Source organism: Microcaecilia unicolor, chromosome 10 (assembly GCF_901765095.1).
Source record: "Microcaecilia unicolor chromosome 10, aMicUni1.1, whole genome shotgun sequence".
In the NCBI taxonomy this organism is placed as follows: Eukaryota; Metazoa; Chordata; class Amphibia; order Gymnophiona; family Siphonopidae; genus Microcaecilia; species Microcaecilia unicolor.
The window spans coordinates 220,155,674-220,444,031 of NC_044040.1; the positions used below are offsets into that span (position 1 = coordinate 220,155,674).

Genomic DNA, 288,358 nt, shown 5'->3' on the forward strand with positions numbered 1-288,358 from the left:
TTGTCCCCATCACCCAGCCTGTCTTTTCCTTACAGCTCCTCTGTGCCTTTTCCATACCTCTATTTCTCTTTTTTTTTATTACCTTAACTGATAAATGTATTACTTTAACAAAACATATAAAACTGGCATCTAATCACAAGTTTGAATAAAACTTTATTGAACTGAAAAAAATTGTCATGCCAATAAAGGCTTCTTTCCTTTTCTCAGTGTCTATCTGTTTCTCTTTCCCTCCCCATTAGCAGCTATAGACAGGAAGGGCTGCTATCTTAGGCTCCTCCTTCCTCCTGTAGCCCATTGGTCAGATTCAGGGTTGCCAGGTGGAAAAATTTTTTCCCACCCAATCGAGCCCAAATCCAGCCCAAAACCCGCCCAAAGTCAAACCCCGCCCCTGACACCCCCACCCCCGCGTCATCATCCCCGCCCCTGCCGTCATCAACCCCGCCCCCGCCGTCATCAACCCCGCCCATGCCGTCATCGGCCCCGCCCAAAATGTCACTAACCCCGCCCCCCGCGGCCGAAAAAAAACGCTTTTAAAACCGGCCAAACGACCCAAAAGGAGCCCAAAAAACCGCAACCCGCCGCGGGCAAAAATTTCCCGCGGCGGGTCGCGGAAAACCGCCCAATTGGGCGGTAAAACCGCCCACCTGGCAACACTGGTCAGATTCAACCAGCCTTCCCCTGCTGCTCTGTAGCATTCAGCTTGCTGATCCAAATTTAATAAAATATAGAATATTGAGGGTGTCCTGCACCCACAGTACCCACAGAGCTGGCACCTATGAATTATGAAGGTAACTCATCTGGTTAGTTACCTGCATACCAGTGCTGGATAATGGTGGCAGGTCAGTAGAATAATGGATATTCTATGCTTATATCCTAATAGCACAAGGGGAAAAAGCTGGACAGTGGTGATACTCAATGCCAGTATCCACATAAGTATGCAGGTAACTATACCGGTGCTGGATGATGGTGGCTGTCAGCAGAATGATGGATATTCTGTGCTGATCTTTGGGCAGCAGCCAGCACTGAATTCCAGGTATACGTTGAAACAGCATAGCCAGTGTTTAAAAGAAATGTCCCTCTACGAGTTTAAATATTGACTAGCATGATCTATTTCTTTAGTTTCCAAATACTTTATGCCAGTATGAGGTTGGAAAAATATTCAGTTTCTCTTTTCCTTTTGGTCTTTTCTAGATTCAACACCACAGCTGCAGCCGGGGAATTATCTGAAGGATTTTCTGCACAGCCGTCTCTGTCAGATCAGTGTGGGACACAGCTCCTGCGAGCCTGAAACTAACTCCCCAGCAACGCTCTGCTCGAGTCTCTGCAGTCTGGAGGACCAGTTACTTCTTAAGGAACTCAGTTCTCCAGCCGACCTGGCAGCCAAGCTCCTGGGCTCCATGAGTGGTGGTCAAGAGGCTCTTCTCTCCAAGCTGCCCCCACCTGAAGAAGAGGTTTACAGGAGCTTGGGCCAGCTGGAGTGTGAGGACTCCACCTATTCCATGTCGTTCACCGAGTCCTGCCTTTCTCCCACAGAGGAAGAGCTGCTTTCCTGCAAGGACTATCATACAGTCTGTGGCTCATACAAGGACAGTTTCCAGGTCAGGCGCAAAGTCTCTGATGTAGCATCTTCAGGGGTCGTATCACTGCTGGATGAGGAAGAAGAGGAGGAGGAGGCTAAAGAACAGTGAACTCTCCTGATTTCCTGTCCCTTTTTCACTATGATCCCTATAACGTATCATTTTTCATCCAGAACAGGCTAGGAATGCTCCTTCAATCTGAGGCTGAATCACCAGTTTTTACAAGTACAGTTCACCTGAGGTTCCTGCTATAGGCATTGTTGGTTGTCTGAGGGTCTCTCCCTGCATGCCCCTGGCCTGCCTCCACCATTGCTTATCATCTCGGGGTCTCTCCCCCTGCATGGTCTGCCATCTCATCCCAGCCATTGCTCATCATTTGAGGGTCTCTCCCCTGCATAGTTCTGAGACCTCATCCCAGCCATTGTTTTGTAATTGGAAGGTCTCTCCCCTGCATAGTCCTGAGATCTCAGCCCAGTCATTGCTCTGTATCTGAGGGTCTCTCCCCTATATGGTCCTGAGGTCTCAGCCCAGTCATTGCTCTATATCTGAGGATCTGCTGCCTGCATAGTCCTGAGATCTCGGCCCAGTCATTGCTCTATATCTGAGGGTCTCTCCCCTATATGGTCCTGAGGTCTCAGCCCAGTCATTGCTCTATATCTGAGGGTCTCTCCCCTGCATAGTTCTGAGATCTCAGCCCAGTCATTGCTCTATATCTGAGGGTCTCTCCCCTATATGGTCCTGAGGTCTCAGCCCAGTCATTGCTCTATAGCTGAGGGTCTCTATATTTGAGGATCTCTCCCCTGCATAGTCCTGAGATCTCAGCCCAGTCATCGCTCTTTATCTGAGGGTCTCTCCCCGGTCATCGCTCTATCTGAGGGTCTCTCCCCTGCATAGTCCTGAGATCTCAGACCAGTGATTGCTCTATATCTGAGGGGTCTCTCTCTTGTATGACCCTGAGATCTCACCTCAGCCAGTGCTCTATAGCTGAGAGTGTCTCCCCTGCATAGTTCTTCTACCTAAATTGTTCCCTCACTGTAGGTTTTCTACTGGATGACCTTCCCACACTGTGATAATTCTGATTAGTTGTTTCACCTCTGAATTTTCATCAAAGTTTCTCCCTACTATGGTGTGTTCTGAGATTATACCCCAGAGTGGGCATTTCCTCATTAGCACCCTCCCAGGTTGTGGCTTTTCCTTCCATAGTCCCAGCATTTTGTGACTTTTCCTTCCATAGTCCCAGCATTTTGTGACTTTTCCACTAGCTCCTCTATTCTTATTATGGATTATTTCTTCTGGTCCTTCTGCCACCTGCCATTTCCTCCCATGGTTCCACCTACATAGGATGTTCCTTTGGATTTCTTTGTGTCCCTGCTTATTTTGCATGATCACATTTGGCTGTGGAATGGTGGAGAACAGGTGTGTGCATGATTTGTGTACCACCCCCTTGGAAGAGAAGTTTGGTAGCACTGGCTTTTTGGCACATGGTTCCCAGTTCTGGCTAGGAGGCAAGTGGCACCCAGGAGGTGCAATGTTGTCCACACACTAGCCTGCTGGGATGTGGTTTTCTAGATATTGGCTGAGTTGTATGCTGCTGCCAAGGTGCATTGGCTGGGAGGTATGTGCCATCCAGGCATTGATGGGGTAGCACCTGGTTGTCCATACATTGGCCAGGAGGTGTGTGGCTGTCAGTTGGCATGGCTTCGTGGTTTTGTGCTGTTATTGATGAAAATTATATGTCCTTCATGAAAACAAACCTAAATCTAATTACAAAAGCCCTGGACTCAGTGAATGCTGGAATGTGATGACATGAACTTAAAGCCTTCTTTAGCTCTTTTGGTACAACAAACTCCTGTGCTTCTGACCTGTGGTGACTTTCGTTGTGGTGGATCCTCATTCTGGGGATCCTGAAAATGTGATGAAAAGGAGGGAAGCAAACAAGGAAGATGGAAAAAGAACTGAGTGGAAGACTGTCTGAAAGTGCAGAGAGGCGAGCTTCTCCTTACTGTCTCTGTCCCCCTCCTACACTCTTCCTGGTTTTCTCCTCTCTCATCCCATCTTCTTCCCTTCTTCTTTGTCTGTTTTTCTCCCTTTCTCTCTCTCTTTAGTCTTTCCCCTTCATTTGATGGTCTCCAGGTGGCATGTGAGGAGAAGCTGCCTAGTTGGCCATGTAGAGCATTCTATGTGCGCAAGAGATGTTTCCTCTATTTTTGTATCTGTCTATTTGTTTGCTGTTTCTACAGGCTGCACGAAGCGTTGGTGCTGTGGATGTGAGAATAATTTATAGACCGTTCTTCCTTCTTTCTTTGTTTCTTTTTCTTGGAGATGCTCTGGTTCCCAGAGTTTGTGTCTACTGCTATGAGTAAGGGAGATTCTGGAATCAAAAGCTTTCTTGGGTCATACTTCAGGCTCTCAACCTCAAGTATCACAAACTCAGGGCCAACACAACCTCTCAATATCCCCAGGACACAGAATAAATATCACAAACTCAGGTGTAACACAGCCTCTCAACCTTCTGAGTACATAGTAAAAACCCATGGACTCAGGATTTCCATGAGGGGTATAATCGAAAGGGGCACCCAAGTTTTCCTGAGGACGTTCTCACAAGACATCCTGGCGAAGGGGCGGGGAAACCCGTATTATCGAAACAAGATGGGTGTCCATCTTTCATTTCGATAATACGGTCAGGGACGCCTAAATCTTGACATTTAGGTTGTCCCTAGAGATGCTTGTCCTTAGACTTGGTCGTTTCTGATAGTCATCTGGTTAATGGATGCATTTATCCAGAGAGTTGACTAGCCAGATAAAGTTAGTCCATTAACCAGATAACTCTCCGGATAAATTCAGTCTGCTCGTCCATTACACAGGGAACAATCCGGATAAATTCATCCACTAACCAGATGACTAGCTGGATAAAGTTAGTCCTGCCTTTATTTGCTTAGCTGTCCAGATAATGGGCTCAGTATGCCCGATAGACAGGTAGCCCTGGCGGTCACTGGTGAATCTGGATATTCAATTTGGCCACTAACTGGAGACCAGTGCTGGATATCTGATTTTATTCAACCACAGTGACGGGCATTTAAAAAAAAAAACCCTGAGTGTCCTGGCTGAATATTGAATATGTACAATTACACATTATAGAGCTTGCAAATGAATACAATGGGACCCTGATATAACAGTATGATTGGATCCATAAAATTTTATTGCATGAAATGCAGGGTCGTGCTATAGCGGGGTCAATGAACACAATTGAACCAAAAATTGATCAGTTGCAAAAGGAGCTGTTTTGTAACAAAAAAAAGGGGGAGCCAAGTGATGATCACTTTATATGTGGATTCATATTATTTCAGGGCACATTATATCGGGGTTCCCCTGTATATATGCAACCTCTACTGTCTCTTATTTCTGCAGGCTAAGAGACCAGGGTCACATCTTAGCAGGGAACACTGTCTTTATTCAAGTTTACCTCGTTGGGGTCCTGGGTCTTGGGATGGGAACAGTGCATTCAGGATAACTAGAACACCTAGGATCAATTCTTCTTTCTCCACTCACAAACACGTCCACAGATTTAAGTCCAGGCATGGGTGTGTTCTGAACCACTACTTTACTAAACATTAAGTTAAGGAGCAGATTAAAAACAAAATGTTCAGAAATCAGTAGATTACAAAAGATACATATACACTCACTTTCCCTTGAGAGCCTCTTGTTCTCTTTACCCAAAATCACCTTCAGGAGCTGGAGTCTGGACTCGGATGTGATCACAGGTACTGTACAACTGGGCTCTCCTTGTCTCATCTCCACCCTACCTCTCTCTTCTGTTTCTAGAAAATATTGGCGTATAATAAGTCTATCAAACATATACTGGATTCACAGATCAACACATTGAAAACATTCAGAATGATTTGATTGTGGGGCAGTTAAGCTTTTATAAATGAGGCAGCAGCAGTTTCAATGTGATGATCTGAGCTTGATGGACCTTTGGTCTTTCCCAGTATGTCAATACTTATGTACTTATGATCTGTGAATCCAGTATCTGTTTGATAGACTTATTATATGCTGATATTTTCTGACATTGTTGTCCAACACATCCAATAGAGGCTCCTGAGGCAGGTCTTTGGCCGAAACACAGACCTATGTCGAGTCAGTGGATGGAATGAAGATTTGGACTTTACAGTGTCGTCTGTCAATTAATTTGGCACCTTCAGTGTGTGGACGAGTAGCCTTGTGGTTAGTGCAGTGGACTTTGATCCTGGGGAACTGAGTTTGATTCCCACTGCAGCTCCTTGTGACTCTGGGCAAGTCACTTAACCCTCCATTGCCCCAGGTACAAATAAGGACCTGTATATACTATGTAAACCACTTTGATATGTAACCACAGAAAGGCAGTATATCAAGTCCCATTTCCCTTTCCCTTATGACATCACAATTTCAGGAGTGAGCCAAGTATCGGGCAATCAAGCCATTGTGACATCACTGATGAGGTTGGCTCTTATTGGTGGAATGAGTGGAGGAGCAGCCTAGTGGTTAGTGCAGTGGACGTTGATCCTGGGGAACTGGGTTCCATTCCCACTGCAGCTCCTTGTGACTGTGGGCAACTCACTTAACACTCCATTGCCCCTGGTACAAAATAAGTACCTGAATATATGTAAACCGCTTTGAATGTAGTTGCAAAAACCTCAGAAAGGCAGTATATCAAGTCCCATTTCCCTATCCCTTTTTGCACATGATCTAACTCATCCCATATCCCAGAGACTTTTACCCCTTTCTCTGATAAATGTTCATCTCTGTTCTTGTTTAGATTTGTAGAGTTGCAAGGAATCATGGGATTATATGATATATCACACAGCTTGTGAGCAGGAAGTTATCTCAGGGACAGTGCGGCATCATAGAAAGAATGAAAGAATGAATAGCAGTGACAGATAGGAAATCCTGGTGAAACTGTGACATTGTAGAGCTTGTGAGTGACAGAAAATCCTGAGGAAACTGTGACATCATAGAGCTTATGAGTCACAGGAAAGCTGAGGGAAATTGAGACATCATAGAACATGTGAGTAACAAAGAATCCTAGAAATATTATGACCTCAAGGACTGGAAATAAATCTCAGGTGGCTTCAAGGTAGCCAGTCAATTTAATAAATCAAGTGGGAAAAGTGACTTTAGGCCAGGTGCATAAGATCTCTCAGCAGCAGCAGGAAAATGGATTAGAAAATTATAAGAAAAGTAAGTGATTAACAAGACTGGGAGACCTGGGCATCCAAATTGCAGATGATGTTTAATGTGAGCAAGTGTAAAGTGATGCATGTGGGAAAGAGGAACCCGAACTATAGTTACGTGATGCAAGGTTCCACATTAGGAGTCACCAACCAGGGAAAGGATCTAGGTATCATTGTTGATGATATGTTGAAACCTTCTGCTTAGTGTGTGGCAACTAAGAAAACAAATAGAATGTTAGATATTATTAGGAAAGGAATGGAAAACAAAAATGAGGACATTATAATGCCTTTGTACCACTCCATGGTGCAACCACACCTAGAATATTGTGTGCAATTCTGGTCACCACATCTCAAAAAAGACATAGTGGAATTAGAAAAGCTATAGAGAAGGGCGATGAAAATGATAAAGGGAATGGGACAACCTCCCCATGAGGAAAGGCTAAAGTGGCTAGGGCTCTTCAGCTTGGAGAAGAGATGACTGAGGGGAGAGATGATAGAGGTCTATAAAATAATGAGTGGAGTGGAACAGGTAGACGTGAAGTGTCTGTTTACTCTTTCCAAAAATACTAGGACTAGGGGGCAAGCAATGAAGCACAAAGTAGTAAATTTAAAACAAACTGGAATAAATTTAAAACAAACTCAAATGTGTAATTAAACTCTAGAATTCATTGCCAGAGAATGTGGTAAAAGCAATTATCTTAATAGGGTTTAACAACTGTTTGAATAATTTCCTAAAAGTAAAGTCCATAAACCATTATCAATATGCACTTAGAAAAATCTACTGCTTATTTTTAGGATAAGTACCATAAAACCTGTTTTACTGTTTTGAGATCTTGCCACGTACTTGTGACCTGGATTGGCCACCATTGGATACAGGATACTGGGCTTGATGGACCTTTAGTCTGTCCCAGTATGGCAATGCTTATGTAACATAAAATAAAGAGAAGACAGGAACACCAGTAATAATAGGAGAGGGCTCAATCGTCAGACCAATGGTCCATCTAGCCCAGTATCCTGCTTCCAACAGTGGCCAACCCAGGTCACAAGTACCTGGCAGAAACTCAATTGGTAGCAACATTCCTGCTACCGATCCCAGGGCAAATAGTGGGTTTCCCATGTCTGTCTCTATAGCAAACTATAGACTTTTCCTCCAGAAACTTGTCCAGACCTTTTTTAAACCCAGATACGCTAACCACTGTTACTATATCCTCTGGCAACGAGTTCCAGAGCTTAACTATTCTTTGAGTGAAAAACTATTTCCTCCTATTTGTTTTAAAAGTATTTCCATGTAATTTCGTTGAGTGTCCCCTAGTCTTTGTACTTTTTGAAAGAGTGAAAAATCAATTCACTTTACCTGTTCTACACCACTCAAGATTTTATAGACCTTCATTCCATTGCATTCCAGCATTTGCATCCTACTACTACTACTATTTAGCATTTCTATAGCGCTACAAGGCGTACGCAGCGCTGCACAAACATAGGCAGGATTGTAAGCTCTTTGAGCAGGGCCTGTCTTTCTTCTATTTGTACTAGAGAATCAAAGTGGGTTACAAAAATTACATCCCTAAAAACACATATAAAATACTTATTAAGAAACAAATCACATTTCTATACCAAAATACAAATAGGTCTTCAATAATTTTCAAAATAACAGACAGTTAAACATTGTACATAAGTACATAAGTACATAAGTAGTGCCATACTGGGAAAGACCAAAGGTTCATCTAGCCCAGCATCCTGTCACCGACAGTGGCCAATCCAGGTCAAGGGCACCTGGCACGCTCCCCAAACGTAAAAACATTCCAGACAAGTTATACCTAAAAATGCGGAATTTTTCCAAGTCCATTTAATAGCGGTCTATGGACTTGTCCTTTAGGAATCTATCTAACCCCTTTTTAAACTCCGTCAAGCTAACCGCCCGTACCATGTTCTCCGGCAACGAATTCCAGAGTCTAATTACACGTTGGGTGAAGAAAAATTTTCTCCGATTCGTTTTAAATTTACCACACTGTAGCTTCAACTCATGCCCTCTAGTCCTAGTATTTTTGGATAGCGTGAACAGTCGCTTCACATCCACCCGATCCATTCCACTCATTATTTTATACACTTCTATCATATCTCCCCTCAGCCGTCTCTTCTCCAAGCTGAAAAGCCCTAGCCTTCTCAGCCTCTCTTCATAGGAAAGTCGTCCCATCCCCACTATCATTTTCGTCGCCCTTCGCTGTACCTTTTCCAATTCTACTATATCTTTTTTGAGATACGGAGACCAGTACTGAACACAATACTCCAGGTGCGGTCGCACCATGGAGCGATACAACGGCATTATAACATCCGCACACCTGGACTCCATACCCTTCCTAATAACACCCAACATTCTATTCGCTTTCCTAGCCGCAGCAGCACACTGAGCAGAAGGTTTCAGCGTATCGTCGACGACGACACCCAGATCCCTTTCTTGATCCGTAACTCCTAACGTTATACTGATGCTGAAATCAAATTCCATATCCTACCGGAAAGACAACTAAATGAACTATCATGAAAGAACTTGAGTAAAATATACTCAACAGTAGGAAAACCTAAGTTCAATGTGGTACAAAAATGAGATGAAGACCTAAAAAAGGGAATAGATAATGAGTATGGGAGCTTGAGCATAAACCATGGATGGTCTTTAAAACTATGTATGCCACCTTAAACTCTATTCGAGCGCCAACTGGTAGCTAGTGTAAATCTTTCTACAATGGTGTAGCTTGATCAAATTTTTTGGCCTTGTAAATAACTTTTTACTGCTGTGTTCTGCATCGATTGCAGTCTGTTTAGCAATTTTGAAAATGAATTCCTGCATATAGAAATCTGAAATAATCTGAGATTAAATTATCATTTGAACCAAGACATGGAAATGTTCAGTACCTCAATCATATCCCCCTCAGCTGTTTCTTTTCCAAGCTGAAAAGCCCTAACCTCTTCAGCCTTTCCTCATATGAGAGTTCATCCCCTTTATCATTTTGGTTGCTCTTCTTTGAAACTTTTCTAATTCTGCTATATCTTTTTATAAATATGGCGACCAGAACCGAATGCAATACTCAAGTTGAGGTCACACCATGGAACGATACAGAGGCATTATAGCATTCTCAGTCTTATTTACCATCCCTTTCCTAATAATTCGTAGCATCTTGTTTGCTTTTTTGGCTGCTGCTGCACACTGGGTAGAAGATTTCAGCGTGTTGTCTACAAAGACACCTAGATCTTTTTCTTGAGTACTAAATCCTAAGGTGGACCCTAACATCAGGTAACTATGATTCATATTGTTCTTCCCAATGTGCATCACTTTTCATTTGTCCACATTAAATTTCATCTGCCATTTGGATGCTCAGTCTTCCAGTTTCCTAAGGTAGTAAATTGCAGGTTTCTGCAGGAGTAGAGGAGTTACCTAGTGCAAAGGCCCGAGTAGCTGGGGAACTAAACTGATTTCCCACTGCAGCTCCTTGTGACTCTGGGAAAGTCACGTAACCTTCCACCACCCCAGCTACAAAATAAGTAGCTGTATATAATATTTAAACTGATTTGATCATAATCACAGAAAGGCAGTATATCAACTCCCATCTCCTTTCTTGTCCTCTTGGAAATTAAACGCTACTTTCTAGCAGAGTTGATGTTTTTCTTTTGAGGAATTCTCTCCCTAGTTACACTTTTATCATACATGTATTTGTATCCCGCCTATATCTGCAGAAGAATCAAAGTGGGTTTCAACAAATTAATAAGACAAGTCTAAAACATATCAGAAATCAGTCAAATGTTTGTTAAATAAGTAAATCTTCAATGATTTTCGGAACAGCAAATAGTTAGTCATTGTCCGTATATGTAATTCTGTAAAAACAACTCTACTTGTGTAGGAGTGAAAATGAACCCTATAGCGAAGATTATTCCTCTTCAAACAATGGTCCGTAGCATTGAGGCAGGTGCTATAGGCGCTGAAACGCAGCACTGCATCAAGTCCATTTCATTGAAATTATTTTAATAGACCCACTGATTGGATATACATTTGGGCTGCCTCCTACTTTTTCTTGTGGGTACACTTTGTTGTGGTTTGTTGTTAAGGGGACACTTCTGCTTGTTATGTTTGTTAACTACCAACTGTCAGCAGCCCTGAACTGGACATTGTCGCTAAGTATCAGCAGTATCCAGCCCTGTACTGTCCAGTTGGTGCTGGGGAAGTCCGAAGGATGTACTTAACCAGTTAGCAGCAATATTCAGGTTGCTAACCAGTTACATAAGCAAGTAAAGTTAGAACAGCAAAAAGGCTGTTCGAACTTCAGCCGCCAAGCAAACTAGGCACTGGTCTGAATTGTGGCCCGTCCCTATTTAACTTCCAGGTTACAATATTGGGATATTCCTTCCCCCACCCCAAGTCCTTATTCCCCCTCTCCACCTGTAGACAATGAGAACCCAGGTTGCTTAAAGGGAGTAATATTCAGACTGTGGGAGTTAGACCGGCTGAGCCTGGATATTTAATGCCAGGCTGTTTCCAGTAACCAGCATTGATTATCCAGTTTATTTTTGACCAGTTTAAAGATAACTGGCTAAGTCAATATCCAGATGTAGCCAGTTGTCTTTAAACCGGCCAAAGATATCCTAAGTTTTCACTCGGGCAAATATGGCCACTAAACCAGTTTTAGAAATCAATGGCTAGCCGGTTATATCGGGATATTATAACTGGCTCTCTGCTAGCCACTAACCAGGGATACTCAGTGGGTGATAGCCAGTTATCCCCTGCTGAATATCAGCTGGTTAAGCACCATTTAACTGATCAGTGGCCTTGTTGGCTGGTTAAATAGTGCTGAGGAAGACTTTCACACATCGACCTGGTTACAAACTCACAAAAAAGGGCTTTTGTAAAATGAGACTGGTACAGGGGGGGGGAAGTGTGAAGTGTCATGAAGTTGCCTATTTTCCTCACTTGGATCCACTTTCCATTGCTGAAAGATGCCCTTAGGATTGAATTGCTTATTTGATTTTAAAGTATAGACACACTTCAAGTCCCTCAAATCTTTATACATTGCTAAATATACTTTTCATTTAATAAAAATTCTTTTTGTTAAATTAATATAAAAATCCTTTGCTATTTACATGGTGGCAGTATGACATTAGCAACACAATCACATTAGCCAAGAGACATGTTGAAACAGCAAGGGTTGGAGTTTTGGGCTCTGTCCCACTTGCGAGAGGGTGTGGGGGTGCAGGGGGTGTTGTGCATAGGGGCAAGAACTGAGGCTCCTGAGGAAAGCTTGGGGAAGTGTAGGAAGAGAAGCCTTCTCCTTAAAACAATTCCTGCTATTCATCCTTGACAAATTGGCAAGAAATACAAGATGTCTACATTATCCTTTAGGGTACTTTGGGGGTTTAAAAAAAAATGTTTTAAGCAGTGTTCTAATTGCAGAAATTGGTGCTTGCAAAACTGCCTGGGGTATGCATGTATTAATGTTTGCACCTCCATGTACACATGTATCCATGCAAACATAGGTAGAAAAGTTAGTCCTCTCTGAAACAGGTGGGAAAATAAATTTCATAAAGGTACTTAGGTGTTGTCCCGTATATGGCAAAAGACAGTTTAGGATGTGCTGGAGAGGGCTTTGACAACTCCAGTAGTTGGAATGGGAGGATGCCGGGCTGACTTCTACAGTCTATGTCCCAGAAATGCCAAAGAAAGACCAAGTATTTATGCCACATTCATTATTGGTTTAACCATGAGTTGATATGACTATTGGGCAGATTTCAGGTCTTTAGCTGTTGTCATTTACAATGTTAGGTATATATGCCTGTATATCTTTCCTTCTGTTATAAAGTTACACTGTTAATATTACACATTTAGGGATAAAGTTTCAAAGCTTTAGGAACTACAACCCTCCACCCAATCACTCTCCCTAGTTATCCTGCCTTTCACCCATCAACCCCATCATTGTCCCCATTGGTCTCCTGCTCAACCCCATATCACCCTTCTTCCTACCATTTTCCTTCCCAACCTTACAACACAGTCAGCCTTCCCTCCTCCCCACCCTCAACCAGCAAGCCACAGTCAGCAGTAGCCGGTTTGAACTAGCCACCCTTCCCCTGACCATGCTGGCTGCTGCGGGCTTGTGATTATTCATCCACTGATAGCCACTGTACTGAACAGCAGCTTTTGGTAGGCACACAGCACTTTGTGAGGATCAACTTTCATGGCATCTAAATTCTTGCAATAGTGTCAAAATGAAAGTAACACCAGAAACAGCTCAGCTTGTCCTCCATGACCTGGAGGTATCTGGTAAACCCTACATGAGAACCATATGTGAATTCAGGCACCTCGCGTCTCACACTCAACCAAGTGTTGGGTGAGTACAGAGAACAGCTGCAAGGAGGCAGTAGTGCCGCACAGAAGTTCAAAGTAGGCAGATCCTGGGATCCATGACCAGTGGCCTGGCATCTTGACATTTGTTGAGGATTGGTCTACGTGTACCCACATTCCTTTACAACGTTGCTTCACAAGGTAACTGCATAGAAACAAAAAAATGGTCTATCCAGTCTGCCTGTCCATGCCATCTACTCTCCCTATCTCTACCTTAGAGATCTTTGCACTTCTCCCAAGTTCTCTTGAATTCAGATACTGTTTTCATCTCCACCACTTCCACCGAGAGGCCGTTCCATGAATTCACCACCCTTTCCATGAAGAAGTATTTCCTCAGGTTACTTCTGAGCCTATCCCTGTTCACCTTCATTCTCTGCCCCCTCGTTCCAGAGCTTCCTTTCAATTGAAAGAGACTTACCTCCTGTGCATTTGTCACTTAGGTACTTAAAGATCCCAATATGTATATCTTGGAAGAAAGGTGAGAGAGGGGAGATATGATAGAGGTATTAAGTCTGTCCCTATACAATTTATGATGAAGACCAGTGACCATTTTAGTAGCTGCCCTCTAGCCCAACTCCATCCTGTTTATATCTTTTTGAAGGTGCGGTCTCAAGAATTGTACACAGTATTCTAAATGAGGTCTCACCAGAGTCTTATACAAGGGCATAATCACCTCCTTTTTTCTACTGTCTATTCCTCTCCCTATGCACCCAAGCATTATTCTAGCTTTCACGGTCGCCTTTTCTACCTGTTTGGCTGCCTTAAGATCATCACATACGATCACATTCAAGTCCCGCACCTCTTCACCCCCTAAACTGTACTGTTCCCTTGGATTTTTGCAACCCAAATGCATGATCCTGCATTTTTAGTGTTAAATCTTAGCAAAGCTAGATGAATGGTCTGGAATTTGGTGGCTAAGTCTTTCTTCATGTTATCCATTCCACCAGGGGTGTCTATCCTATTGCAGATTTTGGTATCATCTGCATAGAGGCAAATCTTACCAGACAGCTCTTCAGCAATATTGCTTACAGAAATGTTAAAAAGAACCGGCCCAAGAACCATACCTTGTGGCACTCACTGGTAACATTTTATTCCTCGGAACAAGCTCCATTCACCACTACCCTCTGTCGCCTTCCACTCAACCAGTTCTTAACCCAGTCATCACTTTAGAACCCATATCAAAGGCTTTGCTAAAATCTAAACCACATCTAGCGCTGTTGATCGATCCAACTCTTCATTCACCCAATCAAAGAAATTAATCAGAATGAAGCCTTCGGAGGAAGAAGAGGACCTCCTCGGCTGGTGGGGATTGGGGTCCCCTGCCAGCAAAGGTAGCCCACGGCGATGGTGGGGCAGGGTTGGCGGCGGGAGGGGGATTGAGAAGGTCATCGGCAGGGGGTCGTCAAAGTTGGCGGTGGCGGGGGGGGGGGGGGGGGGGTCGGCGGTGCTAAAATGTGCCCCCTCACCTTAGGCTCTGGTCCCCCCTCCCGCTGAAGTCTGGCTATGCCCCTGGGCTAAAGTAGCTGCATTCTTGTTTTGTATAAGGTCTAAGCCTCAGAAGTGCAGGGACTTCAAATGAGGTTATTTAGGTCATGTCTCCTTAAAAAATGGAGGTAAAAAAGAAATCCTAGAGCAAGCAAGCAAAGAAGCTCCTTAAAGAGAAATTTAAACTACGTCCTCTCTGCTAAGAAAAAATAATAATAATAATAAAGCAACAGTTTTCCAAGCAATACAAAATTAGAATTTAAATAAACCCTTTCCTAAAATAAATAAATCAGGCACATCCCTTGTTGCAAAAAAAAGCCAAAAAAAAAAAAAGGAAATCTACTTCAATCTACAACATCTTCGTCCTCATTGACTAGAGATAATATAAATCAAAGATCAACTTATGGGGTGGGTGGGAGATGGGGTGAGAGGGAGGTATATTGTTAACTCTGCTTCCACACTACACACCCAGGAGTACCTAGAAAGCATGGAAAACTAGGCACACACTTCCATACATATGTTATAAAAGCCCTTTACACATGAACATCTAAATCTACCCCTTTCAAAATCCGAATGTCTACTTTTGGAGTCTATGTTCTGTGAATGATTAAAAGGCAGAGACAGTGCTGTTGTTCAACACACTAAGTATTTAACTTTATGGAGGGGGTCATTTTAGAAGCGGTGTGTGAACAGCAGTGTTACCTACCGACGACATGTAGCTATTGCAGAAAAGCCAATGCTTACAGTAATGTCATTTTGATGGACCTGACTACCATCCATATATTTCTGATTCTAGAATGGCAATAGCTGCATATGTTAAAAATAATCTGAACAACAGCATTTCCACCAGCTCCGAGGTAGGCATAAGTGTAATTTAACTGCTCGTTTGGCCATAGGGTTTGCAGGAATAAATGAGGGGGCTCCATGCTTAGCACTTCAAAAAGAACCAAAACAAAAGTTAAGAGTTTTAACTTTTGCTCCCTAATTGCTCCCCCTGGATGTTCAGTTTTATGAAACTGGTGCTGACATGTGGTTTGAACATCGCTGCTGGACTGGATATTGGTACCCAGAAAGCAGTGTTGAATATCCATAGCCAGCAACTATGAAACAATGCTGACTTTAGAGGCTGAATATTGACCTGTCAGTTCCTAAAATTCAGCTAAAAATGAACTAATTTGGGCACTTAAAAGTTGGCTCCTCAAAGTGCCAGTTATTTATACTGCTGACACTTTTCCCCTTAATAAGCGAGGGATTAGGTAGATTCCCTTTAGACATAGGCCGACCGATATCCAATGCAAGTTAACCGGCCAGGAATGGCTGCCAACTGGTTAATTCACTTGTCGGTGGATATCTGGTAATTTTCAGCAGCACTTAACCTGGTTATTTTCACTGAAAATAGCTGGTTAGCACCAAACTACAAGCCGGCTATGTTGGAGGGCGTTCCAGAGGTGGAGTCCAGTTAGCTCCACATTTTCAGAGCTATCCGGCCAGTGTTAGCTCATAAATAGTTGTCCTATCTTTACCTCTATATATCAAGTTAACCAGACATGCACCAGCCAGATTTAAAAAACCCGGATCTTCAATGCCAATGGCCGTATATGGTCCAGAATTGAATATCCACGTTTAACACCAACGAAGACATCAACAGTGTTGCCCACCACTGGCTGAATATTGGGGAGAAAGGGTATTTAATGAGTGCTAGAGGGGGGAGAGGTGTAGAAGGTATTCTTGTAGATATTACATTTAATGAGTTTGAGATGGGGGGGAAGGTGTTCCTGAAGCAATTATATTTAATGTGTCAGGGTTGTGTGTGTGTGGGGGGGGGAGGTGTTCCCACAGATATTACACATAATGAGTTTGAGATGGTGGGGGGAGGTGTTCCTGTAGACATTATATTTAATAGGTGTGGGTTGTGAGTGTGTGGGGTGGGGGTGGAAGGTGTTCCCATAGATATTAAACTTAATGAGTGTGGGATGGTGTGGGGGTTACTCCTTCAGCTGTGCCTCCACTCAATGAAAAGTATCTACATCTAGCTAAGGAATCCAATACCAACTTTGAAAAATAGCCCTAGGGTGAGCTTTCTCTCCTTTCCAAAGCAATAGAGACCCATGTAAGGGCCACTTCTTCTTGCTCAAGAAGGGTATGGATTACACATGCACAGAGAGCTATGTTCTGTCCGTGTCACCAAACCCCACTGTGAATGTGTGTGAAAGAGAAAGGAGTTGTCCTGCGTCTTCTACTGATGAGGACCTGGTTAGGGTCTTCTTACAGAAAGAGCCTCAACACTAATGAATATTCTCAAACCATACACAGAAACAGCAAGACTTTCTGAGGGGCTCCGGAGAACCCTCGTTCCAAAATGTCCCTGGTGGAAGAGCCTGACTCTAATATGCTCTTGGTCTCTCTCTCGTATTAGCTGTTCATTTTAGTGCAAAAAAGTTACTCAGTGCAGAGGATCGGGGTTGTCCTCTCTCTCTTCCTTCTCACAGTGTTCTGGCTTCTGTCTTCTCCTGTCTATCTTCACTGGCACTTGATGGTATCTGATGGACTGGACTCCCGTGGCAGAGAGAGTCGCTCTCGTCGATCCCATAGTCTATGCATTTCTGTTGTCTCTGTCTCACTACTGCTGGTGGCGCTGTCTCGGAAACTCGCCAGTGGAGGCCGTACTTTCACACCTTTCACCGTAACTGAGCCTTCTATTGCTTTCCTCAGCTGTTTAAAACATAACAGGTTACAATGGAGAACAAATTCTTTCCATATACTCTATGTCTATGGTGAAAACCAGTTCAGTTTTCATTATCCATTCTGACCCACTATACCGGTAACAAAGCATGATGTTAAGGGCCACTCCTTCCTCAAATCCAGTACCACCCTGGGATTCTACAACTGTCTAAAGGTAAATTCCTCCTCCTCACCCAGTTTCTCAACATGACAGGGACATGCATCCAGAGTCCTAGGCATGGTGTTAAGGGAAGCGCCTCCCCTCTGGCCCAGTGTCTCAGCCTAATGATAGGGGATGCTCCTCCCTCTGACCCAGTATGGTGTTAAGGGATGCTCCTACCCTCTCTCCCAGTGACCCAGCACAGTGTTGTGGAAAACTCTTCCAACTGACCCCATACTTCAGCATGTCCCAGTGTCTCAGCCTGGTGATAGGGGATGCTCCTCCCTCTGACCCAGTATAGTGTTAAGGGATGCTCCTACCCTCTCTCCCAGTGACCCAGCACAGTTTTGTGGAAAACTCTTCCAACTGACCCCATACTTCAGCATGCTATTAAGGGACACTTCTCCCCTCTGTCCCAGTGTCTCAGCCTGGTGATAGGGGATGCTCCTCCCTCTGACCCAGTGTCCCAGCATGGTAGACGAGGACACTCCTCCCTTCTGACTCAGTTTGGTATTAAAGGACATTATGCTACTGGTTATATCTGAAGACAACTGTAACAATTCCACATGTAATAGCAATATTTATGTGCATAGATTTGCGTAAATTTCTGCATGCTGCTATTTTCATGTAGAATTGTTGTGGGGGACACACAGATTCAAAAGGGGGGGGGGGATATTCTGGGCACTGCAAACCCCCCCCCCCAAAAAAAAAAAAAACGTGTATTTCCAAAGAGGAACGTGTATATTTTCCACCATTTCCTCATCAGCACGTTCACACTGTATGTGTGAAAAGTAGATGAACTGTTCTACAGCACAAATACTTCCACCTGTCGTTCTCATTGTGATGGGTTCAGAAAATAATGCATTTAGATTGTATGTGCAGGTCTGTGCCTGCCATTTTCAAAGAAAAATCTACCCCCACAAAAAAAAAGGGTCAAGAGACTGTGGGTTTCCTGTTCCCAGCTCAATTTTCAAAGGGAAAACACAACATATTCCCATTGAAAATTAGGTGCCAGATTTGCGGATTCAAAGTGCGAGTGGACTTTGTACCAAGACAGGGAGTTTGAAATTAGCCCTGAAACTCTCCTCCTCCAATACTCCAGAGGGCCTCATAAGGGCCCTGATGTGTCCTCTTCCCACTAACGGAATTTATCATCTTACCTCTTTGAGAGACACCATTCCGATTAGACGCCCAATGCTTGTAACATACACGTGATCAACGCCAAGAAGAGAGAAGATTGTGTGAGCCTGGGAAAAAGGGGGAAGGAAAGAAGAATAAGAAACAGGAAAGGAGCAAGACAAGTGCTGAAAACATCAGTAAACATAAGCAAATTCCAAAGTAACCCAACTAAAGACCCTTTTACTATATAGAGTTAATGCCAAAATTACTGTGCTTAAGTGCAAATAAGCAAATTCCAAAGTAACCCAACTAAAGACCCTTTTACTATATAGAGTTAATGCCAAAATTGCTGTGCTTAAGTGCAAATGCTGTGTGGTAAATGCAAGGGGGGGGGGGCATGTCCTGCATCTGTCCTGCTTTTTCCACATGGGGCAAACAGTTAGTGTAGGGGCACCTTATACAGAAACACGACCCTTAGCAGTAGTCATGTAGGGGGGCCATTTTGAGAGATAGTGACTGGTAGTTGTTCCTGCCTGGCCGGGGGAACCCCTAGACCACCAGAGATGTAAGGTGGGGGTGGGAACTATTGATTGTGGTGGGGCCATTGATCAGAAAGGACCGAATTGGGGGGGGGGGGGTGAAGAGGGGTGTCCTAGCCTAGAAGCCATAGCTCAGAGCATTGGTTGGTGGCTTCGAAGCCTGATGCTACCGGCCGCTAGACTAAATGCTTCTGGCTCATAGTCAGAGTTATTCATTTACCAAAATAGTCAGAAACCGGTTATAATGCAGGCTGCTGCCTCCTGTGGTAAATCAAGGTGTATTAAAAACTTGCCTTTTGCCGCACCTTGTTATCTTCCCCATAAATCCTTTTACACAAGTCTAATACATTTTATGTAAGTTCATACTAAAATTGGTTTAATAAAAATTATGTGGTAACAGCTCATAAGTAGTTCTGCAGTTGGATTTAGGGTTCATCAGTTTACATATGTAAATGCCCCTAATCATTTAAGCAGAAATTTGAGAAAACTGCTACTTACTACGGATGTCCATTTATTTGAAACAACATGGGAAAGTCAATGACCTTTCCCATACCAATTTTAAAACGGCGTGACAGACCCCCCCCCCCCCCAACCAAAATTTTAACTTTCTTGTGTGTTAATGTTAACTTTATGTCAAATTTTAACTTTCTTGTGTCTTACAACAGTCAGCAATATTTTGAAGTAATGCCCATTTCTGTGCGACAGGGTTTTACCAATGCAAAACATTGCATATGATTGACAACACTGTCCCAAAATGGAAAAATGAATGACAAAAGGAAAATCCCCCCAAAGATGGGAATCTAAATAAAATGAAATGTTTTGCCCTGAAAGTGGGTAAACAGTGTACACCCAGTTATCGAATTGCCTTTTTGGGATCCTAGTTAAAGCACCATTTAAGGCTCAAAGGCATCTATTTGTCAGTATTAAACATGCTGACACTAATCTCTCTCAAGTATGTATATAAATTACTATGTTTTAGAATCTGTGATCATACTTATGCACTCTTGAAGGTCTCTTTTCTTACCCAGGTGACCTACATATGCGTTCTATGTTTCAAATCACAAAACCCCTGTTAGAAATGTCCAAAACCATAACTTGAAAACGCAGACTCTCAGATTTCTTCCCCAGTTATGCCCATATTACTCTATTAGGTTACTCAACCTTGAAAGACTTATCCCTGCCAACCCAATCAAAGCCATGTTTTTAATCTTCAGGAGTGAAAAAACTACACAAATTCCAATCAACTAACTCTGTCCCCAGTCCCAACCCCATGAATACTAAATCCTGATGAAGGGAGATGCCAAACTCACCCCCTAGCCCAACCATAAGGGTATACTAAAGCAAGTACATAAGTACGTAAGCATTGCCATACTGGTATAGACTGAAGGTCCATCAAGCCCAGTATCCTGTTTCCAACAGTAGTCAATCCAGGTCACAAGTATCAAAAGCACAGAACAGATTTTATGCTGCAGATCCCAGGAATAAGCAGTCGATTTTCCCAAGTTCATCTTCATAATGGTTTATGTACTTTTCTTGTAGGAACTTGTACAAACCTTTTTTAAACCCTGGTAACCTAACTGCTTTTACCACATTCTCTGGCAACAAATTCCAGAGCTCAATTACACATAGACCCAACTCCTCCCTCATCTAATCACAAAAGTGAAGCCTTACAACTCAGTCTAAAGCTATCCTCTATCACTTATCTTCAACAAAACCACATCCAACTCAATGGCCAAACCATAAAACCTGTTCCTCTCAACCCACGTATTCAGCCCTCTCCCAATCATATTCCATCCAAATACTGACAAAACCAAGCAAAGTGCCTGCATATAATATGTATCATAACATAACTCATTCTTATATTCCGCAAATATCTCTACAAAGTTAACTGAGGATTACAATCAAGAAACTGGATAGTCTACCAAGAGGTACAATAATTAAAATATTAAGCAGAGCCTATCTATCAGTACAGATTTCTGGAATAAAAGTTTTTTCAAATCTCTTCTAAAACGAGTATGTTGAGAAATACATCGAATGTAAGAAGGCAATCTCTTCCAATGTGTTGCAGCTTGATAGGATAATCAAGAATTAAAAAGTGTTTTTGATCTTATCCCTTTAGGATCAGAAAAAGCAAAAGTCAAAGCATTGCATAAAGAATACAAATTATTAGATCTTGAGTAGACTATCGTAACATACATATATAATGGAGCCATACCATGTCGAATCTTAAAAAGCATACAGTAAAATTTAAACAAACCACTTTGGTTGTACCACAGAAAGGTGGTATATCAAGAATATCATATAATAGAAGAAAAGAAAAACCCAATCCTCTCTCTACAAGAATTGAAAGCCCCTCACTACTCGTCCAAATTCCACCCAAATGCTGAACAAGTTATAGAACCCAACCCCTCTCAACACTTCAGAATTGAAACTCCTAATCCAACCCTCCCCCAACACATTCAAATCTTAAACTCCAATTCCAACCCTCCCCCAACACATTCAAAACTGAAACTCCAATTCAAAACCTTCCCCAACAGATTAAAATCTGAAACTCCAATTCCAACCCTCCCAACACATTCAACTCTGAAACTCCTATTCCAACCCCTCAAATACATTCAAAACTGAGACTCCTATTCCAACCCCCCCCCCCACACATTCAAATCTGAAACTCCTATTCCAACCCCAACACATTCAAATACTCAAATCTTTTTCAAATTCAGAATAAGACCCAAAACCCAAGTCTTTCTAACTAAATCGAAAACATAAATCCAACTCTGTCCCCACAAAACAAATCTTCACCAAACAAATTCTATCCATTTTGTGAAGTCCTGTCCTATACCAGCCTGGGACTGGCAATTCCTGTACCTTGTGAAGTGAGGTGCGTTCCACCAGCTGGAAAGGAGCAGGATCAATTTTACAATTGTTGAAATTCACCTGTTCATCCAACTGCTGCTCTTCCCATTCAATGACCTGTGGGTGGGAGAGATTAATAAGTATATTTGCTAGATGACAAAGTAGAACTGGGAGGGTAAGAAAACAAGAAAAAAATAAGAAAATAAGCACTGCCATACTGGAACAGACCAGTGGCACATCCCGGTCAAAAGTACCTGGAAAGATCCCAGAACAGTAAAACAGATTCTATGCTACTTATCCTAGAATTAAGCAGTAGATTTTCCGAAATCCATCTTAATAATGACTTATGGACTTTTCTTTTCGGAAATTATCCAAACCTTTTTTACGCCCTGCTAATCTAACTTTTTACTAAGTTCTCTGGCAACGAATTCCAGATTTTAATTACACATTGAGTGAAGATATATTTTCTCCAATTCATTTTAAATTTACTACTTAGTAGCTTCATTGTGTGCCCCCTAGTCCTAGTATTTTTGGAAAGAGTAAATAAGTGATTCATGTCTACCCATTCCACTCCACTCATTATTTTATAGACCTCTATCATATCTCCCCTCAGCCATCTTTACTCCAAGCTGAAGAGCCCCAGAAGCTTTAGCCTTTCCTAATAGGGAAGTCATCCCACCCCCTTTATGTTTAATTTCCTTAACTGAAGGATAATATAATAAGAATGATCTACATTGATGGGTGGAATCATTTATTGATTTATTTTACAGCATTTATACCCCACAATGTCCCACCGCTGTCAGGCTCAATGTGGCTTACAACAGTTAAATAACAAATAGGCGAGTACATTAAATTGAGAGGGATTAGTGGGGTGGGGAGGTAAAGATAAGAAATGGGTTAGTTTGTAAGAGCACTAGAGGGGTCAGTGAGATATTTAAGGGTGCAAAATCTATAAAATCAACCAAGTATCCTGGAACAAATTGAAATAACTTCTAAAAATAGACATACATCATTTAGAAATATCTCTGGTTTCTGTAGGCAGCCTGTGTAATCTAGTCAGGGGTAGTGAGACACATTATTGTACAGCAGTAGAGTTATTGGGATAAAACATTAATAATAGCTGCATCCTTTTAAGTTTTTACTGGCAAAGTATTATATTAGGCAATAACTTTTACTTAAGTACATTTTTAACTGTGTTCATCACTATACTTTTTACTTTTACATAAGTATGAAAATATACATTGGTTTTTACTTTTACTAAAGTACTTTGACCTACAACACTGTTTATCATTTTGGTTGTTCTTCTTTGAACCTTTTTCTAATTAAGCTATATCTTTTTTGAGATTCAGCAACCAGAACTGAATGCAATACTCAAGATGAGGTCACATCATGGAGAAATACAGAGGCATTATAATATTTATGGTCTTATTCTGCATCCTTTTCCTAATAATTCCTAGCATACCGTTTGCTTCTTTGGCTACCACTGGGCAGAAGATTTCAATGTATTGTCTTCAATGACATCTACTACTACTACTACTACTACTATTTAGCATTTCTATAGCGCTACAAGGCATACGCAGCGCTGCACAAACATAGAAGAAAGACCGTCCCTGCTCAAAGAGCTTACAATCTAATAGACAAAAAATAAATAAAGTAAGCAAATCAAATCAGTTAATGTGAACGGGAAGGAAGAGAGGAGGGTAGGTGGAGGCGAGTGGTTACAAGTGGTTATGAGTCAAAAGCAATGTTAAAGAGGTGGGCTTTCAGTCTAGATTTAAAGGTGGCCAAGGATGGGGCAAGACGTAGGGGCTCAGGAAGTTTATTCCAGGCGTAGGGTGCAGCGAGACAGAAGGCGCAAAGTCTGGAGTTGGCAGTAGTGGAGAAGGGAACAGATAAGAAGGATTTATCCATGGAGCGGAGTGCACGGGAAGGGGTGTAGGGAAGGACGAGTGTGGAGAGATACTGGGGAGCAGCAGAGTGAATACATTTATAGGTTAGTAGAAGAAGTTTGAACAGGATGCGAAAACGGATAGGGAGCCAGTGAAGGGTCTTGAGGAGAGGGGTAGTATGAGTAAAGCGACCCTGGCGGAAGATGAGACGGGCAGCAGAGTTTTGAACCGACTGGAGAGGGGAGAGGTGACTAAGTGGGAGGCCAGACTGCTGACTGCTAAGTTGGAACCCAGCATCAAGTAACTACAATTCGGATTATTCTTCTCAATGTGCATCACTTTGCATTTGTCCACATTAAATTTCCTTTGCCATTTGGATACCCAGTCTTTCAGTTTCCCACAGTCTTCCTGCTATTTTTCACAAACCACATGTATTTTGACAACTTTGTTTTGTGTCATGCCAGGGGCGTAGCCAGACACCCGATTTTGGGTGGGCCTGGGCCCAAGATGGGTGGGTAGAAGTACTGCGCAAGTGATTTGGTCTCTCCCTCTCTGACCTGCATGCCATATGGTCTCTCACCCTGCCCCCCCCCCCTCCAGCATACCTTTTAAATAGCCGATTTTCACTGGTAGCGAGCAGCAACTAATACACACTGCTCATGTTGGCCCTACACCCTTCCCTCTGATGCAACTTCCTGTTTCCGCATAGGCGAGAATACATCAGAGAAAAGGCTGTGGGGCCGGTGTGAACAGTATGTATCAGTCGCTGCTCATTGCATGCGATGATCTGCTATTTACAAGGTATGCAGGAGAGACAGTTGTTGGGAGTTTTCGGCTGCTAGGGCTTGGGGAATCCCTGCCGGCCACATCATAGATGTGCTGCTACTGGGTGAGCCTGAGCCCAAAATGGGTGGGCCTGGGCCCACCTGAGCCCACTCTTGGCTACACCACTGGTGTCATCTGCAAATTTAATCACCTCACTCGTTGTTCCAATTTCCAGATGATTTATAAATATGTTAAATAGCACCAGTCCCAGTACAGATCCCTGCGGCACTCCACTATTCACCCTCCTCCTTTGAGAAAAATGGCCATTTAACGCTATTCTCTGTTTTCTGTCCCATAACCAATTCTTAATCCACAGCAGAACATTACCTCCTATCTCATGACTCTTTATTGTTTTCAGGAGTGTCACATGAGGAACTTTGTTAAAAGCTTTCTGAAAATCTGATACACTACATCAACCAACTCAACTTTATCCACATATTTTATTCATGCCTTCAAAGAAATGAAGCAAACTGGTGAGGAAAGACTTCCCTTGGCTAAACCCATGCTGACTCTGTCCCATTAAACCATGTTTGTCTATGTGTTACATAATTTTATTCTTCATAATAGGTTTCCACTATTTTCTCCAGCACTGAAGTCAGGCTTACCGGTCTGTAATTCCCCGGATCACCACTGGAACCCTTTTTAAAAATCAGATTGGCCACCTTCCAATCTTCAGATACTATGGATGATTTTAACGACAGGTTACAGATCACTAACAGCAGATCAACAATTTCATGTTTGATTTCTTTCATTACCCTGGGGTGTATATCATCCGGCCTCATCCCCTCTCCACAGAAGGCAATGGCAACCACAGACCCAGAAAAATCAAAATACCTACCTGCAAAGGGGTCATATCTTCATCAAACTCACGTTCATCCTGAAAAACAGAGTCAGAGAAAGAGATTCCTGAATGAAGGCTTCAGATTACTTCAGAGCTGGGAGGGAGGGGGTCACCATGGGTTAACCCGCAGCCACCTAGAGGGTCTATCTCCAGCACAGCCCAGGTCCATCTGTACCTGCTGCTTGTGATCTACACTAGCACCCTCCTCCCACCGACTGGGTCCCAACTGCCTCTGGGTGAGTCTCCCATTCTCAAATTATCCCCAGTGATTTCTAGGTTACTGAGGCCACAGTCCCAGTGGTCCCAAAGATCCCAGAAAGCACTCACAGACCCAACACACAAACCACCAGGATTCTTTATCAGTCCAGACAAAGAGGCAAAAATCTTTGTCTTACAAATTGAACAATGAACAAAAAATGTGCAATCAGCAAACAATAACAAGTAACTGAAATATGGATCAATTATAAAACTAAATATATATATTTACTTTCTAAAAAGCACCTGGGGAGATCAGGACATATAGCTGTTCACCACTTATCAAATATAACTATTTTACAGTGCTTCAGCAAAGAGCTCTCACTCTCTTCTCCTGGGCTGAAACTGGGGCAAAAGCCAGTACAATCCAAATGAAATGAGCTCCTGGGCCAATCAGAGTCCAGAACAAGGTTCAAAAATAGCTGGTTACATTACTATAGTCATTTCCTTTATCTGTGTGCTAAATAAAAGAAGGAACGGTCATTCCTCTGTAACAATTTTAAACATATACATGCACCACCTGCTGGCCAAACTAGAGAAATACACATCAAGAAATATTTAATGAAATTTACAGGCGTAAAAACACGCTGTTCTGTCACAACGTCCAAATCACCAATGCAGGGATATTGCAAGGGAGTGTGGTCTGGGTGTATTATTTCTGCTCTCCCCATTTCAGAAGGGGAACGGCATCACCACCACTGGGATTTACACCTTCTACTGGGGACGTCTAGGTTATACAAGTTATTTTGTTCAGCGCTCCACTGGAAGAATTAACTAGTGCCTCCGACCCCCCCCCCCCCCCTCCTGAAATCAATCCTGACAAATGTGACCCCTCAGGGAGCCAGACGTTTAGCATTTTAAAATGGCAGACAAACATGCATGTTCTAAACACCTACATACATGTTTATGCTGCTGTGTTGACCCTGTTGATATTTCAGATGCTCATGTCTGTAACATGGATGTACAATAGTCCAGTTCTGTACAGTACAAGCATCTATTCCTGAACAGGATCCACGTTGCCAGATCTTGTTCTATAAAATACTAGAACATAGCACGTCTCGACCTGGAAATCTCATCTGTAATTTGGATGTTTTATCTAAAATGTGCCTCTGTGTGTAAAAGAAATATACATACACATACATACCAGAATGGAAATATGGACCCGCTTCGACTTTCGCTTTTCTGGTGCTTCAGAGTTGTCAGCCATCTTTTTTCATTTAAAGCACAAAAAGAAAGAAATAGACCAGAGCAAAATCTATTAATGTCTAGATGCTGCATGTTGGGACAGTATGTCTCATCATATCTGCCTCTCCCCAATAAAGACAGACATCCGGAGAAAGGGCTGTCAATGAAGTGTCAGCCAGAGTTATTAAATAACTGAGCCATACTGACAGCACAGAGCATAGAGGGGAGAAATACACAAATAAAATCTCAGGGCATACGGAGTTACTAACACATCAGGCCTGGAGGCCCAGCAGCTTGCCTCTCACTCACCTCCATTTTTAGCAACTGAGAGAAATAGAGAGAGAGCCTCCCTCTATGTGTGTGTGTGGGGGGGGGGGGGGGGGCGTAGAGGATGCTGAAGGGGGGTATGTTGAGCATAAAGGGTGAGCCAGTGAGGAACGAACTCTGTGCACCTTACTTAAGGGCTTCAAAAGCTTGTGTCTCCAGCTCACCCTTCCCTTCCACTGCTGTGCTGCTTAGCTTCCTATTCAGCGGCAGATTTGAAATGCCAGACGAGGCTCTTCGTGTTTCATAGGAACATAAAAGCAGCCATATTGGGTCAGACCAATTGCCCATCTAGCCCAGTGTCCTGCTTCCAACAGTGGCCAATCCAGGTCACAAGTACCTGGCAGAAACTCAAATTGTGGCGACATTCCATGCTATGCTACCAATCCTGGGGCAAGCAGTGGCTTTCCCATGTCTGTCTCAATAACAGATTATGGACTTGTCCTCCAGGTACATGTACAAACCTTTTTTAAACCCAGATACGTTAACCGCTGTTACCAAATCCTCCGGCAACAGTCCCAGAGCTTAACTATTCGTTGAGTAAAAAAATATTTCCTCCTATTTGTTTTAAAAGTATTTCCATGTAACTTCCTCGAGTGTCCTCTAGTCTTTGTACTTTTGGAACGAGTAAAAAATGGATTTACTTCTACTCGTTCTACACCACTAAGGATTTTGTAGATCTCAATCATATCTCCCCTCAGCCGTCTCTTTTCCAAGCTGAAGAGCCCTAATTTCTTTAGCCTTTCCTTGTACGAGAGGAATTCCATCCTCTTTACCATTTTGGTCGCTCTTCTTTGACCCTTTTCTAATTCCGCTATATGTTTTTTGAGATACAGCGACCAGAACTGAACGCAGCACTCAAGGTCAGGTCACATCATGGAGCAATATAGAGGCATTATAATATTTTCAGTCTTGTTCACCATCCCTTTCCTAATAATTCCTAGCATCCTGTTTGCTTTCTCGGTTGCCACTGCACACTAAGCAGAAAATTTCAGCGTATTATCTACAAGACTCCTAGATCTTTTTCCTGGTTGCTGACCCCCCCAAGGTGGACTCTAGCATCAGGTAACTATGACTCAGATTATTCTGTCCAATGTGCTACCCTGGAGGATCTGGACTTCAGCTTTCTACCTAAGAACCTAAATTTGGCTTCCAGAACCTCCCTCCCACATTTTCCTATGTCATTGGCATTCAAATGTACCAAGGCAGCCAGGAATGCTAAAAAATCATCCCGCACATTCCTCAATCTTCACTTCCCCAACTGTAAAGGTCTAAAATACAAACTAACGCATGCGTCAACCTTTTCCTACCTGAGAACACAATTCTGGAACGCGCTGCCGTGCAATTTAAAAACGCTCTATGAACTAACCAACTTCCGCAAACTACTGAAGACCCATCTCTTTGACAGGGCATACCACAAAGATCAACAAATGTGAACTCCTATACAAATATCCAGAATTGCCTTATAATATTTGCTTGTTAAACTACTAATATGTTTTACCATTATCGTATAACCCATGTTCCTTCTGTAATGCTAAATGTATACTTTCTTATATGTTTCCACTATTCATGACGTATTGTAAGCCACATTGAGCCTGCAAAGAGGTGGGAAAATGTGGGATACAAGTGCAACAAATAAATAAATAAATCCTCACATCCACCAGCAGCCACTTCACTTCTCGACTGCGATTAACTTGCAGCTTTAATAGGAAGGGAAGCAGAGATGGGGTAGGAGATTTGGTCTTGCATCATGAGTGGGAAGAGATTACACAGATCCTCTGTTTCTTATTTGCTGTCATTTTCTATCTTTCTTTGTTACTAAGGTTTAGTTTCCTTGCTCTGAGGGGCCAATGTTCAAGTTGTGAGGAACTGCAGGAGAAAGCTAACGCTGTGCTTCTTACCTCCAAGGTGTCAATGACCGGACGGGCACAGAAAAGGTTCTTCAAAGCTATTCCTGACTGATCCCCTGTTTCTCAGAAAAATAAAAAAAATAAAAAAATTTTAAAAGCCAATATAAAAATACATAATAAAAACATTTTATTGATTGATTTGTTTTACAACATTTCATCACAAATTAACATAATAGTAGATTCCATTGTATAAAGTGGGCCCTGCACTAAAATATGATAAGTTGGTGCTAAAATAACACATCTTAATAGTAGTCCACGTTGATAGCTGGACTCGATTTGAAAATAAGCACCTTAAAATGTGCCTCCGTTCCCATAAATAGTTTAAAAGGGTTCATCACTGCTTATAAACCTTTGTTTTATGCACATAAATGTTTTTTAAAATGAGCCCTATGAATGATTCTGCCAACTATTTTGAACCAAGTAACATAAATCACCTCTACTGCTCACCACGTTCCCAGCCCGATATTCAAACACACAAAAAAAGATCTATATTAAAAGGGTTTGCCCAGCTAACTTTTTGAGTTACCCCTTCCTCCCCCCTCACTCACTCAGCCCCTTATACTACAGCAAGTCACCTACAGTTAGGCAGCAATTGTGCACATGAGTTAGAGAAAACCACCACTCGTGCGACTGACTGTTACAGTTACGTGTGTAAATGCTGGCCATGGTACTGAATACAGCACTCGTGCACCTGATTGTTACAGCTATGTGTGTTAGTCACAGAATGGTGTAATTTGCATTTGAAAGTGCCGCATTTACTTCTGCCATGCACATGGCATAAGAAGGTGCTGCTAGATGTTGGCATGTTAATGCTAACTTGTACTGGAATTCTGTAATGGAATCTGGGTGTTCAGATAAGGGGACAATTCAATTAGGGGCACTAAATGTTATCGGGGTAACTACTGCAGTCAGGCACCCAGTGAAAAGCTGATCTTTACACAGCTAAGGCTGGTGCTATGGAGGAAACAAAATCACCTCTGGGACTCTCCAGATGAGTGCTAGAAGGTTGTTTGAGGGATGATTTCAGAGGCTTCTCTGCTTCCCCTCTGGTGGGATAAAATGTTGCTTCGCTCATGCTGATCTGTGAATCACAAGAAGAGAGATGTGAGGGAGGGAGTGAGGGCAGGAAGGCAGTGTGTATATATTTTGTGTGTACGTACATTTCTATATTAAAGAGTATTGGACACATGGTGAGCAGCATTCAGGTCTGCTAAGTTCTTTCTTTAATGAGCTTAGAGTCGAAAGGGTAAGTTAGAAGCCAACAGAGGATAAATAATACATGCATGCGTTTCCCTATGTAGTTAATAGAAATGCATAGCACACAATTTTGCTCAGGGAATTTACAGACATAGATTTAGATCTCCTCTTTCACAAGCACAAATTCCCCAGATTAATTGAAACATTTATGTGTGACCTATATAAAGTATAGAACTATAAATCCCTTCCCAACCCCAGTCAACAAAAATGTATTTATTTTTATTTAAATTCATTACTGAACACAAATATAACGATCAGCAAAAGCAGGAAAACTAAAAATAGAATCACAACAAAACAATGCAACTCCATATCATATGCGATACATAATCGGCTGAAGGGATAAAAAAGTGGACAACCCCAACGTGTAGAAGGAAAATTGTGACTCATCAAATTCTTGCACTATTTATTTATTTATTTATTTATTGCATTTGTATCCCACATTTTCCCACCTATTTGTGGGTTCAGTGTGGCTTACAATACATTGTAAATCATGGAAATGCAGTTTGTTACAATCAGTTATGGATTCCATTGTGAGAAGTTAGGCGAGACAAAGTCTCCCAGATAGGAACTTCTCTAACTAAACAAGATCCATAAAAACACAAGGGAGATATTAAACTTGCAGTGCTCAATGTTTTGCCTGCAAATTCAATGCCAGGCAATGAATGGGCTCAAGCACTGAATTTCTGGGTTTTCCAGAGCCGGCTACCGGCATAAAGACAGGAAAAGTTAGTCCTACTTATGCGGTGACTTTGGCCGAGTACTGGCCCCAAAATATCCGCTTGAAACTTGAGAAAGAAGCTGGCTCCCAGAGCCGATACCTGAGGCCCTAGATCTAAAACGTATGTAAGTACTGCCATTCTGGGACAGACCAAAGCTCCATCAAGCCCAGCATCCTGTTTCCAACAGTGGCCAATCTAGATCACAAGTACCTGGCAAGATCCCAAAACAGTACAATATTTTATGCTGCTTATCCTAGAAATAAGCAGTGGAGTTTCCCCAAGTCTATCTTAACAATGGCTTATAGACTTTTATTTTAGAAAGCTTTTTTTAAACCCCGCTAAGCTAACAGCTTTTACTATAATCTCTGACTACAAATTCCAGAGTTCATTTACACGTTGAGTGAAGAAACATTTTCTCCGATTTGTTTTAAATTTACTACTTTATAGCTTGATTGCGTGCCCCCTAGTCCTAGTTGAATATCATCAACAAACAGACGACAACAAAATCCATAGTTCTCTGTAACAGAGACTGTGAGGCCTACATGCAAGTTAAAAAACAGTGGAGATGAAATTGAATCCAATGGGAGATGAGACTGAGCGTTGACCACTGCAAATCACCTACTGGGACCTATCAAATAAAAAGAAAAAAAAAACCCAATTCAAGATTACCCCCTGAAACCCTAGTTCAGATCATTTTTCTAACAACAAGCAATAAAAGTCCTTGTGTCTATATTAACTGCTCTGTTTACTAAGCTGTGTTTTTAGCATGTGCTATGCGTGTAATATTGCTATGGGTGTCTACACGGTTAGTGTGTGCTAAAAACGCTAGTGTACCTTACTAAACAGGGCCCTTGATGTGATATAATTTACCAAGGAAACCAGAACCATTTCTGTACATGATTGTTGAGTACTCAAAGCCCCTGAGAGCGCTGCATAATCCATAGTTATTGATAAACAAATTTTCAATACATTTATTAATAAATGGCAATTGAGAGACTGGACGAGAGGAGGATAAGGACCCTTTATTTACATTTCCTCCCTTGAGGATGGGGTGGATAATAGCATGTTTGAGAGCCTTAGGTAAAATAAGGAAGTATTAACCAAACAAGTCAGTAGCGGCTATGCACTGCTTCCATTCCGTTAAAAAAAAAACAGCAGGGAATTAGATCAGACTGGCACGATATAGCTTTGATTTCAGTTAACATATCCTCTAGGACCCTGCTGTACCTGACCTAAAATGGTCCACCTGTCCTATCTTCTCAACTAATTCCATTCCATCGTTAATCGCTATCACCGCAGACTGCAAGGAAACAGCCCATCCAGTTTAGCCTTGACTGAACCTCAGTTGCTTTTGCTGCTCACTGGCTTTATGTTCTCAGCATGTAATAGAGGAGCTGAAGTGTAACTTTTCTCTGTTTACTAAAGCCACAAGTTTGCAGGCAGTGTGGGCAGCTTGGTTATCTACTCCATAGTGTATTACTCAAAGTCACAGGACCAGTTGCCATGCCAGTCTATGCTGGAGTGTCGCCTACCTGGGAACAATTTGTTGACCAGTGGTTTCCTCCTATCCCCAGCACCGAGGGCTGTCTTGGGCTGTGATGCCTCCTCTTATTCTTGGGACTGACATTAATGATTAGTGCAATGAAAGTTTACCTGGAAACGGACCCCTGGGGCTGGGTGTTTCTGACTGTCCTCTGGCTCACTCGGTTCTGGCATTGATTTCTTCTCAGAAAGGTTCTTCTCTTTCACATACTGCAAACGCCGGGAGGCGCTCAGCTGGAATCGTAATAGGGAAGTCAGCTGGGATCTCTCCACGGAGCCCAAAAGAATCATAGAATCTGGTTTCAGAGAGAGGAAACAGGAGAGAGGTGTGATACCAACAAGGCAGGAATAAACCCAGTGAGCTGCAAAGGCAAAAGACTAATTTTAAAGCGACTCTTTAGTTGAACTTTCAGTCAAGCCCAAACTGGATAGGTTTTTATTTTATGACTGACTGATTAGGATTTATTTTAACTACCTTTAATAAGAGATTTACCTAAATCTATTCAGGCAAATATTAGTTGATCTGATTGTAGGCCTGCTTTTGTGCTGCTCTGCTAAGGGTAATTCTTTAACTGTGCACTTTTGTATAGTAAATATTCTGGAGTAACTGGGAATACGTTAACGTGTTCACTTAGACGTGAGCACTTACTTCAAGCATAGGGCTGGCGTGAATGCGTGGAATTGCCGGTGATCCAATGACACTTCTAGTGTTCTATGCTCTGCCCAGACTCCACCTGCGAATGCCCAACATAAAATACGCACTTTGTACGATATGTGCACATGTACAGTATAATGCGGAGGTGCTTATCCAATATATGTGTGCTTATACATGTATATATGCTAGATTTCTGAGCATTACATGTATAACTTGGAAACAAAGTTAACACCTACTTTATAAAATTCTCTCCGCAATGACTTAATGCTGAATATGACTCCTGACCCCAGATTAGCCACAGACTAACCTGTGCCAACATGCATTACCACATACTAACATGCATGCTTTACCACACGTAACATGTGCTGATGTACATTACCACACACTAACATGCACTGACGTGCATTACTACCACATGTATTATGCGCCAACATGCATTACCACATGCTAACCTGCGCCGACATGCATTACCACCCGTTAACATGTGCAGACGTGCAATATTACCACACACTAACCTGCACTGACATACAATATTACAGCACGCTAACATGCACTGATGTGCATTACCACATGCTAACATGCACTAATGTGCATTACGATATGCTAACATGCACCGACGTGTATTACCACAGCTAACATGCACCGATGTGCATTACCAAACCCTAGCATGTGCTGATGTGCATGATTACCACATGCTGACGTGCATTATTACACCGTAACCTGTGCTCATGTGCATTACTACACACTAACCTGCACTGACGTACAATATTACCACATGCTAATATGCGCTGACGTGCATTACCACACAGTAACATGCGCTGACGTGCATTACTACACACTAGCATACACTGATGTGCATTACCACATGCTAACATGCACTGACATGCATTATTACCACACAGCAACCTGTGCCGATGTGCATTACCACAGACTAACCTGCACCGATGTAAATATTACCACACGCAAACCTGCGCTGATGTGCATTATTACCACATGCTAACATGCGCTGATGAGCACTATTACCACACACTGACCTGCACAGATGTGCATTATTATCATATGCTAACATATGCTGATGTGCATTATTACCACTCTAACATGCGCTGATTTGCATTATTATCACATGCCTACATGCATTATTACCACATGGTCACCTGCGCCAATGTGCATTACCACATGCTAAATGCACTGATATGCATCATTACCACATACTAATATGTGCTGACATGCAATATTACCACACACAAACCTGTGCTGACATATATTATCACATGCTAACATGCCCTGATATGCATTACCACACGCTAACATGCACTGACGTGCATTATTTCCACATGCTAACATGGGCTGATGTACATTATTACCACATGCTAACATGGGCTGATGTGCATTACAGCATACTAAAATGCACTGATCTGCATTATTTTCACATACTCACCTGAGCCGACGTGCGTTATTACCACATGTAACATGTGCTGATGTGCATTACCACATGCCATTGTGCGGCAATGTGCATTATTACTACATGCTAACGTGCTGATGTGATTTACCACACACTAACATGTGCTGACGTGCTTTATTACCACATGGCAACCTCTGCTGGTATGCATTACTACACAATAACCTGCACTGACGTCCATTATTACCACATGCTAACATGCACTGACGTCCATTATTACATGTTAAAATGTGCTGATGTGCATTAACACAAAATAACATACGCAGACATACATTATTACCACAAGCCAATGCGCATTATTACCACATGGTAACCTGTGCCAATGTGCACTATTACCAAACACTTACCTGCACTGACGTGCAATATTATCACATGCTAACATGCACTGATGTGCACTATTACCACATGCTAACAGCACCAACGTGCATTACCACATGCTAACCTGCACTGACATGCATTAGTAGTACACACTGACGTGCATTATTACCACATACTAACATGCACCAATGTGCATTATTAGCACACGCTAACATGCACTAATGCGCATTAACACATGCTAACCTGCTTTGATGTGCATCATTATCACACACTTACCTGTACTATGAAATATTACCACACGCTAATGTGCACTGATGTGCATTATTACATGTGCCAATGTGCATTATTACCACATGCTAACATGTGCTGACATGCATTATTACAACATGCTAACATGCACTGCCATGCAATATTACCACACACTAACATGCTCTGATGTGCATTACCACATGACATATGCTGACATGCATTATTACTACATGCTAACATGTGCTGACATGCATTATGTTTCAATGCTTTTATTGATGACAATTCAAAGTAAACACAATCAATATTTAGGTATACACAGGGAATCAAATATCAGAACGCAGATAGTAAAGACAGAATGATATAATGTGCCATGAATCCTTTAACAATTTTAACCTCCCCCCCCCAACTCCTACCAAAAACCTATCCTCTGTTTTATATTTCAACAATTTTTAGAGGTGACTTACCAGCTTATTTTCGAAAGAGATCACCGGCCATCTTCCGACACAAATTGGGAGATGGCCAGCCATCTCCTGAACCCGGCCAAATCAGTATAATCGAAAGCCGATTTTGGCCGGCTTCAACTGCATTCTGTCGCGGAGCCGGCCAAACTTCAAGGGGGCGTTTCAGCAGGGTAGTGAAGGCGGGACGGGGGCAGGATGGGGCGTGGTTTCAAGATGGCCGGCTTCGCCTGATAATGGAAAAAAGATGGCCGGCTCTGACGAGCATTTCGCCGGCTTCACTTGGTCCATTTATTTTCAGGACCAAGTCTCAAAAAAGTGCCCCAATTGACCAGATGACCACCGGAGGGAATCGGGGATCATCTCCTCTTACTCCCCCAGTTGTCACCAATCCCCTCCCACCCCCCCACCCCCCAAAAAAACAAAAAAAAAAACCCTTTTTTGCCAGCCTCTATGCCAGCCTGAAATGTCATATTCAGCTCCTGGACAGCAGTATGCAAGTTCCTGAAGCAGTTTTTAGTGGGTGCAGTGCACTTCAGGCAGGAGGACCCAGGCCCATCCCCCTCTACCTGTTACACTTGTGGTGGTAAATGGGAGCCCTCCAACCCCCCCCCCCAAACCCACTGTACCCACATCTAGGTGCCCCCTTCACCCATAAGGGCTATGGTAATGGTGTAGAGTTGTGGGGAGTGGATTTTGGGGGGCTCAGAACCCAAGGTAAAGGAGCTATGCACCTGGGAGCTATTTTAATTTAATTTTTTTTATTTTTAGAAGTGCCCCCTAGCGTGCCCGGTTGGTGTCCTGGCATGTGAGGGGGACCAGTGCACTACAAATGCTGGCTCCTCCCACGATGAAATGCCTTGGATTTGGCGGGGTTTGAGATCGCCGGCATTAGTTTCCATTATGGACGAAAACCGAGGCCGGCCATCTCAAAACCGACCATCTTTGACATTTGGCCGGCCCCAACCGTATTATTGAAATGAAAGATGGCCGGCCACCTTTTTCGATAATACGGTTCGGGACCGCTTTTTGCGGCGGCGGCCATCTAGATGGGTGGCGCTGTTCGATTATGCCCCTCTTAGTGAGGTAAATAGCACCCAATAATCTGCACTTTCCAAAAATCAAAGCATACAACAAACAAAGGTGAATCCAGAGGTGACACTCCGTTATCAAATGAAGAGAAAGACAATCCTCAACCCATCAGAAACCCAACTCCATCTCCCTCAAGTTACACAACATCTTATCCAGTGGTGGATGGTAGGAAGCTAAAGCCATTTGCAAACAGCAAAGTATAGAACAGTATAAACCACTAAACTGGAAACATCCTCAGGAAGAGAAGTACTGTACAAAAAGGGGAGCATCCCACAGAAACCAATCCCACCTACCTCCCCAACCCAGAAAGATTACTTCCACATTTCACCCTATAACAAAACCCCAACCCCACCGTAATAAAGTCCGAGAGACTGAGTCTTCCACGCTCAGGGGACCACAAACCAAGTATCCCTGTCCTTGACCCATGCCCCCCCCAGGACACCTTAACCCAGGCCACTAAGCCCCCATCCTCTGACCACTCGTGAATGTAATTTAACAAAGAACTACGTCCTGAGGGTGATAAAATAAAGGTATGAATCCCAAATGAGCAAAAATCTCTGCATGCGCTTATGGGAGGAAGAGGAATCTCAAGCCACCCAAAGAGCCAAAGCATGCACCTGGTTCCTCCACCCCCCAAAAGAAGGGGCATCCACAGAAACACAAACTTGTAACAAACATTTAAGAGCTACCAGTCTCAACTTTCGAAATAAATGAAACTTCCCTTTCCCACCCATGGTCCCAGCAGTTATGGCTCCCAATAAACAGGCCCGCGGGGTCAGAGGAACTGACAGGTGCATGGCAGAAGCTAAAAAAAATGGTTAATTCCCTCCAAAAGGCCTGAAACTTCCAACAGCTCCAAAAAGAATGAAAAAGTGAAATTTTCTGTGAGGAAAATGTAAGGCACTGTGCATTGGGTACAAGCATGCAGTTACAAGTACCAACGTGCATTATGACCCCTAACATGTGCTGACATGCATTACCACACACTAACATGAACTGACATGCATCATCATCATATGCTAACATGTACTGATGTGCATTACCAGACAGTTACAAGTACCAACGTGCATTATGACCCCTAACATGCGCTGACATGCATTATCACAGGCTAACATGAACCGACGTGCATTATCACAGGCTAACATGAACCGACGTGCATTATCATCATACGCTAACACGTACTGATGTGCATTACCACACACTAACATGAACTGACATGCATTATCACATGCTAACATGTACTGATGTGCATTACCAGACAGTTGCAAGTACCAACATGCATTATGACCCCTAACATGCGCTGACATGCATTACCACACACTAACATGAACTGACATGCATTATCACACGCTAACATGTACTGATGTGCATTACCAGACAGTTACAAGTACCAACGTGCATTATGACCCCTAACATGCGCTGACATGCATTACCACACACTAACATGAACTGACATGCATTATCACACACTAACATGAACTGACATGCATCATCATCATATGCTAACATGTACTGATGTGCATTACCAGACAGTTACAAGTACCAACGTGCATTATGACCCCTAACATGCGCTGACATGCATTATCACAGGCTAACATGAACCGACGTGCATTATCACAGGCTAACATGAACCGACGTGCATTATCATCATACGCTAACACGTACTGATGTGCATTACCACACACTAACATGAACTGACATGCATTATCACATGCTAACATGTACTGATGTGCATTACCAGACAGTTGCAAGTACCAACATGCATTATGACCCCTAACATGCGCTGACATGCATTACCACACACTAACATGAACTGACATGCATTATCACACGCTAACATGTACTGATGTGCATTACCAGACAGTTACAAGTACCAACGTGCATTATGACCCCTAACATGCGCTGACATGCATTACCACACACTAACATGAACTGACATGCATTATCACACACTAACATGAACTGACATGCATCATCATCATATGCTAACATGTACTGATGTGCATTACCAGACAGTTACAAGTACCAACGTGCATTATGACCCCTAACATGCGCTGACATGCATTATCACAGGCTAACATGAACCGACGTGCATTATCACAGGCTAACATGAACCGACGTGCATTATCATCATACGCTAACACGTACTGATGTGCATTACCACACACTAACATGAACTGACATGCATTATCACATGCTAACATGTACTGATGTGCATTACCAGACAGTTACAAGTACCAACATGCATTATGACCCCTAACATGCGCTGACATGCATTACCACACACTAACATGAACTGACATGCATTATCACACGCTAACATGTACTGAGGTGCATTACCAGACAGTCACAAGTACCAACGTGCATTATGACCCCTAACATGCGCTGACATGCATTACCACACACTAACATGAACTGACATGCATTATCACACGCTAACATGTACTGATGTGCATTACCAGACAGTTACAAGTACCAACGTGCATTATGACCCCTAACATGCGCTGACATGCATTACCACATACTAACATGAACTGACATGCATTATCACACGCTAACATGAACCGATGTGCATTATCACAGGCTAACATGAACCGACGTGCATTATCATCATACGCTAACACGTACTGATGTGCATTACCACACACTAACATGAACTGACATGCATTATCACATGCTAACATGCGCCGACGTGCATTACTACTACATGCTAACATGAACTGACATGCATTATCACATGCTAACATGTACTGATGTGTATTACCAGACAGTTACAAGTACCAATGTGCATTATGACCCCTAACATGCGCTGACATGCATTACCACACACTAACATGAACTGACATGCATTATCACACGCTAACATGAACCGATGTGCATTATCACAGGCTAACATGAACCGACGTGCATTATCACAGGCTAACATGAACCGACGTGCATTATCATCATACGCTAACACGTACTGATGTGCATTACCACACACTAACATGAACTGACATGCATTATCACATGCTAACATGCGCTGACGTGCATTACTACTACATGCTAACATGTACTGACATGCATTATGTGTGTACTGAGGTGCAGTAATATCACTCACTAACATGCACAGATGTGCACTACCACACAGTAAGGCAGCAAACCAAGAAGTAGGGTGCAAAAGTAGCCACTTCCAAAAACCACTAGGGCAATGTATCTGTTCAATGAAGTGATGTTTATTGAAGGTACAAAAAGACTCGACACAGCAGCTGTGATCCTTCAGTTTTAAAAAGGAAACAGTTTTTGCAACTGTGTCAGCGCCTCAAGGATTTAGGATCCCGCTATGGACTTCAATATCCAGCTAAAACGAAAGTGAATTTCAATAGCAACATGATGTCTTTTGAGTCAAACGTTCCTCAATGTGCTTCAAATGGAATGGCTGGTTGACCTCTCCAGTACTAGTCTTCTAGGACACCTCAGTGGAGTTAACTCACGACAGGATTGTGAAAAATTACAGAAGGACCTTACGAGACTGGGCGGCTAAATGGCAGATGACGTTTAATGTGAGCAAGTGCAAGGTGATGCATGTGGGAAAAAAAGAACCCGAATTATAGCTACGTCATGCAAGGTTCCACGTTAGGAGTTACGGACCAAGAAAAGGATCTGGGTGTCGTCGTCGATAATACATTGAAACCTTCTGCTCAGTGTGCTGCTGCGGCTAGGAAAGCGAATAGAATGTTGCATATTATTAGGAAAGGTATGGAAAACAGGTGTGAGGATGTTATAATGCCATTGTATCACTCCATGGTGCGACCGCACCTTGAGTATTGTGTTCAGTTCTGGTCGCCGCATCTCAAGAAAGATATAGTAGAACTGGAAAAGGTGCAGCGAAGGGCAACTAAAATGATAGCGGGGATGGGACGACTTCCCTATGAAGAAAGACTAAGGAGGCTAGGGTTTTTCAGCTTGGAGAAGAGACGGCTGAGGGGAGACATGATAGAGGTATATAAAATAATGAGTGGAGTGGAACAGGTGGATGTGAAGCGTCTGTTCACGCTTTCCAAAAATACTAGGACTAGGGGGCATGCGATGAAACTACAGTGTAGTAAATTTAAAACAAATCGGAGAAAATGTTTCTTCACCCAACGCGTAATTAAACTCTGGAATTCGTTGCCAGACAATGTGGTGAAGGCGGTTAGCTTAGCAGAGTTTAAAAAGGGGTTAGATGGTTTCCTAAAGAACAAGTCCATAAACCACTACTAAATGGACTTGGGGAAAAGTCCACAATTCCAGGAATAACATGTATAGAATGTTTGTACGTTTGGGAAGCTTGCCAGGTGCCCTTGGCTGGATTGGCCGCTGTCGTGGACAGGATGCTGGGCTCGATGGACCCTTGGTCTTTTCCCAGTGTGGCATTACTTATGTACGTTTTTTTTTGTTCCCTACAGGTCGTCTTACTGCTTGCATCATTTTTCAGACTTTGCTGCAACCATCATTTAAAACTGGTTTCCACATGCAGCCTTTTTCAAAATAGTCTGCTTGCTGTTCATGAATGATTAATATTCCATTACTATAAGTGTTTTCTCCAGGGCTTTTTTTGAGGGGGTACTTGGGGGTACTGAGTACCGGCACCTTTTCCATTGTCTGCAAAAATTGACCCATGGACCCCAAGTAGAGCTCAGGCTCTACTCAACAATTCTGCCTTGTCATAGATTTTGTGACTGGTTGCAGGGGGCTTGGCTATTGTGGGATGAGTCCCTCAGTGATCACCCCACCCCTGAAGGGTAGCCTAGCATTTGAGTACCGGCACCTTTTTTGCTAGGAAAAACGCACTGGTTTTCTCTTACAATTTAAAGCTGTTTAATTAAAAGTTCTAATAAGGTTGCATACTATAAATCCATACACATGTTATGCTTACAGCTCATTTTATGATATTTTTCCATAAGATGATTTAGGTTTGTCAGCATCCTCGTACAACTGTTACATTTTAATCCAGATTAGTGCAAACTGTTGGGCTGACAGGTTCTCTCTGTTAATGCAATTTTTCCTTGCTCTTTTTCTAAGGATTTGAGTTTTTATCACTTCACCTTTCCTGGAGGTGTTCAGTTCTTTCATCTTTTTCAATTTTCCCAGGCTGAGCTAGTTTATTCTTTTTTGCTCTCTTTGCCGTCTTTTTAAAAAAATTAATTGATGTTTATCTTACACTCAGAATTTTTGTTTTTCATCAAGTTTCATATACAACAATCAGAGTTTTGCTTACGTCAATATCTGTGGTTTGTCTGTGTCATGTATCCCCATGGTATATATTTCTATTGTGTGTTATTTCATCTATTAATGGCTCGTATATCAACAGTTGATACTAAACTTGTCTCATGGAATGTTAATGGCAGGTACTTGTGATCTGGATTTGCTACTGTTGAAAGCAGAATACTCGGCTAGATGGACCTTTGGTCTGACCCAGTATGGCAAATTCTTAAGTTCTTATGACCCCCCTAAAGTGCATCCCTAAAGTGCATCCCCCCCTCCTGACTCCCACCCCGGCAGACACACCCCTTCTGAAGGCTCGCACCCACCCCAAAGAGCATCCACCCTCTCTTCAAGACTGTCTACCTCCATGTAAGCCCCTCTTGGGCCTAACTAAAGGACGCTCTGCTGGTCTAGGTAGAGTGGGCAGCAGTGATCTCCAGTCACTGTTGCCTGTGTCAGTTCCAGGTTCAAAATGGTGCCTGTGACCTCTATCAATAGTCTGTGAGTGTGAGAATAGGGATGCGTGTTACTTCTCGACTCCTTCATTGCCTGTGGTGGCTTCCGAGTTGGGGGGGGGGGCAGGTGTGCATCACAACTTCTTACCTCACCATAGCCACCAGTCAGTCTTGGAGAGTGGGGAAGAAGGGGCTTGTTCCCAGCTAATGATTTCAATCAAACCTCTGGAGGCCTGTGGAACAGGAGGGGCAGAGAGGAAAGTAGTTTGGGATGGATCTTACCTGCTGATTCGACCAGGGCCAGAGCTTTAAGTTGAGTGTTCTGGAGAATCTTCTGTAGGCCACGATATTGACAGCTCAGAGTAATGTAGGGGACATCCCTCAGCATTATGTCTTCCACACGGATGTTATACTTCCTGCAGGAAAGCAAAGAGAATCCACTATAGGCCTGGCGAGAAAGGGAAATGGGACTTGATATACCGCCTTTCTGAGGTTTTTGCAACTACATTCAAAGCGGTTTACATATATTCAGGTACTTATTTTGTACCAGGGGCAATGGAGGGTTAAGTGACTTGCCCAGAGTCACAAGGAGCTGCAGTGGGAATCGAACCCAGTTCCCCAGGATCAAAGTCCACAGCACTAACCACTAGGCTACTCCTCCACTCATTCCACCAATAACAGCCAACCTCATCAGTGATGTCACAATGGCTTGATTGCCTGATATTTGGCTCACTTCTGATATTGTGATGTCATAAGGGAAAGGGGGAAAGGGAAATGGAACTTTCTGAGGTTACATATCAATGTGGTTTACATGTTATACACAGGTCCTTATTTGTACCTGGGGCAATGGAGGGTTAAGTGACTTGCCCAGAGTCACAAGGAGCTGCAGTGGGAATCGAACTCAGCTCCCCAGGATCAAAGTCCACTGCACTAACCACTAGGCTACTCCTAGTGACGAAGAGGAGGAGAAAGAGGAAAAGGAAAGGAGGCACAGCTAGAAAGAAGAGGCAGGGTAGGAGGCAGCCAGATAGGTTTTGGCAACATGTACTGTAATGTTTTGTGTGCTAGTACTGTTCATACTTTGCTGAAAAGGCTCCATTTCTCATGTAACATGGCAACTCGCTTTCCCTGTCATGCGAGAAGTATGGCCACATCACTCCATAATTTATCAAACTTCATTGGCTTCCTGTACCATTTAGGATCCAGTTTAAGATTCTCTCCTAACACATAAGGCTCGTTCTACATGGATTCCTCCTTACTTATCTGTATTGAGCACTTCTTATTTTCCTGGGCGAGCCTTGATCTCTCAATGGCCTCCGATTGGTCCTTCCTGCCCCTCACTGTGCCACTTTCCAATTAACATGGCATTCAGCATGCTTTTTTCTTTGGCCTCTAAATTATGGAATGATTTACTCTTACATCTGTGTGCTGAATATTCCTTTATCAAATTTAATACTGGATTAAAAACCTACTATTTTCAGCAGGTGTTTGGTGTCCACTGTGCACAATCTGAGTTCTGTTGCTGTTATTATTCTTTTTTTTTTTCTTTTCAGTGGATTATTTAGGATTTTATTCACTTTAAGGTTGGTTTCAGTCCTATCTGTATTTCGGCATTCCTTTCTATCCTTTGAATGTTAGAATTATAAACTGCTCAGGCTGCTTCTCAGACAGAGTGCAATAGAAAATCTGAAACAAATATGTTCAAATTATTATGCCAATAAAATTCATTTTAGTCTGAATACTGCATTTGGCTTTCTTAAGCATCCAGTACATGTGATCTCATGGCTTCAGCACGAAGTCTGCATCTGGATTATCCACTCTAGGGAAAAGAAGGGGAGATGCTGCACAGGGGGGCTGGGGTGGGAGAGGAGATATTAAAAAGGAGAGAAAAGACCAACGTACATGTTGTAAAATCAATAAATGAGTCACAAGCAAACACCAAATGTTGATCTCAAGAAACCTAAGTGATTAACCAAATATCACTGACAACCATTACCCACTTTTTAAACATTTGGTACAGATTCCCTGTGTCACTTTTGACCCTAGTCTTACATTCAAACCTCACATTAATCACATACTGTGAGTTTCCTTCTTTGCCCGTCACAGAGTTCATGCCATTCATTACTTACTCCCGCTGAGCTGTATTCGATCTCGGATTATCTTTCTGTTTATTCCTCATCTTGATTATTGTAACCCACTGCTCTCTGGCTTACTTTTGCACTCTCTTAAGTATCTTCAATTGATACAATCTATGATCTTGAAACTAATTCATAACACACATCAGTTCGACTATGTCATTTAGCTTTTACAAATTAAACATATCGGCTTCCTGTCTCAAAGATCCAATTCAAAATTCTGCTTCTGGTCTTCAAAGGCCATCTGCCTATTGTTCCAAATTACAATAACCACCTACTCATTCCCTGTGTCCCAAACCACACCCTTCATTCCTCCAACAGCTCACACCTGTGTCTTCCAATTCCCTCATCAATGTGCCTTCAAATCTCCAGTGAAACCGCCTTAAGTTATATAGGTCCCAAACAATGAACTCCCTTCTACCTCACCTCAGAATGGAAATATACTCAAACTTTTCCTGGGTGGCGACCTCTAATCTGGACCCTTACATTATGTAGCTATAGTTTGGGTTCCTTTTTTCCACATGCATCACTTTGCACTTGCTCACATTAAATGTCATCTGCCATTTGGATCCGAGTCTCCCAATCCCTTAAGGTCCTCTTGCAATTTAACAACTTTAAATAACTTTGTGTCATCAGCAAATGTAATTACCTCACTAGTTATTCCCATCTCTAGATCATTTATAAATATGTTAAAAAGCAGCGGTCCCAGCACAGACCCCTATGGTACCCCACTATCTACCCTTCTTCGTTAAGAATACTGATCATTTAATCTTACTCTGGGTTTTTTTTTATCTTTTAACCCGTTCTTAATCCACAATAGGACATTACCTCCTTTCCCATGATACTCTAATTTCTTCAGGAGTCTTTCATGAGGTACTTTGTCAAACGCCTTTTGAAAATCTAGATACACAATATCAACGGGCTCACCTTTATCCACATGTTCATTCACCCCTTCAAAGTAATGTAATAGATTGGTGAGGCAAGAATTCCCTTCACTAAATCCATGTTGGCTTTGTCTCCTTAACCCATGCTTATGTAGGAGAAGAGATTCTACCAGGTACTTGTGACCTGAATTAGTTACTGTTGGAAGCAGGATACTGGGCTAGATAGACCATTGGTCTAATTCAGTATGTTCTTGAGTCAAGCATATGCATATTACTTACTTTATTGTGTGTAAGGGGATCACTAGCTGTGATCAAAGTGTACAAATAAAATGAATATAAACACTAAAATTTAAATTGATTGGAGTCATTTAAAGAAAGACACAAATGGTGCAGGCACAGTAGAGGTGTTTTTGACGGTCAAGCAAATGCTTCATCCTGATGCTGTGCTGAAATCACTGCTTTTTGAGTCACTGCCCAGGAAAGGGATGTAGGTGTCATTATTGATGATATGTTTAAACCCTCTGCTCAGTGTGTGGCGGCGGCTAAGAAAGCAAATAGAATGTTAGGTATTATTAGGAAAGGAATGGAAATAAAAAATGAGGACATTATAATGCCTTTATATTGCTCAATGGTGCGACCGCACCTCAAATATTGTGTTCAAATCTGGTCACCGCATCTCAAAAAGATATAGTGGATTTAGAAAAGGTACAGAGAAGGGTGACGAAAATGATAAAGGGGATGGGACGACTTCCCTATGAGGAAAGGCTAATGCGGCTAGGGCTCTTCAAATTGGAGAAAAGGTGGCTGAGGGGAGATATGATAGAGGTCTATAAAATAATGAGTGGAGTGGAACAGGTAGACGTGAATCTCTTGTTTAATCTTTCCAAAAATACTAGGACTAGGGGGCAAGCGATGAAGCTACAAAGTAGTAAATTTAATACGAATCGGAGAAAATGTTTCTTCACTCAATGTGTAATTAAACTCTGGAATTCACTGCCAGAGAATGTGGCAAAAGCAGTTAGCTTAGTAGGGTTTAAAAAAAGGTTTGGATAATTTCCTAATTGAAAAGTCTATAAGCAATTATTAAGATGGATTTGGGAAAATCCACTGCTTATTTCCAGGATAAACAGAATAAATTTTGGTTTTACTGTACTGGGATCTTGCCAGGTACTTGTGACCTGGATTGGCCACTGTTGGAAACAGGATACTGGGCTTGATGGACCTTCAGTCCGTCCCAGTATGGCAACGCTTATATTCTTATGCTTAGGTGGAAACTTAGGGTGGCCTAGGAGAGCTGGCTGAGTTCTGTGATGGGATATGGGAGTTGAAAATCAGGAGTGTAAATTGTGGATTGGAATAGATTACAATTACATTTCACATTAAGCTTGTATTCTACAAAACCTTTGCAGTTCAGTGCGGATAACAAAAAGACTAAAAACCAAGATAAATTGGGAAATTATAAATAAGGTACAAAACATTTTTAAAAAGCCTCACATATTTTTTTAATATCATTTTATTAACATTTTTATTATCTGAAAGTCAAGTAATACTTTGATGATCTAATTATAATAGGAAGAGAATTCTAGATCAAAGCAGTCCTATACAATAAACATGAAGTCAACTGTCTCTTAAGTTTAACTAAAACCAAAAAGAGAATTTCAAAATAGTCTGTCCAAAATTATCTAAAAAAGAAAACGAGTCAGGCAAATATAATGGAAGATCCACATATAGCAGATTCAAATATAGCAGTCTGGCCACGGCTAGGATAAACCGTTTCCTGAAAGGCTGCACTTGCAGAGTTTAGCCTCCAGAGAACTGGGATTCTAAAGGGGGGAAATATGTCGGGAAGTATTTTTCATGGAGAGAGTAGTGGATGCTTGGAATGCCCTCCCGCGGGAGGTGGTGGAGAGGAAAACGGTAACGGAATTCAAACATGTGTGGGATAAACATAAAGGAATCCTGTTCCGAGGGAATGGATCCTCAGAAGCTTAGCTGAGATTAGGTGGCAGAGGCGGTGGTGGGAGGCGGGGCTGGTGGTTGGGAGGCGTGGATATTGCTGGGCAGACTTATACGGTCTGTGCCAGAGCCGGTGGTGGGAGGCGGGGCTGGTGTTTGGGAGGCGGGGATAGTGCTGGGCAGACTTCTACGGTCTGTGCCCTGAAAATGACAGGTACAAATCAAGGTAAGGTATACACAAAAAGTAGCACATATGAGTTTATCTTGTTGGGCAGACTGGATGGACCGTGCAGGTCTTTTTCTGCCGTCATCTACTATGTTACTATATTACTATAGTGAAATAGGGTTTTCTTTCAGTGCTGGGGTAATGAAAGTTGCAGGACTTGGCCACTAGACGGTTGGGTGATATCTGTGCTTTGTGGAATTTGTGTATCCTGTAAGAGAAATACAGGTCACAGCTCAGAGGGTTATAGTAAATACAGAGTGGTTTCTGTGCTTTATGGAATTTGTGAAACCTGTCAGAGTAATACAGATCACAGAGGACTGGAAAATCTTGAGAGAGTTAAATTCACTGAAGTTTTTGTTGTAGTTTTCCTGAGGAAAAGGGAGGGAAAATCTTACCCACTATTGCCCTTTTACCTTAGGTGGAGGCACCAGGTGCCATATATAGACAGATAGATATAAAGGGACCCATGGAGCTGGCGCCCCAAAACCCAGGGATACTCCTGAGGGGGCGTTACAATAACAGGATATTGCTTCCTATCCTAATGAGTCTCTCATAAGGAACTTTGTGAAAATCTTTCTGAAAATCTAGATGTACTACATCAGCCAGCTCGTCTTTATCCACGTTTTATTTCTGCCTTCAAAACAATGTAGCAAATTGGAAAGGCAAGGCTTCGTTTGGCTGAATCCATATTGATTCTGTCCCATTAAGCCAAGTTTGTCTACGTGTTCAGTAGTTTTGTTCTTTATAATAGTTTCTACCATTTTGCCTATCACTGGCGTCAGGCTCATCAGTGTATAAGTTCCTTGATGACCTGAGAACCTTTTTTAAAAATGGATGTTACACTGGTCACTTTCTAACTTTCAGGAATCATGGATAATTTTAACAATAGGTTAGAGAATAGGCCACGTGTCACCAAAACCTGTACTGGGCAATACCACCTCCTTTCTATGGACCCCATCATCACTCTGGCTCTTGCCACTGCATTGTTGCATCAGAAATGTTCAACCCCAAATTCTGCCAACTCGTTGGTATTCATCACAACTTCACAGCCAACTGTGAGCTGGTTCTCTCATTCCAACCAGCGTCTGTCTTCACATTGCCCTGTATATTCAAAATGCAATGCACCCTCCTTCCCTCTCTCCACTATCGGATAAGTACTCACTCTTGGTGTCCCCAGCCCAGCTCCGGCAAATATGGCAGTTTCTTAATGCGAATGATGCTGTCATAGAGCGAGGGCTGAAGGCTTTGAGCTACAGCGTTTGCTAGAATCACAGCAATCATGACAGGTAGGATGTGCGAGATCTGGCCTGTCAGCTCAAAGACGATCACGGCTGTAGAGACAGTGTGAGTCACGGCACCAGAAAGGGCTGCAGCACCTGAAAAATCAACATTGTGCTCAGAAACACTTCCAGCTCTGTATAAGCAACAGAAAGTCCCTTAGGACAGGCCTCAACACATTTTATGAAATCTAGGAGCTAGCCCAAAAACCTAGGAACCAGTGCTCGAGACCTCTCTCGCTTCTCCTTCCCCACCACTCCAATACTGTCTGCAGTGATGTTTCTTTTGTGGTGGTGGGGGGGGGGGGGGGGGGGGAGGCGAAGAAAGGAGGAGGAGGAATCCCCTTCCAGATCAGCAATAGCTCTTTTAGAAGTGATTTACTAGAGTTCTTTTTCCTATTCTATGTCTGAGGGCAAAAAAGCTTCAGTAAATCAGTCCCAGAAGTCAGCTGTCTTTCTTCCCAAAATATGCTGTCAGCTCTGTGACAGCACCACCTTGATGGATGAAGCAAAGAGGCAATTGAGGGGCATTTTCAATATGACATCTAAATCAGACTTTGGATGTTCTGTGCTAAACGTCTCAAATTCGAATAGCAAATGTAACCATTTTTGAAAAAGCAAAGCGTCTTCCCCCCCCCCCCCCCCCCCCCCCCCCCCCCGAAAATACAGTTTGTAACAAGGCTTTGTGCTCTCTGCGTTTATCTTTTCAGGCCATTTTCGGAAAAAAAAAAAAAAAAACCCCACAAAGTGAAAAACGTTAAAAAAAAATCAAGCTATTGGGATATAGGAGGGGCCAACATTTTTTAGCAGTCTGGTTCCCCAGCCATCATAGGAGAGCAATGGGGCACCCTAGGGGGCACTGCTATGGACTTCATATAAATACTCCCAAGTGCACATCTCACCCTTGCTCTTATTTTGTCTGCTGAGCTCTCCAAAGCCCACCCAAGACCCACTACCCCCAACTGTACACTACTACAATAGCCCTTATGGGTGAAGGGGACACAATGGGTTTCTGGTGAGTTTTGGAGGGTGCACAGTTTTCACCACAAGCTAACATGTTATAGTCATTATCGGTGGTGTAGGCCGGCTCTTAACATCTTTGTGAGTGATACTCTATAAGGGTCGTCTTGTCTTTTTGCAGATGATACTAAAAACTCTGTAATAGGGTGGACAACCCGGATGATTGCACGGGGAAGGCTCTAGCGAAGCCTGGTCCAATAATTGGCAACTAAGATTGGACAACCCGGAGGATTGCATGAGGAAGGCTCTAGCGAAGCCTGGTCCAATAATTGGCAACTAAGATTTAATGCTAAGAAATGCAGGGCCATGCACTTGGGCTACAAAAATCCAAGGGAACGGTACAGTATAGGGGGTGAAGTGTTTCTGTGTACGAAAGAAGAGTGGGACTTCGGGGTGATTGTGTCCGATAACCTTAAGGTTTCCAAACAGAGAGAAAAAGTCAAAGCCAGAAGGATGCTTGGATGCATAAGGAGAGGGATGACCAGCAGGAAAGAAGAGGTGATAGTGCCCTTGTATAAGTTTCTGGTGAGGCCCCATTTAGAGTACTATGTGCAATTCTGGAGACCTCACCTATGGAAAGATATAAACAGGATGGAGTCAGTCCAGAGGGCAGCTGCAAAATTGGTAAGCGGTCTTGGACATAAAACATATAAGAACAGGCTTATGAACCTCAACATGTATGCGCTGGAAGAGAGGAGGGAAAGAGGAGACATGATAGAAACACTTAAATATCTCATGGGCATTAATGCACAGGAAGAGTGCCTTTTTCAGATGAAGGAAAACTCTGTAATGAGGGGGCATACGATAAAGTTAAGAGGAAATAGGCTTAGGAGGAAATTAAGAAAATACTCTTTCACGGAAAGGGTGGTGGAGGTTGTGGAGACGAAGACTGTGTCAGAATTTAAGAAAACGTGGGACAGGCATGTGGAATCCTTTTAGGAAAAGGAGGTGGTTACTGAGGATGGGCAGACTGGATGGGCCATTTGGTCCTTATCTGCCATCATGTTTCTATTGGGAACGATATTAGAACAAGCCAAACTGAAGTGCTTTATAGATGCTGACAATATCTCAGCTATTTGTCCTGTTTCAGACGATTGGACTGAGACCAATGTGAGAATCCTAAATTGCTTTCATTTAATTGATAATTGGATTAACTATCATAGACTCAAACTTAATAAAGAAAAGACCAAATTTAGTATACATAGGAAATCAAATAAGTTAGCGTTTAACTTCAAAAAAGGAGACTATGATAAAATGAGAAGAACGGTGAAAAAAAAAAACTTAGAGGAGCGACTGCGAGGGTCAAAATTTACATCAGGCCCAGCCCAAATATATTCCGTGTATTAAAAAAGGAGGATGGAAGACCAAACGACAGCCGGCGTGGTTAAAAAGTGAGGTGAAGGAAGCTATTAGAGCTAAAAGAAAATCCTTCAGAAAATGGAAGGAACTGACTGAAAATAATAAGAAACAACATAAGGAATGTCAAGTCAAATGCAAAACGCTGATAAGGAAAGCTAAGAGGGACTTAAAAAAAAAAAGATTGCGTTGGAGGCAAAAACACATAGTAAATTTTTTTTTTAGGTATATTAAAAGCAGGAAGCCAGCAAAAGAATCGGTTGGACCGCTAGATGACCGAGGAGTAAAAGGGGCGATTGAGGAAGGCAAAGCCGTAGTGGAGAGATTAAATGAATTCTTTGCTTGGTCTTCACTGAGGAAGATTTGGGTGGGATATCGGTGCTGGAAATGGTATTCGAAGCTGACGAGTTGGAGAAACTTAATGAATTCTCTGTAAACCTGGAGGATGTAATGGGGCAGTTCTACATACTGAAGAGTAGTAAATCTCCTGCACCGGATGGTATCCCCTCAAGATCAGTCTTAGTCCTCTGTGTCTCTACCCTCTCTCTGTCCAGCAGTGACCTTCTATGTCCCTGTCCCTATGATCCTCCATACTCTCCATCTCCCTTCTGTGTTCCCTCCCCATGTCCAGCTTCTTCTTTCTCTCTACCCTCCCTGCCTAACATGGCCTAGCATCTTTTCTATTCTTCCCACATGGTCCACTATCTGTCTCTCTTCTCTACACCCTCCACCCAGCATCTCTCTCTCCTCCATTCTCTCCCCCCCCCAATACATCATGTGTTCCTTCATCTGTGAGTTCATCATTTCTCCCCCCTCTCTTCCCTCCATCTCCCACAGACCACACTCCCACATCTCTCACTCTCTCCCCTCATAGTTCAGCATCTCTCCCTTCGCTCTCTGTCTCCTCTGGGTAGTTTGGCATCTCCCCCTCTCTGCCCACTTGTACCCTGGTACTTCATGACCTTCCCCTCTCCCTACAGGTCCAGATTTTCTTTTTTTCCACCTCTGTCCTGATCCACCCCCATGAGTCCAGCAGCTCTCCCTCTCCCTCCCCAGTTCCGTGACGCTTTAAACCTGTCTCCTTATTGCAGCAGCGATCAACACATGATGTCTACGGCTGGCCTTGGAACCTTTCCTCTGCCACATATGGCCTTGCGTAAACAGGAAATTGCATGGGGGGGGGGGGGGGCAGGTGCGGGACGTGCAGAGGAAAGGTTCTAGGGCTGGCTGCAGACAGTGTATGTTGACCGCTACTGCAGAAAGGACACAGGTTTGAAGCACTGTGAGGCATGGGAAGAAGTGGGAGAGGTCTGCAAAGGGGTCTGCAAGGGGGGGGGGTTGTCATCAGAGCTGCTGACTCATACTGGGGAAGGAGGCAGGGAAAAATGCTGCAGCATAAGGGGAGAAAAGAAAAAAAGAAGCGGGTGCAAATCAGTGACTTAATTACACAAGGTACATCAGTGGTGTACGCATCCTGTCAGACGTGGGCCCCCTGCCCCCACCTTAAAATCCTCTTGCTGCAGTCAACAAGGCAATGGCAGAGGAACTCATAGGCTGCCCTCAGCCTGCACCAGGACTTCCTGGGTGGAAAGGCTCAGGGAGAAAGCCCCAGTGCAGGCTGCGGGCTGCCTGGATGAACACTGCAGCGTTAAGGTACTGGAAAGGGGGGGGGGTGGGAGAAGGGGGCAGCAGTGGTGTGTGGAGGGCAGGGGGTGGAGATGTACCTCCTGTAAAAATTTCCTGGCTATGCTACTGCTGCAAACTATTAAAAAAAAAACCCAAATCAGGCAGGGTCACAGCCTGCAAAGCCTTAGGTACCAAGTCTGAATTTCTAGTCACCATGGCAACAGTGCCTGGGGTTTGTCAAGCCCTGCCGTAGGAGGTTGCAGCTCATCACAAAGCTCTTTGGATATGGTTTTCAGGAAAGGCTTAAAGAGCTATCCGAGTGACACTTAGGAGGAAAGGTGTGTAAAATGCTTTGAGGTATTTTTACTTCACACACAGAAGAACTTGAGAACACAATGAGGGAAAAGAAATAGACAAGGACGATAGTTTAAAGACTTGTGCACACTCACCCACCACTGCATAGCCACCAGGTACGATACGGTATATGCTGCCGTCTGCATGGATACCATCTGGAAACCAGGCTGCCATACTCTCACCAACCAGCCGTCCAAATGCAGCACCTACAGGAAGAGAGGGGGAGCGGGTCAATGTGTGAAGCTGGGACGAAGACAGAGGGAAAAGATACTGGGACACAAGTGAGAATGAGAACACCCTTCGGCAAAAACTTCCCCCAGCAAAGAGTGAAGGAGACAGACAGTTAGAAAAACAAGAGAGGCCTAGGGACAATCATTATCAAAAAAAGGCTGAAGAGGAAGCTGAGGGAGTCCTTGGTTAGATCTTCAGCAGGAGAAGGGGCCACAGTAAGAAGATGACCTTGAAAAGACCCAATGAAGAGGACAGACTAATCTGGGCAAAGAAAGATGTCAGCAGTAGCCAGGGAAAAGACCTCAGAGTAAGAAGATATCAGACACTCGACCAGATCCTCACTTATTTTTTTGACTTGGAATTCCATCAGCTGAGGATGGGCAGATTGAATGGACCATTTGGCCCTTATCTGCTTCTACATTTCTAGGTTTCTATGATCGAGGTCTATAAAACCCGAGTACAATGGAAGAGGTAGATGTGAATCACTTGTTTTCTCTTTCCTAAGCACAAGGACTAGGAAGGACACAATGAAATCACATAGTAACACATTTAAAACAAAATCTGAGAACATATTTTTTCACTCAAGGTATAGCTAAGCTCTGGAAGTCACTGCTGGAGCAAGTGGTAAAGCACTCAATGTAGCTGGGTTTAAAAAAGGTTTGGACAAATTCCTGGAGGAAAAGTCCATAAACCATAATTTAGGTAGACCTGAGGAAAGCCAGAGCTTATTCCTGGAGTTAAGTAGCAGCGAATTGTGACACTTGTTGGAATTCTGCCACTGCTGGAAACAGGATACTGGGCTAGATGGACTTTTCATCTGACCCATCAGGGCAACGTTTGCTTTCATGAGAGACCAATGAAGTGGCTACCCAAATGACAGAGACAGAAAGTAGAACCATCCAGTGATACCAAAACCTTGTCATCTCTTCATATTATCAGGACACAGGGAGAGAAAGGAGCAGTCACTGTTCAGCCTCAGGACATAGAAAGAGTGAAGAGGCAGAGAGGGAGCAGTCACCGTGTGGAGCCTGAAGCAGGGGGAGGGAAACTGTGACACTGGGCTTTGGACAGAGAGCTAGGCCAAGGCGGGGCTGGTACCAATGGGCCCTGGTTCAAGACTGTCGCTGGCTGATCATGTTCTTTGCTAGAAGAGCGCTTCTTGATAGACCATGAGAAATAATCACTTACCAAGCACAAACACAGGCATGAATGCTCCGCAGGGTACAGGGATTGTAGTCACCAGGGCAGTCATCCAAAACTAGGAGGAAAACACCCCCCCAACCCAGTATATTAATAACACCTTCATCAGACATAGCAGTCAAAACCTCTCTTTGCTCTGGAATCAGTCGCCCTGGAGAGTCACTGAGGCCTAGATGTCTCCTCACCCAGGGATCATATTCATATTGCAACCAGTAACATTCTCCCCTTCCCCCCATATCCCAGGGTCACTCTCAGACCAAGGACAAGGCCCTTCTTTTTCACCAGTGTTACACCCTCCCTTTTACCACAATAGACTACAGCCAGGATCCTCCCCTCCCCCAGCTTCTACTAGAGTGAGCTACTCTTCCTCCCACAAAAGTGGTTCTGACCTTCATTATGATGAAGGTCACCAGAGTGACAAAGACATTGGATCGAGGATCCTTCCAGGCTTCAGAGATTCCAATATATTCAAACTCCTCTGCTACACCTTGCTTTGCCCAGGTGCGATTATCAAACAGGGTGACAAGGATCTCTTTCTGAGTTAGCTACGGAGAGAGAAAGAAACAGACAGGCTATGAAATAAATACTATTTCATATATCTTCCTTTTCATAGAGAACTGGCAAATTATGTCCCTGTTCTCACTCAGGTACAACAGGCACCTATGTCCACTTGGATCCCCAATTGCCCTTTTCCACACACACTTTGCTGTCTTCTCCTCTGGCCTCCTCTGCTTCCTGACATATACCAGCTCCTGAAATGACTTCTCCCCACAGGTGCTCAAACTGCTCTTCAACATCTGCCTTCCCTCAAGAATGCCACCCCTCCCTTCCATGCTGTACCTACTGCTACTTGCCCTCCTGTCAAAGTACCAGCCCCATCAATCAATACCTCATGTGCCACCCCCTCCCCTCTCATGCCAATAGCCTCTGGTTTTATTACCCCCTCCTGTTCTTTCTCAGTTGCTCAATCTCAACTCTCTCATGTGCCTTCTGAGCCAGGCTGCCCACACCCCACCCTCCATATATACACCCCCTACTCATTCTCTTCATGTATCCCCCATATCATTCATGTCCTCTCTCTTGTGTATCATGTCCCCAACATCTCATTGGCTTGTTTACTCACCCTCCTTCAGATGGACCATCTCAAATTCTCCAGTACTCTGAGATGCTGCACATCCCCCTCCCACCACCCTTCTCCCTGAGGTGTGCCACCCTTCCCTTCTCATATGTCATTGTACCCTCCCCCAAAAGCTATGTAATCCTACATCTAAATTCCTATTAGGAAATAAAAGGTCAACATAGGAAAATAGAGATGGAAGAAGCATTCTTTGATCCAAATTACCTGACCAGCCATGAATTGTCCAAAGCCGGGAGGGAAGGTCAAGGTAGCAATGAGAAGAGTGACCAATGCTGGAAACAGCAGTCGCCTAAACAGCATCAGAGGGAGAGAGATCCATGAAGTCAGACTCAAAAGATTGTTGCATGAGTTCTGTTCATACACAAAAGGCCTTTTAGAAAATTGTGTGTCTGTATAAATGCATACAAATACACAACCATGTGTTCTTATAGGTAGACCAGACATAGATGCTCCTGGGGGCACAGTTTTGGTAAAGCTGTGATGTTGATAATAGTAGTAGTAGTAATAATACGTTTTACAGACTGCCCCTACCAAAAACCCACAGCGGTACATAAAACAACAAACAAAACTGACATAATCAAGAAAAGTAGTTTATGAATAGCAAAGTCTAACATTTTTCTCACTTTCTAACCTAACCTCCAAAGGAAAAGCGTTGCACAGTCTAGGAGCAACTGAATGGTGATCGCCATTGCGGCAAAATGTAAGCCACATTGAGCCTGCAAATAGGTGGGGAAATGTGGGATACAAATGCAGCAAATAAATAAATAAAGAGAGGGGGAGCTGGATCTTATTAAGCAGAACAGGCCCGGAGAAAGAAAGTCTCGACCGAGAATGTAAATACGTTGGAAAATAACTTGGACTAAAGCATAAAGGATCTTAAATCAAGTACAAAGCAACTGGAGTTGTTTTCCTGCAGTAACCAGAAGCCAATGAAGTGATTTTGACAAGGGAGTTAACCCTCACCTTCACCTTTATACACAAGTATTGTGGCTGCGGATGGCGGCGCTAACGGCTGTGTGAGCCCTGGATTCCGCGGTTCCAGCGAACGTAAAAGCTGACAGAAGTTCTCTTTCCAATTTTAAAAATGGGAACGAGAAAGGGGAAAACGCAGGCCCCTACCTCCATGGTGCCAACGTCGACTCCAATCTTGAGGCAACTGACGTTGGAGAGCTTCAGAGTCAGGACCCCGGGTGAAAGAATGCCTACTTCGACGGGTTCGACTCCTTCGGGAACCGAGCGCAGCGCTGAGGGAGTGACGTTGAGTCCTCCCGATTCCACCCCCCCCCTCCACAACCCGGAAGTGTGATGGCGCCGGCAGGACCGCAGCAGCTGGGGAACGCAGCCTTGCTGTTTGTGGAAGGAGGATCTTTCGGTGCACAGACTCCTGTGAAGGAAACAACGAGTCGGGGACAGACACTGGTCGCTGCCCCTGGAATCCAGGATCTACCTTCCGAGGATATTGGAGGTATGGAGAGACCAATGAGGGTGACAATGGAGACATTGTGGGAAGCAATCCAGGGGGTGAACAAGACATTACTGCAGATGAATGTCTCTCTTACTGGCGAAATTAAGGACTTAAAACAATCTTGCCAAACACTGACTAAAGATGTTCAAGAACATAGAGGGCAAATTGAGGTGATTGAAAATGAAGTCAAACAATTAAAGAATTTAACAACTACTTTGATTAAAGATAAAGAAACCCAAGAGAGAAAAATAGAATATTTGGAGAATAATGGGAGGAGAAACAACCTGCGGTTTTTGAATTTTCCCAAGTCACCTTTAATTTCAGCAGTGGATATGCTCAAGAAGTATTTCAGTGAAATATTGGGGATTCCTATGGAGGGATATCCCCCTATAACGAGGACCCAATATATCTCAGGGATAGTGAAACAATTGAATGAACAACCACAGGTAACCCCAAGTTTAAATTTGACTGAGTTTCTTGAAAACTCTCTGGAGCTTGTAACAGAGAGAACCACCCTGATTGCATCATTTGCTCTTGAACTTGATAGAAACAATATTTTAAGACTCTACTTTCGCCATTTAAATGAAATGTTTTGGGGACAAAAAGTTCAAATTTTTCCTGATATGGCAAGAAGTACACAGGAGGAAAGAATTTCTCTCTTATAGATCTAGAGTTGTTAAACTGGTGCTACTTTCTTGTTAAAGTTTCCCTGTAAATGCTTTGTAACTTTTGAAATTAATAATTACATATTTTTTCCCCCTTTGAAATTGTTAGAATTTATCTCATCCAAAGAAAATGTTAAGTCGCCAACTGTTTTGCCTCCCTAATTACAGTGCTGTAACATCGGCTGTAGATATCCGTAGCCCCTCCCGTTTTAATTTTTGATTTACTATATAGATTTAAATTTCCTAGTGTCTTGATCCACTTATTGGGGACAAATGTAAATTCTTTTTTCCTTTATAATTTAACTTGTTTAGGTTATAGTAATTTGATTGCCTTTATTTGATTGCTGATATTTCATGTTTATATTATTGGATGTAAACAAAAATTTATAAATAAAGAAATTAAAAAAAGTATTGTGGCTGCAATGTTTTGTGGTCTCCACTTAAACGTTAGGTTTGAGAGTTGCTACTTCAAATTTAGAAAATGATTGAAAGTTTGTTTGCTTAAAACGTTTGTAATCTCATTGTTTCTTCTTTGGGTTAAATTAATTGTAGTTATACCTATGTTCTACATAATTCTCTAGATCTAGATAGTTATTATCTAATGTTATGTGCGTTGAACCTATTGGTTTGCAGTGGAATATAAGTGTCAGTGGCGTAGCCAAGGATGGGCCCGGGTGGGCCTGAGCCCACCCATTTTGGGCTTAGGCCCACCCTGTAGCAGCAAACCTATGGTGTGGCTGGCAGGGATCCCAAAGCCCCACCAGCTGAAAACTCCCAACAACTGTCCCTCCTGCATACCTTGTAAATAGCATATCTTCACCTGCAGCGAGCAGCGACTGATACATACTGCTCGCATGGCCCCACAACCTTCCTTCCCACCTATTCCCACCTATTGCAGAAACAGGAAGTTGCATCAGTGGGAAGGCTGTAGGGACAACATGAGCAGTGTGTATTAGTTGCTGCTTGCTGCCAGTGAAAATCTGCTGATTAAAAGGTATGCGGGGGTTGGAGGGGGGGGGGGGAATGTTTGAGAGACCATATGGCATGCAGGTGAGAGAGGGAGAGACCAAATCACTTGTGGAACAAGGCGGCGTTCTTCTGCCCACCCATCTTGGGCCCAGGCCCACCCAAAATTGGATGTCTGGCTACACCCCTGATGAGTGTTACGTTGGATTGTATTATCCTGTAATAATTGCAGTCTGGTAATAATCTCTTTTGGGAGTCCCAAATAAAGGATGTCACAATAGTCTAAATGGGAAGATAATGAAAAGCGGTCACCAATCTGTCATGGCTTCCGTAGATGGAATAACGTGGTTTTCATCACAAGTCAGACCTGGGATTCCATCTTGAGCAGAATCTCCAGGCTCCAAATAGTCATATTTAACACAAAAGTCTTCATGTGTATAGTATAAAGGACAGAAACACATGCATAGAGCAGAAATCCATTTTAGGGTGGGCCAAAAAGTGGACCTGGGGGGGGCAGGGATGCCAACCCCTCTTTCACGAGTCCTGCCTGTGCTGCCACAGCAACGCTCAAGTCAGCAGCAGACTTCAGATGCCAACGTTGGCAACTCCTGCATGAACTGAGCGTGCATGAGAGAGCTGGCATCAGAGTCGAAGCATGTGAAAAGCACAAGCGGGACTCACAAAGGAGACCCACCAGCCATTAAAGCAGAGGGGGGATTTCTGACTTTGGTTTAGGATGGCAGGGGTCTTAAGAGCCCAGACCCGAGACTCATCCCTTAATAGGATAACTGAAACTGTCACATTACTTGTTTTGGGGGGACTTTGTTGGGGGCGGGGGGTGATGTAGGGTAAAGTTGGGGGTTGTATAGTTCACCAAATCTGATATGAACTTTATGACCTACTATTTATTATTGTTATCCGTTTTGTGATTTTTCAATAAAAGGATGTTAAATAAAGCAAAGGGGGCCCAGGCCCCGAGGCCCCCACATGGCTACGCCACTGGCATAGAGAACACCTAGCATCTATAAAACAGGGGCCCGAAATTCAGAGGGAGATATTTGGGGATACTGAGCATCAGCTGTCAGACAGTATCGGGCTGGAGCCAGGGCACAACTGCCAGTTATTCAGTTAGCGACAATATTCAGACCATTAAACTGATAACTACCTAGATAAAGTTAGCACCTGGAACCAGTCCTGGGAGCATAACGATGCCGTCACTGAGACAGGTGTAACATTTGTGCGAGAACTCTATGCACATAGTCGTGTATTTTGTACACCGTGTGTAGATGTCAGAACTCCACCCCAGCTCTGTCGATAATGTGCCCCCAGGAATCCTCCTCACAGAACACGTACAGGTACTGGAAGGAAAGAACTGTTACGTTTTCCAAAGCAGGAACTCGGATCATGAGCCCTTGGGCCACTGCCGAGGAGCAGCACTGGCAGGCAAAACCACCCCACACAGGACTAAGACAGAACTCTGACAGGGATGGCTAGACTTCACCTGCACTTAGTCGCCCTTCCCCAGGAGTTGAGCCCCTGGGTGCAGGTGGCCGGCAGGACTTGCCGGACAGGGCCGGAACTGGACCCCAGCAGGATACACACAGGGAGGCTAGGCAGAATACTAGACTAGGACTCTTGGACAGACAAGGGACTGAACTGAAAGTTGCAAGCAGCCACTGAAACAGGGAACAACCACTGATAGATAAGGGATAGGACTAAAAGCTGCCAGGCAGCCACTGAACAAACACAGGCAACCAAGAACTATACAAAGACATACAAACAAGAAACAAGACTGGGAAACAAACAATACAGAAAACAAGCAATACAGAACACAAAGCTACACAAAGACTAAACTAGAATCAGGCAAGAATTACAGACTATAACTGGACTAGGCAGAAGTGCACCAGCACCCTAACATACCAGGGCCTTAGGTGATGCAAAGGCAAAGCAGAGAGTTTCCAAATGGCTAATAAGCCCAGCAGCAGCTGAGAATCAACTGCAGCAATCACCAGGCAGTTACGGGTGCTGTGCTGGCTCAAACAAGCCAAGCAAGTCTGGCAGGCCGGAAGATCCGGACTGGACTGGGCTGAAGTCTGGAACGGGCAACAGCACACAGACAATCCAATGCAGCCAGCACACAGAGACAGAACTAACACAGGAAGAACAGACAGAAGCCAGCTCAGAAGCTGACCGCCAGGAAAAAGGTCAGTCAGAGGGGTCATGACCACAGCCATGACAAGAACGTACATTACGTTGCTGACATGCCTGGGAACAACCAGATTGGTCACACTTATTTAAAATGAAGAGGCCGAAATTCAAACTCTGTGATCAGTGTTTCATTTATACACTAGCTGCAGGGTTTGAAGGTCAAATATTCAGTGACCAGCTGCTATCCGCATATCAGCAGTGAATATCTGGGTATAAAGGGCAGAGACGAGATTAGTCGGGTGACAGTGATATTCAGCACTGAAAATAGGACAATCACCCGGATAACTGAGGATAGATTTAGGACAGTAAACGTTTTCTATTATTTACATGAATTATCAGTGCTGTTTTTACTGTTGATTTATTACAGAGCAGTTTTGGCTTTTGCTGGCTCACAACTGTGTTCTGGACATTGAGGAGATTTTTCCGAGTGTCTGACAAGATCAGTCGCATGGGGAAGCCACTCACTTCTTCATCAGGAATCTGTTGATTGTTTTTTGCTTTCTCATGAACTGCACAATCTTTCTGTTTAAGTACACAAACAGTGCACCACCAAAGCCACTGGCAATCCTAAAAGACAGCAAGAGAGACAAAACAGGGGTCACTAGGAATCGTGAGAGACACAAGAGAGTGAACAGTAACATTAACATACAGAGCTCAGTCCTGTCCATAATAACAAATATTAAAGTCTTCCCTGCACTGAGGTCCGATTACTGGATTCCTGCCAAGCACCCTTTACGTTACATGTAAAAAGATCCCTCTGTACGTCTGATTACTTTTACACTTAAATCACTGCAAAACCTGTGACAAAATTAAATGCATACATTCGACTATCGGCTGTACAGCACATCAGGCTGCGGTCATGAGTAAGACAGGGATGTAGCCTGGGTCCCCCCCCCCCCCCCCCCCATCTGCTGGAGACTTCCTCAGCCCATGGACTAATCGCAGCCTGCTGTACAACCTGCTCATTTTGGGGGTTATTTTCAAATCTGCCTGCACAGATGTTAACTCCAGAAATATTGTTATGTGTGGGCTGTGTACCAGCGTTCAAAAGGAAGTAAGAGCAGAAATTTCCTTTTAAAATTGCATCACAAGCAGGGCTTATGGTAAAGTTAACCAAATATTTTATCTCCAGTTAACTTTACTCAGATACAACCAGGTAAAAGCATCCAATTCACTTAAGAACATCCCATCACAGTGACCACAAGAGCTGGACACTGCAGAAAGCTAACTCTTACTTTGCCCAGACATATCTCAAACTCCTCTGCAAAAAAAGGAGAAATGTTACGCGACCAAATTCACTGGTCAAAACGATGTAGTCAACTGAGGGCAAGAGGGATTTTCAAATAGGCTGATTTGTCTGGGTGACTTCCACAGTTTTGAATATGGCCCTCACAGAGATTTGCACGTGACTTTTTCTATGGACGCTGTATCCAGAAAATAAAGAGCACAGATAGGAAAATCCAGCTGGTGAATGAAGCTGTGTATTTTCATTCACCATAAGGACAGTATCTGGCTGGAAATATGACAAACTGCCCTGATAGTAGAGAGGATGGCACTGAAAAATAATTCCGATAATGCTGCTTTCCAGATGTTTGTGCCCTGCTGATCGGTGGTGGTGGCAGTCAATATATAACCTATATATTCAGCAATGCCAGGGCTGGTGTTTCCTCTGCTGCTGTGAATTACTACATGTGTTAATGCTTCTCCACAAGCTACACCTGTCCCCGGACCCACCTCCTCCTCAGTTCTCTGAAAATAGCTATATTCTTTTCCCTGACACAGGGTTTAGCTGGCTAAATGGCTGCTGGAAACTGCCCTGTTTATCTCCTTTCCAAAACTATCATACCTTACACTATGAGTTACCTTGCTGGACAGACTAGATGGACCATGTAGGTCTTTATGTGCCGTCATCTACTAATTCAACACAAATTCAACTACTTTCCTAAAGAAACAGAAACGGAACACAAGCTAGGATATGTTCGTCAGAAAAGCCTGAATTTCTAAATTAAGAAACCTATTTTCAACCAAATGTAGGTGTCTGCATGAAGCTTCTCACCTGTTCTTTGTCTGTTTTGACTCGATTGTATCTTTTAAAAGCCAGGCACCGTCTTCTCTGTGTGTCTGAGAAGGGTTGTGAATGTCAGTTAGCACTAATCAATGATACCAATGAATCAGAGTAATATTCAGCAAGGTGCTGATCCATTAAGTTGTGCAGATAAATTATCCGCTGTTGCTGTGTGTTAGGAACTGTACAACTCATTTGCTGAGCACACGGCAGATAATTAATCTACCCCATCACTTTATGTGGCATTTCAGTCAGACAGCTGTGACCAGCGAAAACGTCAGCATAACTTTATCTGAATAACACATACATTTGTTCACAGTTGAACGCATACGTTACCAGTATAAGCAGTCGCTCTACCCCAAACCCCCTTCTGGTTTTACATAAATAACTTTGGCTGTTCATCAACTTATTCAACTATAAGTTAAACAGCAGATTTTAGAATCAAAGAATCATCTGCTTAGCCCCTCTGCCAGTTCACCCCATGTGCCCCAACCCTGTGACTTAGGAATTGCACCTCAACTACCAGAGGAAAAACCTAGCTGGGAGCAGTTCTGAACCCGTGGTGCCATTCCCTAGCATTCCCTAGCATTTAACATCCTGCCAGTCTAAAATCATTGAAGAAACTTTCAAACCAGAAATTGTAAGAAAATGCTGCCCAGTTCCTAAAATTAGTTCTAATGCTGAACCCCACTAACACATTATGCCTTTGTCAGCTGTACCCTTGTGCACTCTAGAATCTATCTGGTTTGGCTCCTTGATTGCACAAGTGTGAAATAAATGATATGAGGACAGAAAAGTAGGTGAATATAACTGAATTTTCAATTCTCTGACCATTGGTTTTTCCCCCAAACCCCAAGAATGCAAAAACAAACTATAAATATGAAACTGCTTTGGATGAATCACAGAAAGGCTGTATATCAAATCCATACGGCTTGTATACATCTATAGCAAAATTGCAAAGTGCTACATCTGAAGTAGTCGGCCATTTTTTCTCATAAGCAGCGCAGTGACGTTCATTTTCATACACGCAGGCTCCTCAGAGTGCAATGGGGAGGAGCTGAGAGGCTCCTTTCCTAGTGTGGTATGGGGAAGAACTGTGAGGCTGGAAATAGCCATCTCTCGGGTAAAAAAACAGAGCTCTGAAGAGGTTCAAGGATACCAGAGCTCTGAAGAGGTTCAAGGATACCACAAAGATGGGTTAAGTGCTCACACAATCACAGCAAAGGCGGATCTGGAGGACTCACCTAATCATGGCAAAAGCAGATCTGGAGAACTCATTCAATCACAGCAAAGGCAAATCTGGAAGATTCACCCAATCACAGCAAAAGCAGATTTGGGGGACTCAACCAATCACGGCAAAGGCAGATTTGGAGGACTGAACCAATCATGGCAAATACAGATCTGGAGGACCCACCCAATCACGGCAAAAGCAGATCTGGAGGACTCACCCAAATCACCACAAAGGCAGGTCTGGAGGACTCACCCAATCACAGCAAAGGCGGATCTAGGGGATTCACCCAATCACAGCAAAGGCGGATCTAGGGGATTCACCCAATCACAGCAAAGGCGGATCGAGGACCCACCCAATCATAGAAAAGGCGGATCTGGAGGACTCACCCAATCACGGCAAAAGCAGGCAGCTCCTGAAGATCAAATGGAAAGTCCAAACGGAAACGGGTTTTGAAGAGCGCTGTGATGGTCTCTGGAAGACAGAAGTGAGACACAGGAATTGTTAAGGTTTCTATGGGTTAGGCTGGCAGAGTTGGTGGCATAGAGAGGTCTAAATAAGTTGCATGACTTACAGAAATCTTAAAAACAGATAAAGGTGAGCAGCAGTGCACCAAGCAATCCTAATGGGTACTAACCACCAAACTACAATGGAAAAGGTACCACATCCACAGCAAAAGACTATTCTGCAGCATCACAGCTTATCTGGCGCTGGCTCTTTAAGCAAGGCGCTACCCTTGTATGGATGGATATCTGTAGCACCTGCATAAGTGGAGCTGAGAATTACAGTAAAGGTACCAAAGACACCTCTGGCACCTTTTGACTGCATGGCTGTGGTCAGCTTTAAGTGTTTCTGCTCCATAATGTATTGGTTCAAGGTTCACTTTACTTGAGATCTAACCATTTTACATTCATTAAAATAAAATAAAATTGAAGGAAGGAAGAGAAAGGGAAGGATACAATAATGGGCCTAAGTTACAAAATTAGAATAACAAGATGAAAAAAAAGTAAGGGTGGCAACCATTCAGTAAGACACAGAGAGAGGGGAAGGGGCGTAGCGTAACACAGAGGGGGAGAAAGGGGGTAAAATGGCATATAAGGGGGGGAAGGGGTGTACTGTGACACAGAAAGGGGAGAAGGGGGTAATATGACACAGAAGGGGAGGAAGAGGTGTAGCATGACACAGAAGCATGGGGAGGGGAGGGGGGGGGGGTGTAGCGTGACACCAAAACTTGATGGCTGGTGACAGGAGGCAGATTGATGTAACTTAGTTTGGAGTAAAGGCGAGGTCCATGAATGTAGTCATCTACTTAATGGGACTTTCTTCCAAAGTATTGAGGTTTATGAATCTGTTCCCACATGCTTTATGGTGACGACCACTGACCATTTTAGTAGCCGACCTCTGAACCAACTCCACCCTGTTTCTTTCTTTTTGAAGGTGCACCTCCAGAATTATATACAGTTCTCCAAATGAGGTCTCAGAGACTTATACAGGGCATCATCACCTCCTTTCTCCTGCTGGCCATTCCTCTCCCTATGCATCCAAGCATCCTCCTAGCCCAATTTATTTAATGACATATATTTCTGCGTTAGGTTTTTGTGAAAAGTGAGCTTTAAAAATATTGTGACAGATGCAGAACCAGTGATCTCTGTCTGATGGGAGGTTGAGGGGTCTATGACCCTTATTGCCTGGGGTCCCAGATCACTCTCACCCTGCTCCTGCACGCTAGTCTTATTTTGCCGTCTGTTACTATGTTACCAGCCCTTTCAGTGGCAGTCTGGATACCTGTGGTGGTGTCCTTTCAGATGAATTCATGGACATCTATTGAACAGATCCTTTCAGTGGCTCTGCCCCACTACATGTACTATGACACTGTCCCTTTAAGAGAGCAGTTTTCAGAACCATTTATCCGAATGTCTACAATCTCAGCCTATTACACTTTCACTATCCATGGCACTGGCACTGCCCCTTTGTGACACACTGTGGCCACCTGTGGCACTTTTACTGTTTGTTTCACCACTCCTTTGAGTAACACTGTGGCGATCCGTGGCCACTGCCCCTTTGTAAGGCTTAAGAACATAAGAATAGCCATACTGGATCAGACCAATGGTCCATCTGGCCCAGTAACCTGCCTCCAACAGTGGCCAATCCAGGTGACAAGAACCTGGCAGAAACCCAATTAGCAACAACATTCCAGTCTACCAATCCAAGGGCAAGCAGTAGCTTCCCCCATGCCCATCTTAATAACAGACTACGGACATTTCCTCCAGGAACATGTCCAAACCTTTTTAAAACACAGATACACTAACCGCTCTTACCACATTCTCTGGCAAAGAGTTCCAGAGCTTAACTATTCTTTGAGTAAAATAAATATTTCCTCCTATTTGGAGTTCTCATTCCGTGAGTTCTGATTGTTTTCTTGGAGTTTTCTTTTTGTTTCATTATCCCTTGGATTAGCACTATGGCCCTTTGTGGCACTATCCCTATGTCACAGCTGTGACCGTGCCCCCACATCCAGACTCTCCTTTTCTTCCAGTGGTCGGGTTCCCCCCTAGCACTGCTTCCCTCCTGCACTGATGCTTCCACTGCCTGTTTACCTGTTGGACTATGCTCCAAGCCTCATTCCGGAGATAACCCAAGCCTCACTCTGATGTTCCAGTAGTCTAGACTCATTCTGGTGCTCCTACTGCCTCTTTCAGTGTGTTTCAAGCTTCATTCTGGGGCACCAGAGAGTGTGACATCATTAGTGAAGGCCCTTATAAGGAACTATGGGACCCCCCAGGCTTTGCCTTTGCAACACAGATCTCCTAATGGCGTCTAGTGTCTGTGCTGCATTCCAGCACTGCCTCAGTTGTTCCTGACTTGTCTGCAGCCCCATCTCTGTTTGTTGCTGTTGGCTCCAACCCTACCTCAGCTCATTCTTGCCTTGTCTCCAGTCCCACTCCTGCCCTGCTTCCTACCTTGCCTTCAAATTCCAGTCCTGTCTTCCAGTTCCAGCCCTGCCTTGTCTTCTGTTTCTGTTAGTCTAGACTCTGGTTCCCTACTGTGACTCTTGTCCAGTGCCTTGCCTGGGTGACTTGTCTGCCACCAGTCGGGGTCCGGCTAACCTTCGGGTTGACCGGGTAGCGCCAACTTGGTTGATGCCCAAGGGCCTCACCTTTCCTGAACTGTGACACCCTCTAACTTTATACGCATAGAAACAGCCCCTTTTACCTTCATCCTTGTTCCATACAGCGAGGACACGGAAGATAAAGGCACTGAAGGTGGCAGCAAAGAAGCCTCGCCAATAATTTCTGACTGCAAAAAATGTAGATGTGACTTCAATGCTGAAGAGAACACCTGGAAAACGGAGAAAGACATTTTAAAACTCCGCAGAATCTGTTCTGAGAGAAAGCAGTAGAGGAGTGAGGCAGGGGAAGAGCTGATACCGTGCAGACACATAATTTGAAAGAAACGGGTTCTCTTTCATTCTATTTCTGTCCGAGTTTCTTTTAGCACACAGTACAACAAAATAGTGCAGAAGGTGGGCCATTTAAAATACATTTACACCATCCTCCTAGCCCAATTTATTTAATGACATATATTTTCTACATTAGGTTTTTGTGAAACTTTAAAAATATTGTGACAGTTCAGAACCAGTGGGAGGTTGGGGGGGGGGGGGGGCGGGGGGGTGTCCTATGACCAGTATGTTATGACTAGGGGTAGGCTTGCATAAAAACTGCCCTCCTGATACTATATTCCACTTTTCACATTTATTTAACATACTACAAATAGAAATCATCTACGCGGTTTACAGCAATAAAGTGGGGAAGGAATGTATATTGGGAAGAGCAGCCAGGAAGCCTTAGTTAAATGTTAACAAATATAAAATACGGAATTACAACAGGATTTCTTAACTGCCGAGGAGATGCAACTTATAAATGAGGAATGGCTATCAAAAATAATCTCCAAGATCTTGGTCGTAGTCTTAAGGGGGATCAGTACACCTTGAAGAATGGATGAAAGGATCAAATTACATAGTAACATAGTAGATGACGGCAGAAAAAGACCTTCACGGTCCATCCAGTCTGCCCAACAAGATAAACTCATATGTGCTACTTTTTGTGTATATCTAGAGGAGCCAATTACCAGAAAAAAAAAGGGACTTAGAAGGATTTAGTTTCAGTTTATTAGATGCAGTCCAATTAGCGATTTCTTGCAATGTATATGAGACTCAATGGGAAATAGTAGCTGTAGATTTATTTATTTTATTTATTTGTTACACAAAGACCTGCAGCAGGAATTGAACCCACTTCCCAGGTTCTCAGCCCACTGCCTTATTCCTCCGCTCTCACAGTCCTTTCATTTCCCATTAGTTCTTCCTAAGGTCTGACCTACCTCCAATAGGAGCAGCAAAGCAGCAGCCGACTCCCACTGCGCAGGCTGCAGCGAGCATCTCTGTGTTTCGGGATTCATTCTGCAAAGCAAAGGAACATGTGGAAGTGAAAGGTTGAGGCAAGACCTGCCTGGGTGTGGCCTGTCTCCTGGGGACGGAATCTGTTTGCTTCTGTTCTCTCTCAGGGTGCTCTCCTGGGTGGGTCCACTCTCTATTTAGGGGGCGTCATCTCTCAAGAGGGGAGGGTCCATTCCTGGGTGTGTTCTGACTCTCTGCCGGGGAGGGGTCCGTTTCTTTTATTGACTTGATATACCGCTTATCATATTTGCATCTAAGGGGTTTACACTATATGTAAATAAAACAGGAAAACAGCAAAAGAAAATAAAAACAAACCTAACAACTAACAACTCCCCAACTCCAAAGAACTGTGTCCTGACCCTCAGAGGTTGGGCAAGAAGACTGCGGGCCTCTCCTGAGTCTCAGGTTGGGTGAGAAGACTGCGGGCCTGTCCTGACCCTCGGGTTGGGCGAGAGGACTGCGGGCCTGTCCTGACCCTCGGGTTGGGCGAGAGGACTGCGGGCTTCTCCTGACCCTTGGGTTGGGCGAGAGGACTGCGGGCCTGTCCTGACCCTTGGGTTGGGCGAGAGGACTGCGGGCTTCTCCTGACCCTTGGGTTGGGCGAGAGGACTGCGGGCTTCTCCTGACCCTTGGGTTGGGCGAGAGGACTGCGGGCTTCTCCTGACCCTTGGGTTGGGCGAGAGGACTGCGGGCCTGTCCTGACCCTCGGGTTGGGCGAGAGGACTGCGGGCCTGTCCTGACCCTCGGGTTGGGCGAGAGGACTGCGGGCCTCTCCTGACCCTCAGGTTAGAGAGATTGGGAGTGTGTCTTATCCCTCAGATTAGGGCAAGGTATTGTGGGTGTGTCCTGTCTCAGATTGAGGGAGGGTGTTGTGTTTGTCTCCTTTGGGCGTGTCCTCTGTCTCACATTGGAGTACTGTGAGTGTGCTCTATCTCTTATTTCGGTGGGACTGTGGGTGTGTCCTCTCTCTCTGGTGGGAGGGGGGAGTATGATGAGCTATTCCATGCCTCTGGATGGGGAATTATAGGTATGTCCTGACTACATTTTTTTTTTGGGGGGGGGGGGGGTTATATCATTTCTTTCAGATTGGGGGATGCTGTGTTTATGTCATTGTCTCTCATGTGTGGGGTGTGAGTGTATCCTATCCATTACACTGGGGGGGGGGGGGGGTGTATTGATATTCCTATTTTTCTGTTTGGGGGGGGGGGGTATTGTGGACACGTCCTGTCTCTCTGGATGATGGGACTGTGGTCATGTCCTGTCACCTAGTTGGGGAGGGATTTGATTTATGGCCAACTTCCTAGGTGGACAGTGTCTTTGTGGATATGTCCTGCCTATGAAGTGGAGGCCTTTCCTGTTAGGAACTGGGGGGGGGGGCTTCCATTGATCTGTCCTGCTTGTTTTCTTTACCCCACCTGTCTTTCCCTCCAGGATCTTCCTCCCCACTACAAACTTCCTATTTTATTAACTACATTTACTTGTAGCACCAGCTTCTTCCTACCTCATAAATGCCCCCAAACAGCGACAGCAGCTTACAGAGCAGCGAGGCGCAGAGACTGGCGATGTGTACGAAGGGGCCCTGCAAAGAGACATAAACAGAGTACAGAGGGGGCAGGCGGAGATACCACAGTTTGCAATACAGGGGAAAAGGAAGATGTGTGGCACAGGCTGTCACATTGGGACACACGAGTGTGTGTGTGTGTTAACACAAAGACCAACACACTGAGATAAATAAGGTGCTGGGGGGGGGGACGGACGGACGGACAGAGGACACGCAGTCTTTCACAACTGCAGCATATAAGATGGGAGGGCTGTCTCACATGCGTGACCCAGCGCCCATAGAAAGATCCTCACCTCTTTCCCCAGGGGCATTCCACTGCCCAGGGCACAAGTCAAGCCAATGACCTTCGCTACAAAAGTCTTCAAAGTGAGGTATTCCTTTAGGACCACACCTCGTAAAATGGTCTTCATCTCAGGGATTCCAGAGCCTACAGAGAGAGGAACACAGCTAAGGAAGGTGGAGGTACAGATAAGGCAGGCGGAGGCACAGGTAAGATAGGGGGAGGCACAGATAAGGAAGGAAGGAAGTACAGCTAAGGCAGGCGGAGGCACAGCTAAGGCAGGCGGAGGAACAGCTAAGATGGGGGAGACACAGGTAAGGAAGGTAGAAGTACAGGTAAGATAGGCCCAGGTTCTGCTTTTAAGCGATACAAAGCATGTGCTAATGAACAATACTGTAAAGGACATTAGGACTGGCAAATTTCATGTAAAACATCAGTAAGGCAGATCAAGAAATGATTTGAGGAGAAACGTCCCAAAGACCCAAAAGCTAAAACCTTTTTCAAGTGCACCGTGAGGCAGGAACCAAATTTCCAAGTCATTGATGCAAGTAGAATCCCTGATAAATCTGGTTATTTTGACCTGGATATTTAAAGAGATGTCAGGGGTTATTCCTAGATAACTCACCTGGCCATCTGTGAATTGTGCTAGTTCACTGGACAGAGCTGAGTATCTGCACGTCTCTCACCCCTCCTCCTTTTAACTGGACATTGAGCTGTCACTTAGATGGCCCGACATGTTAATTCTGACAATTTATCTTATTAACTCTTCCCATGAACTGAATAAACCATTTTGAATAATTGACAGCAGCCTCGTTTTTACAGTCTGACTGCTGCTCAGCAATGCTGGTCTCTTACCTGCATTATAAGGTAAGGTTTCAGGGCCCTGCTTAGGGCTGGGGGGGAGGGGGAGGAGGGATATGTAATGGAAGAAGATTTGCATTTTCAAATCTATTCACATTGAGGCCAATATTTAAAAGCTGCAGCATTGATCACATGAGGACGTTAAACCAAGGGACCCTGGTTCAATTCCCACTTTTCAAGATATACATATGTAATATCACATCATATCTTATGAGTTTATCTTTTTGGGCAGACTGGATGGGGCTTCCACTATGTTATTATGATTATTTTCTATATCTACGCCACATGAATGAATATCTTTGGCCATTTAAATTGCTAAATAGAGAGGGGTATAACCAGCAGAAGAAAGGAGGTGTTGATGTTCCTGTACAAGTCATTGGTGAGGTCTCGTGGAGTATTGTGTTCAGTTTTGGAGGTCGTATCTCGCTAAGGACATAAAGATTTGAAGCAGTTAAGAGAAAAGCAACAAAAATGATACGGAATCTGGGCCAAAAGACCTATGAGAATAACAACACACAGTCTTATATGCCGCTGTAAGCTCACGGTTCTAAGCGGCTAACGACACAACCCAGGATAATATCCACAATAAAACAGACTAACTTAATCACAAAATGTTACTTAATACAAATTTCCTGAATAACCAGGAAAATTCAGGTAAGAATGGAGCTACAAAATAAAAGCAGGATATCTTTTCACAATTTTGCAAACTGAAACACCCAGGAACATGCTAAGAATCTCAATCTTTTTTTCCCCTTAACCAATGGAAAACAAAATTAGACTGGAATTATGAAATCTAAGGATTCTAGCTGAAGTACAAAAACCACAAGTTGAAATAAATAGTTAAGGACCAGGCCCTGCAATATTTTATAGTAACATAAAGTAACATAGTACATGATGGCAGATAAAGACCTCTATGGTTCATCCAGTCTGCCCAACAAGATACTTTATATGTATACATGAGTTTGATTTGTCCTTGCCTTTCTTAAGACATAGACCGTAGAAGTCTGCCCAGCACTGTTCTTGTACTAAGTTCTGAAGGTAACGTCAAAGCCCTTAAAATTTACACACCAGCTCATCCCTATCTATTCAGTCATGATCAGGGCATAGACTGTAGAAGTCTGCCCAGCTCCCATTTTGTTTCCCAATTACCAGCGTCGCCACCCAATCTCCGCGGAACCATTCCTTCTAAACAAGATTCCTTTGTGTTTATCCCACACGTTTGAATTCCATTACCGCTTTCATCTCGACCACCTCTGTGAAAAAATACTTCCTGACAGTTGTCCTGAGTCTGCCCTCCCTTCAACCTCAATTCATGTCCTCTAGTTCTACCGCCTTCCCGTCTCTGAAAAAGGTTTGTTTGTGGATTAATACCTTTCAAATATTTGAATGTCTGTATCATGTCACCCGTTTCTCCTTTCCTCCAAGGTATACATGTTCAGGTCAGCAAGTCTCTCCTCGTACGGTTTGCAACGCAAATCCCATACCATTTTTGTAGCTTTTCTTTGCACCACTTCCAGTCTTTTTACATCTTTAGCAAGATACGGCCTCTAAAACTGAACACAATACTCCAAGTGTGGCCTCACCAACGACTTGTAGAGGGGCATCAAAACCTCCTTTCTTCTGCTGGTTATGCCCCTCTCTACACAGCCTAGCATCCTTCTGGCCACGGCCGTCGCCTTGTCGCATTGTTTCTTCACCTTCAGATCCTCAGACACCAACACCCCAAGGTCTCTCTCCTGAGTTGAGCTTACTACTACTACCACTTATCATTCCTATAGCGCTACTAGATGTACGCAGCGCTGTAAATTTGAACATGAAGAGACAGTCCCTGCTCGACAGAGCTTACAATCTAATTAGGACAGACAAACAGGACAAACAAGAGATAAGGGAATATTAAAGTGAGGATGATAAAATAAGGGTTCTGAACACGTGAATAAGGGTTAGGAGTTAAAAGCAGCATCAAAAAGGTGGGCTTTTAGCTTAGATTTGAAGATGGCCAGAGATGGAGCTTGACGTACCGGCTCAGGAAGTCTATTCCAGGCATATGGTGCAGCAAGATAAAAGGAACGGAGTCTGGAGATAGCAGTGGAAGAGAAGGGTGCAGATAAGAGAGATTTACCCAGTGAATGGGTAAATGCAAGGATTATAAATACCCTAATCTGGAAGGATACGTGAAGAATCTAGACCCTGGACATTTACACCTGCTCCAGGCCTACAAGGTAGACAATTTCTGGTACTTTCACTAGTATTTTATAGAAATATAAGCAACTACTTCTCTTTATAAAAGTAGCTTCCCAGCAGGCGTCTACTTTACCTTCTTAAACCAGGTCCCTGTTATAGTGAAGGCCATGTCATGGCAGATCACATGGAGCGAGAATCTGGTAGAAGCACATTGAAACACAGGACATGAAAGAGCGAGAGAGGCAGCCCTCCTTCCCCTCATCTCTGACCACATACCTACAGCCTGAGGGGACAGAATCTGTGTGAATCCTGCAGAGAAGGTGATGAGCACCACAGGGTAGGTGACCCAGGCCAGATATTGGAGAAAGACATTCATACCCAGGCCACCGTACATCCACTTCTGAGCTGAGGAGAGAAGAGAAAGTATAGAATCTTTTATTATTATGCAAATATCACATTGTCAAAAATGACCCCCTCCCCAATACCAGGAAGAAAGCTGAATGTACAGGGTGTGACTCGCTGATTCAAACGCATTACACAGTCAGCCGCTTATCTGCTTTTATTTAAAACACAAAATCCCGGCATTTGAATTAATTTGCCCTGTACTAGTTGCTAAACAGGGCAAAATTTGGTGTGGGCTGAGAATAGTGGTAATATTGCACCAAGCATTCATATAACCAGTGCAATCAACAGAAACAGCAGGCGTAACTTTACACAAGTAAGTAATCCATGTGAAGTCTTGACATCTTTTCAGCATTTGCGACTGAGCACACTGCTCAGCTGAAAATCCACAGATAAATATTCGGCCACCTGCTGAATTTATCACAAAAAGCTTTGTGTGTAAGAACATAAGCATTGCCGTACTGGGACAGACTGACAGTCCATCAAGCCCACTAGCCTATTTCCAGCAGTGGCCAATCCAGTTCACACACTCACTCCTACACACAACCACACACACAGTCTCACACACCAAACCACATCTAGCATGTACACAGCACATTCATAGTCATACGCATTACTAGACACACACATGAGGTACGTTTTCAAGGTCTATGGTCCTGTTCCCTCCACTAAACCTTCCCTCACATAATCCGGTATTTCCAGCCCTCCCCTTTGTAAACTCAGGTGTTTAAAACCAGACCCAGAGGGTTTCACCCGGTACTAGCTCCGAACCCGGACAACAAGTCTCACTTCTTCAAATTCCACAGTCTCCGCTCACTCTCAGGCCACTCGTACCCCACGCTTCTTTCCAGTCCACATACAGTCGAGCTGGGGCGGGAAATGGTCCGGAATAGCGATCCGGGGGTTTGGGAGACACTTTTCCAGTTTGGGGTTCCACACGCTCCCCAGTCCAGGAACCACGTGACACTCCAGAAGGTTTAATAACAAACTTCAACTTTTTATTGTAACTTTTCTTGACTCAGAGATCCTTAATGCAGTCAATGATATGAATTTCTTCTATAACACGACGTCAAATTATTGTCATTCCGTGGGGGACACGTCTACCACTGCACTGCTCAGGAGTATTTACAGGGAACATTTCTCTCCAGGGCTATTTGCATATTTACAGTTTCTCCGCTTATGCCTATGTTGCAGCCAGATGTCACCCCAGGATTGTTTTCTCCTCCTCCAGATAATCTCCGTTACTACAGATCCCTTATGGCTGTCCTTCTTCTGCGGTGTACCTCACAGGGTTGCACCCTGGCTTTGGGCAATCTTCTTCCTGCCCTAAATCCCTCTTACGGGCCGGACTCCCCAATCCACCAGAAGCTCTGACCCCTTCACCAGTTGTTGTACATTGGACAACGGTCCCAGTCACTTCCTCCAGTGACTCTCCACGAGGGCTCAACACTTCAGTAATCCCAACCTAACAAATGCACCGACACACATAACTAGACAGCTCCCATATGCAGCACTGACTCACTCTTGCATATACACAGGGCTTTTTTTGAGGGGGTACTTGGGGCTACTGAGTACCGGTGAGGCAGTGGGCCAAGATTAATTCTGAGAAATCATATGAAGGGTTAATTCTGTTTAAAGGTGCTCAAATACTATTTTAAATTCTCAGTTCTGCAACTAAAGTGAAGGAATGCCAGATGGTTCATATTATTTCAATGTCTAGCTTGCCGAGCAAAAGGTTAGAAAGGTCAGTGAGAAATGAAACTCTGTCCCTTGTGAATAATGAAAGCTAGCTCAACATTTGTATGCTATTAGGCATGCTGAGCAGCCTTTGTAAGCAGGCATGAGCCAGACATATGACACATTGTAGTTAAAGATTAGGCAGAAATACTGTTTAGAGAGAGGCAATAGATTAGAATTTAGAAGTTCTTGATATTTAGAATATGTTTTATAAGGATGCTTACTTTAGAATATGCTGTATTCTGTGTAAATTAATAATTCTGTGTGGAATGTTTGTTCAACTCTCTGTCTGACGTTCTGAGTAGGGCTGCAGTGAAGAGATCAACATGTGGTTTGACTTAGCCATAGTTCTGGCTGGTTCAATGTATAAGCTGATAGGTGAAAGAGGTCAGGACTAGTCAGCTCTCTTCTCCTTGATTAATTATAGGTAAAATGTAGAAATGGTCTTGAAAGTAATAACCTGATATGTATGCTATTAAGTAAGATTGGCCCTTGACCCCTTTAATGAATGCCAGAGTTTAGTTAGCAGTTAGTACTAGGAATATGAGAATAATAAATGTAAGAATATCCATTATCCTCTAAGTGAACCCAGGTTAAGCTATAGATGAGAAATCAATCATAATAACATGCAGGAGTTCTGGAGCCCAAATGTCTAGCTTGAGGGGCCCCCAGGTCACAGGTCAGTTTAGGATGTCTGGAACCTATGTAACTGATATTTGTATGGAGCTGATTGGTTGAGGCAAGGTAATCAATCTATTCCTTAACCAATTGGAGAGTAAGGGGGCTAGGCTAGGCTAGATAGAACTGTATTTAAGTGGGAGAAGAAGCAGGTTACGTCAGAAGGAGCTCAGAAGAAAGAGAAGGACAGAAGGAACAGACAGAAGAAGGAGAAGACAGCATAAGAAGAGAAGCAGCTGAGACAGAAGCCACAAAGACACAGAGAGCTGAGAGAAAGACACAGAGAGCTGAGAGAGAGACAAAGAGAGCTGAGAAAGAGAAGAAGAGACTTAATGCTGATGTTCTACTTTGTTTGCTGGCAAATAAAGAAGATTACTCTCTCATTCTGGTGTGTGCTGTCTGACTCCTGAAGTATCATAAATTCATGCATCAATTCCTGCAACACCGGTACTTTTTCTATTGTCTGCTAAAATTGACCCATGGACCCCAAGTTTTAATGAAAGAGCTCAGGCTCTACACACCAATTCTGCCTTGTCATAAATTCTGTAACTGGTTGCAGGGGGCCTGGCCATTGTGGGGTGGATCCCTCAGTGATCACCTCACTCCTGAAGGGTGGCCTAGCATTTGAGTACCGGCACCTTTTTTGCTAGTAAAAACGTACTGTATATACATCTCTCCCTTGTGCTCTCCTACCACATTCCACACAGCACCTCCAACTGCCTGGGATAGATATCTGTCTTTTCCTATCCCTGTGTGACCCCAACCCCATTCCCTGCTGTTATCTCATGCTCCTGAAACAGGTCTCTCCCTCTCTCTCGCTGTTCCAATATATCTCTTCTCCCTGCAGTGCCTCCTGCTGGCTGGATAGAGCTCCTTTTCCTATTTAACTCCCTTCTCCCTGCAGCGCCTCCTGCTGGCTGGGATAGATCTCCCTCGTCTTCTCTCTCATGCTATTTAACTCCTTCCTTCCTTCAGCACTCCTTGCTGGCAGGGACAGAGACTGATCTCTGTTTTCTTCTTTCACTTCACTATGAGACCTGAAGGGGGTTCTAGAGAGTCAAGTTATGAAGACAGCCGCTGTTGTTTCTTACCTTGTAAGCAAGTGGCGATTGTGTAATCCATGGCCCAGCTCACCAGGGCCATCAAGAGGCCGAGCAGGATCAGGAATATCCAGTCCTCACCCACTCGCGAGACCAAGAACTTTTGGCACTGAATGGTGCAAACTGGAGGAGAGGACAAAATGTTTAACTGTGGCAAAAGAACATTGAGGACACAGTACTGACCCCCCCAACCCACACTGGGGACACAGCGCGTTCAGCCCCCCTCCTAACCAACATCAGAGACACAGTACTGACCCCCCCCCCTCCACACACAAATAATCCACATCATGGACACAGCAGGGGCATAGCCAGACACCCAGTTTTGGGTGGGCCTGGGCCCAAGATGGGTGGGCAGAAGAACTCCACCTTGTCCCACAAGTGATATGGTCTCGCCCTCTCTCGCCTGCATGCCTTCCCCCGCATACCTCACAGTCTTCCCTCTGATGCAACTTCCTGTTTCCGCATAGGTGGGAGAATACATCAGAGGGAAGGCTGTGGGTCCGGAGCGAGCAGTATGTATCAGTCGCTGCTCACTGGAGGCGAAGATCTGCTATTTACAAGGTACGCAAGAGGGACAGTTGTTGGGAGTTTTCGGATGGTGGGGCTTGGGGATCCCTGCCAGCCACATCATAGGTTTGCTGCTACTTGGTGGGCCTGAGCCCAAAGTGGGAGGGCCTGGGCCCATCCCAGCCCACCCTTGGCTACGCCACTGGGACACAGTACGAAAAAAGCAAACAGACTTCTAGGAATTATTAGGAAAGGGATAGAAAATAAGACAAAGAATACTATAATGCCTCTGTATCATTCCATGGTGCGACTTCACCTTGAGTATTGTCTGCAATTCTGGTCGCTGTATCTTAAAGATAACAATGAAAAAAAAGGGCCAGAGGAAAAGATAAAGCAGAAATTAAAAAGGTTCAATGAGCAACCAAAATGATAAAGGGGATGGAACTCCTCTCGTATGAGGAAAGGAAAAAGAGGTTAGGGCTCTTTTGCATGGAAAAGAGATGGATGAGGGGAGATATGATTGAGGTCTACAAAATCCTGAGTGGCGTAGGACGAGTAGAAGTAAATCGATTTTTTACTCGTTCCAAAAGTACATAGACTAAGGGACACTCAAGGAAGTTCATGGAAATACTTTTAAAACAAATAGGAGGAAACATTTTTTTCACTCAACGAATAGTTAAGCTCTGGAACTCTTTGCCGGAGGAGGTGGTAACAGCAGTCAGCGTATCTGGGTTTAAAAAAAGGATTGGACAAATTCCTGGAGGAAAATCCATAGTCTGCTATTGAGACTTGCCCTGGGATTGGTAGCAAGGAATGTTGCTACTTTTTGGGTTTACCAGGTACTTCTGACCTGGATTGGCCACTGTTGGAAACAGGATACTGGGCTAGATGGACCATTGGTCTGACCCAGTATGGCTTTTCTTACGTTCTTATGTACTGACCCCCACATAACCTGCATCGAGGGCATAGCACTGACCCCCCCCCCTCCCCATCAACCTGCATCAGAGACACAGCACTGACCCCCCCTTAACCAACATCCCATATCAGTCTCCCTCAAGAACCTAGCACTGACCCCTCTCAACACTGACTCCCCCCCCCCCCATCACCCAACATCAGGGACAAGGTACTGAGCTGCCACCAACCCACCCTGAAGACATAGTATTGAACCCCACCAACCTGCATCAGGGATACAGCAATGATCCCTAGAAAATCCTTTCTTGCTCAGAAGGCTTCTTCCTTGTTTATCGGGGGGGTGTCAGAAATAATGACTTATCCTGACGGATTATGAATCCTATATTGACGGCTGCAGTTTGTGGTAGTAAGGGTTTCTGGGTGAGCAGGAAGAAGGGCAGATGCTGTATCTGGGACGTGAGGATAGAGATGATTAACAACATTAGAGTTGCCATACTGGGTCAGACCAAGAGGTTTCAAGACAAGATTAATGCATAGGCTCTCTCTTCCTATTTAACCCCCTTCTCTCTGCAGTGCCTCCTGCTGACTAGGATAGATCTCCCTCTCTCTTTTCCTATTTAACTCCCTTCTCCCTGCAAGTGTTTAAGAGAGGCCTCTCCAATGTGCTATTTCACTGGCTCCCAAGATGGATTTTTGTCCTGATAGACAAGAAGAAGATTTGAGTAGTGGGTGGGGAGGTGGGAACAAAACCACCATACATGTCAGTGCAGAGCTGTCTTAAGAATAGGGATGTTGGCCTGTCTAGCCAAGAGGATGGGGCTCAAGCAGAGAGCAGGAAGTTAAAAGCCCTCTGGCAGAACAGAATGGGGAGGGCCCAGGTGAGGATCCTCCTCGGGTGTTCTGGCTTGACTGCAGTATGAGATGGGAATTTCAGGGAAGAGGAGTGGGCCTAGCTTAGACATTTGCACCCTAGGTTGTAAGAAGCATCAAGTCTATGCCACCAGGGATTGTATGAGATATAACTGAAAACAGCTAAGGTAGGCCAATTATCCATTGATTGTTGAAACTGTGACTGTCTTTGAAAAGACTACTAGAAGTACCAAGCCTGTGAGGAAACAGGGTTGGCTATTTTCCTTTGTGTTCATTTATAAAGTGGTTTGACTCTTACCTGCAACCTGTGTCTGCTGCAGCTTATGAGGCCTTGCGGCTAAGCTGCTAATCCATACTACCACATATGGTTCAGCGGTGGGATCAGTGCTTCTCAGTATAAGAAGACAAATTCATAAACCTCCAGGAGTTTAGGGCCTCAGTGCAGAACAGTGTAAGGACATATACACAGGATAAATGGACTAGCCCTGCTCGAGAAAGGGAACTCAAGAAGTTTAGTCAGGGCTGGATTCCTTTTCTCTTTGGGATTTGCAGTGCTGGACATGCTGGGAGAACAACAGAGAAAATTCGGCCTGGAGTGGTCAGAAGAATCCAGTAGAGTGTGTACACTTTGGGAACCGGTATAAACCACAAGCAAGCAGAGGAGCTGGCAAATTTAAAAGTAAAAAAACAAAACAATTAAACTCTGGAAGCTTTTCCTTAAAGTGCTGTGGTTTCAGGGTAAGCTACAGGCATCCAGAGAGGCTGGCAAGCTTAAAAGTATAACTGAGCACAGAGGGGGAAATGCTAAGTATGATGCCGAATGTTAGGTGCTACTTCTATGCTCAATTCTTGACACAAAAAAGTGTTCTAATGGATGCAAGATGCTGCAACAAGGTATCTTATGTACCTCTTTATAGAATAGTACTACTACTACTATTTATCATTTGTATAGCGCTACAAGGCATACGCAGCACTGTACACCATACATAAAAGACAGTCCCTGCTCAAAGAGCTTACAATCTAGATAAGACAGGTAGACAGACAGAACAATTAAGGGTAAGGGAATAAAGAGGTGAGGATAAATGACAGGGCAAGTGAGTTAGGAGTCAAAAGCAGTGGTAAAGAGGTGGGCTTTGAGTTTGGACTTGAAAACGGTCTAAGATGGGGCTAGACGTACAGGCTTGGGAAGTCTATTCCAGGCGTGGGGGTGCAGCAAGACAAAAGGAACGGAGTCTAGAATTAGCAGTAGAGGAGAAGGGGACGGATAAGAGAGAATTATCTACAGAGTACTCGAGGGGGTATAAGAATAGTACAGAAGTTGTGTTTCTGCATGGATCTGCAAACGGGGTGTGGCTATAGAAGGGGCATGGTGAGCCAGGGACTTTCCCTTAAAATGCACACAGTGTCATAGAATTTGGGGGATCCATGTCCAACCTGCATGCTGGGATTTACACCTGGTTTCAGTTGGAGTTAACTCTTCATGCCCAAAGTTAAGTGCAAATCCCGGTGCTATGTACTATTCTATAAAAGGTGCTGATCCCACAACGCCCATTATAGAATACATTCTGCGCCAATATTTTACTGCGTTGAATTTTGAGTGCTATTTATAGAATTTCCTCAGAAAGTGGACCTTAATCAAAGCATTCCGAGTGTATTCACCCTCCCCTCTATTCCCACACCTCCTGTTCTGCGTATATTCACCCTCCCTTCCACTCCCACACCTCCTGTTCCGAGTATATTCACCCTCCCTTCCACTCCCACACCTCCTGTTCCGAGTATATTCACCCTCCCCTCCACACCTCCCATTCTGAGTTTATTCACCCTCCCTTCCACTCCCACACCTCCCGTTCAGTGTATTCACCCTCCCCTCCACTCCCGTACCTCCCATTCTGAGTGTACTCACCATCCTCTCCTTTCCACTCGCACAACTCCCATTCAGAGTATATTCACCTTCCCCTCCACTCCCACACCTCCCATTCTGAATGTACTCACCCTCTTCTCCACTCCCCCATCTCCCATTCAAAGTATATTCCCCCTCCTATCCACTCCCACACCTCCCATTCTGAATGTACTCACCCTCCTCTCCCACATCTCCCATTCTGAGTGTACTCGCCCTCCTGTCCACTCCCACACCTCCCGTTCATATATTCACCCTCCCCTCCACACTTCCCATTCAGAGTTTATTCACCCTCCCCTCCACCTCCTATTCTGAGTGTACTTGCCCTCCTCTCCACTACCACATCTCCCATTCTGACTGTACTCACCCTCTTCTCCACTCCCACACCTCCTGTTCATATATTCACTCTCCCCTCCACTCCCACACTTCCCATTCTGAATGTACTCACCCTCCTCTCCAGTCCCCCATCTCCGAGTGTGCTCACCCTCCTCTCCAGATCTCCCATTCTTAGTGTACTCACCCACCTCTTCTCTCCAATCCCCATCTCCCACTCTGAGATAACTCACCTTCCTATTCCCTCCCACATCTCCCATTCTGAGTGTACTCACCCTCCTCTCCACTCCCACATGTCCCATTCTGAGTGTACTCACCCTCCTCTCCAGTCCCCCATCTCCCATTCTTAGTGTACTCACCCTCCTCTCCTCTTCTCTCCATTCCCCATCTCCCACTCTGAGATAATTCACCTTCCTATTCCCTCCCACATCTCCCATTCTGAGTGTACTCACCCTCCTCTCCACTCCCACATGTCCCATTCTGAGTGTACTCACCCTCCTCTCCAGTCCCCCATCTCCCATTCTTAGTGTACTCACCCTCCTCTCCTCTTCTCTCCATTCCCCATCTCCCACTCTGAGATAATTCACCTTCCTATTCCCTCCCACATCTCCCATTCTGAGTGTACTCACCCTCCTCTCCACTCCCACATGTCCCATTCTGAGTGTACTCACCCTCCTCTCCAGTCCCCCATCTCCCATTCTTAGTGTACTCACCCTCCTCTCCTCTTCTCTCCATTCCCCATCTCCCACTCTGAGATAATTCACCTTCCTATTCCCTCCCACATGTCCCATTCTGAGTGTACTCACCCTCCTCTCCACTCCCACATGTCCCATTCTGAGTGTACTCACCCTCCTCTCCACTCCCACTCCCTCATCCCCGACTCTCTGAAACCACTGCAGTTAATTAAAAATGTTATTGGCCATTCTACAGTATGTTCCCCTATGAAGAGAGTGTCTCGTTTTCTACCTTTACACTTGGCGCATCGCCCCCCGTCATACTCAATGAATTCTGGGACTCTGGCAAGCTCCCTCCCAAAAGGCCTTCGCTCTTCTGTTTGCCGGATTCGAGCTGCTTCTTCCTTGGCAAAAACCCCGAGCTCCTGAGTGTATCTACCATACATCTGTCAGGAAGGAAACGGTAGGAAGGAAGGCATGAATCAAAAAGACATAGACTAATCAAAACAAATGTTAGAATCTAAGAGCAAAGAGTGGCTAATCCAAACAGGAACTCTCCACTCATCAAAATGACTGCTCGTAGGCCCAGAGATCGTAACCCCCCAAGGGAATAAGATCTACAGCAAAGGATAACACTGTTCTACCTCTTCTGGACAGCCACAGCAGGAGGGTGGGCAAAGGTCTTCAACTAGAATTTCAGAGTGGGGACCACTGTTTTGTCCCTACCTTCCCATATATCCATAGTAGGCCTTTTTCGTAGAAATATAAATAAAGGCTATACACATCCATTTGACCATCCACATCGACTGCTAAGCTCTACAATCCATCTCTCCTTCAGAGATTCTCCATGCTTGTCTCATGATTTCTTGGAGAGTAATTTTATGAAAGTCACCTGTGGACCGACTCAGTTTGGCTTATATTTTCTATATTTTCTTATATTTTCTAAGCTTCAGTAGGAATGGATCCTCAGAAGCTTAGCCAAAAATTGGGTGGCGGAGCAGGTGGGGGAAGAGAGGTTGGTAGTTGGGAGGCGAGGATAGTGGAGGGCAGACTTATACGGTCTGTGCCCTGAAAAAGGCAGGTACAAATCAAGGTAAGGTATACACATATGAGTTTATCTTGTTGGGCAGACTGGATGGACCATGCAGGTCTTTTTCTGCCGTCGTCTACTATGTTACTATATTACTATCCTGCTTATAATCGAACGAGAATAACGCCCAAGTTCCGACCTAAATCGGGAGATGGGCGTTCCTCTCACAAAAACAAATAAAGCGGCATAATCGAAAGCCGAACTTTGGACGCTTTCAACTGCACTCCGTCGCGGATGCGGACAAAGTTGACGGGGGAGTGTCGGAGGCGTGGTGAAGGCGGAACTGGGGCGTGGTTATCACCCGAACAGAGATGGGCGCCCTTCGCCGATAATGGATGCGTTTGTAGCTAGAATTTAGGGCACTTTTCCTGGACCCTGTTTTTTGACGAATAAGGCCCCAAAAAGTGCCCTAAATGACCAGATGACCCCCAGAGGGAGTCGGGGATGACCTCCCCTGACTCCCCCAGTGGTCACTAACCCCTCCCACCACAACAAATGATGTTTCACAACTTTTTACTTTCACCCTCAAATGTCATACCCTCCTCCCAAGCAGCAGTATGCAGGTCCCTGGAACAGTTGTTAGGGGGTGCAGTGGACGTCAGGCAGGTGGACCCAGGCCCATCCCCCCCCTACCTGTTACAATTGTGCTGCTTAATGCTACTAGTCGTCCAACCCCCCCCAAACCCCCTGTACCCACATGTAGGTGCCCCCCTTCACCGCTTAGGGCTATAGTACTGGTGTAGACTTGTGGGCAGTGGGTTTTGAGGGGGATTTGGGGGGCTCAACACCCAAGGGAAGGGTGCTATGCACCTGGGAGCTCTTTTACCTTTTTTTTTGTTTTTGTAAAAGTGCCCCCTAGGGTGCCCGGTTGGTGTCCTGGCATGTGAGGGGGACCAGTGCACTATGAATCCTGGCCCCTCCCACGAACAAATGCCTTGCATTTATTCGTTTTTGAGCTGGGCGATTTCATTTTCCATTATCGGTGAAAAGCAAAAACGCCCAGCTCACACCTTGGCGAATAAAGCATGGGCGTCTATTTTTTTTAAAAAATACGGTTCACTCCGCCCCTTCACGGACCCGTTCTCGGAGATTAACGCCCATGGAGATAGGCGTTTCTGGTCGATTATGCCCCTCTATGTGTGGTCTCTAGAAGTATACACAGTCCTCCAATTGCCTTCTCACTGTTGACTTATACCGAGGCACGAGCACCTCCTTTTCCCTACTGGCTATTCCTCTCGTTATGCATGAAGCATCCTTCTGGCTTTTGTCATTGCTCTTTCAACATGTTTGACCATTTTAAATTAATCAGATACAAATCACCCCCAAATCCCACTCTTCTTTCATGCACAGAATTTCTTCAGCCCCTATACTGTACCACTCCCTCAGGTTTTAGCAGCCCAAATACACAGCCCTGCATTTTTTTTTTTAGCAATAAATCCTAGCTGTCAAATTCTAGGCCATTCTTTAAGCTTTTCTAGAGCCCTCCTTGTGTTATCCACACCTTTCAGGGTATCTACCCTGGGTTGTCTGTACGTTACCAACCGGTTTTCAGAAAGGCAATAGAGAAATTATGTTATCATCAAATTGAAGATTGATTGGAACAAACTGGGGAATTATGCTGGTTATCAATCAAGATTTAGAACAGGACATGGCACAAAAACAGTAAGGGTAAAGGTTACTTATACCGTTAGAGTATGGGTTGACAATTTTTTTATATACCTAGAACATCCGAGGGCAGGTATTAGGGGTGAATTTTATGTGCCCTGCAAGACCATGGGAAGTAGATACAGAAAACACCATTAACCAGAGTTTTGGCACTTTTAAATACTGTATTTCACAAATATTTTCAGAATAGCCACTCTAGCGATTTGTTTCCAGCATTTTTTTGTTAAATTTTTACTTATTTATCACAGAGGGTCTATGGAGCTCTGTACATTTCCAGTTCCAACATTGCGTAATGTTGTGACCTGCTAGGAGTAGTTCTAACATTCATGCAACCCTCTCTGTACAAAGGTTGCCCACCACGACATAGGCAATTTTACTAACATTGAAGGTGACCAATTTTCAAACCCACTATTACTATGGTAAACTGCAGTTTTAGCCATGCAAATGGCTTTGACAATTGCCCCTCCCTCTGTATAAAAGTTTTTGGGTCAATAGAGATTCCTGAATCTGAGAGGGGGGGAGGAGGAGTGTGGCGTAAGACTGAATGGTGAAAGGGAGATAAAACAGAAGGATGTAGAAAGATAATTTCTCAAGAACTGAAGATGAAAATATTTGATTATAGATAGTCCTGCCATGACTCACTGCTCCAGAAACAGACCTCAAATTCTACATGCAACAGATGACAGCAGAGAACATTTAGGGGTTAAAAACAGAAAAATGCCTGGAGAGTATCTGGCAGAAAATCAGGTCAGCCTTAGATGGCTCAGGACGTGAGCAAACTGTCAATGCTGTAGAGCAGGAGGGCTGAAGGACACTGGGATCAAATCCTGCCACCTTTCCACCATAATCTGGTGAGGCAGCAAGGGAGGGGGGAGCCTGCATTCAGTACCAAAATATTCCAGCAGTATTGTCACCTCAGTGACAGCAACACACACTTCCTGCACAATCAGGCTTTTTGTGAAATAATACAAAACCCTGCACTCAGTGCTTATGCATCAAACATATCACACTAGAGCACTGGGGGGGGGGGGGGGAGCTCAACATAGGCTACTATTCAGACATAATTTTACGATTAACCCCAATTATGTTTATGCCTATTAAAAACTTGTTATACCACAAAATACCAATTTAAAAAGGGTTCTAATCCAACCTAATCCACATCACTAATATTACCTATACCTCAATCCTTCCCCCCACATCTCTTCCTCTTGTCCTACTCTATACATCCACACCATAATTCTACTATCCTACAACTGTGTTATCTCTATGATACTCTGTAACCCATACTATGTAAGCCGCACTGAACCTGCTATCGAGTGGGAAAGAGCGGGGTATAAATGCAATAAATAAATAAATTGGTACATAAAATCAGAAAGGAATGCCAATTTCAGATAGGACAGAAAAAACAAACATTTACAGAAGAACAGTCATACAAAAAAACAAACTGCTACACACCAGAATTTTGACCAGCAGTCACATTCCATAAAATAAGACCTGTGCTAAAATAGCACGAGTTAGAAGTAAAATAACATGTCTTAACGGCAGCCCACATTGATATTTTCCCCCTTTAAAGAAAAAAAAAAGAAATGTCTCTAGAAATCAAAATCACTGCTGTATGTAGTAAGAGTGTGCCATTGTGACATCACTGATGAGGTTGGTTCTTATTGGTGGAATGACATCACACTATCAGAACTGAGCCAAGTATAGGACAGTCAAGCCATTGTGACATCACTGATGAGGTTGGCTCTTATTGGTGGAATGAAGCATTATGACATCACAATATCAGCTCTGGTTACCAGACACTGAAACTCTTCACACTATGACACTTTGAGCACCTAAATGTTTGGCATGTGAATTCCTGGTTACCAGTGGCGTAGCCACAGGTGGGCCTGGGCCCACCCACTTTGGACTCAGGCCCATCCAAAATTGTGACACTCTTGCTGTGGCTGGTTGGGATCCCCAAACCTTGCCAGCTGAAGATTTTCTCTTCTTGGGCAGCCAGCAGCACTTTCCTTGAGCTGACGCTGAGACCAGCCCTTCTGCACATCCTCAGTTTTCACACATGTAAAAGCACTGAGCATGCACAGCCTATCGGCAGCAGCATCAGTCTGAGGCAAGTGCTGCCGGCTGCCGTTTGGAAGAGTGCTGGCTGCTCAAGGAGGAGGAAATATTCAGCTGGCAGGGTTTGGGTATCCCCGCCAGCTCAAGTATTTAATAATTGGGGTTTGTGGGCAAGGGGGGATGGGGAGAGGAGCAAACCAGAGGGGGGCCGGGGGGGGGGGGGGAATTCCATGCCCATCCACCTTAGGCTCAGGCCCACCCAAAATTGCCCATCTGGCTACGCCCCTGCTGGTTACACAGGGACTCTATACAGGAAATTTAGTGCATCCAAATGGAGGCAGGTCAGTTACACAACTTCACCCTAAAGGGGCCAGTGTATAAACGATTTTTCACACATATATACTAATAACCGTGTGTAAAGTGCGTGCTATGAAAAGTAGACGCCTGTGTGTACTCAACCTGGATGTAGGGGTGTTCAAGGAGGAGTCACAAAGTACACATCCATGTGCATAACAGCCACACAAATTATCCACTCTGGAGAGAAACCTTTTATATGTTCTGAGTGTAAGAAAAGCTTTACTCAGCTTTCACATCTAAAAAGGCACCAAATGAACCACACAGGAGAGAAACCATTTATGGAGGAGGAGTGGTCTAATGGTGGAGTGACCTAGTGGTTAGAGCCACAGTCTTCATGTCCAGAAGTGCCCAGTTCAAATCCCACTGCTGTTCTTGTGATCTTGGCAAGTCACTTGACCCTCCATTGCCTCAGGTACAAAATTAGATTGTAAGCCCCCCAGGGCTCACCTTGAGCTACTACTGAAAAAGGTGTGAGCAAAATCCAAATAAATAAACTTACACTAGTGTGTGAGGTGGGAAGGTTTTGGGGTGTAGGTCACAGGGATTGTGAGGTGGGAAAGTTTTGGGGTGTAGGTCATAGTGCTGGTTGGCAGTGTGTGAGGTGGGAAGATTTTGTGGGGTAGGTCACAGGAAGTGTTGGGTGGCAGTGTGTGAGGTGTGAAGAGTTTGGGGTGTAGGTCACAAAGAGTGCTGGGTGGCAGTGTGGAGGTGGGAAGCTTTTGGGGGATAGGTCACAGGGAGTGTTTGGTAACAGTATGTGAGGTGGAAGGTTTTGGGGTGTAGGTCACAGGGAGTTCTGGTTGGCAGTGTGAGGTTGGAAGGTTTTGGGGTATAGGTCACAGGGTTTGTTGGGTGGCAGTGTGTGAGGTGGAAAGGTTTTGGGGTGTAGGTCACAGGGAGTAACTGATGGTGGTGTGAGGGATGAGAATGTTTCTGCCATGTAGGTCAGAGATGGAGAGGGGCTTGTAGTGCAGTAAAAGACTTGTTGGTATGTAAACAGCTCTTGGCCAGCCAAGATTGCCCAGTTGCTCTCATGGTTATTAAGTTGGTAATTTAAAAACTGTGCTTGGATAAAAATACAAGTGTTGCTCCCTGTGGAATTTGCCACGTTTTCATAGAAAAAGAATTCACAAAGTTTTACTTTGGAATTTGCCCCAGAAATGCACTGCTTTTACACTTATATCTGCTCCTGGGAATGCACAATTTTCAAAAAGTTCATTTACATACATATGCTTGAATTTTTAAACGCTTGTATATAAGTGAAAATTCTGACCCCGTGAACACCTCCACTTCTATACAGGCTATAACTTCTATGCTGTCCTTTTACTCCCATATCACGCAGGAAGTGGTGTAAAATTCTATTTCTGCACAAAAAGCATTTTTTCACCAATGGAGATGGATTTGAAAATGACTGTCACTAGAGATTCTATTCAGAGTTTACTCATCTGCCTCTCGTTTCTTCCATCCTAATGTGGAACCTTGCATTACGTAGCTATAGCTCGGGTTCCTCTTTCCCACATGCATCACTTTACACTTGCTCACATTAAATGTCATCTGCCATCAGTCTCCCAGTCTCATAAGGTCCCCTTACAATTTTCCACAATCCCCTTGCGATTTAACAGCTTTGAATAACTTTGTGTCATCAGCAAATTTATTCCCACCCCCAGAACATTTATAAATATGTTTAAAAAAGCAGTAGACCTAGTACAAACCACTGGGGAACCCCACTGTCTACCCTTCTCCATTGAGAATAATGACCACTTAACCCTACTCTCTGTTTTCTATCTTTTAACCAGTTTTTAATCCACAATCAGACACTACCTCCTATCCCATGACTTTCCAAATGCCTTCTGAAAATCCAGATACACAATATCAACCGGCTCACCTTTATCCACGTTTGTTCACCCCTTCAAAGGAATGTAGTAGATTGGTGAGGCAAGATTTCCCTTTACTAAACCCAAGTTGCATGTCTCATTAATCCATGCTTTTGAATATACTCTGTCATTTTGTTCTTTGAGGCGGTCTTTTACTAAAGTGCGCTAGCGTTTTTAGCACGTGCTAAAAATAGGAACGCACTAAATGCTAGAGACACCCATAGGAATACATTGGCGTTTCTAGCATTTAGCGCGCATCTATTTTTAGTGCACGCTAAATGCCCTTGTGCGCCTTAGTAAAACACCCCCCAGTATCCTGCTTCCAACAGTGGCCAATCCAGGTCAGATTGGCCACTGTTACAAAAAATAATTGACATATTTTTTGCAATATGGTGTTATGTAAAAAATGAGAGAGACAATTGAGGCAAATGATTCATGCAAGCTTGAGAGCTGGGATCTGGAATAGCTGTGAGGTATAGGAGGTCCTATAGCTCATTTTACTGGTAACATCTGATGCCTGTCTGTCTTGCCAAGACATTTTTTAATAGTGACCTTTACAATAATAAACATAGTGTTTAGTGAATTCAGTGATAATGTTGCCACGTGATTTCCGCTCCTATAGCTGTTTTTGCCATGGAAACCCAAATAGTAGCAAGATTCTTGCTACCAATCCCAGGGCAAGTAGTGGCTTCCCCCATGTCCATCTCAATTATAGACTATGGACGTTTCCTCCAGGAACTTGTCCAAACCTTTTTTAAAACCAGAAACACTAACCGCTGTTACCACATCCTCCGAAGAGTTCCAGAGCTTAACTATTCTTTGAGTGAAAAATATTTCTTCCTATTTGTTTTTAAAATATTACCATGTAATTTAATTGATTGAGTGTCCCCTGGTCTTTGTACGTTTTGAAAGAGTAAAAAATCAATTTACTTCTACTCGTTTTACACCACTCAGGAATTTGTAGACCCCAATCATATCCCCCTCATCCGTCTCTTTTCCAAGCTGAAGAGCCCTAAACTCTTTAGCCTTTCCTCATATGAGAGGAATTCATTCCCTTTATCATTCTTTGAATCTTTTCTAATTGTTCTTCTAATGTGTTCAACATTAGCTCAGGCACATACAAGGAAAATAGAAAAAGGCTTCTGTCCAATGTACAGCATAGCAGTACGTTAGTGAGGTGGTGTGTGCAGTTTCTCTCAGTGCACAATTCTGCAGTAATTTGTATAAAGTCATTAACCTGTGGTTTCCACTATTGTAAGTATTGGGTTTATGTGTTGACAGCAAGACCATTAAATAACCCTTGATGCAGGCAACTTGCCGAAACATGGGCCCTGTCAGGTTCACAATAAACACTGTCTCCATATACACTTCTTGTGGCTGACTGTGTAGTTCTGGCCCAGTAATTAGCCATTAGACAGTACTTTTTTCAGCACATGCTGAACCTCCATGCACTGCTTACATCAGCGTCTCAGTTACACCACCTTCAGCTCTAGACCTTATCAGTAAAGAGGCAAAGGCCAAGGAACAAACTGGATATTTTTGTTCAGTTCTACTTTTCACTTTCATTGTTTTCTTAATATTTGAATGGATAAGGGACTGATAAGAGACACAAGGGATTTATTTGTAGAGGGTGTGTCCAGGGCTTGTGTAAGTGAGCAAAATGCCAGTGTGTGGATAAACTGCACTGGGTAACACTCCCGCTTCACTCCATTCCTTATCCACCATATCTTAAGATGCAAAGATAAGCAGAACAGAGCAGGACGATGCAAATCCTGTGTCTGAGTTTCAAGGATCAGAAAATCCATCTAGGGATTAAATTGGACGATGCTTTGACTGTGGAAGACCATGTGATGTCAGTGGTTAAAAAAATGTTTTCATAAGAGCAAGCTAAGGCATGTTTACTATTTATTTGGATTTTGCTCATACATGTTTCAGTAGTAGCTCAAGGTGAGTTACATTCAGGTACTCTGGATATTTCTCTGTCCCAGGAGGGCTCACAATCTAAATTTGTACCTGAGGCAATGGAGGGTTAAGTGACTTGCCCAAGATCACAAGGAGCAGCAGCGGGATTTGACCCAGCCACCTCTGGATATCAAGACTGGTGCTCTAACCACTAGGCCACTCCTCCACTCCTCACAAGTTGCTGACCCAATGAAGAGGCTGGTGAGCCATGAGTGAGAGGCTCCTGTGAAACGAGTCAATGCTGAGGTGTCAGCGCTTTTGGTTAAATGTTTGTTTGCTGTTGGGTGTGTTTGGTTTTGTAGTGTTAAAAGTTGGCATTTCTACCTCAGACAATTCAATCATTCAAAGTTTGTATTCAGAAGAGAGCTTTGATATAATTCTGTGATCAGAAGCTTCAGACACCACTCTCTATGTCCATTCTGGAGTTTCTGCTTCTAACTTAGACCTGACTTGCGTTATGAGGCAATGGAGGCAGGACTTGCCTGCCAGTCACTGGGCATAAAGAGACCCCTTTCTGATTTGGATGGAACTAAAAGGGGCCTTGCATGGGGAGGTCCAGGTCTTCCTTCCAGGAATGAGGCAGAGGGAGGAGAAGAGAAAGTCTGAACCCACAGCTGGGGCTCAGCACAACCACTTCAACAAAGATGGTAGTTCACATGGACGCTGGCTAATCTACCCCACTGGACCACCAGGGAGCTTAAAACAGGCCTGGCTAGGGTGGGGGAGGGCCCACAGGAGCTTGGGTGAGAGAAGGATTCTGGGGCAGTGACAGAAGGGGGGTCTGCTATTGGGGTTTTTCAGGAAGGGGGTCTGTTCTAGAAGCCAACCAAAATTTGTTTTTTGGCTTTGGTGCCAAAACCGGCCCAAAATTTTAATTCAGCCATATTTTGTTTTGACTGAAACCAAAACTCCCCCCCCCCCCCCTCAAGAACAAAAACACTGATGATCTCCCAGGGCCTATCTGAGACACTTTGGTGGTCTAGTGGCCTAACCAGGGCAGGAGTGATTCACAGTTGCTCCTGCCCCTGCTGTGTCTGCTGCCAAAACTGCCACTGAAGGTCTGAACTGACATTTTGGCAACAGAGACAGCAAGGGAAGGAGCAACTGTGACTTGGTTCTATACTGGTTAGGCCACTAGACCACAAGGTAGGCTCAGGGGAGGCTATGTGCAGTGGTAGTGTGGTGGTGGTGGTGGGGGGGGGGGTGAGGGAATGAAGGATATGTGCAGCGGTGGTGGCGGTGGCGAAGGGGGGGGAAGGGAGGCTGTGTGTGGTGGTGGTGGGAGACTGCATGCTGTTTTGGGGTCAGGGCCAGGCTGCTTTTGCCTTTGACTTCGGTTTCAGCCAAAACCAAAGAACGGATTTCAGCAGAAACCGAAAACCTCAGAATCAGGAGGAAGGGGTTGTGGGGTGTGTGTGGAGAATTACTGGACCCCCCCTTTTTTTTTTGTTACATTTGTACCCCACGCTTTCCCACTCATGGCAGGCTCAATGTGGCTTATATGGGGCAATGGAGGGTTAAGTGACTTGCGCAGAGTCACAAGGAGCTGCCTGTGCCTGAAGTGGGAATCAAACTCAGTTCCTCAGTTCCCCAGGACCAAAGTCCACCACCCTAACCACTAGGCCACTCCTCCACTGTTGCTACTATTTGAGATTCTACATGGAATGTTGCTATTCTACTAGCAACATTCCATGTAGAAGTCGGCCCTTGCAGATCACCAATGTGGCCGCGAAGGCTTCTACATGGAATGTTGCTAGTGGAAGAGCAACATTCCATGTAGAATCTCCAATAGCAGCAACATTCCATGTAGAATCTCCAATAGTAGCAACATTCCATGTAGAATCTCCAATAGTAGCAACATTCCATGTAGAATCTCCAATAGTAGCAACATTCCATGTAGAATCTCCAATAGTATCTATTTTATTTTTGTTACATTTGTACCCTGCGCTTTCCCACTCATGGCAGGCTCAATGCGGCTTACATGGGGCAATGGAGGGTTAAGTGACTTGCCCAGAGTCACAAGGAGCTGCCTGTGCCTGAAGTGGGAATCGAACTCAGTTCCTCAGTTCCCTGTTGAATATTGACCGAGACTCGCATAAGTTCCAGCAGCCAGCACATGTTCAGCAAGGCATGTCTGAGCAATAACATTAACAACAAAAAATTATATTCCACCATATACCTTAGGGTTCAATGCAGATCACATTACAAAAGATACCTATGACAAAGGAAAATGTGGGAGGGAAGTTCTGGAAGCCAAATTTAGGCTCTTAGGTAGAAAAATGAAGTCCAGATCCTCCAGGGTAGCATTTTCAGAAACCGGGATGGAACCAGGCTGCCGGCACTAACTTTTAAAAGGAGAAAGAGCGGCTTTTAAACTAGAATGGCATGGGAGAGGGGGGGGGGGGGGGGGGGGAAGCCGACAGTCACCCAGAAGCGCATGGTTCAGTGTGGAGTATTCTTGAAGGGAATCCCAGCAGAGAGATTTCAAGACTGCTGAAAATAAGCCAGGTGTGCTTAATGAGAGAGCAGGATAAAGGATGCACATTATCCCCTTAAACTTCTAAGCAGCTTGTAGATGCAAGGAAAAAACACAATTTGAAGTGCCTGCATACAAATGCTAGAAGCCTAAAAAATAAGATGGGAGAGTTAGAATATATAGCACTAAATGATGAGGTAGATATAATAGGCATCTCAGAGACTTGGTGGAAAGAGGACAATCAATGAGACACTGTGTTAACAGGGTACAAATTGTATTGCAATGATAGAAAGGATCAAAGGGGGGGGTGCTATATGTTAAAGAGGGAATTGAGTCAAATAAAATAAACATTCCACATGAAACAGATGGAATCATTATGGATAGAAGGAGTATTCTTGTAGGGCTGTACTACCGTCTGCCAGGACAGAACAAACAGACAGATGAATAAATGTTTACATAAATTAAGAAAGCTGGCAAATTGGGTAAAATTATAATAATGGGTATTTCAACTACCCCATAACTGAATGGATAAATGTTACATCAGGGAGTGCCAGGGAGATAAAATTTCCAGATGTAATAAACGACTGCTTCTTGGAGCAACTGGTCCAGGAACCGACAAGAGGGGGAGCCATTTTCGATCTGGTCCTTGGTGGCAGGTGCAAGAGGTGGCAGTTCTGGGTCTCCTGGGAAACAGTGATCATAACATGATCAAGTCTGAGCTACTATCTAGGATGAGCCCATACAGGAAGCCTATTGTATCTGCATTTAATTTTCAAACGGGCGACTATAATAAAATGAGGAAAATGGTTAAAAAGAAGTTAAAAGGTTCAACTGAAAAGGTTAGGACACAATATCAGGCATGGAAGTTGTTTAAAAATACCTTCCTGGAAGCCCAGACCAGATGCATTCCACGTATTTGCAAAGTTGAAAAGAAGAGAAAATGACAGCCTGCATGGTTAAAAGGTGAAGTGAAAGAGGCTTTTACAGCCAAAAGACTGTCCTTCAAAGAATGGAAAAAGGACCCAAATGAAAAAAATAAGAAGCAACATAAGTGCTGGCAAGTCAGATGTAAAGCATTAATAAAGAAGGCGAAAAGAGAATATGAAGAGAAACTTACCGCAGAGGCTAAAACTCACAGTAACAACTTTTTCAGGTACATCAGAAGCAGAAAGCCTGTGAGGGAATCCATGAAACCGTTAGATCACGAAGGAGCAAAACAGGCACTCAGGGAGGGCAAGGCCATAGTGGGGAATGAATGAATTCTTTGCTTCAGTCTTTCTGGAAGAATTTGTAAGAGATCTGCCTGTACCGGAAATGGTTTTCAATGGTGATGATGTGGAGGAACTGAAAGAAATCTTGGTGAACCTAGAAGATGTACTGAGCCAAATCGACAAATTAAAGAGTAGTAAATCACCTGGACTGGACAGCATACATCCAAGGATACTCAAAGAACTCAAGCATGAAATTGTTGTTCTTGTGTTTAGAAATCTTTTGATAAAGTTCCTCAGGAGAGGCTCCTGAGAAAATTAAAAGACAGTCGTGGATAGGAGGCAAGGTTCTGGTGTGGATTAGGAATTGGATATTGGACAGAAAACAGAGGGTAGAGTTAAATGGCCATTACGTTCAATGGAGGAAGGTGGAGTGCCACAGGGATCAGTACTGGGACCAGTGCTATTTAACATATCTATAAATGATATAGAAATCGGAATGACGAGTGAGGTGATTAAATTTGCAGATGACATAAAACTATTCAATGCTGTTAAAACACATGCGGATTATGAAATATTGCAGGAAGACCTTAGGAAATTGGAAGACTGGGCATCCAAATGGCAGATGAAGTTTAATGTGGACAAATGCAAGGTGATGTACAGTGGAAAGAATAATCTGAATCATAGTTACCTGATGCTAGGGCTCACAAAAAGATCTAGGTATCATTGTAGATAATACACTGAAATCTTCTGCTCAAAGTGCGGCAGCGGCGGCCAAAAAGGCAAACAGGATGCTAGGAATTATTAGGAAAGGGATGGTGAATAAGACCAAAAATTTATAATGCCTTTGTATCGCTCCATGAATCGACCTCACTTTGAGTACTGCGATTAGTTCTGGTCACCATATCTAAAAAAAGACATAGCAGAATTAGAAAAAGTTGGTGTTCAAAATGATAAAGAGGATGGAACTCCTTCCATATGAGGAAAGGTTAAGGAGGTTAGGGCTCTTCAGCTTGGAAAAGAGATAGATGAGGGGAGATATGATTGAGGTCTACAAAATCCTGTGTGGTGTAGAAGAAGTAGAAGTAAATCGATTTTTAACTCATTCCAAAAGTACAAAGACTAGGGGACACTGAAGGAAGTTACATGGAAATACTTTTAAAACAAATAGGAGGAAATATTTCTTCAGTCAACAAATAGTTAAGCTCTGGAACTCTTTGCCAGAGGACGTAGTAACAGTGGTTAGAATATCTGGGTTTAAAAAAGGTTTAGATAAGTTCCTGGAGGAAAAGTCCATAGTCTACTATTGAGACAGTCATGGGGAAGCAACTGCTTGTCCTGGGATTTGTAGCATGGAATGTTGTGACAATTTGGGTTTCTGTCAGATACTTGTGACCTGGTTAGGCCACTATTGGAAACGGGATACTGGGCTAGATGGACCATTGGTCTGACCCAGTATGGCTACTCTTACGTTCTTATGAATATTGATGGAACTGTCTCCATTGGGAACACTAGATCCAGTGATGCTCCTTCCGTTGTGGATTCCATCACTCTTTCCTGAGTAGAGCACTCTTTCCTGAGTAGAGATTCTTGAAAGGTACCCATGTTCTCTCTGCTGTTTCTGATTCTGCAGATGGGATACTCCAGTCCACATCTGGTAGACTGAAATCACCTGACAACAACATTTCCTTTTCATTCCCAACTTTTGGATATCTGTGACCAGAACTCTGTCTAGTTGATATGGGGCCTGCACCATAAGACATATGAGAAGCTGAAAGCCTCTGGAGGAAATCTCGCACCCATACAGATTTCATTCATTACAAATTCATGCTATCCTCCTTCCAGTCCTCCCTATTCCTCGCCAAACAGGACTATTACACCCAACTGACTAATTCCCTCAGCTCTAACCCTCGTCGTCTCTTCGCCACCCTTAACTCCCTCCTCAAAGTGCCCTCCGCCCCCACCCCCCCTCACTCTCTCCTCAATCACTGGCTGACTACTTCCGCGACAAAGTGCAGAAGATCAACCTCGAATTCACTACCAAACCATCTCCTCCTCTTCACCCTATAACCCACTCCCTCAACCAACCAACTCAGGCCTCCTTCTCCTCGTTTCATAGTAACATAGTAACATAGTAGGTGACGGCAGAAAGACCTGCATGGTCCATCCAGTCTGTCCAACAAGACAACTCATGTGTGCTACTTTTTGTGTATACCCTACTTTGATTTGTACCTGTGCTCTTCAGGGCACAGACCGCATAAGTCTGCCCAGCACTATCCCCGCATCCCAACCAACAGTCCCGCCTCCCCAACCACCGGCTCTGGCACAGACCATATAAGTCTGCCCATAGGGCATATTTGTGCTTCACCAGGGCATATAGAATGGGTTGTATTTTGTACCCCTGGACATTTTAACAGGGTGAATTATGATTTCTTGGGGTAGTAGAAATCAGATATTGTTGGGGTTGGAAGGGTAGAGGGTGGTGGTGGGAAGGAGGGTTATTATAGCTACTCGTTATTATTGTTTTCTATTTGTAATTTATACACAATAGTTGCACAGCATATTGTCCCTTTTTATACCTTAATAAAAGATTTAAATATAAAATTTTCATAATTGTTGGAGGTTTCTACAAACCAGGCCAGAACCTGCGGGGGGGGGGGGGGGGGGCAAACTTTGTCCCCGTGTCACTGTCTAACGAGTCCCATCCCTACTCCGCTCCCAGACTCACAGGGCACTCGCTGGATCACATACAGATTGATCAGCACCTCAGCCAGGCACAGGACGGCGGCCACCAGCGGGGTGTAGCGGGGATCCAGCAGCACCAGCCGCCTGTCATGCCAGGCCCGGCGCAGGCTCTGCATCAGGAGGGAGCGGCCTCCAGGGCCCCCGCTCGCAGCAGCGGCCACTCTCTTTCGCAGCCGACCCGCCATTTCGCTTCCGGGACCGTTTCCTGATATCACCGAAGAGGAAACCGCCCATCTTCTTTCCTCCTCGAAATGCACCACCTGTTCCTCTGACCCCATCCCCACCAACTTACTTAACAACATCTCTCCTACTGTTACCCGCCCCCCCATCTGTCATATCCTCAACCTCTCTCTCTCCACTGCAACTGTCCCCTACACCTTCAAGCATGCGGTAGTCACACCTCTCCTCAAAAAACCATCACTTGATCCTACCTGTCCCTCCAACTACCGCCCCATTTCCCTCCTACCCTTCCTCTCCAAAATACTTGAACGCGCCATTCACAGCCGTTGCCTTGATTTTCTCTCCTCTCATGCCATCCTCGATCCGCTTCAATCTGGCTTTCGCCCACTACACTCGACAGAAACGACACTGTCTAAAGTCTACAATGACCTTGCCAAATCCAAAGGTCACTACTCCATCCTCATCCTCCTCGACCTATACGCCGCTTTCGACACTGTCAATCACAACTTACTTCTTGCTACACTGTCATCATTTGGGTTCCAGGGCTCTGTCCTCTCCTGGTTCTCCTCTTATCTCTCCCACCATACCCTTCAGAGTACATTCTCATGGTTCTTCCTCCACCCCCATCCCGCTCTCTGTTGGAGTTCCTCAGGGATCTGTCCTTGGACCCCTTCTTTTTTCAATCTACACCTCTTCCCTGGGCTCCCTGATCTCATCTCATGGCTTCCAATACCATCTTTATGCTGACGACACCCAGCTTTATCTCTCCACACCAGACATCACTGCGGAAACCCAGGCCAAAGTATCGGCCTGCTTATCCGACATTGCTGGCTGGATTTCCAACCGCCACCTGAAACTGAACATGGCCAAGACCGAGCTTATTGTCTTCCCACCCAAACCCACTTTCCCTCTCCCTCCACTCTCTATCTCAGTTGATAACACCCTCATTGTCCCCGTCTCATCTGCCCGCAACCTCGGAGTCATCTTCGACTCCTCCCTCTCCTTCTCTGTGCATATCCAGCAGATAGCCAAGACCTGTCGCTTCTTCCTCTATAACATTAGCAAAATTCGCCCTTTCCTCTCTGAGCACACCACCCGAACTCTCATCCACTCTCTCATTACCGCTCGCCTTGACTACTGCAACCTACTCCTCACTAGCCTCCCACTTAGCCATCTATCCCCCCTTCAGTCCGTTCAGAACTCTGCTGCACGTCTTATCTTCCGCCTGGACCGATATACTCATATCACCCCTCTCCTCAAGTCACTTCACTGGCTTCCGATCAGGTACTGCATACAGTTCAAGCTTCTCCTACTAACCTACAAATGCACTTGATCTGCAGCCCCGCCTTACCTCTCTACCCTCATCTCCCCTTACGTTCCTACCCATAACCTCCGCTCGCAAGACAAATCCCTCCTTTCAGTACCCTTCTCCACCACCGCCAACTCCAGGCTCCGCCCTTTCTGCCTCGCCTCACCCCATGCTTGGAACAAACTCCCTGAGCCCATACGCCAGGCCCCCTCCCTGCCCATCTTCAAATCCTTGCTCAAAGCCCACCTCTTCAATGTCGCCTTTGCCTCCTAACCACTATACTTCTATTCAGGAAATCTAGACTGCCCCAACTTGACATTTCGTCCTTTAGATTGTATGCTCCTTTGAGCAGGGACTGTCCTTCGTTGTTAAACTGTACAGCGCTGCATAACCCTAGTAGCGCTCTAGAAATGTTATGTAGTAGTAGTAGTAGAAGCGACTGGAAGACCTGAATATGTTATAGCCTAGAGGGAAGAAGGGACAGGGGAGATATGATACCTTTCAAGTATTTAAACGTTTGCATTAATATAGAAACAAATCTCTTCCAGAGAAGGGGAAATGGTAAAAGTAGAGGGCACGAGTTGAGGTTGTGGGGTGGTAGGAGTAATGTCAGGAAATTCTTTTTCATGCAGAGGGTGGTCGATGCCTGGAGTGCCTTCCTGAGGGAGGTGGTAGACAAAAACAGTGACAGAATTCAAAAATATGTGGGATGAACATAGAGGAACTCTATTCAGAAAATAGATGGTAGAAAGCAAAAATAAATTAAAAAAACAAAAACAAACCCTTAAATGGATGCAGGGGGTGGATGCGTGAGTGACGCTTTGACGGCTGCTCTGGCTGTGAAGAACTAAGGCCGGTACCAGGCAGACTTTGTAGGTCTGTGTCTGTATATGGCAGTCCGATTTAGGATATGCTGGAAAGGGCTTCATTGGCAACTTCAGTAGCTGGAACAGAGAACAGTGTTGGGCAGACTTTTACGGTCTGGGTCCCGCAAATGACAAGACGGATTTGGATAGGCTGGAGTGGGCTTTGATGGCAACTCCAGCAGGTGGAACATAAGGATAGAGCTGGGCGGACTTCTACGGTCTATGTCCCAAATACACCATATTTCTGCCTGGGTAGCAGTAAGTGCCCCCTCCATAAAGGCCATTTCATTTTTGATTATTGTCAACCATTGTGGTAAAAGGGGCCCTGGTGCACGGCAAAAACAATTGTGCTAGCAAAAGGATCCCTAAAAGGCTTGTAGCTAATAGTCTGTCTGAAGCAATGGAGGGTGAATGGTTCTGGCGCCCCCAGGTGGACACATAATGTTCATGGCTGTAGTACCCCACAGTGCATACATCCAGTGTGCACTCAGAATTATTTAACTGAGGTTTATGGAAACTTTCTCCTCCATGGAACTCAAGTCAGAATAGCAACATGCCTGTCAGCTGTGGATGCAGAGTTTACAGCAAGGCTCTCTGCTCCCACCCTCCATTTTTTAGTGTCTTGTGTAGCTAGAAGCCAGGAACACCAAGAAAGGTGCCTTTAGAACAGAAACCATGAGGGCACATGGAGAGCAAAGCTTTAGAAATCAGCAGCACAAGCAGGGCTTCCCTGGCACCGATTCATGCAGCCAGGCACTGTTCTCCCTGGCACCGATTCAGGCTCCTACCCAGAGGAATGTCTGCCAGCCGCTGCTCAACTTCTGCAGTATGAAGTGAATCGGAAGAAGTGGCAAGGGGATGGTCCAGGGATGCAGTATTAGGTACCCCAGAGTGTGGGAGGAGTGGACATCACTTTAGCATTGCCATGTAATATTAGGGCTGTGTATCAGCAGTGGCCACACAATTCTCAGCAGGCGATTAGGAGTCACTTTTGTGAAAAGAGGGAACACACATCTGCCTTTCAGCAGTCACAAGCACAGCCTTGTCTCTCTGTCAGCCTCCATTCTGTGTATGTCCAACTCCCCCCCCCCCCTTTTCAGAGCCCAGGCTATAATCTCTCACACTTGCTGTGGAAACAAGGGACAGCCTATGATGCCAAAAGCAGGCACCATATTAATCTTGCAGAGCTGGGAAGAAATAATCCACATTAAGCTGGGGGCCTGGAGGAAGGAAAAACATAGGGGGCTGACAGAGGAAGGAAGCTTAGATATACGCACAGGGCATTTAGGTGGGGGGAGGTATAGGGCAGAAGCAGATGTGTGCCCAGTACTGGTGCATTTGTGATGGGATGGCACAGTGATTGCTGCACATGTGTTATGGGGGTGGGGGAAGAGCAGAGACCCCTGTGGTGCACATGTTGTGGGGAGGAGGCAGTGCCCACACTGCACATATGAGAAGGGCAGTGAGCAACATAATCCCCTTGTCTGATGCCTTCACCATGTTACAGACTACAGAGGAAGCATCCAAAGATCATAAAATTTCCCTAATTACCTCATGGTAAATTGTTATGTTATCTTATGCCAGTGCTTCTATTCTGCCTGTACCTATTCAGTCAAGACTGGGTCCAGTCTATCCATAAAGTGAGGCAGGAAAGGGGGCAGAGGAAGCAGGACAGGAGGTTTAGAGAAGTGAAATTACCCATCCTACCTATGGGCCCAAACGGGGGATCCTATAACTGCTGCTTCCAATTAGGTTCCCGGAGGGTGCGTCATAGGACCCTAAATGATAACAGAAAGCAGGTACCTAATTTCCTTTCGACAATACTAGAACTAGATATATGTAGCCATAACATTTAGGCACCACACGTATGATCACAGATGGGTACTGGCCACGAGACACTTTTACCCCCATGCTTTTCATTCTACCAATCCCAACAGTTGATTCTTTTCAATATCTTGGGATGTTGATTGACTCAAAACTCTCCTTTGATAAGCAGGTGTCCCAGGTTCTCTTTGCCAACTTTGTTCAATTTCCAGATCGTTCCACTTCCCACTTCTTCATACCTTGGCACCTTTGTAATTTCTAGACTGGATTACTGCAATACTATTTAAATGGGTGTTGCCTCTCAGCAAATGTGCCAGCTGCAAACCTTACAAAATACAGCTGCTCGTTTTTTGACCAAGGCTAAATAGAATTGACTCAGTTTTCCCACTGCTGCTTAAACTGCACTGTCTCTCTGTTAATTTTTGTATCTGGTTTAAAATCATTTGCCTTGCTCACAAATCGTTATGCTCTGGATCCCCTCCCATCTTTCCTCTGCCATAATTCCATGCACATCGATTAGTTCTTCCTTCCCCTAGGCAGGCCCACTACAAGTCCACTAGCCATTCAGCATTTTCATTCATTGCCCCCAGACTATGGAATGACCTCCCTCTGCCTATTGGATCAGAATTATTGTTTCCAAAGTTCAAAGCCTAATTAGAATTTCCTTTCGAGCAGTTGGCAGTGACTCAGCCTGACGCATAGAAACTATGAATAATGATGTGTGTGTGACCCTATTATTCTTAGAATGTGTGTCTTTCCTGTTTTAATTGACGCTCATAAGAACGTAAGAGTAGCCATACTAGGTCAGACCAATGGTCCAATCTAGCCCAGTATCCTGTTTCCAACAGTGGCCAAGCCAGGTCACAAGTGCCTGGCAGAAACCCAAATAGTGGCAACATTCTAGAACCCCAAAGAGTAACAAGATTCCTGAATCCCAAAGTGTAGCAACATTCCATGCTACCAATCCCGAGGCAAGCAATCCATTATATGCAAATCTCTTTCATTCATATTCATTGTGGATATCCTGAAAACCTGACTGGCAAGGGAATACTCCAGGACCAACATGGGAAACACTGCCCTAGTCTTTGTAACTTTTGGAACAAGTAAAAAATTGATTCTCTTCTACTCATTCTACACCACTCAGGATTTTGTAGACCTCAATCCTGTCTCCCCTCAGCCGTCTCTTTTCCAAGCTGAAGAGCCTTAACCTCTTTAGCCTTTCTTCATACAAGAGGAGTTCCATCCCCTTTATCACTTTGGTTGCTCTTCTTTTAACCTTTTCTAATTCTGCTATATCTTTTTTGAGATACGACGACCCGAATTGAATGCAATACTCAAGGTGTCACACCATGGAACAATACAGAGGCATTATAATATCCTTGGTCTTATTTTGCATCCCTTTCCTAATAATTCTTAGCATCCTGTTTGCTTTTGTGGCTGCTGCCGCACACCGAGCAGAAGATTTCAGCGTATTATCTACGACACCTAGATCTTTTTCTTGGGTGCTGACCCCCAAGGTGGACCCTAGCATCAGGTAACTAAGATTTGGATTATTCTTTCCAATGTGCATCACCTTGTATTTGTCCACATTAAATTTCATCCTCCATTTGGATGCCCAGTCTTCCAATTTCCTAAGGTCTTCCTGCAATTTTTCACAGTCCACATGTTTTAACCACCTTAAATAGTTTTGTGTCATCTGCAAATTTAATCACCTCAATCGTCAATCCAATTTTCAGATCATTTATAAGTATGTTAAATAGCACCAGTCCCAGTACTGATCCCTGCGGCACTCCACTATTCACCCTCCTCCATTGAGAAAAATGACCATCCCCCTCTGTTTTCTGTCCAATAACCAATTCCTAATGCACAGAAGGACATTGCCTCCTATCCCATGACTTTTTAATTTTCTCAGGAGTCTCATGAGAAACTTTGTCAAAAGCTTTCTGATAATCCAGATACACTACATCACCCGGCTCACCTTTATCAATATGTTTATTCACGTCGTCAAAGAAATTAAGCAAATTGGTGAGGCAAGACTTCCCTTGGCTGAACCCATGCTGACTGTGTCCGATTAAATCATGTTTATTTATGTGTTCCATAATTTTATTCTTTATAACAGTTTCCATTATTTTACCCGGCACTGAAGTCAGGCTAACTGGTCTAATTTCACGGATCACCCCGGAACCCTTTTTAAAAATTGGCATTGGCCACCCTCCAGGTACTACGGAGAAGTTTAATGACAGGTTACATATTACTAACGGCATATTTTTGTTTATTTGTTGTAAACTGCTGTGACCTGTGATTCAGAAAAAGTGGTATATCAACATCTAAATAAACAAACACCAGGGATTATATTATTTTAGGGGGGGAAGGGGAATAGCTAAACACCTCATTAGAATTCATGCGCATTGAAACCCTTTTGGCATTGCTACCCCATGATAAACACTTGACTGTGGGGGAAGCTTTCTGCATTGGCTCCTCTGCGTCTCCGGGCGTGATTTTCAGTGTAGTCCGCGCACTGCCTCGATGGCTCTCCTTTGAGCTGCCTCTACCGGATCACTCCTTCTGCAGATGAGGTCTCCAGAACTGAACACAATACTTGTGGTTAGGTAACTATTTCACCGACTCTACCAGGGTTACCTCTCTTTATGAAACTTATCTTTCCTAATTGCTTTGGCACACTGACATGACCTTGAGGTCATGAGAGATAAAGAATAAAGCATTTCTTTCCTGTTTGCCCACTGCCATTTCTTCACCTCTGAAAAAGGTACCTGGCCTCTGACTTTCTAATCCCCAATTCATGGTTTGCATTTACTCAGATTGAAGTATAGTCTTTAAAATTCTAGTTACCCCCATAGTGTCATCCGGTCCCTTCCCATAGACATAGAAAGGTATTGTGTACATGGTGTCTTTCCCCAGTCATAAAGCCATTACCCTCCTTAACTTGTGCTAAAGGGCAACCTTTAAACTTCAAAACAAGGTGTGAAGTTAGATAAGAAATATATCACACCTAGAGTCCTGTTCCAAGGCTGGAGTGGGACTGAACACCGCCTAGGACATGAGGAATCAATAAATGAACCAGCTACCTTCAAAAGTCCAGATTAGAAACGGACCTTCAGAGCTGCCCGAGGAGCAAAACAGAATTTTCATTTTCTCGTTCGATTTCTCTTTCCGCTTCTGTTCAGCTTATTTTTGAATTGAGTAGGAAAGGGTTAAGAGCTGTGCCTTGGCTGTATTGAGTCTGCCTCTGGAGAGCAGGGAAGGGGAAGACAGTTGAGGGGGGGGGGGGCAGGGATGTGAACCAGGGGTTCCTGGCACTGAGAAGGGTGAACATGTGGCTCAAACCTACAAAGTGGGAAGGGGACCAGGCTAGACAGAGCTTGCAAGGGGTGGATAGGAGGCTGAAATATAGGAAATCCAAAAGTGAGAAAGCGAGGGGACTGCCATAGCTGGGGCGGGGGGGGGGGGGGGGGGGAGCTTTTGTACCATGCTAATTTTCTGAGAAAATACCCAAGTAATATCCTTTTAAAAATTAGTTAGTGGAAAGTGCTCTCATCTACAATTGTGTGGGTAGCAAAGGGATGGGGGAAATTTAAAATTGCACACATGCATTCAAAAATTCCCCCTCTATGTACATCATGGTCACCCTATGAAGTCAGCACATTCCCAGCGACACCTCTGTGTTACAGGAAGGTTTTCAGAGGGTACATACATGGAAAAATGGATTTGAAAATTCACCTCCTCAAATACTTTAAAGCACAGTATTTACTTCTGACCTTCAGAGTCATAAAAGAAAGGTAAAGAGAGTGGAGGAGTGGCCTAGTGGTTAGGGTGGTGGACTTTGGTCCTGGGGAACTGAGGAACTGAGTTCGATTCCCACTTCAGGCACAGGCAGCTCCTTGTGACTCTGGGCAAGTCACTTTACCCTCCATTGCTCCATGTAAGCCGCATTGAGCCTGCCATGAGTGGGAAAGCGCGGGGTACAAATGGAACAAAAAAAAAAAAAATAAAATAAAGTGAAAAGAAGGTTTCTCTCAGGTAACCACCCCAATGCTGGCAAATACACTATTTTGCCAACAGAACGAAGGTGGTGCACAGACAGCAGCACAGGTTCAGGACATAAAAATCACAAGAAATTAACCCAATTCATTTTAGGAGGTTGCCACATTGATACAGGCATGACAGGCACAGAAAGCAGCTGAATGCTGGAATGCCAACATAACATCCCTGAAAATGTGAACCAGGGCTGAAGCTGGAAGCCACTGTGTGACTGCAGTTACCACTTGCATGTAAGGGATGACCTTTCACAGATGGGAGGAGAAGTGGGATCCTAAACCTGAGCCTGGACACAAGGTCAGACAGGGGTTATCAGGACTTGACAAAATAATACGCAAAAGGATGTGTAATACATGAAGACAAATTTCAAAGCCATTTCCAGAAGTAAAAGTGTCTTACTTAGATAACATTTTAGACAGAGCTGGGCAGGAGCTGACTGCAGTGGCAAAGCTAGTACTGAATGGACCCCATAACACCATCCAGGGACCAGAAGAGGGCAACCTTCAGAGCTCCAGTAACCAAACAATGCAAAACATCCATTACAGACCTATATAGAAAACCCATCCTTATAAAGCAGCACTAACATCCGAGACTCAAACAGCAACAACCTACCTATAAAAGACATCACAGAATAGCAATATACTTCCTGCTGGAAAAAAACAGAACAAGTCAGACTGCTGCAGATCAGTGGCGTAGCTAGGGGTGGTGCCAGGGGAGCGGCCGCTCCCCCAAACGGCACTTTCGCTCCCCCAGCGCCATCAACCTGGCTCTGCTTCTGCTACAGATCCCTGGTCATTTCTCTCAATGGAGGAGGGTGAACAGTGGAGCGCCGCAGGGATCATTACTGGGACCAGTGCTATTACTCCTGCAGAATAGAGACAGAACCTTAAATACAGCATAAGCAACCACAAACTAGAAGCAGGAAACCCGAGAAGTCCAAGATCATTACCTTGAAAACAAGCAATGGGATTTTGTAAGTGGAACAATGGGTGAGAAGTAGCCAATGGACATTTTTAAGATATGAGGTAATGTGGTCATATTTCCTTATGCTAGCTATTAGTCAAATTGCAGTGTTCTGGATGGTCTGAAGACATTTTAGTTCTTTAACCCTAAGCCCTTGATATAGCGAGTTGCAATAACCTAACTGTGAAATGACTAATGAATGATCCAAGATGTTGAGAGATTATGGGAAAATAAGTGGAACAGATCAAACGGAGACTGTAGAAACAGCCACGTATTACTTGAGAAACCTGAGGCCAGAAAGAGAGATTCGAGTAAAGAAACCCAAAATACGAACAGAGTCAGTCTGGGTTACTGGAATATTGGAATGCCAGATGGGGTAGAGGTAAGATTGTATGTGCTGTGTTAGTAAAATGAACACGTTTGGATTTTGGGAGACTGAGGATAAGATTATGTTCCTGAAGCCAGTTAGTAATTGAGGAAAGTTTGAGGTTTAGCTTGGTGATCTCAGTAGGTGTGCAAATATCTAGTGTACATAGTATTTGGATGTCATCCGCATAAAACGAACATCATTAGTCTAAGAGACTGGGCTAGTGTAAGGAGGAGGGCCAAAAAGATATTAAAAAGGGCAGGTCAGAGAATGGACCCCTGAGGGACACCCTTACCAGGACTGAAGGGATGAAGCAGTAGAGCCATTGAAGATTACAGTGTAGGTACGGTTGGTAAGACGATCTAGTACAACCCTAGTAATTCCAATAGATTGGAGATGGTGAAGTAAAAGCAAGTGGTTAACCAGGTCAAAAGCAGCAGAAAGATCTAGAGAGAAAAGAACTGAGAGCTTGGTATAGGAGTCATAATCCCTAGTAATGCAATTTCTGTACTATGATGTTTCCGGAAAGCCGTTTGATTAGGATGTCGCATGTGAGTTTTAGAAATGAAATCAGTATGCTGGGTATGGACTATGGATTCAACTATCTTGGCTGTATAAGGGAGGTTGGCGACTGGGCGATAGTTGTTTGCATCATTGTGTGCACCACAGGCACTTTTGGTTTTAGGACGAATGGTAGCCAGTTTCCAAAAGTCAGGGACTAGTCCTGAGGATAGACTAAGGGCAGTCATGGCATGAATGAAAGAGATGAGGGAATCAAGAGAATGCTTGATCAAATTGGATGGAATGGAGTCAGTTGGAGCTGTGGTCATTTTCCAATGAAACCCTTACACACCCTATCCTTTCTCAACACTACTATCTATTGTCTCTAGACTGCAACATACAAAAATACTAGGTGTCATCCTTGATTAATCACTTTCCATTCATTTTCAGATCTCTAACATGATTAAAAGCTGTTTCTATAGACTCAGACAAATCCGCTCTATTCGCTCACCCACCGGCATTAAACATTCTCATACATTCTTTTGTAATAAGTAAACTGGATTACTGCAACTCGTTATACTTAGGCCTAAAATCTGCCGATATCAGATGACTGCAAGTAGTTCAAAACACTGCCATCAAATTAATCACCAAGAAAAACAAATTTGACCACGTTACTCCACTCTTGAAAGCAGCCCATTGGTTTCCTTTGCCTCACCACATCTTTTATAAGATACTATTATTACTTTACAAACCTCACTTATCTGGCAAACCATCTTATCTTTCACGTTTATTGATCCCCCTCCCCTTCGGTCCTCTTTTCAAAATCTACTGGTTATTCCATCTTTTCGGGAGATTAGACATGAACATACTAGGAAAGTGATCTTTTCAGTTCAAGGCCCTGAACATTGGAATAAACTGCCACAATCCCTTCGTAAACTCTACTCTGCATTTAAAGTAGAACTTAAGACCTTCCTTTTCACAGATGAATACTCTTAACTTCTCTGTCTTATCCCACGGTGGCTGAACTAGATGGATGCACAGTACTGAAGCACTTCCTACCCTTTCTATCTACATTGTAGTTCTACCCTTCTTCCCTTTTGGTCATGTCCTGTCATTGTCTACTTTTATGTTATACTATATTTAATTTTTGTTTAATTTCTATGTACTTTTAGTATATAAGCCACCCAGACTTCTTTTTGATGGGCGGGATAGAAAATTTTTAATAAACTTGAAACGTCATTCCTTTGATGGTTCTGCATAACTCAGTGGGGGAGGGTACGTTGAACTGACTAAAGATACACATGGCACAGCTGCATCAGCTGTTGGGGACAAACTCGAAGAAGAGAAGTTATTTTGAAGAGTGGAGACTTTATTCAAAAAATGGGTTGCTAAAGTTGAAGGTGAGTTCTCCTAAGACACTGGAGTTGATTTAGAACTGGTAAGGGTTCGCAAGGTTTTGTAATGGGTAGAGGTATTTGGTGCTTTGGTAATTGTGTCTTTTTGGCTGTTAAGATAGCAAGTTTATAAGAGTGGGATGTACTTCTGTAAATGGAGAGAGTAATGGGTGAGAGGAGGAGGCACCATTTTTGTTCCACCTGCCTTAGTTGTTGTTTATGTTGCTGAAGGTTATGAGTGAACCATGGGTTATGTGGTCTCAGGTGAGGCGACAACTTGGTGCGTAGGGGAGTGACAACCTCAAGTGCACGAGACAAGTTCAGCATTCCATGTTTGGATTTGCTCTGAAAGAGAAGAGTTAACAAAGGAATCTAAGTGTAACTGAGAGTTGGACAACAGAGAAGTAGGAGTAAAGGTTTTGAGATCTCATTGTAGAATGTTCAGTTAAAGATGATGTAATGTTTGGACGTGATAGACATCTGAAAAGCACCAAAGAATGATCAGACCATGGCAATACAAGTATGGAAGAGATACATAGAGAGACTGATCTGATGGACCAAAGAGGGATAGAATTGAAATAAGTTTCAAAGGGAAAAGTACATGTGGACTTTTGTCATTTCTAACTGATGTAACACGTACCAGTGGACCAATTTGAACGTCAGGCAATTAATTTTTTTTATTTATTTCCACTTGATATATAATACCATTTGGCCTAGGTTAGGCTTCAATGCAGTTTACAGAATTAAAAGAAGGAGAGGAAATGATGGAAAACAGAAAAGGAGGAAAGAGTAGGACAAAAAAACAGAGGAATTAGATAGTAGTTGAGCCAAAAGATTGAGTTAAAAGGTGCGATTTGAGTAATTTCTTGAAATCAGAAAAGAAGAGGAGCGGTCGGTTCCTGATTCAACTCTGGAACTTGTTGCCAGAAAATGTGGTAAAGGTGGTTAGCTTAGCAGAGTTTTAAAAAGGTTTGGACGGCTTCCTAAAACAAAAGTCCATAGCCCATTATTAAATTGGACTTGGGGAAAATATTTCTGGGATAAGCAGCAAAAAATGTTTTGTACTTTTTTGGAATCTTGCCAGGTATTTGTGACCTGGATTGCCCACTGTTGGAAACAGGATGCTGGGCTTGATGGACCTTTGGTCTTTCCCAGTATGGCAATACTTATGTACTTATGTACTGATGTGGGGTGGGAGCTCATTCCATATGGGACCAAGCTTTTCACTCAACTATAATTTAGAAACAGCTAAAATGCACATAGGCAGGCTTAGGTAAAAAGGTTGGCAGGTACATTAGACTTTCAAATCTGTACAGGGAAAGGAGGTGCGGATCTTTGTTGCACAGAGAAAGGGTTGAAGTACACGGAGAACGTGTCACTCTGTGGAGGTAACTCTATAAAGGAGCTGAGATGTAGCGTGGAGAACGTGTCACTCTGTGGAGGTAACTCTATAAAGGAGCTGAAATGTAGCGTGGAGAACGTGTCACTCTGTGGAGGTAACTCTTTAAAGGAGCTGAGATGTAGCGTGGAGAGCATTTATTCTGAAGCAGCCGAGGCTCCTGCATGGCTCAGACCATAGTACTCTCTCCTTTTCAAGGGCAAACTATGATCATAACTTTAAAAGGAAATTTCAAAAGTGGCCAAGAACAGAGATATAAAGAAAGAAGAACTTTGAACTCTGTGTCTTATGTTGAAACCAAAGTGAGTAAACAATTCGTAGTGAGTCTATAATGATTTGAGGCTCATTTCAGTAAGTCACTCGGCATTCAGCTTTTAATCAGCTAAGTCCAAGCAATTTACCTCCAGAACCTAAAACCAGATGCAATTAAATATATGGCACAGGGGCTACTGGGTAACCTACTGGGCTAGTACTGACATTTCAGCACCAGTCTTTTCCTGTACCCAGTGCAACTCCCAAAAAGTGGATTTTATGAGCACCTACAGATAAGATCTCAGTAAAACTGGCTTTGTTCAGCACAAGCCCGTTACTCGAACCCGCGTCCTTGCATCTATCTGTGCTATTAGCTGCCTTGGTCACTTGGAACATTTCCCCTCCAAAGCTCAGCCCAGAAGTCTGAACAGAAATTGTTTGTTGACCCTTATTCTTGTGTATCTATGTAGCAACCAGACCCCAGTGCCAAGTTACTCAATTCCAGTAAGGACATTTTAAGCCAGTCCTGGATTAAAACTTACATCCCAAAGCAGTGGGGTGTTTGCAGTCCCTAGTTTCCACTCGCGGGTCACGAAATGCATCAGAATCGGACTCTGAGACATCCAGGACTGGCCCAGAATCTCCCTCCTAGAGCTGGGTAATTTGGCAGCTCTGCCAAATAACTTTATTTAACTTCCAGACACAACAAAGCCCCTGTAAAGTCAGTAAAATAAGGTTTATCTGTTGACTTTCTACATTTCCTTTCAAAGAAATGCTTAGGATGCCCTACAGGTGTGGCGGGACGCTCTGCTGTGGGTCAGTTCACTAAATAAAGGAACAGATGCCAATATTTTCAAGATGGCAGTGCCAGGGAGGGGATTTTGCAGAGGGTAGGGGTATCTGGGCTCCACTGGGCCACCATGGAGGTCTGCCAAAAAGTGTCATCTGAGATGAAGGGCTGCCCTCACTTATTCCGCCCAACATCTAATCTCCCAGTATTAGGGAAGATAATCCAAAGGGTGTCTTGCTTCAATTTAAGGATTTTTGGGGAAGAATTTCACCCAGGCCACAGCACAGGAATGTTACTGACATCTATGCTTAAGTTCCTGTGACCAGAGCTTGAAGGCAGAAGTAGGCCATGATATCTTAGTACAGCACCTAGCAGCTCAAGAGTCCTCAAGTGGCTTGACACGGGGGGGGGGGGGGGGGGGGGGGGGGGGAAGCCATGGGCCTGCTTCTGTGGGTGGCATCTGCCTTATAAAAGTGGAGTCCCCTGATTTCTTTCCTGCAGGTAATTTTGACTCTAGTCTGCCATAAGGAGGGCCGTTTTGGGTAAGTCTGTACTTGTCTTTATAAACCATGAGGGTATATGGCAGAGACGCACCTTCAGTGTGGGCACAATCCCCCCAGTCAGGCCTGCTGGAGAGCTGGTGTAAACGAAGGCCGATATCGACATACAGATGTGCTCACCTGCACACATTGTCTCTCTGTGTTATAAGAGGCCATTTATGCACTGGAATAACTTCAGAAAATGACTTAAGAAATGGAAAATACCTTCTCCCATTGGATGGTTTTAGGACACTGCTTCTCCGAAGTCTGGACTACCCTAATTCTGCATGTTTTGCTCCCTCTGGCCATACCGCTGAGCCATGTGTTATACAGTTACCAGAAAATGCATTTACCAGACTGTTGCTGCTTTTCACGCTCATATTGGCTCCCCCCCCCCCCCATACCGCAAATTGAGTAAAAGATACTTATTCTGATCTGTAATGGCTCTCTTAAGAATTTACTGACCCCCAGGCAATAAGTACCCTCTCTTCCTTCCTGCAACACCCTTGCCCGTGTGGCTGTCACCTGTTTTCTCAGGTAACATTATGAAACTGTCCTGTTCGGTCTGGAAAGAACTATTTGAGCTTCCAGAAGAAAGTCAAATCCTCTTTCTTTACTGTGGCTTTTTCGATTTTACATCCTATGAACTTTTGCATTGTCTGTTTGTCAGTTTATACTGACTTTGTAATCCACCCTGAGCTGCATTGACAAACAGATAAAAAAAAGAGAGACTGGTGTCTCTATAGGAGGGTCTTAGTTACTGTCTTTCAGTGTCAGTGACCGTCTCTCAGGGTCTGTGTCTGACAATCACAGCAGTATTGTCTCTTGTGGTTTTATATGAGACTCTCACTGTCTCAGAGACTGTCTCACTCTCCTTATACGAGTCTCTCTTGAGGTCTGTCCATGAGAGTTTCAGTTTGTCTTACTGTCTCTTGGGTTCTATATACGAGTCCATTGGCCTTCTCAGTGTCTTTCACTGTCTCTTGGAGTCTGTATAAGTCTCATTGACTATCTGGGTGTGTGCGTCTCTCAGTTCTGTAGATGACAGTCTCAATATCTCTGATTCTCTCTCAGGTTCTCTATTTGAGACCCTCAGTGACTCTTGTCTGTCTGTCTTAAGGTATGTGAGTCTCGTTGGCTGTCTTGGTGTGTCTGTCTCTCAGGTCTATATATGATTCTCAGTGTCTCTCTCTCTCTCTCTCTCTGGAGTGTATACATTCGTCACACTGGCTGTCTCAATGTCTCTGTTTCTCACTCTAAACATGGGAGTCTCAGTGTCTCTGACTGTCTCTCTCAAGGTCTGTATATGATGCTGACTGTCTCAGTGACTCTGTCAGGGTCTGGATAGGAGTTTCATCCACTGTCTCAGCTCTGTACATGAGAGTCTTAGTGTATCTGACTCTCGCAGGATCTGTATTTGAGACTCATTGGCTGCCTTAGTGTCTCTGGCTGACTTAGCTTTTCAGTGCTTCTCTAGAGTCAGGAGTGATCCCGGAGAACTGGAGAAGAGAAGATGCTGTCCCTGTCCACAAAAGCGGAAGTAAGGAAGAGATTTGGAACTACAGGCTAGTAAGTCTGACTTCTATGGTAACTAAGCTTTTAAAACAGAGAATAGTAATGTTTTTGGAATCCATTGGATTACGGGACCCGAGGCAACACGGTTTCACTAGAGGCAGGACTTGTCACATAAATCTGATTAATTTCTTTGACTGGGTAACCAGAGAATTGGATCAAGGGAGAGCGCTAGATGTGGTGTATTTTGATTTTTGCAAAGCCTTTGACACACTTCCGCATAGGCAACTCGGTATGGGCCCTAAAGTGACTGACTGGGTTTGGAAGTGGTTGAATGGAAGGAGATAGAGGGTAGAGGTAAATGGAGCACATTCTGAGGAAAAGGATGTTACCAGTGGTGTGCCACAAGGATCGGTTCTTGGGTTGGTTCTTTTTAACATTTTTGCAAGTGATATTGCTAAAGGGCTGTCTGGTAAGGTTTGCCTCTTTGTCGATGATACTAAAATCTGCAATAGAATAGACAGTCCTGATGGTGTGGATGACATGAAGAAGGATCTAGCAAAGCTAGAGGAATGGTCTGAAATTTGGCAGCTAAGATTTAATGCTAAAAAATGCAGGGTCATGCATTTGGGCTGCAAAAACCGGAGGTTTAGGGGATGAAGAACTTCTTAGCATGAAAGAGAAGCAGGACTTGGGTGTGATCATATGTAATAATCTTAAGGTGGCCAAACAGGTAGAAAAGGCAATGGTAAAAGCTAGAAGGATGCTTTGGTGCGTAGGGAGAGGAATGGCCAGTAGGAGAAAGGAGGTGATGATGTCCCTGTACAAGACTCTGGTGAGACCTCATTTACAATACTGTGTACAATTCTGGATACGCACCTTTAAAAAGATATAAACAGGATGGAGCTGGTCCAGAGGGCGGCTACTAAAATGGCCAGTGATCTTTGTCATAAAACGAATGGTGACAGACTTAAAGATCTCAATATGTATACTTTCGAAGAATGGCAGAAGATATGATAGAAATGTTTAAATTCCTATATGGCATAAATGGACAGGAAGCCAGTCTCTTTCAATTGAAAGGAAGCTCTGGAACAAGGGGGCATAGGATGAAGGTGAAAGAGGGGACAGACTCAGAAGTAATCAGAGGAAATAACTTCTTCACAGAAAAAGGTGGTGAATTTGTGGAATGACCTCCTGGTGGAAGTGATGGAGACGAAAACAGTATCTGAATTCAAGAGAGCTTGGGACAAGTACACAGGATCTCTAAGGAAGTGATAGGGAGAGTAGGTGGCATGGATGGGCAGACTGGATAGGCCATATGGTCTTTATCTATGTTTCTAGGCATTTCTCAGGTCTGTATATGAGTCTCATTGGTTCTCTCAGTGTCTTTGACTGTCTGTTGGCATGCTATTGGCTGCCCTAGTGGCTCTCTTTCTCTCAGGGTCTGTAATGAGTCTCATTGACTGTCTCAGTGTCTGTCTCTCAGCTCTGTACATTAGAATCTCAGTGTCTCCGACTGTCTCTCTATTAGGGTCTGCATACGAGTCTCATTGGTTGTTGGTGTTTCTGTCTCTCAGGTCTGTATGTGAGCCTCTGTGTCTTTCAAGGTTTGTATATGAGTCTCATTGACTGTCTCTGTCAGCTCTGCACACGAAAGTCTCAGTGTCTCTGACTGTCTCTCTGTTAGGGTCTGTATATGAGTCTCATTGGCTGTCCTGGTGTTTCTGTCTCTCAGGTCTATGATTGTTGATGACTCAGACTGTCTCTTTCGAGGTCTGTATATGAGTGTCAGTTTCTCAGCTCTGCACATGAGAGTCTCAGTGTCTCTGACTGTCTCTCTGTTAGGGTCTGTATATGAGTCTCATTGGCTGTCCTCCTGGTGTTTCTGTCTCTCAGGTCTATGATTGTTGATGTCTCTGACTGTCTCTTTCGAGGTCTGTATATGAGTCTCAGTGTCTCTGACTGTCTCTGCAGCTGTCTCACTCTGTGACTGTGCCGAGCTGGAGGCGGTTACCGGCTCCAACTGTTCCCCGTTCTTCCCACTCACCAGGGTCTGCTGGTACTGCAGCGCCCGCTGCTCCGTCCCGTCCCCTCCGTCCATGGCTGCGGCTCTTTCGGACTCCTGGGTCGGCTGCCGGATTTGACCGCAGACCTCAGTTCAACCCGGCCCCGCCCCCAGTCCCGCGGCCCCACCTCCCGGTTTCGCTCCGCCCATCCGCCCCGCCTCCTCCCTGGCTCATTGCTCACACAGCCCCACCTTCTACAGGTCCGCTCCGCCTCTTCACTGCTCCCAGTCCCAGACTCCCCGGTCCCACCTCCCAGAGGGTGGCTCCGCCTCTTCACTGTTCTATGCCCTCCTCCCAAAGGTTCGCTCCGCCCCTCTGCCTCGCCTTCTCACTGCACCGAGCCTCCCCAGCATTTTGTCCCCCCTCCAGACTCCGCCTCCTCAAGAGAGGGGTGGTTTCGACCACGTTGCAGCCCCTCCTCCTTCCCAGTGGGGCTGATGCTGATTGTGCGGGGATGGGGTCTGTTCCGCCCCCCCTGCTGATGCTGCATTGTGTGGGGTCTCTTCCCCTTCCTTCCCCCGCCTCCCGGTGCTGATGCTGATTGTGCCGGGTTGCTTCTTCTTCCCTGGTGCTAGTGTTGATTGTGCAGGGTCGGGTCCCCTCCCTTATCCCCCCCCCCCCCACCCCACTTTGTTGATCGGCCTCTTCAGTTCCAGACTTGCTTGTTTGTAAAGTTTCTGCTGCAATTGCTCATGTGTGAAGAGGTTATAACTGGAGCCACACAGAGCCTCTTTGTCTGCACATTCCTTTCCTGCATTTTTCATATTTCTGCCTGTGGGTGTCCTCCCGGCTATAACTTTTTGCGACAATCTATACACAGCAGAGTGGAGTGGCACCAGCCTAATACCCCTTATGGGACACAGGCTTCTCTTGAGCAGTGTTTTGAGGTGCAGTACTTCAGATCCAAGATTGACACAGGATACACTACTACTACTACTACTACTACTATTTAGCATTTCTATAGCGCTACAAAGCGTAGGCAGCGCTGCACAAAAATAGAAGAAAGACAGTCCCTGCTCAAAGAGCTTACAATCTACACAGTGCAGATATGCCCAGGCGCCAGAAAAGTCTGGACTCAGCCCTCACCTCTCTTCCTTCACAGCAGGGTTGACCATAGGGGGCTAAAATGGGGTTATTGCCCTGCCTGCACCTCTATGCTACAGGGGGCTCCAGGCTTGTTGGAAGCTGAGGGAAATACAGCCTGCTGGTAGGCTTTGAGGACCTGTTCCAGGATCTTGTCCTGGGCCCCACAGTGTTTAACACCAGCTCTGCCACCAGGCACACTAAAGTCTAATTAAAAATAAAAAGTAGCAAAGCCTTTGACAAGCAGCCTAAGAACTTCCAGAAAGCGAAGAAGAACCTGTATAATTCTGAAGAAGCAAAATCAAGTCCATCAAAAGGCCAGAAATGTGTAGAGTAGAAACCCAGCCTCTCTTGTACTGAGGAAGGTGAATCTGTGGGCCCCTTAGATCAAGAAGGAGATAAAGGAACACTTAGGGAGGACAAGGCCATAATGCAGAGATTGAATGAATTCTTTGCTTCGATCTTTATAGCAAAAGAGGTAAGAGATCTATGTATACTGGACCATAGGAGCCAACTTTTCAAAATTATTGGGGGTGCTAAACCCAATGAAAATAACCCCTCCCTGGACACAAACAAGGAATTTTCTCAATATTGGGGGTGTTCAAGCACCCACAGAGTCGGCTCCAATGTACTGGACATGTTTTCAGGGGTGACGATCTGAAGGAACTGAAAGATATCTCAGTTAACCTGGAAGATGTACTAAGCCAAACTGACAAGTTAGAGTGATAAATCACATGGACCAGATGGCATACACCCCAGGGTATTGAAAGAACTCAAACATGAAATTGCTGATCAGCTGCTAGTGATCTGTAACCTGTCACTAAAATCATCTGTAGTACCTGAAGATTTGAGGGTGGACAATGTGACGCTGATTTTTAAAAAGGGTTCTAGGGGTGATCCGTGGAATTACAGACCAGTAAGCCTGACTTCAGTGCTGGGGAAAATAGTGGAAACTAATATAAAGAATAAAATTACGGAACACACAGACAAACATGGTTTAATGGGATAGAGTCAGCATGGGTTCGGCCAAGGGAAGTCTTGCCTCGGCAATTTGCTTCATTTCTTTGAAGGCGTAAATAAACGTGGATAAAGGTGAGCTGGTTGATGTAGTGTATCTAGATTTTCAGAAAGCATTTGATGAAGTCCTTCATGTTGTGGATTAGGAACTGGTTAAAAGATAGAAAACAGAGGGTAGGGTTAAATGGTCATTTCTTTCAATGGAGGAGGGTGAATAGTGGAGTGCCCCAAAGATCTGTACTGGGACTGGTGCTGTTTAACATATTTATAAATGATCTGGAAATCAGAACAACAAGTGAGGTGATTAATGTGCAGATGACACGGAACTTTTAAAAGTTATCAAAACACATGCGGATTGTGAAGAATTGCAGAAAGACCTTAGGAACTGGAAAACTGGGCATCCAAATGGTCAGATAAAATTTAATGTAGACAAACGCAAAGTGATGCACATTGGGAAGAATAACCCAAATCATAGTTACCTAATGCTAGGATCCAACTTAGGAGTCAACACTCAAGAAAGAGATCTAGATGTCATTATAGAATTTATGCTGAAATCTCCTGCCCAGTGTGTGGCAGCAGCCAAAAAAGCAAACAGGATGCTAGGAATTATTAGGAAAGGGCTAAAAAATAAGACAAAGAATATTATAATGCCTCTGTATCGCTCCATAGTACTGTTCATGATGCAATTCTGGTGACCGTATCTCAAAAAAGATATAGCAGAATTAGAAAAGATTCAAAAAAGAGCGACCAAAATGAAAAGGGAATGGAACTCCTCTCATATGAGGAAAGGCTAAAACTTGGAAAAGAGACAGCTGATGGGGGATATGAGTGAGGTCTACCAAATCCTGAGGAGGAAATATATTTTCACTCAAAGAATAGTTAAGCTCTGGAACTCATTGCCGGAGGATGTGGTTACAGCGGTTAGCATATCTGGGTTTAAAAATTGTTTGCACAAGTACTAGGAGGGAAAAGTCCATAGTCTGCTATTGAGACAGACTTGTGGAAGCCACTGCTTGCCCCGGGATTGGTAGCATGGAATGTTGGTACTTGTGAAGAAACTGTGTGTTTTAAGCCTGTAAAATGTATTAGATATTTTCCTGTTTTAATTATGTCCTGAAGTCTATTTCTCCTATTTGGCCAGCAGGTTGTGCTTATTTGCTGTAAAGCTGTTACAGAGAACTGAGTGTTTTGTCTTTAGTTTGACACAAACAAGAAGCTGATTTGCCCAGGCGCTCATCTCGTTTACACTTTACTGATTTTGAATTCAGTTTCAGCCCAGGAGAAGCGAGAGACAGAGAGAGAGAGATCTTTGCTGAAGCCCTATAAAAAACAGTTAAATTTGATAACTATATATATGTCCTGATCTCCCCAGGTACTTTCTAGGAAGTATGCAAATGTTTAGTTAGTTTTCTAATTGATCCATTTTCAGTTAATTGTTACTGTTTGCTAATTGTACATTTTTTGTCCATTTTTCCAAGTTCTGAGGATAAACACATTTGTTTGTTCGTTCTGCTGTCTGGACTGATAAAGAATCCTGGTGGTTTGTGTGTTGGGTCTGTGAGTGCTTTCTGGGAACTGTGGGACCACTGGGAGTGTGTCACCAGTAAGCTAGAAATCACTGTGGATAATTTGAGAGTGGGAGACCTGCCCAGAGGTGGTTGTGATTCAGTCAGTGGGAGGAGGGTGCTAGTGTAGAGCACAAGTGGCAGGTGCAGATGGACGTGAGCTGTGCTGGGGATAGACCATCTAAGTGGCAGCAGGGTAACCTCAGGCAGGTGGCTAGGCATTTTGTGACACTACTGTTTGGGTTTCTGACAGGTACTTGTGACCTGGATTGGTCACTGTTGGAAGCAGGATACTGGGCTAGATGGACCATTGGTCTGACCCAGCATGGCTATTCTTATGTTCTTATACTGTTTTTGGTTCATTACTGTTGACCCATCTTGTCCAGTGACGTTGCTGACCTTCATTCCAGTACTTCTCCAGCCTCCTATTATTTGGCAAATAGCAGCTGTATTAAACTCTGTAAGGAGCACATTACAAGTCATCGAATATTTGGAAACCATAGATGTGCTCAATCTTTTTCAATCAGGGTTCAAACGTTATTTTAGTACAGAATAGAGAGCTGCACGGGAACGGGGTTAGCAGGAATCCCGCGGAACCCGCAGGATTCCCGCAGGGACGGAAGCAGTTCCTGCAGGGTTCCCACGGGGAAGGAAGCAGTTCTGCGGGGTTCCCGTGGGGATGGAAGCAGTTCTGCGGGGTTCCCGCGGGGTTCCCGTGGGGATGGAAGCAGGTCAGCGGGATTCCCATGGAAGTATAAGCTGCACCTGCACCAGCCTCTCATCTACCGAATACCAAGTTCTTTGAGTGCTGTCTCCTCCTCCTTTTCTTCCTTGCTTTAACAGCACAAATGTGGAAAGTATTCCATTAAGGAAGTGGTAGAGTCACAAATGATGACGGAATTCAAAAAGGCATGGAATGAACACAGAGGACCTCTAATTAGAAAATGGAAGTTATATAAAACCTAACCTTAAATGGCTGCATGTGTGTGGATGTGTCAAGTGACGGTTAGATGGCGACTCTGGCTGTGATGAACTAGAGCTGATACCTGGCAGACTTGTATGGTCTGTGACTCATACATGGCAATCTGGTATAGGATGGGCTGGAAAGGGCTTAGACAGCAACTTCAGTGGCTGGAACATGAGGACAGTGCTGGACAGACTTACGGTCTGGGTCCCACAAATGAGAAGACGAATAGACTGAAGTGGGCTTCAACGGCAATTCCAGTAGTTGTAACATAATGATAGGGCCAGATAGACTTCTGTGGTCTTTGTTCCAGAAACACGAAAGAAAGACCATAAGTATATAATATCATACTCGTTGATTTAATGATGAATTGATAATGAGTGTGACTATTGGGCAGAGTGGATGGACCGTTCAGGTCTATTTGCTGTCACTTACTATGTTACTATTAATCCTCTTTGCTCCCAGGCTGGTTCACAGACCTCAGCTCTGACACAGGCACGAGAATCAGATGTCACCTGACCTACTGGCGCGTGCATATGGCGACCTCTCAGCACACAATGCCAGTGAATCAGAGACAAATCTTACATGTGCGCACCAGAGTGTTCCAACTTCCGTTCCTTCCTTGCCTACAGTGCTGTGGCTCAAATCCAGAGACAGAGTGAGGGAGCTGACTGGAATTTTCTTTTATGTACCATGAAATTTTTACGGGGATGGGTGGGGAATGGGTTAAATTCTTGCGGGGACGGGTTGGGATGGGTTAAATTTTTGCGGGGATGGGTGGGGATGGGTAAGATTCCAGTGGGGACGGGTAAGATTCCAGCAGGGTCGGGCGGGGATGGGTAAGATTTCTGTCCCCGTGCAACTCTCTAGTACAGAAACTCTTGACAGCCATAATTACGGAGGTAAAGAGATCATTATGTCAACAGAAGTCAAATTATAAAAGAACAATTTGTTTAACACTGTAGATTATACTTGACTGTTATGTGAACTTTCTGAACTTGGTATCCTTTGATTCATGGAATTTTTGTTGTTCCAAGGTGAAACATGATTCCCTTTTGGTTTTTTTGTTTTTTTTGGCAAGCTCAATGTGATGTTTCCCCAAGGTTCTCTTTTGCTTTTTAATATCTGTATCTGAGTTCTTATGGTAAGAGCCTGAAGGATCATTTTACTCTTACGCTGATGATATTTAATTAATTGGTGTCTGTTTTGGATGATGAGGTTTTAACATTTCTGAAAACTCAAGATAGTATCAAGACCTTTGCGAGCTGGTGTTCCCTCATTATTTAAAACTCAAAGATAAAAGTTTCATGGTTCAATAATTCCTAGGATTCTGTTCCTGAGAGAGATTTCCTGCCTTCTATTCTCTTTCTTCACCAACAGAGTCAACATCTGGAATATTGAATTCTTCATTATCTCTGAATTGTCAGATAAATTATAAAGAAATATTTCTATAAAATCCATCAGTTGTGATCTATTAGTTCTTTTTTTCATGAAGAAGAATTGATATCTTAGTTCAGGCTACAATTCTCCCCTATTTAAGATTATTGTAAAGTTCTTTATTCAGGTGTCAATGCAATTTCATTAAAAAAAACAGTCTTTACATACTTCAAAACACTGCTGCTAGGCTGATCTTTAAATTGCACAAATATGAAAGAACTTTGATTGGCTTCCAGTTCAGGCACACATTGAATTCGAATTGATGTGTCTTGTGTGCAGGTACCTTAGGGGGGGACTCGTTTCCTAATTTAAATGGAGTTGTCTGGTGTGTAGATAAACCATTGCTTCCTTATATGAATATCTTGAAAAGTTCATTTTCATTTCATGTGCTTGATAGTTGGAATAATTTCTTGAATTTAATCAGAATGCCGGGCTCTTATCTTATTTTATTTTTATTTAAATCATATCTGTAGGGTAACTATTTAGGCATCTTTTATGCTGTTGGATTTTCCAGATTTTGCCGTCTTCTTTGTTATGCAATCCACTTTGAACCCTTTTGGAGGCTGGTGGACAATAAATCACCCAGATTAGTTTTGATTAGACCAGGGATTCTCAACCCAGTCCTTGGGACGCACCTAGCCACTCAGAGTTTCAGGATACCCAGAATGAATATGCATGAGATACATTTGCATACAATGGAGGTACGGCATGCAAATCTATCTTTTTTCTCACAGATTTGGAGGCTTACGCTGTATTTGGACAGACTCAGCGCTCTTATTCTGAGTCCCATCCAGATAGGTTTATCACATAAGCACTTTTGATTGAATTATCTGTATTTGCCAAATTGAAGACCCCTGAAGAAGGCCTTTAGGCCGAAACACGGACCGTGTAGGGTCTTAATAAATCATCATTTTTGACTGTTAACATCTGTGACTTCAGTCTGGTCCTTCTGAATATCTTCCGCTTGACTTGTTGTTTCCTTGTATTCATTGTGGGTATCTTGAAAACCTGACTGCTTAGGTGTGTCCCGAGGACTGGGTTGAGAGAAGCCCTGGATTAGAGCCTCTGTCTGCAGAGCCCAGGTCTTTAGGGTTCCCAAGTCAGCTCTTCCCCTCGGGGACTGATCTTCATGGCACTGGTGTAGAGAGGGGGGAGCAGTGAGAAGATGGGGTGTCTTTCCTCTCTGTCTAATGGCAGAGCAGTTGAGAGGCATGATCAATACAACAACCAGCTTATAAGCAGCAGCACAAGGACACAGGATGACTTCCTTTCTTTCACTGGCGTTTATTTCAGCTTCAATAAATACAGTCTTCAATAATTAATCTTTCAACTCAGGAGCACCTTCTCTCACACACAGGAAAGAATCAAACAGCCAAAGAAAGCCAAACATGGACAAGAAAAGAAATGGACAAAGGTCACTAATCACACCTCTCCTTCCCAGGGTGCCCTGTGGGACTATGGTTTTACCCTCCCCTCCCTCATGTTGCCCTTCAGTTGGGGCCTTTACATCTCTTCTCCCCAGACTGCCTTGTAATGAGGGGTGTTAAAGCCCCATCTTCACAGAGCAACTTGGGAAGAAGAAGGTTCTCCCCCCCTCATCTTGGCTTACACGTGAGGGCTTTTATACCTCCCCTAACCCAAGCTGCCCTACAGTGAGGGTGATCTTTACAGGTCCCTGTCCCCCCTCCCTCCCCCCCCCCCCCCCGCCGCAATCTGCCTCATCTCTTCCCCCATGCTGTTCTGGGGTGGAACGTCACTGCTGTTGTCCCTCATGTTGTCCTGTGTGGGGTCTTTACACCTCTCTTCCTCCAGACTTTCCTATAGGGGGCTTTACCTGCTCCTCCTCAGGCTGCTCTGTGGGGTATGGGTTTACCTTCTCCCTTCCTCCATATTGCCCTGCAAGTAGGGACCTTTCCACCTTTCCTCAAAAAGGCTGTTCCATGATGAGCAGTGTTATATCTCCCCTCCCCATGGCTGCTGGGGGGGGGGGGGGGGACGGACTATTCCTTCCCCTCCCCCATACTTCTCTACAGGCACTTACACCTCGTTGCTCCTATCCTTCCCACCTCTAGGCTTTACTACTACTATTTAGCATTTCTATAGCACTACAAGGCATAGCAGCGCTTTGATGTGGCAGTCAGTTCTTTCTTTTTCTCATTTAACCCTTGAGTTATCCTGCAGGGTTTTCCCCCTCCCAACCCTTAAGGTCATCTTGTGAGGGGTTATGGCCCTCCTCATTATTTCCCTCCTCCCAAATCGGTGATGGTGAGCTCTGCCCCAGGGCAGTGAACAGTTCTTGTTGGAAAGGACATATTGAGGTGGGCCTGGTTTATCCTGTTGCATGCTGGGAGCAGTAGTTGTTATTTCCTTAGGAAAAACAGGAACTACAAGTCTATGCAGCTTGTGGAATGAGAGCAGGAATGGATTAGTCACCCCTTTCGAAAAAGGATTAATGGCAGACCTACTTTGCCCCACTTTCTACCGCCAACAACCTATCCTAGGAGGCAGTGGCCCTCTGAAGCATGTCCAGGGGAGGGGGGAGAGGAGATAGTTAGCTCTGAGGGGGGGGGGGGGGGGAGAGGTGAGAGCTGGAGGTGGAGAGCCCTCTATGGAAATTTACTACACCCCACATAATACTCCTTTGCCTGTTGTCGTGTGTATTTATCCCCCAAAACACTGCTCCCTGGCTCTTCCCAGTGGAGCACAGATACTCTGCATGAGTGGATTGTTTAACACAGAGATTACACAGTACATCTGCAAAACACAGCCTGTCTGCAAGCAGGAACATGCCACGTACATAAGTCAAATTCCCAATGAAGTACATAGAGATATACAATGGATTCCTGAAACGCATCAACAAAACTTAACATCCAATACAGAAGTATTGCAGACACTGTGACCAGGAGCAGGTCCCCTGAAAATGAGAGAAGACACACCAGGGCTACACAGAGGCTGCAGCGAATAGATTGGAGCTCATTGGCAAGGCTAGGGTGGTGGTGGTGGGGGGGAGGAATGTCAGGTTTGCAGAGGGCTTAAGCAGGAGTCATCTGTGTAGCTTATTTTCAATGTAGGAAGAACACATGGCACAGGAAGGGGGGGGGGGGGGTCACCTAGAGCCGGTGTGTGCTGTAATTAACAGGCACAGGTACATATCATATAAAAGGGTTAATGAGGGGGGGGTAAGAGAAGCTGATTTTGGCCCTTTATAGATTGTCTCAGGACCTTTCATTACGCTCTCTGTGTGCTGCAAGAGAGCTGTTTCCAACACACACACATGCCCGGATGCTCATGTCTATGTCTCCACATGTGTGTACCTGCGTGTGTGTGTGTGTGTGTGTGTTTCAATGTTTGAATTCAGGAGGAAAGCAAGTGCAGGGCTCTTCAGCTGAGAAATTCAATGTTGCATTTTTGGGGGCTCTTCCTGGCTGCACTGGAGGCTGTTGCTTTTTTGGCTGCAGTCTCTCGTTCCTGCAGTTCTCAGCAGCATTTCAGAAATGTCTCTTCTAACAGAGCATGTCTGCTCGTGCAGTCACTTTATGGCCCCAGAGACACAGCCCTCGCTCAGGAAGAGCTGGAAAAGGACACAAAAGCCTCACTCACATGAGGTGGTCAGTCCTTCATTCCTGTTGTGCACAAGAACCTCTCGGGGACCAGATCATCGGCTCCAGTTGCTTCTCTTCCCTTCTTCTTTTAACTTTTCCTGTACTTCATGTGAAAAGCTCTCTGTAAAGAAGAAGCAGAGAGACACAATAATCTAGTAAGAGAGACAAGATGGACAAACACAGTGAAGGTGAAAAGTAGTAACATAATGTAACATAGTAGATGACGGCAGGAAAAGACCTGCACGGTCCATCCAGTCTGCCATAGAAAATGAAAGACCCTCTGGCCTCTCCATTCTGCCCAGCCGTGCCATCTACTATCCCTTCCTCTCCCGTAGAGATCCTAACTCTCAAACACAACTCCACACCACTATATCACCCACACTCCAATCCCTTCAACACATCTCTTACCACTGTCCCACTCTATGAAATTATGCCGTCCCTGCGACCATACTTTGTATCATTTCTGTGATACATCGTACCATACTGAACCTAATCTAAGTAATTATGTCATCTCTCTGATACATTGTTTCCATCCCTGTATTATCTCTGTGATACTTTGTACCATACTTTGTAAGCCACACTGAACCTGCTATTGAGCGGGAAAGAGCGGGGTATAAATGCCACAAATAAATAAATAAATAAAGAAAGAAAATATGTGCCAAGCTTTCTTGAATTCAGGTACAGTTCAGAAAAAGAAAACATCCACTGCTTATTTCTAAGGGTTAAACACATACATCCAATGGACAAGTTTTTTTCTGATATATCTCCCTTGAGGTCTCTTCAAGTTTTATGAAAAGCCTATTGATAAGTTTTTGAACGGTTTCTCTAAGACGTTTTCTAATGTCCGCCGTAGATGATTGTTCCAAGTTGTTCCTTTAAGAACTATACCTTTAAGAGTTTTGCAACGATTTTCACGTATCAATGTTTGACGTGTTAACATCAGTTGAGTACGTGCCAACAATAAAAAAGATGCTACCGCCATTTTTTTGAGTTCAATCAGAATGAGCTAGCACACACGAATGCCTGGGGCAGTAATCGGGTAAGCCATCAGCCGATTTATTTAAATAAATTTATGCGAATATTTAGAGAAGTCAAACAATAGGGTTAAGGTATGCATACAAGAGACTTGATTCTTCCCTTTTTTTGTTCTTTTTTCCTTTGTAGACAGAACTGGTGTCACTCCCCCTTGACAAAGTCAATACGGAACGGGAACCTGTCGGGGTTTTAAGAGCGCACCAATCTGCCTAAGATAAGTGCAGTGTGCATTATTGATAAATATATGAGTAAAAAAAGTAGAGCAAGTCTTATTTGGCAATACAATTGGAGGGTGGAGGTCGAGTCAATGATTAAGCTATAAACACGTGTAATGGATTCACCTATTGAGTGAAAGTAATATCACCGTGTGCTTTATATGAGACTCTCTTTCACTTTAGTCTATAAGTATCGAAATATCTAAGACTATTTAAGACTACTATATTTGCATTCACACACTCTGTGAACATTTTTTTGATATTTCTAAGATAAGCAGCATAACATGTACTGTTTTGGGATCTTGCCAGGTATTTGTGACCTGGATTGGCCACTGTTGGAAACAGGATACTGGGTTTGATGGACCTTCAGTCTGTCCCAATATAGCAACACTTATGTACTTATGTAATGATGTGGGGTCTGTAGCAGAAACTCTATAAGTTGAAACCACAGAAGCCAATCAGTGCTCACCAGTCTTTCTGCTGCCGTTACGCCAATTGTGTGTCCACAGAAAGTGTATGACCCCCCCCCCCCCCCCCCCCCCCCGGCAGACAGTGATCTCCACTGAGGCGCCCACCCAGGGGGTCATTTTTTTGAGCGCCAGTATTAGGAATGCATTTTTGTATATAGCACAAAAAAAAAATTTTGTGAGCAACCCTGTAAAATCTGTGAGCGACGCTTCTAAAATGTATGAGCAATCGCTCATGCACTCCGTTTAGAAGGACAACTCGTTCTGACTCGCAGTTTGAGAAGCTCTGAGCCAAGGATATAAATTCTATAGTAGAGGAGAGGCAGGAGAATATGGGCAGAAACATTCAAATACCTCAGGCTCATAAACAGTTGAAGGAATTCTAGAACAAAGGGTCATGATGTTAAGCTCTGGAGAATAAAATCAGAAAGGGTGATGGATGCCTGAAACACGCTCTTGCAAGCAACACACTTCCAAAAGGCATGACAGAAGCACAGAGGAGTCTTACATTCAAAACATGTGAGTAGGTGCTGTGGGTTTATGGATTTGAAGTGTTGAACTTGTATCAGCCTTGAGACTCTCAAAATAACTGTTCATAGCGCTAACATGAAAGACGTTCCAGAAGAAACACGGGTCAGTCTGGCAGGCTGTGATGACGGAATTAATTACTGGTGGGTATGTCTGACAGGTTTCAATCCTATAATTAATTGGTATCTGAATTTGTCTGGATCAATTACAGTGATAACTAGAAGTCCTAAAGCAAATACAAGCACTCATATAGCCTAGTTTGTCTGCAGACGTCTGCTCTCCTTGTAGCAACTGGGTCGGTTTGGCAGGGCTGGTGGTGGTGAAAGCTGCTGGGATCAAGCAGGTCATTTGCTTGGGCAGTAGACATTCTGGTATAAGTGGCTCTTTGAAGTTTTGTGTAGCCTTGTGATCAGACATGGGTGAAGAAGTGCTGGAGAAAACTGAGTGGGGACCTTGGGCACTTTTCTACTCAGGAAGTGAACAAAACAAGAGATTGTCCTGTATAAGAAGAGACATGTTGCAGCTCAGTTGTATCTTTATTGGACAGATTAGACTTTTGTTTGAGGACTAGGCTTAGTCACGATTCAAGTGAAATCCCTTTACTCCACTGCAAGTTCTTGTGAGTTTGGTGAAATCATTTCACCCTCAATTACCTCAGGCACAAAGTGGCTCTCTTAGAACATAAACACACTCTGATATCCAGGGAGTAGAAACCTCACACATCAGCACACACGTGAAAAACCTCTGTTCTTTTCTGAAATTTACTTTATTGAATAAACGTAGTAGCTAATTTATTCACAATTTGTAGTAAGGAATTCAGAAGCAGGAGACTTTGTAGTTCCGAAGGGTAGAGGATAAAGCTTTATGGCAGAGGTAAGAGAATTTGCAATTGGTAAAAAGATGAGTTCAGTTCAGGGGAGCAGAAGACAACCTGCTCCTAAGGCAGATGGACACAACTGCCTTGCAGCATTGGAAGAGAGCAAGAAGAACACCCACAAGGCCAGGGGGCAAGGCGAAGGGACCAACAGGAGTAGAGAAGGTCAAACACTGACTGACACATCACAGCAAAGATAGTAAAGGTGATCAGGAAATAGCAGCAGGTAGACAAAGAACTCAAGACTTTGCAGAAGAAAAGACCAGTAGGAGTCAAGCACTATGTACGGGACACAATGCATTGCTGACCTACCATGAGAGGAAGTAACTGCAGCACCACAGTCCTAAGAAGTGAGATAATATTAAACACATTTTAGATTGGCACGCTAAATAATATTGTGAGGCTTCTGGAGGGAATAGTTACAGTCTCGTTTAGAACCTACATTAACTTGTACACTTGTCCTTTAGATTGTAAGCTCCTTGAGCAGGGACTGTCCTTCTCTGTTAAACTGTACAGCGCTGCGTAACCCTAGTAGCGCTTTAGAAATGTTAAGTAGTAGTAACTTCCTAAGCGGCCCCTTTACAAAAGCGCAGTCAAAAGTGGCCTGTGCTGCTTTTAGTGGGTGATTTTCCCACATGCTCAGGCCAAAACGCTGAATTTCTATTTTTGGCAATAATGGCCAGGTGCCAAGTCCAAAATTAACACCTGACCATTTACTGCGTCAACCCTTATCACCTCCTATTTACTTGGCGGTAAGGGCTCACACGTTAACCCTGCGGTAATCGGGAAGCACATGGCGATATGGCCATGCTGCCAGTTACCGCCAGGAACGCCCTCCCACGGTAGAATAGAACATTATTTTCTGCCATGGGAAACGGCTCACGCCAACTTTGGAACTTGTGCCAGGCTCCTGCGCTACCCTGGCGGTAGGGCCGATTTGGTGCACCCTACTGCGACCTTTGTAAAAGGGACCCTAAGTGCATTAATGTAATTTAGCACAGATATTAAAGGGGTAATTCAAGTTTAATAGGGGTTTACTACCCTGCTCATCGCAAATATATCTAGGCAGCTTTCACAGTAAAAGGAAAAGTAGAAAAAGGGGGAGGGGACTAAACTGGAACAAAAGCGAAGAAGGTGGAACTAAAATATTAATAGGATAGCAGGGGTAAACACAAAAGGAGGGGGTAAGGTCCACCTCTGGAAGGGGAACCCTTAACTATAGGCATCTTGGAAGAGGAAATGCTTTTAAAAGTCTGTTTTAAATTGCTGAAGTGTCGTTTGTTTGCACAGAGATTGTAGTAATCTAATCCAATTTTTGGGACCCTGTACCGAAAAAATAACAGCCAGTGTATGCTCATGGAAAATTTCACTGAATGAGGGGAGCAGAAGGCGATGTTGAGTGGCTGAACTTAGTGTTCATGAAGGGATTTAGGGACTCAATAGGCAGGAAAGGTATTGGTCACCGCATCTCAAAAACGTTATATTGAAAAAGGTGCAGAGAAGGGCAACGAAAATGATAAAGGGAATGGGATAACTGTATGAGGAAAGGCTAAAGTGGCTACGGCTCTTCAGCTTGGAGAAGATATGGCTAAGAGGAGATATGGTAGAGGTCTATAAAATAATGAGTGGAGTGGAACGGGTAGATGTGAATCACTTGTTTACTCTTTCCAAAAATACTAGGACTAGGGGGCACGCAATGAAGGGAAAATGGGACTTGATATACCTCCTTTCTGTGGTTTTTGCAACTACATTCAAAGCAGTTTACATAGTATATTCAAGTACTTATTTGTACCTGGAGCAATGGAGGGTTAAGTGACTTGCCCAGAGTCGCAAGGAGCCACAGTGGGAATCAAACCTAGCTCTCCAGGATGAAAGTCTGCTGCATTAAACACTAGGCTACTCCTCCACTGGAGAAAATATTTCTTCACTCAGCATGTAATTAAACTCTGGAATTTGTTGCCAGAGAATGTGATAAAAGCAGTTAGCTTAGCAGGGTATAAAAAAGGTTTAGACAAGTTCCTAGAAGAAAAGTCCATAAGCCATTATTAAGATGGATTTGAAGAAATCCACTGTTTATTTCTAGGATAAGGAGCATAAAATCTGTTTTACTGTTTAGGGATCTTGACAGGTACTTGTGACCTGGACTGGCCACTGTTAGAAACAGGATACTGGGCCTGACGGACTTTTGGCCTGTCCCAGTATGGCAACACTTATGCACATACATACTCACATGCTATCAGATATGTGTACACATGCTTGTACACACTCACACGTACATACCATCACATATGTATACACATGCTTGCACACACTCACACGTACATACCATCACATATGTATACACATGCTTGCACACACTCACATGCACATACCATCACATATGTGTACACATGCTTGCACACACATGCACATACCATCACATATGTGTACACATGCTTGCACACACATGCACATACCATCACATATGTGTACACATGCTTACACACACTCACATGCACATACCATGACATGTGTGTACACATGTCTGCACATACCATGACATATGTGTATACATGCTTGTAAGCACAGGCACTGACCTTTGCACTTAGAGCAGCACCTGTTTTCTGCGTTCACGGTGCTGTTACAGATCACATTGGAACAATCCTGCCGCTGGCACTGGGTAACTCCTTCCTAAAGAGATCAAAGTACAAGGAACATCTCAAGCAGATACACATTATAGATGGGGTAAGGCTGTTAAACGAATCAATTCCTGCATTGTGAACATTTTCTCAGGAGGGAGCTGTTAAGTTCTTAGAATATGAAGATAGAGTAAGGAGTGGTCACAGGGAGGAAATTCATCTCGTTACTTTGCAATTTACTGCCATGTCTATGGTGACAGATAGTTGTTTGATACATTCGGATCTGGAATTAATGGTGAATTGTTTCGAGATTAGAAACCTTAGAATACTAAACTTTCCAGTGACTTAGCACATCTGGAGCTTCTGAAAATGTATTTGAAAGAAACTGTGAGTGGAGGAGTGGCCTAGTGGTTAGGGTGGTGGACTTTGTCCTGAGGAACTGAATTCGATTCCCACTTCAGGCACAGGCAGCTCCTTGTGACTCTGGGCAAGTCACTTAACCCTCCATTACCCCATGTAAGCCGCATTGAGCCTGCCATGAGTGGGAAAGCGCGGGGTACAAATGTAACAAAAAAAAAATGTCAGGCTGATTCATTAACAGTTGAGAGAGTACCTGCAAAAAACAGTATAAGTAAACTGCTTTGACTGAATCTACAGAAAGGCAGTAATTCAAGTGTGGGATAAACAAACATTTTATGGGGTCGCCAGTGTTCAAAGCAATATAAACGTCCAGAAACTGCTTCTGGTTGTTTGAATCGCTAGCTTGGGTCTAACTGGGCCTATTTAGCAGTAGTTAACCAGACAGCGTTACTAAAAATGTCCGGTTACTGCCTAAGCCGGAACCAGCTATCTTATGGGTGTTCCCACGGCGGGGTTGCCACTTGGCCAGTTAAGGGTCAATATTCAGCACATAAGGGGCTCCTAACTTTATGCGATTCACCATAGCTACTTAACTGCTGAATATCGCACGTAACCGGCTATGTTTTCACCCCCTGTGTATATTTGGAAATTGGACATGACCCGGCATTGAATTTCCAGGGGCAGCGTCACCAGCCGAATATCGGGTACTATATTACCAGACGTTCTGGGGTGTCTAAAGAGGGAGAATAAGAGCAGCTTATATCTGTGGATAGTTTTAGAGTCATTCCAAGACTTGTCTACCAAGCATGCTACCTTACTGGTGAAATTTCATTCCCAAGCTGAAAAAAATACTATCCAGAAAGAATGTTCCTTTTTGTGGTCAGCACGTTACCATCTTTCCTGACATGGCCAGATAAATGTAGCTTCGCAGAAAGCAAATCCTATAGCTGAAGCCTACATTTTTGGTAGTACATAAGTATTGCCATATTGGGAAAGACCAAAGGTCCATCGAGCCCAGCATCCTGTTTCCAACAGTGGCCAATCCAGGTCACAAATACCCGGCAAGATCCCAGTAGGAGACATTCTTTTAGTTAGATTTTCTTGTAAGAGTCTAGTCATCTCCGGAAATTATAGATATGTGTCTATGGATCCCACTCATTCGAACCCTAATTGTCACACAGAGCCTCCATCTCCAGCACACAGGGGTGAGACGGTGGCACTCAGTTGATGATACAGAACCTAGATCTCATTCACAAGTACAGAGACCCCCAGCTCCTCCATAATGAATTCTGGGAAAGTCTGGAGAGCAGATGTTACAGGTTTCTGAAACTAACATCTGGTGCGTCAAAGGAGACTGAGCTGAGAGCTGATGAAACTAAAGGTCAAATTCCATCCCCCCCCCCCCGTGACCTGTGAATGCAGTTTTCACAGCGTGGGCTGGTGCACAATTTGGAGACACTTTTAAGCTGTGGATTTTGCATCAGTGAAAGACAACCCATAATTTCACTTTGAAAATGAGAAGGAAAACGTCTTGGCAAATGCTTGAACTTCTGTTTTTTGAGGGCAGCTTTTGCTACAAAAAAAGTGCCCAGATTTGGAAATACATATTACTGCCCCAACCCTGCCTCTAGGGTAAAATGGTTGTATTGTGTATTATTTCTGCAGTTTTCAAATAAACCATTGTTATGGACGTAATGTTGAAAACATCCCACCCTGAGGTAAAGGTGCCCAATCTAGACAGTAGATCCCTTTAACTGCCACAGCAGAGACAAAGTTAACTTTACATAGGGCACTGATAGTCAGCCTCTAACCATAAATTAAAACTATAGTCCTAAATGAAAGAACTTTCTGATAATGGCAGTATTTGGCACTAAGTATCAGTCTTTAAGTGGTGCCATGTGGCGAGATCAGTGGCGTAGCCACAGGTGGGCCTAGGTGGGCCCACTTAGGGCTCAGGCCCACCCAAGAGCAGCACACATTTAGTGGTGGCTGGTGGGGATCCCAAGCTCCGCCAGCTGAAGACCTCTTCCTGATGGTGCTGAAAACATTGCTCTCCACTTCAGAAGTCTGAGCTTCCTAAGCTGCCGATACTGGCAACTGCGCACGCTCAGTTTTCAGCGCATGCCTGCTGCAGGCTGCCAAGGTAGAGAGCAGTGTTTTCCTACCGGCTGAGATATTTTTTTAAGTTGGTGGGGGAGGGGGGAGAACACTTGTGCCCACCCAGTTCTTGTCTAGGCCCACCCAAAATCTGCTGTCTGGCTACGCCCCTGGACCGTGAGATCATGCAGAATTCTAGCCGGCAGCAGTGAGCGCGTTGTGTGTGCATTCAGTTTCTTCTGCCTGTCAGTGTGGTGAGGCTGGGTGGATGTACTTTTTAAAGGCTATGGCTGTCATTTAAAGAGAATCAAAACTGCCATCGCAAATTGACTTGACAGAGGCCAATATTTAAAGGGTTTAGGATCCTAAACTAGCCTCTTTGAAAATTTATGAGGAGACAGGGAAGAATTCTGTAACTAGGCCCCTGGTAGGATCTTTTTTTCACTCTTCAAGACAGGCCTTAATGCAGAGTTAGAGTGGTCGAGGCTATTATGAAGGATGATATTCTGAACCAGAAAGATGTTAACGAGAAGATTTTTTTAATTGGCTGGATGTTGCTGGGATGAATATTAAAAGGTACTAACACCTTATCTTTTTGATAGAGAACGGATCAGTGACTGTGCTATCCATGACGCACAGTTTCGAAACATGGTGCCGTATCAGATAGGTGACAGTGTATGACGTCTTGCTGGATTATAGCTGAAGATTTTGCTACATATAAGTTTAAAAAAATATTTAAGGAAATATACTGAGGTTTGGGAACTTTGGACTATAGACATAATTATATTCAGATGGCTTTTGCCAACGTGACAGTGAGTTAGAATTGGAGAGCGCTTCCTGGCCGAGAAATGCATAGTATTTGTCTTTGTTTTTGTCAGGGACATTTAAGACTTTCTATTAGAGGTATGTCTCTTTGTAGGAGTGCTGTGTTTTTTTTTGGAGTAGCCTAGTGGTTAGTGCAGTGGACTTTGATCCTGGGGAACTGAGTTCAATTCCCACTGCAGCACCTTGTGACTCTGGGCAAGTCACTTAACCCTCCATTGCCCCAGGTACAAAAACTTAGTTTGTGAGCCTTCTAGGGACAGAGAAAGTACCTGTATAAAATGGGTACAGTGCTGCGCTATAGAAATGATTAGTAGTAATACTATCATGTTGTTGGCATTTCTGGATCTAGGTGTCATAGTTGATCATACGTTGAAACTCAATGTGTGACGGTGGCTAAGAAAGCAAATATAATGTTAGGTATTATTAGAAAAGGAATGGAAAACAAAAATGAAGATGTTATAATGCCTTTGTAGTGCTCCATGGTGCGACCGCACCTCGAATATTGTGTTCGATTCTGGTCGCCGCATCTCAAAAAAGATATAGTGGAATTAGAAAAGGTACAGAGAAGGGTGACAAAAATGATAAAGGGGATGGGACGACTTTCCTATGAGGAAAGGCTGAAGCATCTAGGGCTATTCAGCTTGGAGAAAAGACAGCAGAGGGAAGATATGATAGAGGTCTATAAAATAATGAGTGGAGTGGAACGGGTAGACGTGAATTGCTGATTTACTCTTTCACAAAATACTAGGACTAGGGGGCACATGATGAAGCTACAAAGTAGTAAATTTAAAACGAATTGTAGAAAATAATTCTTCAACCAACGTGTAATTAAACTCTGGAATTCTTTGCCACAGAATGTAGTAAAAGCAGTTAGCTTAGAGGGGTTTAAAAAAAAGGTTTGTATAGCTTCCTAAAAGAAAAGTCCATAAGCCATTATTAAGAATGACTTGGAAAAATCCACTGCTTATTTCTAGGATAAGCAGAATAAAATGTATTATACTGTTTGGGGTATTTGTAACCTTGATTGGCCACTGTTGGAAACAGGATGCTGGGCTTGATGGACCTTCTGTTTCTCCCAGTATCCCAATACTTATGTTCTAATGTTTTATATTTTAATCTGTAAACTGCCTTGACCTGTACCCCAGATAAGGCAGGACAGCAACTTTCAAATAAATGGCAATAATAAATTGGTTTGAAAAGTTTGGACTGATGATGATAACAGTGGTGAGAAATTTGGACTATTGAGACAGATATCTATCTCCCACATTTAATGATCTAATATTTAAGAGAGATAATTTGGGAAATTATACATGCGTTGATGATGGTCTGAGATTTCTGGATGTTTTCGCCGATTCCATCTACATTTAGAAGCATAACTTTTAAATTCCTAAATTCAGATGAATTTTCAGCTGAAAACTTAGACTGAAAATAGAGAACAAACTTACAGGGCAGTTATGTGTATCAGAGGTGCCATAGTAGGCAGGAATGTGCATAGGTGTACTAGGCGCCATTCCTATGGTCACGCCTTAAATGTTATGATGTTAACTGGAAGAAGCTGCTATACATATGGCCAAGTTACTACATTGCTCTCTAATATAGGCTCCCAGCTCAGGTGTTTGGGATATCAGGTCCATTACATATATGTAGTACCTGGCACTGAACACCTACAAACAAGTTAAGAGACAGAACTAAGGTTGGAACAGATTCCAGAAACTTCTGACATTAATACTTACCACACACCAGCAGGTGACACACTTCATTTCTCCAAATGGAGGTACAGTGGGGTGCCATCGCTCATTGTTCAGATACCAGTGTCTTCCAAATTTACAGGCCCTGGGAGCATCTGACTGCATCATATCCGAGAGTTCAAGGGCACTCTTCTCCTCTAAGGAAACAATGGAAGAGAGAGATTTCACTCTAGACCTTCCTCTTGTACCTGATCCTCATCTCATCATAGTCCTTCATCCATCAAACCTACTCCTTTATTTTCTCCACTCTGTGGTGTCCACATACACACACCTGGCCATTGCATCAATCTCCTCTGGCTCTTTGTGCTAATGATCATATCTGAGAACAACAGCATTTCTCTCGCCATGCGATGGAGACTCTCTCTCTAGAGGTGGTCTCCCTGGTCATCAGGGCCCTTAACAGTCCCACAACCATAGCACAGTGGCTGCCTTGGACATTCCAGCTCTTCCTTTCCTTTGAGGATTGTAAGCTCTGTCGAGCAGGGACTGTCTCTTATATGTTCAGTGTACAGTGCTGTGTACGTCTAGTAGCGCTATAGAAATGATAAGTAGTAGTCGTAGTAATTTCATCTTACTGGAGCCTCATTTGTTCATCATCGACCAAACACGAGCTTCCTCCTTCCTCTCTATCAAAGCTTGCATGTTACGGAGAAAAACATGGATGTCTAAATCAGGAGTATGTCTTTATGGTAAGGGGACATGGTGTGGGTGGGACAACAGTAAGGCATCCAGCTCTGATTTCAGAAGGATAAGGGATGTCCATCTCCAAAAAAATGGCCATTGTTATTTAGACTAGTCCTCAGCACATCCAGGTACTCTGATTGAGCAGGCAAGTCACCTTCTTAATCTCTTACTGGTTGCTTCCCCCCTCCCCAATGTAAATGGCAAGGAATATTGGGCTCTGTGACAGCTTCAGGAACTACTAAAATAATTTTTAAGTTCATCTTATCGTAGCCTTCCTTGTGGAGTGGAGAAGAAGTTTAATGGTGAAAGCAGTGGGCTGGAAACCAAGGGGCTCAGGTTCAAATCCCACTTCAGCTGTCTGTGAATTTTATTTTAATTTTGAGCCATCCAGGGACAGAAAAATATCTACTGTACCTTAATGTCCACCACTTCAATAGCCTTCAGGCTTGCAGGTGTCTTATATATTTAAGTACAGTAGATATTTTTTTTTGTTTCTGGAAGGCTCACAATTTAAAATAAAATCACAGTGAGCTGCAGTAGGATTTGAACCTGGCTCCTCAGGTTCTCAGTCCACTGCATTAACATTAGGCTACTCCTGCACAGATGTCATCTAAACAGCGATTTTGTAACATGGACATTCAACTGCTGGCCACACTGCCTTCCATGTCCCTTGTTTTCCCGGTTCATTGTCTGGATGTTTCAGTTTGTAAAATGGATGGTCTTGCTGGATATAATCAGCACATGGATGTCCATTTCTCATGTATTTTAAGTAGAGGAGTGTGGTAGCCGTGTTAGTCCACTCTTAAGGTTATCAATAGAAATCAAACAAAATAAAACATGGAAAAGAAAATAAGATGATACCTTTTTTATTGGACATAACTTAATACATTTCTTGATTAGCTTTCGAAGGTTGCCCTTCTTCCTCAGTATTTTAGAACAAGCTGTATGTGGGCAGATCTTTATCTAAAATACTGACCTGGACGTCCTTCTTCTAAACTCCCGTTCTATGTTGCTATGTAACACCTTCTCTGACTGAACAGCTTTTCTCCTCCAAAACTATTACAGACTTTCATTAGTCCTACTTATAATTTGGGGCCCTCAAAAGCTTTGGCTCCCAAAAGAGAAGGAGAATAGCACAGGGGCTGCCAGTTTAGTCTACAGCTGTTCCCAGAGGCACAGAGTGCCATAAAGGAGGAGGTATACAGTACATCATCGGGGTATTCTTGATCTCAGAGGAGAAAGACCGAGTGCAGCTGCTGCCAAACATACAGTCCTTACCAGGGGCGTAGCTAGGTGGGGCCACGGGGACAAAGGCCTCCAAAGATTTAGCCCTGGCCCCCTCCACTTTCGACCCCCCCCCACTGCCACTGACCCTCCCCTGCCACTTTCAACCTCCCCTCCCACTGTTGCCACTGCTGACCCTCCCTCGCTGCTGCCAGGTACCTTTGCTGGCGGGGGTCCCCAACCCCCGCCAGCCTTAGTTTTCTTCAGCGCCGGTCTCCGACGCGTTCGCTAATCTGTGCTTTGAGTCCTGACATCCAGCACGTCCTGCACGTTCCTTTAAGTGAAACTCAGCATGCTCTGTTTCACTTAAAGGAACATGCCGGACGTGCATACAGGACGTCAGGACTCACAGCACAGATCAGAGAATGTGCCGGAGTAGACCGGTGCTGAAGAAGACTTCAGCTGGTGGGGGTTGGGGACTCCTGCCAGCAAAGGTACCTGGCGGCGGTGGGGGTTGAAAGTGGTGAGGGACAGTCATCGGTGGCAGGAGGGGGGGGTCGAAAGTGACGGGGGAGGGTCAGCGGCTGGGAGAGGTGAGCTAAAATGTGCCCCCCCACCTTGGGCTCTGGACCCCCCTCCCGCTGAGGTGTGGCTACACCCCTGGTCTTTACAGAGAAAGGATTTGAAAACTGGGAGCAGTGATGCTCGTGAGAGCCGATACCTTAAAGAAATAAGAGATAGGGCCCAACCCAGGTACTGATCAATTTACCTGTACTAAGAGGGAAACCAGCAGTGGAGAACCCAGAGCCTCAGAGGAGAGTGGAAGAGAGAGGACAGAGGCATGATTGTAGTGCAGAAGGTCTGTATTCTTACCAAAAAGAGTGAAGAGTCGGGCTTAATCCATGCCCAAAGGCCAAAATATCACAGAAGAACAAACAGAAAGAAGGGAAGAGGCACCGTACAGGAGAATAAGGATTCTTACAGCTATCCAGTCTGCAAGAAGGTGTGAAGGATCCAGGACTTTGAAGTAGTGAGTACTGTTCCGAAGAGACTAAGGACAAATGGTCTTACCTGATAATTTTCTCTCTTTTAGAGGCAGATGCAGCAACCAAACGTAAAAAAATCTAAATCGTTAAAGTCCCTAACGATTTTAAAATAACGAAAAATGCACCAAAAAAAAAAGTCACACATGCTGGAATCGGTATTGAAACGTAGAATGTATCAAAGAATCACAATACACATCGTTAATCGGCCCCCAAATCATGCGCAGAGCAGCCAAGCGTTATGTTAGCTGCTCTGCGCATGCCACAAACAGTCAAATCACAAGCACATGGCAAATTGAATTGACACATAAAAAAATAAAACTAAAAAAAGGATCGGGAGGGGGCAAGGGCGCTCATCAGGAGCGTCCTGTACGGACGGCCTTGCCCCCCCCCCCCCCCCGCCGCTGCTCCCCACTTTCCGCCGCTCCCCCCACCCCGAAAAAGCAAAATTGTAGCAGCCCCTGCCCCCCTCCCTTCCTCACTACTCTCAGCTCCGCCTCCCGACATCCTCCGTCTGTGCCCCGCCCCCTTTGGGGGTCGTCGCCGCCATTCCCCTTCTCCATCGGGCCCCCCTCCCTCTTACCGGGCCCGTGCAGCGCCTCTTTCCTCTGTCCGAAGGCGCTGCACGGGCAAGAAGAACGCTGAATCAGCTGATGCCTGCCTTCGCGATGGCGCGTCTTTCTCCTGCTGCGCCCGCCCCTGTCTGACGTCAGTTACTGACGTCAGACAGGGGCGGGCCCAGGAGGAGAAAGACGCTCTATCGCGAAGGCAGGCATCAGCTGATTCAGCGTTCTTCTTGCCCGTGCAGCGCCTTCGGACAGAGGAAAGAGGCGCTGCACGGGCCCGGTAAGAGGGAGGGGGGCCCGATGGAGAAGGGGAATGGCGGCGACGACCCCCAAAGGGGGCGGGGCACAGACGGAGGATGTCGGGAGGCGGAGCTGAGAGTAGTGAGGAAGGGAGGGGGGCAGGGGCTGCTACAATTTTGCTTTTTCGGGGTGGGGGGAGCGGCGGAAAGTGGGGAGCAGCGGCGGGGGGGGGGGCAAGGCCGTCCGTACAGGACGCTCCTGATGAGCGCCCTTGCCCCCTCCCGATCCTTTTTTTAGTTTTATTTTTTTATGTGTTTTCTGAGGTCCTTTGGACCAATCACAGCGCTTTTAGCTCTGCTAATGCGCTGGGATTGGCTCAAAGTTTGTTTATTTTTTCACTTAACACTTTTTCCTGGCACAGAGCTGTCCTAACGAGAGGTCCAGACCTCTCGTTAGTTTTCCTGCCTTTTTCCTGCGTAAAGGCAATCGGAAAAGGTTAGTGCATGTCGTTTCAATGGGGTTTTCACACTAATTGCTCATCTCCATTCCGTTTTCGTTAGCTGCTACTGTCGTCGGAAAATAGGCTTAAGTGCATGGAAAGGATCGGAAATTCTTCCCCGAGGGCTCATTTAACGATGAAAAACGTTTAGTGCATCTGCCTCTAAATCACAATAGACGGGTCCAGAAAATTGTAAGTTATGACCATCTACCAGCAGGTGGAGACAGAGGACAAAAAAACTGAACTCTGTTATATAGAATGGTAAGCAGCTAGGTCAGTTAGTATTTCCAGTAATAAAGCAGAACAAATACAGTATATATAAGCCATAACATATATCTCCTTCCCCACAGAATAGATGAACAAGTAACAGAGTATTCAAAACTTAAAGTAACAAACCTGAACAGAGAAACCATCTGAGAACCAAGTAAGGGCAGGTTTCTGGACTCAGCTGCAGTGATTAAAGGAAAGAAAATTATCAGGTAAAACATAAATTTTCCTTCCTTGTCATCAGCAGCAGATGAGTCCAGAATATTGTGGGAAACAGAAACACCTGCACAGAGAACTTAAGCTCCAAAGGATGCTTCTGATTTAGCCAAGATATCCAAACAATAATGTTTGGAAAACGTGTGCAACAAGAACCATGTGGAGGGACATAATCGAAAGGGACGCCCAAGTTTTGTTGAGGACGTCCTCGCAAAACGTCCCAATGGAGGGGCAGGGAAACCCGTATTATCGAAAAAGATGGATGTCCATCTTTCATTTCGATAATACGGCCGAGGACGCCCAAATCTTGAAATTTAGGTTGTCCTTAGAGATGGTCGTCCCTAGACTTGGTTGTTTCTGATTTTCGGCGGTAATGGAAACCAAGGACACCCAACTCAGAAATGACCAAATTCAAGCCCTTTGGTCGAGGGAGGAGCCAACATTTCTAGTGCACTGGTCCCCCTGACTTGCCAGGACACCAACCGGGCACCCTAGGGGGCACTGCAGTGAACTTCAGAAATTGCTCCCAGGAACATAGCTCCCATATCCTTGTGAGCTGAGCCCCCCAAAACCAACTACCCACAACTGTACAACACTACCATAGCCCTTACAGGTGAAAGGGGGCACCTAGAAGTGGGTACAGTGGGTTTCTGGTGGGTTTTGGAGGGCTCGCTGTTTCCTCCACAAACATAACAGGTAGGAGGGGGATGGGCCTGGGTCTGCCTGCCTTAAGTGCACTGCACCCACTAAAACTGCTCCAGGGACCTGCATACTGCTGTCACGGACCTGAATGTGACATTTCAGGCTGGCATACAGGCTGGCACAAAATATTTTGACAGATAATTTTTGAGGGTGGGAGGGGGTTAGTGACCACTGGGGGAGTAAGGGGAGGTCATCCCCAATTCTGTCCGGTGGTCATCTGGTCAGTTTGTGGCTTGGTTGTAAGAAAAACAGGACCAGGTAAAGTCGTCCAAGTGCTCGTCAGGGACCACCAATAAAACAAACAAATGATCTGACTAGCAGAATTTATTTGTAACTTGAAGGTACTGAATAAGCACCTGATGGAGATCAAGAAAGCGGAATGAATCATACTTCTTACCATATTTTTCTCTTTTGAAGGATGGAAGATACAGTGGTTGGTTAAGATGAAAGGAAGAAATGAATTTTGGCATGAAAGAAGGAACAATTCTGATAGTTACACCGGCCTCTAAGAAGTGAAGAAATGGATCCCTACAAGACAGAACCTGAAGTTAGAAATTCTACTAGCAAAAGTTATAGCGAAAAGAAAAACAGACTTCGATGTAAGATCCTTCACATTGGCTTTTTAAGTAGCTCAAAGGGAGGCTTTGAAGAGATTTGAGAATCAGATTAAGATTCCATTCAGGACAAGGAAAATGAATGGGAGGCTTAAGATAGTTGACTCCCTTTTAAAAAACGAACTACATCTGGATAAGCACCTAGAGAAGATTTCAAAAGGCATCTCTGGTAACAAGCCAATGCCTGCTACCTAAACTTTTAAGAGAGTTACATACTAGATCTTTTTTAAACACCATCCTATAGGAAGTCCAAAATTTGAGGTAAGGAAGAATGAAAGGGAGAGAGAGCTCTTTCCGAAGCCTCTCCATATGTGGACCCATGCCAAAGTAGAACATTTTCTAGCCTGAAGCAAAGTACTTAATTACATCTTCTGAATAACCTTTTTGCCTTAACTTTGACCTCTCAAGAGCCAGGTCTCCATTTGTACAGGACCCTGAGATAGTAACCATTGAAGAAGAGGAAGCCCGAACAGTCTGTCTTTAAGCACGTTCAAAGTGGCATAACAGCACCCACAAATCTTTGCATTTCTGTTCCTTCTTATGAGTGATTACATGATAGAAACTGCAGCCATTAATGCAGGCCTTGAACTGGTCCCAAGCTCCTTTGGCCCATTTTGGTGTCTGGGTCCTTCGGCTGCAGGGTCCAGCTGCTTACCTTGGCATCTCTTGCAGCAGTCGGACGGGGTAACACGGATCGGGTTGCTGCAGCTGAGCAGTGGGCACTGCACTTTCTCACAGTGGACTTCTCCTGTCACTCCCTACAGAGAGAAAAAAGAAAGAAAGCTGCAGGTTTCTGGAAACATCTATCATAAATCGAGCACTTTTGAATGTGGAGGGAGCTCCTCTGCACCTGACTCTGGGTAATAAGTGAATTCACTGAAATCCAAAAAAACAGTCACTAGGGAGGATTCAGACATGAACATTAGCAATGGGGAAAGGAAGGCAGTTCTGGGGGGTGGGGCTGGACCACAAAATGAATTCAAGACGGGAGGGCCGATATTTGGGTATAACAAAAGGCATAGAGAGGGTAAAGCTGGAATTTGGGTGTCACACAGTGAATCGTGGATAAATGCAGTATCCAGATAATACAGCTGAATATCTTTACAAACCCCCGTGGCATTGTCCAGATAGTTCTCTAATCTAATCCAAAGATTTATATATTGCAAAATCCAACCAGGTCCTAAGCAGTTAAAACTTTTAAAACTGCCATTACAAAACATAAAATAAACACAATGCTCTAAAAGAAATGAACAAGAAGAAAATATACAATGAACATAATTAACATAATAAAAATGACACTGACAGTCATTTTTCAAAGAGATAGGTCTTCAATCTCCTTCTAAAGGAGTTATATAAAAGGATCTAACCTAAAGTTCAAAGGTATGCTGTGTAATTAAACTCTGGAATTTGTTGTCAGAGAATGTGGTAAAGGCAGTTAGCTTTGCAGCGTTTAAAAAAGGTTTGGACGGCTTCCTAAAGGAAAAGTCCATGGACCATTATTAAAATGGACTTGGAGAAAATCCACTATTCCTGGGATAATTAACATAAAATGTATTGTACTTTTTGGGGATCTTGCCAGGTATTTGTGACCTGGATTGGCCACTGTTGGAGACAGGATGCTGGGCTTGATGGACCTTCGGTCTGTCCCAGTATGGCAATACTTATGTACCTCGCTCCATACTGAAACTGAAAAAAGCAGCTTTCCAAAGCTTAGTATACTTCATGTCACTAGGCAGCAAACAACAATATTTTGAATGGGGAACGTTTTTGAAAGAGGAAGAAAAATTCAGTTGTTCGTTCAAAAAAAAAAACCAGATACTGAACCATAAATTGCCTTAAGAATAAAACATAAAACATTAAACATCACTCTTGCATACACAGGAAGCAAGGGAAGAGTTCGCAACAAGAACACAGAAAATGTAGGCAAATAAAGACCATATGGCCTATCCAGTCTGCTCATTCATGCCGTCTGCTCTCCCTATCACTCCTTTAGAGATTCTATGTACTTGTCCCAAGCTCTCTTGAATCTTGAATTTAGATACTGTTTTCATCTCCACCACTTCCAGTGGGAGGCCATTCCACAAATTCACCACCCTTTCCCTGAAGAAGTATTTCCTAAGGTTACTTCTGAGTCTGTTGTCTTTCATCTTCATCCTATGCCCCCTCATTCCAGAGCTTCCTTGCAATTGAAAGAGTCTCACCTCATAAGTATTTAAATGTGTCTATTGTATCTCCCTTCTCCCGCTTTCTTCCAAAATAATACATATTGAGATTTTTAAGTCTCTCCCCATATGCTTTACGATGAAGTCTACTGACCATTTAAGGTACCGCCCTCTGGACTGAACCCATCCTGTTTATCTCTTTTTGAAGGTACATCTTCAGAATTGTACACAATATTCTAAATGAGGTCTCACCAGAGTCTTATACAGGGACATCATCACCTCCTTTCTCCTACTAGACATTCCTCTCCCTATGCACCAAAGGAACCTTCTAGATTTTGCTGTTGCCTTTTCTACCTGTTTAGCCACCTTAAGATCACCACGTATGATCACACCCAAGTCCTGCTCATCTTTTGTGCACAAAAGTTTTTGACTCCCTAAACTGTACTGTTCCCTCGGCTTTTTGCAGCCCAAATGCATGACCCTGCATTTTTTAGCATTAAATCTTAACTTCCAAATTTCACACCATTCCTCCAGCTTTCCTAAGTCCTTCCCCTTGTTATTCACACCATAGGGGTGTCTACTCTATTGCAGATTTTGGTATCATCTGCAAAGAGACAAACCTTACCAGACAGCCCTTCAGCAATGTCACTTACAAAAATGTTAAAAAGATCTGGCCCAAGAACCAAACCTTGTGGCACACCACTGGTAACATCCTTTTCCTCAGAAAGAGCTCCATTTACGACTACCCTCTATCTCCTTCCATTTAAACAGTTCCTAAACCACTCAGTCATATTAGGGCCCATATAGAGGGTACTCAGTTTATTGTCATCTATGTGGAACCATGTGAAAGGCTTTGCTACAATCTAAATACACCACAAACCCCTGCGCTACTATGCGGACTGCATTGGGGCAGTCGGGGGGGGGGGGGGGGGGGGGGAGTGAGTAATTGGGGTGGAGATCAAAGTTATCCAGGTAGTGGTAATTTTACTACCACAGCAAAGAATGTGTCCTAAGTTACCAGGATAAGCTGCTCTGAAAAAGTCGAATATCAGTACATCCAGCGCCAGGCATCACCAACGCAGTGTCCTGCATTCAGTGATGGCCACTATCCAAGTACCTGCCACTGAGTATCCTGATTTTTCTGCCCATTGTGGCCTGTATTTAGAGAAAACTTTGACCTGTGGGTTGAATTTTGGGGGCTAGTAATTAGGGAACATAGAGTTCCTTGGGGAGGTTTGGAATTTGGGAATCATGCAGGGCTTTGGAGAAGTGAGGACAGAGTTGGATTTGGGGGTCCATCCCCTGCATAGATTATGGGAGCACTTACCCTGCAAGTGCAAATGGCACATTTAATGAGTCCAAAAGGAGGTACGACAGGGTGCCATCGCGTGCCTGCTGCTCTCCAGCTCCGATCGCCGTCATAATAACAGCCTGAAAGAAGAAGTGATTTGAGATGAGTTTAGAACTCCTAAAGGTGCTGAGGACTTAATGCTTCAACCCAAGGAAAAATAAAAAACCCAAACCCACTCCGTGTAAAATGAGTTTATCTTGTTGGGCAGACTGGATGGACCGTACAGGTCTTTATCTGCCGTCATTTACTATATGGAGCTCAGATACACACACAGGGATTCTATGACTGTTCTGCAGTACAACAACCCATTTTTATCACAGATATCTCAGAGCTTTACAGACACAGTTTCAAAAAATGGTAAACACTCAGTTTCACAGGCACATTTTGCTCAACTAAGTTTGGGACATTTTTAGCTACTCTGGCTGTTTCGATCAGATTCAGACCTGTCTTTTGCTGGTCTAGTTGGGTAGTTAAGTGGAGTCATTAGAGCTGTGCATTCATTTGAAACAACATTGGAAGAGTCAATGACATTCCAGTGTAGTTTTGTGTCAATTTTCCCCCAAATGACATGAAAAACCATGTTCATTAATGGCAAAAAAGGGAAAGACTGGAAACTGTTTCACACGTGCACTATCAGGAAAGAGTGTGAACAGTTAACAATATTAGTCCTGTAATGAAAAATAGACAAAAACCCAAACAAGATGAAAATTCCTGTAAATGTTTTGGACAGCTGGAATTTGTTCATGTTCTGCAGCACTTGAAGAGAATTCCTTAATACACTGGAACAGTAAGTCTAAGTCTATCAATTTCTTGATCTACTGCCTTCTATTGAAGTACAAATCAAGGTGGTTTACATATTTAACTATTCAGGTACTTGCACTGTCCCAGATGGACTCACATCCAACTATATTGTACCTGGGGCAATGAAGGGCTAAGTAACTTGCCCAGGGTCACACAGAGCTGCAGAGGGAATTGAACCTGGTTCCCCAGGTCCACATCCCACTACACTAACCATTAGGCCAGTCCTCCACAATGTGAGGAGCTGGTAGTGGGAAGAGATACCTCTTCAGTCAAGCTAAGTAGTTGTGGGACTTTATTTTGATATAAGTCATCAGCTACCTGTGGTGTGTGTTGTTATTGTGGGGATTTGATGTGGATAGTTTTGTTTTTTGATGACTAAAACAGACTGTGGGTTTTGGCTATTTTTCTCAAGGTTTTTTTTTTTTTTAGTTAGCAATTTTTTTCTCCATTTCCGGAGCTTCCTTTGTTGCTGGAGATAGATAATTTAGTGCAGCCAATGATAATATATGGGAAGCCCTTTGTGGATAGACTGACACGTTTGGTCAGACCGTTGCTCTTTGAGTTTTGAGGCCTTAATTGTTTACATTGTGAGATTTTTATAGCTCCCCATAGTCTGGGTTAGCCATCGTGTTAGCTAACTGCATGTTTCATGCTCTTTTTGGATACAGGAAACAATGTGAAAGAACATTTCCAAGCTACAGAAACCTACTGAGCAGTGATCAGCAGCACTAGGGTACCTGATGGAACAAGGGGCTTAAACTTAGCTGTTCAATGTGGAAGAACTTTAAAATGTTGGGGAAAATTGACTAATTTTGGATCAGGATGTAGTGTATATGTACATGAAGACATGTATTGCAGTTTAAAAACAGCGCTCTCAAAATGGTCTGATGCCGATGCAAAGAAATCTACACTAAATTGCCAGCAATGAATGCTTCTTACAGACCATTTTGACAGGGCTGTTTTTAAACTGCAACGCATGTCTTTGTGTGTGTGTATATATATATATATATACTATGTTCTGATTTTACAGAGCAAAACAATAACAGCTGACCTATAAAGACCCCCGATGAAGGCTGGATTGCCGAAACATGGCCTGTGTTGGGTCAGGTCGTCAACACCTTTTTGTTTGGACAATAAACTTTGCCTTGATTCAGTGGATGTTGTGTGTGGTGTCTTCCACTTTTGTGTTGGTTCTCTGTCTCCTCAAACAGCTGAGTCACTTCCTGCCTATGCTCACCAACTTTGAAAATCTTCCTCTTAGGTCAGTCTCCAAACTGAGGACTCTACCACTGCATTGAAGAATTAGAGTCCTCCAGTTCCTTCAGCCTGATGTATCATTTGCAATCCCTTATCACTCTACCCTGAAAAAGCTTCAAAGGACGGGGCTCCTCACCCCCTTCTCTATGAGGTCTCCTAGAGATAGGCTTCCACTATCCCTCATCCGGGGAGAGGATTTCAACTCCGGCTCTCCCTTCTCTGCAGGGGCTCCACAGACATGTTTCACTTCTTCTTCTCCAAGGGTATCAATAGGACGGACTCTCTTACAGTGGCATTAATGCTGTTAGTCTTTGGGAATAACAGAGTGAAAACAGCAGGATTTCAGTGCAGGTCAGGGGGTGCACTAAGGCCAAAGAGTCATTAACTTCGGCAGCTGAGAAATGTGTTAACTGAGCAGCTTGGTGTGCCACACAGAGTAACATAGTAGATGACGGCAGAGAAAGACCTGTACGGTCCATCCAGTCTGCCCAACAAGATAAACTCATATGTGCTACTTTATATATATACCCGACCTTGATTTGTCCTTGCCATTCTCAGGGCACAGACCGTAGAAGTCTGCCCAGCACTAGCCCCACCTCCCACCACCGGCTCTGCCACCCAGTAATCTTACGTACTGAACCGTGAGGTCCATACTGTCAGCTATTTTATTTAATATGGATCAGGGAATGTGTATGCAACAGAGTAAAAGGCCTTGAAGAAATCCCAGGATGCCACCTCCGGCACTAACCCAGAAATGAATGAGCAACGCCTGAGAAGACCCCTATAGAAAAAATAAGCATGAAGACTGCCCCCTCCCCTCTATATAGTCTGTTGCCCTCCTGTGTCTTCCCCTCAACTAATTTTTTAAATTGTAAACTTGATAGTCGCCTAATGAATAATTTGCATAATATCAAGCGCTGGAAATAATAAATAAATATAGAAAAACACATGAACACAGGACTCAGGCTTTACAAAGCTAGTGCAGATCTCATTTGGTTACACAGCTACAATAACTAGCTGCGATTGTGTCTGAGTGTGTGTGTGTGTGCGTGCGCGTCAGTGAGGGCAGTACTTTACTCTGTAGTTGAACTCACTCTGTCAGTGGCAAAAGTTCACATTCAGATAATTATCTGTCATGGTTTACTATAGAATCCGCTTTGTGCATTTTGGCGTCAGTTGGATTACATTAGAATAGATTCTGAATCCCTTCCCCAAAGTGGACTCCTCTACCTCAGAAAATCCAAGGCCAGCTCCCTTGCACTGCCTGATCAGCTCTACTTTTATCACTGGGATGCTAATTGGGGAGGGTCTGAATGTAATTGACATATTCGGTTCTCTTCCTAGTAAGATTAGGGGCTGGATCAGCTTTTGCAAAGGATCTGTTCTGTTTTTCACCAATGTAAACTTGTTTGTGTTCTATTTTGGGGGGAAAAAAGGCAGTGGAGACGTAGCAATGAAATGCTGCAGGCCACGAGGAGCTCCCAGTTGTAACTCTTTGAGCAGGGACTGTCCTTCTATGTTTAAATTGTACAGCACTGCGTAACCCTAGTAGCGCTTTAGAAATGTTAGTTAGTAGTAGTAGTAGTAGTAACTCAGGCCAGACATGAATTTGGAGTGTGTAAGAAAATAGGGAGGCTGAACCACTTCAAAGTCAATATCCCCAGCACCCGGAAGGACTCACCTTCACCAGAAAGCTCCGGCTTCTCTGCTCCCTTTATCTCAGGGCTGTCTTTCTTCTCTGTTAAATGAACAAGGAGATGCAGAGACAGGTTAAAACGTGAAAAGCTAAACAAGCAGGTAGTTAATGGAAGAGAAGTAGAGACACAGAGCCAGGGGAGCTGAAGACATGGAACAACAGGAGCAGACCTGCCAAGTCTCCAGCACTCAGTAGGAGACTCCCACTTCTGTTGGTCATCTCCCTCACTCTCGCTGGGAGCCAAGAACATCCACTCAGCAACCTCCACCTTCATCGGCAGTAGGAGATGCCTTAATAAGATGTCATATCCAGCTGCTACGGCAGAAATCTCACAATAAAAGCTGCAAAATCTCACAGCTCTTATCATGAGGCTGGTCCTGGGGCACCAGCAGATGAAGTGAATTTTTATTTTATTAAGGCATCTTCAGCTGCCAGAGGGGCATTGGCTTGTTGGTAATATGGTTATGGAGTTCAGGTATCCCAAGGGATGGAGCCAGGAGATGGAGTGGGAGGGGCTGGGGGGTCATGTCCTAAAATGTGCCTCTCAAAAACCTGGCCCCCTTTGGCAGCTTTGAATGAGTGAAAAGCAGAGATTTGTGTGTGTGTGTGGGGGGGGGGGGGGGGGGGGGGGGGGGGGGGGGGGGGGGGGGGGGGAGGCTGCAGTATGAAGCTGTTGGCTGTGGGTAATGCGTTTTCATCCCTAGAGGTTGCCGTCTCCTGTATCAACCAAAGATCAACTTTTCCTGAATACCATAAAATAAAAAAATTCTTCTGCTAATCCAGAACGTGAACTCACTCAGACACAATCGCAGACACCTATGTCAGAAGAACCTGCACTTGCTTAGCTACTCATACTCTCCTACATTACCAGAACCCGCAGTAACTCATCATACACAAATCGCACACACACACTCCCTACATTACTAGAACCCGCAGAAACTCCCACAACCCCCATTTTACCAGAACCTGCAGTCATGCTTAGAGATATCAATACCCAACACATACTGACACTAACACAACCTACACTCGGAAAGATCAATCACAGACACACACTTACACTGTCAAGACACTCTCCACTCAAAGGTGAAATTAGGCCTTACCTGCTAATTTTCTTTCCTCGAGACCCTCCAGACCGGTCAAGACGCGTGGGTTATGCTCGCCTACCAGCAGAGGGAGACTGAGAACACTAACTTCAACTATGTACATATAACCTGTGCCCATCCCACAAAAGCCAGTATACACTTAGCAAAGCAGAGAAAACCCCCTGCAACCTGAACTCTTGAATGTAGAAAAACCCCTGTACCTGGAAAACCAATAGACAACACCAACAGTGTGCTCAGACAGACGGAACGTCAAGCGCCCCGCTCTGTCAAGTATTATGGACGAAGAAAAACTCTCCGACCCAATGAAAGATAAAAGGAATAGTCATAGCAGAACACGGCTCAAATACTTCTGATACGAACAATATCTCTGAAATCCATAGGGCGGGCTCTTGACCGGTCTGGAGGGTCTCGAGGAAAGAAAATTAGCAGGTAAGGCCTAATTTCACCTTCCTCATCGACCCTCCAGACCGGTCAAGACGCGTGGGAAGTACCAAAGCAGTAGAAACTTAAGGGTGGGACCCTCGAAACGCAGAAGACAGCACAGCCGCTCCAAAACCTGCATCCTCTTTTGCCTGAACATCAATCCTATAATGCTTAACAAAGGAATGAATGGACGACCATGCCGCTGCTTTACAAATATCCTGCGGAGGAACAAAACTACTCTCCGCCCAGGAAGCGGCAACCCCCCGAGTTGAATGCGCCTTAAGCAACGGGGGCACCGAACGCCGCCTCAACAAATACGCTGAGGCAATAGCCTCCTTCAACCACCTAGCCAGAGTCCCCTTGGAGGCCGCAGCTCCTCTCTTAGGACCTCCAAACAAAACGAACAACCTATCCGAATCCCGGAAATCTCGCGTTCTGCTCAAATAGGACCGCAAGGCGCGCCGAACATCCAACTTAGCCAACCGACGCTGAGAGGCATCCCCCGAACGATCCCCCAACACCGGTAACGAAATCACTTGATTCACATGGAACGCTGAAACCACCTTAGGAACAAAGGAAGGAACCGTCCTCAAAGTCACTTTCTCTTTCGCAAAGGACAGAAAAGGCTCCCTACAAGACAAGGCTTGCAACTCTGATACTCTCCGAGCGGAAGCAATGGCCACCAGAAAAACTGTTTTCAAGGTAAGATCCTTACATGTGATGGACGCCAATGGTTCAAACGGAGGACCCACCAGAGTCTCCAAGACCAAATTCAAATCCCAAGGCGGAACCATTGGACGACGGGGCGGCCGAATCAACTTCACTGCCCTCAGGAACCGCCCTACATCCGGAGAAGCTGCTAAGGAGACTCCTCCAACCTTACCTCTGAAACAAGACAAAGCCGCAACCTGCACCTTCAGGGAAGAAAGGGAGAGCCCCCTGTCCAAACCATCCTGCAAAAACTCCAAAATCTCCATCACCGAAGCCCGCAAAGGGACAACATTCCGTTCAAGACACCAACTCTCAAAGATGCGCCACACCCGCACATAAGCCAACGACGTGGACTTCTTACGCGATCGCAACATTGTATCAATGACTCTGGCCGAGAAACCCTTCTTTCTCAATCTGTGCCTTTCAAGAGCCAAGCCGTAAGCAAGAATGGAGAGGGGTCGGCCATCTCGATCGGTCCCTGCACCAGTCTCACCTGAGACCCCAGGGGAAAAGGACCCTGCACTAACAACCGCATCAGATCTCCGTACCATGGCCGACGAGGCCAATTGGGCGCTATCAGAATCACTAAGCCGGGATGACGACCGATCCGCTGTACCACGCGGCCCACCAGCGGCCACGGCGGAAACACATAGAGCAACTGCTGAGTCGGCCACGGCAGAACCAACGCGTCGAGACCCTCGGCTCGAGCATCTCTTCGACGACTGAAGTACCGCGGGACCTGCGCATTGTCGGCCGATGCCATGAGATCCAACACCGGCCGACCCCACTGCAACACTATCCGTTCGAACACTGAGGGATGGAGGGCCCACTCTCCGGGATCCAACATGTGCCTGCTCAGATAATCCGCGTCCACATTGTCCACTCCTGCTACGTGGCCTGCCGAAAGAGCCTGAAGATGGGCCTCTGCCCACCCCAACAACTCCGCCGCCTCTACAGCTAATCCCGGGCTCTTCGTCCCCCCCTGCCGATTCACATAAGCGACGGCCGTGGCATTGTCGGAAAGAACTCTGACCGCCTTGCCCTCTAGCAGACTCTGGAAAGACCGAAGAGCCAACCGAATTGCTCGAGTCTCCAGGCGGTTGATGGACCACGCCACCTCTACCGACGTCCATCGCCCTTGGGCCACCTGCCCTAGACAATGCGCCCCCCAGCCTAACAGACTCGCATCCGTGGTCAGTACCACCCAATTCGGCACCTCTAGCGGCATACCCTTCGCTAGATTCGGAGTGTGAAGCCACCAGCGGAGGCTGCGTCGAACCCTCTCCGGCAGCGCTAACCGCTCCTCCAACTCCTGGGATTGAGGGGACCAACGAGTCAACAACGAACTCTGCAACTGTCTCATGTGGGCCCTGGCCCAAGGGACTACCTCTATAGACGCAGCCATCAGACCTAACACCTGAAGATATTCCCGCGCCGCAGGCGCCCTCTGAGCTCGGAGCTGATGTATCTGAATCTGCAGTTTGGAAATGCGAGGAGCCGTCAAAAACACCCGGCCTCGCTCCGTGTCGAACCGAACTCCCAGATATTCCAGCGACTGTGACGGAACTAGGTGACTCTTGGCCAGATTGACAACCCAACCCAGCGACTGCAAAAAGGTCACCACCCGGGCGGTAGCCTCCTCGCTCTCCGCCTGCGTTTTGGCTCGAATTAACCAGTCGTCGAGATACGGATGCACCAAAATGCCCTGCAACCGTAAAGCCGCTGCCACGACCACCATCACCTTGGAGAAAGTGCGAGGAGCTGTAGCCAGGCCGAACGGGAGCGCACAAAACTGAAAGTGACTCCCTAACACCACAAAACGAAGAAAGCGCTGGTGCGCCTCTAGAATGGGGATGTGTAAATAAGCTTCTGTCAAATCCAATGAAGTCAGAAATTCCCCTTCCTGAACCGCTACAATGACCGAGCGCAACGTTTCCATCCGAAAGGAAGGAATCTTTAGAGCCGCATTGACCCTCTTGAGGTCTAAAATGGGCCGAAAAGAATCCTCTTTCTTTGGCACCACGAAGTAAATGGAGTAACAACCGGTACCTCGTTCTTCTGGCGGAACCGGCACCACCGCACCTAAATCTACCAGACGTGACAGAGTGTCTCGCACTGCCCTTGCCTTGCGCCTTGAATGACAGGGAGAGACGAGAAAGAAATCGGACAGAGGACCGTCGAACTCCAGCGCGTACCCGTCTCGCACTATCTGCAGCACCCACTGGTCCGACGTGATTTGGGCCCACCTCTGGTAAAACAAGCGTAAGCGAGCCCCTACACGAACCAGAGGCTGGACCCCCAAACCATCATTGCGACCCACGGGACGTACTGGCCGCTCCAGAAAAGGCAGCTCGCCCCCCCCGGCGGCCCCCACGAAAGGGCTGGGTTCTCTGAAAATAACGACCCCGGAACCCCCCCGAGGGCCTACCCGGCCGATACCGTCTAGCTTCCTGAAAACGGCCTCGCACCGCCGCGCCCCTAGACGCCTTAGGCCGAAGCTCTGGAAGCCGCGGGATCTTAGTGTCACCAAGACCCCTAACCAACTTATCCAATTCGTCTCCAAAAAGCAAAGCGCCCTTAAAGGGAAGCGAACACAACTTTGCCTTGGACGCGGCATCTGCCAGCCAGCCCCGCAACCACAGGGCCCTTCGAGCCGCCACTGCAAGGGTCATGTTCTTCGCCGATGCACGCAACAAATCATATAGCGCATCTGCCAAGAATGACGAGCCCATCTCCAACTTTGCCAAATCCTGCACTAAGGCAGCTCTATCAACCTGCGGAGCATCTAGCAGCCGCTCAGCCCAGCGGAAACATGCTCGAGCCACCAGACCTCCACAAACTGAAGCCTGCAAAGCCAGCGCCGATAAATCAAAACTGCGCTTCAGAAATGTCTCCAATTTCCTGTCCTGAGGGTCCCGCAAGGCAGCCCCTCCATCTACAGGAATTGCAGTAGCCTTGGTCACCGCCGTCACTATGGCATCCACAGTTGGAGGCTTTAAAGAGTCTCTATCTTCCTGCGGAAGGGGATAGAGCTTAGCCATGGCCCGTGCCACCTTACAAGGTGCCTCCGGCGAGAGCCATTCCTGCGTTACCATCTCTCTAAGATCCGCATTCATAGGAAAGGTCCGAGATACCCTGCGGATCCCCTTAACCAACGGGTCCTGCTTTTCAGAGGGAGCCGGATCTACTGCCGGGTCAAACTTGAGCATAGTAGACACCTGCTCAATAAGATCCGCCAATTCCTCCCTGTGAAAAATGCGGACCACCGACGGATCCTCCCCGGGCACTGTCTCTCTATCTGGTCCGGACAAGGACCCCTCCTCCTCCTCCAGGGGACTAAAGTCGCCCTCTGACTCTGGAGGAGAAAAACAGTCCAGGTCTTCAGCCCACTCAACACGTGGCCTCTTAGCGCTCAAGCCCGCCCCCGGACTAAGGGGCTCCGTGCGCGATGGTCCCGCCTGCCAGGCTTGAAATAAGGACCAAACAAATTCAGGAGGGAAACCCATCCTTCCCGAAACGTCCCCTCCCGAAGCACCAGCCACCGGGCTGCCCTGAGGGCCGCTGACTAAATCCGGGATTCTCGGGCCCGAATCCAAAATGGCGGCGGTTCCCGCCAAAACCGGGACCGCCGCTGAACCGCTAGCCGAAGCCCCTGCAACCTCCTGCAAGGCTGGCGCGGGAAGTTCCGCCGCTAACACCGGCGGAGCGGAGGCCTGAGTCTTCGGTTCCCCGCAAAAGCGGCAGGAACCGCCAATCGCGTCGACCCCCCGACGAGCGCAAAAACGACAGCGAAGCGGCTTCGAGGACATCTTCGCGCCAAAAACCTCCCAAAGGTAAAGGAACTGGGAACTCACCCAAAGAAGCCACTCACCGCTCAACTTGCACGGCTGCCCAGCTCCGGCACTCCGGAGTGCAGCTGCACAGCTCTCCACAGCGTCTGGGTCTTTTTTTTTTTTTTTTTTTTTTTTTTTTTTTTTTAAACTTTATTGCAGCACCATTTGAGCCCTGCTGCTATTAAATCCCTGGCACTCAAGGCTGCAATATAAAACTGCAGCCGAGGCACAAAGCTGCCCAAACTGGAGAGCTAGCTCGGGGGAGGGACCCGGCCACCCGGGTGTGACACCCCAGGGGGGACAATGGCAGGCCCCAGCGGCACCGCCAATCCCCAGCACACAGAGTAGTCCAGGCACAGGGAAGTTCCTCAGGAATGATCAATAGACCAGGCTAAAACTCTCAACTGATCCCTGACTCCTACCAGACCGGACAAGCTGCACAGGCTGCCTGTCTACCCTCTGCTGAGACTGAGAAAATACTGGCTTTTGTGGGATGGGCACAGGTTATATGTACATAGTTGAAGTTAGTGTTCTCAGTCTCCCTCTGCTGGTAGGCGAGCATAACCCACGCGTCTTGACCGGTCTGGAGGGTCGATGAGGAAGACGCCAATTACATATACACATGCAGTAAAAAATAAAATAAAATCTTTCTCTCGATTTCCATAATTTTCTCCACTTTGTATTTGATGGAGGGGATAATTAGAGAGAATGTGAAGCACCAACCTACCCAGTGAAATCAGGAGCTAACTCTTTCCACTCCAGTTCAAGTGACACGTTACCGAGTCCCTCTCTCTCTCTCTCAACAGAGGGACTGAACTCATAAATGCGTTCCTTTGGTGACTTCATGTGTCTTTATATTACTGAGGTCTTTGGAGCGACTTGGTTAAAGCCTTTAAAATTTCTATTTTTATTTTCACTTAAGATTTGTGGATAGAGCGCTGTCAGAATATTGAGTTGTTGAAGAAGTGCTTTGAAGGAGCCATGTCAGAGGTCATGTTGGTGGAGGTGAAGAAGAATTATATCTGCAATTTATATTGGGAGTTCATTGTTCTTGGGTGTGGGTTCAGGGAAGATGGGGATTATGGGGATTGTTTTAGCTTCTTTTTAACCATTTTCCTCATTTTGTCACAGTCGCCCTTTCGAAAATTAAATGCTGCTACAGTAGATTTCCAATGTGGCTTCACTCCAGATATTAGCTCAAATTTGATCGCTGTTTCCCTGTGGACCCAACACTGTTACCTCTTATATTATGCCCTACATTCCACCAAGGACTAAATCTAAAATAGCTCCCCCTGGTCCTGGCCCAGTTCCTCCAAGAAGCAGTCATGTATTACCTAGGAATTTTACCTCCCTAGCACTCCCTGATGTAACGTTTATCCAGTCAATATTGGCGAAATTTAAATCACACAACTCAAATGAAAAATGTATGACTGGTATTCTACAGATTCCTTGTACGTGTGGTAATTGGAATCACTCATTATTATATTGTCGCCCATTTTACCAAGAGTAATTGTCAAAGTTATGAAGCTTTTTGGAGGGGGGGGGGGGGGCTTATTTGTTCCACATGTCCCAGACAAAGTCAGGGTCTGGCCCAGAGTGTGGGATAAATAATATATGTATTCCAAAAAGATGGGATGAAAATATATCACAACAAACTAAACCCTTCAACTAACAGGAGAGCTTTGTTTTTATAAATGATCTGGAAATAAACATGTGGGTAAAGGTGAGCCGGTTGATGTGGAGGGGCATAATTGAACGGCGCCAGCCAAATCGATGGGCGGCCATCTTCGGGGCCTGCTCCGCAAAGGGGTGGAGCCAAGTGTATTTTCAAAATACGCTTGGCGCCGGCCAAATCGCTCACCGGGGTTAGATGAGATGGCCGACTCTGATTTTCAGCCATAATGGAAACCGGAGCCGGCCATCTCAAATCCGGTGAAATGTAAGGCATTTGGGCATGGAGGGAGCCAGCATTTCTAATGCACTGGCCCCCCCTAACATGGGGGCACTTTAAAACATTAATAAAAAAAACAAAATTAGCTTCCAGGTGCATAGCACCCTTCCCTTGTGTGCTGAGCCCCCTAAAACCCACTGCCCACAACTCTACACTATTACCATAACCCTAAGGGGTGAAGGGGGGCACCTACATGTGGGTACAGTAGGTTTTGAGGGGCTTCCATTTACCAGCACAAGTGTAACAGGTAGGGGGGATGGGCCTGGGTCAACCTGCCTCAAGTGCACTGCACCCACTACAAACTGCTCCAGGGACCTGCATATTGCTGTCAGGGAGCTGGATATGACATTTGAGGCTGGCATACAGGCTGGCAAAAAATGTCTGATTTTTTTTGTGTGTGTGGGAGGGGGGTGGTGACCACTGGGGGAGTAAGGGGAGGTGATCCCCGCTTCCCTCCAGTGGTCATCTGGTCAGTTGGGGCACTTTTTGGGGACTTGGACCTAAAAAAAAAAAGGGTCCAAATAAAAAACGGACCAAATGCTCCTGACGGCCGGCTTTCTTTTTTCCATTATCAGGCGAAGCCAGCCATCTCAACGCACACCCCTGTCCCGCCCACATCCCGCCTTCGCTACCATGCCGACACATCCCCTTTCAACTTTCGCTGGCCCTGCGACGGAACGCAATTGAAGCCGCCCACAATCGGCTTTCATTTATGCCGATTTGGGCGGATTCAGGAGATCGCCGCCCATCTTCCGATTTGTGTTGGAAGATGGGCAGCGATCACTTTCGAAAATCAGCTGGATAGTGTATCTAGATTTTTTTCAGAAAGCTTTTGACAGAGTTCCTCAAGAGAGACTTCTGGTCGCCGTATCTCAAAAAAGATATAGCAGAATTAGAAAAGGTTTAAAGAAGAGCGACTAAAACAATAAAGGGGATGGAACTCCTCTCGTATGAGGAAAGGCTAAAGAGGTTAAGGCTCTTCAGCTTGGAAAAGAAATGGCTCAGGGGTGATATGACCGAGGTCTATAAAATCCTGAGTGGTGTAAAATGATTAGAAGTGAATTGATCTTTTACTCTTTCAAAAAGTACAAAGACTCGGGGACACTCAATGGAATCACATGGAAATACTTTTAAAACAAATAGGAGGAAATATTTTTTCACTCAATGAATAGTTAAGCTCTGGAACTCATTGCCGGAGGATGTGGTAACATTGATTAGTGTATCTGAATTTTAAAAAGGTTTGAACAAGTTCCTGGAAGAAAAGTCCATAGTCTGGTATAGAGACAGGCATAGGGAAGCCACTGTTTGTCCTGGGAATGGTAGCAGGAACATTGCTACTATTTGGGTTTCTACCAGGTACTTGTGACCTGGATTGGCCACTGTTGGAAGCAGGATACTGGGCTAAATGGACCATTGGTCTGACCCAGTAATTGGTGTTGATTTTATTTGTGATAAATAAGAGGCTGTCCTAGCCGGGGCAGGCCACTAGATGGTGCTGTTCCCCTAAAAATGTCCGGGATAGGCCACTAGAGGGAGCTAGGAGAATAGGTGGAGGTCGCTAGGACCGGGGAGAGTCCTGGGAGGTCCACAGGTGTAGGAGGTTATGGGCTGGGTCCTGTGTAGCTAATTAACTACTTTAAACCCCACCTGAGATGTGACAGAAAAGGAGGAGCGCTGGTAGCTGAAGAAGGAGAATCCCCCTGGAAAGAACTGGCTAAACCCTATGGACTTGTGGTGGACTGTGTGCTCAAGGAAGAAAAACAGGCTGGGGTAAGAAGTCCCTAAAGCATTAGTGTTGGACTGTGTAGCCTCAGTACTTAGAGGAACGGTGTGTTCAAAGAAAGTGAGGCAGTGAGCAAAAGAAATTGAATAATTCTGAGAAATCATATGAAGGGTTAATTTTGTTTAAAGGTGCTCAGATATTATTTTAAATTCTCAGTTCTGCTAGCAAGTGAAGGAATGTTATCTGGTTTAAGTTATTTACATTTGCTGGGCTGGGTTAGAAAGGTCAGACACAGGAATTTCTTTCAACCTTGTGAGGGATGGATTGCTAAGCAAACACATGTATTCTATTATGAGCCGGTATATAGCAGGCTGTTTGTTTAGGATTAGTTTAAAATGCTTAGAAGAAATACTGTTTAGAGAGAGGCAATAGATTAGTATTTACAAGTTTTTGATATTTAGAATATGTTTACTCTGTGTAGTTAAATGTAGAATGTCTGTTAAATTCTGTATTACTCTTTGTCTGCTGTTTAAGACTGCAGTTGAGGAGATCAACATGTGGTTAGACTTATCTGCAGTTCTGGCTGGTTTAATATATAAGCTGATAGGTGAACGAGGTCAGGGCTAGTTAGCTCTCGTCTCCTTGATTAATTATAAGCTAAGTGTAGGACTGGGTCAGTTTGAGGAATACCAAACCTATGTAACTGATATTTCAAAAGTAATGATTGGTTGAGGCAAGGTGACCAATCTATTCCTTAAACCAATTGGGAGTAAAGGGGGCTAGGCTAGGGGGAGGGCTTAGGACCCTATTTAAGTAGGAGCAGAAGCAGTTTACGTCAGAAGGAGCTCAGAAGAAAGGAAGAAAGCTGGAAGACAACAGGAGAGACAGCATAAGAAGAGAAGCAGCTGAGACAAAGACACAGAGAGCTGAGAGAAAGACACAGAGAGCTAAGAGAGGAGAAGAGAGCTAGAACTGATGTCCTGCTTTGTTTGCTGGCAAATAAAGAAGATTTCTCTCTCATTCTGGTGTGTGCTGTCTGACTCCTGAAGCATCACAAATTCCTATCCCAATTCCTGCAACAATTCTTGGTGGCAGCGGTGGGATAAATCCTGCATTAATCCCAGCACCCAACTGACTGGAGAACATTTGCCGGGTATGTATTCTGTATTTTGTATTGTAATCCTAGCTAGGAAGTTGTAAACCAGCCCCTCAAGAAAGAGGGAAGGAGAATCTGATCAATTCTCAGCAAAGGCCCTAGTACCTTCTAGTCGCGGGGACTAGAAGCGAAAACGCTTGAGCTTATCTGTATCTGAGAAATTTGAAATTGTTGGGTGGGATTTTCTGTATGGGATGTGTGATGCTTGAATGTTAGAAGAGTGCAGACCTCTTACTGCATTCTCAAAAACTCCTTCCCTCTTTGTGTGTTGTAACTGTAAGCATTATGGGTGGGACATCATCTAGAACAATTGCTACCCCCCTAGATTGTATGCTTAGAAATTTCAAAAAAGGATTTTTAATTAATGACTATGGACAGACTTTAAGCTCAGGTACTTTAAGAACCTTGTGTGAAGTTGAGTGGCCATCTATGGGAGTGGGGTGGCCCCCTAGTGGCAGCTTAGATATTGAAGTAATCCGGAAGGTCTACAGCATAGTAGTAGGAGGACCAGAATATTCTGAACAACTCCCTTATATAGATTCCTGGGACAGCCTTGTGACTGACCCTCCCTCTTGGTTGAAAACTTATATGGGATCCCCAGTAAAATTCATGTTAGGCCGTGTTCAAAGAAAGATTAGAAAATCTAAACTAGAAGAGGGAAAGAGCCCTAGGAAGCCTACCACCCAATCGGTGGCCTCCGCCCCTACCCTGTCTGAGAAACCCATACTCTCTGATGACCCCTCAGACCTTGAGCCGCCACCTTATGGCCCATTGTTGGGGTTCCGTGCCGCCCCCAGAGATCCACGCCGCCCAGCCCAAGCCTCTCCAGCACAGGCTTCTCCGGATAGTTCTTCCCCTCCTGTGCCAAACCTGCCACACCCTAGGTTGGACTTTTCACCTGGCCTCTACCCTTCTGTGCCAAATCCTCTCCTGTTAACCTCTGAAGACCCGTTTTGGGTTCCACTCCCTGACTCCTCAACTCCCGACAGCCCAGCCTCTCCTTCTAATACCCCTACCCACTCATCAGGGGCCCGGCATCCCTTTCAATGGACTGATTCACCTGTGACCACCTCTCAGTCTATGAGTACCCCTCCCCATCCCTCAGGGGTTCAACACACCTCCACTGAATGGGTTAGACCTGCTGCAATTACCTTTGAGCATGATAGGAGGGTAGCTCCTAGCTCTACCTCAGGTTCCATTCCCACCTCCTCGAGAGTTCTGCCACTTCGTCAGGTAACTACCACTCGACCGGATCCTAATAATCAGGGTCAGGTTATACAGGCACAGGCCTATCAGTATGTACCCTTCACAACCACCGATCTCCTGAATTGGAAGACGCATTATCCCTCTTATACTGAAAAGCCTCAGGCGGTGGTGGACCTAGTGACTAGCATTATGGCCACCCATAACCCAACCTGGACTGATTGTCAACAACTTCTCCTGACCCTCTTCACAACTGAGGAGAGGCGGAAGATTTTGCAAAATGCTGAGGCCATCACGCGAGAGCGTGTCCCCGGGGGGATACAGGACCCAGAGGGATGGGTTAGAGCTCGGTTTCCTCGCGCAGCTCCAGATTGGGATCCAAATGATGGGCAGCACTATGAACTGTTGTCTGGCTATTGCCGGGACTTACTGGAAGGTATGAGGAAAGGCATAAAGAGGCCCATTAATCTGGCAAAGGTCTCTGAAATTCTCCAAGGGGCAACTGAATCCCCTGGGGCCTTTCTAGAGCGACTAATTGAAGCCTACAGAACATACACCCCATTTGACCCTGAAGCCCAAGAAAACCAGAGAATGGTGAATAGCGCATTGGTGGCCCAGAGTATGCCAGATATCCGGAAGAAGTTGCAGCGTCAGGAGGGATTCGCAGGGATGAATACCACCCAGCTAATTGAGATCGCAACCAAGGTTTTCATTAATAGAGATCAGGAGGTGCGCCGAGAGGCTGACCGGAAGATGCAGAAGAAGGCCGACCTTTTAGCGGCAGCCATTACTAATTCCACTCTTAATCGAGGTCGACCTCTAGCTAATGGGAAGCCAAAGTGGGACCCCGGACCACCAGTCAGGCTCCGAGATTCCTTCAATCAATCCCGGCCAAGGGGGGAGAATCCCAGACCAAGATTGGAGAGGGATCAGTGTGCCTATTGTAAGGAAAGAGGGCACTGGAAAGATGAATGCCCCCAGAGGCGCCAGGGACTGAGAAGGGGACCAGGAGATCGAGGAAGCCGAGGCCGAGTTCGAGAGGGAAGATATGAGCCTCCTGAATCTGACATCATCGGGATAGCCGAGATGGCAGAATGGGACGAATAGGACAGACCGGGTTCCTACAAACTGGGCTCCCAGGAACCTATGGTCAAGTTAACTATAGGGAGCCGCTCAATTCCATTCATGATTGATACAGGAGCGGAACATTCTGTTGTGACGGAGCGATTAGCGCCTGTGTCTGGAAAAACTGTCCGAGTGGTGGGTGCCACGGGGGTGCAGAACCGGAGGCCCTTCCTGACAACCCGTAGATGCCAATTGGGCTCACACATAGTCACTCATGAATTCCTGTATATGCCAGACTGTCCAATCCCTTTGTTAGGTCGAGACCTGCTGTCCAAGCTTAGGGCCCAAATTTCCTTTGACTCTGATGGCCAGACTTCAGTCTCCTTTCGGCCCCCAACATCCAGCCCTAAGGGTATACTGAGTTTCTGTTGCCCTCTTGAAGAAGAATGGCGGCTGCATCAGTCGCAGGGCCAAGTTGACCTACCCCTGGCAGACAGCTTTCAGGTCAGTGGGGTATGGGCAGAAGATAATTCCCCAGGGTTGGCCCGAAATATTCCTCCTGTACATGTAGACTTACTTCCAAGTGCCCGGCCAATCCATCTTCGCCAATACCCAATTCCCAGAAAGGCTCTGGAAGGGATTCAAGCACATTTGAATCGTCTGTTATCCCATGGAATTATTCGACCTTGCCAGTCTCCATGGAATACGCCACTATTGCCAGTTCAGAAGCCAGGGACTGAGGATTACCGGCCAGTCCAAGACTTACGAGTGGTTAACAAATCCACTATTTCATTACACCCTGTAGTGCCTAATCCATATGTCCTGCTAGGATTGATACCTTCTGGAGCTACCCATTTCACAACACTAGATTTAAAAGATGCCTTCTTTTGTATTTGGGTGGCCCCCGCCAGTCAATTGCTTTTTGCCTTTCAATGGGAAAACCCAGTAACAGGAAGGAAGCTTCAGTATACATGGACCCGCCTGCCACAGGGGTTCAAGAATTCCCCCACTATTTTTGGGACAGCCCTAGGACAAGACCTTAAGACTTTTAAATCTGAGCCTTCCAGGCGAGTTTTACTCCAGTATGTAGATGATCTCCTGATTGCAGCAGTGACTCAGGAAGAGTGTTTTGAGGCTACCAGAGAATTGCTGGAGCTACTCTTGGATGCAGGCTATAAGGTCTCACGCTCAAAGGCCCAACTTTGTCAGTCAGAAGTGAAGTATCTGGGCTTTTGCATTTCCCAGGGAAGTCGGAGATTGGATGCTAGTAGGAAGCAAGCAGTAGCTGCAATTCCCCAACCCAAGTCCAGAAGGGAAGTTAGGGAATTTCTGGGAGCAGCCGGATTCTGCAGAATTTGGATTCCAAATTTTGCATTGATGGCGAAACCCCTATACCAAGCCACAAAGGGGGGTGAAAAGGAACCATTTGAATGGGGATCTACTGCTCAACAATCCTTCATTGCCATAAAGAAAGCCCTACTCCAAGCCCCTGCGTTAGGCCTTCCTGATGTGGAGAAACCTTTCTCATTGTATGTCCATGAGAGACAGGGGGTTGCTCTGGGTGTGCTGACCCAGATGATGGGATCCTGGCAGAGGCCTGTTGCATACCTGTCTAAACAGCTGGATGGAGTGGCTAAAGGATGGCCAGCCTGCATGAGGGCCATTGCAGCAACAGCCTTACTGGTCCAGGAAGCTGATAAGTTGACCTTGGGGCAAGAACTGGTTGTTAAAGTCCCCCATGCAGTTCTCACCCTCATGGAGTATAAGGGCAACCACTGGTTTACAAATAACCGCATGGTTAAGTACCAAGCTAGTTTGTGTGAGAATCCACGGATACACCTGGAAACAGTGGCTACATTCAATCCCGCCACTCTTTTGCCAGCATCTGAGGGACCACCGGATCATGACTGTATCCAAACCATGGATGAAGTGTATTCCAGTCGACCAGATCTTAAAGATGTTCCATGGAGGGACCCAGATGTAATTTATTTCACAGATGGAAGCAGTTATGTGGAGAACTCCAAGCGACTGGCAGGCTATGCTGTGGTGACAGAAGACAAGGTGATAGAAGCAAGAGCCCTGCCCCAAGGAACTTCAGCTCAGAAAGCAGAACTTGTGGCCCTCATACGAGCTCTGGAGTTAGCAGCAGGACTGGTAACCAACATTTATACTGATTCCAAATATGCCTTCACAACTCTACATGCTCATGGAGCTTTGTATAAGGAAAAGGGACTCATAAATGCTGCAGGCCAACCTGTTAAGTATGGACCTGAAATACTTCAGTTGCTAGAGGCTGTGTGGGCCCCTAAGAAGGTAGCTGTCATTCATTGCAGGGGACACCAAAGAATAGATACTCCAGTGGCCCGAGGGAACCGTCATGCTGATCGGGTGGCCAAGGAAGCTGCTCGAGGACCCCCAGCAAGTACTGTGACCCCCCTGTTCCAAATTCGATTGCAAGAATGGACACCTATGTATACCCAAATGGAAGAGAAATGGGCTCAAGAAGAAGGTGCAGTAAGGAGACCTGATGGCTGGTTACATCTCCCTGATACCAGAGTTCTGGTGCCACGCCACCTAGCTTGGCCTGTAGTGTCTCAAGCTCATGACCTATCACACTTAGGGAAAACAGCACTAGCCCGCCTACTCAATCGAGTAGTGGTGCTGGAAGGATTGGATAGTCTGGTTGCCACTGCCTCTGCCCGATGTACTCTCTGTGCCCAGAATAATGCTCGTCAGGGACCCCGTATTCCACCAGGAGTTCAGTTTAGAGGACTAACACCCTTTGAGTCCCTAGTTATAGACTTCACAGAAATGCCCAGGAGTGGTAGGTTCCGATACCTCTTAGTCATGGTCTGTACCTTTTCTGGGTGGGTGGAAGCATATCCTACAGTCACTGAGAAAGCCACAGAAGTAGCTCGAGCCCTCCTTAGGGATGTCATCCCCAGGTATGGACTGCCTCTTGCCATAGGTTCAGATAATGGTCCCGCCTTTGTTGAAGCTACACTTCAGGCCCTGTCCCGCGCTTTGCGCATTACCTGGAAATTGCATTGTGCCTATCGTCCCCAGAGTTCAGGGCAGGTTGAGCGGGCAAACAGAACCTTGAAAAATAGCCTAGCAAAGATTTGTCAGGAAACCCAATTGAAATGGCCACAGGCACTGCCACTAGCCCTTTTCCGTCTCCGATGCACTCCAACTAAAGGAACAGCCCTCTCTCCCTTTGAAATTGTGTATGGGAAGCCCCCAGCCATTTTACAGGGAATTAAGGGAGACATAGGGATTTTAGGGTCTGCCCAGGTGCAGGAGCAGGTAGCCCTCCTGGGTAAGATAATTTCTGAGCTTCAGTCTTATGTGAGAGAAATAAACCCTGTCCCCTTCCAGGCTCAGGTACATTCCTTCCTGCCAGGGGATAGAGTTTGGGTGAAAGACTGGAGGCTCCAGCCTTTGGGGCCCCGATGGAAAGGACCTTTTACTGTTTTGCTTTCTACCCCTGCAGCTGTGAAGGTCGCAGGGATAACTCCATGGGTCCATTGGTCTCGAATTAAGTCTGCTGACCAGACTGAGCCCAGCACGGATCAGACGGAGCCTAAACAGTGGAGAGCAGAAAGTGATCCAGCGGAGCCATTGAAGTTGCGCCTGACCCGAACCAAAGAATCTACTAGCTGAAAAGAAGGGTCAACTGCATACTGCAGGAGCGGCTGAACTTCGGCTTCATACTGAGACTCTTTCTTGCCTGATTCTGGCTTTCTTGGAATTTGAAAGCTTGATCCTTGTCAGTTGAGGGTCTATCCCAACTGGTATAAGAACTCAAAGACTGAGAACATTATATGAGAGTAATCTGTGATTAGCACAGACTGTTGAAATATTACTGCTTAATTAGTTTGCTGTATTTGTTTTAGATTAGGAAGAAAGAAAATGTTATTCCTAGTTAGGACCACTATAATCTCCAGAGTCTGAGTTGTGAGACTTATCTCTGCATAAGCTGATTTTAGTCTCAAAGGGGGGAATGAGGCAGTGAGCAAAAGAAATTGAATAATTCTGAGAAATCATATGAAGGGTTAATTTTGTTTAAAGGTGCTCAGATATTATTTTAAATTCTCAGTTCTGCTAGCAAGTGAAGGAATGTTATCTGGTTTAAGTTATTTACATTTGCTGGGCTGGGTTAGAAAGGTCAGACACAGGAATTTCTTTCAACCTTGTGAGGGATGGATTGCTAAGCAAACACATGTATTCTATTATGAGCCGGTATATAGCAGGCTGTTTGTTTAGGATTAGTTTAAAATGCTTAGAAGAAATACTGTTTAGAGAGAGGCAATAGATTAGTATTTACAAGTTTTTGATATTTAGAATATGTTTACTCTGTGTAGTTAAATGTAGAATGTCTGTTAAATTCTGTATTACTCTTTGTCTGCTGTTTAAGACTGCAGTTGAGGAGATCAACATGTGGTTAGACTTATCTGCAGTTCTGGCTGGTTTAATATATAAGCTGATAGGTGAACGAGGTCAGGGCTAGTTAGCTCTCGTCTCCTTGATTAATTATAAGCTAAGTGTAGGACTGGGTCAGTTTGAGGAATACCAAACCTATGTAACTGATATTTCAAAAGTAATGATTGGTTGAGGCAAGGTAACCAATCTATTCCTTAAACCAATTGGGAGTAAAGGGGGCTAGGCTAGGGGGAGGGCTTAGGACCCTATTTAAGTAGGAGCAGAAGCAGTTTACGTCAGAAGGAGCTCAGAAGAAAGGAAGAAAGCTGGAAGACAACAGGAGAGACAGCATAAGAAGAGAAGCAGCTGAGACAAAGACACAGAGAGCTGAGAGAAAGACACAGAGAGCTAAGAGAGGAGAAGAGAGCTAGAACTGATGTCCTGCTTTGTTTGCTGGCAAATAAAGAAGATTTCTCTCTCATTCTGGTGTGTGCTGTCTGACTCCTGAAGCATCACAAATTCCTATCCCAATTCCTGCAACAAAAGGACTGTTGAGTCTAAAGAAAGAAAGGACTGGGTGTCCAAGGAAGGAAGGACTGGGTGTCCAAAGAAGAAGTAGGGCTGTGTGTCCCAATACTGAGAAGCAGGCTGCAAAGCCTGGGATTAGAAGTCCCCAAAGTATTGAGGTTAGTGCTGAGCCCAGGAATCTGTGTGGGGAGGCTCAGTGTGAAGATATGTAAATGTATAAAGTATTTAAGCTAGAAGAACTGTGCCCAGGGGCTGGAATAAAGGATTGCCTGAATATGCTGTTGGTAAGACCTGTTTAATTTTGCCTCTGGAGAACCAGGTCACCCTGAGCGTGAAAGGATAACAGGCTAATCTGCATACAATTTGCATACTGAGAACCAGCTCACCCTGAGTGAGAAAGGGGGCCAGGAGCTTGAGGTTGGATTGCTCAGGATGCTGGGAAGAGACTGTTTGGAGTCCTGTTCAGAGGCTAGTGAGGCCTGCTGGAGAGTGGGAGCAGAAACCTCATCTTCACATATTACATAAGTACATAAGTAGTGCCATACTGGGAAAGACCAAAGGTCCATCTAGCCCAGCATCCTGTCACCGACAGTGGCCAATCCAGGTCAAGAGCACCTGGCAAGCTCCCCAAACGTAAAAACATTCCAGACAAGTTATACCTAAAAATGAGGAATTTTTCCAGTCCATTTAATAGCGGTCTATGGACTTGTCCTTTAGGAATCTATCTAACCCCTTTTTAAACTCCGTCAAGCTAACCGCCCGTACCACGTTCTCCGGCAATGAATTCCAGAGTCTAATTACACGTTGGGTGCAGAAAAATTTTCTCCGATTCGTTTTAAATTTACCACACTGTAGCTTCAACTCATGCCCTCTAGTCCTAGTATTTTTGGATAGCGTGAACAGTCGCTTCACATCCACCCGATCCATTCCACTCATTATTTTATACACTTCTATCATATCTCCCCTCAGCCGTCTCTTCTCCAAGCTGAAAAGCCCTAGCCTTCTCAGCCTCTCTTCATAGGAAAGTCGTCCCATCCCCACTATCATTTTCGTCGCCCTTCGCTGTACCTTTTCCAATTCTACTATATCTTTTTTGAGATACGGAGACCAGTACTGAACACAATACTCCAGGTGCAGTCGCACCATGGAGCGATACAACGGGATTATAACATCCGCACACCTGGACTCCATACCCTTCTTAATAACACCCAACATTCTATTCGCTTTCCTAGCCGCAGCAGCACACTGAGCAGAAGGTTTCAGCGTATCATCGACGACGACACCCAGATCCCTTTCTTGATCCGTAACTCCTAACGCGGATGATGAATTATGATTTTGAGTTGTGTTTAATGTTGCTTTTAGATAGAAAGTATTTTGTTTTTATACTATGTTTCAGTTTTATCCTTTGTTGCAGCCCACGCTCAGGCCATGCCAATGTGTACTGGCCACTGGGACTTATTTGGATCTAATGAATGTATGGCAGGACCTGCACAATGAAAAACAGGCGCTCTCACCACCTCCGAGTCCCCACTCTCTCCACTGTGATTCAGATTCCCCTTCCCTCCCACCTCCATAGAAAGGAAACCCCTAATGAAGCCCCCACCATCTCCCCCCCTTCCAGAAGCCGTGGCAGTCATTTAGAGGCTGGAACTGTGATGGGTACAAGTGAGTGAACATCGGTCCTGCCCAGAGAACCCCCTAGACCACCAGGGACATATCATTGGGGGCTTCAGTCTTTGGGAGAGAGGGAGGGGCAACAGAAACCACTGATTCCCCCGCCCAGAAGTGCCCAGAAGTTAACCAGGTACTGGACATGTTTAGACTAGTTCCAGTTAGATGGCACAGACACTTGACTCCCCCCCCACCACCAGGTGCCAGTTACCTTCAACACTGACTCCCCCCCCCCCCCCCCCCCCCCCCCCACCACCACCACCAGGTGCCAGTTACCTTCACAGACAGGACAGCAGTGATCATCAAGGTAGACAGGGAAGGAGCAGTTCAAGGGCTGGCAGATAACCGGGTCACAAATCACAGTTCGTTTCTGTGAAAGAAGAAGAAAATTCTCCATCCATGGAACAAGCTCTCTTCTGACTTTTCTTAATCTCTCTGGGTTTATATTCAGTAATTAAAATTCACTTGCTAGATCTGCTTCTAAACACTGCTGAGCTGCATTTTCTGAAGTCTTCACTGCTAATGATGAACTAGATGAAACAGAAAGGGCGGGAAAGACACCATCCCAGAGGCCAGTTCCACACAATGGTTGGCTTGGTGGATGCACAATGCAAGGGCTAAGCGCATTTAAATCCATACTAACTGAGAACATTTACATCCGTGCTAATGCATCTATTAAATGTTCAGCACAGATGCAGAGACGTGTGCAGAACATCACGTGGCTCAGCTCAACACCACGGCTTTAATGCCGAGTCTAAAGAGGCGTAAAAGATTTGTTTGATCTTCTGCAGCCAGTTTAGTGGGAATTTCACGCCTGTTTTAAAAAAAATATTTACTATGTGCATGTAAAACCTGCAACTTTTCTGAGTTTCATAAAAAGCACAGGTAAAAAAACCCCCCACAAAAAACAAACAGAAAGAAAGAATCTAAGGGGAGTGTCCTGGAAAATAAAGAAAACAAGCTGAGAATCGCATGCACAGGTAAAAACAAATGGAAAGAGAGAGAATTGAGGGGGAGAGTGCTGGAAAATAGAGGAAACGTGCGGAGAATCGCATGTACAGGTCTGAGCACTAAAAACAGTGGGCCGGAAATTAAGCCAGAAGCACAGTATTTTGCTAACCACTGCCAGCTGGATATTCAGTGCCAGCTAAATGAGATACTTAGGACTAATTAATTCCAACCCCTATATCGCATACATCTGCACATATGGTGGAATGATATTTTACTCATAAATATTGGCATTGCACATATTTCGGCACCTGTGAAAGGTGTGTGATTGCAGCTCTGTTCACCGATTTGTGCATAAGATGTAGCTGTGTCTGATGCAGATGCAGACCTGTGTGTGCACTCATCCAGTGCAGACCTGTGTGCATTTATCCAGTCGACCCTCTCATGTCAGTCCACCTGTTATGAACTGAAACTATGTACTATTTGGTTAGTTAAATGAATTTGGAAACAAAACATCAGCTCATGGGTCTAAGCCAAGGTTTCTGTATCAAACCCCCAGTGAGGGCCAGAGAGGGAAGGTGAGCGAGACAGACAGTGGGGAAGGAGAAAGGAGAGGGGATAAACACTCTTCGTAAATGAGAAGGAAGGAGAAGAGGGTGCGCAGCACGGAGAAGGATTATATGTGATAAAAGGGAGGGACAGGCACAACACTTGGAAAGACTGAGGGTCAGAATCACCACAAATGCACCACAACTTTCCAGCAGGAATTGATCCCTCAGGGCCTCCCCAACACCATAGCTCACAAGGGGCCCAGTCCACTTATTTCTCTTACCAGTACTGCCCAGTCAGAACCAGCATTTACCTGGCAACTGCAGACAGAGCATTTCTTATCATAGTTAGGGGCCCAGCTGGTACCATGAGGTCTAAGCTGGCCCTCGAAGAAACACGAATTGTGAGTTTTCTTCACTTCCTCAGGGTCCGTCGGCTTCCCTTCCTCGAAGAGCTTGTGCTCATGCTCCGTGTGGTGAGGAGCCACCAGTAGTGCAGCCGATTCACATCTGTTGGGAAGAAGCACCTGGAATGGAAAGATAAGAACTGGAGACAGGGCCACAGCACAGGAGACAGGGAAGTGGCTTCCTGGACTACTGTATAAAGTAGGGAGGTTGCCCCTCTTGCAGACTAGCACCCGGGAGGGGGGGTCACTCCCAGAGCAGCAAAAATCTCCCCTCTCACAAGGCAGCACAGGGGGGGTATCATTAGAGACAGCCCTGTAGCAGAAGAGGGACCAGTGACAGACAGGGAAATGGACTCCCCGAACCAGTCTCTAAAATAGGGATGTTGCCTTGGGGGGGGGAGGGGGGGTTGGAGGTGGGTGTCTCTTCCACAGCAGTAAAACTGTCTCCTATCACAGCGCAGAACTGGGGGCGGGGGATTGGATTTAATTAGTTATATTCACATTCATTCTGAAGAAGAATTAGAACTCAGGTTGGGGATGTGAACAATATTAAACTGTTAACCAATGTGTGAATTGTAGTGTTTAGTCTCGTTCAGTGTTAGCTGCCAGAACCAGATGGAGTGAGTTGGGCCAAAGTTGGCTTCACTGCCTCCTCTTGGCTTCCTGCTGCTCCCAGATAGAGAGTTGCACGGGGACAGAAATCTTACCCATCCCCACCCGTCCCTGCTAGAATCTCACCCATTCCCACCCGACCCCACTGGAATCTTACCCATCCCAACCCGTCCCCACAAGAATTTAATGGTACATAAAAGAAAATTCTGGTCAGCTCCCTCAGCCTCTCTCTGGATTTGAGCCACATCACTGTAGGCAAGGAAGGAATGGAAGCTGAAACTTAGAACACTCTGGTGTGCACATGTAAGATTTGTCTCTGATTTCTGGCACTGTGTGCTGAGAGATCACCACATGCACGTGCCAGTAGGTCAGGTGGCATCCGATGCTCTTGCCTGTGTCAGAGCTGAGGTCTGCGCATCAGCCCGGGAGCAAAGAGGATTAATTGTAACATAGTAAGTGACAGCAAATAAAGACCTGAATGGTCCATCCAGTCTGCCCAATAGTCACACTCATTATCAATTCATGATTAAATCAACGAGTGTGATATTATATACTTTCTTTCGAGTTTCTGGAACATAGACCATAGAAGTCTATCTGGCCCTATACTTATATTTCAACTGCTGGAGTTCTCGTTGAAGCCCACTCCAGTCTATTCGTCTTCTCATTTGTGGGATACAGACCGTAAAAATCTGTCCAGCACTGTCCTTATGTTCCAGCCACTGAAGTTGCTGTGTAAGCCAGTGGCGTAGCTACGTGGGGCCTGAGGGGGCCGGGGCCCCCGCAGATTCACCCCAGGACCCCCCTCCCGGCGAACCCGCCCCCGCCGCCGCCTACCTTTACTTTTGCTGGCGGGGGATCCCACTCCCCGCTAGCCGACGTCTTCTCAGTCCTTCCTGCACTTCAATTTGTTTGCTGACGTCCTGCACGTAATTATACGTGCAGGACGTCAGACTCAGAGAACAGTTCTGTTCTCTGAGTCTGACGTCCTGCACGTACAACGTGCAGGACGTCAGCAAACAAATTGAAGAGCGGGAAGCGACTAAGAAGAAGACGTCGGCTGGCGGGGAGTGGGATCCCCCGCCAGCAACAGTAAAGGTAGGCTGCAGCGGCGGCGGGTTCGCGGCGGGAGGGGGGGCGGCAATGTCGGCGGTGGGGGGGGCGGCGCCGGGGGGGAGGGCTAAAATGTGCCCCCTCCCCCCGGGCTCGGACCCCTCTCCCACGGAAGGCTGGCTACGCCCCTGGTGTAAGCCCTTTGTAGCCCATCCTAAACCAGACTGCCATATATTAGACACAGACCATACAAGTCTGCCCGGTATCGGCCCTAGTTAATCAGAACCAGAGTCACCATCTAAGCGTCACTTGACACATCCACACACATGCAGCCATTTAAGGTTAGGATTTTTATAACTTCCATTATAAGCCTTTTTGAATTCCATCATCATTTGTGTCTCTACCACCTCCTTAACAGAAGACTTTCCACAGTTGTGCTGTTAAAGCAAGGAGGAAGAGGAGGAGACAGCACTCAAGGTACTCGGTAGATGAGAGGCTGATGCAGTGCAGCTTACACAGGAACCCTGCAGAACTGCTTCCGTCCCCACGGGAACCCTGCAGGACCTGCTTCCGTCCCCGCGGGAACCCCACAGCACTGCTTCCGTCCCCGCGGGATTCCCGCGAACCCCGTTCCCGTGCAGCTCTCTACTCCCAGAGTAGGTGATGTGGGCCTGCAAGTCACTGATTAGCCTCCCTCAACACTGATATGACTTAACTTTTGAAACAGCAGCCAGTATTCAGTGATCTAAGAGAGAAGCTACAGGAAATGTATGAAAATCCAAACTGAGAGTGAGAGGTTAATATTTAAAAGCATTCTCAAAAGGCAGGATTGAATATGGTCAGAGAGAGAGAGCAGATATTCCTTTAGGATTCAGCTCACACCTTTACAGACCTGTTACTTTCGGGGATAGCAGGCATTTTGTCATCCGCAGGGGCTGATGCAGTAAGTCATGTGCTACTGCTCAGTCCAAACTTCCTAACACAAGCGTAACACAAAAATGTTGCTCACCAATGCGGTAACCAAATAGTATGGAAACATACTGAGTGCAGTAAAGGGAGAGCGCAAGGGACTGCACTAGCAGGAGACACTGGCATCTGGAGTGGCATGCACACATACCTGCACATATGCTGACATGTATGAGCAGAGCAGCACATATGCAGTTCTCAACAGTGCCCCCCCCCCCCCCCCACAATTCTGTCATTTCTTTTACCCAGCGCTCTTTATGGAAACCAAAAAAAAAAAAAACTTGTGGGTCTTATATGATCACAGTAAAGAGTAGTCTCAGTGTGATTTGTCAGGATCACAGGGAGTCTTAGTGTGGTTTGCCCGGGATAACAGGGGTCTCAGTGTGATCTGCTCAGGATCACAGGGAGTCTCAGTGTGGTTTGCCCAGGATCACAAGGAGTCTGTGTGGTTTGTCCAGGATCACAAAGAGTCTGTGTGGTTTGCTCAGGATCACAGGGAGTCTCAGTGTGGTTTGCCCAGGATCACAGGGAGTCTGTGTGGTTTGCTCAGGATCACAGGGAGTCTCAGTGTGGTTTGCCCAGGATCACAGGGAGTCTGTGTGGTTTGCTCAGGATCACAGGGAGTCTCAGTGTGGTTTGCCCAGGATAACAAAGAGTCTCAGTGTGGTTTGCCCAGGATCACAAGGAGTCTGTGTGGTTTGTCCAGGATCACAAAGAGTCTGTGTGGTTTGCTCAGGATCACAGGGAGTCTCAGTGTGGTTTGCCCAGGATCACAAGGAGTCTGTGTGGTTTGTCCAGGATCACAAAGAGTCTGTGTGGTTTGCTCAGGATCACAGGGAGTCTCAGTGTGGTTTGCCCAGGATCACAAGGAGTCTGTGTGGTTTGCTCAGGATCACAGGGAGTCTCAGTGTGGTTTGCCCAGGATAACAAAGAGTCTCAGTGTGGTTTGCCCAGGATCACAAGGAGTCTGTGTGGTTTGTCCAGGATCACAAAGAGTCTCAGTGTGGTTCGCTAGGATCACAGTCTCAGTGCGATTTGAATCCCAGCTTTCCTAGTTCTTAGCTCACTTCCTAAACACTAGGCTACTCTTCCACTCTTGATATATTAATCCCAGAAGTCTCTTCTAGGTGTATGGTGCAGGCAGATGAAAAACATGGGGTGGAAGCTGGGAATGGAAGAAGGGGCATAGGTAGAAGAAGCTATTTAAACTGAATCATTATTTCCTTTCACTGGGGAGTTGTCAGTGTCCGCCTCCTCCTCTAGTGAGATTCTCAATGTTGACCGTCTTTGCTCAATGTTCACCCTGCATCATATCCCACCCTATGGCAGTTGTAACCCAGGCTCCATACTCACCCTGCCCCGGATCTCGCCCTGGGGGTGTGCTTTGGTACTGACTTGAATGAAGGCTGTGCCCTTGTTAAGGTGCTGAAGTAACTCAGAACTAAGGTCCTTCAAGATGCCTTGTGCCTGCAAGATAAGAGAGAGAATGTAAGCATGCTGGAAGAAAAGACCCAGGGCAGCGCTAAGAAAGGGACTGAGAGATGGGCTGTGGATGAAGAAGAGTCTGGGATCCTGTAAGGTCATTCATCTACTCAAGAAATTAAACAAAGATATGTGGATAAAAAGTGAGATCCTGCGAGCGGATGGGATATAACCATCCAATGAGCAGCATAAGATGGATCAACTCTTCTCTGCCTCCATTGGCTTAGTTTGTACCTAAGCCAATGGAGGCATATGGTGCCTAAGCCCCCCAGTATTCTTTCCTGTAAATCTGTACATTTGGAGCTAAACGTTCTACGCTTCAGAGCTGCAGGGAAACAGGAAGGAGGTGGGGACTTGGGGAAAATACACTGCTTATTTCTAGGATAAGCAGTATAAAATGTATTGTACTGTTTTCGGATCTTGCCAGGTACTTGTAACCTGGATTGGTCACTATTGGAAACAGGATGCTGGGTTTGATGGACCTTTGGTCTGTCCCAGTATGGCAACACTTATGTATTTATGTCTGGCAGTGTCTGTCCAATGAACTACAGGGGAAGGAGGGGATTGGTGTAGTCCAAGGAGGTTTAATAACAGGAGAGGGAATGTCACAAAGCAGTCCACCCAAGGAGATTTTAATTCTCCCCAATCTGCCATCTTGGTATACCCAAAACAATGAAATTGATATGGTAACAAGTTCTGCCTACTGGCTTCAGCCCACATAATGGGCCAGATAGGCTCATGCCATCTCCTGTTATCAAACCTCCTTGATGTACTACTACTACTATTTAGCATTTCTATAGTGCTACAAGGCGTACGCAGCGCTGCACAAACATAGAAGAAAGACAGTCCCTGCTCAAAGAGCTATGTAATAAAAGTGAGCCAAGTATAGGACAATCAAGCCATTGTGACATCACTGATGAGGTTGGCTCTTATTGGTGGCCTGAGGCATTATGACATCACAATATCACCTCTGATTACAAGAGACTACTACTACTACTATTTAGCATTTCTATAGCACTACAAGGCATACGCAGCGCTGTACACCATACACAAAAAGACAGTCCCTGCTCAAAGAGCTTACAATCTAATAGACAAAAAATAAAGTAAGCAAATCAAATCAATTAATGTGTACAGGAAGGAGGAGAGGAGAGTAGCCTGTTGGCAGGCTCTGTCTAGCCAATGCCCTGCAAGAGGAGGTGGGAGTTGCTATAGTCCATTGGCTGGCTGTGTCTGTCCAGTGAACTGCAGGGGAAGGTGGGAGTTGCTGTAGTCTATTGGCTGTCTCTGTCTGTCCAATGAACTGCAGAGGAAGGAAGGGATTGGTGTAGCCCAAGGAGATTTAATGACAAGAGCCAGCATGATGTCACAAGGCTGAAGCTAGTCTCCACCCACTCCACCCAAGGAGGTTTTCATTCTCCCTAATGCAACTTCCACCATCTTAAAAACTGAATATAAAACATGTGAAATTTCAAACATTAATGGGGATGAGGTTTTTTATGCTGATGATTGATGCAGCAGGGTCATTTATTAATAATGGAATGAAATATACCCTGCACTGAGGCTTTTTCCTCTCCCATTTGTTTTGTGTGAGAATTTTGATGCAGAATTATAAGTCTTACTAACATAAGTAGCAGAACATGATATTAGTGAAGTGGTTTTTTATATATTGTTTACAACTATACTCCTCTGTATGTGTCCTTAATAGAATTAAGTGTTTCACTTTCAGAACCTCTCTTGCATTTCCTCCATCACCTCCTTGTGTTTTACTTCTGGAAAATCTATTCATTACTAGTTTCTGTGTGTGTGAGAAAACACCTTTTTCTATGGTATCTCTCATCCCTTCTCCCATTTAAATTCTTCTTGAAGAAAGAGTCTCTTACTTCTGAGCCGTAGAAACCCTTCAGAAGTCTCTTGTGCTCTTGGCTGCTTCCATCAAACTCTCCGATCTCTGCGAACCCATGGAGATGAGCCTGCAGTGTTCCATCCTCAGCTTTCCCGAGCCCTCCAACCACAATCTCATAGTGCAGGTGGCAGTGCTCATCAAGGGACACCCAGGCATGCCCTGCAGAGCTCGTCCGAACTGGGGGATACACAAACTGTCCAGCCAGGAGGACTGGAAAATCTAAACAGACCAAGAGAGAGAAGGGGGGGGGGGGGGGGGGGGGAAATGTGGTGAGAAAACAAAGTAAGCAGGGGCTCCTTCCATAGTCTTGCTCCTCCTATAGTCTAATGGCCCCTTCCTTGCTCTTCTCCCCACGACTACTCTGCTACTCCAGGTCTATGAGTCTCATATGGGCCTTTCTTTTCTCTTCCCCCATATGGTCTCTCTCTTTCTGGGCCTCCCATAGCTCTTTCTCCACATGCTCCTTTTTCAGCTTTTTCTTACTACAGTCAGTTCCAAACGTAGTTGCTACCATGGAAAATGTCTTTGGTCTACATTTGGACTTTCTAACCCCCCCACACTTTGAATGGGATGTGTTGGCATTGCCGTGCAGCTTAGTAAACTGTGTGTGGGGGATCAGTGAATTGAAGTAAAAGTGGCCTAGACAAAGTTAGCATTATATTACCAAGTTACTGTCTTTTTCAGCTACTTATTTCTACTCTGGCCTGGGACGCTGTCAGGCAAGCACAGAAAACTACTTGTTTTTATAGATCTTTCTTATCTGTTAGCCCAGCTAGTGAGCTGCAGGGTAGTAGCAAAGGTGGTTTTATATACTTTTATGATTTTTCATTGGCTCTGGCCACCATCTCCCCTAAACACAAAGGGGTCAATATTCAGCCGTCAGCAGTGAGAATTTGTGCTTTCTGCCGATGGCGTTATTCCCGGATACTCAAAGTCGGGACTTGCGTGGGCTCCGGATTTGAATATCCGGTTATTTTATAGCTGATTAAAACATATAGTCGCTTAATGTGACAGAGTCAGCCAAGGGAAGGCTTGCCTCAACAATTTGCTTCATTTGTTTGAAGGTGTAAATAAACATGTGGATCAAGGTGAGCAGGTTGTTGTAACGTATCTTTGATTTTCAGAAAGCTTTTGACAAAGTTCCTCATGAGAGACTCCTGAGAAAGTTAAAAAGTCATGGGGTAAGAGGCAATGTTCTCGTGCCGATTAGGAATTGGTTATTGGACAGAAAACAGAGGGTAGGGTTAAATGGTCATTTCTCTCAATGGAGGAGGGTGAACAGTGGAGTGCCGCAGGGATCAGTACTGGGACCAGTGTAATTTAACATGTTTTTAAATGATATGGAAATTGGAATGATGAATAAAGTGATTAAATTTGTAGATGACACAAAACTATTCAAGGCTGTTAAAACACATGTGGACTGTGAAATATTGCAGGAAGACCTTAGGAAATTGGAAGGCTGGGCATCCAAATGGCAGATGACATTTAATGTAGACAAATGCAAAGTGATACACATTGGGAAGAATAATCTGAATCATAGTTACCTGATGCTAGGGTCCACCTTGGGGGGTCAGCACTCAAGAAAAAGATCTAGGTGTCTTCATAGATAATACGCTGAAATCTTCTGCTCAGTGTGCAGTGGCAGCCAAAGAAGCAAACATGATACTAGGAATTATTAGGAAAGGGTTGGTGAATAAGACCGAAAATACTATAATGCCTTTGTATCACTCCATGGTGCGTCCGCACCTTGAGTATTACGTTCAGTTCTGGTCTCTGTATCACAAAAAAAATATATAGCGGAATTAGAAAAGGTTCAAAGAAGAGCGATCAAAATTATAAAGAGGATGGAATTCCTGTCTTATATGAGGAAAGGCTAAAGAGTTTAGGGCTCTTCAGCTTGGAAAAGAGAAGGATGAGGGGAGATATGACTGAGGTCTACAAACTCCTGAGTGGTGTAGAATGGATAAAAGTGAATTGATTTTCTACTCTTTCAAAAAGTAAAAAGACCAGGGGGGGGGGGGGGGGGCACTCAATGAAGCTATATGGAAATACTTTGAAAACAAAATAGGAGGAAATATTTTTTTCACTCAATGAATAGTTTAGTTTATTTGTTTGCTCAACACCTTTTTCAGTAGTAGCTTGAGGTGAGTTACATTTGGGTACACTGGGTATTTCTCTGTCCCTGGAGGGCTCACAATCTAATTTTGTACCTGAGGCAATGGAGGGTTAAGTGATTTGCCCAAGATCACAAGGTGCAGCAGTGGGATTTGAACCAGCCTCCTCTGGATGTCAAGACTAGTGCTTTAACCACTAGGTTACTCCTCCACACCAGTTAAGCTCTGGAACTTGTTGCCAGAGGATATGGTAACAGCAGTTTGCGTATCTGGATTTCAAAAGGTTTCCTGGAGGAAAAGTCCACGGTCTGCTATTGAGACAGACATGGGGAACCCACTGCTTTCCCTGGGATTGGTAACAGGAATGTTGCTACTAACTGGGTTTCTGTTTGGCCACTGTTAGAAGTATGATATTGGGTTAAATGGACCATTGGTCTGACCCAATATGGCTATTCTTATTTTCTTATGTGCCACTTAGTATCAGCAGATATTCCTGGACAAGTGATCTAACCTTCCAGGAGCCTCTCCTGCCCAGTTAAATTGCTTTGAATAATCAACCTCCTAAGATATAATGCTACAAAATTCAGGTTCATGCACTTAGGCTACAGAAACTTGAGGGAGTGGTACAGCTTAGGAACTGAAGAAGTTTTGTGCATGAAAGAGAAGCTGGACTTGAATGTGACCATATGTGATGATTTTAAGGTGCCCAACAAGGTAGAAAAGGTGATGGTGAAAGCTAGAAGGATGCTTGTGTAATAGGGGGAGGAATGTCCAGTAGGAAAAAAAGGAGGTGATGATGCCCCTGTCTAAGACTCTAGTGAGACATCATTTAGAATATTGTGTACAATTCTAGTGACTGCACCTTCAAAAAGATAAACAGGATGGAGTCGGTCCAGAAGGCGGCTACTAAAATGGTCATTGGTCTTTGTCAGAAAGTGTATTGGGACAGACTTAAAGATCTCAATATGTGTTCTTTGGAAGAAAGGTGAGTGGAGGAGTGGCCTATTGGTTAGGGTGGTGGACTTTGGTCCTGGGGAACTGAGGAACTGAGTTTGATTCCCGGCACAGGCAGCTCCTTGTGACTCTGGGCAAGTCACTTAACCCTCCATTGCCTCCCGCATTGAGCCTGCCATGAGTGGGAAATGTGCGGGGTACAAATGTAACAAAAACAAAGAGAGGGGAGATATGAGAGAGAGACATTAAAATACCTTTGTGGCATAAACAAGAATGCGTTGAGCCCAGCTCCATCAACCACAAATTTCTCCCCTGGACACCAGCCATGTTGGTGCTGATGGCGTACCTGCCCCCTCTTTCTCTCTTCTACATCTGTTCCCTATCTTATTTAACTTCATTTTTGCCGGCAGGGTATGTGGCATTTGCCAGTGCTCGGCAACAAGGGGGGGGGGGGGTGGTTTGGCTGTGGTTTGTTTGCAGACCATGGGTTCTGCATGGATTCCCTGCCCGTTTTTTTGTGTATTGGTGATTTGGCTGCTCTTTCCATTTTTCTTTTACGCAGCTTTGTTATTGTCTGCCCTTGATCTCTTCTGTCAATTGGGATGCACTGCTGTCACTGTTGCTTACTGATGTCAGAGTGCGTGTGGATGCAGGCAGGGTTGCATTGGCAAGTACATTGGACATGGCATCTGCATTTGATGTACTGGATCAGGTAGGTTATTTACTTTGGTACTGAGGGGCCAAGGATGATTGAACCGGATTGCTTCATTTTTTCTGGGATGCATTTGGGCCTTCAGCTGGCTCATGTACACACCACGTGGAAGCCTGCAGGACTGCTGAGAGCTGCTGTTAAGATTAAACGGATGGGTCTTGTGAACGGTTACTCTTCTATTAAGATTTGGCGTTCTTTTGTGGTTTTGTTGATTATTTGGGATTGTAAACCACTCTGGCTTGTATTAGAAGAGTGGGTGCTGGGCTCCCTAAATGAATGGTCTCCAACCCTGAGGGGCTAGAAATGGGCAAGATTTAGAGAAGAGAAAAAAAAAAGATATGAGTGAGAGCAATGTTAGACAAGGGTGGCATGATCATCAGATTTAGGGTAGGAGGGGTTATTTATCTTTGTCAGGGAGTGGATGGTGTAGTGAAGAGCAGTTCAGCCACATTGCAGCAGGTGGCACTAGTCTGCTCAGATTGAGGCTGTCAGAGGGGCGGGGCTCAGGCTAGGAGGGCAGTAAATACCCCGAGTCAGTGAGAGTGAGAGAGAGAGAGGGTCCTGAACAAGAGACTTCCCAGAGTGAGACCTTGAGACCAGAGGTCTCTAGAAGGTAAGTCCTGAAGGCAAGGATCCTTCCGGCCATTGGAGCCGACTCTGTGGGTACTTGAGCACCCCCAATATTGAGAAAATTCCTTGTATGTGTCTAGGAAGGGGTCATTTCCATTGGGCTTAGCACCCCCAATAATTTTGAAAAGTTGGCTTCTATGCTTCCAGCATATCCTGTTGGCTGTAGTACCTAAGAAAGATCTGAGGAAGTGGAGTGGCCTTCACTGGACGTTGTTACCCTAAGTTTGTATGAAGAAGATGTTCCCATAAGGAAGGAGAAATTACTTGGAACCTGAATAAACAGACTCTGAGAAGTGGCTGTTTAACCTATGAGAGCAGTGTCTGGGACAAGCGACCAGGAAAACAGGATGTAGCAGTGGTTCTCAACCAGTGTGTCCCAAAAATCCCTGTAACTGGTCCCTAGTTCTGCTTCCCCACTACCCCCAGTAATAACTGAAAATGATGCTGGTCTGCTGTCCATAGACTCTGGGGGTCTTTTACGAAAGCTTAGCTTGAGTAATCTGCAGCAGGGCCCATAGGAATAAAATGGACCCTACTGCAGATAACTTGAGCTAAGCTTTAGTAAAAGACCCCCTCTGTTTGCTATATAGTTTCTGAGTAGCATATTTGCAGGTTCTGTGTTTCTTCATAGTATCTGGTAGTGGAGGAATTATTTTGTTGCTGTTACTGAGGTGACACTAGAATTTGAATCTATATTTGTTTTGTTGTATTTCAAGTGATAAATCTTAGACTGATTTGATACGGGATATGTAAATTCATACTAAACTAACAATTAAACAAGGAAATATTTAGGCGTGCTTTGTTCAGCTGTGAAGTTTAGTGTTCGGTGTGTCACATTCATGAAAGTTGTCTGTCAGGTGTGTCACAATAGAAGAAAGGTTGAGAACCACTGGTATGTAGTGAAGCGGAGCAGAGTACAAGAACTGAATTTGAGAGACTTTATTGGAGGTGCAGAATCTGTTTATTTCCCCTTTGTACAGAAATAAAGTTTCCTTTTTGACCTTTTCATTACCCACTGTCTGTATTTTAACAGGAGTCCAAGCCTTCCACTCGCTCGCTCACATTACCACATTCTCATTGCTGAAAAACTGCCTACAGATTCACCTTCCCTTGGATTATCTTCTAGAGAGGCATCTCCTTTCAATTCAAATTAACTAGAAGAATCACGTACCTTGATAGCGGGCCAGAAGCCCACTGTAGAGCAAGGGGAGGATCTGACCTCGCAGCTCTTCCTCCTCACAATCCTTGGTGGCCACACTGAGGAAAAGTTCACTTTGGAGTAACATGTGAACATCCCGTGCATTCATCAGCTCCCACGTTCCTGCAGCCTAAACAGCAGAAAACAGGCTTTATTTACTATTTATTTAAAAAAATGTACTGACTATCGCAAATGGTGTTAACAATGAAAACATTGAAAGGTGCAGCGTAAATATTGCAGTGAGCCCTAGAATATTGGGAAAACTGAACAAGTCAGATCACCACAAACCCCTCCTCAAACACTCAGCACTAACAGACCACCAGGCCTCTAGATTACACATAACACCTCTTCAAATACAGGATAACTGACCACAAACTGAGAGTGCTAATGTAGACATAAATCAAATTGAAATCCCAAGAAGTCTGACTCTGCATGTAGTGCAACACCACAGAAGTAGAAAGAGAGACATTTCCTGCTGTAGTGTGCAAAATATAAAGTTAACAGATATAATTCTCAAACCTGACGTGATAGTCCAATCAGTACATTGAAAATAAAATTGTGTCTATCTTTGTTGTCTGGTGATATTTATTTTTCTTATCATGTTGGTCCCATTCTCTGGGTCTGTTTTCTCTGTCTGTCCTCTTAACTTTCCAGGACCTCCTGTACATTTTCTATTTCTTTTCTCTCTGCCTGTCTTTTCCATTTCCTGCCCCAAATGCATCTTTGTAACTGATTTTTCACATTCAACTTTTTCCAATTTTGCCTCCTTCTCACAATCCAGTCTTCAGGCTTCCTATTTTTGCTGCATCTGTTCAGTTTTGTATCTCTTCCCTTTCCCTCCATCCATGTCCATCATCTCCCCTTACTCTCCATTCCTCCCATGTTCAGTATCTCCTTCTCAATTTCCAGCATCTCTCTCTTTTCCTCATTTCATGTCCAGAATCTCCCAGTCTCTTCCCTTCCTCTGTGTCCATAATCTTCTGTCCACCCTGTCCAGTATCTGTTTCTTAATCTCCCTGCCCCCACCGCCACCTCCATCTCTGTCTCTCTGTTCCCTTCCCTCTCATCGCAGTACTGTCCTCACTTGTCTCACCGCAACCTCTGTTTTCATGTCATGCCTTCTAGGTCTGCAGCACAGGGGAACTAGATAGAAGTAGGCTACCTGGTGGTCTAAGGTGGATTGAGGCCTAGGAGGGAGCCCAGAACACTGCACTCTTTGTGCTGGTGGTGGGACATCCTGAAACACCACCCAGCATGGATAAGTGGAGTGGAGGAGTAGTGGTTAGTACAGCGGCCTGAGAACAGAGGAACTAGGTTTGAATCTCACTGCAGCTCCTTGTGATTCTGGGCAAGTCACTTAACCCTCCATTGCCCCAGGTACAAAATAAGCACCTGTATATAACATGTAAACCTGATTGTAACCACAGAAAGGTGGTATATCAAATCCCACCCCTTTCCCTGCTGCAGTCCTGTGGTATGTGGCTGCAGAGGCATGAGCAAAGAGGTACGCCAAGCCCCTTGGAGCACCATAAAACCTTGGAGAGTGCATTTGATATCTAAGTATGTGAAGGAAAAAGATTAAGCAGGAACTCTGTTCCAGTGGCGTAGGAAGGGGGGAGGGGCTGGAGGGGCGGTGCGCCCCGGGTGCACGCCGCTGGGGGGTGTTGGCTCCGCTGGTTCCCTGCTCCCTCTGCCCCGGAACAGGTTACTTCCTGTTCCGGGGCAGAGAGAGCAGGAAACCAGCGGAGCCGACGCAGCTCCCAGCGACGTACACTCGGGGCGGACTGGCCCTCCCACCTGCTCCCTTTCCTACACACGCAACGGGGGGGGGGGGGGGGGGGGGAATGCGCCATGCTGCACCCGGGGTGGGGTGTGCAGCAGCAAACCGCCCCGGGTGGCAGCCGCCCTTGCTATGGCACTGCTCTGTTCCTCCCAGTATGGGCGACATGGTGGCAGAGGGGCCCATCAGCAGCAACAGAAAAAGCCTTAGAGAAGGACAATGATTTCCTGCGCTGGTCTGGAGATCTTAAAGGAAAGTTTGCGGTGATTCACACAGATTGCTGCATGGGCCAGAAAGCTTAAAGAAGAGATTACAGAGATGTTGACGTGCATGAAGGATATGGCGATGAAGGTAGAGGGAAAGGGAATGGGATTTGATATTCCGCCTTTCTGTGGTTACAATCAATGTGGTTTACATGTTATACACAGGTCCTTATTTGTACCTGGGGCAATTGAGGGTTAAGTGAGTTGTCCAGAGTCACAAGGAGCTGCAGTGGGAATTGAGCCCAGTTCCCCAGGATCAAAGTTCACTGAACTAACCACTAGGCTACTCCTCCACTCATTCCACCAATAAGAGCCAACCTCATCAGTGATGTCACAATGGCTTAAAGTCCATTGCACTAACCACTAGGCTACTCCTCCACTCATTCCACCAATAAGAGCCAACCTCATCAGTGATGTCACAATGGCTTGATTGCCCGATACAGTTCCCCAGGATCAAAGTCCACTGCACTAACCACTAGGCTACTCCTCCACTCATTCCACCAATAAGAGCCAACCTCATCAGTGATGTCACAATGGCTTAAAGTCCATTGCACTAACCACTAGGCTACTCCTCCACTCATTCCACCAATAAGAGCCAACCTCATCAGTGATGTCACAATGGCTTGATTGCCCGATACAGTTCCCCAGGATCAAAGTCCACTGCACTAACCACTAGGCTACTCCTCCACTAGCAACATTCCATGTAGAATCTCAAATAGGGAAAGGGAAATGGGACTTGATATACCACCTTTCTGTGGTTTTTGCAACTACATTCATTGTACCTGGGGCAATGGAGGGTTAAGTGACTTGCCAAGAGTCACAAGGAGCTGCAGTGGGAATTGAACCCAGTTCCCCAATTCTCAGGGCACTGCACTAACTATTAGGCTACTCCTAAGGGGAAGAGCTTGATGTGGTGTAAGCAGACATACAGATTGGAGGCTTCTGAGTGGCAGCTACAAGAGAAGATGGAAAAAAACAGGGAACAGAATGCGGCAGAATAATCTTCCGCTGCGTGGTGTTTCAGAGGACTGTAAGTTGATCGCAAAGAAAATCTGTGCGGCGGTGCTCGAGGGACTAGGCCTAGCAGAGGCTTCTGTGGAAATTAAGTTACATTTGGCAAACCGTGCTTTGAGACAGCTGAGAAATAATAAACCCAGGGAGTTGAGTTGGAAAGAGCAGGAGGTCATTTTCTGCTAGACCTGGTGGCAGACACCCTTCCTTCCTTTTGGGCTCACTTTTACTACGATTAGCATCCACACAACTGTTAGAATTGTTGAAGAAGTCTGGGATGCTGTGAAAAAACTGGGACTGCCAAGTCTTGAAAGCACTCGCGCGGAATGGGGTAGCAGATGAGTCCAGTGGAGTCAAATGGCTCAAAGTGATTTAAAAACAGAAGACAGCAGCGTAAAGCTTTGGAGGACAATAAGCCCACGGGATCTCACAAGGGGGCTCCAGATGAAGGTGTCTAATGCTCTTACATTTGTGGTGGATAGGACTGCTACTGGTATATCTATTGTCTGATGTTTGTCCCACCCTCGTAGAAATAGGAAGTTACATCAGAGGAGGGTGGGATACAGTGAGGGAAGGCCTGAAGCAACTTGCTTCTTTCACAGATGCTGGCACTGCACTGCCGATTCAAAGATTTTAAAAATGCAGGTGCTGGGCAGCAGAAACAAGAAGGGGGCTGCCGAGGGAGCTGAGGGTGGGCAGGGGGGATTGGGGGCTGCGGCTGAGGCTCGAACTAGCAGCTAAAATAGGGGCTAGGGCTGAAAAGGGTGGCAATAATGCAGGGCAGGTGGATGAAGGGGACTGGAAATGGGGCTGAAAGGGAGGGTTGGTGGGATAAGCGAGCTAGGACTGAAACTGGGGTCTGAAAAGGGGGCTGGGGCTGGGGCTGTTGTCAACAACAACAAAACTAAAGTACGTAGGAAAAAGGGTTTGAAGGAAACTGTTAAGATAAAAGATAAGTTGTAATTTGTTCAGAGCCAGAGGCTCTATGTTGTACTTGAGATGATGTTTCAATAATATTTATAAGTTAAAAAAAAAAAACTAAAGTACGTAATGGACATGGAAAGCACAACTCTTCCGTTGTATGATTCCCTAATGTGGTTGTGCCACATGAACTTTATCTTACCAGAACATCACTTTGTATTTGTTCTCACCGGCGTCTGCAAATTCCTCTCTGGTACTATGTAAGCCACATTGAGCCTACAAATAGGTGGGAAAATGTGGGCTACAAATGTAACAAATAAAAATAAAAGAAATATACAGATGGAGTAACATCTCATTTAAGAAACGATGGAATATTTCCGGGTCATAACGGGAGCAGATATAAGTCATTGTCAGATATTTGGATTGTGGAATATCCATTATTTTATTTATTTTATTTGTTACATTTGTATCCCACATTTTCCCACCTATTTGTGGGCTCAATGTGGCTTACATAGTACCGTAAAGGTGTTCGCCAATTCCGGTATGAACAAATACAGTAATGTTGTGGTAGAAAAAGGTTTGTGTGTACAGACACATTAGGGAATCGTAGAGAGGAAGAGTTATCCATTATATGACCTTCATAAGGAGAGTATTGCGGCTCCCTATAGATGAAATACTTCAAGACCTGTACATATCCATTTGGTCAACGCCTAATTCAGTTAGACCAACTAAACGAAATTCAGATAATAAATATTGACTGCAGGAAGTTTTAGGACATGGCAAGCAACAATTGTCTCATGTTTCTTTGATAGTCAAATCTGCAGTGAGGAAGAACAAAGCTTCTAAAGACCATATGCCTTATTCTCCAAACAAGGACCTTAAATCTATAGACTTAATGGGTAAAAGAATGTACCAAACTTCCATGCTCGCTGCTCACATTGCAGTGCATAATTATCATTATTTACAATATTTACATACTATTATGGAATCAGTTAGTGGCAGGATTATCAGAAGCTAACAAACCTTCTCTCCAGTTGATTTTAGCACATTTTGAAGATTGTTCTAAGCAGATGATTCGTGCTGCAAATGACAGCTATGATATGGCTGTTAGAGGCTCCACGATACAATATCTAACAGCTGACTCTCAAGGCATCTTTGACTCCTCTCTCTCCTTCTCTGCGCATATCCAGCAGATAGCCAAGACCTGTCGCTTCTTCCTCTTTAACATCAGCAAAATTCGCCCTTTCCTCTCTGAACACACCACCCGAACTCTTGTCCACGCTCTCATTACTTCTCGCCTTGACTACTGCAACTTACTCCTCACCGGCCTCCCACTTAGCCATCTATCCCCCCTTCAATCTGTTCAGAACTCTGCTGCACGTCTTATATTCTGCCAGAACCGATATACTCATATCACCCCTCTCCTCAGGTCACTTCACTGGCTTCCAATCAGATACCGCATTCAATTCAAGCTTCTCCTTCTTACCTACAAATGCACTCAGTCTGCTGCCCCTCACTATCTTTCTACTCTCATCTCCCTTTACGTTCCCGCCCGTAACCTCCGTTCACAGGACAAATCCCTCCTCTCAGTACCCTTCTCCACCACCGCCAACTCCAGGCTCCGCTCATTCTGCCTCGCCTCACCCTATGCTTGGAACCACCTTCGAGCCCTTACACCAAGCCCCCTCCCTGCCCATCTTCAAGTCTTTGCTTAAAGCCCACCTCTTCAATGCTGCATTCGGCACCTAACTCTTACCGTTCAGGAAATCCAGACTGCCCCAATTTGACTGCCCCTATCGGACTGACTGTTCACTTGTCTTTTAGATTGTAAGCTCTTTGAGCAGGGACTGTCCTTCTATGTTAAATTGTACAGTGCTGCGTAACCCTAGTAGCGCTTTAGAAATGTTAAATAGTAGTAGTAGTAGTAGTAAGGCTCAGAGCTTCAGCATTGAAGGAAGATATTTTTGAGAGAGTAGCAGATGCCCCATTATAAATTGCTCTGGCAGCTGCTAATTATGGACCTATAGAGTTCTTTATAAATAATGGAGTAAACTGTTTGTGACCAGTTAACAGGCATTAGCAATAGAAGTGGAAAGTGTGCATGTATATAATAAAGCATATTTTGTTAAATTTGGCTGTTTCTGGAGTATTATGTGGACAGTATTTTTCTTACGGAATGCAATGGGGAAATCAGAACTACAAGTCCCTACATGCAACAGGGTAAATCTAGGACTGGATCAACCATGTCCTGCGAATCTGGATCCAGTTGGCAGCTGTAGTCAGAACAAAGGGAAACTCACAGTACTCAGCTTAAGAAGCAGCAGGAGAAAAGTCAAGAACTGCACCATGGTGGAGGAGGGGGAGTCCCTCCTGTCCAACCAGGGCAACATGGAGATTCCCTCCCCCCAGATCCCCAGCAACAAGGGTGAGGAATGTTGTTTGAAGTTCATGTACTGAAAAATGTTACAGCCCAGTAGAAAGATGAGGACCATGAAAGAAGAGTCTCAGAGGAAGGGAGGGAAGAGGTTTTTCCTTGGAGGAAGTTAATGAGCCCAGCCGTTGAGCAGGGACTCCACGCCCCAGAGAGACGATATGAATTGGCCAGGATTCTCCAGTGTGGAAAGGTTTTGCTTGGGAAGGGGAACCACAGAGTGCTGCAGTCAAGCTTAACAGGAGATTCCACACAGATGTGGAGGAGCTTGAGACATGTTAGAGAAAGTGTTTCTGTAAGGTAATGGAGCTTTGTGTTGATGTTTTGCTTGCTGCAGGATGGATCCACAGGCCTCAGAGCCAGATATGAAAGGATGAAGGTGTGGGGAGAAACTGTATAGCTTTGTTATGTGTTTTGAGTTGTGCTCTAGTGTGAAAGAAACTCAGCACACAGAGCAGTTCAGTAGGTCTTCCTCAGCTGAGGTGAATTAGCTAAACCCTAGCTTGAATCCTACCTAAGGAAGAAAAAGGGAACTTTATAAGGAAGATATGATTCCAATAACCCAGTTTCAAAAATGGCCTGTCTGTTCAAGTTGTATAGAAAGCTGTAAGCATAAGCTGAGACTAGAAAGCCTGCCTAAGTGGCATGTGAAGCAGTAAACCTGTAAGGTCTAAGTTGCACCATGAAACCCAGTTTAGAAATGTCATGCTTGTTTGTCGTATAAAGTAAAGCAGTCAGAAGAATGTCAGAGAGATGCTCTTCCTTACCTGTCCATTCCTGTAGTCCTGACTTAAGTCGTACAGAACATTCCGTTTGTTTTTCCTTCGAGGTTTAGTCTCCAGTGTGATCCTAATCACCTCACTTGTAGTTCCTGCCACTTGTACCTGCACAATGAAGAGGTCAAGAAAACAGGTTAGAAGAGGAGAGACAGCAGAACAGTATCTACCTCATGAAGAGAGTGCGCATGGCAGGAGGAAAGATTGAGATAGGTAGCAATGAGGAAGGGGTTATTATTGACATTTAGATACCCGAGAATGGTTGGGGGAAGGGGCTACTGTCTGAGGTGTGAAATCCAGGGAGGAGATTACTGCCCATGGTGTATAGTTTTGACAGTGTGATACTACTTGGGTTTAGCTGGAGAAAGAGTTAGTGTTGGTGTGGAGGTCTGATATAGTTGAGGATTCAGAGTTCGTATTGGTTTGATATTTGGGTATACATGGAGGAATGGCTTAGTGTTGAAAGTGAGCTTGGGTTTAGCTGGAGAAAGAGTTAGTGTTGGTGTGGAGGTCTGATATAGTTGAGGATTCAGAGTTCATATTGGTTTGATATTTGGGTATACATGGAGGAATGGCTTAGTGTTGAAAGTGAGCTTGGGTTTAGCTGGAGAAAGAGTTAGTGTTGGTGTGGAGGTCTGATATAGTTGAGGATTCAGAGTTCGTATTGGTTTGATATTTGGGTATACATGGAGGAATGGCTTAGTGTTGAAAGTGAGCTTGGGTTTAGCTGGAGAAAGAGTTAGTGTTGGTGTGGAGGTCTGATATAGTTGAGGATTCAGAGTTCGTATTGGTTTGATATTTGGGTATACATGGAGGAATGGCTTAGTGTTGAAAGTGAGCTATCACTATATTCAGGGTTTCATTTCATCTGTACCTGATACTCCAGTGTCCCGTTGTTCTGCAGCATGAATTTGGCAGAGCCTACAGCTCCAGTTTTGGTTGGAATCAGGGAATCTCCGCCGGACAGTACACTCTGGATGGCTGTAAATAGAAGAGGGAAAGAGTGAGTGACTACTGACCCACGTTTGCAGTCTTCTCTTCTTTCAATCACCCTTCCATTCTAGCCCACAGCTTCTCCATCTCCTTATCCTTTGATTTTGCTTTCCATCTTGGCCTATTTTGCAGTGTTTCCCTTTTTCTGTCCTAATAGGTTTTGTAGGTGAATCTCATCACTTACTGTCACATGACTTCTTTACTGTGATGTATCCAGAGATCCGAAGGTTCTGTCTACCTTCTACTTCCACACTGATTCTCAGCTGCCCTTGTGCAAGCCAGAACATTTCCAGACTGGACAAATTGGTCAGAACTTCAGCAAAGTCTGAGTCCTGAAGAAAGAGCAGAATAAAGGTGGAGGTGTTGAATGCCAGACACGTTCTGCAGGAATCACAATGAAATTATTTGCAAATAGGAACATATAATTTTATTTATCTGAATATTTCTAAAATGTATATCCGTCATCATCATTATATGGCATGACACCAGATTATACACAGACTCACAGAAACAGAAGCCTGCGTGGCCGCGTTGCTGATCTGCAAGGGCAGGCTTCTACATGGAATGTTGCTAGTGGAGGAGTAGCCTAGTGGTTAGTGCAGCAGACTCTGATTCCAGGTAACTGGGTTCGATTCCCACTGCAGCTCCTTGTGACTCTGGGCAAGTCACTTAACCCTCCATTGCCCCAAGTACAAATAAGTGCCTGAATATAGTATATAAACCACTTTGATTTAACCAGAGAAAGGCAGTAGATCAAGTCCTATCCCCTAAATTGTCTCATTCACGGGTATCTTCTTGTAGAGTCTCCCAGGGCTTACCACTTTCACCCACTTTGTTTAATATATGAGTTAAGTTCATTAAATTTAGGTTCAGGTGAGGTTTTATATTTTCAGTTTAGTTCCTATGCTCCACAGTCTACTTTTAATAAATTGTTCATTGTATAAACAAAAGGTTGGGCTCATTCATGTTGATTAAGATTAGATACCAATAAGACCAAAGTATTATGGTTTGGTTTGCATTTTGAATTTTTGCCAGAAAGGATACTGTTAGGAGAGGTTGGTTTTTTGACTGTTGATCGAACTTCCAAGGTTTTAGGTGTTATTTTGGATTCCTCACTTACACTGGAAACTCAGGTGAATCATCTGTATAAAAAAACTTTAAGATTACACCAACTTAGGTCTATTTGGCCACTGTTTATGATAGAACATTGTTCTATATTGGTTCAGAGTCTGATAGTGTCTCAATTAGATTATTGTAATTCTATTTATGTTGGGATCTCAGTTAAATTGCAGAGGAAGATACAACTCCTTCAGAATACAGCAGCCAGAATGATCTATAAATCATCAAGATTTGAGCATGTAAATCCTTTACTTAGGTCCCTTCACTAGTTGCCTGTTGCAGCTTGGTTTACATTTAAGATCTCTTATTTTGTTTATAAGATCTATTTTGGTGTTACTCCAGTTTGCTATTACTTTATTGCTCGCTCTGTTAACCAATTTTTCTTCTCACTTGAATAATGAATATTTGCTGTCTGCCCCATCTTTTAGGGGTGTTCATTATTAAAAAAAAGGTTTTGAACATTCCTTTCTATATCAGGTAGTACAAATTTGGAATATTTTACCTTTTAATTGTTAAACATCAATCTTCTACTTGTTGTTTGGTAAATAGCTTGAAAACATTTCTTTTTTAGAAGTATCTGGAACAGGCTGTTGAGTTTTATAGAATGATGTCTTAATTTACATTGTTTATTTCTATTTTTGTTGTAAAGTTTTTATTTTATGTTTATTGTCAATCATTGTCAAACCAATTTGAATTGGGATAGAGTGAGTTATAAATACTGGGGTTATGATTATGAAAACTGAACAGTATGGTGGTGAAGAACATTTGTGCATGAAAGAAAAAAAACGGGACTTGTATGTGATGACCTTAAAGTGGCCAAACAGGTAGAAAAGGTGACGGCAAAAGCTAGAAGGATGCTTTGGTGCATAGGGAGAGGAATGTCTAGTAGGAGAAAGGAGGTGATGATGTCTCTGTTTAAGACTCTGCTGAGACCTCATTTAGAGTACTGTGTACAATTCTGGAGATGCCCCTTCAAAAAGATATAAACAGGATGGGGTCGGACCAGAGGGCGGCTACTAAAATAGTCAATGGTCTCCGTCAAAAGCATACAGTAAAAAGCTAAAGGCAGTCCCCTGTATGGAAGTACCATCATAAATGTCTTATGAGGGTTGCCACGTGTGACAGTTTCTTGGAAGACTATTAATAAGGTACTTTGCCATTAACTTCCCCAGTGATCTTTACCACCTGACTATGGCTTGGTAGTTATATACTGTCTGAAAACATACATGTATGGATGGCTGGGCTGGTCAGAGTGCGCTACTTGAAAGAAATCCCCATGTAGAATTCAAACTCAGGTCAGGGGTGCAGTAGGCATCACAAGGCCTCATACAATATGTATACTTTGGAAGAAAAGTGAGAGAGGGAATATATGGTAGAGACATTTAAATACCTCCTGGTATAAACGGAGAGGAAGCAAGTCTCTTTCATGGACTATCATCTTCCCTGGAATCTTTCAAGGCTGACTTGAAGACTTTCCGATTTGTGGACGCCTATAGCTAATCTTTGCCCATCTTTGCTCCTTGAGAGCGGTTGTGCCCTGACAGTCACTTACCCCTTCTCTCTGTGCTTTCCTCTACTGCGTTGCTGTTTATATTATATTTCATCCCCTCTTTTCCCCAATCTCTGCTACTGTTTACCTTTTTCCTTCTATCCTTCCCCCCCCCCCCTCTTTAATTGTAAGCTGCTCAGATGTTCCTTGATGGGTGGGATATAAGCCTTTAATAAACTTGGAAGATGAAAGGCAAAAGAGTGGTGGATATGTAAACCAACCTCCCAGCAGAAATGATGGAGACAAGGATAATATTTGAACTGAAGAAAGCATGGGACAAGCATAGAGGATCTGTAAAGGGGAAGAAGGATTTGTAGAGCTTAGTAGTTGGTGTGTGGGTTGGCAGACTGGAAAGGCTGTAGGGTGTTTATCTGCCTCATTTTCAATGTTTCTATGTGTTTCCTCCCTAAACCCCTCAGAAATGCAGATTCAATTCTGTACTTTGTTGCATTGTGCAAACACTTTATCCACATGGAGGGTAATTCTGTAAAAGGGGCACTTTATTCGATCAAGAAGAGTATGTGCCTACCAGTCTTTCTAGGAAATTAGCACAAGTAACAGAAAATACCATGTAAATTGCCAACGCCTAGATGTTAGCCAGAATTTACACGACTTACAATCTTTGGAATGGACTTCTGAACACCCAAGCTCTGCCCATGTGTTGTAGACACTGTAAACCACTTAGATATTAGTTTAATAGGTGATATATTAAATAAAATTGAAATGTGAAATGCAAACGCCCACCAGCAAAGTACGCACCATCAAAAGATGGCAGATATTTTTCCACTTGTGCGTAAATGACCCAGTGTACAAACCGGGTACATCCTAACAGAATTAGCCATCATAGGATGCAGCTTTCAGACCGCTCTTCGACATGGCTAAAACACTTTGAGGCATATTTTCAAAGCACTTAACCTTCCAAAGTTCCACAGAAACCTATGGAACTTGGAAATATGACTCTTTATACTCATGGAAATTGTAATTAAAGTCACTCTCCCCATATTTATGTAGCATTTTAGACTTCTCACACACTCCATCTTTTCCCCTTCCCTGTATTCCCAGCAGACTCTGTATCCTCTCTGCCCTGGAGTTTTCCATCATACTCACCTCTGCTGTCACACTGGCTCGAATCTCCCGCAGGAGCTGCTTCTGGTGCAGAATCTGTATCCGTAATGGTACTGATGAATAGCCTGTAATGTGAAGCAAAAAGTCACCTTCAGAAGTCAGAGCCCATGTGAGCGATATCGAGCACACACAGAACATGACTAGAACCCTCATATGCACCATGTGAACGACATCATGCACACACAGAACAGCATGAGAACCCTCATATGCAGCATGTGAATGACATCGTGCACACACAGAGCAGCATGAGAACCCTCGTATGCACCACGTGAATAATATTGTGCACACAGAGAACAGCATTAGAACCCTCGTACATACCACTTGAATGACATCGTGCACACAGAGAATAGCATGAGAACCCTCGTACGCACCATGTGAATGACATCGTGCACACACAGAACAGCATGAGAACCCTCGTGTGCACACACAGAACAGCATTAGAACCCTTGTACTCACCAGGTGAGCGACATCATGCACACAGAGAGCAGCATTATAAACCTCACAGTCTTAGTACGCACACACAAGGTGGGCTTATAACACTTATTCCCCCATGACAGGAGCATTGTGCACACTGAGCAGGTTTATTTATAACACTCAACCCGGAAATATGCAACTTGGTGCACTGAGCCCTTCTCTGCACTTACTTTTACCAGCTCGGTCCAGGAGTCCCTTGGACATTAGGACAAAGTGCAGGCTGTCTTCCACATCACTCAGAGCTAGCATGGCAATCCCTCCTGTACCTAAGTATCCAGTATCCACAGGTTTCAGGAGAGCACTGAATGTTTCTGTAAGCAAAGAGAAACCTCATGTCATGAAATTCAACACTCGAGCTGCTTGAGAAATATCCCATACCTCATCTACTTTCTTTTACAGTGACCCCAAATTGGCTCACAAATGTTGTAGACCCCTGTTCAAGGATTTCCACTCTGACCTGTACCTAACTCTTGCAAGCTGTGTCTTCCTCCTGTTAGTCCAGAATCTAGCATTTTCCCCAGGGAACATAAAGCCCCAAGCAAAGGTTTCCATTTGGCTGCCTCTCCCTTTCCCCTGGCAATTAACTTCCCTGGTTGGTTGGTTGCTTGGTTCTTATGGCTGGGCTGCTACTGGTCAGCTTGGAGGCCACACAGGGATGACCAGGGAGCAAGATGAGTGTACAGACCTGCAGGGCTACAAGAAGGTATTTTTCTATCCATGGTCTGTGTTGACTTTAAACCGAGAATTGACTGGGATTGGAGAATTCAATCTTGGTGAGGTGAAAAAGAAAGAGGTTTTACAATTGCTCCCAAGGGAAAGAGAAGTTGAGAAAAAGAGGCTTAGTGAGCCCTGGACACTGGGATTCTGGGGAGCTGTGGGAGGCAGCCAGGCAATATGATCTCAGGTGCTTCACAGGAAGGCAAGAGAGCCTCATCCTTCGCACTGGAGAGAGAGGGGGGGGGGGGGTCTCACCAAGTGTGGTGTTTGGTGTGAGCCTGTGGAAAAGAAGTCCTGTGTAGCAAGGCTGAAATCTCATTTCAGTGAGTGTTCAAGAAGCTGCAACTTGGATAAGTTATGGACTGTGTGTAATTTGTCTATTCTACTTTAGGAAATCATTGAAGATGTGACTGTGAGCTTTCCATTCTCATCTTTATTCTAGAGTATCCTCTTTAAAATGCCATTATCAGTAAACAAACATATGTGTTACTGGACTGCAATGGAGTGAACCTGCTGGTCCCATTCCCTGAACCTGTTTCCAGGCATTGCAGAGGGTCAGTTTTTAAGGTGAGCCTCTACTGGTATCTCCAGAGCAAGAGTTCTACTATAGGTAGGTCCCCTGCTGCCCATCCCAACAACCCGACTTCATCTGTAGCAGCAGAATATAATGTGGATATCAGCAATTCATGGACATACCAGTGCTTTTCCTGATTGTGAGCCGGTGTGTCATGCACAACTGACATCTTCAGTGGATAGAACAGGAGGTGACATACTTACCAGCAAAGAGTGCACGGTGTTTGATAATCTTGCCATGAAGCTCACCCTCGGCTCGGCCCGTCATCAATGACACAAAGATCTGAGCTGTTCTCAGGAGCTGTAGGGTGGATCGCTGCAGATTTCTCCACATGCCACAGATCTAAGGATGGAGGTCAGAGAGGAGGCAGAGGTAAAGATGAAGACCATCAGATAGGAATGAGACAGATTGTATCCTGCACCTCACTCTCTCTCTACTATCTCCATAGGGCCAGAGAAACCCAAGTTAAACATCTGAGGATCAGACGTCTGTTGTACACTAAATGTTCTGGAACATAAGTGTGGTGGTACTCGGACAGAGCAAAGGTCCATCAAGCCCAGTATCTTGTTTCCCACAGTGGCCAGTCCAGGTCACAAGTACCTGGCACGATTCCAGAACAGTAAAACAGATTTTATGCTGCTTATCCTAGAAATAAGCAGTGGATTTTCCCCAGGTCCATCCTAATAATTTAATTTAAGAACAGCATTTGTATCCCGCTTGACCACCAAGTTCTAAGTGGGTAACAAAAAATTTCATATTAGCGAAGCTGCAGATATCAGACTGATATAGATCCCCAGACAGAAACTGTAGGGCGGCAAAATCCCACACAAGAATCTGATGCTCAGAACACAGCCAACTTTCAGCAATCACTCAATGAAGAACCAAAAATTACACACGGAAAGCCTAAACATCCACAGCTTCTGTGAGCAGAAATACAAATAAAAATATTTTCTCCTGTAGGAGCAAAATAGAAAATCCTACGAAATACACATTCCCAAAACTAATATTTTTCCAGTTACCAAAAAGGTTTTAAAAAACCAAGTCTTTCACTATTTTTTTTTTCATTTTATTTTTTTTATCTCTGTTGTGTAAGCAGTAAATGTTCTAATTGAGATGATCCTAGTGCTCTGATTCTACTCTACTTTAGTTTTCTACAAAATCCTATACCAAATTTGCATTTTTCTATTTCTTCTCTATCTTCTCCCACCGTTTCTTACATCTGTCTCTGACAGTGTTTGTTTGATTGTTCCCTTTCATTTTTTATCCATTTTTCTCTTCTTTATCTCTCTCTCTCTCCCCACATTGGCAAGAAAGGAGGGGGATTCCTATTGGCAACAGGGGAGGGCAGTTCTCATCCCTTTCCACACTTCCTACATCATCAACAGGGAAGTTTCACATATTCCCCACACCAGCTAGGGAAAAGGGGGCTCCCATCCCCACACATGCTTCTCACACATTCCCCACATCAGTTAAAGGGAAGGGAATTGCTACCCCCAAATATGCTTCCAACATCAGATAGAGAGAAGGGAGTTCCCACCCACACCCCCACACTCACCACATCAGCAAGAGGGAAGGAGGTTCCCACCCCCACAGACACTCCCCATTTCCGCTAGAGGGAAGGGGATTCCCAACCCTCCACATACTCCCCACATCATCAAGACAGGAGGGGTGTTCACAATTCTTCATAAACTCCCCACATTAGTGACAGGGGAGAAGAATGCCCCTTTTCATGGTACCAGTCATGTGTTTCATGTTTTATCAAATAGTTGCCACCTGCTCCACTTCTTTCTAGATGACGGTCTGTTTTACAAGGAAAAATGTTTACAAACCTTTTCTCAGCTCACTCTCTAGTGCATGAATGTGTCTCCCCTTCATTCTCACAAGGACATAAGTCCCTCAAGTACTGGAGGCAGAGTCTCACACTCATTTACACACATATGTACACTTGCAACACTTACCATGTTGTCCTGCGGGGACAACATCCTCTGTACAGGGTGTTCAAACAAAACACTGCCATCAGAGTCACTGAATCGAACACGGATGGGTTGGCCAAGCCTATGGAAGAGAGAGAGAGGCAGCATAGCTCAGGAGACGCGTCTCTCAATGAAACAAGTAATTACAGATGAGCTGTCTAAAAGTGTATTACCCATAAGAGGAGCCAGCAATCAACCTAGCTAAAGAGATCTGACTGCTTGCCTCTGGAAAAGAGAAATGAGGACCCACCTCTGCCACAGAAATAGCAGTTATATTGAACAATAACCAGCAGTATTCAGCGCTGACCAGCTAAGTTTAGCAGGCAAATCAGACCATATAAGTACATAAGTATTGCCATACTGGGAAAGACCAAAGATCCATCGAGCCCAGCATCCTGTTTCCAACAGTGGCCAATCCAGGTTACAAATACCTGGCAAGATCCCAAAAATGTACAAAACATTTTATACTGCTTATCCCAAAAATAGTAGATTTTCCCCAAGTCCATTCAATAACAGTCTATGGACTTTTCCTTTAGGAAGCCGTCTAAACCTTTTTAAAACTCCGTTAAGTTAACCGCCTTTACCACATTCTCTGTCAACGAATTCCAGAGTTTAATTACACATTGAGTGAAGAAACATTTTCTTAGATTTGCTTTAAATTTACTACATTGTAGCTTCATTGCATGCCCCCTAGTCCTAGTATTTTTGGAAAGCGTAAACAAACGCTTCACACCTACATGTGGGTACAGTGGGTTTCTGGTGGGTTTTGAAGGGCTCACATTTACCACCACAAGTGTAACAGGTGGGGGGGGGGGGGCCTGGGTCTGCCTGCCTGAAGTGCACTGCACCTACTAAAACTGCTCCAGGGACCTGCATACTACTGTCATGGAGCTGGGTATGACATTTGAGGCTGGCATACAGGCTGTCAATAAATTACATTTTTTTTTAGGGTGAGAGGGGGTTGGTGACCACTGGGGGAGCAAAGGCAGGTCATCCCCGATTCCATCCGATGGTCATCTGGTCAGTTTGGGCACCTTTTTGAGGCTTGGTCGTGAAAAAAAATGGACCAAGTAAAGTTGACCAAATGCTCGTCAGGGATGCCCTTCTTTTTTCCATTATTGGCCGAGGACGCCCATCTCTTAAGCACGCCTCAGTCCCGCCTTTGCTATGCCTCTGACACGCCCCCGTGAACTTTGGTTGTCCCCACGACAGACTGCAATTGAAGACACCCAAAATCGGCTTTTGATTATGCCGATTTGGGTGACCCTGAGAGAAGGACACCCATCTCCTGATTTGTGTCGGAAGATGGGCGCCCTTCTCTTTTGAAAATGCCCCTGAACGTATACTTACTTCAAAGCTAATATCAAATCCAATCATATTATGATCACTGTTATCAAGCAGCCCCAGCACCATTACCTCCCGCACCAGATCATTCACTCCACTAAGGACTAGGTCTAGAACTTTTCCTTCTCTCGTTGGCTCCTGTACCAGCTGCTCCATAAAGCTGCCCTTGATTTCATCAAGGAATTTTACCTCCCTAGCAACCCCCATGTTACATTTACCCAGTCAATATCGGGGTAATTGAAATCACCCATTATTATCGTGTTGCCCAGTTTGTTTGCATCCCTAATTTCCTTTAACATTTCTGCATCCATCTGTTCATCCTGGCCAGGCGGACGGTAGTACACGCCTATCACTATCCTTTTCCCCTTTACACATGGAATTTCAATCCATAGTGATTCCAAGAAGTGTTTTGTTTCCTGCAGAATTTTCAATCTATTTGATTCAAGGTTCTCCTTAATATACAATGCTACCCCTCCACCAATTTGATCCACCCTATCACTACAATATAATTTGTACCCCAGTATTACAGTGTCCCACTGGTTATCCTTCTTCCACCAGGTCTCAGAGATGCCTATTATATCTAATTTTTCATTTAGTGCAATATATTCTAACTCTCCCATCTTATTTCTTAGGCTCCTGGCATTCACATGTAGACATTTCAAAGTATGTTTGTTGTTCCTATTTACATGATGCTTAGTACTTGACAGTATTAATTTGCAATCTTGTGTCTGATTTTTATTTATGGACTCCTGATCTACAACAGTCTCTTTTGCAACCTCACTATCAGGATACCCTATTTTTCTTGTTTTGGTGATATCTTTGAAAGATACCTTATCCCGAACCTTATGCTTTTGAGCGACTGTCGGCCTTCCCCCCGTTTCTAGTTTAAAAGCTGCTCCATCTCCTTTTTAAATGCCGATCAGCCTGGTCCCAGGCTTTCGGAATAGGCTCCCCCTTCCCTAGAATGTTGCCCAGATCCTAACAAATCTAAAACCCTCCTCCCTGCGCCATCGTCTCATCCACGCATTGAGACTCCAGAGCTCTGCCTGTCTCTTGGGCCCTGAGCGTGGAACGGGTAGCATTTCAGAAAATGCTACCCTAGAGGATCTGAATTTGAGCTTTCTACCTAAGAGCCTAAATTTGGCTTCCAGAACCTCTCTCCCACATTTTCCTATGTCATTGGTACCCACATGTACCAAGACAGCCGACTCCTCCCCAGCACTATCTAAAATCCTATCTAGGTGACGCGTGAGGTCCGCCACCTTTGCACCAGGCAGGCAAGTCACCAGGCGATCCTCATGTCCACCAGCCACCCAGCTATCTATATGCCTAATGATCGAATCACCAACTACAACAGCTGTCCTAACCTTTCCCTCCCAGACAGCACTTGGAGACATATCCGCAGTGCAAGAGGATAGTACATCCCCTGGTGGGCAGGTCCTGACTACAGGAGTACTTCCTACTTCACCAGGGTGATGCTCTCCTTCTAGGAGCACAGGGGCTACCAGACTGGAGGTGGGACTTCTCTACAACATCCCTGTAGGTCTCCTCTATGTAACTCTCTGTCTCCCTCAGCTCCACCAAGTCTGCTACTCTAGCCTCAAGAGAACAGTCCTATCTTTGCCTCGTATTAAGTCAACTAGCCAGCACTAAATATTTACTTAGCCAGTTATGTTAGCGCTTGCCAAAAACAAAACCCAGATATTCAATGCTGGTCACTGGAAATCCCCAGCATTGATTATCCAGGGTCTGTGTTGACCATGGCATTTATGCGGTTGCTTCCTGCTTGCCAGTATTTATCTGCAGTTATTTCCTGTGGGGTTGATATTCAAAGTAATTGAACCAGTCAGAAGAGGCTCCTGATTAGATAAATCACATTGGGGGGGGGGGGGGGGGGCAGGAGACAATACGTAGCGGCATTTAATCGAACAATGCCGCTGGTTATAGACTCTCACTGCCGCTGCACTCTCTGGTTATTGCTGGGGTGGTCCAGGGCGGAGTCAGGGAGGAGCCTGGACTTATATGGGCACTGGCATTATTTAACGTTGGCGCCCTCACAGCTAACCGGGCAAGTAGAACCAACCAAAAGGCAGCCCTGACTTTGCCCATTAGCCTTGCAGGGACAGCTTGGCATATCCATCTCTAAATTAGCTGGTGGCAATCAATGCGTAAAGAACGCTGAATGCTGCCGTGTACTCATCGGTAGGTTTGTGCTTCCCTGAGTTCAGAGAATGTGGACTGGGTTTTCCAGAAGCAAGGAAAGAATTAGAAATGGGACTAGTGAGCCTCTGTTATGTGGAGAAACTCATAATATGTACAGAGTTTATTGATTATAAATGTTAGAGTCTTCTGCATCAAACTGACGTGTAGTATCACCATCAAGTATCCAGGTACATTGTTTAATTTTAGAACAATCGCTCTATTTTCTGATTAGAAAATAGATAGAGGCTCCAAGTAATGTGGGGAGGTCTGGGGTAAGAGGCCTGAAGTGTAGGGCAGAGCAGCACATGCTGGGGTAGTGTGGGAAGTAAAGAAATGAGCGGGGGAGGGGAAATCATTGCTTACCGCTCATAGTTGATGGAGAAGGTTAGGCTGGAGCGCAGCAGAGTAAAACGTGCTTTGGCAACTCCACTGGAAGCTGGTGACCAGGACCGCGGGGAACTGGTGAGAAGGGCCACAAATTCTGGAGAAAGAAAAAGAGAGAGAGAGAGAGAGAGTGATGAGTTTAAGTGAGAGCAGACATTCAGTGCCTGTATCCTGAGCAGGGAAAAGTAAAGGCAGTGATATTCTGAGATTAGTAACCAATACGTGGACAGATTCTGGCATCAGGATTACAGGAGATGCCACAGAGGGAGGAATTCATAGCAGACAGTCATTGTACAACCGTGCAGGACTCAACTTCCTGTACGCAGGCTGCTGCTATGAAATCTCTCCTTTTTACAAAGACAAAAACTGTACCACTGCGACTGTCATCCTGTGACACTTCATCAGAGCTCAGGTATGTCTGGTCATTGTGTAGTTCGTCCTCCTTCTCCAGATGTTCAGAGTCATCAGAGAGGAACCTGGATCTCTTCTGAGAGACCGTGGAAGCAACTGTCAGGGTAAAAGAGAGAGAACCTCAATCAGCTTCACATCCACAGCCCTCTACGGGTCTCCCCTAGCCGAGTTTATATCACCAGGGAAAGTGCTTTTCTTACCTTTCACCTGGACTAGTAACGAGGGAGGGAGGGGGCTGTAAAAAAGTTTGGCAAGGAAGACGTACATGGAGAGAGGGGAAAGGAAAAGGGGAAATAGAGCACATGGGATAGAAGGGGATGGAGAGGAGAGGGGGACATGCTGCTCAGGGATATTTGCTTTTTTGGAAATGTGCATCTTTTTCAAATGTTTGTTCAGCAGAGTATAGAAGAAAATGCATTTATGGTACTTTTACCAGTATTTATAGAATCTGGCTTTCTTTGGGGATTTCAAGGTGACTGTGTGTGTGTGGGGGGGGGGGGGGGAGGTTTCAAGGTGACTGTGTGGTGAGGTGCGATGTGGTGGGGCAGGGTGGAAATGGAGGAGATTTCTTGTGGTGGGGATGTGTTAGATTCCCACAGGGACGGGCAGGGATGTGTTAAATTCCCCCAGGGATGGGTTAGATTTCTGTCCCCATGCAACTCTCTATTTCCCAGTGGATCCAACACTGTTACCTCTTGTACTATGCCCCACATTCCACTAAGGATTAGATCTAAAATAGCTCCCCTTCTTGTCAGTTCCTGGACCAATTGCTCTAAGAAGCAGTCATTTATTACATCTAGGGATTTACCTCCTTAGCACTTCCTGATGTGGCATTTAACCTCTAGAAGGCACAGCAGAGCCTAGTTCAGTCTTCATTAAAAACAAAAAAGAAGAAGCAAGCTTTATTAACTAGTTTCCATAGTGTACAACTCTTTTTCCCATAGCTTTAAAATGAAACTTTCTTCTAGAGGCAGAAATTTAACTGTAACAGCCAAAAGCATTAAAAAGGAAATAGCAGAGCATAAACTGTGTCTTAAGTGCTATGAGCAGTCATAGCCTTGGTTCAAGCAGGAGAATTTTTCATTGCCCTCGATCACAAGGAGGCGCACTTGCATATACCCATATGGCCGCTGCATCAGAAGTTTCTGCTTTTTGTGGTGCTGGGGGCCATCACTTCCAGTTCAGGGCTCTGCCCTTCAGTCTCACTAAGACACCAAGAATGCTTACCAAGGTTATTGTGGTGGTGGCGGCAGTGGCCTTCCTTCAGCACAAGGGGATCAGAGTTCACCCATATCTCAACAACTGGCTCATCCGTTCGTCATCTTATTCAAACAGCATGGTGGCAGCAATCGTTGGGTTAGGTTATCAATTTCAAGAACAGCAGACTAACTGTATCACAGAAAGGGAGATACTCTTTCTCACAGAATGCAGGAGGTCAAAGATGATTCAACAGATTTGTCTTCTCCTCAGGTCATAGCAGGCCCAAGGTCTAGGACTACGTCCAGGTGCTGGTGTCAATGACAGCGGTAATAGAAATGGTGCCATGGGCAAGGAGTCTTTTCTCAGCCGCAGAAGTACGATCTTAATATTTCTTGGACGCTAGTTGCCAGATGGAGTATGAAGTGGTGGTTGTCCCCCACAAATTTGATCATCAGAGTTCCCTTTTCGATTACACAATGGGAGACGGTGACAATGGAAGCTAACAAGTTTTGTTGGGGAGCTCATTACAAGTTCCAGGGCACATGGATGGAACAGGAGTCTCAGTGAACGTTAAATTGCTTGGAGCTCAGGGCAGTGCAGAATGCCTGATGGGGGTCCCTGGTCCTAGTTTTCTCCAACAATGCGACAGCAAAAACACATAGTAAAAACTTTTTTAGGTATATTGGAAGCAAGAAGCCAGTAAAAGAATCAGTTGAACCACTAGATGATTGAGGGGTATAAGGGGCACTCAGGGAAGGTGAGGCCATAGTGGAAAGACTAAATGAATTCTTTCCTTCGATCTTCATGGAGGAAGATGTGGGAGAGATGTCAAGTGCCAGAAATAGTATTTAATGGTGATGAGTCAGAGGAACTGAAACAAATCTCTCTAAACCTGGAATATGTAATGAGGCAGTTTACCAAATTAAAGAATAGCACATCACCTGGACTAAGTGGTATTCATCCCAGCGTACTAACAGAACTAAAAAATGAATTTGCAAAGCTATTATTATTATGTAATTTATCTTTAAAAATCAGTCATGGTACCAGAAGACTGGAGGGTGGCCAGTGAAATGGCAGTTTTTAAAAAGGGTTCCAGAGTGACCCAGGAAATTATAGACTGCTGAGCCTGATGTCGGTACTGGGCAAAATGATAGAGTCTATTATAAAGAACAAAATTATTGAGCATATACATAAGCATGGATTAATGAGACAAAGCCAACATGGATTTTGTCAAGGGAAGTCTTGCCTCACTGATCTGCTATATTTCTTTGAAGAAGTGAATAAACATGTGGATAAAAGTGAGTCAGTTGATATTGTGTATCTGGATTTTCAGAAGGTGTTTGACAAAATGCCTCATGAAAGACTCCTGAAGAAATTAGAAAGTCATGGGAAAGGAGGCAGTGTCTTATTGTGGATTAAGAACTGTAAAAGATAGAAAACAGAGAGTAGGGTTAAATGGTCAGTATTCTCAATGGAGAAGGGCAAATAGTGGGGTTCCCCAGGGGTCTGTGTAGGGATCGCTGCTTTTTGATTTCAAAACAATTTTATTGATGTTTGATTAAACAAACATAAATTTAAAATAACAGAACAGTAACAATAATTGTCAAGTATGACAATATAAGTTTTAAAAATGTTGTCTGGGGACGGGGAGTAACAAGATATAAAGTATATGAATAAAGTGGTAGTAGTAATAAAGAAAAAAAAACCCAACTGGGACAGGCAGGTTTATGATATAGAGTATATTTAGACATCAACGAAAACATTAATTGGAGATCAGATCTTTTGAACAGAATTAAAACGTTTAGTGAATTCTGCGGCCTTGTATTCATATTTGTGAGTCATACAAGCTCATTTTCAAAGTACTTAGCCTCCCAAAGTTCCATAGAAACCTATGGAACTTAGCCTCCCAAAGTGCTTTGAAAATATGCCTCATAAATACAGTAGACCACAAAAAAACAACATTAGGTAGAGAATAGAATTTCCAGTTTACAGAGTGAGTGCAATCAACCACCCCCACCCCCCCCCCACCCCCCATTTACTAAAGCTTAGCTGGAGTGATCTGCATCACGGCCCATTTTATTTCTATGGGTCTTGCTATAGATATTTGCTTTCTTAGCCGCCGCCGCACACTGAGCAGAGGGTTTCAACATATCATCAACGACGATGCCTAGATCCCTTTCCTGATCGGTGGTTCCTAACGTGGAACCTTGCATTCCGTAACTATAATTCAGGTTCCTCTTTCCCACATGCATCACTTTGCATTTGCTCACATTAAACACCATATGCCATTTAGATGCCCAGTGTCATAAGGTCCTCTTGTAATTTTTCACAATCCTATCGTGATTTAACAACTTTGAGTAACTTTGTGTTGTCAGCAAATTTAATTACATCATCTGTTACTCCCATCTCTAGATCATTTATAAATATATTAAAAAGCAGCAGTCCCAGCACAGACCCCTGGGGAACCCCACTATCTACCCTCCTCCATTGAGAATACTGTCCATTTAACCCTACTCTCTGTTTTCTATCTTTTAACCAGTTTCTAATCCATAATAGGACACTACCTCCCATCCCATGATTCTCCAATTTCCTCTGGAGTCTTTCATGAGGTACTTTGTCAAATGTCTGTTGAAAATCCAGATACATAATATCGACCGACTCACCTTTATCCACGTTTGTTCACCCTTTCAAAGAAATGTAATAAATTGGTGAGGCAAGATTTCCCTTCACTAAATCCAAGTTGGCTTGGTTTCATTAATCCATGCTTTTGAATATAGTCTCTACCATTTTGCTCTGTGCTTTGGGAACTTAAAGATTGGCAGAATTAAAAAAATAAATAAATAAAAGCAAACTTTATCAACCAGTCTCTATATTCTTTCCCCCCTAGTTTTAATACTTGAACTTTGTACCATAGCATTAAAAGATAGGCTCTAGCAGGCACAGCAGGACCTAGTTCAGTCTTAGGGAAATAAAAAAAGAAGAAGCAAGCATTATTAACTAGATTCCATAGTGTACAACCCTTTTCCCATAGTTTTAAACTGAAACTTTTTCTAGCGGTAGAAACTTTTCCCATAGTGAAACTTTTTCGAAAGGTAGAAACTTAACAGCTAAAGAACTTTAAAAAGGATAGTAGCAAGACTCAATTTCTATCCTAAAAGAAAGTTATTTTCTGTTCTTTGGCTGCTGGAGAGGTAGCACTGCTACTGACCTGAATTAGGTGTTAATTAAGGTGTAAGGAAGTAGAATATTTGCAAAGGTTACTGAGGGAAATCTGATTACAGAGTTAGCATCAAAGGGTTTCTTTGAAACAGTCCCCTTAGAATCAAAGCTATATAGACAGGAAAAGTCCCACTTAGCTTTCTTTCTGAGAAGTTCTGAGAGAAGAGGATATTTTTCTGGTAAGAGAACATTAATTTGCTCTGTGCTTTGGGAACTTAAAGATTGGGGTTTAAAGGAGGAATTGTAGGCTATTGATAGGCAGAATAAAAAAAATTAAAGAAAATAAAACAAATTTTATCAACTAGTCTCCATACCCTTTTCTCCCTAGTTTTAAAACTTAAATTTAGTACCACAACATTAACAGGATAGCCTCTAACAGGCACTACAGGACGGTGAAAATGTTTTTTAGCGGAGTAGTTGCAAAGGTCAAAATTGACATCAGGCATGGGTGCTGTTCAAAAATATCATCCTGGAAGCCAAGGCCAAATATATTCCATGTATTATAAAAGGAGGACGGAAGACCAAACAACAGCCAAAAGGTGAGGTGAAGAAAGCTATTAGAGCTAAAAGAAAATCTTTCAGAACATGGAAGAAGGATCCAACTGAAAATAATAGGAAACTGCAAAAAGAATGGCAAGTAAAATGCAAAGCACTACTAAGGAAAGCAGAGAGAGATTTTGAAAAGAAGATTGCGTTGGAGGCAAAATCACATAGTAAAAACTTTTTTAGGTATATTAAAAGCAAGAAGTTGGCAAAAGAATCGGTTGGACTGCTAGATGACCGAGGGGTAAAAGGGACACTCAGGGAAGATGAGGCCATAGCAGGGAGATTGAATGAATTCTTTGCTTCGGTCTTCACTGAGGAAGATGTGGGAGAGATACCGGTGCCAGAAATGGTATTCAATGCTGACGAGTCAGAGAATCTGAATCAAACCTGGAAGATGTAATGTGACAATTTGAGAAACTGAAGCATAGTAAATCACCAGGACCGGATGGTATACATCCCAGAGTGTTGATAGAATTGAAAAATGAACTTGTAGAACTATTTTTAGTAATACTACTACTACTACTACTTGTCATTTCTATAGCGCTACTAGACGTACGCAGCGCTGTACACTTGAACATGATGAAACAGTCCCTGCTCGACAGAGCTTACAATATAATTACTACTACTACTACTACTATTTAGCATTTCTATAGCGCTACAAGGCGTACGCAGCACTGCACAAACATAGAAGAAAGACAGTCCCTGCTCAAAGAGCTTACAATCTAATAGACAAAAAAATAAATAAAGTAAGCAAATTAGGACAGACAAACAGGACAAATAAGGGATAAGGACAAAAAGAGTAGCAAGATTCCGGAATCCCAAAGAGTAGCAAGATTTTGCGCAGAACCCCAAAGAGTAGCAAGATTCCAGAATCCATGGTCCCAGAAAATTGGAGGGTGGCCAATGTAATGCTAATTTTTAAAAAGGGTTCTAGAGGTGATCCGGGAAATTACAGACCGGTGAGCCTGACGTCGGTGTGGGGCAAAATAGTAGAGACTATTATAAAGAACAAAATTACAGAGCATATTCAAAAGCATGGATTAATGAGACTTTTAAGCCAACAAGGATTTAGTGAAGAGAAATCTTGCCTCACCAATCTACTACATTTCTTTGAAGGGGTGAATAAACATTTGGATAAAGGTAAGCCAGTCAAGGGTAGATAGTGGGGTTCCGCAGGGGGTCTGTGTTGGCACCACTACTTTTTAACATATTTATAAATGATCTAGATAAGAGATTAACTAGTGAGGTAATTAAATTTCACGATGACACAAAGTTATTAAGTTGCAAGAGGACCTTATGAGACTGAGAGACTGGGTGTGTAAATGGCAGATGACGTTTAATGTGAGCAAGTGCAGGTCTTTATCTGCGGTCATTTACCCTGTTACTATCCTTTACTCTGAATTTGTAATATTGGCCTCCCCATGCTCTTTGAGTTTTTGTTGGCTCCTTTTTATTGTAAGGGTTGTGCTCTGCTTGGATTCTCTCTGACTTGCGGTCAGTGGCGTACCAAGGGGTGGGGGCGGTCTGCCCTGGGTGCACTCCGCTGGGGGGGGGGGGGTGCCGCGTGCCTGTTGGCCGAGTCCGCTCGTTCCCTCCCTGCTGCTCCCTCTGCGCGGAACAGGTTACTTCCTGTTCCGGGACAGAGGGAGCAGCAGGGAACGAGCAGAGTCAGAGCTGACAGGCGCGTGGCACCCCCCCCCCCCAGCAGGTAAAAATGCACCGGAGGAGGGGGGTCGCACAGCACCCGGGGGGGGGGGGGGCGCATCGGCGATCTGCCCCAGGTGTCAGCCAGCCTAGAAACACCACTGCTTGCGGTATATGAAACAAACACTTGATGCTGGATGTTTTGGGCGTCTCTGACTGGGTAGGAAGGAACATGCACTTACCCTTTGGGCAACTTTTGCAGCAGTGCCCTTGTTGCAGCACAGGGTCACTACAGGCCAGGCTCAAGCAGTCTTCTCTAATGTTCTTGCAATACACCTTCCCTGTGGCTTTCCCTCGGCGAGTCCGTTGCTGTTTAATTTGAAAATATTTGTTAGCTTTCATCACACAACAGGTAGGTTACAGACCTTTAGACAGTGTCCTCAAGTTTACTGTTTCATATTAACTTAAAGCTGTAAGACGTAGTACACAGCACACTCCAAAAGTGAAAAAAAAAATGGAGTCGGTGCGTATGAGAGTGAACGGATGGAGATCTGTGGCCCTGAATGGAAAGTTTGCACGTGTTTCATGCAACAAGTGTGTGACAGAGAACAATGAGACCAAGTCCCTTCACTATCAGATGCTCTGCAATGAACAATAAAACCCTGGAAAACACTCAGCACCTAAACAGCAAACATGTCACGTATAAGCAGCATTAACATCCAGAACTCAAACTGCAATATTACAGCAAGTCCTAGAATATCGATACACCCCCTACTGAGAAAACTGAGCAGCTTAGAATGATACAAATACCCAAGGCCGACAAAATACTGGCACTAAACCGTCACCACCTAGAACACCACAATTCTGGGGATGGCCGTGGAACTGCTCCACAACAAGGAAGTGAAAGAGGAGCCTACTGCTCCCATCCATGGACCCCTTTCTGGACATTCTCTGGGTGCCTGATCTCGATGTTCTGATGAGTGGGGCGTTGGGGGGGGGGGGGAATGCAATACAGCTATTTCAGAGTGGAGGTAGGAAGCAGAGCTGCCAAGGGGGCTGATCCACTCAGCGAGTGATTTAGGGTCTGCCCCCTGCCCCACCCATTGCTCCTCAAACTCCACCCACACTTCCATCCATTTCTCCGCCCCAACACAGCTGATTCCTGGCCAGTAGCTACTGGAGTGGTCTCCCCTTTATAAAACATCATCTCCTGCTGCCATGAGACGTGGGATCAGTGGTAGCATGAGATGGTGCTTTATGAAGGCGCTTCCTGCTGTCACTGGACAGGAGGCCACTCAGTGGGACACCTGATTTGGAGGGAAATGACCCGCAAAAGCAGGAGGCTTGGCAGGTCTGAGGAAGTGGTACTGCCTGAGACCTTTTCACATATGGCAGCTGCAGCAACAACAAAAAAGTGTCTTCTCTCTGAGCCAATGCACCAACCACCTGCCTCCCTGCACCAAAGGAGGGGCCAGGAGCAGAGAAGGGCATTGAGCTGCTGCTTTAACTCCGAGGCCTTGGCCTAAATTCTGGGTGGGGCTGAGGAGTGTGGAGAGAGAGAGAGAGTACACTGGATGGGGGAGATGAGAGAGGGCAGATGCTGGATGGAGGAGAGGTGAGAGATAAAAAATTGGGAATAAACAACACCTTGATACAAAATATATAATAGAAAAACAAGGTGAAACAATGGAACAGCTTGTTAACAAAAACAACTTCATATATAGCTGGATGGAAGGTGAAAGAATGAGAAAGGGGGCAGGTGCTGAGTGGAGGGGGAAGAGAGAGCGTGAGAAGATGCTGGATGAGTGAAAAAGAAAGAGACCAGACAGAAACTAGATGGAGGGGAAAGAGGGAAGATATCAAATGGGAAGACAAGGAAAATGGAAGAAGGAAGATGCAGGACAAGTTGGGAGAGGGAAAGAGCAGAAACTAGGCAGGGCTTGAACCATCCAGAAGAGGCCGTGGGTGGGTGGGGGGAGGACCCAAATGAGTGAGAGTGGCTATAGCAGTGGCAGGAGGTGCAATTTGAAGCCCTGTGCTGAGGAAAGATAGTGGAGGCTCAGATTTTTGGTGGAGAAAAAGTAGGACTCCAGGTATTTGAAGATGGAACTGGGGAAGAATGGGAAATGGAAAGGAAAAGCTGGAAATAAACTGTGGGAAGAGAGCTGGAGTGCCTGGGGAGGAGACAGGGAGACTCATCAACCAGGATGAAAGGAAATTCAGGAACTGGGGCTTAGATGAGGGACTTGGAGAGTGGGGAATGGGAAAAGTGGGGAAAAGATTGGTTAGGAAGTAGGATAGAGTGGAAGATGGAAAGCCAGTAGGTAGACAAATGGTAAAAAGAGGGACATTAAGGACTGGAAGGGAAGGACAATGGTGGGAAGATATGAAGAAGTGGGATTTTATGCATTTATTTGGATTTATTAACTTCCTTTATGAACAGATTCACTGGACCTGCTGTACACCACCTTGGGTGAATCTGTTTTTTTTTTTTTAAATTTTTTTTTTTTGTTACATTTGTACCCCGCGCTTTCCCACTCATGGCAGGCTCAATGCGGCAGGCAATGGAGGGTTAAGTGACTTGCCCAGCGTCACAAGGAGCTGCCCGTGCTGGGAATCGAACTCAGTTCCTCAGGACCAAAGTCCACCACCCTAACCACTAGGCCACTCCTCCACGTGGAATTTACTTTTTTTCCCACCCAAAATCTGTTTTCTAGCTACGCCCCTGGGTGCAGGATGAGTGCATAGTCAGTCACCCTTTGTGTTAAAGGCTTGGGAGAAGAGCCAGGCTTTCACCTGCTTCCTGAAGTAGAGATAGTCTGGCCCTCTGGGAGTAAATTCCACGTGGAGGAGTGGCCTAGTGGTTAGGGTGGTGGACTTTGGTCCTGGGGAACTGAGGAACTGAGTTCGATTCCCGGCACGGGCAGCTCCTTGTGACTCTGGGCTAGTCACTTAACCCTCCATTGCCTGCCGCATTGAGCCTGCCATGAGTGGGAAAGCGCGGGGTACAAATGTAATAAATAAATAAATAAAAAAACAGATTCACCCAAGGTGGTGTACAGCAGGTCCAGTTTAACATAAAACTTACAATTTTCTTATCATAACAATAGTAAAATGACCAAATGTAAATATACTAAATGAGGTAAATTTGGAAATATGATGTTAGTACAATACAAACAATACTGTAATAGACAGTATGTAAAAAATATTCAAATAACATAGGTATAATACAATAGCATAATACCAATGAAACACCTAAAAAGCAACACAATAGAACATTCAAATAACATAGGTATGATGCTAATGCTTTTCTATGCAGCTGAGGGACCAAATGCAGATACAGAGATGGGGACATGATGGGTGGTACCAGAGTCAATTGAGATAAACAGATGGGTGACTAAACTCACGGCAAAATCATTGTACAGTTAAACAAGATATGAGGAACCGGTCTAAGTTACAGCAAGCTTGTCCAGGTGCAGCCGCAGTGGCGTAGCCTCAGGTGGGCCTGGGTGGGCCCTGGCTCAGGCCCACCCAACAGTAGCATACATTTAGTGATAGCTGGATCTCAAGCTCCGCCAGCTGAAGGCTTCCCCCTGATGGTAACAAAAACACTACTCTCCACGCTACCTGCACATGCTCAGTTTTCAGTGCATGCCTGCTGCAGACTGCCAAGGTTGAAAGAAGCGTTTTCTCACCAGCTGAGATATTTTTTTTGGGGGGGGGGGGGGGGGAGAACACTTGGTGCCCACCCAGTTCTTGCCTAGGCCCACCCAAAATCTGTTTTCTAGCTACGCCCCTGGGTGCAGGATGAGTGCATAGTCAGTCACCCTTTGTGTTAAAGGCTTGGGAGAAGAGCCAGGCTTTCACCTGCTTCCTGAAGTAGAGATAGTCTGGCCCTCTGGGAGTAAATTCCAGAGTGCGGGGGCTACTCCTGAGAAAGCTTGCTGGCTGGTATCACATCGTACAATTTCTTTTGATGAGGGTACAGATTGCGATGATCCTTGACAGGACCTTAGAGGTCTCAAAGGTGTGTAAAGGGCTAACGTATTCTTTAAGTACTCTGGCCCATTGTGTCTCAGGGCCTTGAAAATTAAACATAGAGTTTTAAATTTAGCCCTGTAAGGTACTGGTAGGAAGGGTGTGATGTGGTCACGCCACTTGCAGCCTTCTATCAGTCGTGCTGCAGCATTCTGAATTAGTTAGAGCTCATGTAAACTCTTTTTGGCTTGGATGCGGGAGAGTGCAAGACAATAAATGATGTGGAGAGATGGCAAAAAAGGGACAGACAAAGAGACAGTGATAGGGAAAGAGAAAAGATCAGCGTGGGGAATGACTAGGGTGTGAGCAGACAGAATGGTGGCAGATAAGAGAGAAATGGAGATAAAATGAGATGAAAAAGGCAGACGTCATTGCAGGTGAAGAACGGAAAATGGACAAGTAGATCCTGAAAAAGAAAAAGAAAAAGACTAGAGAGGAATAAAGACACATCTCTGTGGTCTTTGACGCCATAGATCACTTTCTATTGTTGTCTAGGATTAGCGAGATGGGAATTGCAGGTAAGGTCGTTAATTGGTTCGAGGCATTTTTGAAGAACAGAGTGTATAATGTTAGAAAAATGGGGAATAATCCACTTCTGAGTCTCCGCTGTCCACTCAATTATGTAACATTTATTTGAATTCTCTGGGGAGATATTTAACTGAACAAAATATTTTCTCTTATCATACACAGATCATAGTTACATTCTTTGCCCAGAACAAAGTTCTTTTGAAAAGAAATTCTCTCACGTGTGAACAACTACATTACCATAGTAGATAACTGAACAAATTTGAACTTTCTCAGATTAAATACACAGAAATCTAAACTATTATGAGTTGGAGATTTGTAAACAATTCCATTAACAAATGTTATACTATCTTCAGGTGAATCACCCAAAATAGAAAGCAGTTCTAGAGTTCTAGGTATGACTTTAGACTTAAATTTGGCCTTTGAATTTCATATCGATGAACTTACAATGAAATTTGTCTTTACATTGCGCCAGCAATGGTGCGTGCTAGGGGTGGGAACTAATGCTGGTTGTCCTGATTTGGCGCATGGGAAAATGGTGGTACAGGTACTTACTTTGTAAACGGGGCCCTAAGTAATTTGTTATTTTTAAGTAAAAGAAGAATATTAAAAATTGGGGAAGTTTTTAAGCCGATGACTGAAGGAGACAGGTGCAGAATATACATACACCCTCATATTTCTCAGGCTTTTTCTGCCTGGTTGATTTAAAAATTTTAAAAAGTGAAAAATAATTGAATATTTCAGCGTTTATTGTGAAAACAAGGAATGCACGCATGGTCTGTTAGAATACTGCAAACTGATTCCATGAACTTTTGATTTTGCTGCCCCTGGGTGAGAGAATGATGATGTGCATTGTGAGCAGGTCACACAGAAAGGATGAGTACGCTGAGTGTGTGCTGCATATTTCTGGGATAAGCAGCATAAATGTTTTGTACTTTTTTGGGATCTTGCCAGGTACTTGTGACCTGGATTGGAAAGGGGACTTGATATACCACCTTTCTGAGGTTTTTGCAACTACATTTAAAGTGGTTTACATATATTCAGGTACTTATTTTGTACCAGGGGCAATGGAGGGTTAAGTGACTTGCCCAGAGTCACAAGGAGCTGCAGTGGGAATTGAACTCAGTTCCCCAGGATCAAAGTCAACTGTACTAACCACTAGGCTACTCCTGGGCTTGATGGACCTTCGGTCTGTCCCAGTATGGCAATACTTATGTACTTGGGATTCTGAATGGAATCTTGCTACTCTTTGGGGTTCTACATGGAATGTTGCTACTATTTGGGTTTCTGCCAGGTACTTGTGACCTAGATTGGCCACTGTTGGAAACAGAATACTGGGCATGATGAACCTTCGATCTGTCCCAGTATGGCAATACTTATATAAAGGCTATACAGTGTGAGTGTGTGAACGGGACAGTATCGACACTCTCTCATGTTGTAAGTGTGTGATGGAGAGAGGATGGGCACAGTGAGTGTGTCACAGGAAAACTCTTTTCTGTGCAATAAGTGTTTGACAGTGAAAGGATTAGTAGCAGTGTGTGAGACACGTTGCCTCTCCTGGTTCAGTGAGTGTGTGACAGTAGGAGTGTGAGTACAGTGAGTATCCCTCCTTCCTAACCTTCTCCCAGCCACCCTTCCAGTGTAGGGATTGCTGGCTGCAGCTTTGCTGGGCTCCAGATTCTTGCCTAATCAGTTTTGACTAATTTGTCTTGAGGTGGAGAAGGGAGTTCATCCTCAAGAGCAAGGAAGTGAGGGGCTGCTTTTAATTCCTAACCCCCCCCCCCATTCACTTGTTCAGTACCCCCATGTATGTTTTATGATCCCCACCTTAAGTAATTCCCTTATCCCATATTTGTCCCGTTGGTCTGTCTTGTTTAGATTGTAAGCTCTATTGAGCAGGGACGTCTCTTCCATGTTCATGTACAGTGCTGCGTACGTCCAGTAGCGCTATAGAAATGATAAGTAGTAGTAGTGTGTGTGGGTGGGTGTCAGTATGGGGGTACAACTGCTGTCTGTTTATGTACAGCGCCATCATTTTGTCTGAAGATTATTCTCCTCCCTGTTTCTTACCACCTCTACTTCAATTAACTTGCAATGTAAGGGAGTCTTGTCCTAACTTCTCAGCCCAGGACTTACCGGCTCACAGGAGCAGAGCACACAGTGCATCACCCCAAAAGGCTCTCCCAGGTCCGGGTTCCAGAGCTCCTCCAATGCATAGTAGCGACCCCCAAAGGAGCAGCCAGCACCTGTAGAAAGAAGGGGATACTATAGCAATCGGGCTGACCACTGCCCCACTCCACCCCAGAACAAGCATCCCTCCCTCCCTCCCTGCCCAGACTTGCACCAGTTATGAGTTTGTTATGGTAAATGGTTCAAGATTTTGGATACCTTTATCACAAGAGGTTCTGAGGAGACCCAGGTTCCCATTGGGGGGGGGGGGGGGGGAAGCCATGACATAAAGAAGCAGTTAGCAGACTTTAACTAAAGACATTTTTAACTTCAAACCCAAAATCCAAATGTGAAAAATTCCCCAGAAAACATCTGGAAGCATCTGCCCCTCCCACTGCACACACTCGGATCATACTCCAGTTTCTGAATCATCAGAAACAAATTAGCCATACATGGGCTAATGTCTTTCTTCTGCCAGACCACAGTAAGGCCATGAGCTGGAACATACTTGAGCACTGAGTTATTCAAAAGCAAAGTTTCAACCAAAATTGCAAAATAACAGATGACAGAGAGAAACAGTCAGAGGCAAAGAGAGAGAGAGAGAGAGAAAGGCAGAGACAGTCGCACCTCGACTCCTTTAAAACCAACACCCTTCCCGCTTCCTCCCCCCCAGCACGCGCACACACACACACACACACACACACACACACACACACACACATCTTCCTCATTTCTGCATCAGTGCAACAAACTCTAAAAGTCTCTAACCCTGCAGCCCAGGAGAAGAGCTGCTCAGGGAGGTCCTTCCCAGCATCCAGAGAGAAATGTTACCCACTTTCTCTTTCCCTGTCCACTGCAACAGCTGGAGGCAAGGAGGATCTTCACTTCCTGACTGTTCTGCAGTGTACACTAGAGACTTGCACGGGAATGGGATTCCCACAGGGATGGAAGCAGTTCTGCAGAGATCCCGTGGGGATGGAAGCAGTTCCTGCGGGGTTCCCACAGGGATGGAAGCAGTTCCTGCGGGGTTCCCATGGAAATGTATGCTGCACTTGCGCCAGCCTCTCACCTACCATCTCCTCCTCCTCCTTGCTTTAACAGCACAGATGCGGAAAGTCTCCATTAAGGAGGTGGTAGAGATACAAATGGTGATGAAATTCATAAAGGCATGGGATGAACACAGAGGATCTCTAATTAGAAAATGGAAGTTATAAAAAACCTAAACTTAAATGGCTGCATGTGTGTGGATGTGTCACGTGACACTTAGATGGCGACTCTGGCTGTGATGAACTAGGGCCGATACCGGGAGACCTGTACGGTCTGTGCCTCATATATGGCAATCTGGTTTAAGATGGGCTGGAAAGGGCTTAGACAGCAACTTTAGTGGCTGGAACATGAGGACAGTGCTGGACAGACTTTTACGGTCTGTGTCCAGCAAATGAGAAGATAAATAGGCTGGAGTGGTCTTCGAGGGCAACTCCAGCAGTTGGAACATAAGGTTAGGGTCGGACGGACTTCTATGCTTTATGTCCCAGAAATGCCACAGAAAGACCGTAATCATCAAATATATAATATCACATTCATTTTTGATTTAATCATGAATTGATAATGATTAGGTCTATTGGCCAGACTGGATGGACTGTTCCGGTTTTTATCTGCTGTCATTTACTATGCTCCCGGGCTGATGCGCAGACCTCAGCTCTGACATAGGCATGAGCATCAGATGTCACCTGACCTACTGGTGTGTGCATTTGGTGATCTCTTAGCACACAGTGCCAGTGAATCAGAGAAGTCTTAAGTGTGCCCACCTCCAACTTCTGTTCCTTCCTTGCCTGCAGTGCTGGGGCTCAAACCCAGAGACAGAGAGCTGACAGGAATTTTTTTTTTTAAGTACCATTAAATTCTGGCGGGGATGGGTTAGATTCCAGCGGGGACGGGTTGGATTTCTATCCCTGTGCAACTCTCTAGTGTACACCTCCCTGGCACTGCACTGCAACAGCTGGAGGGAGGACTCATCACCCCCTACCAGAGCTGAAGGAATGAGTTCGGGATTCTCAACAAAAGCCCAGCTGCAAACTCTTCTCCCCCTCCCCAGCTCCTTTCCTTACCTGCCAGCGGCCGGTGGCTCGCAGGGTCCTGCTCAGGCTGGATGGGGAGAAGCGATTTAGCCCTGGAAAAGGCTCCGATCTGTGGCCAGACGAACAGGACGAGGAAGAGCAGCGGTAGGACTGAAGGCTGCATCTCTCCAAGCCAAAAGGAGGTCGGGAGGGGGGCGGGAGAGAGACCCTAGAGAGAAAAGATACAACAGGGGAAAGAGATGCCAGGGAGATGGAGAGGAGAGGGGACGGTTCGGGAGCGCAGGTCAGAATCTGGCGCCGGTTCGCAGTTCCTGTAATAAACCCCCAGTCCAGGGAACCGGATTTATAGTCGCCGCCGGTGCAGAAAGGCAAACAACCCCCTGCAGCCGAGCAGGGCAGATCCGCCCCCCGGGGGTGGGACTGTGGAGGGGGGCAGCTCCCCAGCTCCCTCGCGCACCAACCCAAATAACTTTCCCTTTCTAGCACAGCCCCCAGTCCATGTCTTGGACGAGGCTGAAGAAGTCTGGGCCAACATTTCCCACTTCCAGGACAAATTCCTTTCTGCTCTTGGGACATTTAATGCCCAGGAATGGCAACGTGCAGTTTGCATGAAACAAAGAAAAGCAGAGTGGGATGAACGCAGCTGTTAGCAAAAGTGTCACCTGCCGACACCTTCCTATCCTTAATTGAAATGTGGGTTTGGAGGCTGGTTTTTGTGCATTCCTTCGATAAGTTTTACGCCAAGTTGCACTCGCAATGTATAGAATAAGGTCAGTTGTGCAAATTAATTCATTAGTTGGCTGTTAGAGTTAACAGCACTTATCTGTTATAATTCATCTTAATTTGTGTTAATTAGTAAGTTACACGTGCAGCTTCCCTTAGTCGCTATTCTATAAATTGCAGGCACAGCTTCCATGGGGCGTGAACATGGGCGGGTCAGGGGCGTGACATGCAGTTAGGGTGGGTCAGGGGCATGTACATGGGAGGGGCATGGGTGGGTCAGGGATGTGACTGGCGGTTACAGGTGGGTCAGAGGCATGTACATAGGAGGGGCATGAGTGTGTACATGGGAGGGGCATGGGTGTGACTGGCAGTTATAGGTGGGTCAGGGGCATGAGTGTGTACATGGGAGGGGCATGGGTGGGTCAGGGGCATGTACATGGGAGGGGCATGGGTGGGTCAGGGGTGTGACCGGCAGTTAGTGGGTCAGGGGCATGTATATGGGAGGGGCATGTGTGTACATGGGGTGGGACATGGGTGTACATGGGATGGGGCAAGGGTGTGACCGGCAGTTATGAGTGGGTCAGGGGCATGTATATGGGAGGGGCATGAGTGTGTACATGGGAGGGGCATGGGTGGGTCAGGGGCATGACCGGCAGTTATGGGTGGGTCAGAGGCATGTACATGGGAGGGGCATGGGTGGGTCAGGGGTGTGACCGGCAGTTACGGGTGGGGCATGTACATGGGAGGGGCATGGGTGAGTCAGGGATGTGACTGACAGTTACAGGTGGGTCAGAGGCATGTACATAGGAGGGGCATGAGTGTGTACATGGGAGGGGCATGGGTGTGACCGGCAGTTATAGGTGGGTCAGGGGCATGTATATGGGAGGGATATGAGTGTGTACATGGGAGGGGCATGGGTGGGTCAGGGGCATGTACATGGGAGGGGCATGAGTGTGTACATGGGAGGGTCAGGGGTGTGGCAGGCAGTTACAGGTCCAGCAGCCTTTGAGCTGGCCTAAGTACTGGTACCTTTAATGTTCGGAGCACCGATGAGCACTCGTGCATTGAATGGCAATTCGACGTGGAACCTGCCGTTATAGATTTTGCACTCAGCACATATCCCAGCACCTAAATTTTGCTGCCATTTCTTGAATTTCCTCCATACTGTAGGCAACTATGTGCTTTTATAGAAGAAACTTAAATTAGGCAACTTTTTGCACTTCTCATGCCTCCCACCTTCCCTGTCTGCAGCTGCTACTGAAAAGGGGTGAGCAAAATCCAAATGAATAAATTTATCTATCGATTCTATACCACCAGTTGCTGTTATAAAATAGAGTGAAACTTACACTCACAACTGCAAGACAGTTAAGTCTGTGTCCAAATAACATTATTCTGTAACTTGCACGCCCAAATTTGTGAACTAGTTGGCAACTTTCTAGAATCCAGACCATGCTGTAGTTTTCCTTTGCAAAGGTGATTCCCCTGCATACGAGCACCAACCTACCAATGACTTATGGGAAGACTGGGTATTTCCCTGTCCCTGGAGGGCTCACACTAATTTTGTAGCTGAGGTAATGGAGGGTTAAGCGACTTGCTCAAGATCACAAGGAGCAACATTGGGATTTGAACCAGCTACTTGTGGGTGTTGAGACCACTAGGCCATAGGCCACTCCTAAAGACAAAAGGGGAAGGTCAACTTGCACTGAGAGGCAGTTACTACCCTAAAGACAAAAAGGGGGGGGGGTTAACCTGCACTGAGAGGCAGTTACTACCCTAAAGACAAAAGGTGGGGTTAACCTGCACTGAGAGGCAGCTACTACACTAAAGACACAAGGGGGGAAGGGGAACCAGCACTGAGCAGCAGTTGCAACCCCAATCCCCTCCCACCCCAATAGGAACCACCTTGCAGCATGAATGATTACAAAACGAGTAACCCCATCCTGTTACAGGTTGAGCAACCGGCTTCTCACATGTGGGGATAGTGTATCCCTGAAACGTGACCATGTGGCCTGAAACTGGAGTCCCAGACCACTGGAGTAGTCTTTGATTTGGAAGCGTTCCATCCTCATGTCCTGAATCATTAAAATTCACCACTGCTGGAGAGTAGGTCCATCCTCCGAGTGCCAGGCCTATAAAATGGCCTTAATACCAAACAGCACCAAGCACCTCAAAAACTGATTGCTCCCCTGCCTTGTTGGAATTCCCAATGTGTATGCCCCAAACAGCAATAATGGAGTGTTCGCCACTGATAAAGACCACAGCTCAATAAAATGTTTTAAGAGGCTTAGCCAAAATTCCTGTATAATCGGACACACCCAGAACATGTGGCCGAGGTGCACTGCAGGGACTCTACACTTTGGACAATGTCCTGTGGAATCAAAGCCCATCCTGCAAGCTCTATGGGGCAATATATATAAGTGTAAAGCAAATTAGTATAGAGTTTCCTTATGCAACATACAATTGGTGCAGTCTTTGTTATATAATATAAAATCTTGCTCTTGAAATCCCGTAAGTGGGTGCCCCAGCTCCACAGTCCACTGTTGGGCAAGGTTAGCATCAGCAATGTCTGGAATTGTATCCAGTAACGCCCTGTGATGAAATCGTAATGATACTACTGATTGTAAGCATAAGGTAAGGGTCTCCAACAGCACCTCCTGAACATCTTCCATGAGAGCTGTCCAATCCAACGAGAGTACATAATGTCGAACCTGGAGGTATGCAAAACAGTCTGAGGGGGAGACATAATAATCTTGTTGAATCATAGAAAATGATTTTGGTTTCCCTTCTTGATCAATAGATTGTAGCAAATAAAGGATATCCTTCTGCTGCCAACGCGTGAATGTACAGGCATCCAGTGAAGGAGGGAAATCGGAGTTTCCACAAAAGGTTAAATATGTATTTGACAAAAATGAGGAGTGACGACAGATCCATTTCCAGGATTCTCTCGCTGCCTTGTATATTAGGTGATACTTGTAAATACCCTTTGGCAGGGTGGACAAACCATATAGTATGCTGCTGATGTGGATCCCTGGGATCAGCTGTGTCTCCAAGTTGTTAGAAGTGTTCCGATACCAATCATTGATGTGTCTTATCTGGATTGCCACTGAGAAGTATTTGAAATTTAGGAGGCCCATACCTCCATGCTGAATGGGAGTCTGCAACACCCTAAGAGGCAGACTTGGCTTCTTGCTCTGCCATAGGTAGTGCTGTAGAGTCCGCCCCCTCCTCTTAAAAACAAGGGCACCATTTGAAACAGGTGCAACCACTTAGGGGCCATTATCATGTTATAAAGTCTTATTATACCTCAGAGGGATAACGGGTAGAACCCCAGAACCTAAGTTTACTGCGAGTCTCTTCCATAAGATGGGGAATGTTACTAGCATACAGAGTGGATGGGTCTGCTGGGAGGATGATCCCCAGGTACCTCAGCTGCCCCTCCTCCCATATAAGAGGAAAAGGCCCCACCCAGGCTTCCCAAATGCCTCCCATTTTAGACGAGAGGATTTAGCGTGAAACCAGACAACCGCCCATATTCCACGAGTAGCCCCAAAAGAGCACCCAAAGAGTTTTGGGGGTTAGACATCACAACTAGCAAAGGCTAAGTCTTTGATATGAGTGGACTGAACATGAACCCCAGCTATGTTCGGATTGTTGTTAAGGGTGAGAAGCAAGGGCTCTAGCGAGAGAATGAAAAGTAGTGGCAACAGGTGTTTTATGTGATTTAATTATGTATGTTTTAGCGTACTCTGCCCAGATTTTTGAATGGGCGGATTATACATTTTTTGTCAATAAATGAACCCTGTCTCATCTCCAAAGATTTGGAAAAGGTTGGGGAATAAGTCCCATTCACTATTTACCTCTTATCTCTCCCACCGTACCTTCAGAGTACACTCTCATGGATCTTCCTCCACCCCCATCCCGCTCTCTGTTGGGGTTCCTCAAGGATCTGTCCTTGGTCCCCTTCTTTTCTCAATCTAAACCTCCTCCCTGGGCTCACTGATCTCATCTCATGGTTTCCAATATCATCTTTATGCCGACAACACTCAGCTTTATCTCTCCACACCAGACATCACTGCGGAAACCCAGGCCAAAGTATCGGCCTGCTTATCCAACATTGCTGCCTGGATGTCCAACCGCCACCTGAAACTGAACATGGCCAAGACTGAGCTCATTGTCTTTCCACCAAAACCCACTTCTCCTCTCCCTCCACTCTCTATCTCAGTCGATGGCACCCTCATCCTCCCCGTCTCATCTGCCCGCAACCTTGGAGTCATCTTCGACTCCTCCCTCTCCTTCTCTGCCCATATCCAGCAGACAGCCAAGACCTGTCGCTTCTCTCTCTACAACATCAGCAAAATTCGCCCCTTCCTCTCTGAACACACCACCTGAACTCTCATCCACGCTCTCATTACCTCTCTCCTTGACTACTGCAACCTACTCCTCACTGGCCTCCCACTTAACCATCTATCCCCCCTTCAATCCGTTCAGAACTCGGATGCGCGTCTTATCTTCCGCCAAAACCGATATGCTCATATCAACCCCCTCCTCAAGTCACTTCACTGGCTTCCGATCAGGTACCGCATACTATTCAAGCTTCTCCTACTAACCTACAAATGCTCTCAATCTGCAGCCCCTCACTACCTCTCTACCCTCATCTTCCCTTACGCCCCTACCCGTAACCTTCGATCACAGGGCAAATCCCTCCTCTCAGTACCCTTCTCTACCACCACCAACTCCAGGCTCCGCCCTTTCTGCCTCGCCTCACCCTATGCCTGGAATAAACTCCCCGGGACCATACGCCAAGCACCCTCCCTATCCATCTTCAAATCCTTACTCAAAGCCCACCTCTTCAATGTCGCTTTTGGAACCTAACCATTGTACCTCTACCAGGTAATCTAGACTGTTCCAATTTTTGATTGTCTGCACTCCTTGTCCTTCTTGTCCTTTAGATTGTAAGCTCCTTTGAGCAGGGACTGTACTTCTTTGTTTTTTGTACAGCGCTGCGTAACCCTAGTAGCGCTCTAGAAATGTTAAATAGTAGTAGTAGTAGTATTTACTGTGCCTGAGGCGCATTGGAAACAGCCTGTGTGGCCTGGAAGAACCAGCCTTGAAACCCAAACTGTGTCAACACTTCGAAAAGGTATGACTAGTGAACGTTATCAAATGCCTTTTTGGCGTCTAAGCTGCCTATCGGGGCAGGAATCTTATATGTTTGAGAGTGGTCCATTGCTTTGAGTATTTTCCGATTGTTGACCACAGATTGCCTCCCCCGCACACATTCTACTTGAGTCTCAATTATTAACTCGAGGAGTATGTCTCCCAACCTAGTGGCCATGATCTTGGACAACAGCTTCAGATCAACATTGAGGAAGGAAATAGGTCTATATGAATCAACTCTATCCCTGGGTTTTTGGACTCTGGGGATGAGTGTGATTAGGACTGTGTAGGCATATAAAGGGAATGTACCCACCTTCACGATCTCCATCAGAAGAGTGCAGGGGTCTGAGGAGCTGTTCCTGAAGGCCCTTATAATACCCATCAAATCAAGTCCATTTTTTAGGGAACGAATAGCGTGTTGTATTTCTTTAGGCCAATGGGGCTAATTAAGGGCTGCTACTGCATATGTTGTCAGCGAGGGCAGCGCAACTGCTTCTAAAAACTGCCACATAGACTGGGGACAGCCCTCTCCTTCTTCCTGCCTATAAAATAGTTCAGGAACAGATGTAAGATTTTGTCGTGGCTCCCAGTGACAACCCCTGCTGTATCTTTCAAAGACGGTATGGCTCTTGAGGACTTGGAGCACAAGGGTGAAAATGTCCTCCTCCGAGCACAGAGTGATGCAGAATAGTCTTGAAATAGGCATTTAATCTGCCCATCATATTTGAGGTCTTGCTTTAAAGATTTGTAAGTTCTGAGAACTGCCAGCTTATGTTTGTAACGATGGAATTTAACCAGTATTATTCATGGGTGGCAATCTCCTTCTTTCAGCTGCCCCACCCGGTGTGCTAGTTCTAAATGGATAGGCCCTAAATGGAAAGGTGGCCAACAGCCATGTCTCCAAAGCGTCAGCCAGAGAAGTGTCGCTCACAAGCTCTGGAAAGCCGATTATACATAGGTTGTCTCACCACGATCTGTTCTTCAGATCGTTGATTTTGTCTTGTTGAGCCTGCACGAGGCCTTCTAGCCACACCATATCAACAGCGTGTGATTGGCTGATATCCTCAACTTCCAATATTCTGCATTCAAATTTGCTGCTGCAGCAAGACAGCTCTGAAGTAAGTTGGGTTATCCCCGCTATTTGTTCGAGAGCTGGATGAAGCGGACGTCCAATGCTTTAACTACAGCCTCCGTTATTTTGGGTACAAGAGTACTTTGAGTGGCTGCATATTGCAGGAGTTCTGGGGAGACTGCCATATCTGTTCTTGCTCCGCAGCTTCGCAAGGTATTACGTCGCTGGGGTTTGACATCTGAGCATGGTATTGGATGGGATAAAAATTTGTCCATAGACATGTTCCACCTCTCCGAATAATTTCTCGGTGTTTGTTGTGATATGTTGCTTTGATAGTGATTTTAGCGGGGTAGAAGGAGGATCCTGCAGCAGCTCTCCTAAGGCAGCTTCACGTGACTCCTATTACAAGATTTTATAATGCATTGTTATTGTAAATACCTCTCCTCATCTGGGAAGGCATATTTGCTAACAATATAGTAGAGAATGGATATAAAATGCTTTATCAATGGTACTGTACACCAGTTAAATTAAAAGCTATATATGGGCATGTTAGTGATATGTGTTGATGTAAATGTGGAGGGCAGGGGACTTTCTTGCATGTTAGGTGTTCATGTCCCAAGAACATGGCTCGTTTGGGAGCAAATAATAAGATGATACAAGATGATGGAGTACGCTTGGGAAAATCAGTAGCCTGTTGCTTGCTAAACCTTGGACCACAAGGACTGTTGGTTTGAAAATGGCAGCCAGTGCATCATATTTTCACAGCTAGCTGCCTAGTTTGGGCTTCAGGTTGGAAACAGCAGGATATCCCTGGACTTTCTAAGGTTCAGATAAAAGTAAATTATGTCTGCTTGATGTCGAAACTTAAAGCGCTCCGGAGAAATAGAGTGACTCAATTTCACAAACTCTGGGAGGATTACATTGAGTGACTTGGCTGAACTTCTGAAACTACCTGAGTGGTAAACTCACTCGTCCTTAATTTCAGCATAGTTGAGGCCTGACATGTGCACCAATCTCTAATTCCTTTCATTGACCTGGGGAGGGCGGGGGAAGGATGGGGATCTTGGAGGGAGGTTGTTAGGGGAGGACTTTGTTTAATTGATAGAATTTTCATGATGCGACTATGCCATGTACTGAAGAGTTACAATATGTTATGTGCTACTGTATTATGACTTAAAATAGGAATTAGGAATTATTAGGAGTTACTACAGATCCATCATGTTCTGTTCCCCTGAATTTCCGAGAGGTCGGGTGTCCTGAATGCTTGACCAGAGTAATGGGTCTTCAGATAACATAAGAATAGCCATACTGGGTCAGACCAATAGTCAATCTAGCCCAGTATCCTGTTTCCAACAGTAGCCAATCCAGGTCACAAGTACCTGGCAGAAGCCCAATTAGTAGCAGCATTCCAGGCTACCAATCCCAGGGCAAGTAATGGCTTCCCCCATGTCCAGCTCAGTAACAGACTGTGGACTTTTCCTCCTGGAACTTGTCCAAACCTTTTTTAAACCCAGATATGCTAACGGCTATTACCACATCCTCTGGCAGCAAGTTCCAGAGCTTAACTATTTGTGTGAAAAAATATTTCCTCCTATTTGTTTTAAAAGTATTTCCATGTAATTTCCACGCCTGTCCCCTTGTCTTTGTACTTTTTGAAAGAGTAATAATATCGATTCACTTCTACCTGTTCTACATCACTCAGGATTTTGTAGATTTCAATCACATCCCCCCTCATCCTAACCTCTTTAGCCTTTCCTCTGATGTTTTTTGACTTTGGGTGAGGATTCAGTAGCTCTCAGATCCACAGCCCAGAATAATGCACCGCCTTGTGTAGGTGCCCGATGTGCTTCTGAAAGTGAAGGAGTCGCCAATCTACTTTAAGATACTGATCTTAAGGTCCTTGAAGGTGTACAAGGAATAGTCCATGAGGTTATATAGGGAGTTATGTGTCAAGTTGAGCAATTTGAATTGTATGTGATACTTGATAGGTAACCAGTGATATCTGAGCTACGAGGGGTTGGTTACCTGATCTTATTTATGAGTATTTTCTAAAAATCTTAATGCGGCATTTTGAAGAGTTTGCAGACATTTAAGAATTGACGCAAGTAAGCCCAAATAGACTACATTGCCGTAGTCCAGATGGGAGATTAACACAGTGTGAAGCAGAGTATGCAAATCCGCTATGGTCAGAAATGTCTGACAGCACAAATCTTTCTCAAAAAAACAAAACTCTCTTTTTTTTTGTTGTTTATTCAGTTAGATATCTGATCTTCCAAATAAATTGGAGTTGTATTTATACTCTGCAGCAGCCTCTATCCTTATTCTTTTAAATTGTTAAAATAGTACCTGCAAGACACTTTCTTTTAAGTGTGTAGAGTGGACAACATGAGAAGTGATCTAAAAAGATTAGGAGAATGGTCTAATGTTTGGCAGTTAAAATTTAATGCAAAGAAGTGTAGAGTGATGCGCATGGGGTGGAGAAACTCAAAAGAGCTCAATTTTCTAGGGGATGAGAGAGGCTGATAAGCACAGACTGGGAGAGGGACCTTGGGGTGATAGTGTCAGAGGATCTTAAGGCAGTGAAACAATGTCACAAGACGGTGGCTGTAGCCAGAAAGTCATTGGTGAGGCCCCCCTTGGAGTTTTGTGTTCAATTGTGGAGGCCGTGTCTCGCCAAGGAAATCGAAAAACTTGAGACGGTTGCGAGAAAGGTGACAAAAATGATACGAGGCTTGTGCTAAGAGACCTATGAGAAGAGACTTGAAGACCTCAATATGTCTACCCTAGAGGAAAGGAGGGATAAGGTGGGGGGGGGGGGGGGATATAATACCTTTTAAGTATATAAACACCTGCATCAATATGCATACTAATTTTTTTTCGGAGATGGTTGAATGGTAGAATTAGAGTCATGAGTTGAGGTTGCAGAGTGGGAGACTGAGGAGCAATGTCAGGAAATACTTTTTCACAGAAGGGGTGGTGGATGCCTGTAATGCCTTCCCATGTGAGGTTGTGATCACATAAACAGTGACGAAATTCAAGAATGTGTGGGATAAACACAAAGGAACACTATATAGAAAAAGGATAGGATCCAATTAAAGCAAAACTTAAATGACCTCATAACTGGAGTGAGCTTTGGCAGCTTCACAGGTTGGGAAGCAAGTTCTGTGCCCCAAAATTGGCAGGGACAGACAGAGATTTAAGTGACGAAGAGGAAACTGTGCAGAGCACCAGATTCAACTCTAGCCACCTCGTTGGGCAGATTGGAAGGACCAGGCAGGTCTTTTTCTGCCGACATTTATTATATTACCTTGTAGTCTGTGGATCTGGAGCAGAGAAATACATAACTAAACTTGTTTGTGTAACTGCCTCTAGAGTCACCCTCAGCCCAATCATGGAATTCTTTAACTGCCTTGTAACAATGTTTAAAACATGTTGCAGAATGTGTAGATGACACATTTTCTCTGGACTGACTTAGATTTATGAGTAACTTTGGGAAGCTGTGCTCCCTTCAGCCTTTCTTTCCTGGACTGTTCCTTACAGAGCTGCAGTGTTCACAAACCTCTTTGGCTTTTCACTCTTGGGTCCCTTCCTGTGCCCACTTCCAGATGTTGGCGATGTCAAGAGTGACTCCGTGTATTAGGACAGCACTAATGAGGTCTTGCATATTGTAACAAACCTGTGAGCCCTCTGAAGTGGGAGGAGGGAGGGGGTTACACAGGATCCCACAGTCTGACTATAGATACGGATTGTGAGGCAAATCTCTAGATAGGGAAAGGAAAGGGGAAATGGGACTTGATATACCGCCTTTCTGAGGTTGTTGCAACTACATTTAAAGCGGTTAACATATATTCAGGTACTTATTTTGTACCAGGGGCAATGGAGGGTTAAGTGACTTGCCCAGAGTCACAAGGAGCTGCAGTGGGAATCAAACTCAGCCCTTCAGTTTTTGGCCAAGGATCCTCTCTGCTTTTCCCAGGCTTTCTTGAATGTTGTCATTGTTGCACACATCCAGCACGCTTTGCTTTCCTGGGACTTCGTTATTTTTTACACAGAGAATGTGATTATATTAGTTTACTGAAATGAGCAAATAATTTCCTTCTAAAAACATAACAACATAAGAATAGCCATATTGAGTCAGATCAATGGTCCATCTTGGCTATATCCTGCAGTGGTCAATCCAGGTCACAAGTACCTGGCAGAAACCCAATTAGTAGCAACATTCCAGAACCCCAAAGAGTAACAAGATTCCGGAATCCCAAAGAGTAGCAACATTCCAAGCTACCAATCCCAGGGCAAGCAGTGGCTTCCTCTGTGTCCATCTCCATAACAGACTATGGACTTTTCCTCCAGGAACTTGTCCAAACCTTTTTTTAAACCCAGATATGCTAACCGATGGCAGTGAGTTCCAGAGCTTAACAATTCTTTCAGTGAATTTCCTCCTAAATATTTCCATGTAATTTCATGGAGTGTCCCCTGGTCTTCGTACTTTTTGAAAGAGTGAAAAATTGATTCACTTCTACCCGATTCTAAGTTTTAGTTTTGGGTGAAGGGAACTTGAGATAATTCCATGGTACACTAATGATTTCAGCATTACCTGATTTGCCAAATAGAGATGTTTTAAAGGGCATTTCACTGTCCTATCCTTCAAATAGTTTAGAAAATACGAATAAACCACTTCTGCCATGATTATAGATATTCCACTCAAATTTTGCTTAGTTGTGGTGAACTTTTTTTGCCTGGAAGTTTTCTTCTGCCCATTTTGGACTTTCAGCTTCTGTTGGGTTGCAGAACCATCAACCTTTGTTCACCAGTACATGGGTCTCCCCCTGTTCTCAATCTGATCCCACCAGTTCAGCAGTGACCCTCCTCAACTGGTGACAGACCTTAATCCAACCTGATTTAAGAAGGTAGCTCTGAACTAGATAGTGCTGTGACTGCTGTAGCACTTTGCAGTCCAGCAAGGACTTCCCCAACGAGTGGCAATTTTCAGTCTGCAAACTGGGTAAATACCTGAATGAAAATAGGGCAGTAAAAACACACCTGTTTAACTTTATCCGCTAAGGGGGTGGTTGTATAAGTGGGTGCCAGAGCTAGGCATGTTCAGCATGTCCTGCACAAACACATGCGTGTCTCAGTGTTTTATAGAATTCCAGCATAAGGCAGCAGACATGCAAGAACATTTAAGTGGGCTGCTTGCATAATGTATGTTATTCTGTAAGTTGTACACATAAGAGACAGATCTGTCTGTGTCCTGCCCGTGCACATAAGCTGAAGAACCCTTAACCCCTTTAGCCTTTGGTCAGTCTCCCTTTTCAGTGTTTGGTGATGATTCAAGTGGAGAAAGAGGCGATAACAGGTTAGAGCAGTGGGCTCAGAAACAGGGAAGTCCAGTTCCAATCCCACTCCTTGTGGTTTGGGACAATCACTTAACCCTCTGCCCCCCCCCCCCCCCCCCCATCTGGCACAAACTTGGGGTCCCTTTTACTAAGCTGCAGCAAAGCTTGAGCTCAGAGCGGGACTTTCATGAGTCCAGATTTATCGCTGCATAAAAGTTGAGCTTTTCTGTACATTTTTTTTTTTTTTTGCAGTTTGTGTGCTAATGTTCACATTAGCATATGGGACTTGCAAAAAATAACGCGAGAGCAGTTATCACTTCCTTTAAGTGCTTCTCCATTAAGTCCACGTTCTCCAGTTAGTGTGAACGCACTAGCTGAATAACCCTTTCACGGACAATTTCTGCCCATGCCACGCCCCTCCCCAAAATAGTTTAGAAAACAAAGAACGCATAATTACTGCATGTTAAGAGGCAAACTACCGCAAAACACTTTAACATATTTTGCGGTTGACCTTTTATCCTCTGCTAAGTGCGTGTTAGCACTTAACATGGTTTATATAGTAAATGACGGCAGATAAAGACCTGTACGGTCCATCCAGTCTGCCCTACAAGATAAACTCATTTTACATGGTATGTGATACTTTATACCCGAGTTTGATTTGTCCTTGCCTTTCTCAGGGTACAGACCATAGAAGTCTGCCCAGTACTGTTCGTGTACTAAGTTCTGAAGCTAATATCGAAGCCCCTTAAAATTTACACTCCAGCCCATCCCTATCTATTCAGTCATGATCAGGGCATAGACTGTAGAAGTCTGCCCAGCTCCTGTTTTGTTTCCCAATTACCAGCGTCACCACCCAATCTCTTCTAAGATTCCGTGGAACCATTCCTTCTAAACAGGATTCCTTTGTCTTTATCCAATGCATGTTTGAATTCCATTACCGTTTTCATCTCCACCACCTCCCGCGGGAGGGCATTCAACATATCCACCACCCTCTCCATGAAAAAATACTTCCTGACATTAGTCCTGAGTCTGCCCCCCTTCAACCTCAATTCATGTCCTCTAGTTCTACCGCCTTCCCATCTCCGGAAAAGGTTCGTTTGCGGATTAATACCTTTCAAATATTTGAACGTCTTTATCATATCACCCCTGTTTCTCCTTTCCTCCAAGGTATACACGTTCAGGTCAGCAAGTCTCTCCTCGTACGGTTTGCAACGCAAATCCCATACCATTTTTGTAGCTTTTCTTTGCACCACTTCCAGTCTTTTTACATCTTTAGCAAGATATGGCCTCTAAAAGTGAACACAATACTCCAAGTGGGGCCTCACCAACGACTTGTAGAGGGGCATCAACACCTCCTTTCTTCTGCTAGTTATGCCCCTCTCTACACAGCCTAGCATCCTTCTGGCCACGGCCATCGCCTTGTCGCATTGTTTCTTCACCTTCAGATCCTCTGACACCAACACCCCAAGGTCTCTCTCCTGAGTCGAGCTTACTAATCTCTCTCCTCCTATTCGGTATCTCTCTTTTGGGTTTCTGCACTCTAACTCAGATACATCCAATGCACTCAGATTATAGATATTCAAAACCTTTAATTAACAACACATAAAAGTTTTGTATATCCAAAATCAGAGTGCATTGGATATATATGAGTTATATTTTTGTACTCTGATATACAGCTATATTCCCCTGTGTTTACTGATTAAATTTTAACTGCCAGACCCTCGACCATTCTTCTAAGGTTCGGAGATCCCTTCTCATTGTTTCTACTCCCTCCAAGGTATCCACTCTATTGGCTATTTTCGTGTCATCCTCAAAAAGGCACACCTTTCCTTCCAACCCTTCAGCAATATCTCCCACAAATATCTTAAACAGAATAGACCCCAGCACTGACCCCTGAGGAACTCCACTGCTCACCTTCCTTGTTTAGTTAAAGAGTTCCTTAGAACTTCCAGGGACAGAAAAAGAGGAAGAGTATCTGGATGCAAACCACTTTAGTAGCTTTCCGGCTTGCAGGTGGAATAAAAGAAACCCCACCTAGAATTGTAGATAGTACAGGTTATATACGTTTGTAAAATAAAATAAAGAGAATAGGAGTGCCTTCCGTGGGTAGGCTGTTTTCCGTAGCTGTCCGGAAATGATATTGTTGGCAGTGGCCCTGATCAAGATCGCAGGGCAGGGAAAGAGCAGACCTGAAGTGTAGTCACATTTCCAGCAAAATGGCAGTGATACAACATTCTATTGGCAAAGATTGGAGTAACATGTTTCCTGTAGAAAGGTCACATTTCTGGCCAAGCTGCTTGAGAAACAGTAAGGTCCGGGAGACAGGCATTTCTGGAACTGCTCTAGAACGTTTTTCTTGTGCCGTTCAATTCAAAATATTTTATCGATTTATATATAACAAACTTGAACAAAGTAACGTAAGTTAAAATGTTTCCCTTATTGAATTCTTTGACGTACAATTTTGAATCCTGTGTGAAATTCGCTGTTACTATTACACTATTGGGGTATCATCACCTGCTGCAAAGATTCCTAAATGTGTGGCTTTTTTTCAACTATATCTTATTGATTTCTTCAAGTTACAACAATAAGCAAGCAAGAGAGAAAGGACTAGGAAGGCATTACGCCAAAGTATAATATGATAATAATTAATGAGGACGGCTAGATGTTAGCTAGGTAAGTTTCTGAATATGAGCATTGTCTGATTTTCATCTTTACAGGGAAAATATTGCCAAGAAGATATTTCATATTTATAAATTTATCAAATAGTGGAACACAAAATTGACTAGATAATAGTGAAGCTGTTTTCCAATTAGCACATAACATTTGTATGACCACAGCAATTAATAAATCAAAGAGACTCTTATTTATTCTCAGGGCTCGAAAAAGGATCCATTCAGAAGATAACTGTAAGTCTGTTTTAAAGATCTTTTGGATTTCTTTCCAAACTGAAGACCAAAAAGAACGTAACTCAGGACAATTCATAAATCCGATGAGCTAAAGTTCCAGGATATACACCATAGTGCCAGCATCTAGAGATACAAGTAACCCTGCTCTCCACAGTTTTTGTGGTTTCCATAATGCTTTGTGTGCAAAAAATAAAGAGACTGTAATAGGTTGGATGAGTCACTTTCATCCAAAAATGTTGCCAATCTTGACATCAGTAATTTGTCTGTCTTTTAGCCATACGTCTTCAAAACCTTTGATGGATTTGTAATGATGTAAATTCAAAAGTTTGAAGGTCTTAGATGCAACAAGACCTTCAGCTAGGCTGAGTTTACAAAATTGATGAATATCTGAATCTTCTGGATCTTTAATAATACAAGCATAGCGGTGTTGAATGCAATGGCTCAATTGAATCCAGAAGTAAAGTTGAGAAGGGGTCAAGTTATAGCGAGTTTGTAAGTCTGGAAAAGAGATCAATGGTTCTCCCAAGGTGATATTTTTTATTTATTTTTATTTGTAGCATTTGTATCCCACATTTTCCCAACAATTTGCAGGCTCAATGTGGCTTACGTTTGCCGTAATGGCAGTTGCCATTTCCGGGTAACAGAATTACAAATGGTAATGTCTTAAGTTGCATACATACATGGTAACATATGTGCTCATGTCCATATTCCATTTGACTGCCTTAATAATCTTCTTATCATACTGTTCCCAATCTTCAGGTTAGGGTTATTCCATAATGGAGCATGTATGGATCATCGAAGCATTTATCCAATAATGTAAATGCTTGTTGAGTTGCTCTTATGGAAGCAAGATCAGCTGTTTCATATTAACCATGACAGCCAGTAAAGTAATAGGGATCGAATGTGTATGTTTCAGCTCCAATTGAAGTCGTGATGGGTTTGGAGATGATATAGAGGGGCATAATCAAACGGGGCCGGCCATCTATATGGGCAGCCATCTCTAAGGCCGGCCCCGTAAAGGGGCATACCCGACCGTATTAACGAAATGAGATGGCTGGCCATCTTTCATTTCGATAATACGGTTGAGGCCAGCCAAATCTCAACATTTGGGCCGGCATTAGAGATGGCTGGTGTTAGAGATCACCGCCATTGGTTTCCCGCCAATAATAGAAATTAATGGTGGCCATCTCAAATCCAGCCAAATCCAAGCCATTTGGTCATGGGAGAAGCCAGCATTTATAGTACAGTGGTCCCCCTCACATGCCAGGACACCAACCGGGCACCCTAGGGGGCACTGCAGTGGACCTCACAAATTGCTCCCAGGTGCATAGCTCCCTTACCTTGTGTGCTGAGCCCCCCCAAACCCCCAAAACCCACTGCCCACAACTCTACACCATTACCATAGCCCTTATGGGTGAAGGGGAGCACCTACATGTGGGTACAGTGGGTTTCAGGTGGGTTTTGGAAGGCTCACATTTATCACCACAAGTGTAACAAGTGGGGGGGGGGGAATGGGCCTGGGTCCGCCTGCCTGAAGTCCACTGCAGTATCCACTAAAAACTGCTCCAGGGACCTGCATAGTGCTGTGATGGAGCTGGGTATGACATTTGAGGCTGGCATAGAGGCTGGCACAAAAATGTTTATAATTTTTTTGGGGGGTGGGAGGGGGGTTGGTGACCACTGGGGGAGTAAGGGGAGGTGATCCCCAATTCCCCCCGGTGGTCATCTGCTTAGTAGGGGCACTTTTTTGAGGCTTGGTCCTAAAAATAAATGGACCAAGTAAAGCCGGCCAAGTGCTCGTCAGAGCCGGCCTTCTTTTTTCCATTATCGGCCGAAGCCGGCCATCTCGTAACCACGCCCTCGTCCCGCCTTCGGTATCCTGCCGACACGCCCCCTTGAACTTTTGACGGCTCCGCGGCGGAAAGCAGTTGAAGCCGGCCAAAATCGGCTTTCGATTATACCGATTTGGCCGGGTTTATGAGATGGCTGGCCAGCTGGCCATCTCCCAATTTGTGTCGGAAGATGGCTGGCCTTCTCGTTCGAAAATAAGCAGATATCCTCAATTGCAATCCAGTACACTATGTAGCAGGATAAAAATCCAACATGATAGAAATAAAAATCTAGGAATTATAAGCCTCCTCTTTGCTTCTAAGTTTTTAAAGTATAAGGTAAATGGTATTTTTAAGTCACCTGCCTCCAAGACTCCAGCTCCTGGTATTCCACTCCAGGTTACACCTAGCTTTGCTATAGAGTTTTCTGCTTCCAAGACTCCAGCTCCTGGTATTTCACTCCAGGTTACATCTACCTTTGCTGTAGAGTTTTCTGCTTCCAAGGCTTCAGTTCCTGGTGTTCCACTCCAGGTTACACCTACCTTTGCTATAGAGTTTTCTGCTTCCAAGGCTCCAGTTCCTGGTGTTCCACTCCAGGTTACACCTACCTTTGCTTCAATGCAATGGGGCTGGGAGCTAAGGGGGATTGTTCCTGTCCCAAGACTGTACCACTGAATTCCTCTGTAAGTGCCAAGGGAGATCAACTGTCTCTTTGGTGGGGGGTGATATATTGCTTAATTGTGGTCTGGGGCATGGGTTGTCATTGGGGGTTTGAGTTGTAATGGGGGGGGGGGGGATGGTTTGTCACAAGCTGTTTTTTGGGGGGGAGGTCAGTAGCCATAGCTACCTCTTAATTAACAAAATTTATAAAACCAAAATGAACATTTTTATAAAAAGAAAAGGAAAAAAAAAAAAAAGCAGCAAATGACACAGGAAAATAAAAAAAATTAGTTTTTTATTGCCTGCCCACCCCTATTATGATCCACAGTTTGGGAATCTCTGCTCCAGCTTAATTTAGTTGTTTTTTTTAATCATTCAGCTTTGCTCCAGACTATCAATGGATAATTGAGAATTGAGTTTACTTCTTTTTTTAAATATCTGGTATTGACTTGGAAATCTGAGTGGGATATTTATTACTTTTTATTTTCTTATATACCACCCAAAAGCTGTCGAAATGGTGTACATTCAGGTAGATGGGGTATTTTTATGTCCCTGGCAGGCTTACAATCTAAATTTGTACCTGAGACAATGGAGAGTTAAATGACTTGCCCAAGATTTGAACTGGGTTCCCCTGGTCCTCAGCCCATTGCTCTAACTATTTGGTTGTTATTTTATAATGAGGGATTAAATTCAATGTTTGTTTATTGAATTCTAATTAATTTTGTTATACTGATTGATCATTTAAACTGCTTTATTATCTGCTTTGTCCTGCCAGCAAATCTCTTTGGGGTTCTCAGAATGTATGACCAGGGGATCGAATGTGAGAAAAGGAAGACATACAGATACATCCTGTTTAGAGAAAGGTTTATGGCAGTTTGCAAGAGGACACCTAATAATGCTAGCTGTGTGGGAGAAATGTATTTACGCGCTGGGGGAAGGGGCTAGTCTGGGAGCAAAGCCACACAAGTCGTGATGAATGAGGCAAATATTTGCAGCTAAACTTCACAGGTTCACAAGACCATGAAAAGACATTTCCCACCTTCTGACTCTGTCTCTTCCATCTCCCCCATTAAAACTGCTCCTGGATTATTCACAACAATGCAGAGCCCCATCTGCTCGCTTTCTCTATGTGAGTGTCCAGTATACCCTTGCGTAGAAGTAAGAGTCATCCTTGTCATGGTTTGTGCAAAACTTAAGCCCATGAGTGGAACCTTGGGGGAATGGGAAGCAGAGAAATGTTTTCAACCTCCTGATCATATCTTATATCTAGGGTGAGGAGGCATGGAGGGGTTTGAAACCTGTCTGTATATTTAGGATGAGGTACCAGGACTAGATTTAAGATTGTGGGCCCCAGAGGCTGAGGGTAGGGATCCATCCTTGGTGCATGCAGAGCACATGGGAACTCCTGCAGAATGGAGGGTGTTAGGCCAGAATGCCATAGTGAGTCCTAACTGAAGTGGCACCAGTAAAGAAACTGGGAGAGACTCCTTTTTGGCATGGGTGCATGGTGCCCTCAGTGTTTGGTGCCTAATTGAGGCCTGAGGAAATGTAGAGGGTTTGGTCCTTCTGATGCTATCTGTATATTTAGCATAAGGGGGTCTGTAAAGGGTTCATGCCTTGATACTACTACTAGTAATCATTTCTATACCAGACATACACAGCACTTTACACATATGCAGGCACTTTCTTTGTCCCTAGTGGACTCACAATCTAAGTGCCCTGTTTACTAAGCTGCACTAGAGGTGCGTTAGTGTTTCTTAGTGCACGCTAACCGTGTAGATACCCATAATATTCCTATGAGCATTTACACGGTTAGCGTGGTCTAATTTTTAGCATGCGCTAAAAACACTAGTGCACCTTAGTAAACAGGACCCTAAGTTTTTTTTCTTTTTGTACCTGGGGCAATGGAGGGTTAAGTGACTAGTCCAGGGTCACAAGGAGCTGCAGTGGGGATTGAAACCAGGTGGCGAGGATCAAAGCCCGCTGCACTAACCATTTGAACATTAAAAACGCCTTACTCATTTGTAAATGCCAGGTTCAGCATTGCGAATTCTGTTTATTTTATTTAATTTTTGAATCACCAAAGGGATTTATACTACATTCAGTCTTGCATACATAGCAAATAAATAGCATTACTTCAGCTGTACAGTTTGTTCAGTAAATGAGTTAACAGCAAGTAGAAACAGTGTTACATACAACATCAGGTAGAAACAGTATTAAATACAATAATGTCAGGTAGAAACAGTGTTATAAGTAACATAGTAACATAGTAGGCGACGGCAGAAAAAGACCTGTACGGTCCATCCAGTCTGCCCAACAAGATAAACTCATTTTACTTGGTATATGAGACTTTATACCCGAGTTTGATTTGTCCTTGTCATTCTTAGGGCACAGACCGTAGAAGTCTGCCCAGCATTGTTCTTGTACTAAAAGTTCTGAAGATTCTGGAATCCTAAAGAGTTACAAGATTCCGGAATCCCAATTAGTAGCAACATTCCATGTAGAACCCCAAAGAGTAACATAGTAAATGACGACAGATAAAGACCTTACGGTCCATCTAGTCTGCCCAACAAGATAAACTCATATGGTATGTGATACTTTATACCTGAGTTTGATTTGTCCTTGCCATTCTCAGGGCACAGACCGTAGAAGTCTGCCCAGCACTGTTCTTGTACTAAAAGTTCTGAAGCTAATGTCGAAGCCCCTTAAAATTTACACTCCAGCCCATCCATATCTATTCAAAGTACTGCCATACTGGGGCAGACTGAAGGTTTCATGGACACCATTTCAAGAGTTTCTTTTTTTTCCTCTACTGTTTTATACTTGCCAAGCCTAATAGCTGTCGACTTTTCTATGGACAGCACTCTGCACAGCCACTGCCTCCGCTCAGCCATCTTAGATGGGGATTGAGTTTTCCATTCATATACTATTTCACATCTGGGAACGAAAAGGCGATTGTTAAGAGCTCGCTTCTAATCAAACACCCTTTCAATGAAACCGTAATTTAATAAACACAAACTTGGTGAAAGATATCTATGCATTCCAAATATCTTCTTCAGTTCAGGATCAAATTGTCATCAAAATGATTGAGTAATGGGTCATTCCCACCACATATGAAAACAGATACCCTGCAAACCAGATGCCCTCCAAGTTATTCAATCGCATAGGTGTAATTTTGAAATTTCTCTCCATTAACCTTTCTAAAATCAATAAGTTACTAGCATTTTTTAAAATGTCATGTTTCCACCCCCCCCCCCCCCCACCCCCAAGTCTTGGTCTTCAATTCTTTACAAAGGTCATATTCTCAATCGAGTATATATTTCAGTTTAACAAATTGGTTAGATTTTATCTTCTTATATAAAGCTGCAATTAAACCCTTTGAACCTCTCTTTTTCATCCAAAGGATTGTATCTTAGTCCTCCTCAGCAGTGCTTCACCTGAAGATAGGGAAAGTAGTCCATCAACCTCAGGCCATACTCTTTGGCCAAAGAGTCAAAGATGTCCATCATGGATAATGATAATGAGCCTGCAAAGAGGTGGGACAAGGTGGGATACAAATGCAATAAATAATAATAATAATATAAACTGATTTCCTTGTACCTCCCTAGTAAAACCTGAGTTGTAGGAGCCAGTATGATCTACATTGATACCCCACATCCGGAGTGAAACTTTTTGCCATAACCTCAACATATGTTGTGTATATATTTTGCTAACCCTGGGTTCACAATTCCTTCCCGTGGGACCCAAAGGAGCCCCCTTCAGTAAATATAAGGAAAAATAGTGTTGCTCAACTTGGACAAAAGGCTTCTAGTTGGAGCCTTCTTTCCACTCCCATAAAATGCCTAATATGTTTCAAATCTGGTAACTCCAATCCCCCTTCGTCCCTATATCTCACCAACACTGATTTTGCAAACCCCTCCACACAAAGATGTAGACATGCATTGTCCCCTTTAATATCCCTGGGTGAATCACAATTGGTAAGACCTGGAAAAGAAAAAAAGAGGGCCGATCTTCCCGTCTCCCCCAACTTCACAAATCTTCTTGAATTGCCTGTATTAAAGGTATACAATTAACCTGAAAGACCTGAATGAGGTCACTTGGTATTTTAACCCCAAGTACTTCAAATGACCGGGTCACCTAGTCAGCGGAAAGGTTTCTTTTGCTCTCCTTAGTTCTTCTTCCTCAGACTGATACTGAATTCCTCTGTTCTGACTACAGTCATTTTAAATCCCAGTAGATAAATAGTGACGATACCTCTATTCTGCCAACTCCCATAAAAGGTTCACAGCAGATCATGAAATAGTGTGAATGACTCACAGAAAATCATAATAAAAGCTTTCTGAACAGATACAATATATTTATAGCATCACCCGCAAATAACAATAATTTATGGGAAACTCCACCTACTGTATCTTTAAGCCTGCGATGCCCCTGCAGTCCCCATCCTCTGGGCTAATCGTTCCATAACCATAGCAAAACGAAATGGAGAAAAGCAGCATCCTACCTCACCCCCCTCCCCCTTCCCAGGGAAAAATTCTGTTATGCCCCATTGATCTTTCTACATGCACGGGGTTAATAGTGCTGAAAGCCAACGAAAGAATCCTGGACCTATCCCCAATTTGTATCACAGCAAAGATAGTACTCGAGTGGACCCTGTCAAAGGCTTTTTTAACGTCTATTGCAAGCAACATTGATGGACACTTCTCTCCTTGCCACACATACAAGGTTAAATACCCGCTAGGTCCAGATTTACAAAATTTTGGCCAGGATTTTAGCTCCCTAAGGTTTTCTTATTATGATGTAATTTCTAATATTAGAATGAGTTAAGCAGCAGAATTTAACAACTTCCTTACATGCATCTAATTCCACCTATCCCTCCCCACCCCGTTGGCATTTCTTTCTAAATGCTGCTGGCAGAGTTTTTCTTACTCGGGTACTCAGTGCCAGGGGCTGTACACTGACCACCTGGGTACCAGCAATATTCAGACTGCTCTCTGGATATAACTAGCTGAAAAGAGGTACGACGGTCTTTTTGTGGAGAGTCACTCAGTTAGTGGAATGAATCTTGCCAATAGCCAGAATCCCCAGATCACTCCCTGGACCATCCCGGCACCACCTGAATATTGCTAAGGTGGTCTGTCTACACTTTCAGCAGCAGTTTCCAGATAATGGTACTGAAAATCCAAGTATGAACCCAGAGAGCAGGACTTATCCAGGTAAGAACTGTTCCTATGCAGAGGAGGGGGCCACTGAATATCTTCCCCATCAAAGGCTGTCCCAAATTATATGTTATCTCTGTCTCGATCAGTTCTGGTGCTGACCACCTTATTCGCATGTTCAGCACCGGTCACTCTCCAGACGGTGGCTCTAAATATCCAGATGTTTTTTGATAACAGTAGCTGGCGTTTAAAAATGGATAATTGTGCTGGCTGAACACTGACCTGCAGATGGTACATCTGTCCATCCACTTGACCCCCTGTGGGAATTCTCTGCCCCCTGACTTTGAAAGCTGAAGGTGCCTTAACTAAAATTTCAAGGGGTTGAAAATGTGGCTTTTCACGAAGGCCTATTGTGGGCTGCACTGGACGGACCAAGGACATCTATCAATAGCATAACCCGCTTACTGCCCTGTAAACTCCCCTCCTGTGACCTTTTCTCCATGCCTGCTATTCTCCTTTTCCTCTGCTCTGTCCTTTCTTTCCTTGGATTTAATTGTAAACCTCTTTAATTAATTTGATAGGCGCTATATCAAATACCAACTAAACTAAACCTTGTCACTTTCTTTTTAAACTGCTGAAATGATTTTTATTTTGCTTTGAAGAAAGGCAGGATATCAAGTCAGTAAAGTACTTTTATAAACTTCTTTCACATGTAAACCCAACTTTAGCATTTCATAACGTTACCTCAGGTATTATGGACTAGATTCTGTATATCACGCCTAAAAAATTGGTGCTGAAAAAAATACGCCATGTTCTATAGAATATGCCTAAATTTCCATGCGGTTTATAGAATACACCAAGTGCCTATAATCAGGACTAAATTTAGTCGTGGGCAGTTACATCAAGTGAACGTTGGTGAACACACTGATGCCTAAATTGTGTATGGAGCGAGCGTATTCTATAACAACTTGCATAGATTTCAGAAATGCTCATGATCCTCCCATTCCACGTCAAAGACCACACACCCTTTTCAACTATGCGACTCATCACATTACACACTTAGACAGTTGTGTGAGTAAATTCTAATTAATGCCAATTTGTGTCAATTGTTAATTGGTAATTATCCATGCTGATTAGCTTGTTAACTAATTAAATTGCATGTGGAAATCCATAATAGGACCAGATTTGCTCGTGTAACTTAAGTCACGCCATATAGAATCTGGGATTATATGTGTATAAATCAGGTGTGGGAAATGCTCATTTTAATTTCTCTATCTCCAACCTGTCAGTCGCTGAACTGAGTTCGATTCCCACTTCAGGCACAGGCAGCTCCTTGTGACTCTGGGCAAGTCACTTAACCCTCCATTGCCCCATGTAAGCCGCATTGAGCCTGCCATGAGTGGGAAAGTGCGGGGTACAAATGTAACAAAAAAAAAAAAACAAAAAAAAAAACCCAATCTTTCAAGCCACCTTGCAGGCATTTCCACATCCCAGTTCAGCCTTCCATTGCTGGCAAACTCTCTTCTCTTCCGGTTTCAAGGCTCCAGGGATTTTGCTGCTTAGCAGCGGAGTGACAGGGACTAATGGGTTAAATGCGGCTTTGCTCCCAAGGTCGGAGCCCTGACCCAGCTCCAACACAGCAATAACACCTGCCTGAGGATCTCGCCATGTATGTTACATAGTCATTGTTTGCTGCATCCGCCCAGGGGCCCTGTCTGCAAGTGTGTGTGTGAGTGTTTGGGGGGGGGGGGGGCGTTGGTTCCTTACACGACCCTTACACTTCAGCATCTAAATGAGAGAAAAATTCAAAAATCTAGTAAGAAACTTGGCCACAGTGAGACTCCTATGCTGCCATCTTAGGCTTTGGTTTTGCCAAATTTTATGCAACCTGAGTGTGGCATATTCAGGGGTAAAGCCAGGGTGAAGCGCAGTTGTGAAGTAAGCACTCTTTTTACAAAATACACACGTAACGACACTCAGGAGCATGTACTATTTTATACGGAGAAGCAGGAAAATAGGCGTCTACTTGTTTTGTTTTGTTACATTTGTACCCCACATTTTCCCACCTATTTGCAGGCTCAATGTGGCTTACACAGTACCGTCAAGGCATTTGCCAAGTCAGTTGAGAACAAATACAAGGTTGTATAGTGATCGACTGAGGTAGTTGTGAAGGGTCAGGAGGGATGAAGATTGTATGTTGTCCAGTACGATCATTGGTCATGCCGTGTTGCTGGGTGAAGGAGTTTACGTAGGATCGTTGGGGTAGGCCTTTTTGAATAGGTTGGTTTTTAGTGATTTTTCTGAAGTTCAGGTGGTTATGGATTGTTTTCACATCATTGTTTGCCCTGTTTTTCTGGACTGATAAAGAAGCCCGGTGGTTTGTGTGTTGGGTCTGTGAGTGCTTTCTGGGAACTGTGGGGCCAGTCTTCCTACACAGGGGACTCGTTATAGAATTCCCCTCTTAAAGAGCAGTCATAAGTTTCAGGTTCAGCTTCAGAGTTACTCAATATCAGTTTAGTACCCAAGCAGTTTTCAGTCCTAAAACTGGACAGATCTGCCCTCTCTGCAGTTTATCAGATACTTTAATCAGTCTTTTTGGTGGGTGAAACAGTATTTTATAGACTGAAATAGGCTTTAATAGCAGAGCTATTCCCATGGGTTGAGTTTGGATTGAGCTGCAGCAGACATGGAATAAAGTGGGGAATTTTCGTGACTAGAGCCGGCTTAAGCATTGGAGCAGGTGAGGCTCTGGCCCAGAGCGCTGGTGATTAAAGATGCCAAAATATGCAGCCTCTGATCTCACCTGGTCTACAGGTTAAGCCTTTTCTTCCACCCCCCCTGGTCCAGCTTCTCCCCTTCCCCTTGAATCTGGCACTGCTCCTTTGCCTCTCTCAATCCCTGTGGTCCTCTAAAGTTTGCATCACTGGCAGCTGGCACCAGCAGCATGACATGCTGTGTTCAGTCAGCCCCTGGATCTTCTCTCTGCCACATCCCTCCCCCAGCAAATTGCATCAGAGGAGGCAGGACGCAGCAGAGGGAAGACCTAGGGGATCGCTGAGGGTAACCTGCTGCTGCCACTGGTGACTGACATAAATTACTACTGGAATTCGTTGCCAGAGAATGTGGTAAAACAGAACAATACATTTTATGCTGCATATCTTAGAAATAAGTGGTGGATTTTCCCCAAATCCATCTTAATAATGGCTTATGGACTTTTCTTTTAGGAAGCTAACTAACCCTTTTTTTAAACCCCGATAAGCTAACTGCTTTTACTACATTCTGTGGCAACAAATTCTAAAGTTTAATTACACATTGAGCAAACAAATATTTTCTCCAGTTTGTTTTAAATTTACTACTTAGTAGCTACATTGTGTGCCCCCTAGTCCTAGTATTTTTGGAAAGGGTAAACAAGCGATTAACATCTACCCATTCCATTCCACTCAGTATTTTATAGACCTCTATCATATCTCCCCTCAGCCATCTCTTCTTCAAGCTGAAGAGCCCTAGCTGCTTTAGCTTTTCCACATGGGGAAGTCATCCCGTCCTCTTATCGTTTTCGTTGCCCTTCTCTGTACCTTTTCTAATTCTGTTACATTTTTCTTGAGATACGGTGACCAGATTTGCCACAGTATTTGAGGTGCGGTGGTACCATGGAGTGATACAAAGGCATTATAACATTCTCATTTTTGTTTTCCATTCCTTTCCTAATGATACCTAACATTCTATTTGCTTTCTTCATTGCCGCTGCACACTGAGCAGAGGTTTTCAGTGATGACACCTAGATCTCTTTCCTCGTCGGTGACTCCTAATGTGGATCCTTGCATCTCGTAACTATAATTTGGGTTCCTCTTTCCCACTTGCAACACTTTGCACTTGCTCACATTAAACATCATCTTCCAGTCTCGTAAGGTCCTCTTGCAATTTTTCACAACCTTCTTGCAATTTAACAACTTTGGATAACGTTGTTTTGTCAGCAAATTTAATTTCCTCACTAGTAAGGAAATTAAATTAGTGAGGATCATTTATAAATATATTAAAAAGCAACGGTCCCAGCACAGACCCCTGGGGAACCCCACTATCTACCCTTCTCCACTGAGAATACTGACCATTTAACCCTACTTAACCCACAATTACCTCCTATCTCATGAATAAGATGGGATGCAAATAGTGGACCAGTGGTCCTTAAAGGTGGGCACAGTTTTCTTCATGCAGAAAGCTTTTGCAGGGAGCCTGGTGCTTGTCTGTAATTTACTGAGTAGTGCTTTGATTTAGGGGGATAAGCAAGTCGCCTTTCGTTAACTCTGGATCTCTTGCAGGTGAACAGCTGCTGAGTGTCACATTTCCTATATGTGCTGGTGTTGTAAAAATTAATATTTAACCACTGTCCCCTGAATTTTGAAACAGAAGGAATGTCCCATACTGTTGTGGTACTCATTACATGCTAATGTAGGCAAAAAAAAGGTCCTATCACATTCTCAGAAAGAAGAAGTATTGCCCTTACTGCACAAAAACCTACGCTGGTTTGGAGCTGGCGTTAGGTTTGAGAAGCTGCCTGGTTGTCTACTGGACCTGTGGGGCTGAAGCTTGGAGGGAGGGACGGATGGGAGGCTGAGACTCGCTGCTTCTCATCCAGAAGAGGACTGCTGGGGTGTGTGAGGGCAGTGAAATGTGTGATAGTGCTGCTTTCTCCTTCTCACTCTCTTCTGCTGCCATAATCATAGGTTAGGGTTTATTCCGTTGAATGTCTCCTCTGTTGCAGAGCTGTCTGCAGAAGAAAATGGGGTGCTGGCCGCACTGCCTCTCCCTCCCCCCCCCCCCCCCCCCCCCCCCCCACCATTGGAAACCTGCACTTCCTTCTCCTTCCCTCTGGCTGTTCTGGGCATGTGCCAGGCGCCATTCTCCCCTTTGACTTCCTAATGCTCGAAGATAATAGTGTGCAAATCATTTGCATACTATTAGGATTGAGCATTAGGACATAATTCCTCGGCACTGTTTCAAACAGGGCTGGAGTTTTGAGCATCTGGGCCTGAGACTGAGTGAACCTGTTTCACCCAGATAAGCTCTCAAAGAGAAGAACATGATTCAGCAATGAATAAACCTTCTGATATTTCCAATTAAATGCAAACATTTCTCTGGTGTCTAGGGGCTGACAGGCAGATGATCAAAAGCCCCACGCTGTTCCAAACAGCGCGGGGCGCTATTAGACCTATGATCAGAGATAATGCATGCAAATTTAAGAAGCGCAATTATCTCTGATGATGGGGTAGAAGTGCGGGAGAACTGTGCCTGAGCATGCGCTCAACACAATCCTCCCGCACTTGTTTGACAGGTCTGGACTGGAGACCAATGAAAAGAGAAGGTCGCCCATCTTTAAATCGGAAGATGGACGTCCTCAACTGCCCTGTTGCAGGGACGGCCAAATTTCAAGGGGATGTCGGAGGTATAGTGATGGGGCAGTTGAGGACGTCCAAATTTTGGACGTTTCTGCAATGGGCAGTTAGGGACGTCTTTCTCATAGAAACATCCAGTTTTGGACGTCCTTAACTGCACATTGCAGAGTCCTCAACTGCCCCGTCACAGAAACGTCCAAATTCTGGACGTCCTCAACTGCCCTTGCTGGCAGGTTTGCTGTAGGGGGGAATGGGGGCCTGCTGGACAGGGCTCACCATTCCTCCCCAATGATCTGCAAACCCTAACGCCAGCTCAGAGCTGGCATAGGGTTTGTCAATCTTTGGCACGCTGGACGCTGATCATTGGGGATGAATGCGTTAAGCGCTGATTAGCATGCATTTGCAAGCTACTTGCACTAAGAGCCCTGTTTAGCATGTATTTGCATGCTACTTGTGCTAAGAGCCCTTGAGCGTGTTGTTTCACGCACTCGAGGGCTCTGATCATGGGGCGGTAGCAAACGCTGGCGCTAGTATGGCACTAACAGCCTCTAGCGCTGGCGTTTGCTTTTGATCATCTGCCTGTGAATGCAACTTCTTACAGAGAAAGCCAGAAAGCTTCCTGCAGGATAAGCAACAGGGAGTGAGACAGACCCTGCAGTCTCTATTTGCTTGACTCTCCCTGTGGGAAGTAAAAGGAATGAAGAGGTGTTAAAGACCTTGTTTAATTTCCAGTTTGGAAGTTACCAGCCAACAGATAACAGGATGAAAATTTCTCTTCAGAAGTTGATTGAAGTTAACCAAATTAAAAGTAGTTCTCAAGGAGGTGGAGATAGAGGCTTTTGCACAAAGAGCAGATTGATGTGGAGACATTCTCCCCCCCCCCCCCCCCCCCCCCCCCCAGGCACTTTTACCCTACCCTGCACCTGGCTGGGGCAATATGGCCACTTTTGAAACTCCCATGTGTCAGTAGTTTTCATCCCCCAGAATCTAGTTTAAAAGAAAAAAGGAGGTTGAGCACCTTTTAAACCAGATCATGGGAGAATCATTCAGCAGTGCATCCTTCACAGTGACAGATCTTCAAAGGACAGCGAGGTTAAAATAGTCTCATAGTTTGTGTTACAGGATGATACGGCATAAAAGAGGTGGGACAAATATCTATGATCTCAAATTGCCTATATCAACTACTAAGTTATAATAAAAGAGTTTCAATTATTTGCTTAAAAAATCATGTAAAGCCAACTATTTAATCTAAAAAGTAAGACTGGAGCATTAGAGGAAATGGAACCAAAGAAGATTCAGATACGCAGAAACCCGAGGGGAAGAGGATAATGAATGGTACACTCAGGTGCCAGTGTTCAGAACCTGCAGCCAGTGTTAATCTGCGCAGAATGTTCAGAGGGCTTTAACGCAGGAAGCAATGAGCGCAAAATTGCATTTAAATGAAGTCAAACAGATGTTAATGAGGTCATTTGCTCTGCCCTCCCAATGCTCAGAGAATAGCACACAAACAAACCCTGCTCTTACCACCATTGGAGGGTTTGAAGACGGATTTATTTGGATTTTCAGTTTAAAATCTGGCGGTTTTGATTTCTTTTGGAAGTGGAAGGAAGCCTGTGCAAGCCTGTTAAGCGCTGCTGCTGAGAAAGAAATGTGTGTGAGTCTGAGCAAACCCGAAATCACACACTGGCGTCAATTTTCTGCGCAGAAGTATGACTCTGATGTGTGCTTCACTTCAGGGTTTGCCTGGCTCATGGGCATGACAGCTGCTCAGTCTGCAAAACTGTTGTGTGCATGTGCCAGGCACATTCCTCCCCCTTACTTTCAGTGTCAGAGCAGCACGCATATAATTTGAAGGTCATTAGCTTTGAGCATTGGAGGGTTATTTTTTCTGCACTGCTCCTGTGGTGTGGGGCGGGTGCCGTTTGCTTTACCGCCGGAGCTTTGAACATGGAGGCCTAGGAATCTAGGACACGTGTTATGTTAAAACAAGGCAGATGAAATTTTGGAAGGTGCGTCCATATGTGAAGGATGGAATAGAGATAAGCAGGAAACAGAATTTAATGTGGAATGTTTTGCATAAATAATCAGCCGGGGCAGCGAGTGTTTTCTTAAACACCGAGTTAGACCTGGGTTTTCAATGGCAGCCCATGTCCAGAACATCTGGGTCTGCAGCGATACCCAGAAGTTATGAGGTTCACCCCAATATTCAGTGCCAGACCCACAGAGCTATTCAACTAGTCCTATTTCCCCAGCTAGCTATGTAGGTGCTGGTTCTGAATAACTCCTGCAGCTGTTTTAGGAGGTCCAAGGCCAAGAGATGGAACTGAGGCCCAGATGCATCAAACTTACCGTGCCAGGAGTGATTGTTTTGAGCCAGTTTAAACTGGCTTAGTGATCACGGTATCTAGCGAAGAATGCGCAAAAGCCTACAGCGACCTGTTTACCACATTCGCAAGCATGTGGAGGAGTGGCCTAGTGGTTAGGGTGGTGGACTTTGGTCCTGAGGAACTGATTTCGATTTCCAGCACTCTGGCAAGTCACTTAACCCTCCATTGCCTGCCGCATTGAGCCTGCCATGAGTGAGAAAGCGCGGGGTACAAATGTAACAAAAATAAAAAATAAATAAATAAAATGCTATGCAAATCTATTGTAATGATGTGGTTCTCATTTAAATGAAGGCAATGCATGATGCACTGCCGAGTGCTTAGCGAATGACTATTATGCGCATGTGTCTGCTATACCGCTACCGTGGATTTCAACAGGTTAGTGAGACTTTCATGCATCGACCTTTGTATTACCGCACGGCTCAGTTGCATGTAATTTTTTTTATTTTTTGAGCATCCATTGTTTTTTCATAATCGGTATCTTGTAACGTCGACCTTTACGTTTTCGGTTCTTCAACGTTCCTTTCATGCATCTGGCTCTGAGTGAGGGAACCAGCCTAGAGCCTGAGGGAAACGAGTTGCTGATTCAATCAGAAGCTGTTTGCTTGTTCTGGGAGAGTTACAGGAATCTGTTGGCTAACCTTTGGAAAAATGTAAAAGTAGAATTGGAATGGTTAGGGTAAATTCTGTTGAAAGCAAAAAAGTCCTTTAACCAAGTATAAAGAATTCTTAGCATCAGGCTGTCTCTGGTCAATGTGACGTGCATTTTAGTCCCTGAGAATGCCTTAAACTGAGGATCACTTGCTCGTGGGTGCTAGAGCTGGAAGTTTAGTAAGATCATTATTCAGAGCACATATAACTTGAGCAGCAAAGTTACACAAATATTGTAAGAAAAATAGCTAATCAGGGTATGTTGATGCCAATTTAGGAGACCATGAAAGAACAGACAAGATAGAGAAATGTGAGAGAGGAAGGAAGCCACATTAATTCCCTCAATTGGAAGCAGTGCTTGTGGACTTAGCCATCCAATGCTCTGGGCATCCAGAGTGCAGATCTAGGAGCAAAATGCGGACATGGGGCTGAGTTTAATAAAGTGTGTACAGTGCCGGCTATACGTTCAGTTCAGGTTATGGGAAGCAATGTCCTGCTATATTCAAGTCATCCCAGCATTGGGGGGTGTTTTTTGTTGGGGATTTCAGAAAGTATATTGGTTCTGGGAAAGTGGACTCTGTAGGCTGTGATTGTCCTAATGGGACCAACAGAACAGTTCTTTGAAAAGGAAGATTTACAGAGCTTTTCAAGTATTCTGTTTATTAAGTACAAGTAACTGAGGTCACAGAAGATCTAGCTGATTTGAAACAATGGTTACAGATGTCCACCCTCTGTCCCACCAGCAGCCTGTGCCCCATGGAGAGCTCCTAATCCTCTGCTAATGCCACGCACATGGAGCTGTTTGTTCTGGCAAAGAGCAATTATTAACAATTTGCAAATGTAAAATAAAAGTGAGCTGGGGAGGGGCAGAGAACAGGGATGATCAGCTGGAAAGCAGCAGTTTAATGCTTGCCGCCCTCCCCACTTCTAACAACTACATCAATGAGGTGTTTATGACTCCCCATTATCTCTTGCTGACTCGCTGGCACAGTCCCAGTGGCACTCAGGAAGGTTGACAAGTAACTAAATATAATACTTACACCTTAGCTAATGGAAGGAGAGATGGGCGGGAGGGAACATGTGCCTTTTCACAGTCCCATGAAAAGCATGGGCTAAATGTATCATGAATATGGTAGAGAAAGAATGGAATGGACTCCTGGCCTGGGGATCGATATGGTACAGAAAGAATGGAATGGACTCCTGGCCTGGGGATGGATATGGAACAGAAAAAATGGAATGGACTCCTGGCCTGGGAATGAATATGGTAGAGAAAATATGGAATGGACTCCTGGCCAGGGAATGAATATGGTACAGAAATAATGGAATGGATTCCTGGCCTGGGGATGAATATGGTAGAGAAAGAATGGAATGGATTCTCGGCCTGGGGATGAATATGGAAGAGAAAGAATGGAATGGACTCCCGGCCTGGGGCTGCTCTTCAACCGGGTAGGAAGAGGCTGGACTCTCTGGTGTTACTGGCATCATGTGCAGGGAGAGACTGATGAAGCCCTTTTGGGGTCTTTTTAATTGAATTCTTTTCTATATTTATTTTTGTGTAATAAATCAGTATTTTTGTTCTTATATTTTGATCTGTTCTTTTTTATATTGCATTAATGTGCAGATCTCAGCTTTTCTCTTTTACACAAGTGCAAAGTCATACACATTGGGAGGAATAACCCAAATTATAGCTACTCACTGCTTGGTGCCACGTTAGGAGTCACGACTGAGGAAAAGGACATTGAAATCTATTCAGTGTGCAGCGGTGGGCAAAAGAATTATTAAGAGAGGAACACAGAATATTCCTGTATTGTTCCATGGTGAAAGGACAACCCTTTACAGTACTTTCTGATGCCCAAACTGTCCTTTCATCCTGGGTTCCTCCACCCAGGTGACTAGAAGTGACAGGATCAGCCTTAAGGCACATCTCTGTAGCAGCCTTTTCTGTGTATCTTTTTCTCACCGACTTGTTGCTTCTTTTTGTGTATATATACAACCTGCTATCCAGTATCCAGGGTCGGTTTTAGATATGCTGGGGAGTGGGGACCAAGGCAGAAATTAAGGAGGGGGCACCCATCCCCTCTCCTCCCTCCCCCGATCTCCCCATCCACCTTTACTACCACACATAAAACAACCTTAAATTACTTTTTCACACACAAAACACGGACAGACATTCACCAAATACAGGATAAGGGATCAGAAATTAAAAATAGAAATATGAACTGGGAACCCCAAGAAGTTAAACTCGCCAAACACTGCAAAACTGAAGAAATAAAAACAGAGATGCATTTCCTTTTGCACTGAACACAATTGGTGGCATAGCCACAGGGATAAGGGGGATTGGGTCCCCCCACTTTCCAAATTAACCATCATCCTTTCTGTGGCTGGCAGGGAATCCCAAGCCGCAGCAGCTGAAGAGCACCTTCTACTGTCCAGCAGCCAGAGTTCTCCAAGCTGTGCATCTGGCAGACCCCCCCCCCCCCCCCACCACCACCACCACCATACGTGCTTAGTTTTCACACATATGCAAAAAACCAAGCATGCACAGGAGTAGGTTGGCAGTGGTGGAAGCAGCTCAGAAAAATTGTCACTGGTGCAGAATTTTGGAGAGTTCTGGCAAAGGAGGAGGGAGTCTTCACCTAGAGAGGCCTGGAGACCCCCACTAGCTCAGGTATTTAAATTTTACATTTGAGTGGGGGGGGGGGGGGGCAAAGAGAAAATTTGGTGCCCACCCACTTTTTAAGTTCAGCCCTGCCCCATATGAGCCAGCATCTTTTTCTCTTCCCTCCCTCCCATTGTTCAGCACCTCTCTCTCCATCCTTCCCTTTTATCCCCAGGTCCAACATCTCTCGCTCTCTTTCTTCCTGACTGCCCTCCCATCCAGCATCTTTCTCTCCCTCCCCACTATCCCTGGGTCCAACATCTCTCTTCCCTCCCTCCATTCCATTGTCCGCAGTCTCTCTCTCTCTCTCTTCTCTGTTCTCAGGCCCATCATTTCTTCCTACATCCCCTCCCCATATGGCATGTCCCACTATCTCTCAATCTTCCCCAGTCTACTTTAAAACAGCTCCAGTGGGTCCCTGTGGTCCGCTATTTATTTATTTATTGCATTTGTATCCCACATTTTCCCACCTACGGGCTCAGTGTCTCTTCCCCTTCTTGCTATACTGATCAGAGGCCTCCCTCCCTTCCTCTCAGCTTTCCTGTCTACCCACATTACATTTCTGTTCACAGGGGGGGTCACCTGCGGCTGCCCTGGAATGGCCTCTCTGCTGTATTCTGCCCAGGTGGAAACAGGAAGTTGCATCAGAGGTGGGGTGGGACACAGCAGAGGGACCACACTGGGGCGGCCACTAGCAGCATATCAGAATTCCTGCCGTGCCGGCCAACCCCCTGTGAAGAAACATGATGTAAGATAGACATGGAAGGTGAGGGGAAGGAGACCTTGGATTGGGGTGGTGAGAAGGGGAATAGAAGATAGACCACAGGGGTCCCCTGGAGTTGTGGGGCCCAGGGCAGCTGCCTTGTTTGCCCCTAGTGTCAGCCCTGCAAGTGTGTACAGTATTTTCCGGTCCCAAAGCTGTCCTGTCATCTTGGGTTGCTCCATCCATATGACCAGATGATGAAATCAGGCCTTAAAGCAAATGTCTGTAGCTGGCGGTGTGCTCCACAGGCTTGCACCGAAGGCGTGAGCAAAAAGAGCAGGTCGTGTTCCTTGGACCTCCTTGGAGCACCTCCGGGGGTGTCTCTGAGATAATCTCCTTTAATGGTTCTGTGGCATTTCTGCTAAGCTGTGCTAGTAAATGGACTTAGTGCCCTTACATTGGTCTTTCCCGCATTTCTAGCCCAACCATGAAAGAGGCATGGTTCTATTCTTATCTTTTTCTGGCCATGCGCTAATGTTAGCATTAAACAATGACTGTGACAGAACTTACAACTTCCTATTTACGAGATGCTGAGGGTCCTCGTGTTATGGACGTGCTACTAATGTCAGCCTGATCCACACCCATTCTCCATCCCTGACACCCCCCCCCCCCCATCACAAAAGTAACGCAAAATGCTTTAGGTGTCCTGTGTCAGGCCAGTTTTGATGTGTTAGGCATGAATTAGACTGTAATACAGTTCGGTAGAAGGGTAACAAAATAAATAAAGACCTGGACAGTCCATCCGGTCTCCCAACAGTCACATTTATTAACAATCAATCCAATAATATTACTAACAACATTTGACCTGACAACATTTGATCAACATTTGACCTAACAACATTTGATCTGAGGAAGCTAGAAGAATGGTCTAAGGTTTGGCAATTAAAATTCAATGCAAAGAAATGCAAAGTGATGCATTTAGGGAGTAGAAACCCACGAGAGCCTTATGTGTTAGGCGGGGAGAGTCTGATAGGTACTGAAGGGGAGAGGGATCTTGGGGTGATAGTATCCGAGGATCTGAAGGCGACGAAACAGTGTGACAAGGCGGTGGCCGTAGCGAGAAGGTTGCTAGGCTGTATAGAGAGAGGTGTGATCAGCAGAAGAAAGGAAGTGTTGATGCCCCTGTACAAGTCGTTGGTGAGGCCCCACCTGGAGTATTGTGTTCAGTTTTGGAGGCAGTACCTCGCGAAGGATGTTAAAAAAATGGAAGTGGTGCAAAGAAAAGCTACGAGAATGGTATGGGATTTGCGTTCCAAGACATATGAGCAGAGACTTGCTGACCTGAACATGTATACCCTGGAGGAAAGGAGGAACAGGGGTGATATGATACAGATGTTCAAATACTTGAAAGGTATTAATCCGCAAACAAATCTTTTCTGGAGATGGGAAGGCGGTAGAACGAGAGGACATGAAATGAGATTGAAGGGGGACAGACTCAAAAAAGATGTCAGGAAGTATTTTTTCACGGAGAGGGTGGTGGATGCTTGGAATGCCCTCCCGCGGGAGGTGGTGGAGATGAAAACGGTAATGGAATTCAAACATGCGTGGGATGTGCATAAAGGAATCCTGTGCAGTAGGAATGGATCCTCAGAAGCTTAGCCAAAATTGGGTGGCGGAGCAGGTGAGGGAAGAGAGGTTGGTAGTTGGGAGGCGAGGATAGTGGAGGGCATACGGTCTGTGCCAGAGCCGGAGATGGGAGGCGGGACTGGTGCTTGGGAGGCGGGAAATACTGCTGGGCAGACTTGTACGGTCTGTGCCCTGAAAAGGCAGGTACAAATCAAGGTAAGGTATACACATATGAGTTTATCTTGTTGGGCAGACTGGATGGACTGTGCAGGTCTTTTTCTGCCGTCATCTACTATGTTTTTACTATGACCTGCTAAGTTTCACTTCAAGACGTCTTCCCTTCCCCACTGAGAGATACAGCACCCGCACCCATAGCATAGGATATGAATGTGGTATAAAATACCCAGACTGGATCCTGATCCTTCCTTGCCGTAAAAATGTTCCCAGCACCGACCCTAATTCCCAACTACTACTACTTCTCATTTCTATAGCGCTACTGGACATACGCAGCGCTGTCGAAGCCCACTGCAGCCCATCCTGATCTGTCTTCCATATACGGGACACAGACCGGAGAAGGCTGCCCAGCACCTGCCTTGCTTCCCCACTCTGCCCATTTGTTTGAATGTACTTCTTTCAATGGTTGGTTGGTTGGTAGGTGGGGGCCACAGAAGGAGTAAAATTTGGACAAATGGTGTGTGAGGGGAAAAAAGGAGAAAAGCTGAACCAGCGGGTGGGGTGGGGGACAAGGAGAAATATTGCACCACTGGTGGGGGGGGGGAGGACAAATGCTGGACAGGGAGGAGAGAGCATAATGGGGACAAAGGGAGAGAAGACAGCGGAATTCTAGATATAAAGTGGGAAAGAGGGGGAGTTGCTGACTATTAGGGGAGAGATGAAAAATGGGAGAGAGGGGGAGGAGATGGAATGGAGAAAGAGAGGGGGAGATGACAACTGTGAGGGGAAGGAGAAAAAAGGGGGAGAGAGGGCGAGAGAAAAAGGGAGAAACTACGTTGTTGGCCAGAAAGGAAAGAAGTACATAAGTAGTGCCATACTGGGAAAGACCAAAGGTCCATCTAGCCCAGCATCCTGTCACCGACAGTGGCCAATCCAGGTCAAGGGCACCTGGCACGCTCCCCAAACGTAAAAACATTCCAGACAAGTTATACCTAAAAATGCGGAATTTTTCCAAGTCCATTTAATAGCGGTCTATGGACTTGTCCTTTAGGAATCTATCTAACCCCTTTTTAAACTCCGTCAAGCTAACCGCTCATACCACGTTCTCCGGCAACGAATTCCAGAGTCTAATTACACGTTGGGTGAAGAAAAATTTTCTCCGATTCGTTTTAAATTTACCACACTGTAGCTTCAACTCATGCCCTCTAGTCCTAGTATTTTTGGATAGCGTGAACAGTCGCTTCACATCCACCCGATCCATTCCACTCATTATTTTATACACTTCTATCATATCTCCCCTCAGCCGTCTCTTCTCCAAGCTGACTTATGAAAGAAGCTGCAATGTTGGGGTGGGGAATGAAGAGGGGACAAAATGATAGACTACAAACTTAGGGGAGGGGGAGAGAGGAAGATGTTTGAGTAGAGAGAGAGAGAGAGAGAGAGAAATAGGCTCTAAGGGTGAGGGTGGAGAGAAGGAGAGAGAAAGATGTTGAGCTACAAGAGTGGAGGGTGGGAAAATGCTGAACACGATGGAACCATATGGGAGAGTCCATGAGGGGTTGTCAAGGAGATGAGTGAGAGGAAGTGAGTACAGAGGGTAAAATGGGTAATGGGGGGTGACAGAAGGGAATAGGAGAATGGGAAAGATTGCACAGAGGAGAGCTAGGGACTGGCAGACAGGTTGCTGGGCTCGATGGACCTTTTGCCTGATGATTAGCTGCTGAATCATGGCTTACTGCAACTGCTCTAGCCCAGTATCCTGTTTCCAACCGTGGCCAATCCAGGTCACAAGCACCCGGCAGAAACCCAATTAGTAGCAACATTCCATGCTACCAATCCTGGGGCAAGCAGCGGCTTCCCCATGTCGTTCTCAATAGCAGATTATGAATTTTTCCTCCAGAAACTTGTCCAAACCTTTTTAAAATTCAGATGCACTAACTGCTGTTACCACATCCTCTGGCAGCGAGTTCCAGATCTTAACTATTCGTTGAATGAAAAAATATTTCCTCCTATTCATTTTCAAAGTATTTCTATATAATTTCATTGACTGTTCCCTAGTCTTTGTACTTTTTGAAAGAATAAACTATTGATTCATATTTACCCATTCTACACCACAGAGCATTTTGGTAGACTTTAATCATATTGCAACAATTACAAGAATAAGATTACAAGACTATCCCCCCTCAACCATCTCTTTTCCAAGCTGAACAGCCCTAACCTCTTAAGCCTTTCCTCATACGAGAGGAGTTCTATCCCTTTAATCACTTTGTTTCTAGGATATACAAGAAGAGGCTTCAAACTTATGTTTCTTCAAGCCGGTTTATTTAAAAGAGGAAAAAATGAGGGCATTTCAAAAACTTATACGTTTATCTGTAGCCAGTAAGCAAAGAAGTCCATTCTCCATCAATATTCAGCCCCTGCCGAAATAGTGCTGAGGCAAAAATTCAGCACTATCTGTACAGGGCAGGAAGAGGAAGCAGGAACTATGGAAGAAAATCCGGAGAAGGACCACAATCGGCTGGTAAAGGTACACATGAAAATGGAGAAGATACTGCACCATTCATGGAAGAAAGCGTTTATGAGTCACTTGAAAAACTGAAGATGGACAAAGCCATGGGATGGGACGAGATCCATCCAGGGAGCTTAGAGAGAGGTTCATGTGGATCCTCTTAAAGATTTGTTTAATAAATCCTTGGAGATGGGAGAGGTTCCATAGGATTGGAGAAGAGCAGATGTGGTTCCTCGTCACAAAAGTGGCAACAGAGCAGAAGCAGGAAACTACAGGCCGGCAAGCCTCTCTTCAGTTATTGGAAAAGTAATGTAAACTTTGCTGAAGGAAAGGATAGTGAATTTCCCGGAATCCAATGGGTTACAAGATCTGAGGTGACATGTTTTTACCAAAGTTAAATTGTGACAAAAAAATTAGATTGAATTCTTTGAACTGGTAACCAGAGAATTGCATTGAGGACATTCACTAGATCTAATCTACTTGGATTTCAGCAAAACCTTTGACACAGTTCCTCATAGGAGGTTCTTGAATAAACTTGACAGACTGAAGTTAGGACCCATAGTGGTGAACTGGATTAGGAACTGGTTGACGGTTGACAGACAGACGACACCAGAGGGTGATAGTCAATGAAATTTACTCAGAGAAAGGAAACCTGAGTAGTGGAGTGCCTCAAGGATCAGTGCTGGGGCCGATTCTGTTCAATGTATTTGTGAGCAACATTGCCGAAGGGTTAAAAGGTGTATGATACCAAGATTTGTAATAGAGTGGACATCTCAGAGGGAATGGAAAACATGAAAAAGAATCTGCAAAAGTTAGAAAACTAGTCTAATGTTTGACAGTTAAATTTTAATGCAAAGAAGTGCAGAGTGGTGCATTTGGAGAGTAGGACATCCATGGGAGCCATATACCCTAGGAGGTGAAAGGCTGATCTTGGGGTGATACTAAGTGTCTGAGGATCTGAAGGCGATGAAACTGTGTGACAAGGCAGTGGCCAGAGAGGTGTAACCAACAGAAGAAAGGAGTTGTTGATACCCCTGTACAAGTCATTGGTGAGGCCCCACCTGGAGGATTGTGTTCAGTTTTGGAGGCAGTATCTTGCTAAGAATGTATAAAGACTTGAATCAGTCCAGAGGAAGGTGACAAAAATGATATGGGGCTTACACCAAAAGATGTATGAGAAGAGACTGAATACCTGAAAATGTGTATCCTAGAGGAAAGAAGGGACAGATGTTTAAATACGTGAAATGTATTCATACAGAAACAAATCTTTTCCAGAGAAGGGGGAATGGTAAAACTAGAGGACATGAATTAAGGTTGTGGGGTAATGCCAGGAAATTCTTTTTTACGGAGAGGGTGTTCGAAGCCTGGAATGCCCGAAGGAGGTGGTAGAGACAAAAACGGTGGCACAGGATGAACACAGAGTATCTCTAATTAGTAAATGGATGGTATAAAAAACCCCCCAAAGCTTAAATGACTGCATGTGTGTGGATGTGTCGAGTGGCACTTAATTGGCGACTCCAGCTGTGAAGAAGTAAATGCTGGCACTGGGCAGATTTATACTGTCAATGTGCCCTATATGACAATCCAATTTATGATGGGCTGGAAAGGGCTTTGACAACAGCTTCAGTAGCTGGAACGTGAGGACAGTGCTGGGCAGACTTTTACGGTCTATGTCCTGCAAATGGCAAGATGGATTCGGATAGGCTGGAGTGGGCTGGGATGGCAACTCCAGTAGTTGGAACGTAAGGACAGTGCTGGGAAGACTTCTACAGTCTATGTCTCAGAAAAGATCGTGATCAAGTGTGTTATATTACATTCATTCTTGGTTTAATCATGAATTAATAAGTGTGACTGTAGGGCAGACCAGATGGACCGTTCAGGTTTTTCTCTGCCGTCATTTACCATATTCAATCCTTACAGGGACAACATTCGAGATAATCTGAGCAGCATCCATCAAGTAAAACACAGACTATCTGTATAACAGCCGAATGTCACTGCTGTCCGGATAAGCAGTTAATACGTTCATTCAGCACTGCTAACTACACGTATAGTAACAAACACCAACAGTCACTGTTGAAAAGCAGAGCAAACAAACCGTGAAGAGAGAAAAAAAGCAGCTCTGTTTAAACACCGGCTAAATATACGTTTCCCTCCCCTCCTTGCACAGAAGGGACATAAACCTCTTTCTGCTTCATCCCGTCCATCCTGCTTCGCTTGCTCTTTCACTCCTATCAGGGAGATGGATTCACTAGGCCTCTTTCAGTTACAAGTGCGCCCTCTGGTGGGTGGTCATGCACGAGAACCCTTGTCTCGACTTGCTAAATGGGAAGCAATTTTACAAGGTTTACAGGTGTAGAAATACCATTCACATGTGTCCACCAGCTTGCCATATATATATATAGGCATTTAAAAACCATCACTATTTATATGTGTATACAGGCAACATGCATGGATTTGAGGCAGTCATCTTCCGGACGTGGTTTGGGGAGACGTGTATTCCCTATTTCGCAACTGAGCTGCACATATCCTTGAAAATTTTACGCTATTAGCTTTTTAGAAAGACCGTTGTGAAGGTGAGCGTGCTTCGTTGTCTCCTCTGACACAACGCTTGTATAGAATGCTTCAGATCAAGGATGTGCAGTGAGTACTTCAGTTCACTGTGCAGTAAGCGATGCTCCTTGACCTGCACTGCGACTCTCCTTCATCCAGACTTGTTCGGCTAGGATTCGCCTTGCCCGCGCTCTGCTTCCCCGGACGGAGGAATCCAAGGCGAATCCTAGCCGAACAAGTCTAGATGAAGGAGAGTCGCAGTGCAGGTCAAGGAGCACCGCTTACTGCACAGTGAACTGAAGTACTCACTGCACATCCTTGATCTGAAGCATTCTATACAAGCGTTGTGTCAGAGGAGACAACGAAGCACGCTCACCTTCACAACGGTCTTTCTAAAGACCTCCTTTTGTTGAGGATTTGCCTTCATCAAATAGTTCTCAAAAGCATTCAGTATTAAGACTCCTGATGCAGGCCTAACGGCCAAAACACGACGTTGTGTTGAGTCTTTATACCTCAATAAACATCTTTATTATTATATATCCTTTCAGTCTTTGGAATCCTTGGTTGCCCTCCCACTTTTATTTCATTTCTTGTTGTTGTCCGTGGGGCGTCTAGAGTTCTCCGCCTTCTGGTGGATATTTTTTCTCTACACTATTAGCTTTTCACATAAAATTGTCAGCTGTTGGTTTGGACCTGGCCTTGAAGGAGCGATTTGAGGGGTTGTGCTTACTTCTAACATAGTAGATGATGGGAAATAAAAGACCTGTATGGTCCATCCAGTCTGCCCAACAAGATAAACTCCTAGTATAAGGTATGATGTGATACTTCATACCTATGCTTCATCTTGATTTGTCCTTGCCAGGGTACAGACTGTAGAGGTCTAACCAGCACTGGCCTCGTGTGACCTCCGGTGTTAAGAACTACATCGTAGAGCAAAACAGTTGCAACTCAGACCATTAATTGGTTCTCCTCACATGTCAGCCACTTACACATACAAAGCCCTGGGTGAAGCTGATATTCTTTGTATATGCTTATTTTTAAAATCATTCTCTCTGTACATAGCACCAAATATACATATTTTCCCCATGGCTCAATACATATTTTACAGAATATCCTGACTTGAAGGAGAACCATGGCAGTTAGAGCATACTGTATGCAACTCTGGTCACCACATCTCAAAAAAGATATAGTGGAATTAGAAAAGGTACAGAGAAGGGTGACAAAAGTGATAAAGGGGATGGGACGACTTCCGTATGAGGAAAGGCTGAAACAGCTTGGGCTGTTCAGCTTGGAGAAAAGACAGCAGAGGAGAGATATGATAGAGGTATATAAAATACTGAGTGAACAGATAAACGTGAATTGTTTGTTTACTCTTTCCAAAAATACTACGACTAGGGGGCACGCAATGAAGCTACAAAGTAGTACATTTAAAATGAATCGGAGAAAATATTTCTTCATTCAACATTTAATTAAACTGTGGAGTTCAGTGCCAGAGAATGTGGTAAAAGCAGTTAGCTTAGCAGGGTTTAAAAAGGTTTGGCTAGCTTCCTAAAAGAAAAGTCCATAAGCCATTATTAAAATGGACTTGGGAAAATCCACAGCTATTTATGGGATAAACAGCATAAAATGTACTGTTTTGGGGTCTTGCCAGTTACTTGTAACCTGGATTGGCCACTGTTGGAAACAGGATACTGGGCTTGATGGACCTTCAGTCTGTCCCAATATGGCAACACTTATGTAGAGCAGTGGGTAGCAAAGCAGGAAGCTAGGGTTCAAACCTGCTGCAGCTCCCTGTGAGATGTACATAAGCATCACAAGGTCCATCAAGTCCAGCATCCTGACAGTGGCCAATCCATGCTGCGTATGTTTATACATTAAGGAATCTCTATACCCAGCTACCTTTGGAACAAATGTTGAGTTTTTAAATTCCCCCACAATCTCCCTTCCATCCCTACTCCCAGGTCCAATATTTTCTGGGCAAATTGCATTTGGAAGAGAAAAAAGGCAGTGGTCAGAGCATTCCTTAGAAGCAATTTTAACTTTGAATGGTCAATGCTAATTGTCCAAAAAGCAGTTCAAAGGTTATCTGAACAACTTTTTAATTGATATTCAGTTCAAGCATCTTTCAGGTGACTATCCATACAAGTCTAGTTAAATTTAAGTGCCTGCTGTTGGCAGAATTTTGCCTACAAGGTGACCTGCCAGTGTGTGACTTGCCCACTTCTCTTGTAGTAATGGATATTCCAGCTAGAGGCGCTCTTGTCTCTGTGCAAAGTTTAGCAAACAGGCGCTGAACAGCAGGAAGGCAAACACGGGGAACAGAGCAAAATCTTTCTGAAGCCAAGGAAAAGAAAAGGAGGTGAAAGAGTAGCAGGTAATGATTGGTTTATCTTTATTTTTCTTGGTATAGAGCTTTCTGCAGTCCCCAGGCTCCAGCAGCAGCTGGACACAGGGTTTCTGTTTCGAAAACGTATTCACAGGGTTAGCCTCACTGTTCATAGCACAGCTGCAACACCCACAGGATCAGACAGGACAGCTGTGGAATCAATCATTCACTCAGGTAGACATGCAGAACCAGGGACGGATGGGCTGTGGATCTGCTGCTTCCTCTCTGACCTCCAGCCCACTAAGTCAGTGACACTCACCTCACCTGCTGCTTCCTCTCTGCCCCTCAGTCTGTGACTGTCTCACCTGCTATTTCCTTTTCTGCTCACTCTGTGACTGTGTCCGCTGCTCAGTCTCTGATTTTCTTACCTGCTTTTCTTCTCTCTCCCCCCCCCCCCCCCCCCAACACTCTGTGATTCCCAACTACTCTTTCTTCTCTTTCCCCACTCTGGCCCCATTGCTCAAAACTCCGCTACTGTACTGAACAATGCGTCAGAACAACTCCCTAATGCTAAATTCTATAGGTGCACTGTTAACAGAGTTCAAGCAGAGTCCTTGAGCGCATGCGCAGTTGAACTGGGGAGAAGGAGCCGGCAGGGAGGAGAGCATGCCATGGAAAGCGTTAGCCTGTGCAGCTCAGAAGAACTATAAACTGCTGGAAGAGGGAATTTCTTCTACTGTAACTTTTGCCTAATTGACACAGAAAAAACAATGACTAACACCTTCCATGGGCGCACTGACCATATGGGCAACCGGTGGGGGGACCAGTGCTTCGCTCCGACGTGTCCGATGTGTGACATCCTTCTCTTTCCTCCGGGTCTGGGATGCCCTCGTCATCTTCCCCTCCTGCACTCATGTCCCCAACAGGGCCGCTGAGAGGGGGGGCAAGGGGGACAAAATTCCCCGGGCCTCCAAGGGGGACCCAGCGCCACAGTCCCTGGTCTCACCCGCCCGCCCTCAGCTCCGTCGACAGCCCCTCTCCGTCCGCCACCAGGCCCCCTGCATTCAAATCGGCAGTACTCATGTCCGTGTGAAAGCGCAGTGCAGCGGCAGATTGCCTCCCTTTGGGCCTTCCCTCCCTGAGTCCCACCCTCATCTGATGTAACTTCCTGTTTCCATGACTCTTCAGAACTTTTAGTACAAGAACAGTTCTGGACGGACTTCTACGGTCTACACCCTGATCATGACTGAATAGATATGGATGGGCTAGAGTGTAAATTGTAAGTGTCAATGTTAGTTTCAGAACTTTTAGTACAAGATTAGTGCTGGGCGGACTCTACGGTCTGTGCCTTGAGAAAGGTAGGGACAAATCAAACTCAGGTATACATCTTATTGGGCAGACTAGATGGACCGTAAGGTCTTTATCTGCCGTCATTTACTGTGTTACTATGTTACCTTCTGGGGTTCTACTTGAAATGTTGCTTCTAATTGGGATTCCGGAATCTTGTAACTCTTTAGGATTCCAGAATCTTCAGAACTTTTAGTACAAGAACAGTGCTGAGCGGACTTCTACGGTCTACACCCTGATCATGACTGAATAATAGGGATTGGCTGGAGTGTAAATTTTAAGGGGCTTTGACGTTAGCTTCAGAACTTACAGCCAGATGCACTAACTCCAATGAAAGAGCCCTTCCCTTACCGATCCCTTAGTGAATCGGTAAAAAACGGGCATGCATGAAGGAAATCGCATGCAAATGAGCTGCTCACTGTTAGCTCATTTGCAAGCTCATTTGCAAGGAGGAGAAGTCTGTTGGCCAGCCGAGCATGCGCAGAGCAGCCAAGGACCTTCAACAAACCATACTTCTTCCCATTTAGATTATTGCATCATTCTGTATGTATTCACCGTCTGTCTAACCACAACTCATGAATGGCAAAAAAAAAAAAAAGAACAACAATAAAAAAAAAAACTATGCCTGAACCCAAACAAACCAGAGACTCTTTGGGTACCTAACATAAGTGGACAAATACCTGACTTCAAAATACCTTTTGGGAAGTATGAACTCCCCCCCAAATCACACAGGAATCTTGGGTACTGCTAAACTCATCACTCACTCTGATCCTGCAAATTCAAACAACTTTAAAGATTGTCTATAAAATCTCTCTCCATATATTGAAAAGACGAGTCTGACCACAGTGGCCCATGCCATGATAACATCACGACTAGACTACTGTAATGCCCTGTACACTGGCCAAACCAAAAAGAGTTAACTAATTCAGAATGCTGCAGCACGACTGATAGAAGGCTGCAAGCGGTGTGACCACATCACATCCTTCCTGCAAAAGCTACACTGGCTACCAGTACCTTACAGGGCTAAATTTAAAAATCTGATGGATTTTCAAGGTCCTCAGACAAAATGGGCCAGAGTAGCCTAGTGGTTAGGATGGTGGACTTTGGTCCTGGGAAACTGAGTTTGATTCCCACTTCAGGCACAGGCAGCTCCTTGTGACTCTGGGCAAGTCACTTAACCCTCCATTGCCCCATGTAAGCCGCATTGAGCCTGCCATGAGTGGGAAAGTGTGGGGTACAAATGTAACAAAAATAAAATAGATACTATTGGAGATTCTACATGGAATGTTGCTACTATTGGAGATTCTACATGGAATGTTGCTATTCCACTAGCAACATTCCATGTAGAAGGCTGCACGGCCACATTGGTGATCTGCAAGGGCCGACTTCTACATGGAATGTTGCTACTATTGGAGATTCTACATGGAATGTTGCTATTCCACTAGCAACATTCCATGTAGAAGGCTGCGCAGGCTTCTGTTTCTGTGAGTCTGACGTCCTGCACATATGTGCAGGACGTCAGACTCACAGAAGCAGAAGCCTACGCGGCCACATTGGTGATCTGCAAGGGCCGACTTCTACATGGAATGTTGCTAGTGGAATAGCAACATTCCATGTAGAATCTCAAATAGTAGCAACAGTGGAGGAGTGGCCTAGTGGTTAGTATGGTGGACTTTGGTCCTGGGGAACTGAGTTTGATTCCCACTTCAGGCACAGGCAGCTCCTTGTGACTCTGGGCAAGTCACTTAACCCTCCATTGCCCCATGTAAGCCGCATTGAGCCTGCCATGAGTGGGAAAGTACGGGGTACAAATGAAACAAAAAATAAAATAAATAAGTTAGTCCTTTACACACCTTTGAGACCTCTAATGTCCTCTCAAGTAGCATCACTGTTTGTCCCTCATCAAAAGAAATTGTATGATGTGATACCCACTAGCAAGCCTTCTCAGGAGTAGCCCCAACACTCTGGAACTTACTCCTGGAGGGACTACATCAAACTTAAGACTACCTCTACTTCAGGTGAAAGCCTGGCTCTTCTCCCAAGTCTTTAATACATGTGGTGACTGACTATACACTCATTCTGCACCTGGACTAGCTTGCTACACACCATGTAACTTAGACCAGTCCCTCTTATTTTGTTTAATTGTACATAGAACTTGTCTTCAACTTAGCCATCCATCTATTTATCCCAACTGACTCTTGCCCCCATCTCTATCTCTGCATTTGGCCCCTCGGCTACATAGTAAGCTGTATTGTAGGGAACGCATTTGCATCATATCTATGCTATTCAAATGTTTTAATGCATACTTATTAGATCTTTCATTGATATTATGCTAAATGGAAAAAGAAGCCAGCAGATCAATATAACATCAGAAAGATTTTATTGAAGATACCGTGACTCTTAACACAACGCAAGTAGATGCACTGCTGTCAAACCTGGAAAAAAACCAGAGTGTTAAGAGTTACATTATTTTAGGCATCTGCTGTATGAGCTGGTTTTTTCCAATCTATTATACACCACAAGTTTTCTGTGTTTTTAGAGCTGCTCCTTTCAGAAGGTTTCAAATTAGCCCCTGACGCAGCCCCTGGTGGGCGAAACACGGCCTGTGTCGGGCATTTTGTTCACATACGGTATCTTCAATAAAATCTTTCTGATGTTATATTGATCTGCTGGCTTCTTTTTCCATATTGATATTATGCTGACACTGTATCATAATTGTTATTTGAATGTTCTAATGCTGCTTATTAAGTGTTTCATTGGTATTTATTTATTAGGATTTATTCACCACCTTTTTGAAGGAATTGAAGCAAGGTGGTGTACAGCAAGAATAAGTCAGACATAACCAATAGACAATAATATGCTACAATAATATGCTACAGTACAATGCCTACACTATAAAACATTTCAATAGACAGCATAGAGTGTAAGAAAAGATGGTGTATGTTATATGGTATGATGATAAATATATGGAAATGCTTTAAAGTTTATTCAGATCCTATCCATGCCATAAGTATATCATCAATAAGAGTAATTTTTTCCAGCTGATAAATGAACCTATCGTGTCTTTTTTACTGCATTTACATTGGTTGCCTAGAGAGGCGAGACTACAGTTTAAGGTATCCATGTTGGTCTTTAAGGCTTTTCATGGGGAGATTCCCACTTATTTGATCAATCATTTTTCTTTTTTGAATGGATGCCTTCTTAAATCTACTAGAAATTATAATTTCTTAGGTTCCCTTCAGTTCAGAATATTGAAACCTTAGGATCACTCAAGTCCTCTTTAACATTATTATTATTTGGCATTATGCTGACATTGTGATATACAGTACCAACTAAGAAACACACTTGATCCAAGTATAAGCAGATCTGCCAAGCTTGTGGAAGCCAACCTGATGGCAAACCTGAAGAGGTGGGCAAGTTCTCCCACATATGAAAGCTGGATGCAATTGCCCAGGTGCCTGTTCCTCACTCAGAGAAGAAAGTAAAAACTTTCTTGGGTTTAGTCAGCTGTTACCGATATTTCATACCCAATTTTACAGAAAAGGCAGAACTTTTGACATAGATCTTACAGAAGAAGGCATTAGAAAAGACTGCTAGTCAGTTGAGCTGGAAGACACTTTCCAGGTGTTGAAAGATGCCCTATATACAAATCCAGTATTGATAAGTCTCAACTTTACTCAGCCATTTATTGTACAAATTGTTACCTCAAATGTAGGTCTAGAAGCCAGCACCACAGCCAGACAGCAAATTTTGGGTAGACCTAGGGGCAGAATAGGTGGACATGAAATGCCCTCTCTGCCGTCCCCCCACTAGACACCCCCCAACTCACAATATAAATACTTGAGCTAGCAGAATCCCTAAGCCCTGCCAGCTAAAAACCTCCTCCTGTCCTCCAAAGGTGCCCAGCAGCCCAGAACACCATGCTGCAAAGCTCTGCAGTTGGCAGCAGCATCCCTGTGCCCAAGCAGGCATCTACCATACTCAGTTTTCATGCATGTGAGAGAAGTGAGTATGCACTAGGTGCCAGCTTGATCTCAGGAATACTGCTCCAGAGCTAACTGCAGAGCTTGGTGGCATGGCATTCTGGTCCACTGAGCACCTTCAGTGGACTGGAGGAGGCCTTCAGCTGGAAGAGCCTGGGGATCCCCACCAGCGACAGTAAAGATGTACCTCTACTGGGTGGGCCCTGGCTTTCCCAGGCCACCCATGGCTGTGCCCCTGCTGGAAGCTGTCCTGGCCAAAGAAAAAGATGGTGAGGAGCACCCAGTGACCTTCATAAGCCAGAAGTTAATACCATAGGAGAAGAATTATGCATTGATCCAAGAGGCACTCCAGTAAAACAGACTTTAGGACCATTCCAGTACTACATGCTGGGATGATGGCTCACTCTGCTTACTGATCATCAAAAATGGTTCTTCAGCCTCCAGCCCTTCCAATTTGAGGTACAACACCAGGTAGGAAAGGACCACTGAAATTTGAATTACCTGTTCAAGGAGGTGGTCCCAATTGGGGCAGGTGCTCACCTTTGTATTCTGATGGTTCTAGAATACTGCACTTGGATTTGATTTAATAACTTGATATAGCATTAAATGCATCAGTGCTCTAAGCAGTTTACATAATTAAAACACATAGACAAAATGTCAATAATACATTCAAAACCAATAAAAACTACACTCGACCACCTAGATTTCCGGAAAGCACTAAAGACAGAACTATTCGGAAGAGCACACCCCACCGACCCAACGTAAAGTGCCTGGATACCTGCGACACAATGTAACCAAAGACCGTAATGGACATTACCTGACTTTTTCTCCCCTCTCCCTTTCTAAGTTCCTCCCAACTGTACATACCATATATGTACCTCATTCTACCACAATATCGCTTTGAATTAATCCAAACCATGTATTTGTTCAGACCGGAATCGGCTAACACCGTTAACGGTAATATGTAAACCACATTGAGCCTGCAAAAAGGTGGGAAAATGTGGGATACAAATTAAACAAATAAATAAATAATAATTTATGATAATTTGTACAATAGGAATGGTTCCGTGGAATCTTAACGGAGATTGGGTGGCAACGCCGGTAATTGGGAAACAAAATGGGAGCTGGGCAGACTTCTACGGTCTACGCCCTGATCGTGACTGAATAGATAGGGATGGGCTGGAGTGTAAATTTTAAGGGGCTTCAATGTTAGCTTCAGAACTTAGTACAAGAACAGTGCTGGGCAGACTTCTATGGTCTGTGCCTTGAGAAAGGCAAGGACAAATCAAACTCGGGTATAAAGTATCACATACCATGTAAATGAGTTTATCTTGTTGGGCAGACTGGATGGACTGTACAGGTCTTTATTTACCGTCATTTACTATGTTACTATGTTACTCTTTGGGGTTCTACATGGAATGTTGCTACTAATTGGGATTCCAGAATCTTGTAACTCTTTAGGATTCCAGAATCTTCAGAACTTTTAGTACAAGAACAGTGCTGGGCAGACTTCTATGGTCTGTGCCCTGAGAAAGACAAGGACAAATCAAACTCGGGTATAAAGTATCACATACCATGTAAAATGAGTTTATCTTGTTGGGCAGACTGGATGGACCATAAGGTCTTTATCTGCCGTCATTTACTATGTTACTATAATACATTCCTAAAAACAAATAAAACTTTCCAAATTATCAATCTAACCAAAATTCAATAAAAATGATAGTCTTCTTATATTCCTTCATTATTTATAATGTTGCTGGAACAATAAGGTCTTCAACATTTTATGAAAAACATGATAGAAAGACATTTCCTGAAGACCATCCATCCAATTAGCTTCTGCATGGCATTGGCTGAAAGAAACTCATAAAGGAGCTTTCTGGGCCATTGGAATGGAACCGAATACCCATTGAGAGATGTGTATTAGAGAATTACTATGGCTTAGGAAGTAAATAAAGAAATTATTTTTTGGCAAGCATTTTAGCTTTCCTGCTGATAAGGTTTTAGGAAACAAGTGAAGAATGTTTTGTGATTTCTATTTAGTTTTATGATATGGTTCCTGCTTGGAAATGGCAGTTGAAGACCAGCAGGCGGTTTTTGCCGATGATAAAGTCCTAGCCCTCCACCCGCCTGGTTTGCGGGATGAAGGTACATAAGTACATAAGTACATAAGTAGTGCCATACTGGGAAAGACCAAAGGTCCATCTAGCCCAGCATCCTGTCACCGACAGTGGCCAATCCAGGTCAAGGGCACCTGGCACGCTCCCCAAACGTAAAAACATTCCAGACAAGTTGTACCTAAAAATGAGGAATTTTTCCAGTCCATTTAATAGCGGTCTATGGACTTGTCCTTTAGGAATCTATCTAACCCCTTTTTAAACTCCGTCAAGCTAACCGCCCGTACCACGTTCTCCGGCAATGAATTCCAGAGTCTAATTACACGTTGGGTGAAGAAAAATTTTCTCCGATTCGTTTTAAATTTACCACACTGTAGCTTCAACTCATGCCCTCTAGTCCTAGTATTTTTGGATAGCGTGAACAGTCGCTTCACATCCACCCGATCCATTCCACTCATTATTTTATACACTTCTATCATATCTCCCCTCAGCCGTCTCTTCTCCAAGCTGAAAAGCCCTAGCCTTCTCAGCCTCTCTTCATAGGAAGTCGTCCCATCCCCACTATCATTTTCGTCGCCCTTCGCTGTACCTTTTCCAATTCTACTATATCTTTTTTGAGATACGGAGACCAGTACTGAACACAATACTCCAGGTGCGGTCGCACCATGGAGCGATACAACGGCATTATAACATCCGCACACCTGGACTCCATACCCTTCTTAATAACACCCAACATTCTATTCGCTTTCCTAGCCGCAGCAGCACACTGAGCAGAAGGTTTCAGCGTATCATCGACGACGACACCCAGATCCCTTTCTTGATCCGTAACTCCTAACGCGGAACCTTGCAAGACGTAGCTATAATTCGGGTTCCTCTTACCCACATGCATCACTTTGCACTTGTCAACATTGAACTTCATCTGCCACTTGCACGCCCATTCTCCCAGTCTCGCAAGGTCCTCCTGTAATCGTTCACATTCCTCCTGCGACTTGACGACCCTGAATAATTTTGTGTCATCGGCGAATTTAATTACCTCACTAGTTATTCCCATCTCTAGGTCATTTATAAATACATTAAAAAGCAACGGACCCAGCACAGACCCCTGCGGGACCCCACTAACTACCCTCCTCCACTGAGAATACTGGCCACGCAATCCTACTCTCTGCTTCCTATCTTTCAACCAGTTCTTAATCCATAATAATACCCTACCTCCGATTCCATGACTCTGCAATTTCTTCAGGAGTCTTTCGTGCGGCACTTTGTCAAACGCCTTCTGAAAATCCAGATATACAATATCAACCGGCTCCCCATTGTCCACATGTTTGCTTACCCCCTCAAAAAAATGCATTAGATTGGTGAGGCAAGACTTCCCTTCACTAAATCCGTGCTGACTTTGTCTCATCAGTCCATGTTTTTGTATATGCTCTGCAATTTTATTCTTAATAATAGCCTCCACCATCTTGCCCGGCACCGACGTCAGACTCACCGGTCTATAATTTCCCGGATCTCCTCTGGAACCCTTCTTAAAAATCGGAGTAACATTGGCTACCCTCCAGTCTTCCGGTATTACACTCGATTTTAGGGACAGATTGCATATTTCTAACAGTAGCTCCGCAAGTTCATTTTTTAGTTCTATTAATACTCTGGGATGAATACCATCAGGTCCCGGTGATTTACTACTCTTCAGCTTGCTGAACTGACCCATTACATCCTCCAAGGTTACAGAGAATTGTTTAGTTTCTCCGATTCCCCCGCTTCAAATATTCTTTCCGGCACCGGTGTCCCCCCCAAATCCTCCTCGGTGAAGACCGAAGCAAAGAATTCGTTTAATTTCTCCGCTACGGCTTTGTCCTCCTTGATCGCCCCTTTAACACCATTTTCGTCCAGCGGCCCAACCGACTCTTTGGCCGGTTTCCTGCTTTTAATGTATCTAAAAAAGTTTTTACTATGTATTTTTGCTTCCAACGCTAATTTCTTCTCAAAGTCCCTTTTTTGCCCTCCTTATCTCCGCTTTGCATTTGGCTTGGCATTCCTTATGATCTATCCTGTTACTTTCAGTTGGTTCTCTTCTCCACTTTCTGAAGGATTGTTTTTTGGCTCTAATGATTTCCTTTATCTTACTGTTTAGCCACGCCGGCTGACGTTTAGTCTTTTTTCCCTTTTTTCTAATACGTGGAATATATTTGTCCTGAACCTCCAGGATGGCGTTTTTAAACAGCATCCACGCCTGATGCAAGTTTTTTACTCTGCGAGCTGCTCCTTTCAGTCTTTTTTTCACCATTTTTCTCATTTTGTCGTAATCACCTTTTCTATAGTTAAACGCTAGCGTACTTGATTTCCTAGTTTCACTTCCTTCAATGCCAATATCAAAACCGATCATATTATGATCACTGTTATCAAGCGGCCCTCGTATCGTTACCCCCTGCACTAGATCATGAGCACCACTAAGGACTAAGTCTAGTATTTTTCCTTCTCTTGTCGGCTCCTGAACTAGCTGTTCCATGAAGCTGTCCTTGATTTCATCAAGAAATCTTATGTCCCTTGCGTGTACAGATGTTACATTACCCCAGTCTATATGCGGGTAATTGAAATCCCCCATTATTATTGTGTTGCCCAGTTTGTTTGCGTCCCTGATTTCCTTTAACATTTCCGCATCCGTCTGTTCGTCCTGGCCAGGCGGACGGTAGTACACTCCTATCACTATCCTTTTCCCCTTTGCACATGGAATTTCAATCCACAGTGATTCCAAGGAGTGTTTTGCTTCCTGCAGAATTTTCAATCTATTTGATTCAAGGCTCTCGTTAATATACAATGCTACCCCTCCACCAATCCGATTCACCCTATCACTACGATATAATTTGTACCCCGGTATGACAGTGTCCCACTGGTTATCCTCCTTCCACCAGGTCTCAGAGATGCCTATTATATCTAATTTTTCATTTAGTGCAATATATTCTAACTCCCCCATCTTATTTCTTAGGCTCCTGGCATTCGCATATAGACATTTCAAACTATGTTTGTTGTTCCTAAGTACATCATGCTTAGTACTTGACAGTATTAATTGGCAATCTTTTGTCTGATTTTTATTGTTATTTAAAGATACCCGATCTACTACAATCTCTTTTGCAACCTCACTATCAGGATACTCTATCTTCCCTGTTATGGTGATATCTTTGAAAGATACCTTATCCCGAACCATGCTCTTTTGAGCGACTGTCGGCCTTCCCCCCATTTCTAGTTTAAAAGCTGCTCTATCTCCTTCTTAAACGCCGATGCCAGCAGCCTGGTCCCACTCTGGTTAAGATGGAGCCCATCCTTTCGGAATAGGCTCCCCCTTCCCCAGAATGTTGCCCAGTTCCTAACAAATCTAAAGCCCTCCTCCCTGCACCATCGTCTCATCCACGCATTGAGACTCTGGAGCTCTGCCTGTCTCTTGGGCCCTGCGCGTGGCACAGGTAGCATTTCAGAAAATGCTACCCTGGAGGATCTGGATTTCAGCTTTCTACCTAAGAGCCTAAATTTTGCTTCCAGAACCTCTCTCCCACATTTTCCTATGTCATTGGTACCCACATGTACCAAGACAGCGGACTCCTCCCCAGCACTATCTAGAATCCTATCTAGGTGACACGTGAGGTCCGCCACCTTCGCACCAGGCAGGCAAGTCACCAGGCGATCCTCACGTCCACCAGCCACCCAGCTATCTATATGCCTAATGATCGAATCACCAAGTACAACAGCTGTCCTAACCTTTCCCTCCCGGGCAACATTTGGAGATATATCCTCGGTGCGAAAGGATAATACATCCCCTGGTGGGCAGGTCCTGGCTACAGGAGTACTTCCTACTTCACCAGGGTGATGCTCTCCTTCTAGGAGACCTCCCTCCTCCAAGGTAGCACAGGGGCTACCTGACTGGGTGCTTCTCGAGGCTTTTTTCCTCCTCATAAATTCATTTAATTCGTTTATTTATAAGCTTACTGAAATAGTTTATGTATGTTCATGTTTATGAATTGGTTTAAAATTTTGTTTAATATATTGACTTTATTTGAGTATTGTCTATCCCCCTTGATATTCAGCACTATTTAACTGGTCAAGGATGGCCGCTGACCAGTTAAAGAGCATATTGGTGCTTAACCAGCAGATTTAAAGGAGAAGATAACCAGGTATCTGCCCCTAAGTGTTGCCAGTAGGCGCCTAGTACATAACCAACTATATCACAATATTTATTTGGTTAGTTGCAGATGTTCCGCTCCTAACCCGATAAGTTTAGCGGTCAAATAGGACCACGTCAGTAGCCGTCCTAGCTTTAACCGCTAAAACGTTAACCAGTTAGCGCTGAATGTCGGCATAATCGGTTAACTTTTTAGCAATTAAAAAAACTCCCCGAATATTCAGTGCCGGTTGCTAGAAACAGCTGGCATTGAATATCCGGGTTTAACCCCAGCAATGGACAGCGAAAGTGCTACCCACCCGTGGCTGAATATCGGACTCTATATGGTGAAAATTGAATCCCAGTGGTCCTTAACCTTCTCAAGGTCAGAGCAAAGAAACATAACCAGCAGGGTGGGGTTTGTTACACCCTCAAACCAGGAAGTATAAAAGCCTGTCATTCCAGAAAGAAAAGCCCAGAGGGAAGAGGAAGGAGGCTCAAGATAGGGTAGGGCTGTTGTGTGTTTGCACTAATAACCTCTTTATTGCTTCTGGGTTGCGATTTGGCTGCTTATATTAAGGCTCTGGGCTTGGCACCACCGTTTTCTAAATCACTCCCCTGACAGCTTCAATGCTGGAGCCCAACCCAGCCTGTATTAACCATAGCCAAGAATTTTGGGGACTTGCCAGGACAGAGTAACTTTCTCCTCCCCGAGGCTGGGAATTCCCAGCAGATGGAAAGCAAACACTTTCTTCCTTCACTCAGTACTCAGCTTTTGTTATCTACTACCCTGGGAAAATCAGTTTTCAGCTTCAGATCTTGTCCTCCCAGGTGAATGTAAACAATCTCATCCAATCCTTGACTTGAACTATTACAGGCATGAATTGGGAAGGATGGCAATGCACTTTCAGACAGACAGAATTTTAAAGACCACATAGCAACCATTTAAAACATTCAGTCATATAATCAGATACTTAAACTGAAAATACAAAATAAATCCTGCTTACCATTGTCCTTTTCCTCACAATATATTGTCCTTTCTTCTTTTTTTCTTTTTGTTTCTCTCTGTTTTTTTCCTTCCAGTTGGCATTTTTTTCTCTTTCACTTCTCTCCCCCTTTTCTGTGCTTATTCCATCCACCAGCATTTTACACATCACACATTTTAGCAGTCACCTTATCTCCCATCTTAATCCAGCAGTTCCCTTCTCCTGTCTCACTCCCATCCAGTTATCCTTCTGCTGTCCCCTTCCTACCCATCTATCTTCCTTATGCACACTCTAATCTTTCACTTTCTGCCCCATTTGTCATCTTCCTCTCCCCCCCCCCCCCCCCCCCCCACGATGACACCTCTTTAATTTTATTGTTATCTCAAAGCCTAGAGTGCTCCTTAGAGTGAGTAGTAGTGATAAGACTGTTTTATAAGGGAGCAAATTGAAGTTGTAATGGGGAGGGGGAGGTATAGGAGTTTGAGTAATGTTAAAGTTTGTAGGCGTGAAAATCCTGGAATGACTCATTGTCTATTGAATGTTAATACTGTAAGCTGGGATGAGGCGTCTGGGATGACGCAGCAGGATCTTTCTTAAAGATTGCTTATATAAATTCTAGGTCTATTAGACAAAAGTCAGTTCTATTCTAGAGTAGCATTTTCCGAAGTGCTACCCATTCCACTCGCATGGCCCAAGAGGTAGGCAGAACTCTGGACTCTCAATGCATGGATGAGGCAATGGTGCAGGGAGGAGGGTTTTAGATTTTTAAGGAACTGGGCAACATTCTGGGGAAGGAGGAGCCTATTCTGGCAGGATGGGCTCCACCTTAACCAGGTTGGGACCAGGCTGCTGGCACCCGCATTTAGAAAGGAGATAGAGCAGCTTTTAAACTAGAACCTGGGGGAAGGCCAACAGTCATTCATAAACACATGGTTCGGAAAAAGGTATATTTCAAAGATATCACCAAAACAGGGAAGATAGGGTACCCTATGCGAGATTGCAAAAGAGACCATAGTAGATCAGTGTCCTTAAATAAAAATCAGACAAAAGACAGCAAATTACTGTCAACTACTGAGCAAGATGTAAATAGGAAAAACAAACAAAAGAAATAAATGGGAGAGTTAGAATATATTGCACTAAATGAAAAATTAGATATAGTAGGCATCTCTGAGACCTGGTGGAAGGAGGATAATCAGTGGGACACTGTCATACCAGGGTTCAAATTATATCGTAGTGATAGGGTGGATAGAATTGGTGGAGGGGTAGCATTGCATGTTAAGGACGGCCTTGAATCAAATAGATTGAAAATTCTGCAGGAAACAAAAGACACCTTGGAATTCCTATGGATAGAAATTCCATGTGTAAAGGGGAAAAGGATAGTGATAGGAGTGTTGTACTACCGTCCGCCTGGCCAGAATGAACAGATGGATGTAGAAATGTTATCAGAAATTAGGGAGGCTAACAAACTGGGCAACACAATAATAATGGGTGATTTCAATTACCCTGATATTGACTAGGTAAATATAACATCAAAACCTGCTAGGAAAGTAAAATTCCTTAACAAAATCAAGAGCTGCTTCATGGAGCAGCTGGTACAGGAGCCAACAGGAGGAAAAATTCTAGATCTATTTTATTTATTTGTTGCATTTGTACCCCACACAGAAGGATCAGCAGAGTAAAACATATATAATGGTTAGTTGAAGTTGGAATGGGTGGGCAGGACTAGGGGAGCAAGATGGCGGCTGAATGAGCAGCATAGGAAGTCGCTCTGATCGTTGCAGTCACTTAATACCTTGAGAAGCTATCTACTTACTCAAATTATGCCTAAAAGGAGAGGCAAACAGCGAATTGGACCCGCGATTCCTGTATTTCCTAGAACTGCAACGCTTGACCGCTTCCTTCTATCGGGAGCGACTACGGGATTATCCTCGCTGCCGAGAGGAGCGGAGGGAGGTCCCTCGCTCCCTCGGCTTGAGGCGGAAACAACGCTCAGTCCCGAAGTGAGGATTCCTCCTCCGATGCCGGCGATGGCGTCAACTACGGCCCAGAATACTCCGGGTGAGAAAACTCCGACAGGGTCTCCTGGCGCGGGCGCCGAAGTGGTGTCAGAGACGCCGACAAACCCCGCATCGATGGAAGCGGGTGCGAGCGGAGGAGAAGAGATTACTGGGGAAGACCATGGAGACACAGGAGGAAACTCGGACTTACCCTCTTTTCCTGACTTGGGAACCCCAAGTAAGTCGTTTTTGCCTTGTAAGCCTCAAAATATTACACTAGAAAATATATGGGAGGCACTTGTGGGACTGGAAGCCTCATTTGTGCAGAAGTTTACTCAATTTACCCAGAAATGTAATTTAGATATTGGAAGCATATCTGAATTAGAGACAAAAGTAACTTCTCTGGGTAAAAGTATGGAAAACAACTCAGCTGCTGTTCAAAACTGTCAACAGATTCAGATGAATTTGATCAAGGAAAATATTTTTCTACAACACAGGATTGAAATTTTAGAAAACCATCAACGATCAAATACTCTGAGGTTGATAAATTTTCCTAAGCAGCTGGCTATTTCACCACTGATAACCTTTAAACAGTACTTAACTGAGAATTTAAAGATTCCAGAAAAATCCCACCCTCCGATATCCAAGATCTACTATATAGAACCTAATCGGAAAAAAGAACTGTTACAGGAGGATAAGATGGTTCCTCCGCCAGAGACATTAGACTTGAACTTGGACTTGACTCAAATAATTGAAGGAGAGAATGTGGGTTTAACAACTGCTACTCTTAAAGTATTTTTCATACTTCAGCCAGATAGAGACTGGATACTTAAGCAATATTTTCTTAATAAAAGTCAGGATTTCTTAGGTTGCCAAATTAGAATGTATCCAGACATCTCTAGGGCAACCCAGAGAAAAAGACAGGAATTCCTTAAATTAAGGCCGAAGGTATTACAATTAGGAGCACTTTTTTGGCTGAATTTCCCATGCAAGTGTGTAATAAAATTGAATTCAGTAAAGTATGTATTTTTTGAGGCAAAGCAACTAAATACTTTTATAGAGGCTAAACTGAGAGATTCTTCATCTCCATTTCCAATAACTGTAACAACTTCAACTCCATGATTGATTTAAATTCCCGATTGCTCTCACCAGCCACTTTATTCTTAATTAGAAATTGCTTTTCTGATTTTTTTTTTTTTATTATTTCCTTAAGTTAGTAGGGGCTCCCTTTCTATTGTGGACTAAAGATGATAATTTAGTTTATTGTATTTGCCTGTATTGTTTTTCTTGTATAACTGGAAAAGGAACTATTATAACCATCTTTTCTATTCAAGATGTATACTTGATGTCAAAATTAAAATCTTATAAATAAAAAAAAAAAAAAAAAAAAGAAGTTGGAATGGGTGGAAGAGTGTTAACATTGTTTACATCTTTCCTAAATGGCCATGTACAGTAGGTTTGCTCAGTTAACTTTACATCTAACTGTTGTTGCATAGAGTTTGGCACAATCATCAACGTTATTTAATATATACAATGGTACTGTCTGTAAATTGCTACATTCATTAGGAATTCTTTTTCATTTGCATGCTGATGACATGCTGTTGATTGGTCCGTTCCCCATCTCATGCAGTTCTCAATGTTCCAGCTTAGTTGATAACTTTGCAAGTGTACTCAATTGATTTGCAGCCAATGGATTAGCTATTAATAGAAAGACAACAAAAGCTTTGCTGGTTTATGGTGATTCACACTAAAGAGCTTATTTCATACCAAAGATCTTGGATCTGTTCTTGTTAGTGATAAGTTTCCATATTTGGGGATGGTGTTTGATTCTCAGTTGACTTTTTTCCCAAAGATTAATAAACTTCTTTGAGGGGTATTTTTTGGGTTGTTAGTTGTGTTCTTTTTGGGAGTCTGGGAATTTTTGAGTCATGGTATAGCTATTGGTTATTTCATGATTTGATTACTGAAATACATCTCATAGAGGGGCATAATCGAACGGGGCGCCCAAGTTTTCCTGAGGATATCCTCGCAGGACATCCCCGTGAAGGGGCGGGGAAATCCGTATTATCGAAACAAGATGGGCGGCCATCTTTCGTTTCAATAATACGGTCGGGGACGCCCAAATCTCCACATTTAGGTCGACCTTAGAGATGGTCGCTTTCGATTATGCTGATTTGGGCAACCCTGAGAGAAGGACGCCCATCTCCCGATTATTGTCGGAAGATGGGCGCCCTTCTTTTTCGAAAATAAGCCTGATATTGGATTACTGAACTTACAGTAGGCTCAAAATGCAGCTGCCCATAAGATTGGCAGACTGTGGCTTATGGATCCTATTTCCCTAATTTTGAGACAGTTTAAGAACATAAGAATTGCCATACTGAGGAGAATATTCAGCCAGCGGTGGTGAGCATTTGTTTTTAGTTGCCACCAGCCATGTTCGGGCACCAGCATTGAACATCCAGCTGTAAGTGGTAGCCACCTAGTTCTTAGGCAGTTAAGAATGATACTCAGTACTCAACTGCCTAAGCGACACCACATAAAGATAGGGCTGAGTTTATTGCTGTCCAATTTGGCTGCTTAACTTAGGCAGTTAAATGCTGATTATTGTCACTTAATCGCATATGTGCCAACTCTACCCCGAGACCACCCACAGAATAGCCAATTTGCAGATTAGCAGTCTGTGGTGAAATTCTGCAGCTTTAACCAGTTAAGTGCCCCTCACTATCAGCAGATAGCCCCACACAGGCGAGTTCAGCAGCCAGGAGCCCCTCCTGGCCACTTAAATCAATTTTAATATCAACCCCACTGAGTAAGACTATCAGGCTTATTTTCGAAAAAGAAGGACACCCATCTTTCAACACAAATCAGAAGATGGACGTCCTTCTCACAGGGTCATCCAAATCAAAAAGCCGATTTTGGACGTCCCCAACTGCTTTCCGTTGCAAGGACGACCAAAGTTCATGGGGCCGTGTCAGAGGTGTAGCGAAAGCAGGACTTGAGTGTGCCTAACACTTGGATGTCCTCGACCCATAATCAAAAGAAAAAATGATGGCTTGCATTTGGTCGTTTCTGAGATGGACGTCCTTGGTGTCCATTATCGCCAAAAATCAGAAACGACCAAGTCTAGGGACGACCAAATTTAGGGATGACCAAATTTAAGGATTTTGGACGTCCCTGACCGTATTATCGAAACAAAAGATGGATGTCCATCTTGTTTTGATAATATGGGTTTCCCCGCCCCTGAATCGGGACGTTCTGTGAGGACATCCAAATCAAAACAAGGACGTCCCTTTCGATTATGCCCCTCTAAAGGTCCATCAAGCCCAGTATCCTGGCAGAATCCCCAAAAGTAGATAGTTTTCCTGCTCCTTACACCCAGGAATAAGCAGTGACTTTCCACAGACCTGCCTGGACTTATCCTCCAGAAATTATTTTTAAACAGTTGGGACACTTAATAGTTCATGCTGGGAAGAAGAAAGCAATTGTGACAATTGATAACTTTGTAGAACATCACTCAGTTCAGAAGATGACATCTTATGAACAAACTTAAACACCATATATAAGCATTTCATTTTTCAATACTATTATCTGTCGAGAATGTAAAGATCGTTCAGAATATAAATATTGTAAATTAAATATACAGGGGGTAGCATTCAGCCCATGGTTGTAAGTGGTTTGCAGGCTGCTCACAGTCATGGGCTAAACTAAACCCCGTATTCAATGCTGGGAGGAAATATTTTTTTCACTCAAATAATAGTTAAGCTCTTCAACTTGCTGCTGGAAGATGTGGTAACAGCAGTTAGCATATCTAGGTTTAAAAAAGGTTTGGACAAGTTCCTGGAGGAAAAGGCCATAGTCTGCTATTGAGAAAGACATGGGGAAGCCACTGCTTGCCCTGGGATTGGTAGCATGGAATGTTGCTACTCTTTAGGATTGCAGAATCTTACTATTCTGTGGGATTCTGTATGGAATGTTGCTACTCTTTGGGATTCCGGAATCTTGCTGTTCTTTGGGATTCTGCATGAAATGTTCCTACTAATTGGGTTTCTGCAAGGTACTTCCTCTCCTCTCCCTCTCTAAGTCCTCCCAATTATTTATTTATTTATTTTATTGCATTTGTATCCCACATTTTCCCACCTATTTGCGGGCTCAGTGTGGCTTACAATAAGATATGAGTAGTAGAAATACATTTGTTACAACTAGGTTATGGATTACATTGAACAAGGTTGTGCGAGACATTCGAATATCATTGGGAATATAACAATGGGACATCAACATAGAAACATTGGAAGGAGACAATGGGAAAAAAGGGCATTGTTAGACACCAAGACATATGGTGTAAATAGTTCCGTGAATAAATGTATGATTGACTGGATAACGGGATGAGGGATAAGAAGTGGATGTGCATTGCATTGGTGAACAGTGAGTGTGGTCTCTATGTGTTTTGGCTCTTTCCGTAAGTTTGTTCAAACAGGTGAGTCTTCAGTAGTTTACGGAAGGAGGTTTGTTCGTTAATCATTCGTAGGTTGCGCGGTAGTGTATTCCAAGACTGCGTGCTCTTGTAGGAAAAGGTTGACGCGTGTAGCGTCTTGTATTTCAGGCCCTTGCAAGTTGGGTAGTAAAGGTTGAGGTGAGTTCGGGATGATCTTTTAGCGTTTCTGAGTGGTAGGTCTATTAAATCAGACATGTACGCTGGGGCTTCGCTGTAAATGATCTTATGGACTAATGTGCAGACTTTAAAAGTAACGCGGTCCTTGAGTTACCTACTATACATGTACCTCATTCTACCACAATATCACTTTGTATTCATTCATACCATGTATTTATTCAGAACGGAATTGGCTAACGCCGGTAAAATGTAAGCCACATTGAGCCTGCAAAAAGGTGGGAAAATGTGGGATACAAATGTAACAAATAATAATAATAATGATAGTACTTGTGACTTGTATTGACCACTTTTGGAAGCAGGATACTGGGCTAGATGGATGATTAGTCTGACCCAGTATGGCTATTCTGATTTTCCTTTGGTAAAACCATGTTGCCTCAGATCTTGTAAGCCATTGAATTCCAGGAATTTTACTATTCCCTCCTTCAGCAGCACCACCATTATTTTTCCAACCATCAAAGTAAGGCTTACTGGCCTTAGTTTCCCACTTTTTCTCTGTCACCATTTTTGTGGAGACTGATTCTATCCACTTTTCTCCAAACCCATGGAATCTCCCCTGTCTCCATTGATCTACTATACAAATCTTTACAAGGGCTGACCAGAACCTCTTTGAGCTCCTTCAGTATTCTTGGGTGTATTTCATCCAGCCCCAGAGGTTTGTCCAATTTCAGTTATTCCATCTGTTCATAAACATTTTCTGCAAAGCAAAGGGGGTTCACAATATCCACAAAATTCAACAGCACACAAGAAAGTGGGAAAGAAACCAACTTCAAGAGCTCAGTCCAAACTGAGGGTAAGATGCTCCAATAAGCAATTTTATTTGGACCCTACACAGTCCGTGTTTCGGCTTTTAAAAAAAGCCTTCATCAGGGGTCGATCAGTTGAATTTGTTGGTGTAAGACAGTATTCTTCGTTTGCATTTAGAGAGATCGATTCATATGCTCCACTGTCAATCAGTATACAACTGCGCACTCACTGATCGACCCCTGATGAAGGCTTTTTTAAAAACCGAAACACGGACAGTGTAGGGTCCAAATAAAATTGCTTATTGGAGCATCTTACCCTGAGTTTGGACTGATCTCTTGAAGTTGGTTTCTTTTCCACTTTCTTGTGTGCCATAAACATTTACTTCCATGAACAGTTCAATATCTGCTTCACTCCCACATATGTCTTTGTCAGCGGATAAGAGATTCATCCCCAGAAGTATTTGTTTAGTATGTCCGTCTTTTCCTCCACTCTCCTCATAATGGTTCATAGAATCTTTCAGTTCTACAATTCTAGTTCTAGTCTTCCTCCTTTCCCCAATATACCTGAAAAAGTCTTGTCACCTCTCTGTATGTCTCTAGTCTTTTTTTCTTCCACTGGCACTTTTATCAGTGGTATTTCTCTTTTCAGTTCTTTGAGTTTTATGTAGTATTCTTTTTCTACGTCCTTCTTTCATAAATGCAGACTGTTTTGCCTTTATTCCTTCAGACACTCGTTTAGTGATTCATATAGGTTTCCTATTTTGCTTGCTTTTATTTACTTCCCTTATATAAAGGTCTGTTTCCTTTTTTAAGTGCTCCTTCCAGCTTGGACCACTGATTTTCCACTTCTCTTATATCCTCCCACCCTGCTAAGTCTTTCCTTCATTTTACTAAAGTCATCATGTTTAAATCCTAATAAAATGTTTGAAATCCAGGACTTTTGAGTTTTGTGTGTCTAAACCGACCTTAATCATGCAACCGAGTACCCTCAATGACCTTAATGAACAAACAATACCACTTCTAATTTAAAATTGACTACTATGCAACCACACAATGCCGATTAACCCCACTGCCAAACACTATTACTCTCACCCTAATGTCGCTACCTGAGCAACAACATAATGCTGACACCTACACAAGATCACAATGTATTCTTCTACCATATATGTACGCACTTGATTGTAAAACCATGTGTAAATCTGTAGTCCGGAAATGGCAATCGCCATTACGGCAAATGTAAGCCACATTGAGCCTGCAAATAGGTGGGAAAATGTGGGATACAAATGCTACAAATAATAATAATAAACACCCCTTTAGTTCCTATATCGAACCATATTGTGTAATGATCACTACTGCCCAGGGGGCACCCACCCAGACATTAGGCATGTTTCCCCATTTGTGAGCACGAGATCCAGCGTTGCCTCTTCTGGTGAATTCTGTTACCATTTGCCTGAGAAGAGCAATTTGAAAGGCATTCATTTTATTTCAATTTATAATCCACTTTTGTCCAAAGCGGAATACAAAATAACATACATAATAAAACATGTTCCACACAAACTCAGACTACATACAACAATAAAAACAAGGCAAAAGACAATCAATCAAACAGTGATTCTGCAGTCTCTGAAATCATAATTCAAAACCACAATCTCTCTACTTCTTTCCAATTCTGCAGATGGAACATTCTAATCTGCATCCTTTCCAAAGTGACTCCTAAGATTTTTAGATTGCCAGTTATTGGAAGGGATGTACCCATGATGGTGATGTTTGAGAAGAGATCTGTGTTGTGTGGTGATGTGATTATCAGGCAATGTGGGGGGGGGGGGGGGGGGGGGGGGGGGGTTCTTTACTCAGTTTAAGCTTGAAAGTCACTGCCCATGATTCCATTATGTTTATACCGTCCGTTATCGCAATTTCTTGCAGATCCTTTTTAAAAGGGATGTAGATTACTACTACTACTACTACTACTTAACATTTCTAGAGCGCTACTAGGGTTACGCAGCGCTGTACAATTTAACAAAGAGAGACAGTCCCTGCTCAAAGAGCTTACAATCTAATAGACAAGTGAACAGTCAGTCCGATAGGGGAGTCAAATTGGGGCAGTCTGGATTCACTGAACGGTAAGGGTTAGGTGCCGAACGCAGCATTGAAGAGGTGGGCTTTAAGCAAAGACTTGAAGATGGGCAGGGAGGGGGCTTGGCGTAAGGGCTCAGGAAGGTTGTTCCAAGCATAGGGTGAGGCGAGGCAGAATGAGCGGAGCCTGGAGTTGGCAGTGGTGGAGAAGGGTACTGAGAGGAGGGATTTATCCTGTGAACAGAGGTTACGGGCGGGAACGTAAGGGGAGATGAGGGTAGAAAGATAGTGAGGGGCTGCAGACTGAGTGCATTTGTAGGTAAGAAGGAGAAGCTTGAATTGAGAGGGGCCATCATCAATAGCGTTGGTGGGAGTGGCAAGCCCTGGGAGACCCTGCATTCCACTTTCATTGGAGGGGAGAGAGAGACATTTGCCTTTACTTGATAGGATCTGCTGGTCAAGAAGCGTAGGAACCAGTCAAGGACTTTCCCCCCCAATACCAATTTTATCAAGCACTCTTTTAAGGATTTGGTGGTCGACCATGAGGGGCATAATCAAACAGGGATGACCATCTCTAAGGGCGTCCATCTCTAAGGACGTTCCTGCGAAGGGGCGGGGAAACCCATATTATCGAAACAAGATGGACGTCCATCTTTCGTTTCGATAATACGGTCGGGGACGTCCAAATCTCAACATTTAGGTCGACCTTAGAGATGGTCGACCTAAATATTGAGATGGTCGACCTTAGAGATGGTCGTCCCCGGTTTTCGGCGATAATGGAAACCAAGGACGCCCATCTCAAAAACGACCAAATCCAAGCCCTTTGGTCAGGGGAAGAGCCAGCATTCGTAGTGCACTGGTCCTCCTCACATGCCAGGACACCAACTGGGCACCCTAGGGGGTACTACAGTAGACTTCACAAATTGCTCCCAGGTGCATAGCTCCCTTAACTTGAGTGCTGAGCCCCCCAACCCCCCTCTAAAACCCACTCCCCACAACTGTACACCACTACCATAGCCCTTAGGGATGAAGGGGGGCACCTACATGTGGGTACAGTGGGTTTCGGGTGGGTTTTGGAGGGCTCACATTTACCACCACGTGTAACAACAGGTGGTGGGGGGGGGGGATGGGCCTGGGTCCACCTGCCTGAAGTGCACTGCACCCACTAAAAACTGCTCCAGGATCCTGCATACTGCTGTGATGGAGCTGGGTATGACATTTAAGGCTGGCATAGAGGCTGGAAAAAATGTTTTAAAAAATTTTTTTTAGGGTGGGAGGGAGTTGGTGACCACTGGGGGAGTAAGGGGAGGTCATCCCTAATTCCCTCCAGTGGTCATCTTGTCAGTTTGGACATCTTTTCGGGGTCATGAAAAAAAAGGGACCAGGTAAAGTCGACCAAATGCTTGTGAGGGACGCCCTTCTTTTTTCCATTAACGGCCCAGGACGCCCATCTCTTACCCACGCCCCTGTCCCACCTTCGGTACACTGCCAACATGCCCCCATGAACTTTGGTCGTCCCCGCGATGGAAAGCAGTTGAGGACGCAAAAAATCAGCTTTCGATTATGCCGATTTGGACGACCTCGGGAGAAGGACGCCCATCTCCTGATTTGTGTCGGAAGATGGGCGTCCTTCCCTTTCAAAAATAAGCTAGCATGTCAAAAGCGCTTGACATGTCAAACTGTAGTAGATGGATGTTTTTTCCATTAGTAATTTCCCTTTTGAGGTTAGCTAAAAGAGTAATTAGTACTCTTTCGGTGCTGTATTGAGGTCTGAAGCCTGACTGCGATTTGTGTAGTATGGAGTGTTTTTCAATGTAATCAGTTAGTTGGTTGACTACTATCCTGCTTATAATCGAACGAGAAAAACGCCCAAGTTCTGACCTAAATCGGGAGATGGACGTTTATCTCACAAAAACGAATAACGCGGTATAATCGAAAGCCGAACTTGGACGTTTGCAACTGCACTCCATCGTGGAAGCGTACAAAGTTGACGGGGGCATGTCGGAGGCGTGGTGAAGGCGGGACTGGGGCATGGTTATCACCCGAACAGAGATGGGCGCCTTTCGCCGATAATGGAAAAAAAGTATGCATTTTAGCTAGAATTTAGTGCACTTTTCCTGGACCCTGTTTTTTCACGAATAAGGCCCCAAAAGGTGCCCTAAATGACCAGATTACCACCAGAGGGAATCGGGGATGACCTCCCCTGACTCCCCCAGTGGTCACTAACCCCCTCCCACCACAAAAAATGATGTTTCACAACTTTTTATTTTCACCCTCAAATGTCATACCCACCTCCCTGGCAGCAGTATGCAGGTCCCTGGAGCAGTTGTTAGGGGGTGCAGTGGACTTCAGGCAGGTGGACCCAGGCCCATCCCCCCCTACCTGTTACAATTGTGCTGCTTAATGCTTAGTCGTCCAACCCCCCCCCAAACCCACTGTACCCACATGTAGGTGCCCCCTTCACCCCTTAGGGCTATAGTAATGGTGTAGACTTGTGGGCAGTGGGTTTTGAGGGGGATTTGGGAGGCTCAACACACAAGGGAAGGGTGCTATGCACCTGGGAGCTCTTTTACCTTTTTTTTTGTTTTTGTAAAAGTGCCCCCTAGGGTGCCCGGTTGGTGTCCTGGCATGTGAGGGGGACCAGTGCACTACGAATCCTGGCCCCTCCCACGAACAAATGCCTTGGATTTATTCGTTTTTGAGCTGGGCGCTTTCATTTTCCATTATCGCTGAAAAACAAAAACGCCCAGCTCACAAATTGTCGAATAAAACATGGACGTCTATTTTTTTCGAAAATACGGTTCGGTCCGCCCCTTCACGGACCCGTTCTCGGAGATAAACACCCATGGAGATAGACGTTTTTGATCGATTATGCCCCTCTTTGCCTTCCATTATTTTTGTTGTTAAAGGGGTGGATGCCACTGGTCTGTAATTTGAGGTATTCTTGATGGGGGTTTTTTTTTGGTGTCCTTCAGGATGGATGTGAGCAGTACGTTACCTTTCTCCTGTGGGAAATGGCCTTCCTTAAACATGTAGTTCATATGGGAGGTGAGTTGGTCTATGAAGCAGTCCGGTGCCACTTTTGGTAGGTGATTGGGACAGGTGTCTAGCATGCACTGGGCAGAATAGAATTTTCTTAATGTTGTGCTACTGTCTCATATGTGGGTTATGAGTAAACGTTCCATATCCTGTCTGCTGGGATTTCTTCTGGGGGGGTGATCGAGTTCATTTATGAGGGTTTCTAGAATTGTGTCATTCTGTGTTAGGCTCTTCATGAGGTTGCAGATCTTTTCTTCAAAATATCTGGCTAGCTCATTTACTGATGGGGGCTCAACATTTGCTGAT

General features: G+C 44.6%; 4 protein-coding genes across 8 annotated transcripts in view; 2 read left to right on the top strand and 2 right to left on the bottom strand.

Annotated features, from left to right (window-relative positions):
- The window catches only part of LOC115479261 (protein FAM131A-like), a 19,877-nt gene extending 18,189 nt beyond the window's left edge, over window positions 1-1,688 (top strand). The window contains exon 5 of the mRNA XM_030217103.1: window positions 1,192-1,688. Within this exon, the coding sequence (XP_030072963.1) occupies window positions 1,192-1,688 (497 nt within the window). The remainder of the gene's footprint in view (window positions 1-1,191) is intronic.
- A 13,272-nt stretch (window positions 1,689-14,960) lies between these two features.
- On the bottom strand, window positions 14,961-116,642 carry CLCN2 (chloride voltage-gated channel 2). Of its 2 annotated transcripts, XM_030216501.1 has the most exons (24): window positions 116,586-116,642; window positions 83,441-83,594; window positions 77,947-78,078; window positions 74,315-74,443; window positions 71,010-71,143; window positions 70,657-70,734; window positions 69,080-69,158; window positions 67,916-68,041; window positions 65,092-65,176; window positions 61,875-61,976; window positions 56,310-56,394; window positions 55,357-55,512; window positions 54,956-55,025; window positions 53,632-53,742; window positions 49,066-49,279; window positions 42,985-43,118; window positions 32,902-33,086; window positions 30,248-30,353; window positions 29,264-29,328; window positions 26,998-27,060; window positions 25,596-25,634; window positions 22,056-22,160; window positions 18,693-18,779; window positions 14,961-17,363 (listed from the first exon to the last, which is right to left on the bottom strand). In XM_030216501.1, the coding sequence occupies exons 1-24, from the start codon at window positions 116,637-116,639 to the stop codon at window positions 17,172-17,174; spliced, it is 2,685 nt and encodes an 894-aa protein (XP_030072361.1). In that variant the 5' UTR covers window positions 116,640-116,642; the 3' UTR covers window positions 14,961-17,171. The 2 variants fall into 2 exon arrangements, with proteins under 2 accessions (XP_030072361.1, XP_030072362.1); XM_030216502.1 differs by lacking the exons at window positions 83,441-83,594; window positions 116,586-116,642 and having other exon boundaries at window positions 74,315-74,438; window positions 77,947-78,011.
- Window positions 116,643-124,389: 7,747 nt separating this feature from the next.
- CHRD (chordin) lies at window positions 124,390-219,481 on the bottom strand. Its single transcript, XM_030216181.1, has 23 exons — window positions 219,171-219,481; window positions 217,030-217,139; window positions 210,573-210,699; window positions 203,683-203,817; window positions 203,290-203,407; window positions 199,366-199,462; window positions 197,611-197,749; window positions 196,287-196,427; window positions 195,625-195,707; window positions 192,034-192,181; window positions 191,731-191,837; window positions 190,848-190,964; window positions 183,648-183,804; window positions 178,044-178,285; window positions 176,035-176,148; window positions 171,961-172,173; window positions 170,427-170,520; window positions 150,347-150,403; window positions 146,584-146,687; window positions 143,750-143,852; window positions 137,025-137,176; window positions 131,968-132,061; window positions 124,390-126,393 (listed from the first exon to the last, which is right to left on the bottom strand). The coding sequence occupies exons 1-23, from the start codon at window positions 219,301-219,303 to the stop codon at window positions 126,326-126,328; spliced, it is 2,853 nt and encodes a 950-aa protein (XP_030072041.1). The 5' UTR covers window positions 219,304-219,481; the 3' UTR covers window positions 124,390-126,325.
- Window positions 219,482-262,921: 43,440 nt separating this feature from the next.
- LOC115478604 (erythropoietin-like) overlaps window positions 262,922-288,358 on the top strand; it is a 117,399-nt gene continuing 91,962 nt past the window's right edge. For 3 of the 4 annotated variants that reach the window (XM_030216085.1, XM_030216086.1, XM_030216083.1), the window contains exon 1: window positions 262,924-263,002. The gene's annotated coding sequence lies outside the window, so the exon portion shown is untranslated. Of the gene's footprint in view, window positions 263,003-288,358 lie in introns of all 4 variants that reach the window. The other variant, XM_030216084.1, reaches the window with a different exon arrangement.

What these genes read in the sequence shown, in the direction of transcription:
- CLCN2 (XM_030216501.1), bottom strand. Translation starts at nt 116,639, where the DNA reads ATGGACGGAGGGGACGGGACGGAGCAGCGGGCGCTGCAGTACCAGCAG. An exon ending in TGTATGGAACAAGGATGAAG is followed by an intron (nt 65,177 to 67,915) that starts GTAAAAGGGGCT and finishes TCTGTCTTCCAG; the next exon opens with AGACCATCACAGCGCTCTTC. An exon ending in TGGTGGCTATGCAGTGGTGG is followed by an intron (nt 49,280 to 53,631) that starts GTGAGTGTGCAC and finishes TTGATTTTTCAG; the next exon opens with GTGCTGCAGCCCTTTCTGGT.
- CHRD (XM_030216181.1), bottom strand. Translation starts at nt 219,303, where the DNA reads ATGCAGCCTTCAGTCCTACCGCTGCTCTTCCTCGTCCTGTTCGTCTGG. An exon ending in GCCGGAGCTTTCTGGTGAAG is followed by an intron (nt 146,688 to 150,346) that starts GTGAGTCCTTCC and finishes TTCTTCTTTCAG; the next exon opens with GCTGTTATTATGACGGCGAT. An exon ending in GTGTCACCTGCTGGTGTGTG is followed by an intron (nt 132,062 to 137,024) that starts GTAAGTATTAAT and finishes TGATCTCTTTAG; the next exon opens with GAAGGAGTTACCCAGTGCCA.